The sequence below is a fragment of the Mobula birostris genome, chromosome 21 (genome assembly GCF_030028105.1).
Source record: "Mobula birostris isolate sMobBir1 chromosome 21, sMobBir1.hap1, whole genome shotgun sequence".
NCBI classification, from domain to species: Eukaryota; Metazoa; Chordata; class Chondrichthyes; order Myliobatiformes; family Myliobatidae; genus Mobula; species Mobula birostris.
Window position 1 is genome coordinate 39,487,000 of NC_092390.1, and position 235,119 is coordinate 39,722,118.

At 40.3% G+C, this 235,119-nt stretch overlaps 2 protein-coding genes and 1 long non-coding RNA gene across 13 annotated transcripts; 2 read left to right on the top strand and 1 right to left on the bottom strand.

Moving 5' to 3' along the window:
- The first annotated feature begins 13,014 nt into the window (after positions 1-13,014).
- Positions 13,015-27,329, top strand: LOC140185750 (zinc finger protein 518A). 4 transcript variants are annotated; one of them, XM_072239354.1, is made up of 2 exons: positions 13,015-13,097; positions 19,991-27,329. In XM_072239354.1, the coding sequence occupies exon 2, from the start codon at positions 20,043-20,045 to the stop codon at positions 25,389-25,391; it is 5,349 nt and encodes a 1,782-aa protein (XP_072095455.1). In that variant the 5' UTR covers positions 13,015-13,097; positions 19,991-20,042; the 3' UTR covers positions 25,392-27,329. The 4 variants fall into 4 exon arrangements, with proteins under 4 accessions (XP_072095455.1, XP_072095457.1, XP_072095456.1 ...); XM_072239356.1 differs by lacking the exon at positions 13,015-13,097 and adding an exon at positions 13,261-13,411; XM_072239355.1 differs by lacking the exon at positions 13,015-13,097 and adding an exon at positions 13,420-13,600.
- Positions 27,330-35,299: 7,970 nt separating this feature from the next.
- Positions 35,300-234,344, bottom strand: blnk (B cell linker). Of its 8 annotated transcripts, none has more exons than XM_072239359.1 (26): positions 234,190-234,344; positions 233,661-233,723; positions 178,047-178,093; positions 107,781-107,846; positions 102,809-102,865; positions 98,988-99,034; positions 96,766-96,812; positions 91,825-91,990; positions 86,908-87,029; positions 84,765-84,855; positions 81,839-81,925; positions 79,924-79,956; positions 73,005-73,030; positions 70,899-70,921; positions 68,250-68,351; positions 66,129-66,171; positions 61,926-61,968; positions 59,267-59,342; positions 54,488-54,518; positions 53,397-53,433; positions 51,098-51,185; positions 50,009-50,046; positions 40,161-40,225; positions 38,843-38,926; positions 38,608-38,763; positions 35,300-35,511 (listed from the first exon to the last, which is right to left on the bottom strand). In XM_072239359.1, exons 1-26 carry the CDS (start codon positions 234,262-234,264, stop codon positions 35,392-35,394), a joined length of 1,833 nt encoding a protein of 610 aa, XP_072095460.1. In that variant the 5' UTR covers positions 234,265-234,344; the 3' UTR covers positions 35,300-35,391. The 8 variants fall into 8 exon arrangements, with proteins under 8 accessions (XP_072095460.1, XP_072095465.1, XP_072095467.1 ...); XM_072239364.1 differs by lacking the exon at positions 234,190-234,344 and adding an exon at positions 174,431-174,598 and having other exon boundaries at positions 233,661-233,697; XM_072239366.1 differs by lacking the exons at positions 102,809-102,865; positions 234,190-234,344 and adding an exon at positions 174,431-174,598 and having other exon boundaries at positions 233,661-233,697.
- On the top strand, positions 194,698-201,026 carry LOC140185954 (uncharacterized). Its single transcript, XR_011882755.1, has 3 exons — positions 194,698-194,838; positions 197,196-197,291; positions 200,892-201,026. It is a non-coding gene; the product is annotated as an uncharacterized lncRNA (long non-coding RNA).
- Positions 234,345-235,119: the final 775 nt, after the last annotated feature.

A 235,119-nucleotide genomic window follows, 5' to 3' on the forward strand; every position in this document is an offset into this window, starting at 1 on the left:
CATTGTTGAAATTTTATTGAAGCAGACCACAGTGGTGCTGGTTGATAGAACACTTTACATAAACAATTGAAGTTTTAGTGAAAGACTCTAAATAATAGTTGATTTAATAAGCTGCTTGCAAATTTGTAAACAACTATGTCAGCAAATGATTATAAAAATAGGATAATGCTATTATATGGCAATCTATAAAATTAGTGATAATATCATTAGAGATTAATAAATAATAACAGGATTTCAAGAATAACATATATTAGGTAAACCACAGACATGTTTCCTTACACATAACTGAGAGTCAATGCAATAAGCTGTAAAGCAAAACAGGTGGACTCTATAAATAATAGTAGTCAGCTGCTTCACCCTGCCCTGTGACCTGAGTCTTCTACCTCAGGGATGGGACCTCTATGATCATGTGAGCTGGGCTGTATTGAGGTATTTTCTGTTGATGCATCTGCTGCTGACTGGTATGTCTGAGAACTGGAGGCAGTGGTGACTTAGATGTCATCAGTTTATAACTAATGGAGATTACAGCGAATTTAATTTGGCAATTTAGTTGGATATTTCCTAAAATTTGCAAAACCAATTAAAAATTTATGATTTATAAGGGCTAATTGATTAAAGATAAGTAAGGGTGGGGACATTCTCATCAATAAGACTCAACCAATTGTTTATAAAGGCAATCTGGGTTGATATCATTTGATTAATAAAGCAGCAACTTATTACTAATTGTTAAATTGTTGCAAAGATCCAGTGAACTTTATTTCACAGATGCAAAAGATTCAGAATGCCTGTCATACTAACTCAATATTAGTTCTTCACTTTTGTGAGAAAAAATCAAATCCTACTGCATATCATTTACTATTTTGGATACTTCATTTCAGGTTCAGGAAAGGACTTGCGCATATAGAGTGCCAGCAGCTCGATTCCTCAGCACCCTGGGCATACAACTCAATCAATACATTTCTTTTTATGGCCCAAAAGCATCAGGTTGACAGCTATGTACAATTTGGACTGAGTGAGAGGAGTCAGCAGATGGAGGGGCAGTGAATACTTTGAAGGTACTGTATGGTACGGGCATACCTTGCCTACCTTCCTATCCAGAGTTTACATAATCTTTCCCTGGATTACATTCTCAAAGTTCAAAGTAAATTTATTATCAATGTAGATATATGTCACCATATACTATGTTGAGATTTACAGGAAGAAAGACATACAGTAGAATTTTATGGAATAGCACACATAAATAGACAAAGACTAACAGACATCAACATGCAAATGAAGACATTCTGTGCAAGTAAAAAATAATACTGAGGGAATGAACCATAAAGATCCCTTGAAAGTGAATCTTCGGTTTTTGGAATCAGTTCAGAGTAGTGGTGCATGCATTGGTTCAGGACACTGATGAGCGTAGGGTAATAACTTTTCCTGAAGCTGGTTGTGTGGGACCTAAGGCTTATGTATTTCTTGCTTGATGGTAGTAGCAAGAATAGGACATGACCTGGGTGCTGGGGGTCCTTTGATGATGGATGCTACTTTTTTTGTGGCAATGCTCCATGTAAATGTACTCAATGGTGGGGAGGGCTTTGCCTGTCTGTCTCCTCCATGTTAACCCTTTCTGTAACTCTGACCACAATGCCTTCTCTAGCCTCATCTTAAGCCCTAACTCTCTACCAACTACATCATATTTTATGTGTCCAAAGACAGATGCCTACCCACTGTAAAGAAAGCATAACAGCTAACAATGTTGAAACAATGTCCATATCTGTATTTTCATCACTTCATTTAATGTCATTAAAGCAGTCAATAAATATGCTCAAAACATGGAGGTGGATAACACAATAATATGGTATTCTCTTTTTCTTACTCCAGATTCAGATTTTTTTTAAAAGATTGTGTTACAGGGACATTACTGCCAGGGCTATTATCCATGATGTGAGTGATTTTCGAGAGCATCTGAGAGCCAATAATGTTGTTGTTGATCTGGAGTCATATAAAGTTCAGATTGTGTTAGGATAATGGAGATATTTCCCTTTGCTCTTGGGATTTTGTAACGCAGCTGCTTCTTATGAAGGTTCTTTAACGTGAAATGTTAATTGTGTTTCTCTTTCTACAGATGCTGCCTGAGCTGCTGAGTATCTCCACCCCTTTGTTTTCTCCATATAGATCAACTATGTTAGCAAATAATTTTGTTGTGTTCTCTGATAGAATGAATAAAAATCAGTCTTGGCAGGTTGAATGGCAATGCAAGCTTGACAGCTCATATGGCCTATTTTTGCTTCTATATTTCATATTCTAAGAATGGGAATATTTCAAGAATATTCTAAGAATATTCCAAGAAGGGATAAATTTATCAGTTCTGATGGAAGGTCATTGTTAACTTTCTCTCTCTGCACATGCTGCCATTAAACATATCCAGCTGTTTCTATTTTACTTTCTTACGAGTCTGCCTGCATGATTTGGAAGGCTCAATACAGGATCTTGGCTATTTCTTTACTGATCCTAAGGCAGCATAATGAATATTATTCATTGTTTAGTCTAAAAACAATTCCAATTAGGTCCAAGGTGTTATTTTTAGAGGGAGGTAGGGTACCTGGGTGAAAAGTCCCACTCTGAAGTAACTGGATCTAAGGTGAGGTGAATTTATTTTCTGCTTTTTTTCCCACTTCTATTTTGTCTCCCTCCTGACCCAATATTTGTTTTCTCATAAATCAGAATGCTTGTTATTAATTAAAATCATGCAGTAATACTATTTTTTTTCATTTAACTACAGCCTGACACCCAATCACCAGGAGTTCTGTGGGTTTATAATGCTGGAAATTCAAATGAAGGTGGTGTTATGGAAGAAGTTATGACACACTTGAGTTTGACAATTTTGGTTAGAAAATGGTACATTTGATAGTTCACTTAAATAGCATAGTTCAACAATTTTTTTCTCTTCTACTACAAAATAATCCTCCTTCCTTTATAGGACACTTCAAGGTAACATTTTGCCTAATAGTATTGAAAATCAATTAGTTTTTAGGAAATTAGTTGATTTCTTAGGAAGAACATAAAACAATGCACAGCAGACGTAATACCCTTTAAAGCAAATTGCAATCCAGAACATGAAGTATGTTTCCCTAATATAAGTCACATGTGCTTTGGAATTGACAGTAGTAGAACTTCAGCTGCAGTGCTGTTGACAAAAAAGCCTTGCAGAGGGTGGTTAGGGGAGCAGAGAAGGTTATTGAGGTCTCCCTACCTTCTGTCCAAGATCTCTTTCAGAGTCGATGCCTCCAGAAGACACGGTACATCGTTATAGATCCCTCACACTCTCTCCATGAACTGTTTGTTCTTCTGCCATCAGGCAAACGTTACAGGAGCATCAAAACTAAAACCACAAGGCTACTAAACAGTTTCCTCCCACAGGCAGTCAGACAGCTAAATAGCTGCTCTACCTGACTCTGCTTTGGACACTTATAACTTGCACTGAACACATAACTTGCTTTTAACTGACATGTGGCTGTGTGTTTTACTATTTATTGTTATGTTTATTATTTAGTGTTGCGTTTGTTATGTTATGATTGCACTGCTCCTGGGAAACGCAGCCTCATTCTGCCCTGCAGAGCTGATGTACGGTTAGAATGACAATAAAGTTTTTTGTATTGAATTGAATTGAATAAAATGCTTTTATTCTCAGGAACTTGATTTGCCTTAGTGCAGTGTTGATTTAGAGCTTGCAGTTTTGGTGCTTTGTAGTGGCCTCATTTAAAACAAAATCCATCTAATCCTATTTTGCCACAGCTAGTCAGGAGAAAAGAAAACAAATAGAAGCACACAAGCATGCCACTAGATAATGGTATGCTCCAATTAATGATAACATGTATAAGAGATAATGGATTTTTACTCCTGGAAAAAACATTTATTTTATTGGCTGTCATTTCACTTAAAGAACTAAAAGCAGAATAGTGCTGGAAAATTTGAATAAAGAACTGAAAGCACAGCGGGTCAGACAACATCTGTTGAAAGACCATCAGCGTTAATGCTCAGGCTGATAATTTTTCATGATCACTAAAAATTTTCAGCACTTCAGTGCTTAAACATAGCAAGTTGTGAGTTTATGAAAATCTCTTCCTTAAAGGAAGTCTTTAAATATTTTGAAAGCAATAGTATTTTTCTTTAAAAATATTCAAATATGGTGTGTTATCACTGCAGGTGGATGGAAATGTGTTCAGGTTATAATCAAGTCAGCTGTGATCTTATTAAAGGCACAGAAGGACCGAGTGGGTAAGTATCAACCACTTTTAATTTGAATGTTTGTTTGCATGTTTGTATGTACTTATGTTCATTGGATACAACATCACTTTGTTACTGATGTTAGATAAATGACCTCAGTTTATGGCAGACAACCTTGCCTTGTTCTGAGAACCTGCTCATCGATCAATCAACAAAGGAATCACGTTACCATAGTGTTATGAAAATTAAAGAACACTTAGAAGTTGGCCCAGGGATTGCTAAATCATCACAATCAAGGCCTATGTGAGCATCCTAGTCTTCTGAAATATCCCAAACATGTGCAGAGACAAAGGCAAAGACAAACTTGAAATCTACTCCCAAAAAAAAAACACAAAAGGCTGAAAGACCAGGTGCAAAAAATAGGAAGACAACAGGAGGTGGCCAGAAGAAGAAATATACAGTACTATCACAGAGGTACCAATAACTTTCTATGTTTTGGAGTTCAATTAGCCAGAAGGTTTACATCAGATCAAAGCCAGGTGTAGTCACAATTGTCTTCCAGATGTGGTGGATCACACCATTGATTGAATGAACTCATGATAGAGGATCCTGTCTTACACCAGAGGAATGGCCACCATCTTAACAAGACAAGCACAAAGGCTTGATTGATAGAAGCAAATGTGAACTCACTGTCAGTTGCACCAGTAGCCCTACAGCGTGAGAGCACTACAGTTCAACAATAAATTCCTGGAGAACAATAACCCATTAGGAGCTTCTGAATCAAACCAAGCATTTGCCAAAGTAAACAACATAGAGACTAGACCTTTATGTTAGTGAAAATGCTGTTAAACTGAAATAAAACTGAAACCTCTAGTCATACTTAGCAGATCTGAAGAGGTATATTTAACATTTCATGTTAATGCACTGAGTTTTGCTATTTTTACAAAAATGCTTATAAATCTCATTAAGCCATGGTAACTGTTATAAAGCAACACAGAAATATATTAAACGGGCATAACAACAGAAAATGCTTGAGTAGGTCAGGCAGCCTCTGTGGGGAGAAAGGAGCAGAGTCAATGTTTTAGTTTGATGATCTTTCATTATATCTTGAATGTTGTGAACAATCTTTGCTTTTTTAAATTCCTAACACTCATTTGACTTTCTGTAGGTAAGATTTTCTCCTTTCTAATATAGTATTCTCATTATTATTGAATTATTTTCCTGTCTCTTAGAGGGTATGGTTCAGAGAACAATTTAAAATTTCAAGAGAATGTATATAAGGATGGAATGTTGTGTAAGATATCCTGAACTGCTAGTATCATAACAAATATTTCTAAAGGAAAACGATGATTGTGTAATATGGTTTGAAAAGTTATTTGCAGTTTTGTTTGATGTGTCTCCTATAGATTTTCCTGATGAACTATGGTCCTAAAATGGTGCTACAGGTTACTAGAATGTTTACCTAAAAAATTCTCTCTACCATTTTGATGTCAGGATATCAATACAAAATGTGTCCACCCTGTATTTAATAAGATTCTGCAACGTTGTTAAAGGCTAACTTTAAAATGTGTGAAGTGAGGAAGTTCTGTACTTATTAGAAGAAGAATGAGAAAGAAGGATAAAGTTGAAGGAAAAAGACAATTAATATATAGTTTATTAAGCTTAATTAAGGGTGGATTTTGGCTCAGAGAAGAACGTTGATGTCTCATCCCCACTGTAACAACCCCTTGTCTGCAGACCTACTGTCAGATCTGATTTGAGCTGACCTTGAATAAATATGAATTGTGTTTGGTAGATAATAACCTATTTATTCCATAAGTGCATCCTCTGACTTGGAGTGACTGGGTAATCAAACAAATAAATAATGATCTTTATAATGATGATAGTGTGATTTTATAGGTTGGGAACAACATTTTCCAGATAATATCTTAGATTATAGTTTAATGTGAGACAAAATTAAGATTTACATAATTATGGCAATGGCCACTTCCTTTAAGGACTCTTTATGAATAGTTTGCAATATAGTATTTATTGCACAACATTTCATTGGTAATTTAATTAACCAGTTCAGAGGATGGATCTTGTTTAGATTTTTCTGTCTAAAAGGTAGACAGGAGTCGATCATTTTTTTTGAATGAAAAGTATATAGTTATTTGTTTGTTTGAATAGAGTTAATATGGAGTAATTTTAAAAAGAGGTATACTTAGAATTTTTGTACATAGTCCGCAGAATGTCACCATGGTCCACTGGTACCATCTTGTAAAAGATGGTAACCGATCAGCATATAGGTGCCACAACAACAACCTCTTACTCAATGTTAGTAAGAACAAGGAGCTGATTATTGACTTCAGGAAGAGGAAACTGGAGATCCATGAGGAAGTTTTCATTGGGGGATCCGAAGAAGAGAGGTTGAGAGCAACTTTAAATTCTTCAGTGTTCTCATTTCAGAGGATCTGCCCTGGGCGCAGCATGTTTGTGCAATTATGAAGAAAGCACAGTAATTCCTCTTCTTCCTTAAATGTTTGTGAAAATTTGGCATGACGTTTAAACTTTGACCAACTTCTACAGGTATGTGCATTGCAGCCAGGTATGGAAACACCAATGCTCATGAATTGAATGGAAATGGAAAATTCTACAAAAAGTGGTGGATCCAGCCCAGCCCATCATGGGTAAAGCCCTCAGCACCATTGAAGTAAAGCAGCATCCATCATCAGGGATCCCCACCATCCAGGACATGCTCTCTTCTCGCAAGTATCATCAGGAAGAAGGTATAAGAGCCTCAGGACTCACACCAACAAATTCAGGAACAGTTATTACTCCTCAACAATTAGGCTCTTGGACCAGAGGAGATAACTTCATTCACTTCACTAGCTCCATCAGTGAACTGTTCCCACAACCACTTTCAAGGACTCTTCATCTCATGTCCTGGGTATTTATATGTTTTTTTTTTCATAATAAATTTACTTTGAACTTTGGAGAGGAAATGATACAATTTAGTCCTGTTCATACTGGGTGACATTGAGTAACTACATCCTCTTTATCAAAGGTATCCAACACCTGTTCTTTGCTTAGTTTATTGATTGTTCTGATAACGCAGCGATTGCTTATTTGAGCTGTTGAGATCCTTATGGTGATGGTACCTCTAATGGCGTTAAGTAGAGAATTACATAACATTGCCTCAGGATCAATGCAGATGTATGACTTGGACAAAAAATTGTGCTGGTGACATTTCCACAACTTAGCTACTCTATCTTTTTGAGAAGCAGTTCAAGCTCAAGTTTAATTATCATTCAATCATACCTGAGTAACCATGGATACAGCCAAATGCAACAACAATCCTCCGGGGCCAATGTGCAAGTACAGTACCAATAGTCACACACAGCATGGGGCACATATAAGGAAGGAAGTAAGCATACAGTCACACTAAAAGTATAATAATATAGGTAAATAATACTTCATTGCACTTTTAAAATGGAGAAGCGTGGCACTTAAGTGCAATCACTCAATGTACCTTGTAGAAAGAAAATATGCTAGAAGAAAGAGAGGGAAGGAGAGGGAAAAAGGGAAAGAGAGAGGGAGAGATGCTGCCCACCATATATTGCAGTGTATATTACCTTTGTGCAATTGTTTCATCAATATTGCATAGATTACTTCAAATACCATTTGAAGCATTCACTTTATGGTTAATGTTTTTCTGGATTTTTAATTGGTATACAATTTTTTAAAATGTACACTTCAAGATATTTTAGAAACATATTGATATTGGCTCATTAATTTGGTTTTGGAAAGAAAAAGTAATGCTCTTCAGTAATGTTCCCCAACTTTGCCGTTTAGTACATCTCTCATTCTCTTCACTCAAATGTTAGCAGCTGTGCATTCAGCTGGATAGAGTTCAAGGTTTCAAATTCTTTTCCATGACCTCTTTCTACGTTTTTTAATAGATATTAGGCGTTCAAAGATTTATTTCAGTACTTTCAAAATGTTCATTGTGCACTACATAACATTCTGATTTTGCACAGTGCTTAATGTGGAAAGGAGTCTCATTTTAGTTACATCAAATATTTACTTTTCATTAACTTTATATAACTTCCAATATATTTATTTTCAGCACAAACAATCTAAGAATATTTGCTTCATCAGTGCAAGCCACTCTGAGACGGTAAACTATGGCCTTTAGGCATGGAGACTACAGGCAGTTACAATTAGTTTCAATGCCTCACCATTTAGTACTGAGCTTTGAAAAGTCACTGTCAGAAGTACTTGGTTGTGTTCAGTTGGCCAGGCTGAGGCAGACATATGCATCTGGTTGATGTTTATTACAGTGTTCAGTCCTTGGACTGGCCCCCAGCAAATGGAGACTTGTGTGATGCAATTTCTTGAGCACCATTGCTTTTCCTTTGCAAACTTAACAAATATTCCTTCCTGTAGTAAACGATGGTGGTCTTAGCCTTGCTACTGCTACCTCAATTGCAGAATACAATGGTGCTGAAACATTGGTGATGCCTGAAGAATCTTAAGGGGGGAGAGTTTAACTCATAACCACTTTCATCTTAGCACTTATTTGAGAATTTTACAAGAAGGTATTTGTAAAATAATTTTGACATTCTGCTCGGGAAACCATCTGAACTATCCACCATCATCATCTTCTGTGAAGTCTGAAGGATATTCTATGCAGACCTCATTCTGATTGATATGGCCTTTGCATAAATATTTCATTGGGAGGGGCATGTAGTTTAGAACAGTTCAACAGATATTGCCTTTTTAATTTTTATTGTACTTCAGCATTCCAGGTTCTGCCTGAATTTAGATGGTGTCACATGATTTCTGAGCACACTGACACAAGGGAAATATTCTGGCACAGCCAGGGGTTATCTACAGATTTAATGACAAGTCAGGTATGAGAACCAATTTGGTTTTTTTTTGTACTTTGTATAATTTATACCTGTAATTGATATTGAATGTTGGAGAAAATGAGTTGACAATGTAGTTCAGTAACATGGATTATAAAATGTTGGTTTTACAAGTTTGTTGTACAAAGGATTTCAACATCTTGAACACAAATAAACAGGCAAAAAAAGCTAGAATGAATGGGTATTGTTTGGATTGAAGAAAGGTGAGAGATGGTATTGATTAATACCATACCTCTTGTTAAATATAACTCTTTTGATTTACACATACTGAATAGGATCTACTGAAAGTAGAGAATTTAGCATTTGACAGTGACAGTTAATTCCATATATAGATCTCCCAATGTGATATGACAGGTTGTATAAACTTAAGGAAGTAGCCAACTTGCTCTGTCTCCCTGAACTAATCAACTAATTTTGTCCTTCCCTTCGATATTTCAGTGATTCAAGCGCAAGACTCCAATTTGTCCTTTGGCTCCAAAACAAATACAGTCAATGAAGAACAAGGAAATGGGGAAGTAATCATAGAGCTCATCTGTGGTAACGTAATCAAATGATTGGGTAGGTAGTCATTGGAAATGAGTGATGTGAATTAGGTTGAAATGGATCAAAGGATCAGTTTGCTCACCACCTCATAATCTTGCCTGGTACCTTAATCAAAAAGAAAATCAATAAATCATAAATTCTCTGATGTTTGAAGCAATATTACATAGTCAGAAAAATCTTCCAAATATTCTCCCATTATTTCTAAGTACTCAAACAACAGGAATTCTGCAGATGCTGGAAATTCAAGCAACACACATCAAAGTTGCTGGTGAACGCAGCAGGCCAGGCAGCATTTCTAGGAAGAGGTACAGTCGACATTTCAGGCTAGTCCTGACGAAGGGTCTCGGCCTGAAACGTCAACTGTACCTCTTCCTAGAGATGCTGCCTGGCCTGCTGCGTTCACCAGCAACTTTGATTTCTAAGTACTGCTGTGTTAAAGGTGATATTAATCTTCTCTGTTCCTTTATTTTAAACCGTATCAACTACTCTGCTTGTGAACTAATGAATTCATTTACTTAAAAACCCACTCAGTCCCACTCTCATATTCCTGTGCCATAGGCCTACAATATTATTCCTTCAAGTTCCTCTTCAATTCCCCTTTGAATCTGACTGAATCTGTTCCTAACATTTCGAGCAGGCAATAAATTTCATGTCTCACCAGCTCTGTGTGAGTAACTTTGACCACATTTCCCTTCTATTCATTGTTCTTCATTCCAGTTAAGTTTTCCCAAGACCTTGAAATGTTTGCCATGGGAATAGTTTCAATCCATTTACTCTGTTAAATTAGTAATAGTCTTGAATGAAATATTCTCTCAAACTTTTTTACTTTACTAAGAACAAACTCAGTTTCTCCTGTCTAACCTTACAATAGAAATGCCTCATTTCTGGAAATTAGTCAGTTCTACATCCTCTCTAGGACCTTACAATCCTCTCAAAGGTATCAGAACTAGAACTGGATATGAATTAATGTAATAGTTCCTTCAATAATTGATGTTCAACAACACCCACACTTGCGGTATATCCTAGAAAAGACAGGAGCCCCAGAGAAGAGCAATCAATGAAAAATATCTTTTTTGCCACTAGTAGTAAGAAGGATGTTTATACTCCAGAAAGTGGTGATGGAGGGAGTGTGTGTGAGAAGGGAATTTGCTGCAGGAATCTAGGGTCACAGTGACAAAGATAGGGCAATAAAATAGAAGGAAGCTGAGCAGAGGTAATTCAGTGAAGAGAAGTGTGAAGTGGGGGAGAGTAACATGGAGTAGCATTTTACTATATGCAATACAATATTAAGAGGTCTGCTTGAGCAATGATACTTTTATGGTCTAATAAAAATCCTTAATGACAAGCTTATAAAGTCATAGTTATAGAGCACAGAATCAGACACTTTGACTCACTGAGTCCAATACTGTCCATCAAGCGTCTATTTATTCTTTTTATAAAAGAATTCCCTCCATACTTCCATCAATTTTTCCTAGATTCTGCCACCCTCCTGAAAACTTGGACATTTACAGTGGGCAATTAACCCACCAACCTTTTATTCTATAGTAGCAAGACAAAACCAAATAAGGACATACTATACTAAATAAAACATAAAATGTGCTGATTTATGGGGGGAGATAATTTTTTACAAATTGGTAAAAATAATTACAATTGGAAAGTAACTGAGATGAGAAAGAAACAAAAAATGAGCATCTGATTGTCTGAGTTTAATTACTTTATTTATACACATATTCAAAAAGACAAGTTATAAAAAAAGTTAGTGTTTGACAGTAAGGTACATCACCAACCATGCACTATATAACAGAAATGACAGAAATACTTAAACCAGTTAATTAAAGCAAGCTCTGAATTAGTGAAAATACACATCCTCAAACATTACACTAATTTAATTTTTTTTGTTACTTATATGTGATCTGGGGCTCTGCACATCCATTCCTTAAGGGTCCTATAAAGAGAAACTTCACTTAAAAGCTTTCATGAAAACAGTTTTAGCCCCAGAGTGGAGAGTGTTAGCTAGATTAAAGATAAGTGCAAATGATTATAAAGATATTATATTTGTCCAATATATGCACAGATGTAACCAATAATACCAGATTCCTGCAAGAAAGTGAGCTTTCTTTTAACAGCCCTGCAACACTTTCTCAGGATTTATGGTGCAACATATTTATATTGGTTCAATTTCTTTTCTGTTTGCATTCATTATTTGGAAATGAGCAATGCTGGTAAAACCAGTATTCTTCTAATTGGCTATGAGAATGGAAAGGTAATCCATATTTTGGGGTTGCTGTGATCCTTGTGGTGAAGGTATTTCCTCAGGATTTTGAACCAGCAATGATTAAATATTAGCAATGTGTTTCCAAGTTATGAAGGAGTGTGACTTGAGGGGAACTCTGCAAGAGCTTTTATCCCTTGTGCATCTCTGAGATTGACAGATGTGTTTGTGAATTGTCAAAGCAAGGTGAAATAAATACAGAGCACATTGTAGATGGCATCCATTGCAACCATGGTATGCTAGTAGTAGAAAGACTAAATGGTTAAAATGATTCTGTGCCAATCAAGGGGTCTGATTTATCCTAAATGAGATTGGGCTTCGGCACCTTGAGTGTTTTTGGGAGCTATACTCAACCAGGCAGGTTGGGACTATACAATTTCTGATCTGCTCTGTGATGGAAATTCTTTACAGTGTCAGGAGACCGCATGAAACCCATCTGCTTTATTCTCATCTTCTAAGTGACTGGCCCAGTTGAGTTCTAGTCAATAATGATTCATCATTATGGCAAAATATTGACAGAGGAAAACTCAACAAGGGCAGTTCTACCTTTTGTTAGAGAATGGCAGACTCCCGTTAGTTATGATCATTGACTGTCACTTTGTGGTTTGAATATTACCTACCAGGTTATCCGTCTATGCCAATGTGGGTCTTGCTAAGGTACCCACCTGTCATTTTACAGGTCCTAGTATTGGGAATATTTATAATTTGGTAGAGTAAACCTGAAGAACCCTTATATTTAAACACAAGAAACTCTACTCGTTATGAAAATCCAAGAAACAAGCTACAATTGAAAATCAAGGAACACTTCTCTTGTAGTTTATTCCCACTGAAATAGAAACGAGGTATTTAAACAAAATGGAAATGTAGGACACAGAGGCCTGGTGAGATATCATTGTCACCCAATGCTTTGAGGTTTAAGAAGGAAACACGGAAGGTGTATAAAACCTAACGAGAGAAAGGAATTCCGATGGTGATTTGCCTACAAGGTACCACAGCCCTCTGCTTTGCTTTGCTCTGCTCTGCGCCCGGCCCAGCCCACTCACCCACCGGAAGCCGGTTTCCTTCCCTAAGGCAGCGGTAGCAGCAGCATCACAATGCCCGGATGTCACTGTCATGGCGGCTCGTAGTGACCCGCACATTACTTTCATAAAACAACATCGGTAAGGATTTTTCTCCGTATATTTACACAGCAAGTCCCCTCGCCGACATTCGGCGGAAGGAGCTGCTCCAATTTCACGCTCGGTTCGGCGCGTCACTCGGGAGGGTGGGAGGGGAAGGTAGGAAAATGTCCGCCGCTATCAGGTGGGCGGCGGGCGGAGGACGGTTCGGCGCTTAGAGTAAATAGTGCGGCGGTTTGACGCCGGTGGTTCCGTCGATGTCTCGGAGCTCTCGCCGTTCTTATCTTTCAAGGCGCTCGTCTGTGATCTCAAGGTGCTGGTTGTAAAGAAATTACACGAGGCTGCTTTAAACACGGGTGGGTGTATCCGTCCGCCATTTTGATGGCGAAGAAATAGATTTCTATTCGATCGCGGCCTGGGGTCCACTACCGACACACGGCTGGGTTCCTGCTTCAGGGTGATGGCTGGTGTACAGTGCTTTCCTTTCCTCTGTAGATCGGTAGAATACCACCTGAGCAGGCACGGACCTATAGTCTCTTTGCCTTGTAAGTGGACGAGTCTGAATTGTACTTAAGCAGGACATCTTGTCAGTTTAAAATCTGCTTGTTGGTTCTTTGCCCAAGACTTGTCTCGAAGTCCGATTGTACACTTTGGGCAGTGGTTTAAGGCACTTGAACCGTGGTTTTATTTCTTCTGTGAACTTTAGTTGAGTTTTCACGAAATTTATTTTTTTGTAACTTCTGTTGTAAATTCGTAGAGTTTTGTAACTTCATTAGTTTGCGGCAGGAAATCCGACTTTGGCTCTATGACAGTGAGGCATTTGTCCCGTGTTTAAAAATATCATGATTACCTGTCACAATAATGTAAATAAGTAATTTTGATGACATCATATCGTCTAAAACTAGTATCTTAAGGTGTTTACGTGCTGTGCATTTATATTGTTATTGCAGTGTTTTATGAATTTTGACATAGTGAAATGAATGGATTTATGTTGCCCTTCAATTTTTTTTCTAAAAGGAAAATGGTTGACATACCTAGTTACGTTTATTGTGATATACACAAGTTTGTCAATTCATGTGGCAGTTTCAGGTTAAAACTGTCTTGGTGCATCCTATTGAACATCACTTTAACTTCCTAATGGCAAGTGAATCTTCACCTTTTCCACTTTTTTCCCATTTGATATTTAGAACATAAAATAGTGGAGATCAATATTTACGCAAAGGAAATCATCTCCAAGTTATTGTTCTTCACTTTAGAACACTTTTAGTGTGTTACTTGTCACCCTGTATTTTCATAAAATTATCAGGGAAATTCGGTTACCTTGCTCCATGGGTGATTGGAACTTGACCTACAATAATTCCTGATTGAGTAGTAGAAACCAACAAAAATTAAGGGCAAAATAGATATTAAGAGTAAATAAAGAAATATAAGAATGGATTCCACAGATTTCTAAGTTTGACACAAAAAGCTGAAGCAGCAAAGATGAGTGTTCATCTTAGAATATAAGTCAAGGAAACTGGTAATCAGGAAGTGGCTTTGACTTTAAACAAATATTTTGAATTTGTCTTTATGGTATATGTCATTAAAATCACCCATTAGTAGAGAATCCAGAACCAAATCAGAGGAACTTGAAATAATTGCTGTCACTGGTGGAAAGCTACCAGGCAAAATAACAGGAGGAAAGGCTGATAAATCTCCTGCACCTGATAGTTAACATTCTAGGGTCTTAGGATTGTGGGTGGAGACAATGCAATTGCATTGGCTGTGATCATTCAGAGTTCTCTATTGTTTGGAAAGCTAGAGTGGATTGGAAATTGTGAATATATTCAAAAAAGCTAGTTTAACCCAACAGGCATATTTAGGAATATGCTAACTTTCATTTTTAGGGAAGTGGTGGTAGCACATCTAAAATGTTGTAATAGAATTGTGTCAGCAGGGTTTTATGAGAGGAAAACAGTGATTGACAGATTTAATAGCCCTCTTTTGAAGATGTAATGAAGAGGGAGGATAAGAGAAGAAGTAGAGGGAATGTATTTAGATTCACAAAGACATTTGATAAGAGGCCACAGAAGATTATTGCACATAGCAAGAGCTAGTCAGAGTTGGGATAACTTGATATCATAGATAGAGGTTGTTTAAATATCATGGTTAGCCCATTCATATGAAAGAGTCAGATCCAGAGAGGCAAGCTGTAACACTGTAGTACCACAGGAACTGGTGCTACAGCCTTGGCTATTTACAATCTGTATTTGTGCATTGCATATGAACCAAATGTATGGTTATCAAGTTGCTGGGCAAAGAAATGTGGGGAAATAAGTGGCGGGCATAATGCAACCTACAAGAAGGTTAAGGTAGGAGCCAAAAATTAAGCGGAAGGAGTTTCATTTGGGAAATGTGAGGTTATCCACCTGAGTATGTAGAATTTGAAAAACAGAATATGGAAATGCTGCTGCATAGAGAGATCTGGGTGTCCTTGTACAAGAAGCACAGAATTAATATAGAAATACAGTGCCTTTTTTTTCCTAGCATGGCACTGTCTAATCTGAGAGGGCATAATTTTAAGGTGATTGGAGGAAAGTAAAGTGGGGGGGGTGGTTGTTAGGTTTTTTACTCGGTGTTAATTTCGTGGAATGCACTGCTGCGGTGTTGGTTGAGGCAGACACATTAGGAATGTTTAAGAGACTCTTAGGCACATGGATGAAAGAAAAATGGAAGGCTATATTGGAGGGAAGGGTTAGATTGATCTTGGAGTGGGTTAAAATATCAGCAAAATTATGGGCAGAAGGGCCTTTGTTGTACTTTTCTATATAAATATAGAAAGTAAATTGAATATTACTCTACTGCAATGTAGTGAAATCTTGCTGCAACTGTATAGGATGTTGATAAGACTGCACTAGGAGAAATGTATAGTTTTTCCTTCTTCTAAGAAGAAAAAATACTTGCATTAGAGAATACTTGTCCAGAGAAGGTTCGTCAAGTAGATGTTTGGGATGAGCAGGTTACCTCGTGAGTAAAAGCTATATAAGTTGCACCTCTGCCCATTGCAATTAATAAGGAGAGGACACCTTTGTGGAAAAACTTGACATTCTGTTTTTCAGTCCACAAAATCCTTTGTAGAATTGGGAACATAAATCCTAAAAAGTCAGTTGCCGATTTAAGATTTGGAAGAATTGCTTTCTTGAGACTTCTTTCTGACTGTAGATGTTTTTACTCTGGAGAGCTGTGGGGATTGATCATTGATTGCATTCAAAGCTAAAATATTTTTTTGTAAAGAAGAAATTTGCAATTTATTAAAGTCAGAGAGGGGGTGAGAAGGAAAATAACGATATGTTGGAGAAACTCAACTGGTCCAGTGGGAGCCACGAAGACAGAAATGGCGTTAATGTTTCAGATCTTTCATGACAGTGATTCATAAATGCAAATTACTTCATTATTCCAGGTCCTGAGTGGTAAGTTATTTCCAGCTCTTTTACAGTTTAAGTCAATAAAAACATTAGCCATATCTGTGATTATTTAAAGAAATCAGTGAAACATGAAGAATATTACACTTCAAAAGCACTGCATTTTGTTTCAATACAATTTAATGCATAGTCTCTTTAAAATATTAATGTTAACTTATGCATTTAAGAGTTTTGGGGGTCAGTATTAAGATATTTCACAGTTATGTCTGAGGAATGCGTGAAGAAGCTGGATATAGGATAAGCTGGCAATATTTCATGTGTCGCAAAAAGGTAAGAAAATAATTACAGTAGAAGCAGATTTAGAAATAAAGTTCTGATTATGGTAAAGGGGGCCATGATCTCTCCACGTTGGGGTTATTAAAGATTTTCTCTTAATTGTTCAAAGTCTTGGTCTTGGATTCCTAGAGAAAGCCAATGATTACTGCTTCCTTTGTAATTGCCAGTTTTATTTTTTGATGTACATTTTGGGCAGTTGAATTCTTGCATCTCACTCTGGTTGGAAGGACAGGTTGCAGAAACCTATTTAAAGAAGACCCTAAATGACCAGCACTTCTGCATTTCAGAATGTGGCACAGATTGTGTTATTGCTTCAAAGGACAGCACTTACTGAACTGTGCACAAAGACTTAACAGGTTCTGTGATGTTGATAAACTCACTGGTGTGTTGTTTGTTTTGGTGCCATCTGTGGGGAACCTGTGGAATTCCAGAAGATAAAATCTGAAAGTAGCTATTTGAATTTCGGTTGGAATATAGGAATGATGGCGCATACACAATATTTTCTGTTTGAGGGCCAGAGAGGTGGAGCAGTTAATATAGTTTAGTTCATGTGAAAATCTTTCTTTGTTCAATGCCAACTTAAGATTTTCACTATTTTCACAGCAAGAATATAGTGCATAAAAGATCTTGTTGCTTCACTGAGAGTGTGATGATTACAGCCTTCTGAGTACTTCTAAGCTAGATGAGGTAGAGCATTCATTAATTGTAAAAATGTACATAAAGCCAGCGTAATCAAACTTTTAAATGCAATACTGATCAGTTTAGTTAGATTCAGTTATTCCAGTTCCTGGACAAAGTACATCTGAACCTTACCTTAAGAAAGATGTGTTGGCCTTGGAAAGCAAACCAGATTCACAAGAAGGAAACCTGGTTTACATCAAGTTAAATTACAAGTTTAAAATTAAAGCTTTCTGGAATTGGAAGATTTGAGATTTTTGAATGCTTTCAAAATAGGAAAATGAAATGGGTAGATGAGAAGTTGTGACTGTAGACATGGGGAAAGAGATGTTTAAAATTTTAGCCAAGGATTTTTGAGAATGAAATTAGGGAAGCAAGGATGGAAATTTGGTACTCTTTCACAAATAGTAGTTATTAGGTTAAAAGCAACACATAAAATGCTGGAGAAACTCAGCAGGTCAGGCAGCATCTAAGGAAATGAATGAAAAGTCAACGTTTTGGATTGAGGCCCTTCTTCAGGACTGGAGAGGAAAGGAGAAGATGCCAGAATAAAAAAGTTGGGGAGAGGGGAAGGAGAATAGCTAGAATGTGATAAGTGAAGACAGGTTTAAAAAAAAGGTAAAGGGCTAGAGAGGAAGGAATCTGACAGGCGAGATGAGTAGAACATAGGAGAAAGGGAAGGAGGAGGGGACCCAGGGAAAGATGGTAATAAGGAGAAAAGTGCTTTGACCAGTGGCCAATCTGGACATCAACGTTTTGAGAGGAGGGGACTTCAGTCAAGTCCACTGCCCAAGGATAAAAGGCAGCAGCAGGCCACTGCAGCAAAAAATAGAGCTTTGACCAGTGACCAATTGGTATTTTGGATTGATTAGCAAGAACAAATTAAAGGAAGGCAGGGGCAGTTGCAGTGGCCATCATCAGAGTGGACATAGAATAGTGATCTTAAGGCTTTAGCTTTTTGAGGCTTCAGTCAGAGAAAGCCAAGGAAAGAAAGGCTTAAGTTTTTTTTGTTCTCTTCTTTATATCTGCTCAGCTAAGACAGTGTGGATCACAGGCAGGATAGTGGAATGCTCCTCTTACAGGATGTGGGAAGGCAGGGAGACCTCTAGCGACCTTGACGACTACAGCTGCAAGGAGTGCATCCAGCTGCAGCTTCTAACAAACCATGTTAAGGAGTTGGAGGTGGAACTAGATGAACTCTGGATTATTTGGGAGGTTGAGTGGTTGATAGATAGGACAAAAAGAGAGAGTTACACCCAAGGTGCAGGACAAAGGAAACTGGGTGACAGGAAGGGGAAAAGAGGTTAAGGAGTCAGTGCAGAGTATCCCTCTGGCCATCTTCCTCAACAACACTGCGGGGGGGGGGGTGTAGAATGACCTGACAGAGAAAGTCACAGTGTTCAGGTCTCTGACACTGTTGCTCAGAAGGGAATGGGGGAAAAGAGGCACATTGTGGTGATGGGGGAAGAGACAGGAGGTTCTAAGGGTGAGGTTGAGATCCCCGGATAGTATGTTGCTTCCCAGGTGTCAGGGTCCAGGATATCTCGGATCATATCCTTAGTGGGAGGGTGAACAGCAAGAGTTTATGGTCCATGTAGGTATGAATGGCATGGGTAGGACGAGTGATGAGGTTCTGCATAGGGAGTTCGGGGAGCTGGGTGCTAAGTTATAGAGCAGGACCTCCAGGGTTGTGATCTCAGGATTGCTACCGGTCCCATGTGCTAATGACACCAGAACTAGTGGCCTCCAACTTACAGTTGGTCTCACCAATGTAGAGGCTGCATTGGGAACACTGGGCAAAATAGATGACTCCAGCAGATTTGCAGGTGAAGTGTTGCCTCACTTGGAAGGAGTGTTTGGGGCCCTGAATGGAGGTGAGGGAGGTGGTATATGGGCAGGTGTAGTACTTTGGTCATTTGCAGGGTTAAGTCCCTGAAAGGAGATTAGTGGGGAGGGATGAATGAACAAGGAAATGATCCCTTGAAAGTGGGGCGGCGGGGGGCGGAAGATAAAAATATGTTTGGTGGTAGGATCCTGTTTCTACAATTGATTGTCATGGAAAGGAAAGCCGCATCCTTGGAATGGGATGCTGGACCCTAGGTTGTTAATTTTACTGTTTATAGAACTTTGTGAGTGTGGGATAAAGACCAAGATGCATGGAGTGTTGGCAATGGCTCACAGAGTGAATTGACCTTGACTTGCTCCAAAAAATACAAATTGGATCAAAGCACAGGCTAGGTGTTAACTAAATCAATTTATGTATTTTTTGTGTTTAACTGGCTATGTGTAAGTTGCTGTAAGTATTAGCAGTTCAACTGCAAGTTCTAAGCTGATATCTAAAGTTTTACTTTCAGGGCTTCAAATTCCTGCATTTATAATTATTTTTGGTTAAGTATATTCAAATTAATTGCAGTGCATAAGAATACCACAGTAGCTGTTCGTTAGAATTGTTTGCTGTGCAGCAGATTCTGTTCTTTGTATGCTATCTGAATTTGTAATTTCTTTTTGTATACTTTACAGAACTAAATTCTGAAGATGAAACTCTTTTGAGAAGGCATCTGACAAGTATCCAATGTGTTCATGTTCCCCAACTGTTCAGTCTGACAAGAAATTTTGTACACTAATGAAGCACCAACTCATTGATACAAATACTAAGAGTTGTAGAAATAAATTAAGTATGCCAACAAGGAAGCTTTCACAGAAAGACAAAGGAATTATAGTGCAAAGACTTGCACAAGTTTCATTTGCGCCTTCACTAACCTTGAATAAACGTTTGAACAAGCAGCTTTGGCAGGAGTTGAAATTCAAACTTGAAAATGCAAAAGTTGTTTTGACAAGGTTAGATGTGGAAAAGATATCTTCAGATTTGCATGGGAGTCAAAGTAAAATATCACTGCATAGATGCCAGACTGCAAGAAAATCTTTCAGGAAAGGCACTAAAGCTCAAGTGGATTGTCAAGTTAATTCTTTTAATGATGTTTCTGGTAACAGTTCGTTGGGTGAGTCATCTAAACCCGAGGAGACAGCAAAAGCTGTAAAAATTCTGCGATTCAACTGTGGGAAATGTAACGATGGTACTGAATACAACCCAAAGCAATTATTAAAACATTATCAGGAATTTCATGCTACAGATTTGCCTGTATATCCCTGTGAACTGTGCGATTTTACTGCAAATGATTTCCAGACACTAAGCCAACACAGACTGAAGCATCGTACCCCTCTTCTGAAATGTGAAGTTTGCCGTGATGGTAAAATGTATACTTTGCAAGAGTTGACAAAGCATTTAAATTGGAAACATGGTGTAAATGGCAATTTTCGTTGTGAAAAGTGCAGGTTTTCTACAAAAGATCAGGGCACGTTTATTCAGCATATCCATAGACATGATGTGATTCAGTACAAATGTGGCAAATGTGAGCATGTGAGTTACACAAAAGGTGAGTTTCAAAGACATCTTGTTGTACATACAGGATCTTTTCCTTTCTGTTGCCAGTACTGTAACTATGGGGCAACACGGAAGGACTATATTATAAAGCACATTAATGCTGTCCATAAGGGCCTGGCTGAAGGTGGCAACTCCAAACCACAAGTGGAGCAGTGTCAAAAAGGAAAAGTGAAGAATTCACTGGGTCTGAAACTTGTCCTGAAAAGGTACAAAAGTGGGGTGACTCGGAAAGTGCAATGGAAGAGGAAAAAGCAAGTTCAACATTTGTTAACTGCAAAGGATAATGCTAAGAAATCTGGTGCAACAAAGGAACTCAGTCACCCACTACCACAATCTCTTCCAGACTTAGATCCATGTCTGAGTGAAGCAATAATTAGTTCAAAAGATAATGATGTTAAGAAAGATGAAATCTGGGGACCGAAGCCAGTACCTCTAACTAGTCTTCCACTAAAGAGAACAGAAGCAACTGCCTCTAATCAAATATCTAGAAAGATATTGCCATCTAAGACTTGTAGAGTGATATTAAGGAACAATAAATTGTCTGTGCCACCTAATTACAGTGTTCATTTTATGGGTTTAAAAGTAGTAAATGGCAGACAGCATTTATTAATTAAGCTAAGACCCACAAAAAACCAAACATTAAATGCTTCAAATTCTCAAACCGAAGCCAACAGTGACAATTTGTTACATTTGTCTAAGGATGCAGGAAATTCAAATGTTGGTTTATCTGATACAAATGCTTCTGGTGCAGATACGCACTGTATTAGACTATCAGATTTCTTCACCAGTCAACCTCGCACATTCTTGGTAAAAGACCTTTCTATGGAATCAAAATTGGAGACATCTGTATCACAGACGGTGTCTCATGTAGTACCTACCATTATAAATAGTAAATTTACTCAGGTTAAGACAGAGCCATTGATTGCAGGAATGAATTCAGCACAAATAGGCAATCTGTTATTGCCATCATCTTCAGTGCATCTGGCTGAGACTGCAGTAAATAAGGACATGCCAGAGACTCAAGTTATGCAAAAAATCCCAGCTCTGGAAAAATCTTCAGTTCCAAGTAATTGTTCATCTCCGACATTTGTAACTTCAGCCAACATCCAGACTGATTCAAAATCTTTGCAGTGCTTGTATGATGAGCAGATATCCAAGGGAAAAGAGTTAGATTGTGATACCTCATTACGATTCAAAAGAGGTACCCATTTGCCTTTAATTCACAATTATGCTAAGGTGGATATTTCTGATTCAAAACAATCTGGTGTTTCAGTACAGGATGATACAAAATCACTGTCATCAGAAATCGTTCAAGAATCAAACCCTGGGCAGCCACACAAGGTAGCAGCTGGAATAGCTTCAACTGATATTTCACCTTCGAGTGAATTGTGTATCAGTACTCCTTCACAGTCAGATGCGTTCCAAAAATCAAGTGTTCAGGGTTTGAATGAATTTAATTCACCTATACTTCTCCAGATGCTGAAACCTTCTGAAGTTGTTAATGGAACTTCAGAGAGCATATTTGTGACATCAAAAGATAGTCAGGTGATAATGTCAGATGTAGAATACACAGGTTCTCATTCAAATTCTAGTTTCTTTTTTACCTCTGCAGAACTGGGATCTGAAACTCTAAGCTTTAAACATGATGAGGCCTGTGATAATATTGTGATTGAAAACTCGATTGATTCTAGGACTACAGCAATAAAAGATGACATTGCTTTGGAACAAACCAGTTCTTGTCCAATTAATGTAAAAGATTCAAATAGAGGTAATCATGAACCCTGTTTGCTCAATTTGAATAACATGCCTCATACAAAGACAGGCAAATGTGAGTCTGAAGCATTAAAGAGGGATTGTGGAAAAGAATTTGGAAATGATTGTGAAATACTAATTGTGAGAAATTATTCAACAGTGCAGAAAAAATGTGAACTTGGGAACAATAACAGTAATTGGTCCTCTTCAACAGATTGGACAACTTGTTCTGAAGGAAATGGTAATTTTGAAAGTACTGAAGAAGCCAGATCAATGCCTGCTGATTGTGCAAGTTCACAAAGAGTTCTGGATTTCTGTGGATCAAATAGCCTGAGTAATGTGAGTGTAGAGAAGATGGACTGTCACATCAAAGATAACATCAGTCATAATGTTTCTGCAGAAGATACTTTGGAAGAACAAGCTAGTGAATGTGTTCGCAGTAAATCACCAATAATGCCTAGAATCACATCTGTGTTCTCACTACAGAGTGGCGATGGAATGAGTTGCTTGGCTCCTGAGGAAAATCAAATGTTACTTGATGCATTGAAGGCCCCTTCTTTACTTGGTGTTGAATCTCCTTGCATTGAATCACAGTGTCCAAAAAATAGTTGTCTAGAGGAACAAAATAGTACACGTAATGCAGAAATCAAATCTGATGTGCATAATTATTCTCTTGCAAATAACACTTTGCCCATGCAGTTGTACTCTGTAGATGATGAAAGTAATAATTCTGTTGTAAACAGTGAATGTATTGAAGAGAGAAATATGCCGTTGAATGTGTCTCCACCTGTATCCAGAAGTTGCATGCAGCCAAATGTTGAAAAGTTGAACACAGTGTTAAAGACTCATTCTGATGAAATAATCAATCAACAGTTAATAAAAGATGGAATTCGCACTAGTGCATATGGGAATAGTAACTCTGTTAAGGCACCTGTGACACTTCTGGGCCCACTCCAACTTGCTGGTATCTCTAAGCCTGTTTTAGTTCAACCATCACAGAAAGGTTCCGCAGTCCCTTTACATTTGGCAAAACAATCCAGGCTACAAATGGTATCCAGGGGTGCAGTTTCACAAACAAAAATTGTGACTCGAAATTCTACCAACCAAACAGATAAGGGGCCTGGTTTGATACTTACATTTAGTAATGGAACACTTGGTGCAGTCGCTAGCATTGTTTGTGGGAGCAATCCTATACCGGATAGTGGAAATAGTTGTGTACAAGGGCAAATCCCAGTCTCTGACAGTGTCCAACAAAATACATGTTCATTAACTAGTGATTCCAGAATAGTTGATATGGAGACTGCTTCCAAAGACCCTTTGTATAAAGGTCTTGTTTCTGCAGTGTTTGATCATCATTCTTATGCAAGACTTGCCGATCCTAATAACAACCATGGAACAGAAAATGGTTCAGTAAATATGAATAATCAAGGTCAAAATTTGATGAGTGGATCCTCTGTATCAAGTAATTTGGTGTCGGCTGTATTGAGACAAGGCACTATATTGGAAGATGTGAATATAGAAAGAGATAAAAATACAGAGCATGTATCAAGCCAGAAAACTGTTTTGTTTCAGTGCCTTATGCAGAAGAAAACTGCTGGAGTCAACAGTGAAGATAATGTGGCAAATGCTGGTTCAGCATCTGAAGAAAATGGGCCTCATCAAAAGAAAATTTTGTTGAGATTTGTTAAAAGTTCTAACGGAGAGTCGGCCATGAAGGACAACCAGTCACAAAAAAATTCATTGTCGCTCCATGATGGTGCTGTAGGTAACTTAATTACGCCTTTACAGCAATCTGGTCAGGCTGTGATGTTGACTAGTGGCTCTCAATGTATCCTGCTACCGGTCAATAAACCTGTATCCTCAAGTACAGCAAACCTTAGCGTCCCACTCCAAATCAGTTCTCGGCCTTCTCTTAAACTTCCTGTTACACCAATTGCCAGAGGTTCATCAGTTCGCTTTATTGAGAAAAGAAATACAAGTAAAGCCACTTCTCTCACTCCACAGAGATCTACAGCCAGATCAACCAGCATATGGGATAATGAGAAATCAGATGAACTGTGGGAACCACGGAAGTCATGTAACGAGAAGCTTGTATGTCGGTACAGCAAAAGACTGAAACGAAAGTTAGAAAATTCTGAAAAATCATCAAAAGCAATAACCAGTAGCTTTAGTGAATTTGAAGAAACTGAAGAGATAGAATTAAGTAAGTCTCTTGAATTTAGTAACATAAATGGCTCTGGTGGAACTGTGCAAACCCTAAGACTTGTACCTTTTGATCATGGTCAGCTTGTTAAGTGTCCAAGAAGAAACCAACCTGTGATAGTACTTAATCACCCAGATGCAGATGTTCCTGAAGTAAATAATGTCATGAAAACCATTAAGAAGTGTAAAGGGAATGTTCTCAAGGTAGTTTTATCAAAAAGAACCATTGGTGCTTTGTTGCATTCTTGTAATGGTAATGAAGCAACCGCAAATGGTTTCCTTATCAACCAGTGCAAAAAGGTGAAACCAGTGAGCCCTGTGAAAGAAAGATATGTACTGAAGTTAAAGCTAAAAAAGACTAGTAAGAATAACTACCAGATTGTGAAAACAGTTTCAAATAAATCCATTGAAGCTAGATTCAGTTGCTGGTTTTGTGGTAGGATATTTGATAATCAGGAAGAATGGGTGGGCCATGGTCAACGACATTTAATGGAGGCAACAAGGGACTGGAATACCTTGGTTTGAAAGTTGATTAAATATTAGGGGTAAAAGTTGAAAATTCTGTCAGGACTCTATTTGTATATATGTCTAGTTTGCGCTGGTACATGATTTACAGTGCAAATATGCTTTGAGGGAAAGTTCTGGAATCTTTGTGGGAGATGAATATTCAAAAAGGAATGTGCTATATGATTTTTAGGTTTCGAACTGCTTCAGTCCTGGCACATTGATACTTAGTCTAAATAACACTAATTAAATCAATTCACTTACAAAATCTCTGCAGGAAATTTGCCTCTTTTGGTGGCTTTCTGCTTTGTTCTAAAAAATCTTTAAAGGTATATTGCTGTTTTGTGGTGTAGGTTTTTATTACCTTTGTGATAGTCAAGGATGTTGCTAATGTAAAAATGGTTCAGATAAATATCATTTGATCTAATTACCTACAACTTCCAACACAATTTGTGTTGGTCTCCAGCAAAGACAATCATTTTTACTTCTGTTTTTACTATATGATAAGGATGATGAAAAATAATTTTTTAAGGTTTTTTTTAGATTTAAAACAGTGGGGTCTCAATTTTTAGCTTTCCTGTTTTTCTATGCAGCCAAATGTAATAACATTTAGTTTTTAATTTCATACCTGTATTTATTGTCCTTCATGTATCATGCAATGAGGGTAAGGAGTACATTTGGAATTAGACAAGTATTTAGTGTCTCTCAGATTCATTATTATAAATCAGAGTTCCATGTCTGCATCACATTGACACCAAATAATTCTCAGGAACTCTACTGTAGGGGGACAAGTCATTATGTAAGGCAGGGAACTCTTGTAAACCCCCAATGCTGATTTGCTGCACTCTAATAATCTTAAACCAAGTTTGGGGAGAGGTACTATTAAGATTTTTCACTTTCAGGTTAAATCGGAAAAAGTAGATGGAGTCTTGGGAACGTTTTGCATCTGCAACTTTTGCTTGGTGGTAGATAATTGGGTGTGTCAACTATGAAGGTTAATTGCAGGACTGTGAAAAGAGAGGAAGCTAGGTGAAGATGTCTATGTTTCAAATACCACTGAGCAGAAGGCTTTCTGTTTGCTGTTCTGATTTGGATCCAAGATATTGAATTCAATCTGAAGTACTGTATTGAGATCTGAAATGCTACTAAGATCAGATTGCTGCAGATTTCAGAAACCCTTGGCAAGGAGGCACAGAGAGGTTTGCAGATTTCTATCTTGAATTAGAAGATGCTCATTATGGGATATCTGAATGAAAGATGTGTAAACCTTAAATCATTTTTAAATATGCAAATTAATATGGATGTAGTATATTTTGACAAGCAGGTTTTATTTTTAAATTAGTCCTTTTAGTAGTTTTCCTTCTCAGCTGTGAGCAAGTGAAGACCAGTGCAATGGCAGAATTTATGTTATTAAATACAGAAATTGTTGAACAATCGGTGAGTTTCAGTTCGTGTTTCTACCACTCCTCCGTTTGCATGAAGGTACTAGAAGTTTTCAAGGATCATTTTATTGAAGGGGCAGTATTATTAGAAGTGTTCTATTTTTCTACTTAAATGCAACAGCAAACCTACTCTGAAGAAATCTTGTTTAATAGCAAAGTATAATGGCAGACATTTATGTAATGTTAATAACTTGGGTTATATTTTACAATTTATTCACATTGTAAAGAATTAATGTAATTATTACTTTCAAAAGTTATTTAACTGTATGACTGACAAGGAAATGTATTAATTTTTTTAAAAGCTTTCCTTAGTTTTTGTTATAATTTTAAATAAACCATTGCTTACTGAACCTGTAATTGCTTTCTGATTTGCTTGTGTATTGGAAGTGAATTTAAGAACATTCCAAGTAACCAATTTCAAAATCTTTAATCCTTTTACATTTCATAGCTGTTCACTTCCAGTGTTAGGTCCTTTCTTTCAGAATCGGCTTTTACAAATGTATACTATTTTTGAATACATGTACATTTACTTTAGAAATAAAAAATAATTTTAATGTTTCTGTCTCAACTGGCCACTTTGTTACAAAATACAATAACATCAGTTATCGGGATTTCAGAATTATAAACTGCTCCATTTGTAAAATTAGCTGTATCACTGTACACTGTATAATTGTGCATACAATGTTTAAGGTTAAGATATCTAGGAACAAAATATTATGGATGCTATCTCTGTAAATCTACAGACACTTGTCTGGTTAGGCAGCATCAGCAGGAAATGAATTTTCATCACAGATGATACTGGACTAGAGCACATCCAACCAAATTGTTAATATGATTGTCGTCAATACAGATCAACAAACATTTAGGGGTTTGAAAGGTGAAAATTATTAATTTGGTTGGTGCCTATAGCTAGGATATCCCAAAGCATTTCTTACAATTTAATATATTTTTCACTTTTCCACCTTTTAGGAATTAAATGGGAAGTTGTTCAATTGTCTCTTCCCAAATGTTTCTCTTTTTTTTCAAAATATTACTGTGTATTTCACTTAAGATGTTTAAATTTAAGATGCACTTTTACTTGGAGTTTAGTGATTATGCCAACTTTAGGTGCCTTGTTTTGGCAGTTCATTACATACATTCATTATCCTTTAAACTGATCAGTTAAATCTGCATCTTGCTGTGGAGTGTACTTCACTTCTGAAAATGCTAAAATCATTCATGAGCTTTTTTTGTTTACATCAACGTTTTCATTGGAAGTTAATAATTCATTAGACCTAGTTATTACAACGTCATCACTAACTTTTTCAATATTGTGATTACAATTCCAGATTGTTCCATCTCCACAACCTCAATTGTATGATTTGTTGAGACTTACTTTTCAGGCTCTAAAGCCGGGGTTCCCACTTTTTTATGCCACTGACCCTTGCTGTTAACTGGGGGGGGGGGTCTGTGGACCTCGGATTGGGAACCCTTGGTCTAAAGGCTAAAATCAAAACCTCCCTGGTTTTTTTTTTAGCATCCAGTGAATTAGACTCTCTTGGTGAAGCAGTAAACCACTGTACTACTTCCAATTTCTTGTACTGCATTTGATGCTCTTCAACACTGGAGAAACCAATTAAAGACTGCTGAGCATCTGGTTTGCTGTCACATGCATTCTCCATCTCATTCCTATTCTGATCTGTTTTTTTTCCCAGCTTGAGTAACCACATCTAATCTTTTGATGAGACATTTTGCAGTTTGAGGACTTTACACCAGATTCAACTTTTCAGAAAATCAGCCTCTTCAGTTTCTTACAGTGGAGAACAATGCTGATGAAAGCTCATCCCCCTTTAATAACTCAGTTTTTCTCTCTTCACACCTGACCTGCTAAGTATGTCCAGAATTCTCTTCTATTGGTGTTTGAAGCTCACTGGTACAACATTTTTTCCTGTCGTTATTTCTCTTCAGTTTGCATCACCTTCGGATCAACATCCTCTACAGCGTGCTTCAAAGTCTCTGGTCCTCATCCCATCATAGAATTCTCTTTCTTTTTCTCCAGAGCAAGTTCAATTTCTGACTTAACCTGGTTCTGATGAAAAGTCATCAAAACAGATTTTAACTTTATTTCTTGCTCTCCTGATATTGCCTGACTCCAGGCAGCATATGCAATCATCCATTTTGATCCAACTCTACATACAAATTTCTTCTTAATTTTTATTTGACTCTATTGCAGAGTGCTGAAAGCCTTATTGAAATTTTAAACGAATCATCCACTGAGTTGGATAGGCGGCAATAGTAAACTTAAGTGCAACTCCTGGAAGGGCTTCTTAACTGTCCATTGCATGGAATAAGGTTTGGTTGAAAATTCCCTACAATGCCTGAGAATGTTTTAATGTGTAGAATGTACTTTATGAATGCAAGGGAGAATGCGTATAGTTCAATTTCTGATAGTTGATGGTGGTGGTGGGAGGGGGTGAGGGTGGTGTATGGTTATACTGGTATGACTCAAGTGACAATGATCTTATTTACAGTCTACTTGAGTAAAGACAGATGGTTTTGAAAAAAAGGAAAAATAATTGCTGTGTGTTTGAATTTCTAAGCCATGCTGTTTGTATTGGTAGTCGGTCCCCAGAGTTGTAGATATTTTGCAGAAAAATATTTCTTCTATTCAGTTTAATAAACTATTATAGAGGATAGAGTGGTAGAACACAAACATTGTGGCCTGCTCTGTCCTGTTTTTCTAATTAATTTAAGGACGTGGAAATGAAAGTTTGTTGTTGAACTGTAGTTTTAGTCTTGTTTCCTGTTTAGAATTGAATACACTAAATCAAACAGCTAAGTCTTATTTTCTACTGAATTTTTCATCTCTGATTATAGTATCAAGGTATACAATGAGATTATTGGAAAATTTATTTTCTTTATACTGAATTATTACTGATAAATGAGTAGTTTTTAATCGCTTTACTATTATTAGAGAAACTAATATTGAGAATAAATGGTGCCAAGCAATCTCTCGTTCTACATACCTCAGGAGGGGAAATCTCATTTTAGCATCCCTTCTGTTAGTCCTCCTCCCCCCCCCCCACAGAATCTTGTTTTTTGTTGTGATTACCTATTCTTCTGAATTTCAGTGATGTAGACTGTTTGACTTTTCTACCCATGTCAAACCCTTCATGGCAGGAATATTCAACCTTGTGAATCCTTCTCTTCAGTTTCACCAATGCATTAAATTGTTCCTTAAATATGGAATTTAAAACTGCATGTAGTAACTCCAGGCATGTTCGTTAGCATCCTGCAAACATAATAACATCCAAACTTAAGGGATCAAGTGGCCAACTCCAAACCTACCCCACCATTCAATCTGAACTTGCTTGGTCTGCTCCAGCCTTTTCTCCTATTGTGCCAATTCCTTAAAATGTTTCCTTATTAATTAGGCTCATGAGGCACAATCTGCCCCTCACATGCCATGCTTCTTTCTTTGTCTTGGGCTATATATTCCACATCTCTTCAGCTGTGCTGCCTTCTCCCTACTATCCTTCCCTGCTTCAGTGAGACCAGCCTATCCAGAACCCAGTGCAAGTACTCCCTATGCCTCCACATTTCTGTGGTCAATTTCCCTGAGTGCCTATAAAAGATTGCGAGCACTGCTGATAGGATCACTGGGGTCTCTCGTCTACCCATTAAAGATATTTATCCAGAGCTCAGCATACACAGGGTCCTTAGTGTTTTTAATGATCCCTTCCACTTGCCCCACAATCTCTTTGACCTCATAACATCAGACAGGAGGTACTGTAGTATTAGGACAGGGACTTAAGATTGGAAACAGCTTCTTCCCCCTTGCCTGTAAGACTATTGAACTCTCTACACCACTTGTGAATCTCATCATGTGGTCTTGCCACATATGAAGCTCCAGTAGCATTATTATGTATACCTTTTAACTTTTATATGCACCTTACTTGTTGATTTATTTGTGGCAATATTACTTTGTGTTGAGTGTGAGTTATATGTGCACCTTGGTCTGGGGGAATGTTTTTTTGTTTGGAGATGGACATATGTATAGGTCATATTTATGCAGAAATAGAGAAAGTTCTACAGGATTCACAAAATTCTCGCACCACTATACTTAATATTTCACTATATACTAAGTATAATTTATGGTTTTGTTAGTATGTATTGCAAAGTACTGCTGCTGCAAAACGACAGATTTCAAGACTGCAAATTTCAGTGATGTTAAACCAGACTCTGATTCTGAAACACAGAACGTCATTATGGCTGGGCTCCAGTTTCACTTTGAAATAACAATTTCTTCATGTCAGAGCAAAAAAAAACAAGCTGTTGGAAGAAGTGGGTTGAGCAGTGTCTGTTGCAGCAAGGGGGTGCATGCAATGGGTGGAGAAAGAATTAACAACATTTTGAGTCAACCTTGCATCAGGACTGTCATGTGGACTTAGGCCACTATCCCAAATGTTGAATATACACAACCAATGAAGATTAATGGAATTACCAATGGCTTCTTTGGTAGAAAAATCTTGTAAGCATTTTCTGATGCACTTTGCATTTATTCTTATTCATCAGAACAAATGGTGGTATTCTTCACATTTCTTCAATAGGATGTCCCTTAATAACAGTCACTGTAAGCTGACAACATCCAGATCTATTTTATGGGCATTGTTCTTGTCTCTGTTCTAGTGGTCTAAATGATAAGATTGTTAATTCAGCTCAAAATATATGATGTGAATATAATTCCATTTAAATGTTTTTGATCCCCATCACAAAAACATGCATCAAACTGCAAAATTAATGTATTTGACTTCTATGAACGCCTGCTCGAGCTCTGGCGCGGAACTACTTGTATCTAGTTCCATAAAATGACACAGCAGATACCCATGCCATTTCCCTTGGCATAGTTATGTAGAGAACACTTTAAATCTCTCAAGAATGAAGCTTAGCCGTATTGCCCATGATAACAGCTTCATATTTCTTTTATTCAAGGCTCCAGCTGCTGTCACAAGGTGAATAACTTCTATTAAACAGGTTTTATGCTGTTGGCCTATGATCAAGAATTTCAATGTGTCCATTCAAATTATTTCCATGAGCAATAGTTATAAATCACCAGATAAATTTCATTTCATTAGGCCAGGCATCTTCTAAAGCACAGATGAAATGCCAGTTTTACTGTACAAAACCACAGAAATGACTTTTCTTCAGTTTTAGGCCTTAAGATATAGGAGCAGATTAGGCGACTTAGCCTACTGCGTCTGCTCCACCATTCCATCATGGATGATTTATGATTGCAAACCCATTCTCCCACCTTCTTCCCGTAACCTTTGCGCTCTAACTAATCAAAAACATATCAATCTCCACTTCAAGTATACCCAATGACCTGGTCTCCACAGCCGAATGTGGCATTGAATTCCACAGATTCTGCATCTTCGGCCGTGAACAATTCCTCCTCAACTTTGTTGTAAAGCAAGGGTTTCCAACCCTTTTTATGCCATGGGCCAATACCATTAAAAAGAGACACCATTCTATTCTGAGGCTGTGCCTTCATTTCCTAAATTCTCCCATATCTTCTCCACATCCACTCTATAGCTAGGCCTTTCCATATGAAATAAGTTTCAAAGAGCTCCCCCGTATTCTTCTAAACTCCAGTGAGTGCAGGCCATAGCCAAAAGCTCCTCATACTTTAACTCTTTTATTCCCAAGATTATTCTCATGGACTTCCTGTGGACCCACTACAATGCCAGCACATTTCTTAGTTAAAGGCCCTAAAACTGTTCACAATACTCCAATTGCAGGCTGACCGATGCATTATAAAAACTCAGCATTATATCCTTGTTTTCATGTTCTTGTTCCCTTGATATGAATGCTAATATTGCATTTGCCTTCCTTGCTAGCAACTCAACCTGTAAGTTAACTTTTAGGGAATCCTATAAGAGGACTCAAATTTCTTTGCACCTCTTATCTCAGAATTTTCTCCCCATTTCTAAATAGTCTATGCCTTTATTCCTCTACCAAAGTGCATGACCATACATTTCCTTGCATTATATTCCATCTGCCACTTTGCTTGCCCATTCTCCTAGACTGTAAATACCTCTTCAAACTTCCTACACTTCCCTCTTCACACTACCTGTCCCTTCACCTACCTTTGTATCATTAGCAAACTCAACCACAGAGCCATCAATTTCATCATCTAAATCATTGATACATAGTAAACAAAAAAAGAAACAGTCCCAACACCAACTCCTGTGGAACACCACTAGTTATCGGCAGCTAACCAAAAAAGATCTCCTTTAACCAATGCACTATAAAACCTCTTTGCCTTCTGTCAAAAGATGGACCCTAATCTTGTTTACACCATGTGCGGCACCATGTCAAATGCCTTCTGAAAATCCAAATAAACAACATCCACTTTGTCTATCCTGCCTGTTATTTCATCAAAGAATTCCAACAGATTTGTCGGGAAAGATTTTCTCTTAAGGAAACCATACTGACTCCAGCCCATTTTATCGTGCCTCCAAGTATCCCAAAATCTCATACTTAATAATGGACTACAACATCTTCCCAACCACTGAAGTCAGGATAACTGGCATATCATTTCCCGTCTTTTGCCTCACTCCCTTCATGAAGAGTGGAGTGATATTTGTGATTTTCCATTCTCTTCAGAGTCTAGTGATTCTTGAAAGATCACTACTAGTGCCTCCTCAATCTCTTCAGCTCTTTCAGAACTCTGAGAGTTCCATCTAGGTGACTTAACTACCTTCAGACCTTTCGGCTTCCCAAGCACCACCTTCTTAGTAATAGCAACTACACTCACTTCTGTCCTTTGACACTCGAATTTCTCGCATACTGCTGGTGTCTTCCACAGTGAAGAATGACACCAAGTTCTTATTAATTTTGTCTGCCATTTCTTTGTGCTCAATTGCTACCTCTTCAGTGTCTTTTTACAAGAATCTGATTTCCACTCTCACCTCTCTTTTACTTTTTATACACAGTGGATTTCAGTTCATTGGGCCATTGGTTAATCGGTGCTACCACCTACTTGGGACAACTCTTTTAAAAAAAAAAACAAAATTCATCAAGAAAAAATAGCCAAGATTCCCTTCATTTATGTGGGACACTATGCCATTTAATTGGGACAGGAGACTATTGCTGAACAGTTTCTAACTAGCATCAGTTGTGTGCACTTGTGTGGCCATTAGACACTGCACCAAGCAGTGATTTTTGTCACTATAAGTTGGTGATGAATAAGTAGTAAGGTAATTTAAAACTCTTTGCTCACTGAGGTTTCCAGCATTCAGGCTTGAAAATGCCAGAAATGGCCATGAGTGAAAATGAAATGATTTCACTACTTCAACAAGTTAAGAACTATGAAAAATTTGAAGGTATTGACATTTATCATGAATGCTACAATGAAAATGAAGATTTGGCAGATGCAATTGTTGACAGCACTGTATGAAGGTAGTCCATTAACTGCACTAGGTGTCTATGCTGATTTTATTTACAGTGAATGAAAAGAACCGAGTCGTGCACACTGGACAAATTTCTCCATTGATAACTATTTGGAATTAATACACAGTTTTATAGTAGTATAGGAGTATTGTTCTGTATTTCATTTAAATACATAATTTGTTACTGAGTTAAATGATAGTTTGTCTTTTTTATATTTTTTTAAAATAGTTTCATGAAACATTGGCTAATTTGGCCAAAATATGCAGGTCCTGATGTGTCCCAATTAACTGGAATCAACTGTAGCTGGTAAACCTCTGGTATCCTCTTTTATATTACTGGCTTGCTTTTCTTCATATTTTCTCTCCTTATTGCCTTCTCTCACTATTCTCTCCTTTTTAGTTGCCTTCTGTTTTTTCTAAAAAAACCTTCAGAATCCTCTAACTTCCCAGTAATGTTTGCTATATTATATGCCCTCTCTTTTGCTTTTATGCTGTCCTTAACTTCCCTTGTTAGCCACAGTTGCCTCATCCTCACTTTAGAAAACAACTACTTTGGGATGTAACTATCCTGCAACTTCCAAATTGTTCACAGAAACTCCTGTAATTGCTGTTCTGCCATCATCCCTGTGGTGTTCCCTTCCAATCAACTTCCAGCTCCTCTCTCATGCCTCTGTAATTCCCCTTACGACAGTGCAATACTAATACATCTGATTTTAGTTTCCCTCTCTCAAACTGTGGGGTTTCATCCTATTTTAACAATAATTAAGAATATTTGAATTGTTAGATCAAAATACCTTTATGGTTACGAATTGGATTGTGCAAAGTATACTAATTACTGTTGAACACCAGTATTAAAACGGCACATTATTAGAGTTGAAAAAAGTTTTTTTTTGTCATCTGGATAGTGGGATCTTTGTTACTGTAGAATGACTTCAATAATGTGTTTAAATTGAAAAACTATTCATTACAAGCATAAATTAGGTAAATGATAAGATTGTTCTGTGCATAAACCAATAAATTATGAATAATGTACAGTAACCATAACAAAATTAATTGATGTAAATTTAAATGCTTTGTTTTATTCATATTGTCTGTGGTTGAAAATGATATAAAATGGAAACTATATAAATACTGTTCGGTAAATGGACTTCACGAGTCTTTGACTGGATACTTCAATTTGGTGGAATCCTTGGTGTTATTTTGGCTGTCAATGAGGACCAAAGGATTCTTTTGATGGTTTTCAATTATATCAGCAACACTGTTGAACCGCTAAATGAATAGAAACAAACATTGTTAGCCCATCATAATCCTCTTTTACGAGTAACTATAGCATAATGAACATTTGTTACCCAAAATGTCAAAACAGTCCACATGACACGCTAAAAATAAAACATACAGAAGTGAAATTGAAAGGTACAAACACCAGCTTGATGGAAGAAGATTTTAATAAGAAATTTCAGAAGAGGTGGAGATTGAATGCCCAAAAAGGGAAACTAAGCTGGGAGTGTGCCATTTTCTTTTCAGAATCTATAATACATGACCCAATTCTGGATCTATTGATTGTATGAGTCCTCCAGCATTTTGGATGTGTGTTCTGTGTCTATTTAATAGATTTTGGTTCTAATGTCTTACCTAGAACATACTTAGTTTAAATACTGTATAGAAGTTCTTTGTATTTATTTTTCAAACTTATTTCCCCTTTTATTAATGAGTTCATTTGTGAGATATTGAGGTAAATGACCAAAAACATGAACCTTTATGTCTAAAGGAAACTCCAGGGAGGAAAACGAGGCCTAATGCAAGATGACCAGGAAGGTACTTACGGAACTTGGCAATTGAAGACATGTATGCTGTTTATGGAATGATAGCATCTGTGATATTTGGGCAGCCAGAGTTAGAGTATGTTAGGGGACTGCAAGGCTGAGCAAGTTTAGGCACGTGGAAAACACTGAGCTCAAGGAAGACTTTAAAATAAGTTTTGTAATTGAAGCAATGCTTAGCCAGATACTAATGTAGGATAACAAGCACAGGAGCTAAAGATGAACAATCCTGATAAAAATTTAAGACGTAGAGCAGATTTTTGAATGGTTTTCAATTTTTGAAGAGAACAGCAAGAGGGAGTTTGAAATGCTTTGTTTAATCTGAATTTGAGCGATGCTAGGTGTGTGGATAAGGATTTTAACCCTGGGCAAGCCGTGACAACAATGGATTCTGATGATAGAATTGGAAATACGAGGGCAGGGAATTCCCAAAACTTATAGTGAGGTTGTTAAACAACTGGTTCAGAGTTAGACTGCTGCCAAGAGGCAAATGAAGTCAATAAATATGGACAAGAGAAAATCTGCAAATGCTGGAAATCTGAGCAACACACACACAATGCTGGAGGAACTCAGCAGGCCAGGCAGCATCTATGGAACAGAGTACAGTTGATGTTTTGGGCCTGAGATTTGTCCTGAGGAAGGGTCTTAGGTCATAAAGTTTTTGGATCTTGCTGAGGGATTACATACAGATGAGAAATTGGAGATAGGCAGAGAGAGATGCTTTGACAAAATAAGAGATAACATCCTTTTACACTCCTTCATGGCTATCAGAGACATCTCTAACAATATTTGCATAAATCAGGAGGAAGCCTAGTGAATATAGGCCCAAAATGATGGACAAAAGCAGAAAGCTATCAAATGAACATGGTATGGTGAACCACACCAAAGGCTGCAGCTCAGTCTTAAAGGAATGAGGATGGAAAGATGTTCTGTGTTACTATCACATAGGAATGTCATCAGTGAATTTGGTGAGAAACATTTTGGTACTGTGGCAGTGATGGAACTCAGAGAAGAATTCAACAGCAAATTCCATGAATGATGACTATGGACTTAGAAGGAAACAGTTTGTTCAATGACTTTGGAGAAGGGAGGTTTGAGAATCAGCAGAGAGATTATAGGTGGGTTATGAACCACAGATAGGCTGAAAGCTGAGTGTAGTGCTTACATAGACATAAGGATGATTTGCTGCTAAACCCATCATATTTGAATTTTACCCCATGCTTTTTCACCCTAATTAATCTACATTAACGAAGGTGTTACCATCCGAAAATCTAAAAATTGTTGATAACCATGACAAGTACGTACTAGAAAATACTGAGCACTTTTACAAAAGAACAGTGTAGCATAGCATCTACTTCATGATCAATCTACCCCTCCCCTCCTTTATAACCCATAACCCTCCATTTTTCTTACATCCATCTGCTCATCTAAGAGTCTTTTCTATATCCCCATTATTTCAGCCTCTACCACCAACTCAATCAATGTATTCCAGGCACCTACCACTCTCTGTGTGTCTGAAAACCACTTTTCACGTTTCCCCTACATTTTCCTCCACTCATCTTAAATGGAAGTCCTCTGGTATTAGCCATTACTGCCCTGGGTAAATGATACTGACTGTCCACTTTATCTTGGCCTCAATTCTTGAACACCCCTATCAACTTGCCGCTCATCTGCTCTCATCTATCTTTGCTCCAAAGGGGAAATCCCTAGGTTGTTCAACCCTTCAGCGTAAAACATGTTCTCTAATCCAACAGCATCCTAGTATACCTCCTCCGTGCCTTCTCTAAAGCTTCCACATCCTTCCAATATTGGAGTGTCCAGAACTGAACACAATACTCCAGCCAGAGTTTTATAGAGCTGCAATTGCATGACCAATGAAGGTCTACACCACAAAATACACTCTTAACCATACTTTCACCTCGCGTGGCAACTTTGAGGGATCTGCAGACATGGGCCACGTAATCCCTCTGTTCCTCCACACTGCTAAGAATCCTGCCACAGACACAAGAGGTACATGCTGGAAATCTAGAGAAATACATACAATATGCTGGAGGAACTCAGCAGGTCAGGCAGCATCTATGAATGGAAATAAACAGTCAACATTTTGGGCTGAGACATTTCATCAGGAGTCCTGATGAAGGGTCTTGGCACGAAATGTCAACTGTTTATTCCCATCCATAGATGCTGCCTGACCTGCTGAGCTCCTCCAGCACATTGTAAGAATCCAGCATTAACCTTTTCAAGTCTGATCTTCTAAAGTGCATCTCTTCCCATTTTCCTGGACTGAACTCCATCTGCCACTTCTCTGTCCAGCTGTGCATCCTGTCTCTATCCCATTGTAACCTACAACGACCTCCTACGCTATCCACAATACCACCAACCTTCATGTCATTTTGTGTAGATTTTTAACCCAGTTACATCATCTTTCATTTGCAGTTATTTATTTATTTTAACCTGTTCCTGGCTACAATTAAGTTCTAAAAAAATCAATTAACTGCACTAATTATTCTTGGGTAATGAGAAGCAAGAAAGGTAAATCACTTACCTCTTCACCAGTCTTCTCCTTGCCTAATGCATATTCTTTCGTTGCTTCAATATAACGCACAGGAATATTGTAGACCCTTCTTTTATATAATACAACTAATGTATATGGCTGCCGTGTGTCCTGGCCAGAACTTTTTCTTATGAGGTACGATCCATCCTATTTTGGATGAAAAAAGTGCTTTTAGCTACAAAAACTGAAGTAATGTAAAACATGCATTCGAAATGTACTCTTGTACCTTATTGAATTTCTGTAATGTCTCTTCCGCAGTTTTTCGGTCACAGTGATTTGCATACCATGCTTTGCCATCTACACTAGGATCCTTCAAATGAATAAAAATTTAAATATCAAATATTCTAATATTATTCGGTGTCGACAACATTTTTGGTAACAGTGATAAACTTTAAATACTACACATAGAAGATATTACAGGTTTCCATTATGTTGTGCGTAAGTTGATTTTACTGAGGATTATTTTTAAGACATTTTTATGAAAAGAGCACATACAAACATTCAAATTAGAAGTAAGCTATACAAGTCCTCAAGCCTGGCCTAATAAATTACTAAGACCCGGGATAGTCTATCAGTAATGTCAATGGTGCCATCCTGTCTACCCATGGTGATCTTTCATCCTCTTGACTCTTTTCCCTAAAAATAGCCAGTTTGTTTCCATCTTCATTACAAGAAGTGCTCCAAAGAACATTTATGGTTTTCAGTGCAGAGATAAAAGAAAGCATCATCTCCAATTTAAATGGGTTAACGTTTATAAGTGATCCCTAAATCTCAATACATCACCAAGAAACATCCTCTCTTCATTCATCTGTAATGACCTCTCAAATCATCTCTCACTTTTCTTAACTCCAGTAGAGACAAGTTGAGCTTGTATAACCGTCACTTGCAATCTGCCCATTCCAGGTTTTAGAGAAGCTGAGATTATTTTAAAGTTGAAATGGGGCAGGGGGAATATCCCAGTAAAAGCATAGTATCAAAAGAAAATAAGGAAAATGATGAAGCACAGATGGATATAGAGTCCATAGTAGTTTTGGGGATGAGTTCAGAAGTGAAGAAGAAATGCATCTTGATGCAGGACAGGTAGCTGTTGCAGAAATTTAAACAAGTTGGAGTTTATGGAGAATGGAGGGAAGAGTGCTGAAGTAATTTAAGATTGAAGATGACAAAGACAAATATCTGAAGGTTTCTATGGTGGAGCAGCAAAGAGAATATTTTACAGTAAATTTCATTGTTGGTACAATATGAGATCTGAAACATGGCTCTGAGTTACTTGAAGATCACTTGCGATGAGGGTGGAAATTTGAAAGAGGTAGACCGCATATAATCGTGTAATAAGTGGAATTTTAACTACAGAAAAGATTTTGTTTAGTAGCAGGCAATCTTTTAAGCATTATACCTGGAGACAAATCTATGATTAGTGTTATGAAAGAAATTAGTGGTTGTCTTGGAAATCGCTGTGTAAATCTGACCTGCCGATCAGAATACCATTGATTTCTATATCTTATGAAAGTGATTAAATACACATTGACTTATGAAAGCTTTACCTGCTCCAAACTTGTATGAGAACTCTGATGGCGTTCATTATGTCTGGTAGCAGTTTCTGGAATATCTAAATTAATCACAATTAGAAAGTAATCACCCGTCAAAATTTAATTGCTTCCCACAAAAGTAATTCCAATTAATGTTTTCAAGTATTATCTCTATTCTACTGACACAGACACATGACTTCCTGGTAAAAGCCTTATGTTGAAAAACTGGGTGTTGTTTGTTGATTCAGACCAAATAAGACATTCCTAGCTGTCTGCTTTAATTTCATTATACTATCATTTTAGCTCCAAACGAGGCCATTTGGCACATGAAGGTCATTCTGGCTTGATGCAATCCAGTTGGCCTCATTCCCTTTTTCCTTCTCCATTGTTGGTTTTATTTTGCTTCAAGCACTTACTTAATTCATTTTTGAAAACTATTACTGAATTTAATTCAACTGTCCTTTTAAGTTATGAATTCCATGTCCTTGCAAAGTCTTCTCCAAACCTTCTCTGTTTCAAGGAAAAGAACAATGTAATCCTGTATCAGAAATTCCTCATCCCTTGTACTATTTTAATAAATCATTTTTATAACCTCTCTAGCTTCCCAAGGTGCATTCCTCTTAATTGGATAGGATAATACAACCACAGCTGAACCAATTTTTTCTTTCTTTTTAATGCCCTCCTTCCACTGGCTTGGGAAACAACTGTTAACCACTATACACTTTTTCTCACTTCTAAAAGCCATTTATTTATGCTGCTACTGGTCCTTTTTATTCTTTTGATCTTCATTTTTGTTCACTAGCTTATTTACCACATTTTATCAAATATTGTAAGCCATCCATGGACACATTAATTGTGTTTCTTTGTTCACCCTTGTTATCTTTTCTAAAATATAAATCAGGTAAGCATGATTTGCTTGTCCATATAAAAGTTCATTTTGTTGCATATTATTGTGTCTAGCAGTTTCCTTACCATTGAAAAAGACTGATTAGTCTATGGTGCTGGGTTCGTCCTTGTATCTTTTTAAACATTTCAAATCCTCTAATCTAGTGGACCATTTCCTGTATGCAAGTGGGATTGTAAGATTGATAGCCTAATTTCCCTCGTCAACCTGGGATGCATTGTATTTACACAGCAGATGACCGATCTACTTTATGTACAGTCTGTTCAGAACCTTGCCTGTACAATTTTAAATGATCAAGTCTGGTATCTTAATCTCTTATTTAGCTGTGATTTTCATAATTGCATCTTTGTAGTAAAGTTAAATGCTAAAGAACATACTTAATATCTCTACCCCTCTTCATGCACCTCCTAGTTGTCCCTAACTGGCCCCACTACACACTTCCTGCTTTTATGTCAATAGAAGACTTTTGGATTCTCTCTTAAATTCACTGCACATCTACTCTCATCTTCCCTTTTTGCTCTATTCTGATCTTACACCCCCCTGATTTTCTATACTCAGTTGTCATTTGTATCATTAACCTTTCTTTTTGCTTCTTCTTTTCTCTAATCTTATCTGGGAAATTCTACCTTTCATTCCTTCAGAAAGGAATGCAACTGATCATAACTGAACAGTCTCCTCTTTGATTCAAATTTCACATTCCACTCTTTAAATTTTAATTAAATATGTTTCTTCCCCCCACCCCCCGCTTTCACTAATCAAACTCCAATGATGCCACAATAGCTGTCCTCTACTGCTTCTTCTTGATCCATTTCAACTAGGACCAAGCTCACCATATTCCTCATTGAATTAGAAACAACCTGTTCTACAATGTTCTGAACAGTTCAAAAACTCTTTCCCATTATGGCCCCAATCTATATTAAGGTAGTTCAACATCCCCATTACCACCATCCTACTGAGTTTTTGCAAGTTGGAATCATAGGAAGTTAATGACACAGGAGGTCACCCATATGTCTGCTAAGCAAGAATAACAACAATTCTACTAGTATCTTCTGGTTGCAGGTTACAGCTCTACAAGTACATGTCCAGGCACTATTTCAAAGTGGTGGGGGTTTCTACCGCAACTCACAGCCAGTGAGTTCCAGACCCACTAGCACCTTCTAGTTCAGAGATCTCAACCTTTTTCTTAATGCCATGGAGCCTTACCATTAACCGAGGATTCTGCAGACTCCAGGTTGGGAACCTCTGTAGTTAAAAATACTTTTTCTCATCTCACTTCTGTTCCTTTCATTAGTACCCAAAAAACTCAGCTTCCTGTTTTTGGCACTTCACAAGGAAAGATGGCCTTCCTATTTATTCTGTTTAAGCCTCTTATAATTTGATACACATAAATTAATTCTCCACTCAGTCTTCTCTGTACCAGCGAAAACAATTTCAACTTTGTTCAATCTTTCCTCAGTGTAGAAATCTTCCAGTGCTGCTAACATCCTTGTATTTCCTCTGTATTCCTTCTATTGCAATCATATATCTTCTGTAATGTAGTGACCAAAACTAAATGCTGTTGTCTAGCAAGTGTTGCAATTCTAGCATAACTACCTTGCCTTTATATGTTATATCTGGGCTAACAAGTGAAGCAATCTGCATGCAGTTCCATTTCTTTTATCTATTTGATCCACTAGCATTAAAGATCTGTGGAAATACGATAGAAAACTGTTCTATGTTTTGTGTTTCTCAATATTCCTCACTTACTGTTTTTCTCTTGTTGCACTCCCCCCGCATACAAAATTCTTTTTGCACTTCTCAGCCCAATTGATCAGACAATCAATATCATTTTGAAAAAGAAAAATTTTGCTCTTGTCAATTACATGGCCAATTTTTTGGTCATCTGCAAAGTTCTTTACAATATTCCCTACATTTAAATCAAGATTATTATTATGCACAACAAAATGCAAGGAACCAAGTACTTGTAGAACCCTGTAACAACCTGTGACTGAGTAAATTTTTGATCCAAATTGCCACTCACCCATAGATTAGTTGGGATTGGTGCTAGTGAAATCAATTCCACCTAATCCACCCTGGCATGCAGGACCTTGCCAAGCCTTGCTGATAGCCATGTACAGTACAACAAAAATCACAGCCCTCATCTATTCTTCTGGTTACCTCCACAAAAAGTTCTATTAAGCCAGTGAGACAAGCCTGTTCCATAACACACCCATTTTGACTGTCCATGTGTATGTTGCCTTTTCAAATGAAGCCATGCCTCACATTGAACAAATTATAATTATCGAGTCCACCACTAAAGTTACACCAAATGATTTATAATTACTTGATTTCCTTCTGCTTCATTTTTTAAACAAAGGATTGCCTAAATTGTACATTCAATGTTCCTGCACCACTCCTGTAGCCAGAGGGAGTTCAAAAATGATACTCTTAATCTAAGATTTTCTCCCATGTTTTTTTTTCCAAGTATCCTAGGGTATATTCCATCCAAGCCTACCGATGTTTCCACTTTCAAAATTGCTACTTTCTCCTTTAATAATTTTTATCACATCCAATTCCTCATGAACTTTTTCCTTATCTACATTATGGGAATAATGCCTCTTGTCTACAATGGTAGCTGCAAAATATTAACTTTGAACCTAATTCACATCTTCTACCTTCACACATAGGTCACCATTTTGTACCCTAATAGGCCAACACTTAGTTGTTCTCTTTCTGTAGATGTAAATATTTATTTGGATATTCTTTGATTTTACCCCCTTGTTTTTTTCTCATCTTGCCTCTTCAATTTGCTAACTTTTCCTTTAATTTCACTCACATGCTTCCCATATTCTTCTTTCCTTTTTATGCAGAACTAAATTGTCATTTTTTGACATTAACTTTTTTTTGCCTTATCCACCCTCAAAGGACATTGTCACCTTGGCAGTAATTGCTTTCTAAATTTGCTCCATTACACCTTTCTCACTTGTTGGCAGTCCGTAGACCACTGCCAGAGAAAACATAAGACCATAAGACATAGGAGCAGAATTAGGCCATCTGGCCCACTGAGTCTGCTCCACCATTCAATCATGGCTGAGCCTTTTTTCTTATCTCTTCCTCAACCCCAGTTCCCGGTCTTCTCCCCATAACCTTTGATGCCATGTCCAATCAAGAATCTATCAATATCTGCCTTAAATACGCCCAATGACCTGGCCTCCACAGCTGCATGTGGCAACAAATTCCACAAATTCACCATCCTTTGGCTAAAGAAATTTCTCCACTTCTCTGTTTAGAAAGGGTGCCCCTCTATCCTGAGGCTATGCCCTTTTGTCCTAGACTCTCCCACCATGGGAGACATCCATTCCACATCTACTCTGTCTAGGCCTTTCAACATTTGAAAGGTTTCAGTGAGATCTCCCCGCATCCTTCTGAATTCTAGTGAGTACAGTTCCTCGTATGATAACCCTTTCATTCCTGGAATCATCCTTGTGAACCTCCTCTGCACCCTCTCCAATGCCAGCACATCTTTTCTAAGATGAGGGGCCCAAAACTGTTCACAATACTCAATGTGAGGCCTCACGAGTGCCTTATAAAGCCTCAGCAGCACTTCCTTGCTCTTATATTCTAGACCTCTTGAAATGAATGCTAACATGACATTTGCCTTCCTCACCATGGATTCAACCTGCAAGTTAACCTTCAGGGTGTTCTGCACAAGGACTCCCAAGTCCCTCTGCATCTCAGATTCCTGGATTTTCTCCCCGCTTAAAATATAGTCCGCACATTTATTTCTACTACCAGAGTGCATGACCAAGCATTTTCCAACATTGTATTTCATTTGCCACTTTCTTGACCACTCTCCTAATCTGTCTAAGCCCTTCTGCATCCTATCTGTTTCCTCAACACTACCTGCCCCTCCACCAATTTTCGTATCATCTGTAAACTTGGCAACAAAGCCATCTATTCCATCATCTAAATCATTTATATACAGCATAAAAAGGAGTGGTCCCAACACCAACCCCTGCGGAATACCACTAGTCACTGGCAGCCAACCAGAAAAGGATCCTTTTATTCCCACTAGCTGCCTCCTACCAATCAGCCAATGCTCTAACCGTGCCAGTTACTTTACTGTAATACTATGGGTTCTTAACTTGGTAAGCAGCCTCATGTGTGGCACCTTGTCAAAGGCCTTCTGAAAGTCCAAATATACAACATCGACTGCATCCCCTTTATCCTACTTGTAAACTGCTCAAAGAATTCCAACACGTTTGTCAGACAGTTTTTTCCCTGAAGTAAACTATGCTGATTTTGCACTATCTTGTCCTGTGTCACCAAGTATTCCCATCACCTCATCATTAACAATTGACTCCAACATCTTCCCAACCACTGAGGTCAGGCTAACTGGTCGATAACTTCCTTTCTGCTACCTTCCTTCTTTCTTAAAGAGTGGAGTGACACTTGTAATTTTCCAATCCTTTGGCACCATGCCAGAGTCCAATGGTTTTTGAAAGATCTTTTCTAATGCCACTGCAATCTCTAACACTACCTCTTTCAGAACTCTAGGATGCAGTTCATCTGGTCTGGGTGACTTATGCACCTTTAGGTCTTTCAGCTTTTTGAGCACCTTCTCTCTTGTAATAGTAACTGCACCCACTTCTCTTCCTTCACACACAACATCAGGCATACTGCTAGTGTCTTCCACAGTGAAGACTGACACAAATACTCATTTAGTTCATCAATCATCTCTTTGTCCCCCGTTATTATTTCTCCTTCCTCATTTTCTAGTGGTCCTATACCCACTCTCATTTGTCTTTTATTTTCAACTTGAAAAAACTTTTACTATCGAATTTGATATTATTTGCTAGCTTGCTTTCATATTTTATCTTTTTCCTGCTAATTTTTTTTTAGTTCTCTCTGTAGGTTTTTTAAAACTTCCCAATCCTCTATCTTCCCACTAACTCTTGCTTTTTGTATGCCCTTTCTTTTGCTTTTACAATAGCTTTGACTTGCCTTGTCAGCCACAGTTGTACTATTTTACCATTTGAGTAGTTCTTCATTTTTGGAATACACATGTCCTGCAGCTTCCTCATTTCTCCCAGAAACACACGCCATTGCTGCTCTGTTGACATCCCTGCCAGCAGCTCCTTCCAATTTACTTCGGTCAGCTCCTCTCTCACACCACTGTAATTTCCCTTACTCCACTGAAATACTGCTACATCAGACTTCACTTTCTCCCTATCAAATTTCAAGTTGAACACAATCATATTGTGATCACTGGTTCCGAAGAGTTATTTTACCTTAAGCTCCCTAATTGCCTCTGGTTCATTACATAACACCCAATCCAGCATAGCTGATTCCCTAGTAGGCTCAATGACAAACTGCTCTAAAAAGCTATTTCTTAGGCATTCAACTAACTCACTCTCTTGAGGTCCATTACCAACTTGATTTTCCCAATCAACCTGCATGTTAAAATCTCCCATGACTACCATAACATTGTCCTTTTGACTCACCTTTTCTATTTCCTTTGTAACCTGTGGTCCACCTCCCAGCCACTGTTGGGAGCCCTGTATATAACTGCCATCAACATCCTTTTACCCTTGCAGTTTCTTACTTCAACCCACAAGGATTCAATACCTACTGATCCTATGTCATATCCTTTCTACTGATTTGATGCCATTCTTTACCAATAGACCCTCACCACCCCCTTTGTCTACCTTCCTATCCCTCTGATATAATGTGTAACCTTGGACATTCAGTTCCCACCTGCAACCATCCTTCAGCTACAATTCTGTGATGGCCACAACATCATACCTGGCAATCTGTAATATTGCAACAAGATCATCCATCTTATTTCTTATATTACGCGCCTTAGATACAACACCTTGAATACCGTGTTTGCTGTCCTTTCTGACTCTGCATCCCTAATGATTTGATACTCAGCCTGTTGGCTACAAATAAGTCCCATCACCTGCCTGCCCTTCCTGACAATCTGACTGCATGCTATCTTTACTTTTTTACCACCCGTCCTTTCCTGAGTCCCTTCACTCCGGTTCCAACCCCCCTACGAAGTTAGTTTAAACCCTCCCCAACAGCTCTAACAAACGTCCCCCTTGGGTTCAGGTGCAACCCACCACTTTTGAACAGGTCATACCTCCCCCAGAAGAGATCCCAATGATCCAAGAACCTGAATCCCTGCCCCCTGCACCAGTTTCTCAGCCACACATTAATCTGCCAAGTCATCCTGTTTCTACCCTCACTGACACGAGGCACAGGCAGCAATCCAGAAATTACTATCCGGGACGTCCCGCTTCTCAGCTTTCTACCTAGCTCTCTAAATTCTCTTTTCAGGACCTCATTGCTTTCCTTCCTATGTCATTGGTACCAATATGTACCAAGACATCTGGCTGCTCCCAGTCCCTCTCCAAAATGTTGTGGACACGATCTGAGACATCCCTGACTCCTAGCACCTGGGAAGCAACATACAATCCGGGCGTCCCATTCGCATCCACAGAACCTCCTGTCTGTTCCCCTCACTATCGAATCCCCTATCACCACTGCTCCCTTCTCTCTCTCTTTCCCTTCTGCACCACGGACCCATGCTCGGTGCCTGTAACCCGGTCGCCATGGCATTCCCCCAGCAGGTCATCCCCCACAAAAGTATCCAAAGCGGTATACTTGTTTTTGAGGGGAATGGCCACAGGAGTGCTCTGCTCTAACTGCCTGTTTCTTTTTCTTCTGACGTTCACCCAGCTACTCGCTTCCTGCAACTATGGGGTGACTCCTTCCCTGTAACTTTGATCAATTAGTCTCAATCAAGTGAATCTCAATTTCTTTCTTAAATCTAACCACATAAATTTAATCGTTTACACTTAAAATACATCCTCTCTCTCTGTAACTACAAAGCTTTCTTGATCTGTAAAGTCACACACCTCCACGTTGTGATTAAACAAAACTGCCGAAGGAACTCAGTGCGTCAAGGCAGCATCTGAAGAAGGAAATGGACAATTGACATTTTGGATTGAGATCCTTCATTTGGAAAAGTGTCCACCATTTGTTTCTTCCTTATCTTTGTTGAATTTATATCCAGGAATAGTAAGTAACCAAAATAACTTCTATTTTAAAACCAGATCTCTGTTACCATTGTAACATTATATCTCACGTGGCTATTTGTACCTGTGGCTCACCAGGTACCTATCCATGGGTACAATAAAGGCAGCAATTTTTTCCTTATTCAGAATTCCTTACCTGGTTCTATATCTCTGCAACTGTCTGTGCATCATAGCTTTTATTTTTACCTGCGTTGCTACACCCTAGTGCCCCTTTCAAGTAGACTAACTGCATCATTCACACCCTCATGAGGATCTTTGCTGTAAACTATTTTGAGATTTAGATGCCAATGTCAGGATTTTCCAACCTTCTTTCTATCTACAGTTGGTGGAATCGCTTCTAATTCCTCAAATCATAGGGACCAATTGAAACGGTTATTATTGTCCCTTTGGCTACTGCTTATCGCAGATTCAGAGATTTAGGATAGAATAAAAATGTGCAATGAAGATAGGACTTATTCATTCTCCCATTTCCCACACACACATTTCCTAGCACTTTGGCACCCTCTGTTGACCAATGAGTCCACAGTTGCAATCTAAACTTGGAATTTTTAAAAAATGTAGGTACATTTATGGCCCGCTCTTGAATAATAAAGTTCTCTCTTTCTTTAAAAAAATCAGTGGTTGTCAATTATTTTGAAATGATCAAAATTTCAAATGGCAAACTATTGAATCAATATCATAAAATAACCTGCCGTTTTAAAAAGCATATTGTGAAGCTAGAAAGTAAGCAATAATGTTAAAAATCAGAGAAATTATGCCAAGTGCAAGTGAATGTTTACTACTCAGACTCTATAAATAGCTCCTAAGTTACTTATTCATGAATTGTAGGTATCACTTACAAAGTTTGGATTGAGGTAAATATCCTACAACAATGTTGCTTGCTCTGACTTCTAGCACTTTGGCCCAGTAACTATTAATATTTCTATGTCAGACAGGTTAATGACTGAATGGAAACTTGCAGGTAAGTAATGTTTCCATGTGCCTGTTCTAGGGTCATATTGTTACCTCTTGTTTGGCAGGTATTGGTGAAAACGTCTTCTGATTGACAGAGGATGGCATACTTTACCACCAACAGATCATGGTTGTGGAGGGGTTAAATACCCAAGAGGGTGGATAGTGTGCCAGTAGAGTAAGTTATCCTAGATCAAGGGTTCCTGATCTGGGGTCTACGGACTCCTTGGATAATGATAAGAGTCCATGGCATAAAAAAGGTTGGGAACCCATGTTGTAGAAAGTGTTCAGCTTCTTAAGTTGCTGTTTGAGCTCTATTTATCTCAGCAGGTGGCATATACTCTGATAAATCCTGAGTTATACTTTGCAAAAGGGGTTCTACCAAGTTATTGGGTAAACACTAGTACTGTAAGCCATGGCCGATTCTGGAGCTTTACAGCTAGTGTGGCATGATGGGCCAGCTGTAAGCAATGTCATAGAGTCTTTTCAACTAAATTGTGTGAAGACTTTTTTTGGTGAGGACCTTAGAAGGAGGCTGAGATGGACCAATCACCTGGCATTTCTGGCTACAAACCTTTGCTCAGGCATATTGGATCCTTCCATCTTTGAAGGTTATGTAATGGAGATGCTGCCTCTCGTGGTCTTGTCCTCATGACAAGATGAATTGAGTTTCACACTTTTGATGTTGAGGGGATGGAAAATTCTGGACCATCTTGCAATATCTACAAGTCCATGGCTTCTGCTCTTAGTTATATCATACAAACCAAATATATTGCTGATATTGTGTTTCCCTATTAGAGTTAATATTTAATTATTTTCCATTAAAATTGCATCAATTTCACTGACAAACATTTTCCCTTTAGTATTTTGAAGGTATACTGTACAAACAACTATACTATTGCATTAAGGTTTACTTCAAAACTTACTTTGATGGTTTGAAGGTGGTAACCTCAAAACAGGTGGTCTGCAAAGAGAAAGTGAATATTAGTACCAATGGTCTTTCAGAACACAGAACATTGAATATTACAGCACAGTACAGGCCCTTCGACCCATGATGTTGTGGAGACCTTTTAAACTACTCTAAGATCAGTCTAACCTTGCTACATAGCCCTCCATTTTTCTATCATGCATATGCCTCTGTAAGAGTTTTTAAATGCCCCTAATGTACCCGCCTCTACCACCACCCCTAGCAGGGCATTCCATGCACCACCACTCTCTATAAAACTATACCTTTGACCTTCTCCCTGTACTTTCCTCCAATCAGATTATAATTATGCCTCATTATTTTAGCCATTTCCACCTTGGGAGAAAAAAGTCTCTGGCTATCCACTTGATCAGTGCTTCTTATCATCTTATATGTCTCTATCAAGTCACCTATCACCCTCCTTCACTACAAAGAAAAATGTCCTAGCTCGCTCAACCTATACTCATAAGACATGCTCTCTAGTCCAAGCCTCTCTAGTGAGGCAAACTGTAAATTGCCTCAGCACTCTGTCTAATGCTTCTGCATCCTTCTTATAATGTGGCAACCGGAACTGAACACAATATTCCAGGAGTGATCTAACCAGTTCTACAGAGCTGCAACACTAACTCATGGCTCTTGAATTCAATCTCCAGACTAATGAAGGCCAACACATATTACGCCTTCTTAACAATCCTATCCACTTGCACTGTAACTTTGAGGAATCTACGAATGTGAATCCCAAGATCCCTCTGTACCTCTACACTGTTAAGAACCCTGCTGTTAACCCTGTATTTGCACTCCAAATTTTAACTTTCCAAGTGAATGACCTCACACTTTTCCGAGTAGAACTCATTCTGCCACTTCTCAGTCCAGCTCTGCATCCTGTCAATGTCCTGTTGCAAACTACGACAACCCTCCGCACTATCCACAACTCCACCAACCTTGTCATTTCAATTGCCATTAAGAACACAACAAATGGAATCTATTTCTTATTAGTTCTAAGTTATTTAGAAATTATTTTTTATAAAGTAGTAAATAAATAGAATAATACTTGGGACCATGTCGTGGCGCAGGCAAAACAGGTGCTTCAGCTGTTGAATGTGAAGGTCGAGGTTTTTCAGGAATCCTGGGCTTATTACCTGAAGGAAAGTATCTCGATCATAAATACAATATCTCTCTGTTAAAGATGTAAGTACACCATAATGAAAATACAGAAACATATAATGGGTTTAAAACAATCTGATTATATTCAATGCAACATATATTGGATATAATTCATTGGCATGTTGCCAATCAATGAATATCCTTGGGAAATTAACAGCTTAAAAATAAACACATTCAAAATGTAGTTATCCTATTACAGCACGGCTAATTGATGAAATACTATTCAGTTCTACAAATGCTTAATATGACCAATTTAATTCTTTAATATTTTGAGAGGAATATTGATTGTTCAATTCAATCTATTAGTTATTAGGACTGCTTAAGGACTTAGAGGAAGAGGGCTCAGATGCATATTTTTCTGAATTTGAATTAAAAGCAAAAGTGAGTAGAAGAATGATAATGATGATAACACACTACACTTGGTCCAAAGACTACAAGCGGACCATTATGTGATGGATTTGCGGTATCGACATGCATTTCAGTTTAGCTACGAAAAGTTACTGGGTTATTTAGCTGGACTGGTGAAAGCTGAAGAGAGCTTTCAAATATAAGTACATTGATGGGATAAAGTGGCGCATGGTGACGTCATCTTCTGGAAAAATGAACAAGGTATACATTCTATAAAAATGCAATGAAGGATGAGATAAGACTTGATGTGAATTCTATAGGCTGCATCTTGCTGGTTACTTATTACCAGTAGTTATAATCCTAAACTGTACTGAGAGATATGTTTACTGGTTTGGGTGCTAGTTGGGGGTGGTTCTTCCATTTATAAACTAGGGGAGTAAGGAGAGATTAGGAAACACTTACATGGAGTATTGTTGAAATAATGATAATGAAATAGGAGCAGGGTAGGCCACTCAGCTCCTCAAGCCTGCCCTGCTATTCAATATGATTATGGGTGGTGGGCCCAAGTATCATCTCTTCTTCAATGACAGTTCCTACAATTCTCAAATTAAAATCAGGAATCCTGAAAGAACTCAGCCCTTCCTGTGAATGGAGACACCGGTCAACATTTCAGGTCGGTTACTCTTTAACTGGTTTCTCTTTTCACAGAAGCTGCCTGACTGGCTGAGCTTCCAATTTCCTCAATTCCCTGATCATTCAAAAAGTCATCTTCCTTTTTAAATACCCCCTCCCAATGATTGAACTGCCACAACCCTCAGGGGTACAGAATTCCAGAGGCTCACCACAGTCTGTGAGAAGTTCCTATTCACCTCCAGTTTTCAAGACCATCCCCTGATGCTGTAACTAAATAGTTTCCTTACAGATTCTCCCACTAGTAGAAACATCTCAATATCTACCTACTTTTCTCCCCGAGGATCTTATATGTTTCAGCAAAATCGAAGATTCAAGGTTTAATGTACATTTATTATCAAAATATGTACACAGAATACAACCCTGAGATTTGTCCCTCCCCAGGCAACCACTCCAAAGAACCTCAAAGAATATACAGTAGATCATTTTAGATTCTTTAGTTGCTTATATTAGGACATATTAGGACATTCTCATCCCCAAAATTAGCTCACTGAATCTCCTTTGGCCTCTAATGTCAGTAAATCCTTTTTACACAGGGGGCCAATATTTTGTACAATATTCCAGGCGTGCCCTATGCATTTGGAACATTTCTAAATTCCAGCCCCCTTGTATTCATGACCAATATGCCACATGCCTTCTTAACAACTTTCTATACTTGCCAGTTAACCTTTTAGCAATTCATCTCAAGAATGACTAGATCCCTCTCTACTATGTTTATCTGTAATTTCTCACCATAAATAGCCTACTTTTAGATTCCTTTTACCAAAGTGCACAAATATCACGTGTTTCACATTAAACTTCATTTGCTAAATTTTCGGTCCTTCACCTCAGCTTCTCTCTATCCTGTGGTAAACCATTAGATTCAAAGAAAAAGGACAAGGCAGCGGGGTAGCAGTAAGATTTAGCCAGGTTTAGGCAGAATATTTTCTTTGTGTAGAACTACTTTACGTTTTTGTGACTATTCCTGTTTTTGTGACTTGGTCTTTTAAGTATTCTAGCACTAGCTTTTTCTAAGAATTACAAATTTAAGGCACATTTTCATATTTAGTGAGCAGTTCTTCAAGGGGTTAGATAACATAAAAATTTTTAACATTCTCAGATTACCAGCTACAGGAGAAGGTGTTTTTAAATAGTTAAATCATTCCTACCTTCAGGGTGTGGATGCTCCCTTGGTTCTGCCATTCTCTGTGTCAGTTTAAAAAAATAAAAATGCAATATAAAAGAAAGGAAAGGCAGTGAAACATTAATACTCAAATTACATAAAGTGTGAAATTTTGGGAAAAAATGAAGACATGAAAGTTTGCACACTGCTAGCTATTAAATAGGGCTGTGTACCAAATTGTTAAATCAGCCAAGTGCATAGTCCTGTTTTTAAACTTGTAGATAGAGTGTTTTTGGAATTTACTGTACTTTCATACCTTACATTTATTACCCGGGTACAAAACATCCAATATCCTCAGTATGTTCCAGTTTATAAATAGTAATTGTTAATTTTAACATGACCACTTTGAATTGTCCTGTAATATTACAGAATATTGTTTCTTGTGGACGTGCAAACCTGTGGAATTAAACATGATTTTAACCACAATTTTGATCATTCATTGCAGCATATTTCTTGGATTACAAGTAAAAAAAGTTTTTTTTCTGCATGAGTTGTGGCAGGAACTCCAGGTGACAGAGTGTAGAAGCCCAAATCCTAAGGCATCCCTGCAAGCTTTTACGGTTGGTAGAGCCCTGCCTCAGCTTTGCTGGCTTTCAAATCTATGGATGTTAAACTCCTCTGAATATCTCCCATGGTCAGAAATGTACAAACATGAAGAAAAATGCAAAGTTTGAACTCGAGTTTTAAAATGAAATCGATTAAAACCATTTAACCAACCCAGTGTAAATATAGAGGAATCTCAGCAAGATTAAGCTCTTCCGGTGGTTTCCACTGAGCTTTACATTTTCAAAGATAGTGGAGTCCACTATTGTTAACCAATTCAGGACTTGTGCGGTTTGCCAAAACTGTGCGCAGGTCCTGGGTTTTCTGGCATTTTAGAACTACAGATATTTACCAGATATTTACCCATCAATCTCTTTACTGCCCCTTGGGTCTATCTTGACTAGTTTTTGCTTAGATATTTCTTCTTTCTTATTAGAAAGTTATGACACTTATGAACAAGCTCTATCAATGGATCAACCACCAAGAAGAAATGTTCCTGAAGCTAAAGTAAAGAGCCACTTCTTTTTTTCTTACCGGCTTTGGTAGTGGCCTGCTTGTTGGTTTCCTGTAAAACACAAGATAGAAATGGATGAGTGAGTATATCATATTTGATTACACAAAGGAAACTTCTTTGGACATTCATATGGTCATCCTATGTGTGAAACTAAGGAGCTGTTCCACTTTTATGTCTGGGATATTGTGATAGAAGACATTAGGAATAAAGGACTGCTTTAATTTGGATGTGCCTTTGAGTTCAACCAAACTTAGCTTGCTTCTTTATATGATCTTTCTCTATATGCTCCATTAACCCTAATCAGAATATCTAAACTGCAATGCTTTCTGTAAGCATAGTGCTTAAACTTTTCAAACTTTTGAATTAGTAAATAATTCACAGTTGTGCTCAGTTTAAATAGGGGTAAAATGAGGGTAGTTTATTCGCTCAATCAGTCAATGTTCTTTGCCTGATTCATTATATTTATCAACAACTAGTTGTATTGCACAATGAATTCGCACTTGACTTAACCTCAACATCATTGCCTAATATTCCTTGTTAATCAAACTTTTACATGATGATTCATTTTACCTGATGTCATTGTGGTTCTTATTAAGTTTGCCCTACATTAGCTATTTAGAGTCAGAGTCATAGAAAAGTACAGCACAGAAACAGGCCCTTCAGCCCATCTAGTCCATGTTGAACCATTTAAACTGCCTAATCTGACTGACCTGTAACTTCTCTTTAACATTGGAACTGAGCTCACATGCACCACTTGCACTGGCAGGTCATCCAAATGCTCACAACCCTTTGAGTGAAGAAGTTTCCCCTCATGTTCCCCTTAAACTTCTCATCTTTCACTCTTAACCCATGACCTCTGATTGTAGTTCCATCCAACCTCAGTGGAAAACGCCTGCTTGTATTTACCCTATCTATACCCCTCATATTTTGTATACCTCTAACAAATCTCTCCTCAGTCTTCTACATTCTAAGGAAAAAGTCCTAACCTTTTCAATCTTTTCTTATAACTCAGGTCCGCCAGTCCCGGCAACATCCTTGTAAACTTTCTCTGTACTCTTTCAACCTTGCTTACATCTTTCCTGTAGGTAGGTAACCAAAACTGCACACAATACTCCAAATTAGGCCTCACTAATGTCTTCAACATACTATCCCATCTCCTGTACTCAAGATGACAAACAACAATGGACCCAGCACCGATCCCTGCAGCACTCCGCTAATCACTGGCCTCCAGTCAGAGAGGCAGCCAGCTACTACCACTGTCTGGCTTCTCCGACAAAGCCAATGTCTAATCCAATTTACCACTTCATCTTGAAAGCCAAGTGACTGAACCTTCTTGACCAGCCTCCTCATGCAGGGAGGAGGACCATCATTTCATATTCCGTCTGGGTAGCCTCCAACCTGATGGCATGGACATCAATTTCTCAAACTTCCAGTAATACCCCACCAAATCCCCCTCACCATTACCCATCCCCTTTCCCCTCTCTCACCTCATCTCACCAATCAACTTCCCAGCTCTTTACTTCATCCCTCCCTCTCCAGGTTTCGCCTATCACCTGATGGTTCTCTGCCTCCCCCCCCCCCCACCTTTTAAATCCACTCCTCGGCTTTCTTCCTCCAGTCCTGCCGGAGGGTTTCGGCCCGAAATGTCGACTGTACTTTTTTCCATAGATGCTGCCTGGCCTGCTGAGTTCCTCCAGCATTTTGTGTGTGTTACTCGGATTTCCAGCATCTGCAGATTTTCTCTTGTTTAAGAATGCTGAGGACTGGAGGCAATGTTCCATTCGGGAATCTCGTTCTTGCCCATAAAACTTCCTTTCTATTCCCAAAAGCAATTAATCTCCTATCACCACAGCTCATCTCTTCTCTCCCCCCCTTCCCTTCTGAGCCACAGAGTCAGACACAGTGCCAGAAATCTGACTGCTGTGGCTTTCCTCTGCTAGGCTATCTCCCTCCTCCCACAACAGCATCCAAAGTTGTTGAGGGGGTTGGCCACAGAGGAACTCTGCACGGCCTATTTAACCCCTTTCCCTTGCTTGAATGTCATCCAGTCTTCTGTGTCCTGTGCCTTGGGTGTAACTCCCTCTATGTCCTATCTACCTCCCCCTCAGCCAGCCGAACAATCCAGAGTTCATCCAGTTCCAGCTCCAACTCCTGCAGCTGGATGCACATTTTTCCATGTGTACTGGCACAGCCAGCCGAGCACCCTGTTTCCCATGTTTCTGTACCTTCATCTGCTTTAAATACTGGGCAATTTCCATTCTTGTTGTTGGATTAGTCCCCTTTGCAACCACACGGAGCTAAAGTTGTTCAGATTCCAATAATCATCTGCTCAATGAAATTATTACTAATCTTTTGATGGTTTTGAGTTGATAAATTGTTATGACTTTCAGAGGAAATGCAGCTCAAAATCCCTCAATATTAAATTCTCCTGTTAACCTTCCCATTGTTAGTGAAAATAGCTTCAGTTGTTACAAATTTATTTGTAATTGTGCAATCTCGAGTTTTCATGAACCTGCATTCCCATTGGCTTTATTTTTCTTTCTATAGTGGGATTTTGAAAACTGCTTCTTTGCCTTCATATACTCTCATTTCAAAAGGATGCTGCTGGTGCTGTTTAGGAGATTTGTGTGATTGGAAACAGCTTAACGTAATGAGTCTAACCACATCCATTAGAAGCCCAGTCTATCAAAGTATGTGTTATCATCTCTTCTTTCAGTTAGTCCTGACGAAGGGTCTTGGCCCGAAACGTCGACTATACCTCTTCCTATATAGATGCTGCCTGGCCTGCTGCGTTCACCAGCAATTTTTATGTGTGTTGGTTATCAGTAAGTGTTAGCTTCTTGGAGCCTTTTTCCAGCAAGGTTAGTTAACCTCAATGGGTTAAAGCCCTACTGAGTTTTTTAATAATTCCTTTTATTTTGCACTACTTATTTAATCTCTCTCTCTCTCTCTCTCTCTCTCTCTCTCTCTCTCTCTCTCTCTCTCTCTCTCTCTCTCTCTCTCTCTCTCTCTATATATATATATATATATATATATATATACACACACACTTACTATAATTCAGTTTTTTTCTATTATCATGTATCGCAGGGTACTCTGCTGCAAAGTCAACAAGTCTCACAACATATGCCAGTGATATTAAACCTGATTCTGAAGTTCAAGTTTAATTGTTATTCAACCAAACATGAATACCCACGAATACAAGCAAATGAAACAGCATTACTCAAGTGGTTAAGGCATTGGACTAGCGACCTGAAGGTCGTGAGTTCGAGCCCCAGCCGAGGCGACATGTATTGTGTCCTTGAGCAAGGCACTTAATCACACATTGCTCTGTGACGACACTGGTGCCAAGCTGTATTGGTCCTAATGCCCTTCCCTTGGACAACATTGGTGTCGTGGAGAGGGGAGACTTGCAGCATGGGCAACTGCTGGTCTTCCATACAACCTTGCCCAGGCCTGCGCCCTGGAGAGTGAAGACTTTCCAGGTGCAGATCCATGATCTCGCAAGACTAACGGATGCCTTTAACTCAGGGGTAAGGTGCAAACCACAGTACCAACAGTCGTGCACAGCACAAGGCACTGCCAACACATATAAGACAGCAATCACATGTAAGATATCAGTAAAATACAGTCACACAAAAAAAAATGTAGACCAAGACCCTAAGTCCATGAATGTTGCAGTAGTTTGCAGTCAAACTCAATATGGCATGTCTTCTGCCAAGTGAACACTAGGGGGCAGCAATGACTCCAGTTTGTAGAGGTTTGGCTCTACATTGCGACAGCACTTTGCACAATTCATGTACAGCATTCTGTCAAACTTGGATGAAGTGATCAGCTCTATCAATATGCACCCTCAACATGATGGATGGAGCCAGTCATGAGCTTCCCTGAGCCAATTTTAGATGGCTACCACTCTAACCCTGAATGTCTTCTAAGGCACCAATCGCTGCTCCAATTGTCCTCATACATCCACAGAACCATAAGACCATTAGGCATAGGAGCAGAATTAGGCCATTCAGCCCATCGAGTCTGCTCTGCCATTCCATCATGGTTGATCCCATCAAATATGTTACTTCATCAACAACTTATCCCTAGAGAAATATAACCTATCAAGTATTTTCCATATGCCCTATTTATCTCTCTCCCACCGTTCTACAAATTAAAGCTAATTTGTTTTCTCTCTTTCCCAGCTCTGAAGGCTTTTTGATCTGAAATGTTAATTGTATTCTCCTTCTATCAATGATGCCTAACTGCTAACTCTTTTTCGCTTTCAGTTTCAAAATTCTAACATTTTCAGATTTTAATAGTTTGAGCAATTTTAAAATACATTGCCTAATTTTACAAGTGTTTCTTTATTTGTTTATAGTTCTGTGTACTTGCTTGGGGTTTGAAATTTGGCCCAATTTAAGTAATTTAATAGTTTTGATGTAAAAGAGATAAGAGAACAAAAATGCTGGAAAGACTTAGCAGATCAGACAGCATCTATGGAGAAAGAAACTACTAGCCTTTCATGTCAGTTTCCTTCAAAGCACTTCCTGCTTTAATCCTACAATTGCACCTTTTACATGGTGGAAGTGCCAGGTCTCTAGGGTCGATACCATAGAGGTTGAAGTACAAGACGTTATAGGGCAATGGTGTTTAGGTCAATGGCCATACATCAGAATTAGATCCTGTTGTAACTGTAGTGCTTTTGTTCCTGGTTCAGATTTTCATCATCCACAGCACATGCTTTTATATAACAGTGAAGGAACTATTTGATCTGGGGGATTTAAAATGGTCTTCAGATGTTGTTAACTTACAGTTCCCTCTGTGGTGGTATCGGCATTTCTGGTATGCTAGCTGTTCTGGAATCCTCTGTACTACCAGATGAATCACCTAGATTATTAAAGTAGGAAAAATATAATTAAGAGATCTAAAAAGTACTTCTTATTATTAAAGTCCAACTAGTTAAGTAGTGTGCTTTGCAGGACAACGTTTTTAACGCTAGAATGGGATCAGTAAAATCTGAATCCCAAATGTCTATGTTACAATACGTGGGTTATGACCAAGGTAAAAATGACTGGAGTCACTTAGCACTTTCATGCAGGGGTACTTATTCCATGCATCAAAATTCAAACGTACAAAAATTAGCAAAAATAGTGAAAATAAAACTGCCAATATTTACAAAAAGGTATCTACCAGAAAACATAAACTAACACATTAAAACATATACAGCTCTTCTGAAACACTGCTGTCAACTTGCTTTGCAATCAACCATCATGTTATCAATATGCCAGTCACATTCTTCACTATACAGAGAAATAGTTAATCCTATACAATGTAGCTGTAAGTGTTTCTTCTACTCTAGTTATTCTAAATGATAGACTTTTAACCTCAGCCTTATTGCATGAGGACAGAGTCACATAGTTATTTTTTTTTAAAAAACAAAAATGCTTCTAGCTCTCCCCACAGTGAACCATCTGCTCTAGGCTGGTGAAAAGAGGCAAACGACTGATTCCAGCAAAGTCAAAATGGCTGTTCTGTACGCTGAGCAGCAGCATGAGAAAATAAATTCATCCTGAATCCTGGAAGCAGAATTGGGATATGGAAATTTAATTGAAAGCTAATCAGTGCCGTAGTTATCTGTCTGAGGAAGTCTAACATAAAGCTGATGAGCCTGGCTGTGTTTAACAGCACCAAGACACCTTAACGCCAGCGTGCCTGCTACTTGCAACACAATAAGTCTGATAAGTTACTCTCAGGTTGGCTCAGTAATTTACACTGATTGTATCTGGTTGGAGATCTTCCATAAACTTTCCTGGATTAAGCATATTCTTAAAGTTCTGACCAGATTAATATTTTGTGTATGTTTTAGGTTAAATAATAAATTTAATATAAAGGTATTAACAGTACAAACACTTTTCATAATTTATTTTTTTTAGTCCTGACTACCTTTATTACATTTACTGAGTTAAAAAACCTTTGAAGGAGGGTTCCCAAATGAGTTTAAACAAGAATTGTGCACCTAGGTGTTTGGAGAAGTCACCCAGACTTGTTCTCTTTTGTAAAACACTTCAGCATGCCCTTTTGCCAGAATGCCTCCTTCTCTCTCCCCAACTGTTTTTAAAATGAGTTGAAACTGTGGTCGGCAGCAGAAAAGAGCCCATTACTTCTCTTTACATAAAACATTCAATAAAAGAACACACGGTCTCATTTACGTACTTTATATCCTTGCACTAAAACATTAAAATGTCATAAATTGCCCTCTGTATCTTGTTTGGTATACAAAACAACTACATAAACTACAGCATTAGCTAAACTGTTCCTGTAATTATATTTACCCTTCTGTTTGTTTATCCAGGGCATCCATCTTCACTAATTTTTATACTTAATTGCCAACCATCCCATAAGAAAGCAAGGAATGAGAAACGATTTTAGTGATTTTACGGGTTCCCTCATCTATTTCATTCATAAGGGGAGTTGTCTTAGTACCTTGGAAAACTGAGAATAAGTAATTATACATCGGCCAGTTTCACTCACACAAGTTGGACCAAAATAGCAAGTTTCCAAAATACAAGTTTTCCAATATGACCTTAAAACTGTTCACTCGTAACCTCCTCATTCATCACATTCAATTTACATTCATTGTAACCACTGTTCCTTTTTTTCAGTTCTTGATTCACTTTTATTTTAAATTGGTTTCTTTCCCTGGACAGCAGCTTCGGACATGGCGTCTATTGGAAACCCTATCACACAACTTATACCTCAACAATAACAGCCACCATCGCACCTCCTAAAGTAGAGCAGTTCTTTCTACTTTGATTAACCGTGCACGCACTATTTTAGACCCGGAGAGTCTCCATGAGGAAATAAGACAATTATGCATGATGTTTCTACAGAACGGCTACAAGGTGAAGGAAATCAATTGGGCCCTTAAACGGGGCAATGGGAAAAAAACAGTGGTCGCCTGCTTCAAGGAGCATAGAAGGTATATTCATTTGGGTTTCCCGGAGAAATTGACGGTAGCAGAACATCACATTCGCAATGGCCATAGGATTGACTTTGATGGCACAAAACTACCATGCCGTGCTGAAGCCTTTTGGGACTGCCTGGTGAAAGAAGACATTGAAATAAAACTAGAGGAAAGTCTCACTCTGAGTGAGAACTGGAATTCAATTGTAAGCAAGGTGGGACAGCAGAAACCTGATTGGATGAGGACTAACCAATCAGGAGGGGCAGACGATGGGGGCATAAATACCATCTGACTAGATATGCCCAGGCATCATCTCTGATGAAGATGGCAGAGCTTGTGATCAAAACGTCAGTTAAAATTGATACTTGTACCTGGCTGGAAGTCCGAGAAGAGATAACTTGTACTTAGAAATAAGGCTTGGCATTGTCTTCCATGCATGCATTTCAAAAACACAAAGACAGGCTGTATTTAAAGTAAATTATTACCAAAATAAAATGACTACTAACTTGGTTCAGGGTCACAAACTTCATATTCCTCTTCATTATCATCCTGCAAAAATATTAGACAGCCACTTTCATTTTAATTTTTGTCCATATATTTCAATGTAAATCAAATGGTACATTGTTAACGAAATATTGCTTACTGTTTTAGCATGTAAAGATCACATAAAATGAATATTCTCCATGCAGTCATGTACTTTCTTAAACAATATTTCCACTTAATAAAAATGATGTAGATCATCTTGGTAGGCAGTATGATAGAGATGGTCTTCATGGACTTCAGTAAGTGTCTTGACAGGGTCCAGAAGGCACCCCTCCAAAAGGACCACAACCTTGTCGTGGTTTGGAGGCTTGTGTGCCTCAGTGACCCAGACAGCTATGTTGGCTGGAGTCAAAAATTTATGGTTTGGCTCTTGGTAGGGTCACTCATGCCAAACAGGTCAAAGGATAGAGGAGAGTCTATGAGTGGTCTACCAGGTTCAGGGGCTCAGTTCAGGGCTAACAACCCTGACTGGCAGAACAAAATTGTTACGGAAACAGCAATGAAGAGTCCTTCTACATCTGAGTGCGACAGTATTCCTGAGTCTCCAGCTGGGACTTGCATGACTGACAGTAGTGAAAACTGAGAGGAAGCCTCTGACATGATGAAGGAAACCCAGAACATGGCCAGATGAAGGGGGCAGCCCTAAACACCAGCGGCATAACAGGAGTAAGTAAGAAGGCATAGGGTATGTTGATAAACTGCACCTAAAGTTGAATGGGTGAGAGGAAGCAGAAGGTAGTGGATGGAATGATGTACCAGAAGGATTGGCACTGGAACCTTTGATGTTTGTAATAGTATTATCTATGATTTGTCTTGGAACGTTGGTGGTTTGATTCTTAAGTACGTGGACAATACAAACATTATTGGGAGTTATAGATTGTGAGGAAGGATGTTTAAGGGACACGCTGGAACATAGACCAGTTGGAAGGTTGGGTAGAGCAGTGGCAGATGGACTTCAATCCAGACAAGTGTGGTGCACTTGGTCAGTCAGCTTCCAGTAGGACATACAAAGTAAACGGGAGGGACCTTAGTAGTGTTGATATACAGAGGAACCTTGGGATGCAAATCCATTGCTCACTGAAAGTGGCACCACAGGTGAATAGGGTAGTGATGTCTGGCATTGAGTTTTAAGAGTTGAGGTGTCATATTGTAACTGTACAACATGATTTGACCACATTTTGAATACAGTTGTTTCTGCACTACAGAAAGGAAGTGTAACAATACAGAGAGTGCAGAAGAAATCCATCAGGATGTTACATAGAATGGATTGGATAGATTGGTTTCAAGGCCGGGTTTATTCTCACTGCATGTAGGAAGATGTAGACTGAGAGGGAACTTTACAGATGTTTATAAAATTCTCTGGTGCACAGTTAGTTTTTTTTGGCGGAAGGAGGAGTCTGGAACTAGAGGTCACAGGTTTAAGGTGACAGAGGAGAAGTTTAAAGGAGATCTGAGGAACAGGTCTTTCACACTGAAGGTGGTGCTTATTTGGAATGAGCTGCCAGAGGTGGCGCTAGAGACAAAGGGGCATAAGGCTGATTTATACTTTTGTGTCAACTCTACGCTGTAACCTACGCAAGTGGCCAACGTGCGTTGTGAACATTTACACTTGTGCATTGGTGTGTCTGCACCGCTCTGCAATTTGGGCACGACATGCATGCGCACACACCTGCCCATGCAAGGCTTCATGGTCATGGTAGGCTTTCTCAGGGTAAACAAGTTTAAAGCGAGCGTCCTTCTTCGTAATAGCGAAATGTGTCCTCCATAATTTCGGAGGTCTGTAAAGCTTTATGCAAAGCATTGCAGCCAGAGTTCCTTCCCTGCCCTTCAGTCGCCCAATGGGAAGCTATTGCAGCGTCGGAGGAAATGCGATGCTACCATGCAGACCAATCACAGTTGTTGCAGTCTGCGTTGCCGCGACGCGTAGTTACATTTTGGGAGAGGTGCATGTCAGGCTACAGCGTAGGGATCCGCGTAGGCTCTGTGTAGGGTTTGCGGTGACGCCGTATCTACGGCGTCAATTTGTCGCAGAAGTATAAATCAGCCTTTAGTGCAGGCAAATGGTATCAGAGTACATAGGCAGGGCTGGACTTTAGGCAGGGCTAGGCTGAGCTGCAGCCCAGGGGCCAGAGCCGCAGAGGGGCCCAAAGTAGGTAGCTATCATCATGGCAGACAAAAAAAATACGGGTGGAGCACAGAGAGGGAAAAAGAAACAAGAAAAAGAGGACCGTGAGAAAGAAGCATAAAAAAGACATTGAAATTGACAGAATTTTTTAAACCTGTTCTCGATGATGCAGCAGTACATCGCTCTTGTTACAGTCTGAGACCGGTGGACAAATGGAGACTTGTTCAACAGTTAGCGCTAGCACCAGCGTTAGCACAGGACCACTGTCCTTGCCACAGTCAGCAGCTAACGTTGAAGAGGCAGAGAGCAAGACTTTGGTATTCCCAACCACAGAGGCCTCCAAACAACCAAGTCAGGTCGCCATTAATGTTAACATTACCGCTACTGGGGATCCTTACAGCACTGATCCTGCTCGCTGGGGAAAGGAAACGTTAGATGATTCAGTCCGAGCGTACTGGGCTAAGAAAGGGCCGGAGTCCTGCCAGAATAAGGATGTGGATATCAAAGCTTGGGAACGAGTTTACAAACAGCAGAGATGTATTTTCCTCCAAATTTCACTTCAAACGCAAGCTGGTAAATGGTGAGTACAATATCAAGGCGATGGCTCTTATATTCCCCTTCCACTGGCTGTGTGTTTTGTTTTGCCGCATCTTCAGTGATGGTAACTGTCAGTCCATCTTCCAAACTGGCTTTAGCAACTGGAAACATGCCGCTGAGCGCATAGGAGAGCATGAAAATAGTGAACACCACAGGAAAACGATACTGACCTACATTACACTGGCGTCTGACAGCGGAAGAATTGATATAGAACTGCAAAAACAGTTCGAGTCGGAGTGTGTCTACTGGACCAATGTATCGAGAAGAGTGTTGGTGGTTGTGAAGTTTTGGGTCGAGAGAGGACTGGCTATCCTAGGCTCCAGTGACATATTTGGCAGGCCTGATAACGGCAACTACATAGGCTCGGATCCACAATGGGACAGGACAGGCTGAGTCATCTTACTCTGATGTCACTTGAAAGTGATCTTGTTTGGAAACTGGATTTTAGTGATCTGATCAAAGACCTTGCTGTGAAGAAATCCAGAAGAACTAGGCTTTAATTTTGAAAAACAAGCATCTAACTTTGTAAATATCTAGGCTTGTGTGTCAGTGCTGTTCCTGTTTTTGTGGCAACAAGCTAATAGTTGACTGTTTACAAACTTAGTAAGTAATAAGCAGTCTTTACTCAGCAAGCCACACAGTACAGCAATAGGTTAGTATGTGCTCGATCTCATTTTTCAAAACGATTGTTAGAGTATTGTCAAGTTTCCTAGTTTGCCATAGTGCCATCTCTCTTGGCCTTTTTGTCTCTCGTTTCCATTTTATTTTCTCAGAACACACGGTTGAGAAAAATACCCAGATAAAAATGCTTTGGCATTGTTTGAGAAATAAGGCCTATGGTATGTGCAGCAATAGCTAAATAACGATTTAAGATTGGGTACATCATACTTCGTCTCCCTCATAACTTTACTAAGCCAACTAAGCCTAGGTCAATTTTTGAGTGCTTTAGATGCTGTCCTTCAAACTAAGAATCTGCATTACTTTCTGTCCTCACTCTTAAGGCCTGTAAGTTTATAGCCTACGTATTGTACTAAACCAATGTCTTGGTCCACAGCTTTGATATGTAGACCAGAACGACCTTTGCTCTTGTTCTTGCCTTTTTTTTGCTTGGTACAGCAGCATTTTACGGTGTCAGGAGGGGCCCATCAGGGCCTCCAGCCCAGGGGCCCCGGCCCTGTATATAGGCGTCAAGATTTGCATGGATGAGTGAGCTAAAGGAGGCCATTTCTATGTTGCACTATCCTATGACTTCATAATTCTAATCCAGTCTTTGCATAGATCTGCATCCAAGATCAAGATTGAGATCTTTTTTGCTCTGTGTGATTACACTATTGTTGGACAACATTGTTTCATCTTCTACTCTAATATGGGTGTTTATTCACTTGAATTATTCTGCTTATAAAGGGAAGAAAAATGTAATCCTTTGTTAAACATTGAAACTTACAGGTCTCAAAATGGGTGGTTTTCTGTTCAGCGGTGATTCTTTCCTGGAAGAGAACAAGAATGTTGAAGAACACGTAAAACTGCAATGTTAAAGGTCTGACAACCTGCAATCAATGCTAAAAGTGACAAATAGGCTGGGATTGATGTGCATGGCGTTACTGTTTGATACGGGTCACGCACTAAGAATTGCCTACAGCTGAAAGAAAGATTAAGTAGTTATCAGGAGTAATATAGTTATCTGCTTTCCTTCAAGTTTTATGAATTTTGTGATTTTACAGTACTAATCCTGAAGCTGGGAATGGAATATTATGATATCCAGTGTCATTGTCACACACTTGCAGATTAAACAATCCCTTTTACAGAGACCATAATTCCAACATCAAAATATCATTCCTTTTGGACAAATAGGGAATTACCTACTATCAATTCCTGTGAAAATAAAAGTTATTGTTGCTGAATATAACATTCCTTTATCCTCTGATTTAATATGGCTTAATGTTAGGGCATCAGGGAGATTAAATTAAACACAGCTTTGTATTTTTGAGTCATGCCTTAATTATGTGCATTGAAAGCTCTTTGCTAAATATAAGGTTCAGTGTCCATGCAGGAAGAGCGAGAACAAAATTAGTCAATGTTATTAAATATATACTATAATTCTTTTACAGCTGACATATATGACCTAGTCCATCACAGACAAAGTCCTGCCCACCATTAAAAACGTCTACAAGCAGCACTGCCAAAAAAGAGCAGCGACCATCATCAAGGACGGCACTCGTTCAGCCCATGCTCTTTTCTCGCTGCTGCCATTGGGTAGGACGTACAGAAGCCTTGGATTCCTAGTTCAGGAACAGTTATTACCCTTCAACCATCAGGTTCCTGAACCTGTGTGGATAACTTCACTCAACTCTACTCTGAACTGATTCCACAAACTATAGATTCACTTTCAGGGACTTTACTACTTATGTTTTTAGTATCTATCTATCTATCTATTTATTTATAATTACTTATTGTATTTGCAGTTTATCTTCTTTTGCATATTGTGTTTTTGTCAGTTTGTGTGTAGTTTTCATTGATTCTACTGTGAATCCTGCAAGAAAGTGAGTATCAAGGTAGTATATGAGATCATGTACACTCAGTAGCCACCTTATTAGGAACAGGAGTGAAACCCAGTGTGGTTGTCTGCTGCTGTAGCCCATCCAGTTTAACGTTTGACATGTTGTGCATTCAGAAATGTTCTTCTGAACATTGTTGTTGTAATGCATAATTATCTAGGTTACTGTCACCTCCCTGTCAGTTCGAACCAGTCTGGCCATTCTCCTGTGACCCCTGATCACTTTCCTGTGACCTCTCTCATTAATAAGGCATTTCTGCCCATAGAACTGCCGCTCACTGGATGATTTCTGTTTCTTATGCCATTTTCTATAAACACTGGAGACAGTTGCGTATGAGATTGACGGGAGATCAGGAATTTCCAAGATACTCAAACCACCCCATCTGGTACCCACATTCATTCCATGGTCAAAATCACTTACATCACATTCATTACATACTTTGATAATAAATTTACTTTGAGCTCTCATGGCTGATTTATTTCATTAAAAAGCATAGTACTTCATTCATTACTTTCAAATAATTTAATGAACATTTGGAGGCCAAATGATGACGTTAATTTTCAAGTAAACTATTTCAAATGAAATTCTGGAGTACTAGTTTCATGGCTGTGATGAGCAAAAGAAGACATTCTGAGGGATTTGGTCATCTGTAACTCAATTGATTAATCCATTATGCATCATCGGTAGTGCAATGCATTTGCAACTAATTGTGAACATCCAAAATTTCAGTTCTCTCCTTTTCTAATCCACTGCCAAACAGTTACCACGTAACTGGAAATCTTTCTGCTATTTCCACCCTTCCTTTATTTCTCTGGCAATTTGTAAAGTTCAATTTCAGGCCATTTAATTAATTTTTTAAAATATTTCCTGTGCTAATTTCCTGCCCCCTAGTTGACCTATGATTCATTTGTTCCTTAATGTACCACACTATAGCGAGCTGATGCATTGCTGGTTCCCACATGAGCCATTTGGATACTTAGGCAAGCAAAGTGTTAACAAAAAATGGGTACCTGGATACTTCCGGTGTTGTGGCCAATTTCGGGAACGAGCGAGGGAGTAATCCTGGGGTTCCTGTTCCTGTAGATCCGGGTTTAGGAAGTTGTGGCTTGGGTCTTGAAGTAGAAATGAGGAATTGATCTAATTAGAACCTTAAAGCAAATCATGAGTGAAGAGAATCTTGTAACACTGTTGATGAAGCATGCAATGTAAACTGGACGTACTCTTGGGAGCAGTTTTGTTAGGGTCAGCACTGCTTAGGAATTGGGGTACTTAAGACTGATGGGATTTCCAGGGATTTTTGGCTTTCTCAAGAGAGATGACAGGAACATGGCAAAATGTCCTCCAGAAGAGAGGGTCAATTTCCAACATTCCTGCTTCATTTTTCTGCAGTTTGAACAGTGCGCTGAGAAATGCTTAGGAAAACTGTAAGATAAGCACGTGTCCACCATTGCAACCCCAACACCTCTGCCCCCATTATTGATCAGAGAATTGGTGAGAGGCATGCAAACGCTCTCTGCAGTCTCTTTGCCATTTGTCTGCAATGGTTGAAGAACAGCCTTTGGAAAGGGCCAACATTTCCATCGTTGCTATGGCTGTGTGTCTCTCCTCACTTCTCCAAGAAGTTTCCAGGTGGGGTGCATGTTTGTTAAAAAATCAATATCGTGACCATTTTTCCTATGTAATCTAATAGAGCATCAAGCACCATCCCCTTCCCTGCAATGCACAGTGGATTCTGTTTAATTGGGCCATTTGGTTAGACAGGGTAGCCACTTATTTGGGTCAACTCTTAAAGAACAAAAACAAATCTTGAAAATAGCCAGGATTCCCCTTGTTTATTTGGGAGACTATGCCATTTAATTGGAACAAGAAATTGTTGCCAAACCGTTTCTAACTGGTGTCAGTTGTGTGCACATCGCGTTGCCAATTGACACCATGCCATGCTTAAAGCAAACAGTTTTTAAATAGGGTCACTTGCGTATTTATGTTTCTTAATTGTACGTGATTTTTTTGTGTTCTATCGCTGAGCAGCAGAAAACCATCTGATTGGCCTGTCAGAGTTCTATCTGATTTTTGTCACTGATAGTTGGAGATTACTAAGGAGTAAGACAATACAGAATTGTTTTGCTCACTACAGTTTCAAGCTTTCAGGCTTGGAGATGCCAGAAACAGCCGGGAGTGAAAATGAAACTATTTCACTACTTCAGCAAGTTAGGAACTACGAAGAATTTGAAGGTAATGAAAATCATCTTGAATTTTACAATGAAAATGAAGATTTGGAGGATGCAACCATCAAAGGCATTGTTTGAAGGCACTAGGTGTCTGTACCTATGATTTTGTTCATATACAGTAACCAAAAGAACACGGCAGCAAACCCTGGATTGATTCTTCCATTGACAATAACTAGGAACGACTGCACAGTGTTATAGTACTTCAGTAACTTTGGTAGTGCTCCAATTTGTCCTGCATTTCATTTAAATACATAATTTGTTACTCAGTTGAGTCTTTCTTTATACCTTCTTAACTATTTCGATGAAACTTCAGCTAATTGGGGCAACTGCTTAATTGGGCCAAAATGTGATCGTCCCAATGTGTCCCAATGTTTTCTATATTTTGACCAGTTTGAGCTTGCATGAATGTTAACCAAAATTATTCTTTGAAACAAGGAAACCTCTCTTTTCCAAGAAAAAGAGGAAATGAAACCAAAAACAGCTGTTAAGACAACAGTTACAGTAAAACCTTGGATCAGAATTCAGGTAATTATTTAGAATTGGTCAATATAAAACGTAGTGATGGTGGATGAAGCAGTTTTGAAGTGGCCATTTGAGGGCGCTCTTATACAAATAACAAGCAGAAAGCAACACTATTAATGGACGGGTGTTATCTGGGACAGACATAAAGCATGTGGAATTCACCTGGATGAAGTAAAAGACTGCACTCTCACTATAACAAATATTTGCAATTCATTTAGGACGATGGATGTGGAATTCACTTCACAACTGAGTAATAAGACTTTTCTTAAAAACTTTATGTTGAATTCTTGAACAATACAGGTTGGCTCCAAAAACTAAATATGAATTTGTGAGTTCACTGATCCTATAATGGAACAAGTCTAACCAGAAGAAGATAATCTTTTGCCATGTCTTGAGTAATCATATCATTGTAAAAGTGATGGCTAATTCATCTCCATTAATGAGTAGCTATTTCATTTTATTCTGCAGATACATTATTTGTAACATTTTACATGCAAATATTAAGAAAACTTGAACAAAAATAAATTTTAAAAATTGGTACTGAACATTAATGTTAATAACATCTCTGAAATTCTGCAGGTCTTTCCAATGCATTCCCAGAATAAAACTACTGCCTCTCAGGGGAGTATAATTTGTGGGAAAGCTCCAACAGCCTGAAACACTGTTCTATGTACGACCGAGGTTGTGTGTGTACTTGCATCACGTTTGGTATCTGCCTTGGCTTCTCATGACAGTTCGAATTCTGGCAATAACAACACCAGCAGCCCCAGTCTTGTACAGATCTAGGGCCACTGCTGGGAAAAAATTCCTTCACTGTGGGTGAATTGATCACTTTACACATTGCACACAGTAATAGCAGTAATAACCAAGCACTGGTTACAACTGGTTACAATTTTACTTGTGTCATACCTGAACATCGGTGGTGAAGGCTCCTGAGGAGAAAAGGACAAATTGATTTTCAAATTAGATTAAGAAAATGATTAAAGAAACACTTAATTGGTATGCAAGCTTATTTTACAAATTACAGAAAGTTTAAGTTACAATAAACAGGTAATATGAACCAACAGAGTAATTAGGGAAAAATGAAAAGCCACAGGTGCTTAAAATCATAGAATCATAGAAACCTGTAACACATTACAGGCCCTTCAGCCCACAACGTTGTACCGACCATATAACCTACTCTAGAAACTGTCTAGAATTACCCTTCCGCATAGCCCTCTATTTTCTAAGCTCCATGTACCTATCTAAGAGTCTCTAAAAAGGTCCTATTGTATCCACATCCACCTCTGCCGTTGGCAGTGCATTCCACACACCCACCTCTCTGTGTGGAAAAACTTACCCCTGACATCCCCCCAGTACCTACTTCCAAGCACCTTAAAGCTATGCCCCCTTGTGTTAGCCATTCCAGCCCTGGGAGAAAGCCTCTGGCTATCCACACGGTCAATGCCTCTCATTATCTTATACATCCGAAACCTGAATGTGAAACAGGAAATTCTGTACATACTCAGTAGGTTAGGTAGCATATTTGGACAGAGAAAATCAGAACTAACACTTCACATCAAAAATAAGCTGCTGGAAGAACTCTGCTGGTGAAGCAGCAGCTCTGCAGGCAAAGGATGGTTGACCTTTCGGTTTGGAACCCTGCGTCAGGACTGAGGGTGGAGGAGGAGGGGGGTATCCTGGCCATCTCCCCTCTACACTTTCAGTCCTGAGGCAGGGTCTTGACCCGAAACATCAACCATCCCCTTGCCTCCTCAGCTACTGCTTGGTGCGCTGAGTTCTTCCAGCAGCTTACTTCTAGATTCCAGCACTGTGTTCTCTTGTGTCTCTCAGGGTGATGACCTTTCATCAGCGTTGGACTAACCATTCTGTTGGCACACCCCGTTCACGACTCATTACGCTGCCTCAGGTGGGGAAGCCCAACCTGAGGACTGATGGGCATCTTTATTCTGTATATTTGGACACACATCACGGTAACAAGCCTTTCCAGCCAAACTACACCCACGTGACCAATTAACTTACTAACCCGTACGTCTTTGGGATGTGGGAGAAAACCCATGCGGTCACGGGGATAACGTGCAAACCTTACAGTGGCGGGAATTGAACCTAGACCGCTGGCGCTGTAGTAGTGTTATGCTGATATGTCACCGTGACGCTACTGATGGGCGTTTAATTCCTGATAAACCTGCTTAGGGCTGCCCAGTGGTGTCCGTCTTCTTGGAGAAGCAGGATGGTGGCATTGGATCAGTGACCTTGCAGAATCTGCCTGATCCAGCAGCAGCTGCGCAGGCGGTCACGAAGAGCAAGGAATTAGAGGAAATCGATGGTGACCGTATTTGGAACGTATCCACATTACAACAGCATGGACGCGCTACGATGGCGCCAGAATCTGTGGCGACACTTGTGGGCTCCCTCCCGCGCATCCCAAGGTTGCGTTGGTTGTTAACGCAAATGACACATTTCACTGTGTGTCTCGATGTACAAGTGATAAGCAAATGCATCTGAGCCTGAGTAAAGGAGAACAGACAACTGTGGCTGCAAATTAACTACCTCCCTTTGTTCTTGTACTGCTGGGTGGAGGACACCATGTGGTAACATGTACAGAATTACAGAATCCCTTCTGGGTAGAAAACCCTAAGGATTCCTTTGAACCATCCCTGAACTGTTGCCTCTCCTTGCTGAACTTCACACGTGGAGTTGCTGGAGCACAGGTAACCCCATCCTGAGTCCCGCTGTGAGATCTCGACACGAGACATTGACAATTCCTTTCCTCTCACAGATGCTGCTCAATCCACTGAGTTCTTCCAGTGGGCTGTTTGTTGCTCCAGATTCCAGCATTTGCAGTCGCTTGATTCCCTACAAATAAACCTATCTAATTCTGGTTATTCTCTCCAGGTGGAAGTAAGGTCACGTCAGAATGTCTAATGCCGGAAGTGGAATTTCAGGACATGACATGTTAAAGCAACTTTTCTATAAGTTTTCAATATCATTCAGACTAACTTTTCAAAAACTTACCGTTTCATCTGGAACTTCATACACATCTATGAGAGGAGGACACATATTAAAAATAAGATAAGCAGCAAATACATTAAGATGTTTCTTAAATTTGAAATATTTCAAGTTTGTTTATTGCATGTTGATGTTTGCATTTATGAGTCAGATTTGCCATTTCAAATTCGACTTTACATCAACTCACAGTGGCAATTTTGTTAAAATAATAGATGCTCTCGGCACATCATTATTCTGTGATTATGGAAAGAAATATAAAATTTCAAATATCAAATGCTGGAATAAATGAATCCCTTCTGCCTACGCAATGCCCATATCCATTCATGCCCCTTTCTAAGGGCCTCTTAAGCACCCCTATCATATTTGGCTCCAGCACCACCCCAGGTAGTGCATTCCAGGTAACGACCACTCCCTGCAAAAACCTGCCCCTCACACCTCGTATGAACTTGTCCCCCTCTCGCCTTAAATGCATACCACAGAGACTGAAGTGTCTCTTAGCCGGGATTTGCTTAAGTTCTCCAATGTACCAAAATTGTTCTGAGTGTGCTGGCCCGGTTTAGTTACTTTAATGACATGGGATATTGATCAGAATTCTGAGTATTTGCCCCTATTGCCCATTTTTGAAAGAACGTGGGGTGCTGTTCTGGGGATCCACAGATCTGAGGTTCCATGGGTATCTGGGGTGGAGGAGATGGACTAGGACAAAGACTTTCAGATGGATAAGGAAATTCCTTTGTTCCTCAGTCAGCCAGATTTAAAAAGTCATTCACACTTCGATTCTCCAAAGGCAACTATCAGATGCTATTGGGTTGCCTTAGCCGTTGGTCTCTTCGATCTGATGTTGCATTTGTATTTCTAGCCACCAGGGGGCGGAATACACCACAAATTCATCTATTACTGCCTAAAAAAATCAGGGATTAAAATGGTGGGATTAGTATCATTTAAAAAGGTCGCACACTTTAAGAGTAGAGTACCTGAATGGGGGATTCAGTAAAAAAAAATGAGAATGGTAATTTTTGTATGCTTTTCCATACAACAGTTCCAAGATTTGCTTTATTAAACTTATTGTAAATCATAACAGTATAAATACTGAAAGACTATTTTGATTTTAACTTTGGCACATTGTTCCTTTTGTACTAACAAATATTTCTAGATTCAAGATTGTTTAATGTAATTTCCTGTACACAGGTGTAATTAGAATGAAATAATTGTTACTCTGGATCCAATGTAGCACAAAAAACCCCCCACAAACACAACAACAATAATATAAAAACACAATAAATATAAATACATAAGATAGCATATATATAAAGATCGATTGTATGTCCATAAAGTGACGCTAGGTTGTATATAAGGTGACTGATGGGAAATAATAACGTAGTGGTTGAGTTAGTGGGTGGAGGTGTTGATCAGACTTTCTGCTTGGGGCAAGTAACTATTTTTGAGTCTCGTGGTCCTGGCGTGGATGCTACCTAGCCTTTTCCCTGATAGGAGTGGGACAAACAATACATGAGCAGGGTGTATGTGAACCTTCATGATGTTACAGGCCCTTATTTGGCACCTTTATGTATACATGCCTTTGACGGCAAGTAGGCTGGTGCAGTGATGCGTTGGGGAGTTTTGACTACCTGCTTTATCCACTGTAGTGCAGTTTCCATACCAAGCAGTGGTGCAGCCTGTTAGGATGCTCTCTACCATGCATCTTTAAAATGGCATTGAGTATAGATGTCCATAGTCCAGCTCTCTTCAGCCTCCTCAGAAAGTAGGGTAACTGGGGAGCTTTCTGATTGTGAAGGATGTGCTCTGGGACCATGAGAGTTTGTGTGAGACGTGCACTTCCAGGAGTTTGAAACTACTCGCAATTTCCACTGCTGTGCTGCCGATGTAAAGAGCTGTTGTGAGAGGTATGAGTTCTCCTGAAGTCAATAATCATCTCCTTCGTCTTTCTGACATTAAGGAGGATGTTATTTGCCTGACACCAGGCCTCGAGCTCTTCCACCTCCTCTCTGTAGGCTGTCTCATCATTGTTGGTGATGAGTCCCACCACTGTCGTGTCATCAGCGAACTTGATGATGTGATTCTTGGGTGTTTGGCCGGGTAGTCATGTATGAGCAGAGTGTACAGTAATGGGCTCAGCACCCAGCCCTGGGGGAGGCACCCATAATGAAGATGATGTTTGTTAGAAAGTTGCATATTTAGACCAAGGAGTAGGAGTTTGCTCACCAAGGTCTGTGGGACAATAGCGTTGAATGCTGAACTGAAATCCACATAAGGCTTTTGCATACGTCTACATATCCAGGGTGCTTATGACTTTTGCACAGTACGGTAGGAATTTCATGTATTGCACTCTACAGCTGCCACTCAGAAAGAAACACAAATTTCATGGCATGTGAGTGATGATAAACTCGATTCTGATATGGGTCTCTATTGTGGAGTGAGAGTGGGAAGGGGGCAGGGAGAGGGGAATCATGGTTGGGAAAAGGGGTAGTTAGGGAGAGGGGATGATGGTGGCTGATTTGACACATGTGGGGAGAGCAGCCTGGATGAGTGAAGCATTGAAGATGTCCGTGAAGACGCCAGTGAGCCGGTGTGCACACTCCCTGAGTACTCGGCCTGGGACGTTATCTGGCCCGGCTCCTTTACTGGGGGTTAGCTCTCTGTAAAGTCTTTCTCCCATCCATTGCAGTTACAGACAGTGGCTCTCACCAGGGTGAGGGGTAGCTTCTGTGGTCGGCGTTGTGTGGCATGCCTCACAGCGTGCATAGACGTTGTTTAGAGTGTCAGGGAGGGTGGTATCACTGGTACAGTCGATGCTATTGCCCTTGTGTAGTCAGTACTGCCCTTGATGCCCATCCCATAAGCTAGGGATCCTTATCAGACAGGTGTTCCTGATTTTTTTGTGTGTAATCCGTCTTTGCCCTCTTGATGCCTGAGGTGCAGTTTCTCCAAGCTGCTCTGAGAGCTGCCACCGGACTTGAAGGCAGCGTCCCAGGTCTCTAGTAGGGAGCACACCCCTGCATTTGGCCAGGGCTCCTGGTTGGGCTGCGAGATGGCAGTTCTTGATATACCAGCATTGTCTGCACACTTACTGATGTAGCTGATCAGAGATAAGGCATATTCCTCAAGGTCTGGAGGGATATGGTCCGTGTGCAGGTCAGTGGGACTAGGCAGAAAATGGTTCGGCACAGCCAAGAAGGGCCAAAGGGCCTGTTTCTGTGCTGTAGTTTCTATGGTTCTATGGTTCTATGGTCTGTGCCTACTCCACTTATGCTGGCCTCCTTCAACATCTGCCAGCTGGTCCATTCGAAACAGTCCTGAAGCATAGAGATTGTCTCATTAGGCCATACAGTGATGGTCCTCTTGGCTGGTTTCTCATTAGGACATGCAGTGATGGTTCTCTTGGCTGGCTTCTCCATCTTCACCCGTGCTGGGATTAACATTGTGGCGATGTGGTCAGAGAAGGAGGGTGTGGTTTGGCTTTCTAAGTACTGTGTCTGTTTCCAGTCTGTTTGTCCTCCTAGTGGCCATGGTGCTGTGCTGGTGGAATTTGGGTAAAATATCCTGTACACACAGTTCCTCCTCTTTGGATTTCCGGGAGTTCATGTCCGCGTGCAACAGAGTCATCCCTTCGTGTTGAAATGCAGAGCCAGAGACGTTGTTACTCGTCTCACATTCACTCTCAGCCTCAGCGAGTCCAGTTTATTTTCTAGTAAGGGGACATTGGCCAGGAAGAGCGATGGTACGCCAGTCTAGTTGGATTCGCTCTCAGCCTCACTAGCGCCCAGCTCCCCTGTCATGTTTTTGCTTCCTCTCAAGCTGTCTGCATCTGCCACTTCCTCGGCTTCGACCAGGTCGCCGTGGCCGGGTCTGGTGTCTGCGGAGGCCCTTCTCCACTGAGCCTCATTACTAATTCTTCTGCTGGCGGATTAAATATAATTTAGACCAAGAGTTCAGCTGTGCTGTATTCATGGAGCTTTAGATGACTGAAATCCCGACTAGAAACTTTGAAACACTACCTAAGAAATCTGAATTGTGATGTATTAGCTATAAAGAGATGTTGGACAAACTTGGATGGTTTTGTCTGGATCATCAGAGGTTTGGGAGGGGACCTGACAGACGTATATAAAGCTATGAGAGGCATAAATAGGGTAGGTAGGACAACAAGATCAAATACAAGAGGCCACACTCACAACACACAGGAGGAACTCAGCAGGTCAGGCAGCATCCGTGGAAACGGTCAGTCGACGCTTTGGGCCGGAACCCTTCGTCAGGACTGAAGAGGGAAGGGGCAGAGGCCCTATAAAGAAGGTGGGGGGAGGGTGGGAAGGAGAAGGCTGGTAGGTGTCAGGTGAAAAACCAGAAAGTGGAAAGATAAAGGGGTGGGGGAGGGGAAGCAGGGAGGTTGTGATTGTGGGAGATTTTAATTTTCCACACATAGACTGGGAAGCCCATTCTGTAAAAGAGCTGGATGGTTTGGAGTTTGTGAGATGTGAGCAGGATAGTTTTTTGAAGCAATACATAGAGGTACCAACTAGAGAAGGGGCCGTGTTGGATCTCCTGTTAGGGAATGAGACAGGGCAGGTGACGGAGATATTTGTTGGGGAGCACTTCGGGTCCAGTGATCACAATACAAATCACCTTACTACAAATATCTGCTATCTCCTTACAAATTTGCTCCTCCAGTTCTCGGTCCCCATTAGGTGATCTATAATACACCCCTATAAGCATCACAACACCTTTCCTATTCCTCAATTCCACCCAAATAGCCTCCCTAGACGAGTCCACTAATCTATCCTGCCAGAGTACCGCTGTTATATATTCTCTGACAAGCAATGCAACACCTCCCCCTCTTGCCCCTCCTATTCTATCACACCTGAAGCAATGAAATCCTGGAATATTTAGTTGCCAATCACACCCCTCCTGCAACCACGTTTCACTAATAGCTACAACATCATATTTCCAGGTATCAATCCATGCTCTAAGCTCATCCACCTTTCTTACAATGTCCCACCCCACCATATGCAAAAATGCTATTCCCTATTCCCAGTTCCTCCGTCTCTGCCGCATCTGCTCCGAGGATGAGGTTTTCCGTTCCAGGACATCTCAAATGTCCTCTTTCTTTAAGGATCGTGGTTTCCCTTCCGCTGTCATCAATGATGCCCTCACCCGCATCTCCTCCATTTCCTGCACTTCGGCTCTCACCCCACCCTCCCACACCACAACAGGGACAGAGTTCCCCTTGTCCTCACCTACCACCCCACTAGCCTCCGGATCCAACACATTATCCTCCGCAACTTCCGCCACCTTCAACAGGACCCCACCACTAAGCACATCTTTCCCTCTCCACCCCTCTCCGCTTTCCACAGGGATCGGTCCCTCCACGACTCCCTGGTCCACATGTCCCACCCCATGGATCTCCCACCCGGCACTTATCCCTGTAAGCGCAAGTGCTACACCTGTCCCTACACCTCCTCTCTCGCCACCATTCAGGGCCCCAAACAGTCCTTCCAGGTGAGGCAACACTTCACTTGTGAGTCTGTTGGGGTCACCTATTGCATCCGGTGCTCCCGGTGCGGCCTCCTCTACATCAGTGAAACCCGACGCAGAGGGGGACCACTTCGTCGAGCACCTCCACTTTCGTCCGCCATAACAGACGAGATCTCCCAGTAGCCACCCACTTCAACTCTGCTTCCCACTCCCATTCAGATATGTCCATACATGGCCTCCTCTACTGCCATGATGAGGCTAAACTCAGATTGAAGGAGCAACACCTCATATACCGTCTAGGTAGTCTCCAGCCCCTTGGTATGAACATAGAATTCTCCAACTTCCGGTAATTCCCTCCCACTCCCTTCCCCTGTCCCTATTTCACTCTGTCCCCTCCCCCAGCTGCCTACCACCTCCCTCTTGGTTCCGCCTCCTTCTACGACCCATTGTGTTTTTTCCCGTATTCTTTCTTCACCTTTCCTGCCTATCACCTCCCTGCTTCCCCTCCCCCACCCCTTTATCTTTCCCCTTACTGGTTTTTCACCTGGAACCTACCAGCCTTCTCCTTCCCACCCTCCCCCCACCTTCTTTTTAGGGCCTCTACCCCTTCCCCCTACAGTCTTGACGAAGGGTTCCGGCCCGAAATGTTGACTGGTCATTTCCACAGATGCTGCCCGACCTGCTGAGTTCCTCCAGCGTGTTGTGAGTGTTGCTTTGACCCCAGCATCTGCAGATTATTTTGAGTTTAAAATACAAGAGGCCTACGTTTACGGTAGAAGGGGGGAATTTTAAAATAGATGGAAGAGGCAAGTTTGTTTATCATATAAAGAGAGCTAGGTGCCTGGAATGCCTAGAGGTGGCAGAAGCAGGTATGACAGCCATGTTTAAGAGGTACTTAGACAGTTGTATGGACAGGCAGGGAATGGTGGGCTATGCACCATGTTCAGGCAGATGGGGCTCATCAGCCGCAGTTAGCAGCTCATCTAGAAGGAAAACTCTGATCTCAAACTTCCACTGCCTTGAGCCTGTATCCACTCATGGGGAAGGCTTTGGGAGGAAATCCCGAGGGAAAAATCCGGAGCTGGAGCCCCTAAGGCTATACAGAGTTCAATACTGACTGGCAACTCCTGCAGCACTTCTGATACAAAACTGTATTGGTCTCTGCCGTTCCTCTGGGCTCATCCGATGTGTGGAGAGCGGGAGCCTGCTACATTTGCAACAACCTGCTCTCCATACCGTACTGCCCAGGCTTGCGTATCTAGACAGTTAGGACACAATATCCATGGCCGACTCTGACTGACGGAGGCCCTCACTCACCTCACAGGCACATGGGATTAGTTTAGCTCAACATCATGGTTGGCCAAAAGGCTCGACTGTTCTACGCTCTATATATTGAAGGGCTAATTCTAAAATTATGCTTATTTTCGATCTTTCTTACCTTGTGTACTTTCTGCCTCAGACGCAACTTGATCTGGATAAAAAATATAATGAAGACATTTGATGTAAACGTGCAGGTTCTATGAAATGGAGAATACAAAATCATACCTTCTTCATGAACTAACTACTGGCCTTGTAGTTACTTCATTCAATCACAAGCCACATTCCATTCCATGTTCAGTTATTTCACTGGTGCAGGATAAAACTTGGAACAAACCAAAATCATTCACCATAATGTATAATTAGACATTTTTCATATTGCACACCTAAAAATAACACGGGCTCAATGATATTGCAGAGCTCTTGAACATTTTGGCTTTACAGAAGCTTTAAGTTATTATAATTTATACTAACCAAAATAAAGAAAGAGTTTGATCTTAAACAGCAGTTACTATGGAAAGAAATCCTTCATCACAACTACTATCGTACCTCGATCATTCCGTCCCACCAAGTTGTTGGTGTACCTGTGGTCAGAGAAGGAAGCAAGACCATGGAGGGGAATATTCCCTTCATGTTCTTGCCCTGCCATGTCTCCCATTCCTCATTTCCTGGCCTTAGTTATAGATAATACACTTGCCTATGTGTGGGAAGGTATGGTGCAAACAACTTAAGGAACAGGAGCAAAAATGAGGTATTTGGCTGTTCGGCCTTTCATCAAGATCTTAGCTAATGATTGGCCTGGATTCCATCAACTTCCTTGTTCCTCATTATCCAAAGAGTTGACAAATCTACTTCAGTATTCAATATGCTACATAATTTGCAAAGTTCCCTGGGGTAGAGAATCCCCAGGATATATGACTTTCAGAAACTGCTTCTCATCTGCAGTCCTCACCACTTATAGTGAGATCATGCCTGCTGGTTCTGAACTCTCGCACCACAGGAAGCATCATCACAGAACCTATGCCATCAAGCTAACTTAGACACTTATTCAATAAATTTATTTCTTAGTCTAAATTCCAGTTCATACAGGCCCAATTTCCATAACTTCTCCTAATATCATAGCCACTTCAATGCAGGATGTCAGGATTTCCTGATGAAGGGTGTCGGGCCGAAACGTTAACAGTTTACTCTTTTCCATAGAATATATTTGGCCCGCTGAGTTCCTTCAGCATTTCGTGTGTATCGTTAGGTTTTCCAGCACTTGCAGGTTTTCTTGTACTTAGGATGTCAGAGGACTTTTTTTTCTCACTCTGCTGGGGGCGGTGGTGGAGGCAGTGACATTTAAAAGACTCTTCGAAAACCACATGGATGAAAGAATAAAGAAGAGCTATTGGGGAGGGAATCATTAGGTTGGCCTTGGAGTAGCTAAAAGGTTGGCAAAACATTGTGGGCCAAAGGGCCTGTACTGTGCTGTTGGTATGTATGTTCTAATCAAACGAATTGTTTTTGCACCAACTCAAAGAAAGCATACCCTTCCTTACATAAGGAGATCAAATCCATATACCATGCTCCAAGTGTAGGCTGTATCGTTTCATTTCTATGCCTGATTACCTGCCATACTTATGGTATATTCTAACTTTTCTAAACACAAGAAATATTTTTCAAAGCATCATTCCTTGTTTCATCGTAGCTAAATTGAATAATAGGTTGGCTGAGCAGTTCAAAGGTGAGCAATGTAGGATCTAATATTTTTTTTTGAAGTTACAATCACGCTCAGAATGATCGATTGCAGATCAAAAGAATCAGGTAAGTTTAAGTAGCTGTATTCCAGGCAGTACAAAGACAATTTGCAGTCCACTTTCCATAAAGATTTATTCTCACATCAGTGGGCATCCCTGGTGAAAATATGCAATACCCCATTCAGTTTTCAAATAGCCATATGGCTATTATATTGACATTAGATGAACAGCTCTATAATTAAAAGCTGCTGTATATAGAACAAGATATCATAAATTCTATTAAAAATATTTGAGTACCTGAAGTGTGGTGATATCCTGTTTTGGGACTGGAAGATAAGCCTGTTGCTTTGTTGGATGGCTTAACTGCTCTGTTCACTACAGGGGCTAGAGATAAAGATAAAAAATTAGTTTAGATTTATTGGAAATTTTTTTTATTAAAAAGTAGCATAGACTTGAAAAACGCAGAAATAATCTTTGCAATTTATACTCCTAATATGTAGTTTCACGCCCTGGGGTGCTCAAGGAAATTGGGTGTGAGTGTGTGGGAAAAATGGGCAGATATTATCTCTCAGTATTAATGCTGCATTCAAACATGAACCATTTCTCAGTATATTCCTTGATGGCAGTTCAACAAATAAAAGCTAGTTTCACCTTGGTTACACTGGATTTTTGTTTTAGCTAATTCTCCTGAAATCTGAGCCTGCACGACCTTTAATATTAGTTATAAGTAAGCGGAGGACAATGGTTCCACCTTTGGATTGAAAATAACAAACCCCGCATTATCGGATTGTACAAACTGCATTGTTTGCAGGCCTCTGAAGAAATTCTGAAAAATTAATCCTTAAATTTAGAAAGAAACAAAAGTAAATGGTCCTGAACAGCTATTTCACTGTCATTTTCCATTATTTAATTTGAATTGATGTGTCAGATCAACTACTAATATAAAACACTTCTCTGTTGTGAAGATTTCATGTTCATTTGTATTAATCAAACTGCTGCAAGAACTGCCTTTCGATATATATATATCATGGTTACTTTTAAAGAGCAAAGAATTATGTTCCAATTACATTCTAAAATGCTGTGTTAGGTCATAGCAGATGTCATGTTTGGCAGTCTGCAAATATATTGAATAGTATCTGGAGAGTTCCAAAATATTTTCAAGATTAGTGCTTTCTGTGTCCGAATCACCCACTACATCCAAGCAGAAACACCATCTGAGGATCTTTAATTTCCTCTTACAGCCAAAACGAAGTCCAGCCATTCTTGTCATAAAAACCAATAAGACAACACCCTATATAAAATAGTAGTAATATATTGAACAGATATGGACTTAACGTGTTAGGGCCCTTGTAAATGTACTCAGGGAATCACACCAGCTTTGTGCAAGGCTACATGTGTGGTATTTGTTGATTCACATAACAGAATGGGCCACCAGTGAGAAAACATCTAAAGGCAGGTCAGAAAATAGAAATTACATTAGAAAAAGTGTAGGATTGAAGATTAGGAAGAAAGATGATTAGAGCTCAGACAGGAAGGTCCAGATGGTAAGGTGAATATCCTAGAGGTGTGAGATTAGTGGGGGTGGCAAGAGAGGAGAAAAGTCTTGGAGGAACTGCAAAATTGTATTCCTGAAAAATTATACTGTGGGAGACGGTGGGTGGGTTCGGAGAGATGCGGAAGTGGGAACAGTTAACCAGGAAGCTGACTGAAGTGGGAGGGCACATCTTGAAGGTTGGGGGAGTGGAGAACTGGGGTGATACCCTGAGGCCCCATCTTCCATCAGCTGCCCAGAGAAGGCTGCAGACCCTAAGTCAATGATACAGCAGGTCTTAACCATTAACTTAAGGTCTACTACAGCATTCAAGGCCAACACCACTTGTAGGTCTCATATGTATAATTTCACACATAGTTAAAATGCCTTGTAACATTATTGTGCCTGACACTGGGGTTCTGCACCCGTGACGCCTGAAAGAAAAACGCCGATCAAAAACCTGGTTGTTTGCTACTGATGATTGCGTTTGGTGAACTTTTTTCTTACAAAGATCATATTGTGTAGCAAAAATACATATTGCACCATTGAGCAAAAGTCCTGTTCAATCTATTTACATTGACAGCAAGTCCCTGGGCAGCATAAAGAAATCAGCACAAGAATAGAGTGGGGTTTTTAGTGTGTTATAGATTTATCCTAATAGATTTAAAAGCAGGTATGAAAAATACAGCAAGTCTGCTATCTATAGTTGGCTTTACTTCATAGGGATTAAGAGATTCTTATCAGTCTTATTTCCACGCTAGAATGATTTTACCCCATTTTTCTAACCTTTTTGAAGACTTTTAAATTTGTAGCCCACACACTCAATTTCCAGTTTAAATGGATTGCTCTTTTCACATCTTCACTAATTTAGAAAACTGTTCATGTTTCTATTCCCTTGTATGCATCTTAATTATGGAACTAAACATAATAGTTTCAAATTTGATTTCATCTTAATAATTATATCCTGGCAAGCCCAAAGGATAAATATGAATTTGGCTTCAAGACAGATATAGATAACATTTTTTAAAAATCAGCCAATTAGTCTGCCTAGCATTTTCCATTCTTGGTTCTCTGTGCAGAATTGCTCAAAGGATAGGAAAGTGACATTGAGTAACATTGATCAGGCATCTATTACAGCCACCTGTGGGAAATCCTTTCCATTCTGTGATCATGTCTTGGCTGAATCAACAAACAAAGTGCTGGAGAAATTCAGCAGACCGAGCAGCATCTGTAGGGAAAAAGGAATTGTGGTTTTGGTTTGAAACCCTACATCGGAATATAACCAGGCTGAATCTGACAAGAGCTCTGATTCATCGGCTTCTGAGAAGCTACATTCCCTAACCTGCATCCATGCTTTCCATACGCGTGTCATCGCTATGGCAATTCTCTTGTTTAACTTTCTTTGGCTGCACTCATTATAATGTTGCTCACATTCAGCTTCTGGTACATACACAGCTAGCGCTTCTAAATCAGCTGACTCTTGTCAACCACCATCTGTGTGGACTTTGCACAATCTCTGTGGCCCTGTCCTGCTTCTACCCACATCCCAAGGAGTGGCCATTGATGGGAATGGGAGAAAGAATACATTGCAGGGAAATGAGATTGATGAGATCGCACTGAGAGCTTGCACAGACTTGATAGGCCGGAATTCCTTCTTTGAAGTGGTGAAAAATATGAGATGCAAGAACTTACGTTTCATCATTGGTGAAGAAGCGCTTTCCTCTTTGGGGTCAATGTATGCATCATCAGATTCATTATCCTTCATTGGGACAATATAATCACCCTGCAATTAAAAGAAAATATTATCCCAATAATATAGAAACACTGAAATAATACAACAGCTGTTGAGCAGTCTGCAAACTCCAATCACCAGGCACTTTTGCAGGGTATGTATGTGATTTTGTGCTCCAAGCCCATGGTTTTATATTGCTTGGTGAAAGAGGCTATCCCTTTCAAACAAGCTCTTCTCTAGAGAAATCATTTTTTATAAGCATGACACTCTTAATGTTCACACTGAATACATTTATATTTATTTACCTTATTTCTTGAGATATAGCATGGCACAGGCCCTTTCGTTCCTTTGAGCCGCACTGCCCAGTAATCTCCCAGTTTACGGGACAATTTACAATGACCAATTAGCCTACCAATCGTTACATCTTTGGACTGTGGGAGGAAACCAGAACACCCGGAGGAAACCCAAGTGGTTCACGGGGAGAACAAACAAACTCCTTACAGATGATATCAGAATTGAATGCAGACGCTCCGAGCTGCAAAGGCGTTGCACTAACGGCTGCACCCCCATATATTTGAAATCATACTTTAATGTCCTGGATACCTACTAGTGTACATATTTGTATCTTAAAAATGGTACATAATTTCACCTCAACTTTTTCTAATGGAGTTTTTAAATGTGGGTTCTTTGACTTCTTCAGAACTCAAAATTCCAACTTTTACATAATCTTTTTCTGTCTATTTCTGAAAGCATGTGTGACACTTCACACATAAATCATGAATACTTTACAACATGGCAAGCATAGAGCATTAATCTTACTCAATGCATAAACTTGTGCATTTATGCAATTATTTGCTTTTGCCGCTTTGACAATGCCTCAAAGCTTATTTATGGAATAAACTTTAAGGCATAAATTCAAGCATTTCATATTTGAATATCAGATAATAAAAAAAGTCCTTAACACACAGCACATCTGTGGAGATTTTATGATTTATGTCAATGATCCATCATCAGAATATTTCCAAGCACTTTTTTTTAGTTTTATAATTGCACATTTCGTGAATTGAAAATCTAAGATGCCACAATCAATGTTCAAATAAGTAACAAAGAAATCAAAAGCTAATCAAAATAATTGTACTTGAGTGAAACCAAATTTGTCCTTTTGAAAAGCTGCCTATTTTAATCCTGAGGATGCAAGTACTTCAGGGCAACAAAAAAACCCCCATAATTTTATGGTGTCTTAATGTATTTATTCCTCAGATCACAGAGAAATGGAATCAGATGCCAATATTACAGTAGCTACACAGAGAGATGAAGCAGAAGAGATGGAAACAGTCACCTATCCTTGAGAATACCTGCTTAACCTCTCCATCACTTAACTCAATTAGATGTAAACGGGTTATACTTAGAGCTATTAAGAATTAGAAAATGATCCATATCAAAATATCTGAATGAAAAATAATACTAGTTTTATTGCATTCACACAGATGATCTCCTTTCTGCACAAGTTTAAATATTTTTAATCTTCAGTGTAGGTATACCCATAAACTTCAAACAAGCAAAGCCACTGATGACTGGCAGCCCCAAAAGGAACCATGGACACTTCTCAGATATCCACGCACCTAACTGTATGCTTCATTGCTGGAGTCAGCATTAAGCCCCGTGCCTGAACATTGTTGTACTGAGAAGATGGCCGGAGACAAGCAGCTGTATATCAAAGTCAGCTTGAGTATGATCACCAATGTCATTCATCAGAATGGTGTCATCAACCCCATTGAAAAGTGAAGCTTGTTGTTTTCCATATTTTATTGTAATGCTTTTAATTATTCATTAGTATTTTAAAACCTTTAATTATATTTTAAACATTTAATTATTGAAATCTATCTGAATGATTCTGACAATTAAAATCTTTGGACCATTAAACTGCAGTGTTCAAAAGGGAATTGGATGAGCATACAAGAGGAAATAATGTGCAGGGTCAACTTTGACATTCCTGGCTCATACTTACATACTGAACTGCTTCTCACCTTCTGGAGAAGACTTGCAATTTTGAGGGTACAGTTGTTTAAAGGAATGAGACTCCTTTAATGTTTTTGACCATACCTCATCATCTTCCTTTTGACCCATCTTCCGAGCGGCGTGTGGCAGTGGAGGAGTCTTTCGCTTGATTGGAACAGGATTCGGCCTTGAGGGAGGGATTGCTGGCTGGCTTCCTGGTCGATTGTCTATAGGAATGATAAGGGGGAATGAATACTTCATTTACAGTAGATTCGAAAACAGCCACCATCACAGTACACTGACATTTTGCTTAGCCTTCAGGATGCTTTCCCAAGAATAACACTGTTAATGGAATCAGCGGTGAAAGATGTCGTTATGGCATTACAGTTAGACATTCATTACTGTCAGGGCATCTGATGAGCACTGAAATCACCAAAGCAGAGTAGGGTACAGACCAAGAATATAGATGGTCAGATGATGGGACAATATATAAAATATGAAGGTAAGCTAACCAATAGTATAAAAGAGGATACCAAAAGGTTTTTCCAGATAGACAATGAGTAAAATAGAGGTGACACTGGAAAATAATACTGGAGAGGTAGAAATGGTGGACAAACATAAACAAGTATTTTGCTTCACCTTCACTGTGGAAGACACCAGCAGTGTCAGAAATTTGAGAGTGTCAGGGGGCAGAAGTGAGCGTGGTTTCTTTTACTAAGGAGAAGGTGCTTGGGAGGCTGAGAGGTTTGAAGGTAGACGAGTCACCTGGACCAGATGGACTACACCCCAGGGCTCTGAAAGAGGTAGCTGAAGAGATCATTCAAGAATCTCGAGATTCTGGAAAACTGGAAAATTGCAAATGTCACTTCACTCTTTAAGAAGGAAGGGAGGCAAAAGAAAGGAAATTATTGGCGACACACACAAAATGTTGGAGGAACTCAGCAGGTCAGGCAGTATCTGTGGAAAGGAATAAAGGCTTTATTTTTTTCTATAGATGCTGCCTAGCTTGCTGAGTTCCCCTAGCATTTTGTGTGTGTTTCCTTGGATTTCTAGCACCTTGTGTTTGTAAAGGAGATTATAGGCCAGTTAGCCTGACTTCAGTAGTTGGAAAGATGATGGAGTCCATTATTAAAGATGCAGTTTCAGGGTGCTTGGAGTCTCATGATAAAATAGGTCAAAGTCAGCATGGTTTTCTTAAGGGGAAATCTTGCCTGACAAATCTGTTAAAATTGTTTGAGGAAATAGCAGACCAGATAGGTAAAGGAGAGTCAGTGTATTTTCAGAAGCCCAAATGAATCCTCATGCAGGATGCCTTAAAGGTCAACTTGCTGGCTGAGTTGATGGCAAGGAAGGCAGATGCAATGTTAACTTTTATTTTGAGGTGACTAGAATATATCAGTAAAGATATAAAGCCGAGGCTTTATAAAGCTTTAGTCACCCCACACTTGGAGTATTGTGAGTAGTCTTGGGCCCCTAATCTAAGAAAAATGTGCTGGCATTGGAGAGGGTCCAGAGGAGGTTCATAAGAATGATTCTGGGAATGAAAGGGTTAATATATGAGGAGCATTTAGGAGAATGAGGAGAGATCTCATTGAAACCTATTGAATATTGAAAGGCTTAGATAGAGTGGATGTGGACAGGATTTTTCCTATAGAGGGAGAGTTTAAGACCAGAGGACACAGCCCTCTGTCCCAGAATAGAGGGACATTGCTTTGAACAGAGATGAGGAGGAATTTCTTTAGCCAGAGGGTGATGAATCTGTGGAATTCATTGCCACACAAAGCTATGGGGGTGGGGGGGGGGTTCTGTTTAAATCAGATATTGCTAGGTTCTTGATTAGTGGAGGAATCAAAGGTTATGGGGAGGAGGCACGAGAATCAGTTTGAGATGGATAATAAATCAGCTATGATAGAATGATGGAGCAGAATCAATGGGCCAAATGGCCTAATTCTGCTTGTATGCCTTAATGGATGAAGGGCCTGATATGTATGACTCAAGCTGAACATGATGAAAATGTCTCTCCCGTGTTGCAATCAGCTGTGGCATTTCTACATTGCCTTTCCTCAGTCTTCTCCTCAAAAAACCCCGTCAAAGTTCCCCTGCTGGGAACCAAGCTGACTATCCCTGATTAGACTGTGCTTTTCCAGGTGGGCAAACACTAGCCCTGAAGTTTTTCCAGTGAAGCTTATACAGTACCTACTGTACGCCCAAGTGATGATTCATATGACCCACAAAAAAGGAGGGAAACCACAGCTCTTTCTCTGTAGGTTTGATTCCTCCTCACTGATGACTTAGTAAAGAGCCACTGCTTAGCATTAGGAGTCTGCTCTAAATTACTCAGGATTTATGGAATTATGGTGGCATTTTATAAAACTCTTGCCTTTTGGTTATTTGCTATTGAGTTGGGGGAGGGTGGATTTAGAGATTTTTAATGGTTTTCTTTCTAACAAAATGAGTGAAGCTAGCACAAATGTTTACCTGTGAAAATGAGTGCTGTTGATAGAGAAGGGAGACAAAGGCAGTAACTGTACTCCCATTCTCCCATGAAGGCACAAAATGCATATATTTAGACTGGGTGCACGAAAACATTCAGGACCCCCTCATCGTGGATGATAATGCCTCAGCGTCAGGTGGTGCATTTACTGAGTAATGCACTGATTGTCAGGCAGCGGAGAACTGGAGACTGTGAATGAATGTGGAAGCAAATGCCTTTGCTGAGGGAGTGCATGAATTCAGTCCTCAAAAAGATTCACACCTTATGTGTTCAAGTTTGGATTCAACAAAGAGGTTGGCATAATCTATTCTGGCACCGAGCAACAAATCAAACAGCCTGAATACAGAAAGTGGGGTTATTAGCTGAAGAGTAAAATTTGATTGTGACCACAGCTATTGAAAGGTGCGAATTAGCATGTGGGGTCAATAGAGCAGGGGTAGCATCTAGCGATGGTCATTAGGGAAATATTTAACTGTGTCACAAGTACAGTGGAGATCATGTCTTACAAATCTGACTGAGCTTTTTTGAAGAGGTAACCAAGAAAGTGGATGAAGGTATTATGGTATATATGGCTTTAGAGAGACTTTTAACAAGGGCCTGTACTATGTTGTACTGTTCTAAGGCCCCACATGGTGGCTGGCCCAGATAGTTAAGGCAGCTGGATGCAACTTTGGCTGAGTGATAGTTTTAGGGAGTATTCTGGAGTTATGTGAATATAGCAGATATTGCTAAAAACCAATCTTCAGGTTTTATTGTAAATTGCAAGCAGTCAATTGAAGTTGCAGGCATAGGCTGGGTCACAGACTAAGAGATTGCATATGTATCCGCCGAACATTAAAGCAACAGGGTTGTGTTATTCACCCTGCATCAAAAATGAATTTAAAGAATTTGCACCATTCCAGCTTTGTGAACATCATGTAAATTCAGGGAAGTTTCCAGTTAGTTTGTCTCAGAAAAAGCATTTGAATATTTAAAGTGTCTCAGCTCTAGATATGCAATTCAAAGGAACCATTGTCAACCCAATAAACAATGTCATTGTAATGATAGAAACTGTATTGAACCACCTTCTGTTACCATTAATCTTAAGGGTATAAGAATGGGATGTACCTTGAGTTTGGGAGACTCTATTGAGAGTGTCTCCAGAATGAGGCTCATTTGTTTTGATGTATAAAGACTTCGATATCATCAGCTTCAGTGTCCCTATGGTGGCTTCATTTAAACTCACAACAATAGTAGCAGAGCGTATATTACTGGATGGGTATTTTTCTCACTGGAAATCATAACAAGTGATTGGTGCTGGAACCTTTGTGATACAGATAAATGACTTGGATAGGAATGTAGTAGATCTAATTAGCAAGTTTGCAGATGATACGAAGAGTGGTGGAGTTGTGGGTAACAATGAAATTTGTCAAAAGAAACAGTGAGGCATAGATCAGCTGGAAAGCTGGGCAGGACAAATAGTAGATAATATTTAATCCAGATGAGTGAAGTAATGAATGTTGGGAGATTAAGTTCTGGTAGAATGTACAGAGTATATGGTAGGGACATTAGGAATGTTGCTATACAAAGAAACATTGGGGTGCAAGTCCACAGTTCACCTAAAGTGGAGACAAAGGTGGATGGGCTAGTATAAAAGGCATTGAGCATGTTTGCCTTTCTAAGCCAAAGCACGGAGGATTAGGTTTGGGACATCTAGTTGCAGCTGCACAAAACACTTAGACCACTGTTGGGAGCACCGTTTATGGTTTTTGTTGAAGGATGTGGCAGCAGTAAAGAGCATGCAGAGGAGCTTCACCAGGACTTTTCCCTGAAACAGAGGGCTGTATTTATAAAGAACTGAATGGATAGGCTGGGTTTATTCTCACTGGAACATAAAAGGCTTAAGGGTGACCTTAGAGAAGTTTATAAAATTATGAGAACATTAATAGCACAGGTAGTGTGTTTTACCCAGGGCAGGGAGCCTGGAACTGGGGGCATATGTTTGGGGTAGCAGGGGAGGAACTTAAAGAAGATATGAGGGGTAGCCTTTTCACGGAGAAAGGGAGATATTTGGAATGAGGAGATGCTGGGGGCAAATACAATTACAAGTTTATAAAAGTACTTGGGCAGGAAAGGCACAGTGATGTGGGCCCAAAGTAGACAAATGGGATCAGTGTAGATAGGCATCATGGTTGGCAAGGGCATGTTTCTGCAATGTACATTTCTACGATTCAACAAGCAAAATGATTCCATTCCTTACGGTGTATGTTTTTTTTCTATGAAACTTGCCGAAAATATAAATTATTATGAAGGTTCACAAAGCCAAAGTGAGATCTAGCAGATCATAGCTAAGGGAAAAGATTGGTTAGTCTTAAGATTATAAATATTTTTGATTATGCTCACTTGGTAAATAATTTTATGCTTTTTCTAATATTTGTACAAAAATTTGGAACTATACACGGATGTAGCTATTAAGATAAAACCCAATGAATAGTTGACAGTAATAAACATAGGACCCTGATTCTGAAATCAGAAGGACTGTGTATTACCTGCATATTCTTCTCTAGACATTGAGAAAAAGTTGGGAATTATTTTCTTGCTTTTCTCGCTTGGAGGTGGCTCATAATTTTCTTCAGCATCACCATCATCATGTGGATCTTCATAAGTGTCTGAATCATTTGAATGTCCATCGGGGTTTTCATAATCACTGTTATCCTGTGCACAAACAGAAATGGTTATGGTTTTCCTTCATTTGATTTAACATGGTATACCAATTTGCACAGTGATTTTGAATTAGAATAAAAAATATCTACTGCAAAAATACAATCAATCATACCATCATTGAATGTTAATATTTCAGTAGCTGGTGTAAGTAGCAGACCATTTAATTTAATGTTTTAAACATATCAAGTGATTATGAGGCTAATGCCTCATTTCCATCAGGGGAGATGTGACGTTCATGCCAAGAAGTATCCCCACTGCAGAGCAGGGCTTGCACACGTGCTATAGAGAGAATGTGTGCACACGCCTGTCAGATGGTTATTGTGGGAGAGGTCGTGTTTCTGCACCTCTAGCTTACCCACAGCCCCACTGAAACGTCGACTGCACCTCTTCCTACAGATGCTGCCTGGCCCGCTGCGTTCACCAGCAACTTTGATGTGTGTTGCCCCACTGAGGAGTTAAGTTATATCTGCCTGTTGACATCTCCTAAAGCATGTGATGAAGTGGGATCTGTATCAGAACCTAACATCCCTTTGAACTTACTTTGCTTAGTTTGAACCCAATTTCATGTTGATGTAGGAAATAATTTTTATGAATATCAAAATTCAATTTTGTGCAATTTTGATTAATTTATGGGGAGCATTCATCGCACTTATCCAAATTAAACAGTCATTTTCCCCGTTCAAGTTCCGGATGCATGGTTTCCCCTCATTGTGGTATTATCAGCTCACACTTTAGCAACTTGCAATACAGAAAATGTAGAAGAGATGAATATATGCAGGTGCAAACTTAACTTGTGGAAGAGGCTATTAGGTGTCCTGCTATAGTCATTAGTGGATCTTTGTGCAGTTTTTCTACATCTTCTACTGAAATTTGAATCATAATCTTTATCTATCCAATTTCTTGCTCATATCTGCCTGCAAGCTTGTAAATTACATCGGCTTCTGTGCAAGCAATGTGACGGGGAGGATTCATCAATTCTCAAGAATGATATCTATTGTACACCATGAAGAAATATTGTTTTTATTTTCTCTTAATGTTTTACTGTTGCCAAGTCAGAATCACTGAATTCCCAATGTAGCTCCATTACTGGAGACAAAATGGTTCGGTGTGGAGACTGACACTACCTCCTCAGGTCAACTGGACAACAACAGTGTGCTTCTCAGCATTGTCCAATTCCTTAGAACACTTGAAGCATAATTGGCAATTAGAAAGATAGGCAGTAGAATATCTGTTAATTGCCTGATATACTTTAAAAAATTAGGCTTTCAAAATTCCCTGGTTTCTACAAAACATTGTTGACATCCTCTCATTTTTGGACCTGCCAAAGCAAATTTATAAAGATAATAAGCCCAAGGCATTGCCTGCTGAAGATTAGCCCTCACACTTAGTGCATTAAAATGCCCCTCCTTCCAGGGTGTGCAAACAAGAATAGGTTCATTGCTTGTTCACATCCTCGGGGACGAGTAGTGTGGGAGAGGGTGGGGTGGGGAGATCAGCTATCTATCATTATACACCAGTCATTGAAAGTGAGCATGCAGGTACAGCAGGCAGTGAAAAAGGCGAATGGTATGCTGGCATTCATAGCAGGAGGATTCGAGTACAGGAGCAGGGAGGTACTACTGCAGTTGTACAAGGCCTTGGTGAGACCACACCTGGAGTATTGTGTGCAGTTTTGGTCCCCTAATCTGAGGAAAGACATTCTTGCCATAGAGGGAGTACAAAGAAGGTTCACCAGATTGATTCCTGGGATGGCAGGACTTTCATATGAGGAAAGACTGGATCGACTAGGCTTATACTCGTTGGAATTTAGAAGATTGAGGGAGGATCTTATTGAAACGTATAAAATCCTAAAGGGATTGGACAGGCTAGATGCAGGAAGATTGTTCCCGATGTTGAGGAAGTCCAGAATGAGGGGTCATAGTTTGAGGATAAAGGGGAAGCCTTTTAGGACCGAGATTAGGAAAAACTTCTTCACATAGAGAGTGGTGAATCTGTGGAATTCTCTGCCACAGGAAACAGTTGAGGCCAGTTCACTGGCTATATTTAAGAGGGAGTTAGATATGGCCCTTTTGGCTAAAGGGATCGGGGGTATGGAGGGAAGGCTGGTACAGGGTTCTGAATTGGATGATCAGCCATGATCATACTGAATGGCGGTGCAGGCTCGAAGGGCCGAATGGCCTACTCCTGCTCCTATTTTCTATGTTTCTATGTTTCTATTGCATGGAGGAGAAGGGTGACTGGGACTTTGATGGTTGGGGCTGGGGAGAGTCAAGATAATCAGCTGCTGAGAACTAGGGTTGGGCTTGCAATCATAAGTGAGTTGCAACGGTCTGCTTTGCAATATGGGGAAGGAGGGTTGGCCAGGGGACAGTCCAGCGTTCGGGGTGGATTAAGTTCTAATCAGAGCCTGGGTTGCAGTTGGGTTAATGAGGGCCAGGCTAAGACATGGTGCATGTTCGTAAAGGGCTGGTTGGTGATTTGGGGACATAACAAAGATTGTTTCAGTGAATTGTGGGGATTACAGTGTGGAGGGGTTTGGATGATCCATGGAAAAGCCAACGTAAGGAATAACTTGTAAATTAGAGTTACTAAGATGAGTGCCCTGTGTCAGACTTCAGGTCCTGGACCAGCTGAGGTTGGTCTCCATTAACTAACACTGAAGCAGGTCATGCTTGCATTGTGTAGTCCTGCTTGTGCATTAGTAGATTGAACTGCCCGGACATTTTCTGGCATTATTTACATTACAGTTACATTGTGGACCAGGAAGAAATATCATAACCTCACATACCTCAAAGTGAATGTCAATTTTCCCTTAATAATTGCATTTTTATCTCTACTGCATTGCAAGGTACATATAATTATCCTAATACCAGGCAGATTTTCCACTCTAGATCTTTTTCCCTTCTAGCACAATTTCACCTCAAAGTTCTCTCTTGAGCATGTCCAACATTTACCAAAATCCTTGTTGTTCTGTAGTAACATGCATTTTGTCAAAACGAAGATTCATCTATAATTATGGGAGATGTCCTGAAATTATGTATATATTGCATTTAAGGATTATTTTATGTTTACAAAATATGTTGGTGTTCTAAATTAACAAAAGCAAAGCCCAAATCTCTCAGAAGGATTATTGTATCTTGGTAGCAAAATCTACTAATATCTCAATCATGACATCATACCTTTGGTTCATGTGCAAAATAACCCAGGGAAATTTATGGGTAATAAATTCATAAATTATACTACACTAAAACATTCCTTCTAAAGTCTACAAAGGACATATTTTACCAAAAGCATGGAACATAATCTTCCAGCTTCCTCAACTTATTGATTCTCCATTTTACTGGTTTTTCATGATTTGAAGCAATAAAAACAAATGGTGTTTGGTTAATCAGATAGTGGGAGAAATCTCTAGCCAAAAAGCTGATGAGTACATAAAATGAGCAATGTGAACTGGGGCACCTGCAATTTAATATCAGTGAAAACTAGTTTTTATACAAAAATTGCTGCAGAATTACCTTGCAGATTTTCAACAGATGAATCCAATTGTAATGAATACATCACACCTGCAGATATCCAAAGTACAGCACCATACTCTTAATGAGACAAATCTGATGGGTTCTGTACCCAACATTCATTTATTTAAGTCCTGCCTCCATTGTGCTTTAAAACCTGGTCACATTAAATCATTTTAAGACCATGAGACCATAAGACACAGGAGCAGAATTAGGCCATTTGGCCCATTGAGTCTGCTCTGCCATTCAATCATAGCTGATCCTTTTCTTTCCTCCTCCTCAACCTCATTTCCCGACCTTCTCCCCTTAACTTTTGATGCCATCTCCAATCAAGAACCTATCAATCTCTGCCTTAAATACATCCAACTATCTGGCCTCCACAGCTGCCTGTGGCAACAAATTCCACAAATTCACCACACCCTGGCTAAAGAAATTCCTCCGCATCTCTGTTTTGAATGGATGCCTATGTACTTGCCCTATCAAGAACAATCTCATTCAAAGAATTTTGTCTGTGAGTTCTGATAATATAAAATTCTGAATTAAACAAACTGACTGAATGAAACACATTTACAGTGGGAAATCTCGTTGGGTCCTGTAACAGCCTAGGCTTGGAGTAAGACCTAAAGGAGGTTGTTGAATTCAATGGGCATTGTAAAGCTGGGGAGCAAAAGTAAAGCTGAAGGCAAGTTTCATTTTTAATAAGTATTTTGCTTTAATTTAATTTAAATGAACATTTATTTGTTTTATGCAATTTTAGCTATTTTCACTCCTTATTTTCAAGAAAAAAGACTATTTTTAAGTGTCACTGAATTTAGAAGCTATTCAATAATCCTCATGCCCTGATAGTTGGAAAAGCTCACCTTCTCCAGTTTTACAGCATATGGGATCAGATAAATAGAATTCACACGATTCAGCACAATTTCAGCATAAGTTCTACACAACATAATTTGCTCTCTGCTAAAGGGGAGTTTTGGGGCTGATGGAGTTTCTTCAGTACCCATTTTAAACCCTGCACTTTGACCCTTGGACGGCTTGAGCCAATGAAACTTATACATGTGGTAAGTATTGGCCTGGATACACTAAGAGCAGTGATTCTCGGCGGTGGGCACACACCAAGATATAGTCCATTGAAATGAATCTGTTTAAATAGTGCACTTTACACAAACATTCCAACGTTAGGCGTCCTTCCAGTTACACTGTTTTGTTACACCATTAATGACAATTCAATCAAATAGTTTTACACAGAGTACTTACAAATTCATTGTCAGACCATTGTTCACCATCTGGACCTTCAGCTCCTTCTATTAGTAAGAATAAGAAAAGTTAATTCTTAATAAACTAACATTTATATTAATATAATAATATTTTACTTTGGAGTGATGCAAAAGAAAACAAATTATTGGAAGAGCTATGATATGGATGTTGGAGAATATCAGGCAAGCTGAGACTCTTATTCCTTTTAATTGTCTTCTGAGAAATGTAGAACATCTGGCCAGAAAGTTAAGATGTCTAAACCACATTCAGTATAAATAAAGCCAATGATAAAGTGGCCCTTCCACACTAATAAGTGAATGAAATCCGATTGGACCTCCAACAGGGTTTGAATGTGATGAAGCTTCCAAATTTGCATCACAGTGTTGAGGTGCAGGAGGGCCCGGAGTCAGGTGTGGAAGGTGTTGTGAGGAAGGACGGTTCCAATGACAGGATCTAGAGGTTCTGGTCAATAATGCTAGAGTATCTGGCATAATTCACTTGCCTTCAGTATAACTTGTACATAGGTTTATTGAATATTAAATTAAAATGTCAGAATCACACGAGTTTTTATGACCTTCTACAGCACAGTGAAAATCAGAGTGCTAGAAGTAAAACTTGCTATTAACCATGGAGAAATTTACAATTATATGAAATATCCATTAATTTCTTACTGGTCAAGAAGGATCCGTTGGGCACAAAGAACTCCAAAACTTAGAAAACTTTTAATTTTTTAAAATTTAGAACTAAAAAATTGTAGTCCAATCTATCAAGAAAATAGTTTAGCACATTTATCATAAAATTGTTTAAACTGCTTTCTTTCACATTCAGATGTATCCATCTATCTTCACACCCTTAACCATCACCAGGGAATAATTTGTAAAACAGATATTACATTTGGTAATTCGCAAATAAGTATGAGCAGAAGCTCAGGGTCGAATATACTTTTTAAAAATAGGTGCAATTTGTGCTGGAACTGTTCACAATGTCAATAGCGTAAGGAATCTTTATATACTTGATCCTCCAAGGAAACAAAAGTAGAATCTCAGTTTTAGAAATGAGTTACGTAGAAATCCAGGTGAGGAAAATAAATTTGGTTTTTATTTATTGATCGAGAAAGGTAAACTCTGCCACCTCTATTTGCACATTAGCCTCCTCATCACAAGGACATCTTCAAAAGGCGATGACTCAAAAAGGTGGTATCCATCATTAAAGACCTCACCACCCACGATATGTCTCCTTCTCATTATTATGATCAGGGAGGAGGATGAGGACACTCACTCAACATTTTAGGCACAACTTCTTCCCCTCCACCATTGACGACATACTGTATGTCAGTGATAATAAACCTGTTTCTGATCCTGAAAGTAATCTACAGGGGCTGTAAGGATTTTGAAGATATGTGGGGTTTTGGTGCTCTTGTACATTTCCTACAATAGCCATCTGGATCATTGGCCAATAGAATTTTAGTGATAATTCTCTTAAAGGCAGCATGTGATGTGTCCATTGAAAATGCATTATAATACATTCTTACTTTTGATTAACTCAACCATCTTTTTATTCCAGATGTACAATTAAATTATGAAAGAACATCTGACAGAACAAGATTACTTTTAAGATGAATGTAATAAAAAGCTTTTTTTAACATTGTAATATTCCATTGCACTAGTCTCTTCAATATTTTAACACAAAGTAGCAGACTTTGAAAAGTTTTAAGTTGCACTGACAGTAAACTTATAAGTGATTAAAATAAAAGAAACTTGAATTAACATTGAATTTTGCTTACAGTAAACTCATCAAAAAGTTGCATCCATTATAAATCTGTAGTAATGCTTTCAAAAGTGATTGAAGGCTGGAGAATTGCTTGGTATGTTGTACATGTATGCATCATCAGGACCCGCCAAGTATCACTTGCAAAAAAAATCAGTTATATTTTAATGTGTTTCACTCAAAAATAAATAGGCACTGTATGTTCAATCATGGTAGCACTTTTCAAATATCATAAATCTTATTCCTACCATTCCCTGCTGTGAGAGGTGTGATAAATATTTATGCTGGTGTTCTTGCTATGACCAAAGGTTTCTGGAATTAACTGGGCAAAGCTAAATTAGCTAAATATCTTCAATTTTCTCGAGTTATTTTGCATGTTTCCTCTCAGAGAAAAATAAAAGAAGCACATCCCATTTGCTTTTTAATTTATATCAAGATTTTTTTGCATACATTACCTGAGTAATCTCTGTCAGGAACAGTAGGTGCTGTTTGTTTTGTGATTCTGCAGCAATTAAAAACAGTAGACGCAAGAGTCAAGACAAGAACTACAGTGGCAGGGAATGTTAAACTTCAAATTGTTAGTGGTTTAAGTATAACATGCACAAGGTGTTATCCAGATGTAAGAGCAAATCCAAGTTAGTCCATGCATGTTAGAAGCACAACAGTATTTGGTTCACTGCCAGAGGCCATGTGAATGAAGTTAGCTTTTTGAAAAGCGCCTGGTCAGTAAATAAAGTGAGGCACTGGCGTTCTTCACACATCGATACAAAGTTCCGGACTGCCTTTCAAGAGAATGTGAGGTATGTTTTAACAATAGTTATTGAACAGGTGGGCAGCAAGCAGTTTTACCCAGATGGATCACTGCTTCACTTTTAGGGGTATTACAATCACCATAGGAAAGATGCAGAAACGTCCTGCTGCAATACACTATCTGGTGATGCAGAAGCCTGCTGGTAGGTAATATAAATGGAGAAAAAGAATGCAGAGGTATTTATAACCCCCCCCCCCCCCCACCACTGCCTGTTTGCCTCTTGGAGCCTAAAGTAACATATTTACATCACCAAACCACAAAAGATAGTTTAGTCAGTTCAATATTAGAATCTTTTTTTCACTTTAGCAATTAGTTTCCTTAAGCAGAACATGCAAGGTGCATTTTCCAACTCGATGCATCAAGTTTTACGACATCTTACAGGATCCAGATTTTCAAGCCATAATGCATCTTTGTAGGCAGGCATGTGGGTCACCTTACGGAGTGTTCTAATAAGTCAGAATACCAGATGAATTAACTCTTCCCAGGCTTCCAGACAGGTACAGGCATTGATTATAACTGACACTTCAATGAGAAACTTCACTATCTTCATCGGGGATCATCCCTGATGAAGATGGCGGAGTTTGTCATTGAAACGTCGGTTATAATTGATACCTGTACCCGCTGGAAGCACGGGAAGAGTTAATTACTCATATATGCCTGGAAAGCACTAGATCATCTTTCAGAATACCAGATGCTCTAAAGCAATCAAACAAGTGTGGTCACTGATATCATGTAGCTAATCGGCTGTGAAATATATCTTGATTTTTAACTATTTCATTAGGGTTGGTTTAACAATAAATATCGGCCAGAACTTTGAGAGAACACCCTTGCTTTCTTTTCAATCATACAACAAATTGTTCCACATGCAGCTGCGAGGTCAGATTGTTTCAATGTGGTACCACACTAATAGCAGCTCCAATCCCGTCTCACTCTTGGAGTACTGTAGTGCCATTTGAGATAAAGTGCTCAGGGCTCTGGAGAAAGAGTCAACAACATTCTAGCCCGGAGGTGACAGCACTATCAACTGAGCCCAGAGTAATGCTAGTCCCCTGATGTACAAACAAATCTTACTAGTAAAATCTTCCTTTATTCAAATATACCAGTAAATAATTTATTTAGTGTCTTTTCTGGTGATGCAAATCAGCTGCTTTATTATTGTAAGAATATCCTCTACCAATCTGAACAGCTGAAATTTTGTTAAAACTTCTAATGCAATTCTTTATTAATTGATATAGCATTGACCATTAAAAACTACAAGGACAAAATAGTAATATGTGCCAAAATCAATGAAATAATTTTCTAACCAAAGTGTTCTTGTTCTGTAATAGATTAAATAAACCTGTTTAATTTTAACAGAGGTCACAACGCATTAACTTGGAACAGAAAATCTCTACAGTACTGCATGTAACAGAATATACACCTATGAAAGATATGCAGTTGTTAGTTTAGTAAATATTTAGTTGCTGCATTCATTCTGACTGTGACGGAACTGTTAGCTTTTCTGGGTAAGCATTTCTAATTGTACAAAGGAATGATCACTCAACTTGTAAAAACCAAATGCATCCAGGAATTTAGAGTCATTTAATGATGAATGATCTCATTAAATCCATCAGAAGGTTTTGATCATAATTTCTTGGAAACTAGGAAGAACAAGTCTTCATTTCATAATGTATGAGGGACATCCCACAAAATGAGATTCTTATTGAAATCCTGAGCATTTCTCCAAATGTACCATATTTCCTTGAACAACAATTCTGATAAATGTAACCACTACATATCTGAGACAATATTAGTTTCATTACAGTATTCCCTTTTTCCGTTTTACAGATTATTAATGGTACTTCATTCTACAATAACACTATCACCTATTCTCCATTCATATATTGAAAGGAATGTTTGCCCAGTTATACTTTAAGTTTTCTGTTTTGGTTACCATACAATAATAGACCTTCAAGTCAGTAGACAATTAAAGTTTCTATTCCAATGAAAGCACAATACGGAATAATCAGTCTTGGTTTTACTCTTTTAAGAGAAACCATGCACCTGCAAAGCAACTCCACCTCAAAGGAAAAATAAACCAAACAAAAAAATCACTTCCCCATCTTATAAAATTGCACCTGCAGTTGACTGATGAGGAAGTAGCAATACAATCACGATAACCATACTTATGTTTTGGGCCCTGCCAACCTTGTACTATAGATCTGCAGGAACTAATGCTAGGGAACCAAAACCAAGTAATTACAGCGGATCCTAGTTAATTGGGACACATCGGGACCAGTACATTTTGGCCTATTAAGTGGCTGCCTCATTTAGCCACAGTTTCATGGAAATAGTTAAAAAGGGTATAAAAAAGATAAACTGTGTAACAATTATGCATTTAAGTGAAATACAGAACAAATTAGAACACTACTAATGGCACTACAGTACTATAAAACTGTGTATTAGTTCCTAGTAGTTAGCAATGGAAGAATTCACCCAGTGTGCGCAATGAACAAAATCAGCGCTGACACATAATGCAGATAATGGACTGCCTTCCTATAATGCTATCGACGATTGCATCCTCCAAATCTTGTTCCATTGTAACATTCCAGATGACTGTTGAACGATACCTTCAAATTTTTCACTGTTCCTAACTTGAAGTAGTGAAATAATTTCATTTTCACTCCCGGCCATTTCTGGCATCTCCAAGTCTGAATGCTTGAAACCGCGGTGAGCAAGACAGTTCTGAAATGTCCTATTGCTTATTTCTTGCCAACTATCAGTGACAAAAGTCACTGTTCTTTGAACACCAGCACACGTAACTGATGCTATTTAAAAACTGTTTGCTTTAAGCACAGTGTAGCGTCTAACGACTACATAAGTTCCCGCGACTGACGCTAGTTAGAACCTGTTTGGTCTGTGTCCTGCCCAAATTAGGTGGCATAGTGTTCCAAATAAATGAATGGAATCCTGGCAGTTTTCTGGATTTGTTTTTGTTCTTTAAGAGATGTCCCAAATAACCAGCTACCCTGATTAACTGATGGCCCAATTAACAGGAATCCATTGTATTTCTAAAATATGCAGAATACCTAACATTAAAACTTGAGCCCTCCTTTACTATTAAAGTATAATGTATAGCTCTGAGCCTTCTTATTAGCGAAAGTATATTTTAATAAGAATAGAAGTGATACTCAAGGAAATATGATATATTGAGACAGAGGGCTATAAATAAAGTTTCTTGTTTCAGTTCAGAATGTTCAACCTGACATTGTTTTGAAGGCATGGGTTCGAGAAATTATTGGCCTCAAAATTCTGAAATGCCGTGATCATTCTATTTTCTACAATATACATTAGTACAAATAAAGTTTAAGATAATGTCTCTATTTAGATAAGCTGCTTTAAAAGAGTCATGGTTATTTCATCACACAAAGCCTGCAGCACACTGGTGAGAGAAAGAAATAACAGGCGTTCAGTGTTTATTCATACCGATCCCAAGTATTTCTCCCAGTCTTACGCATCAAGGCCACTTGCTCATTTTGGAACCTATGAGATGGAGGAAAGTCTAACAACTTAGCAAATTCAGGTTTTTAATTAGCATAACCCCACAAATACATTTTTCATTTGTCAAATTTGGGGAAGATTAAGTGACCATTAAGTCAACCCATCTCATCAATCACTTTACACAATTCCATTCGAACTTTCAAAAGCAAATAAAAACTGTAAATAATCATAAAACAACATTTAAGTTAGTCAGATCATAATCCATTTCCGTGAGGTAAGATCTGGAAGGACAAAAATATTTTCAATATTTCATGTTAAGTCCATGATCCCCAGAACTAGGTTTCACAAACAGAATTAACAATTGAAAAACTTGAAAACGTATGTTAAATGTATCAAATAATGACTGACTTAAACCGATCCTTTTTATCAGTGAAAAATTTTTTGAGCTTCAAATGTGCTTAATAATAATGAGCTTCTCCATCAGAACCACTCAGGTGAAAAATGTATCCCACTAGATGCAAAATTAACATTCTAATTTTTATGAAGAATGCTATTATGTAATTTGCAAGTATCAATTCCTTCACGTTTGTCAAATAGTCATGATTAGCACTCCCAAATGGTTAATACTGTACATTAATCCAGTAAGTAATCTGGTAGCAATAAGCAAGGAAATTCAATAGATGCTGCCTGGCCTGCTGCGTTCACCAGCAACTTTGGTGTGTGTTGCTTGAATTTCCAGCATCTGCAGAATTCCTGTTGTTTGTGAAGGAAATTCAATACTCTGATTGTCCACATTATTCCTGGTAGGGGAAGGAACAAATAAAGAGAGTTTTTCCTTGTTGTGAGTGTTACTTGACGAAGGGTCTCAGTCTAAAGTGCTGACAGTTCATCCCCTTCCATAGATACTGCCTGCCATGCGGCAGTTCTCCAACATGTAGACTGGCGGGATGGAGGTGTGTTTCCCAGTTCATAGCAGCAAAATACCCATCAAGGCAAGTAGGAACATTCGACAAGAATGCCAAAGAGTTCAACAAAAATGTCAGCACATCTCCGTAAGTCATTGCTGAAAGGAACCGCAAATGTCCGCGGCACAGTAGCCCAGCGATTAGCCGCATGCGGGCATAGCAGTTAGCAGCTCCGGCCTATGGTCAGGCCACACTTAGATCCCCTCCAGTTCACCTGCCAGCCCCGACTAGGAGTTGAGGATGCCATCGTCTACCTGCTGAACCATGTCTGCGCCCACCTGGACAAGCCAGCGAGCACTGTGAGGGTCATGTTTTTTGGCTTTTCCAGTGTATTCAACACCATCCGCCCTGCTCTGCTGGGGGAGAAGCTGACAGCGATGCAGGTGGATGCTTCCCTGGTGTCATGGATTCTTGATTACCTGACTGGCAGACCACAGTATGTGTGCTTGCAACACTGTGTGTCTGACAGAGTGATCAGCAGCACTGGGGCTCCACAGGGGACTGTCTTGTCTCCCTTTCTCTTCACCATTTACACCTCGGACTTCAACTACTGCACAGAGTCTTGTCATCTTCAGAAGTTTTCGGATGACTCTGCCATAGTTGGATGCATCAGCAAGGGAGGTGAGGCTGAGTACAGGGCTACGGTAGGAAACTTTGTCACATGGTGTGAGCAGAATTATCTGCAGCTTAATGTGAAAAAGACTAAGGAGCTGGTGGTAGACCTGAGGAGAGCTAAGGTACCGGTGACCCCTGTTTCCATCCAGGGGGTCAGTGTGGACATGGTGAAGGATTACAAATACCTGAGGATACGAATTGACAATAAACTGGACTGGTCAAAGAACACTGACGCTGTCTACAAGAAGGGTCAGAGCCGTCTCTATTTCCTGAGGAGACTGAGGTCCTTTAACATCTGCCGGACGATGCTGAGGATGTTCTACGAGTCTATGGTGGCCAGTTTCATGTTTGCTGTTGTGTGCTGGGGCAGCAGGCTGAGGGTAGCAGACACCAACAGAATCAACAAACTCATTCGTAAGCCCAGTGATGTTGTGGGGATGGAACTGGACTCTGTCACGGTGGTGTCTGAAAAGAGGATGCTGTCTAAGTTGCATGCCATCTTGGTCAATGTCTCCCATCCACTACATAATGTACTGGGTGGGCACAGGAGTACATTCAGCCAGAGACTCATTCCACCGAGATGGAGCACAGAGCGTCATTGGAAGTCATTCCTGCCTGTGGCCATCAAACTTTACAACTCCTCCCTTGGAGGATTAGACATCCTGAGCCAATAGGCTGGTCCTGGACTTATTTCATATTTTACTGGCATAATTTACATATTACTATTTAACTATTTATGGTTCAACCACTATTTATTATTTATGGTGCAACTGTAACAAAAGCCAATTTCCCCCGGGATCAATAAAGTATGACTATGGCTATGACTATGACTAGCTTGGTGACATAGCTGTTAGTGGCACAGTAGCACAGTGGTTATTGCAAAGCTTTACTATGCCAGTGATTACTGAACAGGGCTCAGTTCCTGCCACTGACTGTAGGAGTTTGCATGTTCACCCCATGACTGTGTGCGTTTCCTCCAGGTGCTCTGGTTTCCACGTTCCAACGATGTACGGTTTAGGATTAGTAAGTTGTGTGTTTGCTATGTTGGCCCTGGAAGCATGGTGACACTTGTGGGCTGACCCCAGCACATTCTTGGATTGTGCGGCTTGTTGATGCAAACGATGCATTTTACTGTATGTTTCAATGTTTTGATGCTCATGTGACAAATAAAACTAATCTAATTTAGCACATTTGAAATTAGAAACTCAGGGACTGTCTGCTGGTGTAGCTATCAGAACCACCATTTCACAGATCCAGTGATCAATTCTAAGCTCGGGTATTGTCCTGGTGCTTGCACATTCTCCTTGTGACTATGTAGATTTCCCCTATGTGCTTTTGTTTCCTCTCAGATCCCAAAGATGTTAAAGTTATATTGCCCTACCAGTTCCAGTTTCTGATGTCAACTTTCACAAGACTGTGTGTGTGTGTGTGTGTGTGTGTGTGTGTGTGTGTGTGTGCGCGCGCGCACGCGCGCACATTTGAGAAAGAGAGAGAGAGAGAGAGAGAGAGAGAGAAGGGGGGGAGAGAAATGGCATAACAGCGGGGTTTATGAAGATGATGGTTTGATATCTGCTGCTGACTTGGCAGGCTACTTCTGTGTTTTATGGCCCCATAACTTTATTGGTTCCTCAGACTGGAAGAAGATCCAAGAACTTTTCTGCCATCTGCGAATGATTAGATATGTTACATCAGAGCCAGCAATGATGATCAGCAAGGCTGGTCGCCCCATTTGAACGCTGTAGAGCCAATAGCCATTTTCACTGCTGCAATCCTCTTGGCATTGCAGCAAGTGTGAGTGTGTGTGTGTGTGTGTGTGTGTGTGTGTGGTGTGTGTGTGTGTGTGTGTGTGGTGTGTGTGTGTGTATCAAACACATTCCCACACTTGGCTACATTTGAACAATCAATCAGAGGGGCGAAAATAAAATCCACATTCTTACACAAAACAGGGATCTTAAACTAGCTATAACCGTAATAAAATCCAACTGCAGCTTCACAATACAACAATCACACCACAATGTAACATCAATAATACGAACATCTTGAAAAGGAAAATAAAAACGATTTTAAATATGCTTTTCCATGAAACTAAATATATGAATGAAGCATATACATAATGCTGCATTAGCACAGGTTGCATGTTCCCACTTGTGGAAACATGCAGTACATGTGGTGTAAAGATCCATTTCAAACACCATCTTTTCAAAAATCAAGTGTATTCTAAATAGTAAAACAATATTTACCACTAATAATTTGTCCTTATTGTGGTAAAAAGACACTGGGCATCATCTGACAAAATTGAGTTTAAAGATATTAGGATAGATATTTCTAGATGAGAAAGGACAGAAAGGTGAAGTGACAAAGAAGATTCGTATCTTCTGCTCTCGGCACTAAAACACAGAAAATGTCAACCAAAATTATACAAGACACAAAAGAGAATAAAAAACTATAATCTAGCAAAACAATCATAAAGTAATAGAAAATATTAATCATTTTATTTGATATATCCGCTTTTTAAATTAGACAGGTCAAAGGTTAATTTATTTGGAAGTTTAAAAAGGCATGCACCTTGTGGGAACAAAATATACTCAAAGTAACCACAAACAACAGGAATTCTGCAGATGCTGGAAATTCAAGCAACACACGTAAAAGTTGCTGGTGAACGCAGCAGGCCAGGCAGCATCTCTAGGAAGAGGTACAGTCGACGTTTCAGGCCGAGACCCTTCGTCAGGACTAACTGAAGGAAGAGTGAGTAAGGGATTTGAAAGTTGGAGGGGGAGGGGGAGATCCAAAATGATAGGAGAAGACAGGAGGGGGAGGGATGGAGCCAAGAGCTGGACAGGTGATAGGCAAAAGGGATACGAGAGGATCATGGGACAGGAGGTCCGGGAAGAAAGACAAGGGGGGCGGGACCCAGAGGATGGGCAAGGGGTATATTCAGAGGAACAGAGGGAGAAAAAGGAGAGTGAGAGAAAGAATGTGTGTATAAAAATAAGTAACAGATGGGGTACGAGGGGGAGGTGGGGCATTAGTGGAAGTTAGAGTAGTCGATGTTCATGCCATCAGGTTGGAGGCTACCCAGACGGAATATAAGGTGTTGTTCCTCCAACCTGAGTGTGGCTTCATCTTTACAGTAGAGGAGGCCGTGGATAGACATGTCAGAATGGGAATGGGATGTGGAATCAAAATGACCACAACTGCTTGGGTCTTTGTCAGGATAGGAGCAGTAACAATAGAAGGCTGTTCTGTTTGGTTTCTTTAGGAAAATAATGCATTCAGAAATGCAATTAATTCTGATCTTCATGGAGAACTTTGCTGAAAACTGAACAAAAGATAGGTTTATAAATAATATAATAACTTAGAATGAAACATTAACTTACTTTTTAAACTTGCGGATAATTCCACCATCATTCTTTTTGATGTCATGAACTATTTTTTGTATTTGCCTGTGAAAAAGAAATGACAAGAAATAATTCATTGGCCTAAACTGTGCTCTGTAATCACAGAAAGATACAGTGCTGAAGATGGTCATTTAATCTCAAATTAGTATGGTAATATTAATGCAGAGGTACTTCAATGAAAGGAAGAGTGCTTTCCAAAGCACTGGAGCTGACAATTCTTGTCAATGTAATAATAATCCACATCACTTGACAAGGCTTCAAATTAATTGGTATATTTAAATTATCAGATTTTGTCTAAAGATGGAGCACATTTGGAATTAAAATGAGTGTGAAATGGGAGGCATAAAATAATCCAAGGTCCCTGCTGCTCACTGGTATCTTTTGGAAACAGTGGACGTTACAAGAAAATAGACTTGCACTCTTTTGACATGTCCTCCGTGGTGTGGTAGTTCTTGGAATGGGGTAGTTCTAAAGAATGGGGTTTTGGTAGGATTTTGCAATTAATAAATTAAATCGTAAATTGGATACAATCATTGCTGCACTTTAGAAAAGGAGTGAAAAATACAAGGGAAGTAATAAATCAGCTGAGTTTTGAAACCACCTTTTTTTTGGAAAAAATAGAATGTAAATTTAAAGACAAAATGATTACTCTGCACACCTTAAAGATTATATAGGTGTCATGTAAGCCGGATAGTTTGTCAAAAGCCATCCTCCAGTATCAGTGTGCTGGTCAACAAAAGGACCTGCTGAAAATAGATGAGGTCTTGATGGAATCCTGCTTGTTCAGCAACACACCTCCTTCAAAGATTGCTGATAGAGTCTTAGAAAAGTACAGCACAGAAACAGGCCATTTGGTCCATCTTGTACAAGCCAAACCATTTAAAGTGCCTACTCCCAGACCATAGCCCTCCATAACCCTGTCATCCATGTATCTATCCAAACTTCTCGTAAATGTTGAAATCAATCTTGCACGCACAGCTTGTTCCACACTCTCATGATCCTCTGAGTGAAGAAGTTTGCCCTCATGTTCTACTTAAACTTTTCACCTTTCACCCCTAACCCATGGCCTCCCACCTAACATCAGTGGAAAAAGCCTGCTTGCATTTACCCTATCTATACCCCTAATTTTGCATACCTCTATCAAATCTCTCCTGAATCTTCTACAATCCAAGGAATAAAGTCCTAACATATTCAATCTTTCCTTAGAACTCAATTCCTACAGTCCTTGTAAATTTTCTCTGTACTCTTACAAACTTATTTATATCTTTCCTGTAGGTTGGTAACCAAAACTGCACACAATATTCCAAAGTAGGCCTTACCGATGTATTATACAACTTCAGCATAATATGATGAAAAGAGAAATGGTTAAATACATTGGTAACTTTCGGGCTACTTTTTGTACTCTCCACTGCAGTGTATCGCTATTCGACATGGTAGAATTGTCAGATTAATCCAGTACAGTCGACCTCAACCAAAGGCTGTGAGACGTTGAAAAGGAAGAAGGGTGTCTTTAAACAAGATCACAGTCACAAAGGTCATCAGTTGGGACTTTGAAAGATTAAGGAGAATGAGAATGCTATTTGCATTCTGCTTCAACAATTGGGAGTCAAATTAGAGATTATGTCAATCAGCATTCTGGGTGCACTGGATGGAAGGGATAAGGAATACACTAGGTATTTTTGACTCATAAAAAAAGATGACCTGACCCATCCCAATGGCCCTTTTAAATTTAACTGAGCTGATGATTTTTGAGCTTATTTATTTGGAGTATTTTTCCCACGAAGAAGTTACATGAAAGCCATTAAAATACAAATTAGCTTTTCGTTTTCCTCAACAGTGTCTCCTTGATGGCATCTGACAATGGTTCCTTTGATTAGAAACTTCCCAAAGATATGAGGAGGAGGACATGATAATGTGGAGCTATTATTGTTTCTTCACTGTTAATTCAATAGAAATCTCATTATTGTGTAAAAATTGCTGGTTAAGGTAAAAAAAAAAGCTTGGGTTTCAATAAGATGATTTTTATTTCATTTAAATAATCATGATGAGATGTCCAAAGCAGAGACTTTTAATTCAACACTGTGATATCCGAAGGAGGGATGGTGTTATTTAATGTATCTGCTGCAGAATTTGAAAGCCCATTTGAAAGTCCTTTCTTATTTGCTTACACATTCATAGTGATAATTAGATTATTATATTGCTGATTCAGAGAGATCGATATCCATTTGAAAATGTGAGTAACAAGACCAGGTCTGGAGGTAGCCAGCCGGGATACTTGTATTCAGAGCCTCATCTAGAAAGCACGGCTGCAAACCATGCTGCTGACTTCAACAGTGCCAATCTGAGCACATGCTGCTAAAGACAGGAGGACCAAGTTATTCTGACACAATTATTTTGAGAACATTTGTAGAAAATTCAGCAGCAACTCCCTTTCTATGGCAAACTATTCATTTCTAGGTTATATGGACCAATGGCCCACGTTACATGCTCCCTGCATCTCACAAGACTGCAACTGGTATTAAACACAAATTACAGGCAAGTCCTGTTCATTCATTTCCATTGATGCTGTCTAACTTGCTGAGGTGCTGCCTGACTTCTATAGATGTGTGGTGGAGAGGATATTGACTGGTCGCATCATGGCTTGGTATGGAAATATCAATGCCTTTGAACGGAAAAGCCTACAAACTGAACAGACACCAAAATGTTAGTGTACAAAGCAGTGGTAATCCCAACGCTCCTGTATGCACCAGAAACCTGGACAACATACCGACGACATCTGAAGGCACTTGAAAAGTTCCATCAACGCTGTCTTCGAAACATCTTAAATATCAGCTGGGAAGATAGAAGAACCAACGTCAGTATGCTAAATGAAGCAAAAACAACAAGCATTGAAGCCTACGTCATCAAGAACCAACTAAGATGGAGCGGTCATGTTGTTCGGATGAAAGACAAATGTCTGCCGAAACAAATTCTCTACTCCCAGCTTAAAGAAGGCAAACGTAAAGGAGGCGGACAACAGAAGAGATTCAAAGACATCTTAAAAGCCAACATGAAGAAATGTAACGTCGACATCAACAATTGGGAAACCAATGCCAAGGATAGGAAACTCTGGCAAACCATCACCCGAGAAGGAACAGCAATTTTCGAAGCCAACAGATGTGCAGAATTAGAAAGAATTGCAGCAACAACCAAAGCCCAATCTGCCATCTGGAACCACCTGTCCTGAATGCGGAAGAACTTTCAAAGCCAAGATTGGACTCATAAGCCACTTGAGAGCCCATAAATAGATCAACAGAACGAAGACCATCATCCTCGACCTTGAGGGATAGCGACGACGACGATGGCCCAGTCCATCACAGGTCAAGCCCTCCCCACCATTGAGCACATCTACACAGAACGCTGTCACAGTAAAGCCGCGTCGTCATCAAGGATCCTCACCGTCCAGGTCGTGGTCTCTCCACAACATTAGGAAGGTGATACAGGAGCCTCAGTACACACCACCAGGTTCTGGAACAGCAGACATCCCACCCTGCAAAAACTGATTTCAGGGAGGTAGCACCATCAATTTGCGGGAGACTTCTGGGAGAGGTGGGATGTCTGCAATAGAGTAGCTCCTTAGCAGCTAGTCAGCTAGTTTAAATAACGTTAGCTATGCTAATGAACGAATGACACCTGTTAAACTCACCTCAACATGTCTTTTACAGTCTTAACCCACCATGGGCAAGAGAAAAGTCACTGTTGCAAACAGTGCAGCGAGCAACACTGTCATTATTTTTGACCTGTATTAGGCAGGGGTACACTTTAGTGTAGTCTGGGGTGATGTACGTTTTATATTTTCTTTTTTTTCTGGAACACTCTGCCATGGCGCGCTCTTGCTCTCTCTCTCTCTCTCTCTCTCGTGGTCGCTCTTGCTTGCTTTCTCTCTCGCATTCTCGCTTGCTTTCTCTCTCGCTTGCTCTCGCGCTCTCTCTCTCTCGCTTGCTTGCTCTCGCTTGCTTTCTCTCGCTCGCTCCCACTCAAAGAAATTGATTTCCGTATATTGTATATCATTTGCGGGCATCAGGGAGCCACTATTCATATGTGGCAGACTCCTGGAACCTCCGGGAGAGGTGGGATGTCTGGAACAGTTATTACCCCTCAAACTTCAGGTTCTTGAACCAGAGGGGATAATTTCAATCCCTTCATCACTAAACTGTTCTAACAACCTATGGACTCACTTTCAAGTTTTTGATATTTGATATTTATTGCTTATTTACCTATTATTATTATTATTTTTCTTTTTGTATTTGCAGTTTGCTTTTTTTCTGCACATTGGTTGTTTACCTGTTCTGTTGGGTGCTGCCTTTCATTGTTTCTATTGCGTTTCTTGTATTTACTGTGAATGCCCACAAGAAAAGTAATCTCAGGGTTGTATATTCTGACATATATATACTTCGATAAAAAACTTACTTTAAACTCTGAGTTCTTCCACCATTTTGTATGCTTTGCTCATAGGAAAGCAATGTGCTTCTTCAGGCAGCCCACACACTGGCACTCCAACTGCCCAGGAAAGTCCCTTTTAAAATTGCATTATAACGCTGGTATCATTTTGAATCTACTGTCACCTTATTAATCTTGACTTCATTTAGCTAATACATGGCCTTCATGTTCCTTTTTCAAAAAAAAAGATACTAATCACAAAGTTAGTACAAATACAAACAAGAAGGCAAAGCTCTTCCACAAAATTCAAAACAGTCAGGATTGATAATTCCTGTTAACAACAGATAACAAATGATTAACCTGCCTGACCAATTTTGCTCAGTCTGCTATTTTAATGGAAGGCATTGATCCATTTAATTTGAATGCATTAGCTCCCAGTTATAGCAGTATTTGGCTGAAGGCCAACTCAATAACTGCTTTTATGACCGACAATGACATTTTGCTTCATGTTTGAGAACACTTTAGGTGGGTAAATGGTTAATCAGCAATTTAAAATAGACAATACAGACCTTTGTTTATGAATAATCTTTTGAGTAAACTCTGTTCCTCATTGTGTTTCTATGTTTCTATATACAGGCAGTTCCCTTGGTTACATAATGGCCCTGTTCATGCAAGTCAGGAGGCATCTGTTTTCGATGTCATCGATATAGTACAGTTCTACGAACACTTGCTATAGCCATTTCACTTCAATGACTGATCACCATGCTGTGACCCATAATTAAGCCTAAAGATTTCATACTGTATCCAAACTCAAAATCAAAGCCCCCTCAGCCATACTGCAAGCTGGCCCGCCAATGATCAGAAGTTCATGGTATGGACTTCCTCAACTTCATGTTACTGGTCCACAAAGGCTGCAGGTACAGAAGAAAAGGCCTTTCAGCACACTACCAAGGCCTACAATTTTGCCCAGAACAAACCTACACCAGTGTGTGCTGGTACACAGAGCATAAGCTAGCCCATCTTAGAACAAACAGTAAATATGCTTTTTGTTTTGCTCAAATGCATTGAACACGGAGGCACAGTTAGGTTGGCATGGGAGCGTAGTGGTTAGCATAATACTTTATAATTCTAGCGACCAGGGTTCGATTCCTGCCACTACCTGTAAGGAGTTTGACCCTGCGGGCTTCCTCCATGTGTTCCGGTTCCCTCCCACGGTCCACAGATGTACTAATTGGTAGGTTAATTGGTCATTGTAAATTGTCCTGTGATTAAGTGAGGATCGAATCGAGGGATTGCTGGGCGGCGTGGCTCGAAAGGCTGAAAAGGCTTGTTCCACGCTGTATCTCAATAATAAAAATAATTACTGGCTCAATGCATCACAGAGAATGGGAATTTTCCAGAGGACTTCATGCATCACTAGGCTTCATGCACCATTTCTGGTTTAAATGACCTGCGGCAACATGGTGGCATAGTGGTTAGCACATTACTATACGGTGTACTGTGCCAGTGATTGCCAATCGGGGTTCAATTCCCGTTGCTGCCTAGAAGGAGTTTGTACATTCCTCTGGGTGCTCCGGTTTCCTCCCACATTTCAAAAGATGTACAGGTAGGGCTATTGAACTGTGGGTACGTTATGTTGGCACCAGAAGGGTGGTGACACTTGCAACGTTGCCCAGCACAATCCCCACTGATTTGATTTGATGCAAACGGCGCATTTCACTGTCAGCTTCCATGTACACATTACAAATAAAACTAATATAATCTTCTGCTGTAAATTGTATTCTTAGAGCTGCAGAAATTACAATGTAGCTTTTCAAATCTCAGTATTGCTTTTTTAAAGTTATTTTGGGAATCCGAACATCATTGGCAAGGGCAATGTTGATGGTCCATTCTAATTTTCCTCAAGGAAGCGGTGATGAGCTTATTTTTCAGAACCCTGGCAATCTTTGGTGAAGGTACTTCTGTGATGAGCTAGACCCGATGCTGATAAAGGAATAACTATGATGAATAACAATGATCTTAGGCTGAAATGTCAACTCTTGAGTTTGTTATAGTAATATAGAGTCAGAGAACACAGCTGCAGGCCTTTCAGCCCATCTAGTTTGTGCTAAACTATTAATCTGTCTACTCCCATCGACCTGCACCTCAACCATCCATGTATCTATCCGAATTTCTCTTGAATATTGAAATGAAACACATATAAAACACCACCACTGACAGTCCATTCCACATTCTCACCACCCTCTGATTGAAGAAATTCCCCCTCATGTTCTCCTTAAACATTTCACCCTGACCCATGACCTCTAATTTCAGTCTTACCCAACTTCAGTGGAAAGACCTTGCTTGCATTTATCCTATTTATACCCGTTAGTACTTTGTAATCAATACAAAGAGCGGGTCCCATTTCCGCAAAGAACCAAAGTCAGATGGAAAATGGCATTCCTCTATCAAATCTCCCCTCTAGGGAGTACAGTCCTAACCTATTCGATCTTTCCTTATACTTCTAGTCCTTAAGTTTTGGCAACATACTTGTAAATTTTCCTCTGCACTTTTTCAACCTTATTACCAACTTTCCTGTAGGTAGGTAACCAAAACTGCACATAATACTCCAAATTAGGCCTCAGTAGCATCTTATACGACTTCAACATAGATTCTGAACGCCTATACTCAATTTATAAAGTTCAATATGACAAAAGCTCTCCAGGACCCCATCTAGCTGTGATGCTACTTTCCAGGAAGAATGAATCTGTATTCCCAGATCCCTCTGTTCTACTGCACTCCTCAGTGTCCTACCATTCACCATTTAAGTCCTACCCCAGTTAGTCTTCCCAAAGTGCAATGCCTCACGTGTGTCTGCTTTAAATTTCATCTGCCATTTTTCAGTCCATTTTTCCAGCTGGTCCAGATCCTATTGCAAGTTTTAATAGTCTTCCTCACTGTCCACTACATCCTCAATCTTGGTTTCATCTGCAAATTTGCTTATCCAGTTTACCACATTATCATCCAGATTATTGATATGGATGATGAGCAACGATGGGCCTAGCATCAATCCCTGTGGCACTCCACTAGTCACAGGCCTTCAGTCAGAGAGGCAACTATCTACTACCTCCTGGCTTCTCCTGAGAAGCCAATGTCTAATCCAATTTACTACCTCATCTTGAATGTCAAGTAACCAACTGAACCTCCTTGACCAACCTCCCATGTAGGACGTTGTCAAAGGCCTTGCTAAAGTCCATGCAAACAATATTCACTGCCTTGCCGTCATCAACTTTCCTAGTAACTTTCTCGAAAGCCTCTGTGAGATTGGCTAGAGATGACCTATCATGCATGAAGACATGCTGACTATTCTTAATCAGTCCATGCCTATCCAAATGCTTATATATCTGGTTCCTTAGAATACCTTCTAATAAAATATCCACTACTGATGTGAGGCTCAACAGCCTATAATTTTTTGGTTTATTCTTAGAGCCTTTCTTAAACAATGGAACAATATTTCCAATTCCAATCCTCTGGCACCTCATACCAGGCTAAGGACATTTTAAACATCTCTGCCAGGGCCCTTACAATTTCTGCACTAGCCTCCCACAGGATCCAAGGGAACATCTTGTCAGGCTCTAGGGAGTTATCCACCCTAATTTGCCCCAGTACAGCAAACACCACATCCACTGTAATCTGAATATAGTCCCTGACCTCACTGCTGCTCTGCTTCACTTCTGCAGACCGTGTCCATCTCCCGAGTAAATACAGATGCAAAAAACCTATTTAAGATCTCCACCATCTCTTTCCGCTCTACCACTCTGAGCTTCTAGAGGACCAATTTTATCCCTTGCAATCCTTTTCCTCTTAAGATAGCTGTGGAAGCATTTGGGATTCTCCTCACACTTTGTCTGCTAGAGCAACCGCATGCCCTCTTCTTGCCCTCCTAATTACATTCTGAACTGTTTTCTTGCATTTCTCATACTCCTCAAGTACCTCATTTGTTTCTACCGGCCTATACTTGCTATGCACCTCCTTCTTTTTCTTAACCAGGGCCTCAATATCTTTCAGTAAGCAAGGTTCCCTAAACCTGTTATCTTGGCCTTTTATTCTGACAGGAACATGCAAACTGTACTCTCAAAATTTCATTTTTAAAGCCTCCCACTTAACCAGTGTACACCTTTCCCAGAAAACAACCCATCCTAAACCACACTTGCCAGATCCTTTCTGATAACATCAAAATTGGCCTTTCTCCAATTTAGAATCTCAACCCGAAGCTCAGACCTATCCTTCTCCATAATTATCTTGAAACTAATGGCATTATGATCACAAAATGCAAAGTGCTCCCCTCCACAAACTTCTATCACCTGCACTGTCTTGTTCTCTAATAGATTTAATATTGTATTCTCCAGTTGGGAAACTGTCCTGATTAAGGAAACTGTCCTGAACACATTTTACAAACTTTTTCCCATCCAGCCCTTTAACAGTATGGGAGTTGCAGTTGAAATCACCTACTATTATAACCTTATGTTTCTTGCAACAGTCTGCATTCTCTCTACAAATTTGCTCCTCTATATCCCAAGGATGATCATGTTGTCATCCTTTCTTACTCCTCAATTCACCCCATGGAGCCTCAGTAGATAAGATCTCCAGTCTGTCTTATCTGAGCTCTGCTGTGATATTTTCCCTGACCAGTAATGACACCCCTCCCCCTTTAATCCCTCCGGCTCTGTCACGAATAAAGCAACGAACACTGTAATATTGAGCTGCCAGTCTTGCCCCCCTGCAACCGAGTCTCACTAATGGCTACAATATCACAATTCCATATGCTGGTATGCCCTAAGCTAATCTGGCTTTCCTACAATACTCTTTGTATTGAAACATACACAATTTAGAACGTTAGTAGTACCATGCACAAACCTTGGATTTCTGGATTTTTTGTAGGTTAAAAAACATCTGTCCCCACAATCACTCCACTATCTGCTTTGGCTCTTTGGTTCCCATCCTCCCCTGCAACTCTAGCTTAACCACACACCCCACCCCACACCATGCAGTACTAGCAAACTTTTCCTTAAGAATATTCATCCCTCTCCAGTTCAGGTGCTTTCTTTCTTTATTAATCTTTTTATTAATTTAATACAAACAAGAGGAGAATTATCTCAAATATACATATCAATAACCATACAGAGATTAAAGTAGACATTATCAAAGTCATACATAGTATTAAAGCTAGTGTATAATATATAATAAAAAAGAAAACAGCAATTCTCCTCTTATCAGTTCATAAACAGGATAACAAAACTTTGAATTTTAAATGAAGGAAAAAAGACCTCCACTACACTATACAGAAAAAAAGGGACTAGGCAGTCCTTTCTGAGGATACGACCAGAAAAGAAAAAGAAAGACTTTCTGATCAAATCTAAAACTTCGAGAAAAAATTGGAAGAGTAATAAATCAAATCAAATGAAAATATTGAATAAAAGGTCGCCAGATTTGCTCAAATTTAAAGGATGTATCAAATGTCCGACTTCTTATTTTCTCTAAACTTAAACAGGACATAATGGAGGAAAGCCAATAAAAGACAGTCGGTGGATTAGAATCCTTCCACTTCAGTAAAATGGCTCTCCTAGCCAATAAAGTTGAAAAGGCTATCATATGTCGAGCAGAAACAGGAATATTTCCTGGTTTCGATGTGGTAATCCCAAATATTGCTGTTAAGTAAATTAGGTTGTAGGTCCAGATCGAAGACTTTTGATAAAGTTTTAAAAACATCTCTCCAAAAATTGTCTAGCTTTGTACAAGACCAAAATATATGAGATAAAGTGGCCACCTCACTATTACATCTGTCACAAATAGGATTGATGTTGGAAAAAATACGTGCTAGTTTATCCTTTGACATATGGTGACATATGGGCCCGATGCACTACCTTGAACTGTATCAAGGAATGACGGGCACAAATAGATGAGTTATTAACCAAATGAAGAATTTTACTCCATTGATTATCTGAAAATGACTCTTAAACTTCCAATTCCCAGGCACATTTAATTTTATTGTTAGATATCATTAACAAATTCAATATCCGTTTATAATTTATAGCTATCAACCCTTTTTGAAGTGGTTTAAGCTGAAAAAGAACATCTGTCATATTAGGTGGATAAGCATAAGGGTAATTTGGCAGCAAACCATGTAAAAAATTCCTAATTTGTAAATATCTAAAGAAATGTACATTAGGTAAACCATATTTATCCACCAACTGAGAAAAAGACATTAAACAGTCCCATAAAAATAAAACCTGAAAAAGTTGTTATTCCCTTGGTTTTCCAAATTAAAAAGGTCTTATCCAAAATTGATGGTTTAAAAAAATAATTAAAATGGATATTACTAGAAAGAACAAAATTATTTAACTCTAAAAAATCTATGAAAGTGAAACCAATTCTTAAAGTATGTTTAATAATAGGATTAAATTCTTGTCTACTAATCTTAGGAAACAAAAAGGGAAGAGGAGCTCCCAGTAAAGAGGCCAAAGAGAAACCCTTCCCCGAGTTTTCCTCCAAATCCAACCATGAAGGACATTCATGTATGTCTGAATAATGAATCCAAAAAGTAATATATCAAATATTAATTGCCCAATAATACATTCTAAAATTTGGCAAAGCCATACCACCATCCTTTTTTAATTTCTGTAATAAAGGTTTACTCAATGTAGGATTTTTATTATTCCAAATATAAGATAAGGTTATAGAATCTGTTCTATCAAAACACGTTTTAGGAACAAAGGTAGGAACTGCCTGAAATGTTTATAAGAATTTTGGTAGAATTATCATTTTAATAGCATTAATTTGACCTGTTAATGATAACGTCACAGGTGACCATTTAGAAAGCATTTGTTGAGTGTAATCAATTAATGGAAGAAAATTATAATTATATAGGTCCTTAAAATTATTAGTAATTTTAATACCAAGATAAGTAAAGTAATTTTTAACAATACTAAAAGGAACTTGATGATATTGATCTGAGTAATTATTAATGGGAAATAACTCACTTTTATATAAATTTAATTTATATCCAGAAAAACTACTAAATTCAGAAAATATAGATAGCATAGAAGGAATAGATTTCCTAGGATCTGAAATATAAACTAACAGGTCATCTGCATACAACGAAACCTTGTGTAATTTGTCCCCTCTCCGAGGGACAGATCAGCTATTATATGGCTGGATAATAGAACAGGCTCAAGAGACTGAAAATATATTTCCTATTCCTTTATTCCAAACAAAGCTAAAATCAAAGAATCAATTGATATAGGAAGGGACTGGGGAAGTTTGCAGAGATAGACTGGATAGAGACCAAAGAGCTAGATTTTCAATGAAAGAGAATGAGAATTTTATTTCCAATATTACTAAGTATGTGAGCCATGAAAGAAAGGTAAGCAGATTGGCATTGGAAGAAGGAACTCCTACTGGTAAGTAGAAAGTTTCATGGAAGCCCTATATACTTTATAGCCACCAAACAATTGATACTAGAGTGTACAATCATCACAGCGATATTTGATTCTGTGCTTCCCGCTCCCTGGAGTACAAATCGATAGTAAATATTAACAATTTAAATTATAAATCATAAATAGAAAATAGAAAAGGGAAAGTAAGGTAGTGCAAAAAATCCGAGAGGCAGGTCCGGATATTTGGAGGGTACGGCGCAGATCTGGGTCAGGATCCATTCAGCAGTCTTATCACAGTTGGAAAGAAGCTGTTCCCAAATCTGGCTGTATGAGTCTTCAAGCTCCTGAGCCTTCCCCGGAGGGAAGAGGGTCAAAAAGTGTGTTAGCTGGGTGGGTCATGTCCTTGATTATCCTGGCAGCACTGCTCCAACAGCATGCGGTGTAAAGTGAGTCCAAGGATGGAAGATTGGTTTGTGTGATGTGCTGCACTGTGTTCATGATCTTCTGCAGCTTCTTTCGGTCTTGGACAAGACAACTTCTATACCAGGTTGTGATGCACCCTAGAAAAATGCTTTCTACAGTGCATCTATAAAAATTAGTGAGGGTTTTAGGGGACAGGCCAAATTTCTTTAGTTTTCTCAGTAAGTAAAGGGGCTGGTGGGCCTTCTTGGCAGTGAACTGTGCTTGGTTGGACCAAGTCAGGTCCTTTGTGATATTGACCCCGAGGAACTTAAAGCTTTTGACCTATTCCACTTGTGCACCACCGACGTAAATTGGGTCGTGCGGTCCGCTACTCCTTCTGAAGTCAAAAACCAATTCCTTCGTCTTGCTGACGTTGAGGGATAGGTTATTGTCTTCGCACCATGCCACCAGGTTCTTAATTTCCTCTCTATACTCAAGTTCATCATTACCCGAGATACGGCCTACAATTGTTGTGTCATCAGCAAACTTGTATATTGAGTTTGATGGAAACTTGGTTACACAATCATGGGTGTACAGTGAGTACAGCAGGGAGCAGAGTACACAGCCTTGTGGGGCACTGGTGCTCAGAGTGATTGTAGAGGAGAGCTTGTCCCCTATTTTTACAGCCTGGGTCCTGTCTGTGAGGAAGTTGAAGATCCAGCTGCAGATCTGAGTGCTAAGGCCCAGGTTCCGGAGCTTAGGAATCAGTTTATTTGGAATGATGGTATTAAAGGCAGTGCTGTAGTCAATGAAAAGGAGCCTTATGTATGCATCTTTATTCTCCAGGTGCTCTAAGGAGGAATGTACGGCCAGAGAGATGGCATCTGCCGTTGACCTGTTGCTCTGGTAGGCGAATTGCAAAGTTGAGGTTGACTGGTAGGCTGTGGTTGATGTGTGCCATTACCAATCTCTCAAAGCACTTCATAGCAATTGATGTCAGAGCCACAGGTTGATAGTCATTCAGGCATGCCTCTTGCTCTTCTTCGGCACTGGGATTATCGTTGCCTTCCTAAAACACGAGGGGATCTTGGACTGAAGCAAGGAGCAGTTGAAGATCTCAGCAAACACTCCAGCTAGCTCGCTTGCACAGGCCTGGAGAACCCATCCAGGGACGCCATCTGGGCCCGTCGCCTTCCTTGGATTTATCTTCAGGAAGGCCCTCCTAACATCCTCCTCAGTGACAATGAATCTCGATGCCACCAGGTCCGGCTCATCCGGAGGGAGCGGGACGCTCCTCTTCTGTTCGAATCTTGCGTAGAATATGCTAAGTTCATCAGGAAGAGAAGCGCCACAGTTATTGATATTCCCAGCTTAGGGGAATTAACAAGGTGTAATTCAAGTAGGCTCACTTATTCTGGATGGTGTCCAGCTTCTTGAGATTGCTTGCTATTAGTCTTCATCCAGACAGATGGAAAGGTTTCCATCACCTACCTAGTTTGTTCCTGCAGCGTAGGTGGTAGAAAGTCCTTAGAGAGTTAGGAGATGGGTCACTAGCTGTAAAATCCACGGTTTCTGACATGCCCTTGCGCCTATGTTGATTAGCTGAGTTTCTGGTCATTGGAGACCCCGAAGATACCGATTGCAGGGGACAGGGCAATTGCAATGCCATTGATGTCAAAGTCAAGTTTATTGCCATATGCATAACTACACATATGCACAGGTGTAATGAAAAACTTAGTTGCAGCAACACTGTAGGCACGTAGCTTCATATCAGCAACACTCACAAGAAAATAAGTGCCAAATAAACATTATACAGAATTTTTACAGAACAAAATCTACTTTAGTTCAAGGTAATTGAAGTGGTCATAGTGTTGTTAAACTGTATAGTGATTGGGTCAAGGGAAGCATTTGCTCTTGAACCTGGGTGGGGTGGGACTTCAGGCTGTCTGACAGTAGCTGTGAGAATATGGCTTGGGCAGTATGGGGGATCTTTGCTGATGGACGCTGCCTTCCTGAGACAGCGTTTGCTGTGGATAGTACCGGTGGTGGTAGCTATTTAGGCAGATTCTGTCTTGTTAGACATAGTTATTGGCTGGCACTTCTCTGGTGCGACTTTTAATTGTCACTTATTAACCCATACCTGAACATTGTCCAGGATTGGTACTTGTATGCATGAACCGCTTCATTTGCTGATAGATGGCAAATTAAATTGAATGTGAGCAAACACCAGCAAACATCCTGACTTCTGACTAGATGATGGAAGGAAGGTTATTGATGAAGCAGCTGAAGAGGGTTGGACCTAGCACACTGCCCCCATGGCCTGGTTAACTAACCTTCGATGATCACAATCATTCTTCTTCGTGAGAGGCAGAACAACAGCACCATTGGAATGTTTTCTCTCTGTTGCTGATTAACTTTCATTTCAATTGATTGTTTTGATACCACACTTTGTCAAATGCTTCCTTGACATCAAGGCGAGTAACTTTTTCCTCACCTTGAGAATTCAGTTCATATTTGGACCAAGACTGTGATAAAGTCAGAAGCAATGTCGTGTCAGGAAAACCCAAACTAGGCATAATTAAGTGCCACTTGATAGCATTGTTGATGATGGCTTCCATCACTTTGCTGATGACTGGGAGTTGACTGAATAATAGGTAATTAATCAGAATAGATCTTCCCTGCTCTTTGTGAATGGGACTTCACCTGGCAAGTTGCTACACTCTTCAGTAAATACCAGGATTGTTACTGCAATGGAATAACTTGTATTGAGATTTAGTTAGTTCTGAAATTCATATCCTCAGTATTTCAGAACCTCATCTTCCTGCCGCCTTAACAGGGATAGAATTCCTCTAGTCCTCACCTACCATCACACGAGGCTCCACATCCAACACATCAGTTTCCATAATTCCTGCCATCGTCAAAAGGACCTGATCACCAAACACGTCTTTACCTCTACACCCACCCTCTGCTTTCTGCGGGGATCATTTCCTTAATGATTCCCTTGAATTATGAATCATCATTCATAATGATTCCCTTGTCCATTTGTACCTCCCAACTACTCTCCCTCCTGGCACTTGTCCCTGCTAGAGGCAGAAGTGCTACACCTGCCCATTCACCTCCTTCCTTTCCTCTATTCAGGGCTCCAAACAGACCTCCCAGGTGAGGCAGCACTTCACCTGCAAATCTGCTGGGACGGTCGGCTGTATCTGGCGCATCCAATGCAGTCTCCTCGACATTGGTGAGACCCTACATAGATTGGGCGACTGTTTTGTCGAGCACCTCTGCTTCATCCGCAAAAAGCAAAATTTCCTGGTGGCCGACCATTTTAATTCCTATCCCAATTCCCGTTCTGGCATGTCAGTGCATGGCCTCCTCTTCGGCCACAATCAGGTTGGAGGAGTAACACCTCATATTCTGTCTAGGTAGCCCCCAACCCAATGGCATGAACATCGGCTCTTCCTTCTCTTCTTCAAATCCCCATCCTAGCCTCTTACCTCTTCACCTCACTTGCCTCCAACTTGAGCCTCCTCCTCCTTCCCATGGTCCACTCTCTTCTCATCAGATTTCTTCTCCAGAGCTTTGCCTTTCTAAGCTATCACCTCCCAGCTTCTTTTTTTGACCTCCCTCCCCCATCCACCAGATACCACCTATCACCTTCTAGCTTGTCCTGCTTTCTCTACCCCACCTTCTTACTTTGGCATCTTTCCCCTTCCTTCCCAGTCCTGATGAGGTCTCAGCTCAAAACATTGATTGTTCATTCATTTCCATACATGCTGCTTGACCTGTTGAGTTCCTTCAGTACTTTGTGCGTGTTTTTCAGAACCTTATCTGGGTTGTTCACTAGTCCAGCTGACTTTGTCACATCCAGTGCTCTCAGCTATTTCTTGATATAACGAGGAATGAATCAAATTGGTTAGAGATTGACTTTTATGATGGTCAGTATCTCAAGAGAAAACTGAGATGATTCATTTATTCTGCACTTCAGGCTGACCATGGGTCTGGATACGTTTCAGCCTTCAGTATTTGTACTGTTGTCTAATGTATTAGGTTTTCTTTTAGATTTCCTTTAACTAATAATTTGTCTTGATGGTCCGCAATAGCCGGAGTAAATCCTGAAAATGCATTACAAGTGTCATTTTGCTATATTAAATTTCCATCTGATATTTCTCTCACAAAATACAGACAAATCCATTATGTTTTAATGGCTCAGTTGTACACAGGTCTGTGATTCTACTCTACAGCAAGATGTTACTCTTACATGCATTCATGAGAAGTGGTCCAGCAAGCAGCTTGGTCGCATCACAACCACTAGGGTAAAATTGATGCATACAAAATGCTGGAGGAACTCAGCTGGCCAGACAGCATCTATGGAAAAGAGGAAATAGTCGATGTTTTGTGCTAAGACCTGTCATCAGGACCCTCCTGATGAAGGGTCTCAGCCTGAAAAGTTGACTGTTTCATTATTAACCAATAATGAGGTCAATCCCTTTTAATTTATCGTTGTTAAGTTTAACCCACTTCCCATAGAATGAAGTGTCCCCAATTTTTGCATCCAATATATTCTTGGTGTACATAATTGTCTTTGTTTGCACTAACTATGGAGCATGGAAGTGTACAGAACACCTGAACATACAACATAGACATCTACAGCACATTACAGTCCCTTTGGCCCATTATGTTGTGCCGACCATGTAACCTACTCTAGAAACTGCCTGGAATTTCCCTAGCACATCGCCCTCTGTTTTTCGAAGTTCTATGTACCTAAGAGTCTCTTAAAAGACCCTACTGCATCCTGTAAATTATGTGTTATTGAAATTCTGTTACTTTTGAAATTTGGTTGCACTGATGTCAAATGGAGCTAAATTTTGGGTGCCGATGGTACTACATTACATTCTTGGTGCTTACAAACCAAGATGGATTTCTAATTAGCAAAACCCTAATTCACTTACATCGAACATCATTTGCAAGTGAATTGTAGGAGCATAGGTTCACTGTGCTCAAAGAATTAGTTCATAATTGTGCATCAGAATGATGCAAGATTTGTGAAATTTATTCTCCAGAAATTAGTCATCCAAGATGCAATACTAGATAGCTAAGGAGACTATGATAACAGATATAAAGAGAAATGGATGTCCATCCACTGGGTGAAATGACGGAGTTAGCAGGTTCAGATTTATCTATATACATGTAAAAATACAATGAAATGTGTCATTTGCATTAACAAACAACACAAACCAAGGATGTGCTGGGGGTAGCTCGCAAGTGTTGCCACACATTCTGGTGCCAACATAGTACGCCCACAAAGGTTGGGAGAACATAGAACGCAACACAACAAGCAACTAAGCAGCAGCAACAAAACAAGCCCCTTTCCTCCCTCTCAACCTCCCTTAAAAGTGCAAAACACTCAAAGACGCAAGGAGTTGCAATGGATGAGCAGAGGCATAAACCTTATATGCTAGCTGGTTTTAGTGGTCTCAAGAGAAAATTCTAAAATATTCAGAATATGTACTTATCAGTAATGCTTTCTAATTTAATACAAGTCATGTTATTGTATCATGTTACTCTAAGTTGATGATTAATTGTGTATTTCCATGCATATAGTGTTACATGTGGTTCAGTTTCTGCATTGGAGATCAAGTTTCCTGTTGAAATATCTATTCTAGAAGATCAGCACAAATAGTCTCCTGCTCTTGGGAGGATTTTCACAGACAAGAAATTGGTGCGTTCACTATGGATTCAGCTGCTGTTATAGCAGGGGAGACAGTGCAAGTTTTGATATTCCTCCCTAAACTTTTCAGCTTCTCCACCTCTTACTTTTCCTTTCAAATATACTTTATAATGGAGATGCAAGGAGTCTCTTGGTTTCCCACTTCTTTGCCAAGGCTTCTTTGATAACTGCACACAAACTTAAGCTCTCTATTACCCACAGAAATGACATCAACCACAAGCATCACAGACCTTCCTGACATAGAAGTACGTTGCTCGCTCTTCCACACCTCTGATTTAAAATTCAAAAACTTACTGGCTAACAGTGGTACAGTGGTACAGGAGCACACCTGGACCATAGCTATTCAAGAAGGATCACCAGCCGCTTTTCCAAGATGATTGGAGATCGCCAATGAGTGCTCATCTTTCCAACAATGCCTACATCCCATTATTGATATTTTGTTTCCATAATCTTTCCCAATTTGCAGTTGCAGAAACTACAAGAGCAAAAATGTAATGAAAGGACATTCAAAATACTGCTTAGGCCACAGGCTGTTCACTGTGAGAAGGGATGCTAGAACTACATATAAAAAAAAGCCTATTGCCATGAAATGAGAATTGAGATCCTAGACCAGCTACATTAATGATGCCTAGAAGGGCATATCAGAGTCTGGGCTTTCTGTGACAATAATACACCACTAAACTCACCAAACCCATTTTTCCAACTATGACATGTGTCAGAAGCTTTCTGAGTATTCCCTATTTGTACGAATGAATGCAGCTCTAAAAGACAAGAGATATAAACCAGCTACAACGGTGCATCTATTTGATCGACATCCCTTCCACTGTGGCTGCACTGCGTTACCATCTACCAGATGCATTGCATGACACTGTCAATGCTTTTTGGATACCACCTCTCAAACATACTATAACTACTACCTCAATGGACAGGACCGGGAAGCACATAAAATCAGCACAACTTGCAAGTTCTCCTCCATGGGACGTTATCTGGTGCTTGAAATGCATTGCTACTCCGCTACAGAATCCCTAATAGCAGCATCAGATATCTTCCCACTCTGACTGAAGTGGTTTTAGAAGGATTGCCGTCCAAGGGCAATATGGAAAGGAGATTAAATGCTATTTATTTGAAGAAAATACACTGGAGCAGGAAAGGTTTACAGGTGCTGAAAAACAGGGTAAAATTATGAACAGTATGATAGAAAGTAGAAGACCATTTCCTACAAAAAACAAATTTCACGACATAATAATTCTGATAATAATTCTGATTTAATCTGCTTGGTGGATATTTTGTGTAGATTAGATCTGTAATTTATTAACTTTTTAAGAATTATGAATAAATTTATTTGCTGAATTCAACTTTTTTTTAAGCAAAAAGAAAGCTTTACTCATCATGGAAGATATATTTGCAATGTATTATAACTAAAAATAGACATTCAGAATTCTGTCTTATTTCACCCTCCTGCACTAGTCATTCTCCCAGCCTGCCCATGTCTTCCAGGATCTAGCCTTTATGCAGTGAATTACTAATGGCGTGAGATGCACTGTTCAATTTTTGCAACTAGCACTGGAGCTAAATGGAGAGTTAATAGACTTTAAAAATTCTGAAAGTCCTTGTTAGGGAGGAATAAAAGCACAGATTTATTCACATGTTGTAACTATCTACTTACATTAAAATAGTGGTGAAATTTACAATGATCCTGAAACTGGTATTTTTAACTAGAATTTTTTTTAAAGGTTGCTCGTAGGATGGAAAGAGTTGAAACCAACAGAAATTGCCTGAAACAATCAGCGCCCGAAGAACAATCGGGTGCGTTCTTTCTTCTGCAAAAATTACACATTTTAAACACAGAGACAATTGATTATTAGGCTCTGCTTTCAGGAGATGTAATTTGTGAAAACTGTTCAGGTTTGAAGGAAATTCTGTCTGATGAAATAAATTCATTAAAACATCCTAGATACAACTACCAACCTTGTTGGCCTTTGGATTTTAAGTGTTAAATTTAATATTCATAAAGTCACGATTGCCATTAAATTAATGCTAGGCACGAGATTAGATTTCTTAGATTTTCCTTTCATAACATAAAACAAAATATCCTGGTGTGATTACTAGAAGATTAGTTATTGGTAAAGTATAGTGATGACCAAGTCTGCCTGTTGTAATTAGCATCAAATCTTAAACCTCAGCACTTCTTAAACATTCAAATATCTTAAATGCAAATTAAGGAGATAAAGTTCAACAAAATATTATTGAAATTTTACAAGAAGAACACAAGCCATTTCATTCATAATCTTTAGATGTTTTCTATGAAAAAGAATCAGTGGGAAAAACAGGTCTGAACTTTGTGCGTTGATCATCTGCGTACACATATTAGCAAAAAGTAGTGCTAACCCATATATTTTCCCCTTCTCATACTAACTTCATGTAAACCAAACATTACACCTGCCAAACATGCAATGCACCAACACCTGTAATACCTTTAGCAGTAGCACTGGGGACTGAAGTTCAAAACAAATTATATGACTGTTAACTTGATCTAATGAGTTTCACTGCAGATTTTGGGATATTAAACATCTTGCCAAAACTCTAGCTGTACTTTAGAGTTATGATAAAAACACCGGTATTTTGAATTGAGTGACATATAAAACAGTCATGCCTCCTGTACAACTTCTCCAGTTTTTATTTACATTGAGTTCAATGACAGATACATTATACTTCTGTAAATGTATTGATTCACACAACTAATTATGTGTGTGTTTTAACAAACATTGGCCTCATTCTATAATCGATCCTTGCCAGAGATTCAGTGTAGCACACTGCCACATATGCAGTTTTATAGTCCATTAAAATTACAAACGATTCATACAGACAATACCATACACTTCAAACAAGCAGGGGTAACAACAATCCTAGTTACGTAAACAATCTTTCAAACACTTCAATTCTAATGGACTTTATCTTATGAAGAGCCTAAATACTCACCTTATTCTCTGACTCTGAGCAAGTTTATTAAATGTTTCCATCTTTACTCAGGAAAATACAATTGCTTTGCAAATTATTTTCATCTGTGCCTAAGAAGGCAGCTGCTATCAGAAGGTCAGCCAAAGCAGAAGTTGACTGGTTGCATCATATCAGATGTTGTTTTCAGTTGCATGAATGACAAATGGCATTTCATACTGTAACTTTTAACCTTCTCGAAGTATTATGCTGTATTTCTTGTGATAATATGATAATGAGATTAGTGATTGAAGGACATTACCAGCATTTAGTCAGTCATAAACTACTAAGCCCAAGCCGTGCCTTGTTCACATCAAGCTATATTTAACCAAAATTGCAAAACTTACATACTGCATCTTAAACAAACACGTGAGTCAGGCGTCAGAAGGTTCCAGGGGTGTTTTTATTAATTTTAACTCCATGTTTTCTACTTTGAGGCTATGATGCTTAGATATGATTTTTGATTTAATCTGTGGGAACAATACTTAAGATACAGTTGCATTCTTAATGCCTGACATTTATTGCATTTTAAAATTACTGTTCTATCTTCAATAACATTTAGAGATATCACAATCTTATGGAAATTTTAGACTGTAACATCAACTATTATTGCATTTGAATGAAATTGACTTACAGGGAAAAAAAACAGTATAGTGAAGCTTTCTAGTTGGTATAATTTTCACACTAATATCTTTGAAGTTATACTGTATATGAGTCAAGAGATTCTTCAGTGTCCATTAGGGGCAGGGTAAATCATTACTGTATGGCAGAGCTTTGCCAATTTTAGTTGAGGTCTTGTCATTGAAAAGCAAGCACAATTCACCAGTTAATGTATGTACAGGGGTTTTTCTCCACACTTTCCGTGAATATTTCACAAAATAAAACAGTAGGTAGGCCTAAGACTGGGACAGGGGTACAGAACAAAGAGGCAGCTTGAGCTCAGGCACCTGTGTTGGAATCTGGTTACAGCAGAGTAGGCCTCCTAGGCTGGTCAAGGGATGGGTCTGGTGGGTTGGGAATTATGGGAGATTGCATTAGAGGACTGGGGCTGCGCTTCAGGGCATTTGGTTCTGGGCAGGGTCATGAACACAGAGATGGGGAACACGTGAGTGTAAATTAAAGAGTTCCCACCCAAGCTGGATTCCCCGCTCATGTCTGGGATCTGCCCATGTTAATAAACAGGGCCCTGCTCATTCCCCACTTGCTGGGGACATTTGCTCATGTGGTTCCAAGGCATGCGCACAGATGGTCATTACACAATCACTTCTGCAGAAACAGCAGCATCATGACAAGCATGAGTATGCCTCAGACGAACATGAGTAAATTTCCCCTTCAAACTGGTAAATGGGCAAATGCTCTTTTATTAATACGAGCAACTTTGATTAAAGACACATAAACAGCATTAAATCTGGTATTTCTGTGCATGTGCTGTCATCTGTAGAAATCCTAGACTCATTGACAGTTTCAGGATACCAAATCACCCATTTGTTACTTTATTTTGGTAGTCAGAAGTAATTTAAAACTGTTAAAGTCTCCTTACAGCCTATGTAGCTGGTAAAACTGGGGATGGGGTTCTTTTGGCTGCCAAGGATAGTTCAAGTTGTGTGCCAATCAAAAAAAACTGCAGATTAAAAAAAAAGGAACAAACAGTTGAATGAGCACAGATGTGTTTAAACTAAGAGTTGTCTATTATAACCCCCCATGGAGTACAGCGTAACCATGGAAAGAAAGAAACACTTCTGCTTTCTGTGTTTGGATCACTGATGCACAGCACGTAACACAACAATCACAAAATTGGTCACGCTCAACTAATAGCATTTGCAGATGTAAATTAAAGATAAAAGTTACCATAAGTAAAAAAAAACCAGAAAAAGTTAATACTCGGCAGGCCTGGCAGTAACTATGGACCAAACAGCAGTTATCGCTAGCCAGCATCATTGTGATATTAAATCCAGCACATGTTTCTAACACAAAAGGACCATGGACAGTTTTTAGGAATTATAAGTCCTGGTTTGAATTGCCAGCAATTCTGGGCATCACAAGGAACAGATACATTGGCCCACAGGGAGCACAGCATTCTTTACCAGAATGATAACTGGACTCTATGGATTAATTTATAGGAGGAGATTACTCAAACAAGAGTTATATTTTCTGCAAGTTAAAAGGGTTATTTGCTTTAGGTGTTGAAGATTTTATAGAGAACTAAGGCAATTCATGCAAAGAACTTATTTTGGGCTGGAAAGTCACGCAATTTGGGCAGTTCCAAATTATTAGAATGAGACTTTTTTAAGGCATTAAATCAGAACACTTTTTTACCTGGAAATAGCCGTAAATATCTGGTGGTCTTTTTTTTTATATAAATGTCAATTGATTTGATATCAACTAACACTTGAAAATCCTGGCATCTATAGATGGTTTTGAATTAAATATTGTGGGATAAGGAAGATTGGTAGGTCTGTGGAACTCTATCATAGGCACTAGTCTCCCCCACCATCGAGGGCATCTTCAAAAAGTCATTCCTCAAAAAGAAAACATCCATCTTTAAGGACCCTCACCACCCAGGATATGCCCTCCACTCATTGCTACCATCAGAGCAGAGGTACAAAAGCCTGAAGACACACACAATGTTTCAGGATCAGCTTCTTCCCCTCTGCCATCAGATGAGCAATGAACCCATGAACACTACTCCTGCTCTCGTTTTGCACTATTTAATATATAATATATATATTTATTATTATAATTTATAGTATATTTTTAAATTGCACTATACTGCTACCGCAAAACAGCAGTTTTGACAACATACTGTATGACAGTGATAATAAATCTGATTCTGATTCTGTGGAGCTATTTTAACACACTGAAAATAATCAGGTTATCTATCAATGAACTGATTAACAGATCAGTTATGATTTCTTAGAATGGCAAAGGCTTGATGGGGCATACAGCCTACTCCTATTCCTATGCAGATTTATTCTTGAGTAGATCGGGGGGACGGGGGGAAGAGAAGGACGGACGGCGGGGACAGGGGGAGAGAAGGACGGATGGCGGGGACAGGGGGAGAGAAGGACAGACAGCAGGGACAGGGGGAAGAGAAGGACGGACGGCAGGGACGGGAAAAGAAGGACGTACGGCAGGGACGGGGGAAGAGAAGGACAGATGGCAGGGACGGGGGGAAAGAAGGACGTACGGCAGGGACGGGGGAAGAGGGATGGACAGCAGGGACGGGGGAAGAGAAGGACGGACAGCAGGGATGGGGGGAGAAGAGAAGGACGGATGATGGGGACGGTGGGGGGAAAAGAAGGACGGATGGTGGGGATGGGGGAAAGAGAAGGACGGATGGTGGGGATGGGGGGGAAGAGAAGGACAGACGGCGGGGATGGGGAAGAGAAGGACGCAGGGCGGGGATGGGGGGAAGAGGAGGACAATCAGTGGGGATGGGGGTAAGAGAAGGACGGACGGCAGGGATGGGGGAAGAGAAGGACGGATGGTGAGGACGGGGGGAAAAGAAGGACGGATGGTGGGGACAGGGGGAAGAGAAGGACGGACGGCGGGGATGGGGGGAAAGAGAAGGACGGACGGCGGGGATGGGGGGGAAGAGAAGGACAGACAGCGGGGCAGAGAATATGGATGGGGTAAGGACAGTCCGGGGGACAACGGGTGGTGGGAAGGACAGTGGGGGGAGTAGGAAGGACAGTGGGGGGACAGCAGGGGGAAGAAGTACAGTAAGGGGGAGGAAGGACAGTGGGTGATGGGAAGGACAGTGGAGGGAGGTTAAATAGGCAGAACTATGTAAGATATTTGTCCCATAATGAGTTAATGAGGACTGTAGTTCGGATTGTTGGATTTAGCTACAGTAAAGATTATGTTTTGCTTTACCAGAACTGAGCTGAGGACAATTCTGCCAAGTTTCCCCTTCAGAGTAATGTCAAATTAAAGAAACAATAATTACTGCCAAGCCCCTGGAGATGCCAGTGCTGATCCTTCCACTCATTAACTTGATGCCATGATACTTCTCGTCTCCCTCCAGATCAGAATACCTCGACCTTCATGGCCCATACTTCTCTGCTCTTCAGATTTTAGCAGCTCATGAACATCTTTGATTCATTGCCTTAGTAAACCCTTACAGGCATCTGATTTCTATCTTGGGCTCCATCCAGATGGCAGTAGTCATCTTTGGCCTTGTACTGCCTCTCCAGTATCCTGGTTTTCCATTTCTAGCTCCCCAAAGATATCAGATGCTGATTGCACATTTAAGTCTTCCCCAGCCAGGGTACCGTAACCTGCGTATGCTCATTAGTGATCTCAACAAAAGCATTTACATTTACAAAGCTCTTGGAATAGAGCTGTTAAACTATCTTTTACTCACATGTCAATTGCAATAGTTTCTTTCATAGTAAATGGATTCCAACACAGAATGTCAAGATATGTGAAAATATAATTAAATTCCATAAGGTGATGCAGTTTACTTCAGTCATTGTTTACCTGCATTCACAGATTATACGTCTGAGCTCTACATCAAAGAGAAATACTGATGTCAGAAAAGATTATCAGGGAGGAAGCAATGAGGAAACATTTCAAGATGGCTGCCAGCATCCCAAACATAAATTGATAGTTCTTTTTAAAAAATAGTTTAATAAAATGAGTTAGATGCCATCTACTCTGGATGAAGTAAATTTAGAGACGCCCATATCAAGAAAGATCAACAGATCTTTTTAAAAATAATAAGAATATACTGCAACACACACAATGTGCTGGAGGAGCTCAGCAGGTCAAGCAGCATCTATGGATGGGAGTAAACAGTCAACGTTTCTGGCTGAGACCCTTCATCGGGACTGGAAAGGAAAGGGTGAAGAGGTCAGAATAAGAAGATGGGGGGATGGGAGGAAGATTTTACAGCATCTGCAGTACCTCTTGTGTCAATAAAAATATACTGTTCTGGTGATCAAGCAGGGGAAATTTGACGCAGCTTCGGCCTTTGGTACTCTGAGCAGGTGGTGACAAATTGCACTGTTCAGCTTGCAGTGAGTTCCAGTCTCTGGACAGTTGAGCTCCACGTGCACACACTCAGGTCCCTCGCATGCTAAGGGCAGTAGAACTGCTAATGGCAGAGAAAAGGCATATATCCCCTACTTTTATAAGAAAGAGGAATGATCACCACATACAACATACAAGCAGTCAGGAGATACAGGCCAGCTCATCCTAATGGCCAGGTCCCAACATCTTAAACACAAGAGATTCTACAGATGCTGGAAATACAGAGAAACACAGACAAAATGCTGGAGGAACTTAGGAGCTCAGGCAGCATCCATGAGAGGAATAAACAGTCAATGTTTTGGGCCTTTCATCACCTTCCTGACCTGTGTTGCCCCCAATATCTTAACTTTCATTGACATTCTGTCTGCATTTGGTCAGACAGATGTTAACAATGTTGGTTAGGAGGAGGGTTGGGCATGAAGCTAGCAACCCCACCCTGTAAAAACCTAGTGCTACAGAAATGCCAGCAGAAGCTCCAAAGACCTCACCCTGGGAGAGGAAAGATCTTCGCCTAGAAGATCTATGAAGTCATATGATGAAAGCAGAAACCACAGGACCGATTAACCTTCTATAGGCCCAGGTCAAAGAAAAATATTGATGGTCTATATCCCAGTAGGGTGATGCACTGAAGAAGTAAAAGAGAGCACTGTGATTCACTTTACGTATTGAAAGATGGCCTGAATTGTTTGGAACCAGGGAAAGCAGCAGCATTTTGGTATCCTTATTTTAATTGGGTCCTAAGCCCCAGCCTTCTTACTGGCTGTCACCATTTTAGGAAGGAGTTAACGTTGGTGTCTCAGCTGTCATCAGAAATTTTACTGCTAAACTGAATTCTTTAAGTGTATCAGCCACACACCATGGTTGTCATGCAACCAGGACGAAGGTAAAATGTGACAGAGATTATTGGCTGCTGATCCACCTACATCATGTTTTTGAGTGAAAAATTATTTTCTTTTGCTGTGGCAAATATGCTTTTTGGCAAAGGAGATGTTGCAACTACAACATTGCAAGGCTCCATGCAAATAGATATTAGAAAAAAATTAAATTTGGTAACAAAATTTTAAATGGCCAATTTACACATCTATCCTGAAAAGATCACAACCATGCCACTGTTCCATTAATGTTTAACCTTCGAATACTCAATATGGGCTCTGCCTCGAGCACTTTATTATTTAACGTCTGTTCTACTTGTTTGTACTGGAAGTATTTGAATGTACTTCACATAGTCCATACCTGTAATCTTATCTCAACTGCAAAAATTCTGTGCTGTTGTAAATGTAATTGCCTTTTCAAGTTACAGAAACAGAACAGTTAAAATTAAAAGGAGATGACATAGCACAGAGGCGGTAATTCAATCCTTAGTTATTTTCCGGTAGAATTATTTCCATGACCCTACTCTTTACCCATGGCCTGGTAACCTTCCCTTTAAGGGCGTATCCAATTCACTTTTACATGTCATTCATCAGTATGCTACAGTGCTTTTCCATCTGATGAATTCCAACTCACTGTATAAAACAGAAGTTTCAAGTTCTAACTTGCCAACTCATTCACCACTGCAATCAACTTCTCTTTATTTTATCCAAAGATTTTGGACACCTGTATCAGATTTCCTCTCAACAGTCTCTACCCCGTAAGGAATACTCTCAGCTGTTCCTCGTTGCCTCCTTCTGGACACCTCTCCAAGACTTCAGTGTACTTCCTGATTTGAGATGCTCACATCTGAATAAACTACAGCAACATTTCACAAATGCTCAGTGTAACTCCCTTGCTTTTGCTTCAACGCAACTGAAAGTAGCAGATAATGCTTTTAAGCCATGATGCAATTTATCCTGCCTTGTTCAAAAATTTGAGTGCATGTAACAGCCAGTCCTACCCTTCCAATTCCTCTTTAAAATTAAACCCTATAAACTCACGCTGGAGGTAAAAGATTGGCAATGATTCAACTGAATAGCAGAGCAGGCAAAGAAGCCAAATTACCCTTTCCTTCTTTTCTCGTTCTCATTGCCCCCTTCACATTTCTGTCCAAAATACATCTCTTTAAACTCCAGTGTTGAATCTCATCTGCAATGAATATTTTCTTTAATTTATCTGCACCCTTCTGAAATCTGTTGCTAACCTTCTCATTGGTTAAGAGCATCTCAAAGTTTAGTGTAATCTAAACACTTTAATATTACACAGACACACACACACACACACACATTCATATACATATATATATTTTATCACTCTTCCTAAGAAAGCTGGAGCAATAGAATGTGAATTACATAGGACCATAAGTTTAATGAGTCATCACCAAGATACTTCTAAGAATTTTGATGACAAGAGCTAAAAGTAAGATACAAGCTGAAATAGGCAAAGAACAATGTGGTTTTGTGAAAGACAAAGGTACAAGAAACGCAGTACTGATGTTAAGGATACTATCAGAACGAGCTATTCAAGCGAAAAAAGATTTATTTGTTTGTTTTATGGACTATGCAAAAGCATTTGATAACATGAAGCACAATAAGTTATTTGAAATATTACAGAAAACTCTAGATCTAGATTTGAAAGACCTCCACTCAATCAGAAATCTGTACTGGGAACAAACTGGCGCTGTAAGAATAGATGGAGAAGAGAGTCAGTTTACGAAAATCAAGAGAGGCGTTAGACAAGGGTGTGTTTTCTCCCCTGATTTATTTAATGTGTACAGTGAAACAATATTACAAAAAATAACAGACATCTTGGGAATCAAAGTTGGCGGTGAAAACATCAATAATTTCAGATATGCAGATGACACTGTGTTAATTGCAAGTACGGAGAAAGAACTACAAAACTTAATTGATATAATTGTTGAAGAAAGTGCAAAAATGGATCTGTCTATCAATTGCAAAAAGACAGAATGTATGGTGATATCCAAAAAGAAGGAGAATCCTATCTGCAGGCTGAGAATAAATGGGGAAGACATAAAACAAGTACAGAACTTTTGCTACTTAGGAAGCTGGGTGACATCAGATGGCAGGTGCGACTTGGACATCAAAAGAAGAATAGGGATGGCAAAAGACACCTTTACGAGAATGAAGAGTATACTGACCAATACTAAACTAGGCATGACAACCTGCCTCAGAGTACTGAAATGTTACGTTTATCCAGTTATGTTATATGGCTCAGAATGTTGGACAATATCTAATAACATGAGGAAACGAATTGTAGCAGCAGAAATGTGGTTTTTGAGGAGGATGCAAAGAATATCATGGATGAAATGAATATCTAATGAGGATGTCATGAACAGAGCAAGCACAAAGAGAGAAATAATGTATGAGATCATGAAAAGGCAATGTAACTTCATTGGACGTGATTAGGAAAGAGGAGTTAGAATGCATGGTAATTATGGGAAAGATTGAAGGGAAGAAAGCAAGAGGAAGACATGGCAGTCAAAGCTCAGACTGGGCATGGCACTTGATGATGATGATATACACACATACATACACACACACACACACACACACACACACAGTGTGTATTGCCATATATACACAAGTCCAGGTCATTAATATGTACTGTAGCAAAAATGATAGTGATCCTAAGACATAGGAAGTCTTTCCTTACCTCCCTGCAGTCTGAAGAACAATTTCTGCATTCAATACCCTTTTATCAGTCTCTTGTCCAATTTTATATCCATGTTGCCCTGTCCCTTTTATCCCATGGACCCTATTATGGTCACACATATACTATGCAGTGCTTGCTTCAATTATTATTGAACATCTGTATACACAACATTAACTATTTTTTAAATCAAATAATGCAATCATCAACTATAATTTAATGTTAACAAATCCATGTTAACTATAATTTATTGCCCTGTATATTTCCAAAACCCAGAGAGTATTGTATTATTTTTAACTTGGGTTTCCCCATCTCTTTGGTGGCCTTCAGGTAGTGAGTTCATTTGTTCCCCTTTAGCGAACTAAGAGTGCAACCTTTACTGATGTTCACCATAAGCTTCCCTTCATTTACCTATCTAGACTAGTCATGATCTTGCACACTCTTATCGAAGCTCCTCCCTTTGCTACAAGTAGGAAATCTAGAGATTTGGCTGAACATCTTTTCTCTGTTCTCTTCAGGACATTCACATCCTCTATAAAATCAGGTGGACAGAACTGCAGACAAATTATGTTTTATATAGTTAGAACACAACTTCCCTGTTTTCTTGTCTCTTCTTCTATTTATAGATATGGTTTAAGACTTGAAGCCCTCAAGCTAGCCCTGTCAGCCAATAAGATCATGGCTGATGCAGCATTTCTCTGGGCTGTTTTCCTGCATTTCCTCATCATCCTTGATTCCATTACTGACTAGAAATCAATTTATTTTACCCTTAAATATACATGAGGACTATTCATGACAGCTAAGGCAAGATTTTTCAAAGACTTACAACCAGCTGCGAGAAGAAATCTTCTTCATCTCAGTCTTAAATAGCTGGCCCCTTATTCTCAGACCGTACTCTCTGGTTCTAGATTCTCCCTTGAGTGGAAATATCCCCTCAGCATTTACCTTAGGTAGCCTCTAAGTATCTGATAGATTTCAAAAAATCATTGCTCATAGAATCCCATCTTATTTAACCTTTCCTCATGGGATAGCTCTTCCAATTTCAGCATAAATCTTGTCAACCTTCTCTAAACTGCCTACATGTAATCATACATAATGGGTCAAAATTATTTGCAGTAGTCTCAATGATTCCCTGTACAGTTGCAGTGACTTCCCTACTTCCATAATCCAGGCTTGTTGAAACAAAGGGCCAAAGTTCTGATAGACTTCCTGATTACCCGATGCCTTTCTATGCTTTACTATATTGACATAAAGCCCAAACAAGAACTACGTTCAAAGGCTCAGGTTCACATGTACCTTTCAGATGGTCCCTTCTCCGGCCCATTTTGTCCCTGAAGAAGCGTATCATTTCGCACTTCTCTGTATTAAATTCCAACCGCCATGTTTGCCCATTTAGCCAGCCCATCATTTTCTACTTCCAGCAGAGTACCGTCCTCACTACTTAGTGTACCCCACCTCCAAGCTTCGTCACTTGTAAATCTGGTAACTTTGTACTGCACACGCAAGACGTGAAATTATCGAGATACAGCATGGCAAAAGGTCTTCACCTCACCCAATCCGCTTCGACCACCAACCACTCATTTATTTGTTGTTCCTTTACTCACCTTGCGGCGCATTGGGCGGCATTTTTTGCCGTTTCCTTAGCATTTGTCTGTTTTTTTTTACAAGGGCAAATTGCCAGCTCAGTGCTCAACCCAGCACGGATGGAAAGCATGCAAGGAGCCAATTGGCTTCGAACCCAGGACCATTCACCTCGATGCCCGGTGCTGATGCTGCTACACCACAGGCTGGCTGCCATACATTTACACTAATCTTAAATGAACCCCATTTGTTATTCTCCCCACATTCGAATCAACACCCCAAGATTCTACCACTCACTTTCACAATAGGGGCAGTTTAAAACAACTAATTAATCTATAACAAACAAGAGAAAATCTGCAGATGCTGGAAATCCAAGCAACACACACAAAGTGCTGGAGGAACTCAGCAGGCCAGGCAGCATCTATGGAAAGGAGGACAGTCGACGTTTCAGGCTCAGGACTGGGGAGAAAAAGATGAAGAGTCAGAGTTAGAAAGTGGGAGGAAGCAGCGGAGATCACAGAGGTGGAGCAGTGGCTGAGGATTTCACTGAACTCCCGAAGAGAAGATTTAAACTTCTTCAGGGTAGGCATCCCTAAACAGACTTCACAGTGTAGTAATCCAATCACAAACAGGAGAAAATCTGCAGATGCTGGAAATCCAAGCAACACACACAAAATGCTGGATGAACTCAGCAGGCCAGGCAGCAACGACAGAAAAAAGTACAGTGGACATTTTGGGCTGAGACCCTTCCTCAGGACTGGGGAATCTATAAATCTGCAAACAACAGGAATTCTGCAGATGCTGGAAATTCAAGCAACACACATAAAAGTTGCTGGTGAACGCAGCAGGCCAGGCAGCGTCTCTAGGAAGAGGTGCAGTCGACGTTTCAGGCCGAGACGAAGGGTCCTGATGAAGGGTCTCGGCCTGAAACGTCGACTGCACCTCTTTCTAGAGATGCTGCCTGGCCTGCTGCGTTCACCAGCAATCTATAAATCTGCATGTCTTTGGGAGATGGAAAGAAACTGGAGCACCTGGGGGAAACCAACCATCACAGGAACTAGAGGTTGTAGGTTATAGGTGAAAGGTAAAATATTTAAGAGGAACCTGAGAGGGTGGCTCTTCACTCAGACAGCGGCGCTTATAAGGAATGAGCTGGCAGAGAAAGTAGTGGAAGTGGATTCGATTTCAACACTTAAGAGAAGTTTGTGTAAGTACATGGACAAGAGGAGTCTGAAGGGTCATGGCTCAGGTGCATGTCAATGGAACTAGACAGAATAATGGATCAAAATGGACTAGATGGGCCAAAGGGACTATTTCAATGCTGTAATGCTCTATGAATATGACTCTAAGAATGTACAAACTTCACACAAAAAACACTCAAGATCAGCACTGAATCAGAGTCTCTAGCACTGCCAGTGCTGAGACACTCTGCCACCTTATGTCCAATCATTAGCATATATCACAAAATTCAATGATCCCATCTGGTGACCATTACTGTCTGCCATCCTTCAGTGTGAGAAAACAACTACTTAGCACTCACTAGTCATTGTTTACTGCTGTAAGTCTGTTTCTTATTTACCCTTTAATTTTACAGGCCTCAAGCTTTGCCATAAAGCCTTTTTGAGTAGAACTATATCAAATGCCTTTCAAAAATTAAATCTAATCAAAAAGTTTCAAATCAGTCTTGTCAAACACAACTTACCTTTAACAAATCGGTGCTAGCTCTTCTTTATTGTTTTCAAAAGTTTATCTACCCCATAGCAAAGGTTGCACTAACAGGACTGTTGTCTCTGGGTCTGTTGCTCCTCTCTTTTTGTGAAGGATTTCTAACCCTCAAAGGCTTCCCCTAATTTCAGGGCAGACTTGAAGAGTCCAGCTCTGGGAACTGAACGCAAAGTTCTATTTATTGATTGTGATACAGCGCGCGATAAATCCTTCCGGTCCTTTGAACTGCGCCACCCAGCAATCCCCTGATTTAATCCTAGCCTAATCACAGGACAATTTACAATGACTAATTAACCTACTAACTGGTATGCTTTTGGAACTGCAGAGGGAAACCAGAGCACCCGTGTGGTAAACCATGTATATATGTTGTAACTTTGTTACCTGTCTGGACACACCCCTCTGCTGACTGCCCCTGTGGCTCCTCCCACAGAGTCCTGTATAAAGGTGTTCGCCTTGCCCCTCCCCCTCAGTCCGGGGGCAGACACTCACTGTGGAGGTCGTATTGTACAGCAAATAAAAGCCTTTCAGTATTTTACCAAAGCTCAGTCTTTTGGAGTAATTGAAGGTGCTTCAACCCGGAGGAAACCCACATGGTCATGGAGGAGAATGTGCAAACTCTTTCCAGGCAGCTGCGGGAATTGAACCTGTATCGCCTGTACTGTAAAACGTTGTGCTAACGATCATGCTACTGTGCTGATCCTTTTGTGTCAATGTAGTCATCTGAAATTTATATAAAACTGCTTTATATAAAATTGGTTGGGCCACCTTCTTAACCATTCCTGTCCTGATCAGGTCTCCCAGCATAAAGCACTTCAGGGGTGCTGTCTCTGTGGTATTTGGTAAAGCCCTGAGCATTGCAAAGTGGTTAACTATCACTAACTTCACATAAATGCTTTGGCAGCCACACACAAAAAAAACACTCCCACAATCTGTGCCACCTTAAAGAGCTGTCAAAGAGTTGACCACCTTAAGGAGCTGTTTGACAGCTTAAGTGACTGTAATTGTGTGAAATGTTCACAAACATTAAAAAGAATCCAGCAGTGAATACAATTTAAACATAGCAAAATCTTTTGATATTTTAAACCTACTATTAAACAAAAGCAGCTAAAAACACTAAAAAAATGAATTGTTTTCTATAACTCAACTCAATCAAAACAAGTGTAAATTAGTTGGAACCCGCCTCTCTCCCTTACAGCTGTTCTATTTGTTGAAATTAATATACAGCGTCACTGAACTTCCGACAGGTCTAACTGGCCCACGTCCTGGACACTGATTTTGCAGTGTAACTGTTGGGAAAGAGCAAATGTTTCTCTTCCATCCACTGGATTTCCTTTTTTGGCAAGCCCATCAGCTAAGTAGAAGTTGATGTCAGCGAAAGGTCCTGGAACTCTACACCATATAGGGAGATATGTTTTAATTATTGCATGCACATTGAAACATACAGTGAAATATGTCATTTGCATCAATGTTTGTGATGTGCTGGGGGGGGGGGTGCGGCCTGCAAGTATTGCCATGTTTCCGGTACCAACATAGCATACTCACAACTCACTAACCCTAACTGTATGCTTTTGGAATGTTAGAGGAAACCGGAGCACCTGAAGGAAACCCATATAAGACCATAAGACATAGGAGCAGAATTAGGCCATTCAGCCCATCAAGTTTGCTCCACCATTCCATCATGTCTAATTTGTTATCCCTTTTAACCCCATTCTCCTGCCTTCTCCCCATAACCTTTGATCCCCTGACTAATCAAGAACTCATCAGCCTCCTCATTAAATATACCGAATCACTTGGCCTGCACAGCTGTCTGTGGCAATGAATTCCACAGATTCACTCCTCTCCGGCTACAGAAATTTCTCCTCATCTCTGTTCTAAATGGACCACCCTCTATTCTGAGGCTGTGCCCTCTGGTCCTAGACTCCTCCACTGCACAAAACATCGACTCTATCCAGGCCTTTCAATATTCGATAGGTTTTAATGAGATTCCCCTCTCATTCTCATAAACCTCAGCGAGTATAGCCCCAGAGCTCGCAAACTCTCTTCAGAAGGTAACCCTTTCATCCATGAACCTCCTCTGGGCTCTCTCCAATACCAACACAACTTTTCTTGGATAAGAGCCCCAAAACTGCTTACAATACTCCAAGTGTGATTTGACCAATGCCTTATAAAGCCTCAGTACATAGTCACTGGACAGAACATACAAACTCCTTACCGATAGCAGCGAGAATCAAACCCCGATCAGTGATTGCTGATCCTGTAAAGCGACTGCACCAACTACTACGCTACTGTGATGCCCAAAGTTTTAAGTGGACATTGTGGACCATCAGCAAATATGGCAGACGGTCTTCTCAGCCAGGTAAATATTGTGGCAATCTGGGGACCAAGCACCACTCGTTGCATTACCCCACTATAAGCCTGAGAAAGGCTCATTTATTCCCCGCTCCACACACAAAATGTTGGTGGAATGCAGCAGGCCAGACAGCATCCATAGGAAAAAGCACAGTCGACGTTTCAGGCCGAGGCGTCGACTGTGCTTCTTCCTATGGATGCTGTCTGGCCTGCTGCGTTCCACCAGCATTTTGTGTGTGTTGCTTGAATTTCCAGCATCTGCAGATTTCCTTGTGTTTGCATTTATTCCCCGCTCTTTGTTTTCTGTCTGACAACCAGCTTCTAACCCATGTCAGACTATGATGTCTAACTGATATTCTTTAACCTTATTGACCAGCGTCCTGTATGGGATCTAGTCATTACTCCATGCTCAGACTGATGCCATGCTGTGATGAGGGTATTGTCAAAGCAGCCTTCATTCAGATAGGGTGGCAACCAAGCTTCAACCCTGGCTTTTCAGGCAGATGTAAAAGATTCTGCGAAAACAAGTGCTCCTGGTATCTGTGTCAACATCTATCCCTCACCCGATAGCAAAAAGGAAGGTATTTCGTATATGGTAATTTATCTCTATGCAATTTTTCCATATTTCCCTTCATTACAATAGTGACCACACTCCATTAAGTAGTTAATTGATTGTGCAACATTGAAAAATTCTGAAGCTCTATTTCCTTTCCATTATAAACGTAACTTGAGCAAAGATCTACATTCCACTCCATTCTCAAAGTACCTTGTTTCAAAGTTCTAAGTAAATTTATTACCAAAGTAAACATATGTCACCATATCGAGTACTTATTACTTTGTGATTCACACACAAGAAAACAAACAAATTGAAAATACCGAGAGAAATCCCAAAATCCATTGAATTTTTGATTCAAATTAAAGCAGTGGGCTCTATCAGAGGCTTTTTATATAGGATTGCTTTCACTTTTATCTGGGTTTTACTTAGAAAGGTAATCTTTTTTAGAACTATTAACTGACGTATGTGACTACATCTTCCCTACATTACAATGTGCTGGGTGCATCAAATTCTAGGCTTCAGGACATGATATAATTTCACTATTCCCATTGGTAGTTCTTTTTACTTGTTTTCTTTTGACCTTTGTTATAAAAGGCTATAAGACCATAAAATATAGGAGTAGAATTAGGTCATTTGGCCCATCGAGTCTGCTATATAATTGCTGATTTATTGTTCCTCTCAACCCCATTCTCTTGCCTTCTTCCCGTATCCTTTGCTGCCCTTAAAAGAATCATACATGAGAAATAAATTTGAGATCTAAAGCAGTTTATTGAAACGTTCAAGTACAATTTTAAATCCGTTGTCATCTCAAGGACAGATCCTGCCAGCAGCCAACAATTTCCCAATTCACGAAGTTCAAGATACATTTCGAGAGGTTCAAGCTAAAACTTCCAGCGGAAATTTGCACAACTGGATGAGACTCCAAATAGATGTTGTGCTGCTTACACAGAAGGGCTGATCATTCACTGTGTCGGGTAATGTAAACTTGGTGATGAATTTTGAGCCACTATAAATCTCCAGCTGCACTCAAAAGGAATTGTGTCACGAAACATAAATCTGACAATTAATTTGGAACCAAGGTGAAGTTTCACCTGGATTCAAATCAAATTGTGAGATTGAACCAGGTGTTCTGCTCATTTATAACAGTTTGTGGTCATTAATATGCCTTGTCTAATTCCTACTTTTGTCTGTTGACACACAGCAATCGCTGGTACAAAGTAACAGACTCTGTTCTCTGTTTTACAACTTTAACCCACCTTATTGGGTTTGAGTGGTAAATAATGACTGTTAGGTACAGTGTCTTACCCTTTGTATTCTCGTAGGCTCATCATGTAGATCTTTTCCAGCAGTTTAATTATACACATTGAAAAGAGCTGTGACACACCACAGAGAATAAACAGTTTAGGTCATCAAACAAGAGAGTGAAAGAAACAAATCACAGCCATTGTTTTGAAAAATAATGGACAAAATATCATATTTACTGCTTTTCTTTCCGAGATCCATTTAAAAGGTACAATTTCTTTCAGCTTTGGTTGTTGAAACAGATTGATTGCCTGCAGAAATGCTTTCAGTATTGGCATTTTGATTTAAACATCAGCAGTGGTCACTTGAGGAACAGAAATTATATTAATTTTAACTATTCAGAATAGGTCAAATGATTTTGCCAGAGCAAGTGATTTATTAGTTGATCATAAATGCACACTTTCAATGACTCCATGACCTGCTATTCAGGACATTGTACCTTAGCAACAAATCTAGGGCAGAACAGGTAGGAAATACAAAGATTTGCTTTATTATTTTGCCATAACCCTATGATAATAAAGACAGCAAGTTTTGAAAATACTCAGAAAAAAAACATACAAAATTGCTCACCCACCGACTATCTTGAGCTTAGATCCTAGTCTCAATCTCACGCCTATCTCTTCATCTCCAAAATCCCAAACTCACTCCCAGCTCATTGCATTCTGTGCAGTGGGAGATCATGGAGTGAGCTGGAAACAGTTCCTTGTGAAATTATGCACCAGTTTTAAAAAATGAGTGGGGCCTATCAGGACTTGAGAGATTGCTTGGGTTAATAGTAACTTAGCAAGGCAAAATAAAAAGAAGCAAGATTTAAGGAGAGTGGCAATAGTTGGAGTGGACAGTGTTAGAGTGGTCAGGCTTTGGCTCAGCAGGCTTAGGTGAGAACAGGTGCAGGCTAGAACTTAGGCTTAAGCTAGAAGTATAACAAGTGTCGGCAGGATGGTGGATCAGGCAGTAGAATGCTCCCCCTGTGGAATGTGGGATTTCAGGGTACCTAATGGTCTCCTTGACGACTACATCTGCAGGAAGTGCACCCAACTTCAGCTCCTGACTGACAAGTTAAGAAATTGGAACTGGGACGGGATACACTCAAGACTATCCAGAAAGATGAACACCTCATAGGTGCGACTTTTATTGAGGCAGTCACACTCCGAGTGAAGGCTTCAGATGGTATATGGGTGGCCACCAGGATAAGTGAGAGGAGTAAGCAGTCAGTACAAGATTTCTCTGTGGCTATTCCATTCAGCAACATGCACATCCCTTTGTATGCTGCTTTGTTGACGAAAAAAAGAAATCAAATCCTTAAAAAGTGGTGACATAGGATCAGAAGATGTAGAATCCTGAAGAAAGAAAAAAACATGGGTTGTTGTGTAACGTCAAAAAAAAAACCATTAATGTCGTTGACTCCGCTGCTCTTGACATATATTAAAAGGAAATAGAGTAGGTTTGGAAAAGGTCAAATTACATCATATGGAAGTGTTGAGTAAATGGCCCCCAAGTCTTTTCGAATTTAATAGAGGGATCATAAATAACACTTCTAATTTTTTCTAAGTTTAAGCACAGCATAGTTTGAGAGAACCAATGAAATGTGGCGAGAGGATTAATCTCTTTCCAATTCAGCAAAATGGATCTTCTAGCCATTAATGTAAGAAATGCAATCATCCAATGAGCTGAAGAGGTTAAATGACTTGGTTCTATCATTGGTAACCCAAAAATTGTGGTAATTTTTTAGCTTAGTTGGTTAGCATTGTTTAGATTAGTTTTTCTTTTGGGGTATATATATTTTTTTCCTTTTTGATTTTTTTTGTATATTATATTTGTATCTTGTACGATTGGGAGGTTTAATACCTGTGTGCCAACTAGGTTTATATTTAAATATGTTATTTATAACAATGTAATTCCAATAACTTTGTATCAATATTATGTTATGGTTATCATTATGAAACTAATAAAAAGATTGAAAAAGAAAAGAAGATGTAGAATCCTTGTGGAAGAGTTAAGAAACTGCAAGGGTAAGAAGACTCTGATGGGAGTTACAAGCTTCTTAGGAATAGACAGGATGTGTGATATAAATTTCAATGGGAAACAGAAAAGGCATGTAATAAGGGCAATGTTACAACAGTCGTGGGGGATTTCAAGATGCAAGTAGATTGGGAAAATTAGGTTGGTGCTGGATCTCAAGAGAGGGAATTTGTCGAATGTCTACAAGATGGTTTTTGACAGCAGCTTGTGGTTGAGCTCAATTCGGGAGAGGCAACTCTGGATTGGGTGTTGTGTAATTAACTATATTTAATAAGAGAGCTTAAGGTAAAGAAACCTTTTGGAAGCTGTGGTCATAATACTGCAGTTTGAGAGAGTGAAGATAATGTGATATGTATCAGTATTAGGGTCCAGTAAAGGGAATTACAGAGGCATTAGAGAGGAGCTGGCCAAAATTGATTTGAAAGGGACACAAGCAAGGATGACTGCAGTTTCTGGGGGCAGTTCAGAACTTGTAGGATAGATACATCCCAAAGATGAAGAAGTACTCTACAAGGAGGACAAGGCAACTGTGGCTGACAAGGGAAGTCAAAGACAGCATAAAAGCAAAAGAGAGGGCATCCAATATAACAAAAATTAGTGGGAAATTGGAGGATTAGGAAGCTTTTAAAAACCAGTGGAAGGCACCTAAAAAAACTGTAAGGAGAGAAATGATGAAGGTAAGCTAGCCAATGATAACTAAGAAGATACCAAAAGTCGTGAGTGAATATTGGACCATTAGAAAATGATGCTGGAAAGGTAGAAATGGGGCACCAAGAAATGGCAGACTTTTGTGTCAGTCTCCACTGTGGAAGACACTAGCAGTATGCCAGGAAGTCATAAGTGTCAAGGGCAGAAGTGAGTGTAGTTGCTATTAATAAGGAGAAGGTGCTTGGGAAGTCAAAAGGACGTTGATCAGATGAACTCCACCCCAGGGCTCTGAAAGACATAGCTGAAGAGATTGTGGAGGCATTTGTAATGATCTATCAAGAAAGCTTCTGGAATGGTATCAGAGGAAAGGAAAATTGCAAATGTCACTTTATTCTTTAAGAAGGGAGGAAAGCAAAAGAAAGGAAATTATAGGGCAGTTAGCCTGACGTCAGTGGTTGGGAAGATGTTGGAGTCTATTATTAAGGACAAGGTTTTGGGGTACTTGGAGGCATATAAAAAAATAGGACAAAGCCAGCATGGTTTCCTTAAGGTGGAATCTTGCCTAACAAATCTGTTGAAATGCTTTGAGGAAATAACAGGCAGGATAGACGAAGTAGAGTCAGTGGATGTTGCTTACCTAGATTTTTAGAAGGCTTTTGACAAGGTGCTCTACATGAGGCTGCTAAATGAAATACAAGCTCATGGTTTAACAGGAAAAATACTCGCATGTATAGAAGATTGAGTGACTAGCAGGAGACAAAGAGTGGGAACATAGGGGGCTTTTTCTGGTTGGTTGCCAGTGAGTAGTGGGGTCTCACAGGGGATGGTGTTGATACTGCTTTTTTTTAACATTATAGAATATGTCAATGATTTAGATGATGAAATTGATAGCTTTGTGGAAAAATGTGCAGACAATACAAAGATAGTTAGAGTGTCAGGCAGTGTTGAGGAAGCAGGGAGTATGCAGAAGGATAATGGGCAAAGGAATGGCAGATTGAATATATTGTAGGGAACTACAGTATAAGGTAATGCAGTTCAGTACAAGGAAGAAAGGCATAGACTATTTTCTAAATGGGGAGAAAATCCAAAAATTAGAGGTGCCAAGGGACTTGGGAGACTTTGCTCAGGATCCCATAAAGGTTAATTTGCTAGATGAGTTGGTGGTAAGGAAATCAAATGCTATGTTTGCATTCATTTTAGGAGCACTATAAGGTAACAGCAATGATGTGATTCTGAGGCTTTATAAGACATTGGTCAGACTTCTCTTTGAACACTGTGAATAATTTTGGGCTCCTTATCTAAGAACAAATGTGCTGGCATTGGAGAGGGTCCAGAGGAGGTCAACCAGAACGATTTGGGGAATGAAAGAGTTAACGTATAAGGAGTGCTTGATGGCTCTGGGCCTGTATTCACTGAAGTTTAGGAGAACAAGAGGGAATCTCATTGAAACCTATTGAATATTGAATGGCCTAGATAGAGTGGATGCAGAGAGGATATTTCCTATAGTGGGTGACTAGAGAGCACAGCCTCAGAATAGAGAGGCATCAACTTAGAACAGAGTTGAGAATGAATTTCTTCACCAGAGGATGGTGAATCTGTGGGATTCGCTGCCATCAATGGCTGTGGAGGACAAGCTATTCAGTATACTTAAAGCAGAGGTGATAGGTTCTTGGTTAGTCAGGTCGTGAAATGTTACCGGGAGAAGGCAGGAGAATGGGGTTGAGAGGGATAATAAATCAGCCATTATGAAATGGTGGAGTAGATGTGATGGGCTGTGTAGCCTAATTCTGTTCCTCTGTCTTAAGATTTTCACTCCCAATGATCTAACTTCATCCCTGACCCTCCAATCTTACCCTCATTCCTAACTACATAACCAAACCACGCAGAGGTTTTACCCAAGCCCCCTGGTCTAACTCTACTGATCCTGTTTTCCTCTTCCAAATCTCTCATCTGATACTAATTCCCCAGGCACACCCCCAACCTTGCCCCCAAAACACCAAACTCACTGCCAAGCCAGCACCCTCACTGCTAATCTCCCCAAAATGTCCTTCATGAGAACGAGAAATTGTTCCTCAACCAATGATCTTGCCTCTCGATTTCCCTGATTTTACTCTCAAATCCCCTTTCACTTCTGACTCCACCCCAATCACATTCGCAAGCCCCAAGTCTTGCTTACAATTCCCTCCCAAACATAATCCTCAAGCAGCCAGCCTCACTCTTGGCTTACTGATCTCAGTACAGACTCACAGTTCCCTGGCCATTAATCCCTTCCTCCCACCTCCCAAAACACACTGCAGACTCCCTGATCTCATTCCTGAGGTCCCAATCATTTCTGGCCCAATGATCTTGCTTCCAACAACTTTGACCTAACTCCAGATGAGCTGTTTGGTGAAGGCCTTAAACTCTACCCTTTCAGCCACTGCCTTCAAAATCTCTCCAATCCCAATGAATACTGCTGATTACACCCTGATGGCTGTGCACGTGTAAGGCCCCAACTCTGACCAAGCTCTGAAGCACATATTCGGTAGTTGTGGCTGTGAGGCTGAAACATTACCAGTTTGCTACCACTGCAACGATCTGGGTGCATTAGATGTTTCCGCCCGTCACTGGAATCCTGATAACAGAATTCAATCCCAACAACAAAGTAATAGTTTGTCCTGGGGAAAACCTCAATCACTTAAATCCATGCATGAATATATTTAGCTATAGTTCAGATGCATGTATTGAAGTATTATCATGTACTGAAAGTTACATACTACCTACCCTCATTGGGAAGCATATATCATTACATTGGGTCTTAATCTTGGAACTCCGTATCTGATAGCATTATATGGTAGGTCTTCCCTGTTTGACCCATTCCTTGCTCCTTGCCCTATATTTCCTTTTTTGCTCTAGTTTTAGAATAGTGTTAACTCACTCCATAGAACAATATTAAGATCTATCAGAAATTAATCTGACCACTTGTCATCATTGAAACAGGAATACCTGATGGGAGTGACCAGTCCTCTTTCACAAGGACTAATCTACTCGGAAAATAAAAAAGTATCTCGCTGCCTCAATGAAGAACTGGATTGAGAAAGTGCAGCTTGACAGAGAAAAGGTCTTATTTCCTCTTTGATAATTTTAATGAAATGCTTGATCCTGCTTCAGGCTTGAAAATGTCAAAACTATATTTTTTAGCAGTTTTATCATTTCCTGTACATAGATTGGAACTGTATATTGACAGTCGTGGAATATATAAATAATTAGGTTCTCATTAAATTCAGATCCGTTACAAATGTCTACTCAGGTTCAGTGTTGTCAATCCTGTGAGCTTGTGCAGAAGTTCAGACTCAGTTGCCCTCCTCCTCCTCTGGTAGTTCCTCAGTATTGAAGATGATTTGCTTCCACTTCTGTTTGAAGGAGAGGCAGATGCCAATGTATGAATTTTTTTAAAAACGTGGGGTGACCTTTGCCACAGCACGAGGTCTTGGTCCAATGCATTGGAAGTCCAAGACATTGGAATCAAGCTCAGCCATACTGAATTGATCCATTAAGCAAAAACAGACCCTACTTGTACTTTGGGAGAAGGCGTTAATTTTCAGATTGGTGGTATATGCAGTAACATGATTTGTCTGCATCCATTGAAATCAATGTGATGAAGATTGGTATGTGGACCGTAATAGGAGGGAAATCCACTCAGGACATAACCGTATTGATGTGCAGTGGAAAGTAACCACACACGCAAGAGCAAGCATATAAATATAGCCAGCTTCTCTCCATTGACGTTCTTGGCCCGATTCGCTCCTCCTTTAGGTTTCCTCTTAGTCCCCCCACCTCTCTCTCTTCCCCTTCCCTATCTGCCCATTTGGATTCATTCATTCTCTCATTCCTTTCTCTCTCTCTCTCTCTCCCTCTCCCTCCCTCCCCTCTCATTTTGATCCCCATGCTCTGTTCATCTGGCATCCTCTCTCACTTTATAGCAGCTGGTTCTAAGACTCTACATCTACCAGCAGTGCTGAGAGCCCAAGGGAATACGTTAATGAAATTCTCTTGCACGCAGTACTCGTCCTTCAACACTTCAGACTCTCTGAAATACACCCCAGTTAGCACTGGGCAACACTTTCGTCTACAGTTACTTTCATTAACAATTAACCACAACAAACATCACTGTAATTTACTAGCTTAACTTCTTCTGTGCATTTTTGTTTTATAATGGGGCAAATATAGGAAGAAATTAGAACAGAAAAATTGTCCATGTCACCAAGGTGAATTTTAGGAGAATTATGGCACATAATGATATGGCTTAAACTAATGAAGTGACAAATACATCAGATCAACTTGGGTGCTGGTGCGGAAGTGTATCTCTACCAAAGGAGGCGTAAGGTGCTCCTTCCCTCCACTAGCCTGCAGGTCACCCTTGGGCAAGGTGTAGCCGTTGCTTAGCCCTCCAAGCAGGGTCTGGGAAGCCATGGGAGCAGGTGGTGGATGGTCGTATGAGTAGCTGGTGCACATCACAAGTCCTAGTTTTGCAACCACTGGCACCAGGCAGACAATCTCTGAAGAGTATTGAAAATGGCTTGGGGAGTGAGGTCAGTCATCTTCTGCCAACCACATTCTCCTGTCTTCTCCCTATGACTTTTGATGCTCTCACTAACCAAGAACAGATCAACCTCCACCCAATGATTTAAGCCTCCACGGCTGAATGTGGCAATGAATTCTACAGAAACACACACAAAACACTGCAGTAACTCAGCAGGCCAGGCAGCATCTAGGAAAAGAGTACAGTCGACATTTCAGGCCAAAACTCTTCAGCAGGACTGGAGAAAAAAAAGCTGAGAGTAGATTTAAATGCGGGGAGAGGGGAGAAAGAAACACAAGGTGATAGGTGAAACCTGAAGGGGGAAGGATGAAGTAAAGAGCTGGGAAGTTGATCGGTGAACGGGACAGAAGGCTATGGAAGAAAGAAAAGGAGGAGGAGCCCCAGAGCGAGGCGATGGGCGGGCAAGGAGATAAGGTGAGAGAGGGAAAAGGGGATGAGAAATGGTTAAAAAAAAAGGCGGGCATTACTGGAAGTCTGAGAAATGAATGTTCATGCCATCAGGTTGGAGGCTACGTAAATAGAATATAAGGTATTGTTCCTCCAACCCAAGTGTGGTCTCACCATGACAGTGGAGGAGGCCATGGATGTACATATTGGAATGGGAATGGGAAATGGAATTAAAATCTGCAGATTTTCTCTTGTTTGTGAACGAATTCCACAGATTCACCACCATCTGGCTTAAGAAATCGTTTCTCATCTCTGTTCTAAAGATACATCCTTGTATTCTGAGGCTGTGCCCTCTGGTGTTAGACTCTACCACTGTTGGGAACATCCTCTCGAAGTCCACTGTATGTAGCCCTCTCAATATTTGGTACTTTTGAATGAGATTTCCCCCCTCATTCTTCTAAATTCCAGTGAGTACAGGCCCAGAACCCTCAAACTCTCTTCATATGTTAACCCTTTCATTTCCAGGATAATTTTTGTTAGCCTCCTCTGGACCATTTCCAATGCCAGCACATTCCTTCTTAAATATGGGGCCCAATATTAGAGACAGATCACAATACCGCAAATCCAGTCTGACCAATGCTATTAGAAATCTGCAAATTTAACCAATGTTACATGCTTCATCTTTAGTATTGCAAACCACCTCAAGTAGGTTGTTAACATGGCATGCCCATGTCATTTAGATCAAGTCAATTTACAATAAATTTCACAAAAAGTTTACTTGGTTTTGTGGTGTGAAGTTGTTTAGGGACTTTCAAAAGAAAATATTTTGTTCTAATTCTGGGGACAAAATGCAAAGTTTGTCACAGACTGAAAGTAGCATCACAGAAGAGGAAACAAAAGAGCATGAAAATACTTCAGGGCAGTCTGCCACCAAACAAAAACTGTCAGTTCCAGGAACTAAAAAAATTGCCTCATAAAAAATCTCAAACCATCAATAATATTTTCCTTTTTTTTTTTACACGTCACTGAGCGGTTTCAGTGAAAAAATTATTACTGATAGTATAGAAACATAGAAACATAGAAAATAGGTGCAGGAGTAGGCCATTCGGCCCTTCAAGCCTGCACTGCCATTTATTATGATCATGGCTGATCATCCAACTCAGAACCCTGTACCAGCCTTCCCTCCATACCCCTGATCCCTTTAGCCACAAGGGCCATATCTAACTCCCTCTTAAATATAGCCAATCAACTGGCCTCAACTGTTTCCTGTGGCAGAGAATTCCACAGATTCACCACTCTCTGTGTAAAGAAGTTTTTCCTAATCTCGGTCCTACAAGGCCTCCCCTTTATCCTCAAACTGTGACCCCTTGTTCTGGACTTCCCCAACATCAGGAACAATCTTCCTGCATCTCGTCTGTCCAATCCCTTTAGGATTTTATACGTTTCAATAAGATCCCCCCTCAATCTTCTAAATTCCAACGAGTACAAGCCTAGTCGATCCAGTCTTTCATCATATGAAAGTCCGCCATCCCAGGAATCAATCTGGTGAATATTCTTTGTACTCCCTCTATGGCAAGGATGTCTTTCCTCAGATTAGGGGACCAAAACTGCACACGATACTCCAGGTGTGGTCTCACAGGTATAGATGCACATCCAACTTAATGCAATGCTTATGACATTTGTGTTAAGCTTGTATGTGTTGTGTAATTATCATCAGGACTACATCACTTAGTTCTTTCATTCTGCTCTGCTTAACCTGATCATGTCTGGTTTAATCCATATTTTCTTTGCGTATTTGCAAAAGCAACCGATTTTGATCTTGAAAGCTTCAATTTGCTATCAACTGAATTGTCCCACAGATCTTGGTGAACAAACTCCTACCCCTCAGTCTAACCACCCATTGTGCAACTGGGTGTTGGACTTCCTAATGAACAGACCTCAGATAGTCAGATATGCAACCGCACCTCCCTCCCTATCATCCTCAACACGGGTGCCCGCCAGGGCTGTGTGCTGAGCCCATTGACGTACACTCTGCTCACACATCACTGTAAGGCCAAGCATCTGAGTAATCACATTGTCAAGTTTGTTGATGATACAAAATGGTGGGACTCATCACCAACAACAATGAGATGGCCTATAGAGAGGGGCTGGAAGAGCTCGAGGTCTGGTGCCAGGCAAATAACCTCTTCCTCAATGTCAACAAGGTGAAGGAGTTGGTTATCAACTTTAGGAGACCTCACACCACTGCTCCCCCCCCCCCCCCGACATGGGCAGCCAATCAGTGGAAACCATGAGAACTATATACAGAAAGGTGCCAGAAAAGGCCAGTAACATCATGAAGGATCTCATTACCCTGCTCATGGACTGCTTGTCCCACTCCCTTCAGCGAGGAGGATGTGTAGCAGCTGTGCCAGAATCATCAGACTCAAAAAGTTACTTCCCCCAATCAGCAAGGCTGATCAAACACTAACCCACCACTCCACAGCCCCACTGCCACTAGTTTATCAGCTCGTGTCAGTCAGCTTATGTACAGACACTCCAGCGCTTACTGTCACTTTATGCAATACAGAAAATGTATATAAGCTACCTTATTTATATTTATTGTGTTTTTGTTAATTATTGTGTTCTTTATCTTATTTTGTTTTTATTTGTGCTGCATCGGATCCAGAGTAACAATTATTTCACCTTCCTTTACACCAGTATACTGGAAATGACATTAAGCAATCTTGAATTAAATTCCATATTTCGACAAAAGTGTAAAATTTCCGCTATGTAATGTGAAGAAATCCTCTCTGATTTCACTATTAAATGGATTGGCTTTAATTTTATTATGTCCCTTACTTTAAATTATTCCCCCAGAAGAAATATTTCCCCTTCAAAATATCATCAACTTCTTCCATTACTTTAAATATTTGATTTGAGCTGCCCTCAATATTTTGAATTGAAGGCAATTATGCAACCTGCACCAATAATTTAATCCCTCTATGCTGATTGACAGCACATGTTACAAGGCCAATCCTCCCAGAGGTACAGAGCAGAAAGCCAGGACCTAAAAAAAAATTAAGCATACGTTCCTCTCCTTCACATTCAGTTCTCTAGAGTAGCAGCTCTTATTTCATTAATCTTTTTTTTAAAATTGATTACCAGCTTTTAATGATATATATAGGATTCATTTTGCATCCAAATTGATTAATCTTAAACATCTGCACTGAATTCCACTTGCCATGATTTCACTGAGTAATTTAATCTTTCTACTTAGCTACATGTTCTTGCTTTCATTTGGACTGCTTGACGTACCTCCCAACTTCTTGTCTTCTGCACAAAGTTATTCTCTTGATACGAAGTTTCAGCTTATCCCATGACGAGAGTTTTACTATTGATACAAGGACTGCATGTTGGACATTACATTGAATAAACTGGATATTGTTTTAAAAAAAATAGGGTTGCACATAGAAGACAAATATGAGATGATTTCTTTTCTGCCAGACTGGTGAGAAGCACTGGAACCCTCTTCTTCAAAAGGGTGATGAATACAAAGTCTTTGAATGTTTGTAAGGCAGAAGTAGATAAACAGTTAATAAGCAAGGAGTTAGTTGATAAGCAAAGAGGTGAAAGACTAACAAACGTGAATAATATTAAACAAACATAAATGATGAGTTGAGAAAAGCCATGATCTAATTAAATGAAGTGGGCTTGAGGAGTCAAATGGCTAACTCCAGTTTTTAGTCTGTGTGTCTTTGCATTTTCTAATTAAAGAAAACTGCAAATCTCAGTATGTTCAGAAGGTATCAGATACTTGTACACGATCCATGCAGTTGGACTGTTATCCACAATAACTGTGAATGATTAAGGGATTTTAAACTAAATAGTCAGATAAAGGATCAAAGCTGTGGTGATGCGGCAAATGAAAGAAAGGAAAAAGGCAGCCCAGCCTGTGACAGAAAGGAACTAAGTGCAATCCAAGGGTGAGTCAGTATGATAATGTAATGATATCAAAAAAAAGAAAGATAAAGTCAAAGTCTCTGTATCAGAATGCATGCAAAATTCAAAGCAAAAAAGGCGACCTGACAGTGCTAAGAGAAATAAAAATAATAAGAATCCCACACCCTGTACTGATGACCCCTTCTCCCATCTCTAACTCTCCTCCTCTTCTTGGACACCCCGCTCTGGTTCTCTGCCTTCTCTGGATCTTTTCATCTTGAATTGCCGATTAGACATCAACCATCTCGAATTCAACACTTCTCTCCCCTCCTCGAACCTTACCCCCTCAGAAAGCACTGCCCTCTACTCTGTCTGCACCAGTCCCAGCCTTACCATCAAACCCGCAGACAAAGGAGGTGCAGTTGTAGTGTGTGGACTGCCTCTATCTTGCTGCGGTCAGGTGACACTCCCTTATAACTACCCTTCGAAGTGAATTCCACTCCGGACCACCAGTAAACTGTCTCCAGCACCATCACTGACCTCATAAACTCTGGAGAACTCCCATCCACTGCCACCAAACTCATAGTTCCCTTACTCTGCACTTCTTGCTTTTACCTCCTACTCAAGATCCACAAACCTGACTGCCCAAGTAGGCCCACTGCTTTTGCCCTACTGAACTCACGTCCTCATACCTTGAATCCATTCTATCCCCCTCGGTTCAGTCCTTTCCCACTTACATCCATGGCATTTCAGGGTGGTGAGTCTATGGAATCCATAGTCACAGATAGCTGTGGACGCTAGGAGACTGAGTACGTTTAAAGCAGGGGTTGATATGTTCTTGGTAAGTCAGGGCATCAAAGGCTACAGGTAGAAGGCAAGAGAATGGGGTTGAGAGGGATAATGAATCAGCCATAATGGAATGGCGGAGAAGAGTCAATGGGCTGAATGGCCTAATTCTGCTCCTATGTTTTATGATCTTTATGCAGTACAAAGGATTGGCACATCATCTGCAGAACAAGAAGTAGAAACAGTTTGGGTGGAGATGAGAAATTATAAAGACAATAAATTAGTTGTGGGAGTGGATTGCTGGCCCTCCAGCAACAACCACATTGTAGGATACAGGTATGAAGGAACAAATTATCATGGGAAACATTACATTTCTTTCATGGGATAACAACAATGCAGAGGTAACTTAGAAAAGGCTCTCATTAGAGTGTTTATGGCCTAGTTGTATAACCAACCACACAGCAGGAGACACTAGAGCTTTTGTGCAATGACAAACAAGAGAAAATCTGCAGATGCTGGAAATCCAGGCAACACACACAAAATGCTGGATGAGCTCAGCAGGCAGGCAGCATCTATGGAAAAAAAAAGTACAGTCGACGTTTCAGGCTGAGACCCTTCGGCAGGACCAGTCCTCCAGCATTTTGTATGTGTTGTTTTGTGCAATGAGATAGGATTGTCACGTAAGAGTACTTAATGATCTCATTGTTCAAGAACAGTTCTCGTCTCAAAACCTTGACTGTACTCTTTTCCACAGATGCTGCCTGGCCTGATGAGTTCCTCTAGCATTCTGTGTATGTTGCTTGGATTATAACATGATTGACTTTAGCACTTAGTCCGAGGCAGAGAAGAATGGGTATGATACTATTATTTTAAACTTAAATAAGGCAACAATTGTGATGGCATGAAAGCAGAGCTAGCTGAATTAGCTCTGCAAACTGGGTTAAGGAATCAGTTAGCTGAGATGCAGTCACAGACATTAAGTAGATCTTTCAAAATATGAACAATATATTGAGAAATAACATTTCTAAGGGGTTGACTTACTATCTGTGGTTAATTAAAAGCTAAAAATGGTATAAACTTTAAGAATAATAATGATTCAGCAAAGACAAGTAACAAGTCAATAAATTGGGCAGATTATGAAAATACAAGTGACTATAAGATTAGTAAGGAGTAAAAACTGAAATATGAGAATAAAGCTAAGCTGCAACTGTAAGGACAGATAATAAGAGTTTCTTCCAATATTGAGAAAATTAACAAGGTGAGCATTGGACCTATAGAAAATTAATCCAGGGAAATGAAGGAAAACGATGAGATGGCAGATAAACTCATTTGTATCAGTAAGCACTATAAAAGGTGCAACTAACATAATACAGATTGTTTCATATTGGTAAGTGGAGAGACGGGGGGAACTTGGGAAAATTTCAGTTGCTGGGACAGTGGTTTTGAACTGCAGGCTGACAAGTTTTTGAGTCCTAAAAAATTTCATCCAAGTACTTAAGCAAAGTGGCTATTGACATAGCGGCTTCAGGGAAATCCTATTAGATTGGAAAGTAGTAAATATAAATCCTGTGTTCAGCAAGGGAGGGAAATAGAAAGCAGGAAACCACAGAGGAATTAGGTTAACTGTCATTTAGAAAATGTCAGAAACTATGTCTAAAGATATTGTAAAGGAGTTCTTTGGAAGATTCAGCATGATTCTGCTAAATGCAAATGTGGTTTGACCATTTATGTTGGATATCTTTGCTAAGTAACATGGTCTGTACACCAGGAGCCAGTGGACGTAATAGAAAATTAAGCGTAGAGGGTATTTGATAAGAAGTCTTGTTAAAGGCGATTGTGAAAAATAAATGATAGTCTAGGAAGTAACATTAGGAGGTGTGGACAGTGGACTGGCTGTCTTATATGAAACTAGAAGTAAGCAAAAGTAGTTTCTTTCTTGTTGGCAATGCATGGTGTAACACAGGGACTGGTGCTGGGCCTCAACACTATGCTAAATTTGCTGACCAAAGAAAGATAAGGAAGTAATTACTATGGACACAAGAAATATTATACACCAAGACCTATGTATGTGGAGTTGTTTGTGCTATACTGGTCTCCCCATACAAGGATAAAAGATCAAGTGATTTAGAAAAGGACTCACAAACTGAGTATAATGTGTGAAAATAGATCCAGTTGATAACTTTCCCTCAAATAGTTGTAAATGTAATCTAATACGCACAAAGTGACTTTTATTGTGATTTAGATACAGAATGAAAAACACATAAAGGTGTTTGTGGTGTTATTTCATTCTGCACAAATCTCACTGCATTTAAGAGCAGTTCTTAGGTTAGATTATGAGGACACGCAGTCCTCTTTTATTGTCATTTAGTTCTTGCTGGAGAACACACGTGCATTTGCTAATGCTACATAGTGAAGTTTAAACTGGGGTTGCAGTGAGATGGCAACCAGAGTGCCAGAACAGTTAGTGGAGAGGTTGTGAAGACAGATGTTGTCAAGACATCAGACAAAGTCAGGAATCAAAATGTTGAGAATGGTGCGACTATTGTTCTGAGCTGTGCATATTTCAACGCAAGTAGTATTGTAGGAAAGGCAGATGAGTTCAGGGCATGGATCAACACCTGGAATTATGACTTTGTAGGCATTAATGAGACGGTTGCAGGAGGGACGGAATTGGCAGCTCAATATTCTGGGGTACCTTTGTTTTAGACGTAACAGAATGGGAGAGATTAAAGGAGGGAGGGGTGGTGTTACTAGTTGGGAAAATGTCACGGCAGTGCTCCATCAGGACAGACTGGAGGACTCGTTTAGTGAGGCATTATGGGTGGAACTGAGAAAAAAGAAAGATCATGTTAATAGGGCTGTATTACAGACCACCCAACAGTCTAAGGGATTTAGAGGAACAAATTTATAGAAAGATTGCAGACTGTTACAAGAAACACGAGGTTGTTATAGTAGGTGATTTTAACTTTCCACGTATTGACTGGGACTCCCATATTGTAATAGGACTAGATCGGATAGAGTTTGTCAAATGTTCTCAGGAAAGTTTCCTTCATCAGTATGTAGCTGTCCCAACAAGAGAGTGTGTGATGCTGGATCTGCTACTAGGGAATGAAAGAGGCAAGTTGACAGATGTTTGTGTGGGGAACACTTTGCATCTAGTGACCACAATGCCATTAGTTTCAAAGCAGATATGCAAGAAGATAGGCCTGGTCTGCAGGTAGAGATTCTAATTTGGAGAAAAGCCAGTTTTGATGGTATCAGAAATAATCTGGCGGATGTGGTTTGGATAGCCAATTTTCTGGCAAAGGTGTACTTGGTAAGTGGGAGACCTTCAAAAGTGAAGTTTTGAAAGTACAAAGCTTGTTCGCACCTGTCAGAATAAAAGATAACAGGTGGAAAGATCTTTGATTTTCAAGACATATTGAGGCCCTGGTTAAGAGGAAAAAAAGGAGGCACATAGCAGGTATAGGCAGGTGGAACAAATGGGGTGCCAATGGAGTACAAGAAGGGCAAGAGAACACTAAGGAAAGAATTCTTTAGTGCTCTCTTGCAGAAGGCTGAAAGAAGGCATGGAGTTGCTCTAGTAGACAAGTGAAGGAGTGTCCTAAGGGATTCTACAGATAAGAGCAAAAGGATTGCAAGTGACAAAATTGGTTGTCTGGAAGATCAGAACGATAATCCATGCGTGGAACCAAAGCAGATGGGGGAGACCTCAAATTTTTTTTTGCTTCTGTATTTATTCAGAAGACAGACAGAGAGTCTCTAGGAGTGAGGCAAGGTGCCAACAACTTCATGGATCCTGTACAGATTACAAACTGCCAAGGCCCTAGCAGAGATATTTAAATTATCCTTTGTGACAGGAGTGGTACCAGAGGATCAGAAGATAGCCAATGTTATTCTGCTGTTTAAGGAAGGCTCCAAACGTAAATGAAGAAATTACAGGCCAGTGAGTCTGACATCAGTTGTGAGAAAGTTGTTGGAAGGTATTCTAAGAGACCAATTATATACAGCAAGTATTGGGATAGACATGGACTGATTAAGGATAGTCTGCATGGTTTTGTGCAAGGTAGATCTTTCGAGGAAGTTACCAGGAAAGTGGATGAAGGCAAGGCAGTGGATGTTGTCTACACGGACTTAAGCAAGACATTTGACAAGGTCCCGCATGGGAGGATAGTCAAGAATGCTCATTCGCTTGATATTCAAGATGAAGTACCAAACTGAATTAGACATTGGCTTTGTGGGTGAAGCCAGAGGATGGTAGTAGATGGTTGCCTCTCTGACTGGAGGCCTGTGACTAATAGTGTGCAGTGGGGATCAGTTCTGTAGAGACTTCCTGTTGAAATCAGGATATTCAGCACAAATATTGATATCAGAATATTCTTCAAGTATCTATACAGATACAATTACAAGACATGTTTTGAACTTAATGAAAGAGCAAACTCAAATGAGACTGCCAATAAACTATAATACCTTGCAGGTCTTGCAGATCTACCCAGAAGAGATCAACTGCTTTCCAGTCAAGGCTCCAGAACTCCCAAAACTGACCAGCTGCAGCCACTTATCTCTGAAGCGTGGTAAGAGGGCTGAGTTGCAAGGGAGTGTGAAACAGCGTGGGTTTAAGTCCCTTCTTCCCAGCATGCTATCAGCTAGCTTCCAAGCCACTGAGAACAAAGTTGATGAACTGAGAGCGAGACTGACTGACCAAAGAGAAATGAGGGACTGCTATGTTCATGTTCACTGAAACATGGCTTACACCTGGTTCACCTGACTGCAGCATATAACCTGAAGGCTTCTGAATTCACTTGATTGATTGTATGACGTATTTGGAAGAAGTTAGAAGTGGAAGGGTCTGCTTCCTAAATAACACCAGGTGGTACTCCTATATGAAAGTCCTGGAAGGTTCCGTCTTACCCATCTTAGAATATCTAACTATAATGTGTCTTCCATACTACCTGCTACCTTACCTATTCTCATGGTGGTCTACATCCCACCTCAGATGGATGTGAGGCTGGTGCTCAACAAGCTACACTCCCTGGTCAACAGCCTTGAAACAGGATAATCTGAGGCCCTCTTCATCATTGCTAGTGACTTCAACCGGGCCAGCTTCAGGAGTGTGCTATTGCAATAGTACCAGAATGTTTCCTGTCCCACAAGGGCCCCAAATGCCCTTGACTATTGCTACATGACCATCAGAAATGCTGACAGAGTTACTTCCTGCCCACACTTTGGTAAATCAGCCCATGAATGTGTTCCTTCTCCCTGCATACAAACAGGAGCTGAACTGTTAGGGTCCAGTATAGAAAGTTGAACAGTGCTGATCTGAGGGAACAGATGAGCTTCTGGACAACTTTGTTGAGACAGCAGACTGGTCCAGGTTCACAGACTCAGTAGCCTAGATGAGTATGTCATCACTATTGCAAACTTATCAGTAAGTGTGTTGAGGACTGTGTACCAAATCTGGCTGCTCCCAAATCAGAAACCATGGAGGTCTACTCCATATTGAAGATTAGGATGGCAGCACTGAAATCAGGTCACTCTGACCTCTACGGGAAATCAAGATATGATCTCCGTAAAGCTATCATGGAAACCAAGAGATAATACCAGTCCAAACTAGAGTCTGAGACCAGCCAGCAATTGTGGCAGAGCTTACATGCTAGAACAGACTACAAAACAAAGTCAGGCAGCATCGCAGGCAACAGCACATTCCTTCCTGATGACTTTAATGCATTCTATGCATGCTTTGAACAAAATATCACCACCTGCTTTAACAGCATCCAGTACGTCTAAACCTATAATCAGTGTTGTATGTGTAAAAGTAGTCATCTGGAGAGTGAACTTATTGAAAGCTTCTGGCCTGGACAATGTCTCCGCCATGTTCTTAGATCCTGTGTAGATTAGCTGGTAGGGGTATTTGCAGCCATTTTACATTCATTGGTGTTTCAATCTGAAGTTAGAATCTGCTTTAAGAAAAATGTCATCATTCTGGTACCCAAGGAAAAAATAGGCAACATTCCTTAATGATTCCTGCCCAGGGCCTCTGACGTCTACCATCATCAAGTACTTTGAGAGGCTGCTCATGGCACACATTAGCTCCAGCCTCTCAGCCAACCTGGCCCACTGCAATTTCAAACTAGAGAAAATCTGCAGATGCTGGAAATCCAAGCAACACACACAAAATGGTGGAGGAACTCAGCAGGCCAGGCAGCATCTATGGAAAAAGAGTACAGCTGATGCTTTAGGCTGACAGCCTTCATCAGGAGTGGAGAAAAAAAGGATGAGGAGTCAGAGTTAGATGGTAGGGGGAGGGGAGAAAGAAACACGAGGTGATAAGTGAAACCAGAAGGGAGAAGGGGTGATGTAAAGGGCTGGAAAGTTGATTGGTGAAAGAGATACAGGGTTGGAGAAGGGGGAGCCTGATAGAAGATGACAGAAGGCCATGGAAAAATGAAAAGGGAGAGGAGCACTAGAGGGAGGTGATGGGCAGGTAAGGAGATAAGGTGAGAGAGGGAAAAGGGAATGGGGAACGGTGAAGGGGTAGGGGCGGGTATTACTAGGAGTTCGAGAAATCGATGTTCATGCTGTCAGGTTGGAGACCACCCAGACAGACTATAAGGTGTTGCTTCTCCAACCGCAATTTTCCTATCACTAGAACAGGTGTATGGTAAATGCCATCTTCCAGGCCAAACACATTTCTAGACTATCTGCACAGCAAACGCCACCTACATCAGATATTGGTTATAGACCACAGCTCTGCTTTTTATATTCTAAATTCAAACAAGCTCATCTCCAAATTCCTAGGCCTGGGACTCAACATCTCTCTTTGCAACTGGATCTCTGACTTCCTGACCAACACATGACAACCAGACAACAGGAATTCTGCAGATGCTGGAAATTCAAGCAACACACATCAAAGTTGCTGGTGAACGCAGCAGGCCAGGCAGCATCTGTAGGAAGAGGTGCAGTTGACGTTTCAGGCCGAGACCCTTCGTCAGGACTAACTGAAGGAAGAGTGAGTAAGGGATTTGAAAGTTGGAGGGGGAGGGGGAGATCCAAAATGATAGGAGAAGACAGGAGGGGGAGGGATAGAGCCAAGAGCTGGACAGGTGATAGGCAAAAGGGGATATGAGAGGATCATGGGACAGGAGGTCCGGGAAGAAAGACGGGGGGGGGGGGACGGGACCCAGAGGATGGGCAAGAGGTATATTCAGAGGAACAGAGGGAGAAAAAGGAGAATGAGAGAAAGAATGTGTGCATAAAAATAAGTAACAAATGGGGTACGAGGGGGAGGTGGGGCCTTAGCAGAAGTTAGAGAAGTCGATGTTCATGCCATCAGGTTGGAGGCTACCCAGACGGAATATAAGGTGTTGTTCCTCCAACCTGAGTATGGCTTCATCTTTACAGTAGAGGAGGCCGTGGATAGACATATCAGAATGGGAATGGGATGTGGAATTAAAATGTGTGGCCACTGGGAGATCCTGCTTTCTCTGTCCACCTTCGCAATAACCCATTCCTTGATGTCCTAACCCACAATGTCTCTTCCTCTGATGGCCCTTTTGTTATCAAAGGATTGGGCATTGTCTTTTCTAAATGTCCCTTCCATCAGTCCCTGAAATTCCCCTCCTCATGGAGACACAGAGAAGCACAGCAAGAAACAGGCTCTTCAGCTCATCTGGTTCAAGCTGAAAGAAGATTCTCATCTAAGCTCATTCCATTTGCCTGGGTTTGGCCCATATCCATCTTTGTACCTGTCCACGTATCTTTTAAATGTTTTTAATGAACTTGGCCCAAACACTTCATCCGGCAGCTCATTCTATACATTGAACACCCTCTGAATGAAGTTACTTTGCAAGTTCCTATTCATTCTCTCCCTGCTTACATTAAGCCTATGACCTCTATTTCTTAATTCCCCAACTTTGGGGGAAAAATGTTGTACAGTCTCCCTCCTTATGTCCCTCATGACTTTACATGCCTCCCTAAGGTGACCTCCCATTCTCCTACAATCCAATGAAAAGAGTCTGAACCTATTCGACCTCTCCTTCCATTGGTGGCACAGCAGTGGAAATTGCAAGCAGTTTCAAACTCCTGAGAGTGCACATCTCACACACTCTCAGAACACATCCTACACGGTCAAGAAAGCTGACCCACACCTCTGCTTTCTGAGGAGGCTGAACCGAGCTGGAGTTTGCACATCCATACTCATGTCATTCTGCAGATGTGCAGTAGAGAGCATCCTAACAAACCTGCATCACTGCTTGGTATGGAAACTGCACTGTGGCGGACAGGAAGGCTTTATGACGGGTAGTCAAAACGGTCCAACGTTATCATTGATACCAGCCTAGCACCCATCAAGGGCAAATCTACAGAAAGGTGCTGGAGAAAAACCCAGTAACATCATAAAGGATCCCACGCACCCTGCTCATGGACTGTTTGTCCCACTCCCATAAGGGAGGAGGCTAAATAGCATCTACACCAGCCCCAGACTCAAAGCAGTAAGGCTGATCAACAGCTTCACCCACCAACTCCATCACTACTTTACTATTTCCTGTCAGTCACCTTATGTGCCACGCATTGTCACTTTATGGACAATCAATGTATAATCGCTATCGTATGTATTTATATTTATTGTGTGATTTAAAACAATTATTACCTGTTCTATATCTTTTGTGTTTTTTTTTGTGCTGCATCAGATTCGGAGTAACAATTATTTCATTCTCCTTACATTTGTGTACAGGAAATGATATTAAACAATCATGTATCTCTCTCTGCAACTCAGTTTCTCCAATCTCAGCAATGTCCTTGTAAATCTCTGCACACTTCCCAGCTTAATTGCACCTTTCCAACAGCAGGGTGATCAAAGTGCCTGTTGTATTCCCACAGCTGACACCACTTCCCATGATACCGCTGACTCATGACCAATTGCCTTTGGCCACGTCAACTCCTTGTTATCCCTGCCCTGATACTTTCTTCCTTCACTTACACTGCAATTGCAAAACAGCACTGGCCCAGTTCAGTAGAGCACCAAAGGGGAGTCCTCTTCATAGATTAATCTTCTCAGACTTCCACAGGTGTAATGCAACACATCATGAGATGTCAGAGCTGAGTTGACCAGTGAGGCAGGGGTGAAGCTCAGTCTTGCTGAGCTGAGGGGCTGGAGTCATTTTAAGTCCTAGCCTTCAGCTTTATATCATACCTTAGCTGGTTCATTCCAAGCATCCATCTAAATAGCAATATTGATCTGGACTCTGAAGTACAGGTAGATATTCATTTTCTCTTTCATTTTTACTAATTGTAGTGCTTTTAAGTTACATCGTGTAACATATGTCTGAAGTATATTTGGGCCTGTACTCACTGAAATTTAGAAGAAGGCGTGGGGGCCTCATTGAAACCTACCGGATATTGTAAGCACTAGATAGATAGGGTAGATATGGAGAGGATGTTTTCTATGGTGGGGGTATCTAGAACTAAAGGGCACAGCCTCAGAATTGAGAGGTGGCCTTTTGGAACAGAGGTAAGGAGGAATTTTTTTAGCAAGTAGTGAATCTGTGGAATGCTCTGCCACAGACTGTGGTGGAGGTCAAATCCGTGGGTATATTTAAAGCAGAAGTTGATCATTTCCTGATTGGTCAGAGCATCAAAGGATATGGTGAGAAGGCAGGTGTATGAGGTTGAGTGGGATCCAGGATCAGCCATGATGGAATGGCAGAGCAGACTCAATGGGCTGAATGGCCTAATTCTGCTCCTATGCCTTAGGGTCTTATTGCATTCATTTTTAAAAATTATTCCAATACATTCGAACAGCTCAGACATCAAACACATTTGAGAAGTTCTATGACTTCTGACAGCATGAGGTTTTTGGACGGCTGCAGTTAGTGACCTGATGTACTTGTTTGGACCTGTGGGTCTGCAGTTAGTGTGGTAATGGGAATAACATGGAGATGTGCATGATCACAATCAGATCCATAAAGCTACAAAGCAGGCCCACTGGTTAGCAAGAGATTTAGGTACAAAATGATTTCCAAACCATTAATATTTCGAGGCAATACCAAAGTTAATTGTCAACTTTCTGTTCCAAATGGCAGATGCTTGATATCTGGCGGAATAGAACTCTTGACTTTCCTGCCAGTCTCTGATTAGTCCTATTTATGTCAAGCAGAAAGGCTCTGTGTAATATGTCATAGCTGGATTTTAACAACTTCTAATATGGTTGACACTTAAATTGTCCCCAAAACGGCCTGTCAACGCATTCAACAGCATTTAAGGATGGACCATAAGGGCTGGCTATGCCACCAATGCTCAGATCCCAAACAATGAATAAGTTAAAAAATACAGTTTCCTGTTTAATTTCAATAAATGGCATGGCTAGTCTGCCCAAACTGCGCATCAAGTGGTGGATTCGAAAACCTTATGCTGTCAAAGGACATTTAAAAATCCTACGTTTCCGATATCTTTGGACTGTTTCAAAGGATTTGAATAATTTTAAATAATTATCCTGTTTTATAAAGACACTGCAACTTTATGTAATGCAGTGATCAGGTACGTCATGATTATCAAAGCACAAAAGCGTTCGTCAGTAACGTCCTAGTGTGGAACCTTTAATGCAGACACTGTTATTTCTAATCTACGCCACATACATTGTGAGTCACAGGTCTCTATCCCAGCACTTTGTTCCGTTCAGTCTATTTATTTACAAGGTTATCAATCTATTTACTTACATACCAAGTCAAAACAGAACAGGTTATTGGTAGTACGGCATTTTCTAAAGATCCATCACACACTGCTTGTAGGAAATTGGGAGTAACAATCAGGCAACAACATTGACAAATCAAATTAGCAGAATGTTTGACACCTTAATGGCTAAATCATCTACTTGGCAACATTGTCCTAAACTTTGCTGGCGAAAGGTACAAGTTAGGAAACAAAGTGTATTTTAGCTTGTTTGCACCATGGTTTATCAACACATCATGTTATTTATTTGTGCATCCAACCATCACTACCGATTATAAACTCTTGCTGTTTATGAGAGTTGTCAAATGAGGAACTTGACTGTATTTTATTATAAAAAGAAAGTATTCTCCTGATTTATACTTGAAATTTACCACAGCTAATTAGAATTACATTAGAATGGAAGAATGTGATCAGATACTGACATTTCACACGAGGATGGAGAAGGCCGGCAGGTACCCACACATCTCACCAGAGGGAGGGAGAAGATGCGGCTTCTGAACCCAAGCCCTAATTTGTGCGTGCAAGTGAGCAAGTGCCAATTTGTGCCTACATGTGCCAAACTGTGTGAGAGAATTAACACCCATGCAGCAGCGCAGGTCTCCAGTGACCTGGAACCCTTTCACTGCTAGCGCAAGACCTGGCCCTGTGATGCCTGGTGTGATCAGCTACCCATTTTAAAAGATAGCCTAACTTGATGAAATGAAGTCTAGGACCTGGAACGGCAAGATCCCCATAGTTAGTCTCAGCAGTGACAGACCTGAACATTACAATGACATTGTAGCCCTGGACTTCAGATGCTTTGACAGATGTGACTGCACATTTAAGAAATAAGAAAAAGGAATATCAGGGAACAGCTGAATCTGTAATCGTAACATCAATGACTGGGAAATTATAATACCAAGTCACCTTGAGAAGAATAATAGGATCAAGCAGAAACAACAGTTTAATGAAAAGAAAACCATGCTTCGCTAATCTGCTAGAGTTCTTTAAGGATGTGACTAGTAGAGACCATTGGATGTAGTACATTCAGATCTTTGGAAGGCATTCGATAAGGTCCAACAATGGAAGTTGATCACTCTCAATCCTGAAGACTGCCTAGAGACAACAATCAAGTTTAATTCAGGTACTTGTCTTTCATGAAGAAAAAACAGGACTAGAATGAAACCATCTATTAGTGCTGACTCACAAGCTATATTTTATTGGATACACACAACAGCATGATAAGTGATCACCACTAAAATCAAAATGCAGAAAATGATCATATAGAATCTCACTTTCAAAATCCTATAAGTTTGCCCATACCCCATGTATTAGTTGAACTGAGCTTCCTGCTAAATAATTATGAAGATTTTGGAGAATCACCTCTCTCCACATCTATCATTCCCTTTGGATCCAAACACTGAACAGACCCTATCCCCCAAGATGATTCGAAACCATGTCTGATTATTTTCTCAACTCCGAAATGTTTTGCTTCCTCAAAGTTCACGCATGGTTTCAGTGAATTGTGTTTTGCCTTGTACTCTGCAACACCATTCTTATGTTACTGCTCATTTTTTCCTGAACTTCTGGCTGCTGAATCCTCAATTCTAAATCCTAAAATATGGCCACCTTTTGATTTTAGCCTGTAAGTAACTTAAATGCCAAATTTTGCAGTGTACCTTTCTGAGTTGGGTTGCAGGGTGGAGATACGCCTCTGCCAAAGGAGGTTTAAGATGCTACTTCCCTCTGCTAGCCTGAAGATCACCCCTGGGCAAGGTGTACCACCTTCTTAGCCCCTCAGTCAGGGTTATATAAAGCCATGGGAGGAGTTGGTGGATGGTCGCTGCACATAAGGCTGCTAAACAAGATAGGAGCCCATGGTATTATGGGAAAGATACTAGCATGGACAGAAGATTAGCTGGCTCATGGAAGGCATGGAATGGGAAAAAGGGGGCCTGTTTTGGTTAGTGTTCTGCAAGGGTTCGTACTTGGTTCACTATTCTCTATGGGATGTGTTAATGATCTGGATGACAGAATTGATGGCTTTGTAGCCAAGTTTGTGGATGGTACAAAGAAAAGTGGAGAGGAAAATAGTGTTGGGGAAGCAGGGAGTTTGCAGAAGGACTGGAACAGATTACGAGAATCGGTAAAGAAGTGGCAGACGGAGTACAGTGCAGGCTAGTGTATGGTTGTGCATTTTGGTAGAAGGAATAAACATAGAACATAGAACATAGAATAGTACAGCACAGTACAGGCCCTTCGGTCCACAATGTTGTGCCGACCCTCAAACCCTGCCTCCCATATAACCCCCCACCTTAAATTCCTCCATATACTTGTCTAGTTGTCTCTTAAACTTCACTAGCGTATCTGCCTCCACCACTGACTCAGGCAGTGCATTCCACGCACCAATCACTCTCTGAGTAAAAAACCTTCCTCTAATATCCCCCTTGAACTTCCCACCCCTTACCTTAAAGCCATGTCCTCTTGTATTGAGCAGTAGTGCCTTGGGGAAGAGGCGCTGGCTATCCACTCTATCTATTCCTCTTATTATCTTGTACACCTCTATCATGTCTCCTCTCATCCTCCTTCTCTCCAAAGAGTAAAGCCCTAGCTCCCTTAATCTCTGATCATAATGCATACTCTCTAAACCAGGCAGCATCCTGGTAAATCTCCTCTGTACCCTTTCCAATGCTTCCATATCCTTCCTATAGTGAGGCGACCAGAACTGGACACAGTACTCCAAGTGTGGCCTAACCAGAGTTTTATAGAGCTGCATCATTACATCGCGACTCTTAAACTCTATCCCTCGACTTATGAAAGCTAACACCCCATAAGCTTTCTTAACTACCCTATCCCCCTGTGAGGCAACTTTCAGGGATCTGTGGACATGAACCCCCAGATCACTCTACTCCTCCACACTACCAAGTATCCTGCCATTTACTTTGTACTCTGCCTTGGAGTTTGTCCTTCCAAAGTGTACCGCCTCACACTTCTCCGGGTTGAACTCCATCTGCCACTTCTCAGCCCACTTCTGCATCCTATCAATGTCTCTCTGAAATCTTTGACAATCCTCTACACTATCTACAACACCAAAAAACCTTTGTGTCGTCTGCAAACTTGCCAACCCACCCTTCTACCCCCACATCCAGGTTGTTAACAAAAATCACGAAAAGTAGAGGTCCCAGAACAGATCCTTGTGGGACACCACTAGTCACAATCCTCCAATCTGAACGTACTCCCTCCACCACGAGGCGTAGACTGTTTACTAAATGGGGAGCAAATTCAGAAATCGGAAATGCAAACTACGTTTAGAGTATTGTGATCAGCTTTGGGCTCCATACATAGGAAAGAATTTGCTGGCATAGAAGAGGGTCTGGAGGAGGTTCACGAGAATAATCCCTGGAATTTGATGCCTTTAGGCCTGAACTCACTAGATTTTAGAAGAATGGGTGGGGGGTTTCTTATTGAAAATTACTGAATATTGAAAAACCTAGATAAAGAACATGGAGATAATGTTTCCAATAGTGGGAGAATCTAGGACAGAAGGCATAGCCTCTGTGGAATTCGTTGCCACAGGCGGCTGTAGAGGCCAAGTTGTTGGGTAGATTTAAAGCTGAGGTTGACATGTGGTCGATTAGTAAGGGTGTCAAAGGTTACGGGGAGAAGGTAGGAGAATAAGACTGAGAAGGAAAATAAACCCCGCCATGATTGAACGGTGGAGCAGACTTGTTGGACTAATCCTGCTCCTCTGTCTTATGACCTTATGGTGTAGGCATACTTCAGCTTGTGATTGCAGAGCTCTGAATGAGTGCTTTTCTATCTTCAGTTGCATATATCTATGGTAGATTTGGCTGGGGGGTTGACCATCTTTCACATAGTCCAGGCAAGCCAACTGAGCCCCACAGATAGAGCTTTATGTCTCCTTAAAGTTCACATTGACAATTAAATGCATGCTGTGGAATAATATTAACACAAGAGATTTTCACAGGGAGTCCTCAGAACATGTGGACATTTGTAGATCTTGCTGGAACTAAACCAATCTCTACTGTCATGACGAACATCTGGACAATAATGATTATATTTGTCATAACCTAACTATAATTCAATTTATCAAGTACGGCAACAGCTTTTCACCCCTTTGTATATATTACTTCTTCCCTGTGATAGCTGCACACCTTATTGATTAACTATTTTACTTCTACCATTGACCTCACGTGATAGCTTTGGTGAATTAATCTGATTAACTTTCATCATCAAATTACTGGATTCTTAAACTCTATTTAACCTTCCTTTAATGAAACTAACTCTGCACAAAAATGAGATGTATTACACTGTTTGTGCAATGAAACAAATGTTGTTTTGAGTAACCATGGCTAGCGCTTATTCAATCGTGCCTAACAGCCTCAGAAACCAAGTGTGGATAATGGTATTTTAATACAGCAAGCGTACACCTGCAGTGTCTGGGAGTTTAAGGGGCTGTGGTGGGACAGCTGTTTCTGAGGTTTTTCCTGACAACCACTTTAATTTCAATAAGATGACTGTAAAATCCCTGGATTAAAGATCTCTGCGTCTTGAAAACAAAAGCACTTCTGATCCTTTGTCAAATTAAGGCAGGTATGCCTGAAACTCCATAGGAATTCTGCTCAGATTTTTTTTCATTCAGTCCGAATGTTCATTCTTGCATTGTGACAATTATATTCTTAAAGCTTAGGTTTAATTTTAATGAATTTTGAATAAATGAAGGTGAACTGCTCATTGCCCTGCTTGCTAATAACATAGGAGTATCGAGTGCATAGTGTTTGAATTGTCTGTCTCCATCGAGTGCTAGTACAAAGAAGCATCTTGTGCTTTATGAAAGCCGAGACCCAAAAAGCAGAAATATAATACAGGTTTGTATTGACATTTACTTCTTTTTCCTTGTACACCCTATTCCAGTTCTGAGCCCTGCACCCAACCTTGCTCCACCAGTTGTACGCAGTTTGGTTATTGTTTAGAGGCCAATTCACTGCTTCAGATGTCAGGACCAAGAGCAATAATGTCCTCTCATGTCCATAATAGTTAGAAGGGATTAGTGCCATCCCTATTCTAATAGCCTTGGGAACTCTTATATTGCCCCTTCCAGTGGCATTTCTAGGTGCTTTGACCTGAGTTTGGACAGCACATTTACTGTAGAAGCTCCGCTGCTATGTCATTCACTGCAGTATTTCTGAAATAACTTTCATTTTTTCTTCAGTTATTTCCCTTCTTACCAAAGCAGAAAGGTTCAAAGGACCAATGCTGGTTCCATTTTCTCACACTTTTGCTCTCAACATTCACAATGCGGATAGATTTGTCCTTGTGTGTGTTTACTGGTCAACCTGCAATGTGTAGCCATCACCATGTATTTACCATTCCACAGCCTTTCCAATATTCTGAAATGACTTCCTTATCCACTCTTCCATCCCCTTCAATTTTTACTTCCCTTACCGTTACATGCTCCCATGCAAACCCTACAGATGCAACACCTCCTCCTTTTTTCTCCTCCTGTCCTGTTGTCCAGTGACCCAAGCAGAAATTTATTTTTATGCTTCTTCCGATTTAGTGCACTGCACCTAGTATTCCCAATGTATTCTCATCTACATTGGAAGATTCAAACAAAAATTGGGTGACTGCTTTGTTCAGTCCTCAACAATGACCCTGCATTTTCATTGGCCCGTCATTTTAATTTTTTCCAATCTGTCCTTCCTCTGACCTCACTAACCATGGGCTGTGATATTCCACTGAAACTCAAATAAGTTCAAGAAACAAAAGATCGTTTTCCAGAAAGGCACAATACTGCTCTCAGGATAATTTTTAACTAATTAGTAATCAGCCATTCTAGTCTTGTTCCTCATTTTTCCATTTTTTAAAAATCTTTATCTCCACTTTCTAAGAACTCAGCAGGTTAAGCTGTATTTGTTGAGGCAAAAGGATGGTTGATGTTTCAGGTTGAGACCCTACATTGGATTGATGCTTGGTCTTGACAGGAAGCATAGCCATTTCTTTGCCTCCATGGATGTACTTGACATGCTGAGTTCTAATAGCTTTGGTTCAGATTCCCGCATCTATAATTTTCTGGGTCTGATAGTTATGGGGGAAGAGAGAAAACACAATGCGCCAATGACCTGTCTTGTGCTGTTTACTGCTCTAAGTCCTGTTTTCTTCTTCCCCAGACCGACAACCAAGAAATACCCAACTGAACAGTGATCATACCTACTTATCAATAGCAGTTAAACAGATGGGCTAATCTTCCAGCGATGAAAAAATGTTGAATCAACACTGTATAATTTCACCTGCTGTTTGAAATTTAGATTACTTTAGTCTCCACTTTCTACTATTGAATTCTAAAATATCATAATTGATTCTAACAGGTTGTATGGTTGTAACAGGTTATCCATTATTCAATGCATGGCTTCATGAAGGCCATCGACTAACTCAAACACTTAAAAAAAAAGTCAGAGAAACAATGCATACCTTACACCTTTCATCCTTTTTCAGACAGCTATTTGAACGCCTGCTGCTAAAATTCAGGAGCCTCTGGCTCTCTGTGCTAGTTGCCAGTCAAAATCCACTTGTGGAAAGCCAATAGACGGAAGTTGGAATAACTTTTAGCAAAGTATCTGACAGGGCATGCATTCAGTACTGTCACAGAGAGAAAACAAAAGCACTGGTATCAAATTCTTTAAGGTTTCTTCTGACATCAATTCAAAGCAGTACTCAACCAAGACTGGTGCTGTGACTGTGCCTGGAACTTCCTTGTTGATTATGTTAATGATTACAGGTGAAGTGAGATTTAGGCTGACAATTACGGGTGTGGCATTAAAAGAATATTTGAGGAAGTTTCATGGTGATTGTATCATGACATTTCCCCTATTGTTTTAAGTACTTTTAGAGTTTACGACATGAAAATTTAGCATGCTTGGGGACAGAATCTGGGTCCCTACACTCTTCGTCTGGGTCTGCTCGTTACCTTCTTAATCTGGATTTTTCCAGTAAATGACCTACAGTATTCACTTGCATTCTCATCTCTGATGCCTCCTAGTGGATATAGGGCCAAAGTGGGAGAAAACAGTTTTCATACTTTGGCCTGGACTAGAATTGCAGTCTACATGAGGGGGTTTGACCCAAAAAAAATCAATGGGTCATTTCCTTCTATAGATTCTACTTGACCCACCAAGTTCCTCCAGCATTTTGTTTTATGCATCAGATTCCAGCGTCTGTAGCCTTGAGTCTCTTGCTTACATTAGCCAAATATAGTACCATAACTAGAAAAAATGCAAAAATGCAAATGAAAAAATGCAAAATTTCCTGTTGATTCTGTTTCAAATCTGCTACACAGGTTCTACATCTTAGGACATCATTTTCTCTAACAGCATCTGTTGCAAAGCAAAGTTGTCCTGACAATGTTCTATGCCCTCACTATTAACAGAATCAGAAATGTGCAACCTTGGAAGCATGTGTAAATTTGTGTCTATTAGAACTTATCCCTTTCTATCCAGCTCTTTGGAGCCCAAACTCACACAGAATAATATGGAGTAGTGGCTGCCGAGTCCAGGCACTGGAAAAGTAAATTTGTAAACTGTTTTATTATTGTCACATGTGACTGGGGTACAAGTGAGCACTTGTCTTGTATTTGGCAATATAGATCAATTCATCACAACATCTCAATTGTAACAGAATACAGAATCAAGTGCTACAGTACAGAGAAAGTACAGTGCAGGTAGACAACCATGTTCAAGGTTATAATGGGTAGTTAGTGAGGTCAAGAGGCCATCTTATCATATTAGGGAATCAGTCAGTAAAAAAAACAGTTGTGACAGAAGCTGTCCTGGAGCCTGGGGGTATGTAACTTTCAGTCTCTGGCATAATTTTTCTGATGGGAGAAGGGAAGAGTGAGATTTCTCTTTATGCTGGCTGCTTTACTGTGGTATCTACATGGTTGGACCAGTGATGTTCACTCCTTGGTACCTCAAACTCTTAGCCTCTCAACTACAGTATCGTTGATGAGGACAGGAGCATGTGTAATGCCCCCATTTCCTGAAATCAATGACCAGCTCTTTTGCTTTTATGAACATTTGTAAAACCATGGCCTAAGTAGGGAGAGTCAATAAATGGGGTGCTTCCCTTTATTAAAGGGGGCATTGAGTTCAAAAGTCAGGAAGTTATGTTGCAGCTTTATAAAACTCTAGATAGACTGCATCTGGACTGTTATGTACAGTTCTGGTTGCTCCATTACAGGAAGGATGTGAAGGATTTGGAGAGGGTGCGGGAGAGGTTTACCAGGATGCTGCCTGGATTAGAGTGCATATGCTATAACGAGAGGACAAACAAACGTGGGTTGTTTTCTCTGGAGCGGTGGAGGCTAAGGGAAAATCTGATACAGGTTTATAAGATTGAGAAGCATAGAAAGAGAGTATCTTTTCCCAGGGTTGAAATATCTAATACCAGAGGGTATGCATATAAGGTGAGATGGGGTAACTTCAAAGGAGATATGAGGGGCAAGTTTTTTTCACCACAGAGTTCGGTGGGTGCCTAGAATGCACTGCCTGGGGTGTCGGTAGGGGCTAAAACAATAGGGACTTTTAGACAGGATCATGAATGGAAGGATAATGGAAGGATATGGAAATTGTGTAGGCAGAAGACATTAGTTTAATTGGCCATTTGATTATTAATTTAATTGGTTCAGCACTAAAGGGCATGTTCCCCTGCTGTACTGTTCTATGTTCTATGAATGGAAGAGATGCCAGTGAGGGCTGCATTGATAGTAATGGGAGATGCCCTGTTTTCCACACATCTACAACTACACACCTCAGAGCAAAACTCTCGTGGTCATATTTTGCTCTGAGCTTGCTATTCCTTATACACCATTCATTGCTGGTAAAGCCAAGGAAAAATTAGGCACACATAGACACCAGGAATAAGTAGCAGTCTCTGATATCATATAAAGCAAATTAGATCTTCACGGGACAGCTGAGAGGCGTTGATCTACTATCTCTAACGATGAAACATGTGACATCAAGAGACAAGGCTGACACTCTATCAAGGCCCTGCAAATTGGTAAAAGATGAACTCTGAGGCTCAATGGCACTATTGAAGCAAAACAAAATGTTCTGGCATATGTAAACCCACAGTGAACACATGTACTACAAAAGGTGAATTACTTAGCATAATTGTGAACAGCAAGTTTCCAAAGACTACAAAACTATCATGCAACTTCAAAACAACATTCTGAAGTTGGCATATTTAAGCACTTATTTACCTTCTAGGAATTTTGCCCTCCTTAATTCTCATTTGTTCCTTCCTCCATGATCAATGTACCTCCCCTTTTTAAATGCCAAACACACTGATTCAGGCCCTAAGTGGCTAAACCTGAAAAACAGGTCGTAGGTGTGCATTTGTCAGCAGCTTCCACTTATTCACTATGATAAAATTCACTGCAATAATAGATCTGCCTAACTACTCTTTGATCCTCCTTCATAGAAGAAACTGGCTACCTTGCCCAAATCCTGAAAGTTCCTGACTATATTTGTTAGCTTTGAGTCAGGTATGAACTCTTGATAAATATTTGGAGGTGACTGGTTTCCTAAATGAATATTTTATCCAGATCAGAATAATCTGTATAGTTTTATTGCATTTTCTTCAAAAGATGCCATTTGGCTTTATGATCTAAGGCATTAGTTTAAAATTTCATTCCTCTTCAGAGACTATTGTATCATCATTAAATTGTATGCCCGGGACTGTTATAATTATGGTTAAAATTCAGGAAAGAATAATAAATACTCAGGCTTGTTGTGGGTTAGAATAGAGTTGAGTCTGGCTTCAGTTACGTTTTAATTTTGTCTCTGTGCACAACGCTATTTGAAAGGCCTTTGGAAACTTCCCTTTCTCAGTATGCTATGACTCCACCACAGAAGTTAGTCTTCATTCTCTCATTAAGTGAGTGTTCTCCACCTATCAGTGAAGCTGTTCCACCCTGTGCCTTTAAGAAGTATCATCAATCTTCACAGGAAACAAGGTGCTCATTACTTGCCATAGATAATGCACAGTGCAGATAATGATATAGATTAAGATAGAGCAAAATTCCACTTACAGGTAGTCTATTACATTGAATCGGTTGTGGAGACTATCAGATGAATTCTGTAAAAGGAAAACAGCATTTATATGCAACATCTTGTGCATTAATGACATGTGATACAACATTATAACTTGCATTATCATCAAGACCAAATATAATTAAATAACAATGGCACATAATATAGAAGACTAAAAAGGTTTAATCATCAACATATCAGTCATATCTACCCACTTCTGGCACCATTGGTGAACTGTGTTCATTTACTAAATGCATTCATTCCTTTGAACTACTCTGATAACACCTCTCTAACCCATCAGCTCTAACACCAGGACGAGCTCAGTGGACTCATGGGAACATCACCACCTTCAATGTCCATACTGCTGGATAGTGCACAAAATTGTGGTCCAACTTCAGAGAGCAGCTGGTGTCTGTCAGTACAGGATATTCCAGGTGGAGTTGGAAAACTATTAAAGAAGAGATATCAGTAGCGATGTAGTTTTCAGACATTGACAGCTAACAGATCGATGACAGACCCTTTTCTCAACTTACGCTTCCTGTTTTTAAGGTACCTAGAAAGGAAACCAAATTCTGTGGACGTGTAATGCAGTGTTGAGGTTATGTCATAATTGAATACAGAAATAACCTTACCAACATATTACTATTTTCAATGCACTCAAACAGTTTGAACAGAAGGGCTTATTTTTGTCCTTCTTAAATTGATTGCCAGATAAAATCAGCAGCTCTGGCTCCCTTCTTATGTCTTTTCTTCTCCTCATCTGCCTGTCACCTCCCTCTCTTCCTTCCATTCATCCCATGGTCCACGCCCAGTAAATTTTTTCCCCTCTCCATTTTCTTCTTCAAATCCTCACTCTAGCCTCTTACCTCTTCACCACACCTGTTGCCTCAGCTCGTTGCACCTGAACCCGAGAGGGACCAATATCTTGTGGGCTGGTTTGTTAGAGCTGTTGGGAAGGTGGGGGGTGGGGGGGAGAGAACGTCGACTCAGACCAAAGGCCTGCGTCGGGCATTTTCATGCCCTACAAGGCGCAGATTGGAAGTCTGTGTGGGGCGCCACTCCTCACACAGACTAGAGCAATGTGTGGTTAAGTGCCTTGCTCAAGGACACAAACAAGCTGCCACAGCTGAGGCTTGAACTACTGACCTTCAAATCACTAGACGAACGCCTTAACCACTTGGCCACATGCCCAACACGTTGGGAAGTGTTTAAACTAATTTGGCAGGGGATGGGAACCAGAGTGAAGAGACTCAGAATAGGATGGATGGTAAAAATGTAAAGATAGCGTGCAGTCAGACTGTTATGAAGGGCAGGCAGATGATAGGACAAAATTGCAGCCCAGCAGAGTGAGTATCAGTGCATTAGGGATGCAGAATCAAAAAAGGTTGCAAATACAGTACTAAAGGTGTTATATCTCAATGCACAGAGTTTAAGAAATAAGGTGGATGATCTTCTAGCACTATTACAGATTGTCAGGTACGACACTGAATCATGTCTGAAGGATGGTTGTAGTTGGGAGCTGAATGTCCAAGGTTACACATTCCATCAGAGGGATAGGAAGGTAGGTAGAGGGGTTGGTGTGGCTCTGCTGGTAAAGCATAGCATCAAAGCATTAGAACGATGTGATATAAGATCAGAAGATGTTGAATCTTTGTGGGTTGAGTTAAGAAACTGCAACGGTAAATGGACACTGATGGCAGTTATATACTGGCTGGGATATGGACTGCTGAATACAATGGGAAATAGAAAAGGCATGTCAAAAGGACAATGTTATGATAGTCAAGGGGGATTTCAACATTCAGGTCAATTGGGAAAATCAGGTTGGTAATGGATCTCAAGAGAGTGAATTTGTTGAATACCTAGAAGATGGCTTTTTAGAGCAGCTCGTCACTGAGCCTACTAGGGGATCTGCTATACTAATGAACCCCAGGCCATTAGGGAGCTTAAGGTAAAGGATCCCTTTGGAGACAGTAATCACAATACGATCGAGTTCAACTCGAAATTTGATATAGAGAAGGTAAAGTCTTTCATACAGTACTTCAGTGGAGTGAAGGAAATTACAGTGGTATGAGAGAGGAGTTGGCCAAAGTAAATTAGTAGGAGATGCTGGCAGGGATGACAGCAGAATAGCAATGGCTTGAGTTTCTGGGAAAAATGAGGAAGGTTCAGGATAGATGTATTCCAAAAAAAAAAGAGAAACTTAAATGGCAAAATAGTACAACTGTGGCTAACAAGGGAAGTCAAAGCTAATGTTAGAGCAAAAGAGAGGGCATACAATAAAGCAAAAATTAGCAGGAAGATAAAGGATTGAGAAGCTTTTAAAAACCTACAAAGAAAACTAAAAGAATCATTAGGAGGGAAAAGATGAAATATGAAAGCAAACTAGCAAACATTATCAAGTTAGAGAGAAAAAAGCTTTTTCAAGTACCTAAAAAATAAAAGAGGTAAAAGTGGATATAGGACCGCTAGAAAATGAGGCTGAAGGAATAATAATGGGGAACAATGAGATGGCAGATGAAATAATTGAGCATTTTGCATCAGTCTTCACTGTGGAAGACACCAGCAGTGTGCCAGATATTGAAGGGTGTGAGGGAAGAGAAGTGAGTGCAGTTACTATTACAAGGGAGAAGGTGCTCAAAAAGACCTAGGGGTACATACGTCAACAGGACCAGCTGAATTGCACCCTGGGGTTCTAAAAGAGGTAGTGGTAAAGGTTGTGGAGGCATTAGTAATGATCTTTCAAGAATCATTTGGACTCTGGCATGGTTTTGAAGGACTGGAAAAATTGCAAATGTCACTTCACTCTTTAAGAAAGGAGGGAGGCAGCAGAAGGGAATTATAGACCAGTTAGCCTGACCTCAGTGGTTGGGAAGATGTTGGAGTCAATTGTTAAGAATGAGATTATGGAGTACTTGGTGACACAGAACAAGATAGGACAAAGTCAGCATGGATTCCTTCAGGGAAAATCTTGCCGGTGAACCTGCTGGAATTCTTTGAGGAGATCACAAGTAGGAGAGATAAAGGGGATACAGTGGATGTTGTATGTTTGGATTTTTAGAAGGTCTTTGACAAGGTACCACACATGAGGCTGCCTACTAAGTTAAGAGCCCATCGTATTACAAGAAAGCTACTAACATGATTAGAGCATTAGCTGATTGGTAGGAGGCACCATTGGTGAACTGTGTTTCATTTACTAAATGCATTCATTCCTTTGAACTACTCTGATAACACCTCTCTAATCCATCAGCTCTAACACCAGGACGAGCTCAGTGTACTCATGGGAACATCACCGCCTTCAATGTCCATACTGCTGGATAGTGCACAAAATTGTGGTCCAGCTTCAGAGAGCAGCTGGTGACTGTCAGTACAGGATTTTCCAGGTGGAGTTGGAAAACTATTTAAGAAGAGATATCAGTAGTGTTGTAGTTTTCAGACATTGACATCTAACCGATCGATGACAGGCCCTTTTCTCAACTTACGTTTCCTGTTTTTAAGGTACCTAGAAAGGAAACCAAATTCTGTGGACGTGTAATGCAGTGTGAGGTTATGTCATAATTGAATACAGAAATAAACTTACCAACATATTACTATTTTCAATGCACTCAAATGGTTTGAACAGAAGGGCTTATTTTTGTCCTTCTTAAATTGATTGCCAGATAAAATCAGCAGCTCTGGCTCCCTTCTTATGTCTTTTCTCCTCCTCATCTGCCTGTCACCTCTCTCTCTTCCTTCCAGTTGTCCCATGGTCCACGCCTAGTAAATTTTTTCCCCTCTCCATTTTCTTCTTCAAATCCTCACTTTAGCCTCTTACCTGTTCACCACACCTGTTGGTGTTCCGCAGGGGTCAGTGATGGGACCACTTCTATTTAAGCTGTATATCAATGATTTAGATGATGGAATAGATGACTTTGTTGCTGGGTTTGTAGATGATATGAAAATTGACAGGGGGCAGGTTGTGTTGAGGAAACAGGAAGCTTGCAGAAGGACTTAGGCTGCTTAGGAGAAAATGGGCAAGAAAGTAGCAAATGAAACACAGTGATGGAAAATGCATGGTCATGCACTTTGGTAGTAGAAATGAATGTGCAGACTATTTTCTAAACGGGAAAAAAATCCAAAAATCTGAGATGCAAAGGGACTTGGGAGTCCTTGCGCAGAACACCCTAAAGGTTAACTTGCAGGTGAGTCGGTGGTGAGGAAGGCAAATGCCATGTTTGCATTTCATTTCAAGAGGTCTAGAATATAAGAGCAGGGATGTGCTGCTGAAGCTTTATAAGGCACTCGTTAGGCCTGACCTTGAGTATTGTGAATGGTTTTGGGCTCCTCAACTAACAAAAGATGTGCTGGCATTGGAGAGGGGTCAGAGGAGGTTCACAATGATGATTCTGGGAATGAAAGGGTTATCATATGAGGAACTTTTGATGGATCTGGGTCTGTATTCGCTGGAATTTAGAAGAATGAGGGGGGATCTCATTGAAATCTTTTGATTGTTGAAAGGCCTAGACAAAGTAGATTCGAAAAGGATGTTTCCCACGGTGGAGGAGTCTAGGACAAGAGGGCATTGCTGCAGGATAAAGGGGCATCCATTTAAAACAGAGATGCAGAGAAATTTCCCTTGCCAGAGGGTGGTGAGTTTGTGAAACTTGTTACCACCGGCAGCTGTGGAGGACAGGTCATGGGTGTACTTAAGGTGGAGCTTGTTAGGTTCTTGATTGGACATGGCTTCAAAGGTTATGGGGGTAAGGCCGGGGAGTGGGCTGAGGAGGGGAAAAAGATTCAGCCATGATTGAGTGGTGGAGCAGACTCAATGGACCAAATGGCCTAATTTTGCTCCTACATCTTATTGTATCCCTCCTCCTTCCCATGGTCCACTCTCCTATCAGATTCCTTCCTTTTCAGCCCTTTTCCAGCAATCACCTCCCAGCTTCTTACTTCTTCCCTGCTCCCCCACCCATCTGGCTTCACCTATCACCTTCCAGCTTGTACTCCTTCCCCTCCCACCCCCTTTTCGTTCTGGCTTCTTTCCCCTTCCTTTCAAGTCTTGATGAAGGGTCTTAGCCCAAAATATCAACTGTTCATTCATTTCCATAGATGCTGCATGACCTGCTAAGTTCCTCCAGCATTTTGTGTGTGTGTTGCTCTGGATTTTCAGCATTTGCAGAATCTCATGTTTATGCACAGCAGATCCAAATGTGCAACAAGTAAATCCAAGGCCAGGATAGCAATTTAAAGAATAAATAATTTACTTCCAATGGAATATTGAACTGGGTGGAATTTAGTAATTCTGCTGCTTGCAATAAGCACATTTCGCAAATCTGTTGTGTTCTTTTAACAGACTAAATTTAGCAAGGTGATGATCAAATAAGATAGACATCTAAATGAAAATTAGGAGTACATTTTTATTATAAAGACTGAGACTAAAATAAGACACAGAACTAAATAAACATTTTTATTTTTTGCTGATTGAAGCACCAATTATCTGCACTGGGGGCATTTTGGAAAACTGAAACTTGGCTTTCAAAATTCCTTGACCCTTTAAGTTCTGAGAAGTGCAATGAGATTTAACTTTATTCGCCCTATCACTGAACTGGTCCCACAACCTCCGGACTCACTTCAAAGACTCTTCATTCCCTGTTCTTGATATTTGTTTATTTTTTCTCTTTTATATTTTCACAGTTTGCTGTCTTTTACACACTGGTTGTCCACCCTTTTGGCGGCCGTCTTTCATCGACTCTATTATAATTATTGGGGTATTGAGTATGCCCGCAAAAAAACAAATCTCAGGGTTGCATATGGTGACGTACATGTACCTTGATAAGAAATTTACATTAAAATTTAAGGCACCAATGTTAAACCAATGACTGAAAAGTCTTGAATGACTGATTTCTTCCTGAGTTAAAGTTAGTTTGCTGCACAGAGGTTAAAAAAATCAATTTAAAAAAAGTAGCTTTGTGGCTAAAATTCTGATTGACAGGATTCTGACTGATCCTACTTTGCAATAGAAAAATCCAGGGCCAGGACAGTAATTTATAAAACAATTAAGTTACTTTTAATGGAAATCTTGAACTGAGTAGAATTTAGCAGTTTTAGTTCATGCAAAGGATTCAAAGTACATTTATCAAAATGTATAAATTACACAACTTTGAGATCTGTCTGTCTGCAAGCAGCTACAAAGCAAGGAACCAAAAAGAACTCAATTAAAAAAAAAACAGCAACACCGAATGTGCAGAGAAAGAGAAAAAAACACAAATCATGCAACCAACAGAAGCAAGCAACAGTACTGAGTCCATAGTCCCGAATCCCAGAACACACAGAATAGGCCCATAGAACATACAGACATCTCACCTCTCCTGGAACTTCCAGGAGTCTCCCGCATATTAATAGTGGCTCCCCGATGCCCGCAAATTATATACAATATCACGGAAATCAATTTTTTTGAGAGCGAGCGAGAGAAAAGCAAGAGAGAGCGCGAGAGCGACCACGAGAGAGAGCGAGAGCGAAGGCAAGCGAGTGTGCGAGCAAGAGAGTGAGCGAGCGAGAGTGAAAGCAAGCAAGGCTGTGCGAGCGAGAGAAGGAGAGCGAGTGAGAGAGAAAGCAAGCGAGAGCGCTTGAGAGTGCGCAAGCGATCATGAGAGACAGAGAGAGAGAGAGAGAGCGAGAGATCGCGAGCGAGAGCGCGCCATGGCAGAGTGTTCCAAAAAAAAATATAAAACGTACGTCACCCCAGACTACACTAAAGTGTACCCCTGCTTAATAGGGGTCAAAAATAATGACAGAGTTGCTCACTGCACTGTTTGCAACAGTGACTTTTCTATTGCCCATGGTGGGTTAAGACTGTAAAAGACATGTTGAGGTGAGTTTAACAGGTGTCATTTGTTCATTAGCATAGCTAACATTATTTAAACTAGCTGGCTAGCTGCTAAGGAGCTACTCTATTGCAGACATCCCACCTCTCCGGGGAGTCTCCCACAAATTGATGATGCTAACTCCCTGAAATGAGTTTTTGCAGGGTGGGATGTCTGAACATAGAACATAGAATAGTACAGCACAGTACAGGCCCTTCGGCCCACAATGTTGTGCCGAACCTCAAACCCTGCCTCCCATATAACCCCCCACCTTAAATTCCTCCATATACCTGTCTAGTTGTCTCTTAAACTTCACTAGTGTATCTGCCTCCACCACTGACTCAGGCAGTGCATTCTACGCACCAACCACTCTCTGAGTAAAAACCTTCCTCTAATATCCCCCTTAAACTTCCCACCCCTTACCTTAAAGCCATGTCCTCTTGTATTGAGCAGTAGTGCCTTGGGGAAGAGGCGCTGGCTATCCACTCTATCTATTCCTCTTATTATCTTGTACACCTCTATCATGTCTCCTCTCATCCTCCTTCTCTCCAAAGAGTAAAGCCCTAGCTCCCTTAATCTCTGATCATAATGCATACTCTCTAAACCAGGCAGCATCCTGGTAAATCTCCTCTGTACCCTTTCCAATGCTTCCACATCCTTCCTATAGTGAGGCGACCAGAACTGGACACAGTACTCCAAGTGTGGCCTAACCAGAGTTTTATAGAGCTGCATCATTACATCGCGACTCTTAAACTCTATCCCTCGACTTATGAAAGCTAACACCCCATAAGCTTTCTTAACTACCCTATCCACCTGTGAGGCTTCGGTCCCTGTCATTATACAGCAGGGCAAATCGCTGTGAAGGTCAACACAAAGCGTGTAGCAGCCAGCGTAGTCACATAGCCTCAGCACTGAGGAGGGAGGAATGAACCTTGCGGGAGAGCAAGCAAAATCGGCTCGGCCCTACACAAAACAAACCTGTTGTGTTCTGCACAGCATTTAAAGCTTTTACAATCTCTTGTGCATGTGACATATTATCACAGAAAGCAGATAGAGTGCTTGCAGATTATATTTCTTTGAACCTCCCCTGCTCCTGGCTATTAAGCTGTGTGACACTACAAACAGAAAGATGAATGGAAAACGCTGGTGGTTCTTTGAGATCTGAATGCAATGACCCTGAGTGATCAGGAGCATCCCACAGTACACCACAGAGAGGTTGAGCATCATTGATGCCCGATTCATGCTTCACATCTGGAAACCTGAAGAAAAGGGGAAAGGGGAGTATGGCATTGATGGCGATGAAGATCAGCTTTCTATGAGGAACTGTCATTACATTACCATGAAGATCAACCTTCAATGGACATTTTAGTGTGTGATTGTTTATGCATTATTTTGAATGTGTGTGTAGTTATACACACAGTTGTATGTGTGTATAACTATCTGCTTGTGTGCGCATACACATATCCAGATTCATTTGTGTGTGACTTAGTTTGAGCTTTTAAGTCTGAGAGTGGTTTGGCTGGGTTGAGTCTAATTGTAACAGTTCTGCTATTGACAGATGCTAACTGAGGATTACAGAAACAGAGAGCAAAAATACGCTATGGTATTTCGAACTGCACTGGGGCGTAGTACTGTGATCACCTCTTGCCTGTTCCTCCCTGTTGAAACACAATTGCATTGATGTCAATTGAAGTAAATACATGGACGTGTATTTAAGGAAGAAAAATGTCCAGGCTGAGGAGAAAGGAAGACCTGCTAAGTTCCTCCAGTATTTTGTGTATCTTGTGCTTGAGGTGACCTTTGCAGTGATTTGCCCTGTTGTATGATGAGCAGGGACCGAAGCCATGGGCCTACTTTGTGTGCTCTGGGATTCGGGACTATGGACCCAGTACTGTTGCTTGCTTCTATTGGTTGCATGATGTGTGTTTTTTTTTTCCCTCTTTCTCTGCAAATTATGTGTTGCTGTTTTTTCCTCCTTTATACATAATTCTCTAGGAAACGCCTGGCCTCATCTTTTGACATGGGAGCTACTGGTGTGTTTTAAGTATGGGTGATAAATCAATTGTTTGAAGGTCAACAATATTTCATTTTTGTGTCCTTTGTTCTTCCAGTATACTTTCTTCCTATACAGGCTTCAAAGCACAGTTACTAGTGAGGGAAAGAACAAAATCTGATCTACAATAATTGATTGTCTAGACAATTTTAAAGTTTAGGTACATTTTTAACAGGAGACAAACATTCTTCGAAGCATCAATTTGGAACTTCTGGGACATTAGAATTCGGAACTTTTTTATCATTTTTCTATTATTTCTTCTTGCCTACAAATGCACCTGTTTAGTTGCGATAAACTAGTTGTACAGTCCTATTGTGCTCCATTCCATTTCCAACATTACGTGGCATGGTATTAAATTATTCTAACATATTTTATTATGTTACAAATTAATAATATCTGTTAAATACCACGGTACATTTTAAAATGTTAATGGGGCTGGTTAAATGCAAATTGTTGCCATAGTTTGAATAAAGTATGGATTAAGCTCGCAGCTGTTGTACTCTGAGTTATAACCACATGCTTACATCCAAAATTCTTCTGTAGGATCAACTCCTGATCATAGGATTTCAGGTATCAGAGGTAGCTACTCTAAGTATGCATTATAAAGAAAACAATTCATTTGTTGTTCACATTGCCTGTCTGTATTTTGTCCAGGGTGAAGTATAATTTCTTATGACACAGAACGAGGCCATTTGGTCCATTGCTACATGCCAGCTCTCGTAGAATCCCCAATCATCCCATCCCTCCCCCCGAAGATTGAGAAGGGTACAAATTCGACTGGGCATCAGTGAAAGTCATGGTGCAAGCTGACACGTGGCATGCAAGAGAATTCCTAGAAGCATGGTTTTCCATGAACAATTCTGCAAACAAACATGTAAACCTCAATCCAATTTATGAGCCAATATGGGCAAAGTTCCAGACCACAATGCAAGTGGTGAGTTCGCCACACACAACCGATCAGCAAGGAGAGTTCCTCCCCACATCACAGTTGAGTTTCTGAAATGACGACCAATCTGCTGATTGATATATAGATAAAGGCCAAGCATTCATTCGGAGGACACACCACAACTAACAGTGCACTGACGATGTCTCCTCAAGTGACGGAACATTTGCAAATAAATTGTCAAGATCAGAGAACAACTCAACCCAACCATTAACCGGCTGAGCTACACATTTTCTGAAGTATTTCCAATCCCATTTCAAGTTAACACTGGTCCTCAGCCTTTGGACGTCTGAATTGGTGCTGCTTCCTGCACCCATGCCGAGCTTGTTAATTTCATATAGACCATAGGACATAGGAGCAGAATTAGGCCATTTAGCCCTTTGAGTCTGCTCTGCTTTTCTATCATGGCTGATCCTTTTCTCTCCTCCTCAGCCCCACTTCCCAGCCTTTTCCCTGTATTGTCAATGCCACGCCCAATAAAGAACCTACCAATCTCTGCCTTAAATACACCCAACGACCTGGCCACTGTAGCTGCCTGTGGTAACAAATTCCACCAATTCACCACCCTCTGGCTAAAGAAATTTCTCCACATCTCTGTTTTAAATGGATACCCCTCTATCCTCAGACTGTGCCCTCTTGTCCCACCATGGGAAACATCCTTTCCACCTCTATGCTGTCTAGGCCTTTCAACATTCAATGATATTCCTCCCCCTCCCCCCACCCCTGCCATCCTTCTTTCTTTCTTTCTTTTTAAATCTTTTTATTGAACATCCTTCTAAATTCCAGTGAGTACAGACCCAGAACCATCAAACATTCCTTGTATTCCCTTTCATTCCGGGTATCATCCTTGTGAACCTCCTCTGAACCCTCTCCAATGCTAGCACATTTTTTCTTAGTTGAGGACAGCAAAACTGTTCACAGTACTCAAAGTGAGGCCTCACCAGTGCCTTATAATGCCTCAGCATCACATCCCAGCTCTTGTATTCTAGATCTCTTGAAATGAATGCTAACTTTGCATTTGCCTTCCTCACCATCGACTCAACCTGCAAATTTACCCTTAGGGTGTTCTGCAGGTTGAGTCTGTGGTGAGGAGGATGGTATCTTGGTTCTGCGCTTATGGATTGGATTATTGAGTTTATGGATGGTCTTTTTCCAGACTTATGGTTTTTATACTCTGTGAGGTTATGTTTAAAACCACCCATTTCCTTTTAAGTTTTGTTGTGGGACGGGAGGGTGTTTGGGGGTTGATGTTCTGCTGTGTTCTGTTAGTTTCTTTGTGCAGGGGAAGGTTTGTTTATTTGGGGATCAATGTTCCAGTTCCATGTTGTACAGAGGGAGGGGGATTTTGGGGGTTGATGATTAGAATGCCATTCTTTTTTGGCAGGGGGGGAAATGGGTTTGATGTTTCTCTCTGAGCAACTTTCATGTTCTTTTTTGTTTCGTAGCTGTCTGGAGAAGACAAAATTCAGAGTTGTATATGGATACATGCTTTGATAATAAATGATCCTTTAAAGAGTATTCTGCTTTCATAACTGTGAAAGATATCAACCATCTTACTGGAATCTGTCCGAAGAATGAATGGAGGCGGATGGTTGCAACATATGAGAAAAATTCCTTGCACTGGTATGAGGAAATGAAGCTGAGTGAAAACACTTTGCCTCCTGCTTCCACCCTGCCCTCAAATTCACTTGGTCAATCTCTGACACCTCTCTTCCTTTTCTCAATCTCTCCATCTCTGGAGCCAGATCATCTTTTACCCTAACATCTTTTACCAACCTATTGGTTCTCAAAGTTATCTTGATGATACCTTTTCTCACACTCTCACTTGGAAAAATGTGGTTTCTTTCTCTCAGTTCCTCCATCTCAACTGTATCTGTTTTCAGGATGAGATTTCTATTCTAGATCATCTAAGATGTTTTTTTTAAAGAACAATTTCCTTTCCACCACCATATATGCTGCTTTCACTGGTATCTCCTCCATTTCCTGCAAATCTTCCCTTGGCCCATCTTCCTGTCATCAATGACAGAGTTCCCCTTGTCCTTACTTTGTCTACCATCTTCATTCTGTTGCCACAAAAAGCAGGATCTCCCAGTAGCTACCTATTTCATTCCAACTTCCCATTCCCATTCTGATATGTCTTTCCATGGTCCCCTCTACTACCATGATGAGGCTAAATTCAGCTCCGAAGAGTAACACCATATGTTCCATCTAGGTAGACTCCAACCTGATGGCATAAACACGAATTTCTCTTTATTCCAGTGATTTCTCTCCCCCCTTTCCCTTCTCCCTTTTTCCATTCCTCGCCCCTTCTCTTCTCCCCACCCACACATTACCTCCCTCTAGTTCCCTTTCCAACCACCTTCCCTTCCTTTCACAGTCCACTGTCCTCTCTTATTAGATTCCTTCTTCAGCACTTTACCTCTTCCACTTCTCCACTCCTCCATCTAACCACCTCTCACCCTCAACTGGCCTCATCCACCACCTGCCAGCTTACCATCCACCCAGCTCCTTATTCTGGATCTTGTCCCCTTCCTTTCAGGTCCTGATGAATGGTCTCAATCCAAAACATCAACTGTTTATTTCCCAGTCGATGCTGCCTGACTTGCTGAGTTCCTCCAGCATTTTGTGTGTGTTGTTCAGGATTTCCAGCATCTGCAGAATATCTTGTGTTTATGACTTGCTTTTCCCTACTTACCTACCTTGCAACCTATTTTCTCCCACATGTCCATCACCTGGATTCTCCTGCCGCCCAGACACTGCATAACTAATGATTTCTAATAGCTGTTTAATCTATTAAACAACACATCTCACAAGGAGAACTTGCAAACTCCACATGGATAGCGCCCTATGTTGGAACTGAACCAAGTTCCCGGTTCAGCACTCATTCCATAAAGAACGCTTGCTACCACATCCAAAAAGTTGCCAGTATTAACTAACACATTCAGAAGCCAAGATGAAGAAATAAAGAAACAATGTTATTTGCCATATCTCTTGCTACTGTTGGTGGTGGCAGTGAGTTTTGGGGAGCAGGTGAGGGTAATTTGATAAATGGAGGAAGGAGAAAGAGTTTAATTGTAGGATACAGCAACTACCATTTTGTAAACGCAAGAAATTCTGCAGATGCTGCAAGTCCAAAGCAACACACACAAAATGCTGAAGGAACTCAGCAGGTCAGGTAGCATTTATCGAGATTAATACATAGTCAATGTTTCAGGCCAAGACACTTCTTCAGGACTGGAAAGGAAGGGGAAAGATACGAGAAATACCATTACTGCCTGGTATGGGAACTGTGCTTCCCTCAATCGCAGGACTCTGCAGAGAGTGGTGCGGACAGCCCAGCGCATCTGTAGATGTGAACTTCCCACTATTCAGGACATTTACAAAGACAGGTGTGTAAAAATGTCCTGAAGGATCATTGGAGATCCGAGTCACCCCAACCACAAACTGCTCCAGCTAGGAAACAGTACCGCAGCATAAAAGCCAGGATCAACTGGCTCCGGGACAGCTTCTTCCACCAGGCCATCAGACTCATTAATTCATGCTGCCACAACTGTATTTCTATGTTATATTAACTATCCTGTTGTACATATTTATTATAAATTACTGTAATTGCAAATTTGAATGGAGACGTAATGTAAAGATTTTTACTCCTCATGTATATGAAGGATGCAAGTAATAAAGTCAATTCAATTCAATTCAATTATGCCGAATTTCCTCACAGGGAATGACCATTTTCTTCAAAAGGGAATATTTATGGAGATGCAATACAAGGCATCAGAATTGGCAACAGTCAGAAATAAAAAGAGCAAATGAACAGATAAAATATTTTTGAAAACAGATACTGGAACAGTTTATATGATCTCAAATTAAAACTATTTGCATATTGAAAGAAGAACTGATACATTCTATTATGTAAAGCATCAGTTATTTAATGCACAATAACATTTTAATTTTTTTGCTAAATCTCAAAAAGTTAACAGGTTGTGTACTTAGAGCACCAATATTGAAAAATATGCTTGATTAAACTGCCACAGTATTAGTTGAACCTAAGTCAGTTTGTTAAAGAGGTCACAGTATTTTAACATGTTATAGCACCACCTTTAGATTAGATCATATACAGCAACATGTGAATGTTCCTTTTCCAGTGATTTACTGTGAAATTAATAGTATAGAACTTTTTAGTAAATATCTGTCCCACAGACAAAGGGACAATTCATTCTTTTACTAAAATTATTTTACATTGAATAGGCAATAAAAAAAAGGCTGCTGGTTACATATCACTCGATTTATGCCATTCCACAATCAAAATTACCCCCTAGAGTTTTCCTGGATACACTACAACACAAATTCTTCAAAAAACCTGATAGGATGGAATTACTACTATCATGCAAACAGCCTTTGTAGCATATAATTTAATAAAGAACAAAACGTCGGAAGATAAAAATATTGAATTAAGTCCATAATGTTAAAATAAGATAAATTACCCTAACGTTATCATTGATAGCAGTAACATAGATTATGATATCATCAAATAAATTGAAAAAATGTAAACTGTAACAACTCAGATTACATCTCAGAATAATTTATAATTCTTGCTAATAAATCTCAAGAGGCTATATCATTTGAAGTTTCAAGAAATTGTGGGCTAATTTTCTCTGATCTTTTCTTTTGGGAATCTAGTTTGTTTCGGTACACACATCGGCTGTCTGCATTTTATTAACTGAACACCAGAATGCAGGAATGGGAACAGATTGCAGCAATCACATTCTAAAATCTCTGTTTTGCTTTAGTGTTTTTCTGATAGACTGTGTCTGCAGGGTCTGAACATCTACATCTCTGTTATCACACCAGTTGAACAGTTACTTATATGCAACGGTGGAGTCATGACAAATGGATAGCATATTGTTGAGAAGTCGGGATACTAGATTGATCATTAGATGGACACATTCAAAGATACATGTACAAATCATTAGTCCAAAACCATTATAATTGCATTTTTAAAAACGTAACAATACCAAGGGTCAAAAGAAGGAATGAACTAAACTGTGCTCCCAGGGACTGAAAATGTTTATCCCTGATCAGTAAGCCAATGGCTCACTTCCTTCCCCTGCTTCCATCAGACACAAAACCTTGGAAAATTACAGCATAGAAACAGGCAGTTTGGCTCTCCAAACATTAAGCACCCATTTTTATACCAGTCCTAGCCTAATCCATGTTATTCTCCCTACATTCCCATCCACTTCCTCCTCCCTTCCCCAGTTTTACCACTCACACACACAGTAGGGGATTGTGCGAAGTATGAGATGAGGTGACCACCCAGAGAAAGCCCATGCAGTCAGAGGGAGAAGGTGCAAACTCCACAGGTAAGCATCATGGCTACAATAGGAGGACTCTGGATATCTCAGGCATTCCAAAACTTGTCCATCATTGATGGATGTCAGGCACCTGATGGACCACTTTCTATTTGCTGCTCCAACACTATCCATGACAAAATAACCTATATGACTTAACCATATAACAAACGATACAACAATTTGTATCGCACCTAATCTTAAACCATCATTCTCTCCAACTCTTGCACGGAACAACCACAGTGAGCACCATCTACCCCTAACCCCAATTACTGCCCAAGGTTGAAACTCAGTCAACTCCATCATGGCCACTAGTCTCCCCGGCATTGAGGACACCTTCCAAAAGTGATGCCTCAGAAAGGTGGCACCCGTCATTAAGGACTCCATCACACAGGGTGTACCCTCTTCTTAGTACTACTATCAGAGCTGAGGTACAGGAACCTGAAGACACACACTTAATGTTTTAGGAACAGCTTTTTGCCCTATGCCACTAGATTTTTGAACAGACAATGAACCGACCAATGAACACCACCTCACTATTTTTGCCCTCTTTTTGGATTACTAGTATTTATTTATATATTATATTTATTATTATTTATGTAATGCACTGTATTGATGCCACAAAACAATTAATTTTACCACACATGTCGGTGATAATAAACCCAATTCTGATTCAGGGACAAAGCCTTCAAGCATATGACAGCACAAGGCAGAACTAGATCAATTCCTGTACTTTCATCACTGCTAAAACTAAGACTGAGAATTCCCTACCAAAAAACACCTACAGCAGAAATTTAACGACAGTTTCAAGAAGGTGACTTGCCATTGCACTCTCAATGGCAATTACAGATGGGAAACAAATGCTCTCCTTTCCAGGACCACTCAGATCCTGAAAAAAAAAATAAAAACAAAGCCTTTCCTTGAAACAGGTCAGGGCTGAAACTGCTTTGGGACCATGTTCTGACTCTCTGCTCTTGCCATCTCCAGGGAAGAAAGATTGAGGGAAATTTGACAACACAATGGGGACAGATGAATCTGTCTTCAGGGAGTTGTAAGAAAGGGACCAAAGTAATGAAATAATTTTGAGAGCCCCCATTGGCAGTCATTCTTCCACACCCATCCAATTACATTGGGCTGAATGATATCTTTATTCAGGTGATATGTTTGCTTTCAAAGGCACAGCTACTCCGTTGATAAAAATATTATGTTAAAATTATTCACATACCATCCATGTGGTGGCACCAATTTTCTTTAATGGCATTTGAACAATTGGTAAGCATCGGGACAGAGCACCATGACTGTTCATCTACACTTTGTCTTGACACCTGGCATTAATATGATGTCATTGCTGAACAGACAAAAGGCTGGATTACGCTGTATTATTATGTCCAATTACTTCTTCAGCAAGAAATTAGAATAATAAGTATTCTCCAACCTCTCTCTCCCGAGGTTGCTTAGGAAACAGCATCGTCTGTGTTGGGAGTGGGTTAAGTGCTGGAGGTAGTCGTGATCATTGGCTGTCAGGCGACGGAGCGGAAAACAAGCTGATGCCAGCTTGCTAAAAAACACTCATCAGCAAGACGTTCAGTGACAAATCGTCAGGTGTGAATTTCTAATAGTTCTCGTAATCTCCTGTAAATTTGCAGTTCAATCGAAGTTACAGAGTTAGGAAGAGGAGAGAATCCATGTGCAAAACCTGGGGCACGGTAAACTTGACAGACTGCACATGCACAGATCCCCTGAAGTACCCCGTGTGGATTCTATTCTGGAATAACTGCTGGGTTCCTGCATCATCTAGAACTGACTGGCAGACCACAGTATGTGTGCTTGCAACACTGTGTGTCCGACAGAGTGATCAGCAGCACTGGGGCTCCACAGGGGACTGTCTTGTCTCCTTTTCTCTTCACCATTTACACCTCGGACTTCAACTACTGCACAGAGTCTGTCATCTTCAGAAGTTTTCGGATGACTCTGCCATAGTTGGATGCATCAGTAAGGGAAATGAGGCTGAGTACAGGGCTACGGCAGGAAACTTTGTCACATGGTGTGAGCAGAATTATCTGCAGCTTAATGTGAAAAAGACTAAGGAGCTGGTGGTAGACCTGAGGAGAGCTAAGGTACCAGTGACCCCTGTTTCCATCCAGGGGGTCAGTGTGGACATGGTGGAGGATTACAAATACCTGGGGATACGAATTGACAATAAACTGGACTGGTCAAAGAACACTGAGGCTGTCTACAAGAAGGGTCAGAGCCGTCTCTATTTCCTGAAGAGACTGAGGTCCTTTAACATCTGCCAGACGATGCTGAGGATGTTTTACGAGTCTGTAGTGGCCAGTGCGATCATGTTTGCTGTTGTGTGTTGGGGCAGCAGGTTGAGGGTAGCAGACACCAACAGAATCAACAAGCTCATTCGTAAGGCCAGTGATGTTGTGGGAATGGAACTGGACTCTCTGACGGTGGTGCCTGAAAAGGGGATGCTGTCCAAGTTGCATGCCATCTTGGACAATGTCTCCCATCCACTACATAATGTACTGGTTGGGCACAAGAGGACTTTCAGCCAGAGACTCATTCCACCAAGATGCAACACAGAGCGTCATAAGAAGTCATTCCTGCCTGTGGCCATCAAACTTTACAACTCCTCCCTTGGAGGGTCAGACACCCTGAGCCAATAGGCTGGTCCTGGACTTATTTCCTGGCATAATTTACATATTTCTATTTAATTATTTATGGTTTTATTACTATTTAATTATTTATGGTGCAACTGTAACGAAAACCAATTGTCCCCGGGATCAATGAAGTATTACTATGACTATGACTATACCACTGAAGTAGCACAGTAGAGCTGTTTCCTGGCCTCACTAATTCACAATCAAAAGAAACACTACATTCCAAAGAGGTGTGATTTTTTTCACTACTGATTTTAGCAGTGAAGCTGTTAGCTAATGCTGAAATTCCATCATCACATCCTGCTGCATTTTGTTTCCTCTGAGTACTCACAGTAGGAAGTTTAGAAGATGGGATAGGTTCAGAGGAGATAGAGACCGGGATTGCAATGTTGGGAGAAACATTGGTGGGACTCTACAGGTCAGGCAGCATTTATGGAGAGGAATAAACGATGTTTTGGGCCGAGATAAGATTAGGAGTCAGGTCTGAGAGAAAGGCTACAGACATTCACAGACATTTGATCTTTCAAAAGTTTTGATAGCCACAAAGTTCCCAGAGATCCTTAAGGGCCTATTTAAGCAACACAACATTGTATAAATACAATCTGCAAGACGACATTTTAAGAATAAACTTTCGTGCGTCAACCAAGGAATCCTTAAAAACTAAAGTGTTTATTCCATCATTCACTAATTAAAGAAAGCCCAACTCTTTCCTAAATGTTACCCCTCTAGCGTTTGGATTCTTTCACACTTTTCATTGTCATCAGTACTTAATACAAGGAAATCCTTGTGCTCTATAGGACATGGCCAGTGGTGACAGAATTGTGTGTGTGAGAGAGGTAGGGAGACGAAGGGACTTGTCAATTTCTGAAAGAGGCTGGATGAAATTGAGCCCACCAGCCATATATTGTAGCCAACAACAGGAATTCTGCAGATGCTGGAAATTCAAGCAACACACATCAAAGCTGCTGGTGAACGCAGCAGGCCAGGCAGCATCTGTAGGAAGAGGTGCAGTCAACGTTTCAGGCCGAGACGAAGGGTCCTGACGAAGGGTCTCGGCCTGAAACGTCGACTGCACCTCTTCCTACAGATGCTGCTTGGCCTGCTGCATTCACCAGCAACTTTGATGTGTGATATATTGTAGCCCATTGTTTTGGGCAACATTACTGTGGTAGGAGGCTTGGAGGTTGGTGAAATTGCATGCTGCCAGGATGATAACCAGTTAACCTACATCTGTTTTATCAGGAGCATACCGAGCTGAAAATTTCATCTACTTGCTTATTATATTGTTTTCAGGATTTCAATAATCAACCAAATGCTGAGCTGTGAGTACATCACCTGTGGGTCCAATTTGAGCGTTTTTGGCTTGTGCAGCTTAAAGGCATTCTGAAGGTGAGTTGTATTCTGATTGCTTAAGGGGTGAAAATCGTTCTGGTTGAAATGGCTGAACAACTGCCTCAGGAAGCCTTGGCCAATGGGCCGAGAGATGGTGACATCCCACCTACTCCCAGTCTGACGGTGCAGCCTCCAGGCACTGGAAGGAGATAGAGGGGGGCAGAAAGTGTCCAGTCCCATGACCCAGATATGGTGCTGTAACAAGAGTGCAATTTCTGAATGAGTTTAGTGAATAGATCTTCAAATTATCTCTTTGCTCAGATTGCACCATGAGTTCCTCAAAGCACCACTCTACTGATAGTTGCATCAAATCAGCTCTAGAATCTATCTAACATTTACTGGCCCCCAGAACACCCATGCACAGTGATTGAGTCTCCTAGGGGGTTATTCCGTTTATAGAGAATGCCCGTGCATCACTTTGTTTAACGCGGGGAGACTGATGTACAGGTTTCCACCACACATTCCTTGACAGACTGGGGTCAGGATTCACTGCATGGAAATCAAGACAAATGCGGACCATTCTCTACTGGATCCTTCCTCCACCTTTATTGGCATTGTAATGTGTCATCATCTTCTGCCAGCTCCACCACCAAGGTCTTGATTGAATCGCTCTTTTTCTGAAACTTCCCCTTGACCTTACCACCATGGGCAACTCTAACCTATTAGGATCTAAGGTCCAGACAGCATAGCTCTTAGGCTTTTAGAAACTCACAGCCTCTCCACTATGTCAAGGTGATGAGCCTCGGTGAACTATTGTCCTTGCACATTAGCCACTAAGCATGCAATCACATCTCATAGCTTTCGCAATGCTAGCGAATCTACCACAAAGAGTCATTATCAGCTAAACACATTGTGCAACCTCTCCATTCTTCCCTTCTTAAACCAACACTAATAGCAATAAACTGACTGGGATCATGCTTAACCATAATGTTATCCTCCTGGGGAAGGAACAATGTCCATGGCCAGTGGTGGGGCAGATGACTTGTGTGCACACCTTGCAACATTGTGGTGCATCTTGTGGAGTTGCTGCCTCATAGTATCAGGCTCTTGGGTTCAATACTGTGCAGAGTTTACCTGTTCTGCTGTGGCTGCATGGGTTTCTTCCGTGCACTCAAAGATGCACAGATTAAGTGGTTAATTTGCACTGTAAGTTGCTCCAAGGCTGAGTGTCAGAAATTGGGAGGAGTTAATAAGAATGTAGGAAGAATAAAAATGAAATTGACATTGGATAAGCGTAAATGGGCTCACTGACCAGTTGTTTTTCAATATCACAAGGACGTGGCCTAGAAGGCGAGTGCACCTTGGGGGTTCCGAGGCTTTGCGGCCCTGGGGTCAAACCAATTCTATGCCGGTACCATTGACTGAAGCGTTGCAGGAGAAAATTGAACATTGAGAACAGCAGATCAGCTGGCGGGGGCTCTGTATTCAGATTGCACTCTCTCTCTCTCTTTCTCACCCATTGAGGGAGAGTTTGTTGCTGATTCTCTGAGTTGCAGAACTCGGGGGGGGGGGAGGGGAAAGTGACGTGGCAGACTTTAACATCATAAATCAGTGAGTTGTCTATCTTTGTTGGTCTCCCCCCTCGTTGTGAAAGCGTGACACCTCTCTGACCCTTTATTAAGGAGAGAGTGAGCCTGTGTCATGTTGAATTGTCGGGTGAACGATTAGTTTCTGTTGTATTGCAGATCATGATCTTTCTTGGGGGCTTTGCTATTGATTGCTTGGTGGGTGGAGGGTGCCGATGATTTCGTTTTGCTGAAGTAAGTGGGGGAGGGGGAGGGTCATTACTTTGCTGCTGTTTGTGCGTGGGAGGAGGGGGAGTGGGGGTGTTTCTGGTTCTAATGTTTTTACTGTCACTCCTTCTCTGGGGCACTCTTCTGTTTTCAGGGGTTGTATATTGAACACATTCTCTGATATTAAATGGAACTATTGAACTATTGAATATATTCACACTGAATTTGTAGAGTGGTGACTAAAATATACACAGTACTCCAGCTGTAGCCTGAATAGTGTTCTATTCGTGTACTTCCCCAAAGATCAGTACATCTTGGGCCAAAGGTTCTGTATGTTCTGTACTGTTCTATGATCTATATTCCTATAAGATCATAAGACATAGGAGCAGAATTAGGGCATCTGGCCAATCGAGTCTTCTCTGCCATTCAATCATGGCTAATCCTTTTTTCTTTAAATTTCCTCCTCAACCCCAGTTCCTAGCCTTCTCCCCATAACCTTTGATGCCATGCCCAATCAAGAACCTATCAATCTCTGCTTTAGATTCACCCAATGACCTGGCCTCCACAGCTGCATGTGGCAACAAATTCCACAAATTTACCACCCTTTGGCTAAATAAATTTCAACACCTCTCTGTTTTGAAAGAGGCTGTGCCTTCTTGTCCTGGACTCTCCCACCATGGGAAACATACTTTACATACCTACTCCGTCTAGGCCTTTCAACATGCAAAAGGTTTCAATAAGATCCCCACTCATCCTTCTGAATTCCAGTGAGTACAGACCCAGAGCCATCAAACGTTCCTCGTATAATAACCCTTTCATTCCTGGAATCATCCTTGCGAACCTCCTCTGGACCCTCTCCAATGCCAGCACATCTTTTCTAAGATGAGGGGCCTAAATTTGTTCACAAGACCCAAGGTGAGGCCTCACCAGTGTCTTATAAAGCCTCAGCATCACACCAGCTCATATTCTAGACCTCATGAAATGAATGCCAACATGGCATCTGCCCTCCTCACCTCCTCACCTAACTCAACCTGCAAGTTAACCTTCAGGGTGTTTTGCAGAAGGACTCCCAAGTCCCAATTTGGAGTAACGTTTGCAATTTTCCATTCCTCTTGCACCATGCCAGAGTCCAATGATTTTTGAAAGATCATTTCTAATGCCACCAAAATCTCTAATGCTACCTCTTTCAGAACCCTAGGGTGCAGTTCCTCTGGTCTGGGTGACTTATGTACCTTTAGGTCTTTCAGCTTTTTGAGCACCTTCTCTCTTGTAACAGTAACAGCACCCACTTCTTTTCCGATATTCTAAGCTCCTTGAAACCAAAAAAAAAAGAAACATTCTGTATATACTCTGCACCAATTTAACAGCTGCTACTTACCGGGATGTGATGATGTGCAACCTATAGGGGGCAGCATTGTAGTGCAATGCTTTACAGTGCCAGCAATGTGAATCAAGGTCAATCCCTGCCACTGTAAGGAGTTGATACATTCTCCCCATGACCATGTGGGTTTCCTCCAGACGCTCTGGTTTCCTCCACATTCCAAAGACACACAGGTTAGAGTTAGTATGCTGGGCACACTGTATTGGTGCTGGAAGCATGGTAACACTTGTGGGCTGCCCCTCCAGCACACCCTTGGATTATGTTGGTTTTTGATGCAAATGAGGCAGTCCACTGTATTTTTCTTATTCTTTTGGCGTGTTTGTGCGTGTGCGTCTGCGTGCATGTGTCCGTGTGTGTGCGATGTTGGTGGGACGATGTCTTTTTCATGCTTTTACAAGGCACGGAGTGAGAGAGAGAGAGACCGTGTGGCGTGCCGCTCCTCACACAGACATTTCACAGTATTTTTCCCTTTTATTTTACGAGGTCGAGTTGCGATCTCGACACTCAACCCGGGAAGGATGGAAAGCGTACTTGGGAGCGGCCCCGGCTGGGTTCGAACTGGGAAATCTCCGTTCCAGAGTCCGGTGCTGATGTCATTGTGCCACCAGCAGCCTTAGTTCACTGTATTTTTCAATGTACGTGTAACAATAAAGGCTAATGTTTATCTAATTCCCTGTAGCTATTACCATGAATGTCTTCTTTACCCTCCCCAAATACATCACCTTGTGCTTCTCGGGCCAGTAGCCATGTTCTCATTTTACCAATTCCCTTCCTCCTCATCCATAACTTCTGACATACAAGCAGCAGATGATGTAACCACTCAGGTCTTAGGTCTCTAGCGTAGTGGTTAGCACAATACTTTACAGTACCAGTGACCCGGGTTCAATTCCCGCCACTGCCTGTATGAAGTTTGTACACTCTCCTCGAGAATTCCCTGTGGATCTCCGGTATCCTCCCACAGCTCAAGGACATACTGGTTGGACATTGTAAATAATCCCATGATTAGGCTCGGCTTAAATTGGGGAATGCTGGGCAGCATGACTCGAAGGGGCTATTTCATGCTGTATCTTAATAAATGATTAAAACTCCTCACATGATCCAACCTTTCCTCTTTCTGATAAGCAAGCTAGCTAGGTGGCAATTGAATAGCAGGGGGGCAAAGCTGAAGGCACGTTGTCACTTGATTTAACGTGTACCCAGATCAGAAGTGCAAGGATCAATTTGATGGACATACAGCCACTGTTCTTATCTATTGATCCACAGACATGAATCTGGACCTTTCCTTCTCAGCTGGGGAATGGCGGTTTAATTATTTAAATAAAATCTGGAAATAAAAAGAAACAAAAGCCAGTTTTGGTAATGGTAACCACAAAAACTACTTGTCTGTTAAGAAAACCTACTGTATTTGCCAACACCTTCAGGGAAGAAAATTTGCCCATCTCTAGCATGCGTGACTCTGAACTGCTCCCTCAGTTCAGAGCCAGTTAGTGATTGACAGAGAAATGTCAGCATTGCCAGTTGTGTTTACATCTGACAAATAACAAAAAAAAAGCTATAACTTCATGCACAAGTCCATGTTGAAGTGAGATTTGAACATGATAATAACCTGCCTGGGCCCCTGTAGACTTGATTAACAACACACAAGAGACTGCAGGTGTGCACAGATAGAAGAGGTGATGAGGGGCTCGACATAAAATGTGAATCAAATGTGAATTTGAAAGACAGTTTCTAAACAGAGCAAATTCAGAAATCAGAAGTGCAAAGGGATTTGGGGAGCCCTCACGCAGGATTCCCTAAAGGTTAACTTGCAGGTTGAGCCGGTGCAAATACAATGTTATTATCATGTTCAGAGGATTAGAATATGAAAATAAGGATGCAACATTGAGGCTTTACAAGCCATTGGCTGGACTGCACTTGGAGTATCGTGAGCAGTTTTAGGACCCAATCTAAGAAAAGATATGCTGGCATTTGAGAGTATCCAGAGGAGGTTCACAAGAATGATTCTGGGAATGAAAGGTACGAGGTGCATTTGATGGCTTTGGACCTGTGCCCATTGGAATTTAGAAGAATAACGGGGGATTTCATTGAAACCTCTCAAATACTGAAAGGCCCAGATAGAGTGAATGTGGAAAAATGTTTCCTACGGTAGGGGAGTCTAGGACCACAGTGCAGAGCCTCAGAATAGAGGGATATCCATTTAGAACAGAGATGAGAACAAACTTCTTTAGCCTGGCACGGATGGAAAGTGTGCCGGGAGTGGCCCGACTGGGCTTGAACTCGGGAACCTTCACTCTGGAGTCCGGCGCTGATGTCACTGCACCACCAGTCGGCTTTATTACTACATACGTTCATTAAAATAATCATTTCATAGTCACAATTATTAAAAAAAAAACCCTGATTGATAGTTGGATATTTTTGGTGTCTGTCAACTGCTCATATATAGCCTAAGGAGAGTAAATGATTAGTAATTTTAGCCACTTCAACAATGTGAGTACAGGTTTCCCCCACTAGCTGAAAGTAGAGTGTTCCTATGAAATCTTTCATAAGCCGAAATGGCGTAAAGCGAAGAAGCAATTACCATTAATTTACATGGGAAAAATTTTGAATGTTCCCAGACCCAAAAAATAGCCTACCAAATCATACCAAATAACACATAAAACCTAAAATAACACTAACATATAGTAAAAGCAGGAATGATATGATAAATACACAGCCTACATAAAGTAGAAATAACGTATGTACAGTGCAGTTTCACTTATCAGAATCAGGAAGATTTAGCCAAAACCGATTTGCAGAAAAAAAGTCGGCATGTACACGCATGCACACACACCAGCCCACGCAAGGCTTCACAGTCATGGTAGTCTTTCTCAGGGTAAACACAAGTTTAAAGCCGGCGCCTTTTTTCGTAAAGGCAAAAATCTTCTTCGGATTTCTTTCGGTTAGCGAATACAGGTACTAATGTAGGTCTTTCGTAAAAGCGAAGTGGCGTAGAGTGAACTTTCGTAAAGTGGGGGACACCTGTACCAGTATTTTAGTAATAATACAAAGACAGTAGAGTTTAAATGTAATGGTAAGATCAAAATAGTAAGCAGCAAAAAATAACATTCCTGCCAAACATCAAGAGACCTCTTCCCACAATGAGGAAGTAACGTTGAAAAAACTACTTGCATTAGGGGAAGGGATGTTCAAAAATTAACTGTAATCTAGAAGAAAAATCTCCCTTGTTAAATAAACTTTGTTGATTATTATTAATCATAAGTTTCATTACAACTACATTACTTAATTTTCATTCATGAAACAACTCATTCACAAAGCAACTGCAATCAGTACAATATTAATATCACACAGTGTGATCAAGAACAGAGAGCCATGTTATGATTAAGAAAGTGAATGCTTCTTAATCTTTAGAGTTAAGTACTGTTTTTGACACAGAGACAATGAACGTTTTTGTTGTACAATATATGCAGCATATAAATTAAGTGCCTCCAATTAAGAGCTGATTGTGGACTTCAGAAAGGTTAAGATGAGGGAACACAAACCAATCCTCATAGAGGGATCAGAAGGTAGAGAGAGTGAGCAATTGGGTCAGGCGTGAATTAAATTTAAAATTCACAGACCACACAAAAAAGAAACAATTCTTCTTAAACTGTTGCTGGAAGATAATCGACTCATGACCAAGACACCCTCTGGTCCCCCCAACCTTCCTCGTCTCCCAGCGTGAGGAACCGTTCACAACACGGTAGTGTAGTGGTTAGCACAACACTTTACCGTACAGGCGACCCGTCGCTATCTGTACGGAGTTTGCATGTTCTCCTCGTGACCGTGTGGGTGATCCAGACGTACCAGTTGGTAGGTTAATTGGTCATTGTATATTGTCCTGCGATTCGGATAGGATTAAATCAAGGGATTGCAGTGCACTGTGGCTCAAAGGGCTGGGAGGGCCTATTCCATGCTGTATCTTAATAAAATAAAGTAAAAATTAATTGTAAGTTGTAGACTGCCACATCCTATGGTCCAGTAGCACCATGTGCTGAAGAATATTCCAAAGATTGGTTCAGTCATCACAAAGGCTCGATAAAGAAAAATCTCTGTTTGTTTATTTATTTATTTATTTATTATGTTTTTTTTATTGAAGTTCGTCATCAAACATTTCCATAAGATGTATTTCTGATACTGTACATATATATCATATAATCATATTTGTCACAAATCTCCACATAATATTTTTCTGAGGTATACACTTACAGAAAGGAGAGGAAAGAAAGAACAATCGAAAGAAGAAAACTAGGTACAAAGTAGGGAGTGATTTTTTTAACAACATATTCATTGACTTATGAGATTAACATCAGGCCTATGAGGTGTTATGCAGTTAAAAAAAATTTTCCAGTATGAATCAAATTGTTCCAATTTATGATTAACAGATTATCTTCTCCATTTTGTAAACGTCCATTGTAATTTCCATCCATACGTTTAAAGTTGGCTTCAGGATACAAAGTTAATTTGTTAAAATCAGCACTGATGCTGATTAATATGGATAAAAGTAAGGCGTCTCTTCCTCCCCAGATTAAAGTTACAAATGAAGTCCTCTACTTGGGTATTAAATTTAATACTTTCCTATCATCTGTGGCTAAAACAAATTACTCTTTAATTCTCAAAAAAATAGAAGAAGATATTAATAGATGGAGACACCTGCCAGCATCAGTCCCGGCCTGTATATCGGTCATTAAAATGAACATCTTACCCCGCATTAATTTTATCAGCTCAGTGATCCCACTTGCACCTCCAGCAGGATATTGGCAAAAACTGGACTCTTTACTACGATACTATGTTTGGAATGGTAAAAGACCCAATATAAAATGGTCAGCTACTACAAGTAGTAGTATACTACAAGTGTTTAGAGCAGCAGAAAAATTCCTAAAATTTAAAAGCGTATGGTGCAAATCATCTCCATTATGGAACAATAATCATTTTCTATCTGGGGGGAAACCATTCACTAACAGAACTTGGGAGGATAAAGGTATTACTACTCTTCAAGATATTAATGGGGCAAGTACTATCCTTAGCTTTCAAGAACTGATATCTCGATATAATATTGATAAACATTCTCTTTTCTTCTACTTTCGAGTAAGATCAGCTTGTAAAGCCTACGGCATTCCCTGGGGGTCAGATTTAACGGACCATCCCATTTTAAGTTGGATACAGAGTGCTCCAGGACAGATAGTGTCATATATCTATGATAAATTAAACTTCCAGAATTGTATGCCCACATTGGGAATGAAAGCTTGGGATAGGGACATATCTGAATTGGGACAAGACTTAGACTGGGATGCGATTTGGGATAATGCTGCCGGTGCTTCGAAAAACCCAAATCATCGGTATATACACTTGAAATTTTGTCATAGAGCATATTTAACATCGAGAATTAGACATCAAATGGGACTGGTTCCTGACCCTTATTGCTCATTTTGCCCCCATGGAGCCATTGGCTCTTTTATACATGCTGTATGGGAATGTCCAGGGGTTTTTGATTTGTGGGAGAAGGTTATCAGTACTCTTACAGAACTAACAGGGGTACAATTACCAATGGACCCCGCTGTACATCTTCTAAATGATGACTCCCACCTTTCCCTTATGGAAAAAACACGCAAAATCTGGCTGGCAGGCCTGACTGCAGCTAAGAAGATTGTAGTCCAGCATTGGAAACCTCCTCATGATAGTTCAAATACTCACTGGCTTCAGAGCTTTTTGGACATTTCTTACCTGGAACTTTCATCAGCAAGAGTAAATGATGCACGACCAAACACAATTATAATGTGGACAAATTTGACATCTAACTTAAAAGATCTTTTGTTAAAATAGGAATGCTTTGTCTATGTATGTACTACTATTCAGTTGATTGGTGGAGGGGAGAGGGATGAGGGGAGAGGGATGGGGGGAGAGAGGGGTGCAGGGGGGTGGTGATGAAGATTGGGGGGTGGCTGGGTTAAACAGTCAAAATGTAATTGGCAACTGGTTGCATTGAATGTAATTTGTTGGTGTTGCAATAAAAAATTAATAATAAAAAAAACTTGGGCTCTCCTGTTATAACCATTTCCTGGTAAGGGTCTTTTTACCAGCCACCAGCAGTGTATTCATTAAATATCTCTCTCTTTTCAACCATTCTTGATGTATACAGCCAAAATATATGGACTTACTTTCTAAGGGTATTTCACATTTAAAGTTGTCTTGTAGGGCATTGTGTATCCCACTCCAATAGTCTTTGATAACGGGGCATTCCCAGAAAATATGATAATAGTTTGCATTTTGATTTCCACAATTTCTCGAGCAAACAGGGAGGTTACTATCATAATAGGATTCCTGAGAGGGTGTAATAAAATATCTTATCAAGTTTTTCCACCCGAACTCCCTCCATTTCTGTGAACTGGCACACTTCCATTGATACCTCTATATTATTGTCCAGTCTTCCTCAGATATAATTATCCCTCCTTCCTTCTCCCATTTTGTTTTAATATATGAAGTCAAATGTGTTTTAAGATTTGACAAACCCTTATACACGCTTGAAATTATTCTACTACCGTTGTCTGAATTATATGCTTTTCTAAATAGCTCTATCAAACATGTACTTGCCTTGGTTACATTTTTAACCATCCTATTAACATACTGTCACATCTGTAAATACTGGTAAAAGTCTTGTTTTTCTAATAGGTCTTTCTCTTTGAGCATTTCAAAACTGAACAGGGCTCCTTCTTTCATTATATTGCAAATAGCTGTTAATCTCTGTTTAAAGAGATATTAGCGCTATACACCAAGATGCTGAATCCACCTACAAACCCATCTGACTGCTTGCTTAGGGAATATAACGAGAAGAAACGCTGATGCGTAGAGATAAAATGTAAATTGTCTACGTAAATAGAATGATATAGCATATACAGTGAATCATGATACATGAAAGCACCATTGTATATTTCCAAGTTTCAAAGTAGATTCATTATAATATACGTGCATATCCTACATTACTGTATTTTTACTAATATTCTATATGAGCTTGTATATGTGAAGACTGGGCCTCAAAGCTGTGGTGTCGCCTAGCAGGCTTTGGGACGGGTCAACAGATGGTATTGGTGGGTTGGGATGGGTCTGAACTATATACATGCTTATTCTGCGTCGTACTTTACTGATATTCCTTATGGATCTGTTGACTTGACGTGCGAGGATTGGGCATCAAATTGTGGTATCATGGGGCAGGGGTATGTTGGGACTCTTTTATTCTGGGAATGTGTTCTCGTGTGTGACTGTTTGTAATGTGTTTTTGCACCTTGATCCCAGAGTAACACTGTCTCGTTTGGATGACAATTATACTTGAATTGAATTGCATCAAAATATGTATATATCAGTATATATTACTTTGAGATCTTTTTCTTGCAAGCAGTTACAGGAAAATAAAGAGCTACAACTGAATTCTTGAAAGACAAAGCATAAACAAAGACTGACGAACACCAATGTGCAGAAGACAAATTGGGCAAATATTGATAAATAAATACTATTGAGAACATGAGTTGTAGAATCCCTGAAAATGAGTCCACAGGTTGTGGAATCAGTTCAGAGTTGAGGTGAGTGAACTTCCAGATTGTTTAAGATTCAAGATTGTTTCATGTCATTGCAGTACACCAGTGTAAAGAAGGGAATAATTGTTACGGATTTCTTGCAGCATATGACGACACATTAAGATAAAGAACACAATAAATATAAATACATAAGATAGCTTATATACATAGATTGATTATATGTCCATACAGTGACATTAGGTACAGGAGTGTCTGTACACAAGGTGATTCTGACAGGAAATGATATAGTAGTCATGATGGGGTGAGTTAGTGGATGGAGGTATTGATCAGCCTTACAGCTTAGGGAAAGTAACTTCTTTTGAGTCTGGTAGTTGCTACATAGCCTCCTCCCTGATGGGAGTGGTACAAAGAGTCCCTGAAAGGGTGGGTTGGATCCTTCATGATATTGCTAGCCTTTTACCAGCTCCTTTCTGTACATATTGCCATCCTTGGTGCCAAGTAGGCTCGTGACAGTGATGCATTGGGCAATGTTGATCACCTGCTGTCGAGCTTTCCTGTCTGCTGCAGAGCTGTTTCTGTTCCATGCAGTCATGCAGTATGTTAGGATGCTTTCCACTGCACTTCTACAGAAGGACATGAGTACTGATGTATGTAGTCCAGCTCTCTTCAGCCTCCTCAGAAAGTGGAGGTGATGGTGAGCTTTCTTAACTGTGGACGATGTGTTCTATGACCGTGAGAGGTTGTGTGAGATGTGCACACCCGGGAGGTCGAAACTGCTCATAGCTCCCACTGCTGTGCTGCCGATGTAAAAAGTAGTGACCTGTCCTGGGGTTGGGGAGTGGGGGGCTGGAGAGAGTGGGAAAGAAAAAAAGGACTTGTTTTTGCTATTGTTACTTGTATTGTTCTGCTGCACATTGTGGCCATGCTATGTAGGCACCAAAAACATAGAAACATAGAAAAATGACAGCCCAATACAGGCCCATCGGCCCACAATGCTGTGCCAAACATGTACTTACCTTAGGAATTACCTAGGGTTACACATAGCCCTCTATTTTTCTATGCTCCATGTACCTATCCAAGAGTCTCTTAAAAGACCCTATTGTATCTGCCTCCACCACCATCGCCGGCAGCCCATTCCACGCACTCACCACTCTCTGCATAAAAAACTTACTCCTGACATCTCCTCTGTACCTAATTCCAAGCACATTAAAACTGTGCCCTCTCCTGATAGCCATTTCAGCCCTGGGAAAAAGCCTCTGACAATCCACATGATCAATGCCTCTTATCATCTTATACACCTCTATCAGGTCACCCCTCATTCTCCGTCGCTCCAAGGAGAAAAGACCAAGTTCACTCAACCTATTTTCATAAGGCATGCTCCCCAATCCAGGTAACCTTGTAAATCTTCTCTGCACCCTTTCTATAGTTTCCACATCCTTCCTGTAGTGAGGTGACCTGAACTGGGCAGAGTACTTCAAGCGGGGTCTGACCAGGGTCCTATATAGCTGTAACATTACCTCTCGGCTCTTAATCTCAATCCCACGGTTTAGGAAGGCCAATACACTGTATGCCTTCTTAACCCCAAGATCCCTCTGATCCACCACATTGGCAAGAGTCTTGCCATTAATACTATATTCTGCCATCATACTTCACCTACCAAAATGAACCACCTCACATTTATATGATTTGAACTCAATCTGCCACTTCTCAGCCCAGTTTTGCATCCTATTGATGTTCCGCTGTAACCTCTGACAGCCCTCCACATTATCCACAACACACCCAACCTTTGTGTCATCAGCAAATTTACTAACCCATCCCTCCACTTGCTCATCAAGGTTATTTATAAAAATCATTTTAATTTAAAAAATCTTTTTATTGATATATAATCTTCTACAGCTTTAAAATGGTACAATATTTCAGCAAATTGATATATATATATATAGTTAATAAAGCTGAAGAAAAAAACTTATCAAAAATAATAATATAATGAAAGAAAAATTATAAAGAGGAAAAAGAGAACCCCAACTACTAAAAGAAAAAAACCCAGTAACTACAAGAGAAAGAAAAAAAAGAAAAAAAGAGAGAAGAGAAACCATTAGAGACCAACTCCCAGAGAAATACGTCTTACAATCATCTATATATAAAGAAGAAAAATCATCAACCGCCAATTCACATTTATATAAAATAAGATTGGAAGGAAACCATATAAACTAATTCAAATTAAATGAAAATATTTGGCAAAAGAGCCCCATCTTGTCTCAAAATCAAATCGAGGATCAAAAGTTCTACTTCCAATTTTTTCCAAGCTAAGACATAATATTACTTGAGAAAACAATTGAATTAATGTAGGGATAGAGGTATCTTTCCACTTCAATAAAATAGCCCTTCCTGCCAACAATGTGACAAATGCAATTACATGCTGGTCTGAAGATGAAATAGCCTGAATATGATGCGGAACTATTCCAAATAACACAGTCAATATATTAGGTTGTAAATTAATTTTCAGAGATTTAGAAATTATAGAAAATAAAGATTTCCAAAAAGATTTTAATGAAGAACATGACCAGAACATATGTGACAAAGTGGCTACTTCAGTTTTACACCTATCACAATAGTTGTCTATGTTAGGAAATATTTTGGACAGTCTCTCCTTTGTTAGATAATAACGGTGAACGATCTTAAATTGAATTAAACAGTGATTGGCACATATCGAAGAAGAATTGATCATTTTCAAAACTCGCAACCGATCTTCATTAACAAAAGTCATATTAAGTTCTCTCTCCCAATCTTGGTTAATCTTTAGTGAGAGGTTATCTTATTTATAAAAATCACGAAGAAAAGGGGTCCCAGAACAGATCCCTGAGGCACACTACTGGTCACCGACCTCCATGCAAAATACAACCCGTCTACAACCACTGTTTGCCTTCTGTGGGCAAGCCAGTTCTGGATCCACAAAGCAATGTCCCTTTGGATCCCATGCCTCCTTACTTTCTCAATAAGCCTTGCATGGGGTACCTTATCAAATGCCTTGCTGAAATCCATATACACTACATCTACTGCTCTACCTTCATCAATGTTTTTAGTCATATCCTCAAAAAAGGCAAGACCTGCCCATGCTGACTATTCCTAATCATATTATGCCTCTCCAAATGTTCATAAATCCTGTCTCTCAGGATCTTTTCCATCAACTTACCAACCACTGAAGTAAGACTCACTGGTCTATAATTTCCTGGGCTATCTTTACTCCCTTTCTTGAATACGGGAACAACATCTGCAACCTTCCAATCCTCCGGAGCCTCCCCCGTCCCATTGATGACGCAAAGATCATTGCCAGAGGCTCAGCAATCTCCTCCCTCACCTCCCACAGTAGCCTGGGGAACTTTTCGTCCGGTCCCGGAGATGTAGCCAACTTGATGCTTTCCAAAAGCATCCTTTTTCTTAATATTTATATGCTCAAGCTTTTCAATCCGCTGTAAGTCATCCCTACAATTGCCAAGATCTTTTTCGATAGTGAATACTGAAGCAAAATATTCATAAAGTACCTCAGCTATCTCCTCTGGTTCTATGCACACTTTTCCACTGTCACACTTGATTGGTCCTGTTCTCTCATGTCTTATCGTTAGAGTACGGGCTTACCCTTTGCCCATCCTCAGGTTGTGTTGGTTGTTAATGGAGCAGCGCATTTCACTGTGTTTTGATGTACAGCACATGCTTGTAATAAATAAATGAGTTTGAATCTAATCAATGCTTTTATAACGCACCCTTAATATAGCAAAAATGTCTCAAAGTACTTTACAGAGGTGGTAATAGACAAAATCTGACACTACATGAGGAGGGATCAGAGCAGGTGACCTAGTGGTGGAAAAGCCTCTTGAAAGGAGGAAAGAGTTGGGAAAATATAGAAATGGAATTCCACAGCGTGTGCTGGAGATGGCTGAAGGTACAGCTGCCAATGATGGATCAATTCAATTCAGGAACAACTTAAAAGCTGGAGTTAAAACAGAAGCGGTGTCTGGTTGACACCTTGAATAGATTTGGAAACAAAAGTAAGAATATTAAAATCAAAACACTGCTCTGTGAAAGGCTTATGTTTTTGCCCTCTTTGCAGATAGTGGTTACATTTTCTGATTAATCAGCAATTTTTTTTGTAAAGAAATGAAGGAAGCAATTCATTTATGCTTGCACATTTCCAATTTCCCCATCTCTTGGGGGCTCTTAGGTTTAGCTGTCAACTTTCATAGGATTGCAAACTGGTTGGTAGCAGATTAGCCATCCACTATGCACCTCTCCCATCATATAACCTATCCATCTTACATACCATAACCATTACCCAACCAAATATTGACTACCAATCATATTATCTCGGCATTATGTATTCTCCCCATTACACTGACTGTATGCATGCTTCCCACTACTGTATTAAACTACTCATAAGAAACAGACCATATCCTACCGCTTCTGTGGAATTCACCAGAAATGAAAACTGCAATGTACAGGTTTTTAAACAAATTGGCAGATACTGTGTATTCCTGCTCATCTTGTATATTGCCTAAGTTATTTATCCAATTGCTCACGTTCATCCATAGATAGTGTCAAATTATCTAATGTTGTCATACCCACAACTTTGTCTAAGCACGGAACATTTTGGTTTCCAATCCAAATCTGCAATATAAAGCAAATTTGAATGACCCTAACCTTAAATCATTATAAGAATATTAATGCTCAACAGCTTCCATATCTACTTTCAAAATAAGTGAAGTTCTGCTCTTGTTGGTTGTTAGCATAAAGGAGAAGAGGAAATTGGCCAAAGTACGGAACTGTTATACAATTAAGTCATCATGTTGCAACATGGTAACAGATGTTCTCTTCAGACCCGCATTTCAAGATGCTCCATCAACTCTCCACTGAAGTAGCTGAACAAGCAAAGGGTTAAAGGAAACTCATAGTTTTTTTACATTTGCTAACTCAGAAACTTTGATCAATGTCTTAAAAAAATCATTTTCAAAACTGCAATGTGCAGGAGTTTACAGATGGATGGAACAGGATCTTAGACTTTTTGCCCAGGGAAAGCAAATGTTTTTATTCTCCCACTGCCGCTCTGCCTTCTTGGAACAGCTTATGTTGATTTTAATTGAGTGCTGACAGTATTAAGGCTAATTGAGATCCTATCACTCAGATTTATTTTCTGAAATTAATGGAAATAGAAATTGGTGGCTCTGAAAAATGCATTGCCCATTCACAATTCAGTTTACACCATTAGACAAATATTGGTAACAATGCAAATTACACGAGCTCTGATATTTTAAAGAGTAAATTGCTTACCTTTATAAAGCACCTGCCACAGCCTCAAACCATACCAGACAAATGAAGGTCAATGAAATAATTTTAAGCAGAGACACTGTTGAGGTTTGATGAGATACAACAGCCTATTTGCATACAGCATGGTTGCTCAAATGGAAATAGATTACCAGAAAAAAAGCTTCAGTTGTTCTCCCTGGCCTCAGAAATACCAATGTATTTCCTGTTTTGAGTCCCATTAGAGACACTGGTCCATTTCAATGGTGGACTTAGTGCAGCACACAACCAGTCCAGCTGAATACTAGATTTGATCAAATTCACAGATATATCTTCAGACTCAATTTGTCAGGGTGACTAATTTGATTGCATGTTTTTGGAGTTTGAGCTACATATACTGATGAGTATACAAAAAACCCAAGCACTTTCTTTGTTTAATCTGTCAGGCGTTGCGACTCCCACAAGTCACCTTCCTGGAGACCAAGCCAAACTGCACTTGAGAGTTTTATTCACTGATGTGTTCAACAAAAGCATTTACTTACTGCATTATTTTATAATTGGAAAAGGCAGCTATTTCAATCTCAAATTTAAATTGCTGATAAACCTTTCTAAATTTTATACCTTACAAGGTCAAAAAAGGAGGCCAATTGTCTCATACATATCAGGTTTGAAATTATGCTTGACATCACAAACTTTCATCCCACCCCATTTTGCTATTCTATTTTAACAGATTTACCCAGATTACTCTCAAATCCCACCATTCTTTTCCACTCAACTGCTCACAGTGGCAGCAAATTCCACATTCTCACCTCTTACACAATGAAACTCTCTTTACCAGTTTGCTTTGGATTTATTATTGCCTAGGATTCCTAGATTTCACCTTGCTTGCAAGGAGAAATATCTTCTTTATATTTATTTAGTTCCTTGCTAACAACACAAATAAATCATGTAATAGTGTTTTCTGCAGAAAAGGACGCTAGCCCTTCCTGATAAGTATAACTTCTCATTAAATGTGTCACTCTAATAAATCTCTTTTGTACTTTCGCCAATGTCTCTACATCATGTCTTATAACACAGCACTCTTAGTGTGGTCTAAACAACACACTATATAAACTTAACAGAGTCTTGTTGATTTACAGTCATATAACTCCAGTAGCTCTTTTCTTTGCCATTACTTGTGAGTTTTTGTATGCAACAATTTGTGGCCCTTCCAGATTCTTCATGTTACTTTTCTGCAGAATACCAATTCTTTTATATTCATGAGTACTTTAACATTGCCATCTCCAGAAAAGGAGGACGTCATGAAGGGTTCCTCCACTGAGTCAGTGAGGGTGGCAAGTCAGAAATGGGAAGAGAACAATCACTCTATTGGTAGTATTCTATAAACACCCAATAATAACCGAGACACTGAGGAGCAGATCGATAGGCAGATCTGGGGAAGGTGCAGAAATAAGGGGCTGTTGTGATGGGCGACTTCAACTTCCCTAATATTGACTGTTTGGCATCTCTTTAGCACAAAAGGGTTAGATGGGGCAGATTTGTTGGGTGTGTCCAGGAATGGTTCCTAACACAATATGTTGGCAAACTGACTGGAGGAGAGGCTAGTCTAGGTCTAGTACGGGGCAATGAACCCGGTCAGATGTCAGTTCTCTCAGTGGGGGAGACAGGTACCACAACTACTTAACCTTTACCATAACCTTGGAAAGGGATAGGGATAGAAGGTATGGTAAAGTATTTAATCGGGTGATGGTATTAGGCAGGAACTTGGGAGCATAGATTGGAAACAGAATCAAAATCAGGTTTAATATCACCAGCATATGTTGTGAAATTTGTTACAATGCAATACATGATAATAGAGAGAATAAAGAAAACTCTGAATTAGAGTATTTTTTATACACACACACACACACAAGGACTCTTGAGTGTGTGCATTCAGGCTCCTGTACCTCCTTCCTGATGGTAGCAATGCCTGGGTGGTGGGGGTCCTTAATGATGGACACTGCCTTTTTGAGGCACTGCTCCTTGAAGCTGTCCTGGAGACTATAGAGACTATGAAGGCTAGTGCCCATGATGGAGTAGACTAAATTTACAACTCCCTACAGCTTACTTTGATCCTGTGCAGCAGCAATCCCTCCCCCACCCCCACCACACACAATACCAAATGGTATTGCAGCCAGTTAAAATGCTCCTCATAGTACAAGGTACGGGTGTACTCAGTGAAATGTATTATGGAAATGTGGAGGTTCATTAGGGAGCACTTGCATGGGGCTCCGGATAGGTTTCTCCTATGGGTGACTAGAGTCAGGATAGGACTGATTAATGACAATTCAATATCCAGAGTTGGAGTTTTCAGCTAAAACAGAGAAGAAGAGCAATTTTGATAAAGGAAATAATTGCACCTCTGAAAGGACTGATATTGTATAAAACTCAAAAACAAATCGGCAACATGGGATGAACTGAAGAATCAAATAAAGTACTCAGTGCTGCTGGGAATGTTTTATAGGCCCCAAACATTAATATATATTTTAATGCTTTGGTTATCAGTAATTTACTTACATCATGAATTTCTCAGTTCTCCTAATTGAACCCACACACCAAAAAAAAGCCACTTGTACTATGGGTTATGTAAATAAGAAAAACAGTTAGTGCTAGTAATCTGAATTAAAAGAAGAAATACTGAATCAGCTAACATTTTTACAAAGCTAATGAGAATCCTTCGGATAAATAACCTTAAGACTTGAAGATAACTTTGCTTTCTTTGATGGTGCCTAACTTCTGAGTGCATGCATGCATGCATGCAACAAGTGGACAACTTGTAAACAAGAAGTAAACAACTGACCTTGGTTTTAGGGAGTAAATCTTAACAGGTGACCAATAAGAGAGCATTCTAAAGGGAATTCCCATACTTCAATTAGATTTAGCTTAACTATGAACATCTCAATAGATGAACTGTGAGTACATGTTTCAAATTGGGTGAAGTCGATTTTATCAAGTAAGATCTTAAATTCACTCTCTGCAAAGATGGAGGGAATAGAATTAATCGGTGCCTTATAAAGATATCTAGAGAGGTACTTGAGAGAGTGTATTTTCCAGCATAGAGTCGATGGACTGAAACAATTCATGGGTTTGGTTTATCAGATATTGAGAAACCTGCAGTGTGGAATAAGGCAATTAAGAGAAACCAAACATCCAATACCGCAGGAGGATAAAATCAGGAAGGAATTTAGCACAGCAAAAATAGTGCAACGAAAAGTCTTGACCAGTGGAAGTTGCAAAATTCCTATAGTAGCGAGCAAATGATTGAGTAGTTGCAGTCCAGATTTTAGCATCAGTGAAAATTCTGAGGGATAGCATAAATCAAAATTCACAAAGGTTACTCGAGAGTAGTCAGCATAGATCTACTAAAAGAAGCTGGTGTCTAACTCCCATGAAATTCCTATAGGTGGAAACAAGTAGTGTTAATAAGTATAAAACAATTAATATCATAATATCCAAAGCTTTCGGCATGATTTTTTGAAAGGATTCCACACAGCAGACCAATCAAGGCACTAAAAACCTATAGAATGCTCACAGGGGCAGTATGTTTGATATAACTTCTCAGTAAAGTGGAGTTTTGTGATATAATCCCTCTATAATTTAAAGGATGACATCAACGGACTGAATTTCCTTCTCTTTAAGAAGAGAGCAACTGATTGTCTGGGCATTGATTTGCCTCCATTATGGGCTTTCCATAGGTTTATGGAGTTTCATTTAAACTCACAGGGTTCAATCTTTCATTATACAGGAGATGCATTTTACAGATCACATAACCATCAATTTCACATAACTGTCAAGGCTTATAGAACAGGAACACAAGGCACGTAATTGAATTTCTATCCATATAGTTGAAATAAATTCATGCAGATATTTGCATATTTCTTTCTCCACATCTTTTCTCTTATTAAGTTTCTGTTATACCATTATTGCTTTCTTTCATTTCAGTCCAATTGGATTCTGTTTCTAACATTATTTTAATGAAGTCTATTTTTCTTCTGCTACTTTGTTTTCCCCAATTATTCTGTTTTTTAACTGCTTCCTTATCATACCTTTTAAGCCTGTTGTGATGAAGAAAACCATCCTTTGTATCTGTTCATTGTTTATCAGTTACTTTCCCGCAGCTTTCTAACTGCATTAAAATCAGAATCTTTAATGTTATGTCAGCTCATCAATGAGCCTGACTAGCTAAGATTTAGTGACAAACTTTTTTTTTTGAGATGTTGGCTCAGTTGCTCAGCATTTAAGATGAGGAAGTAAATTGGCTTTGTGGGAGAAACCAGAGAGCGGTAGGAGATGGTTGCCTTTCTGACTGCAGGCTGTTGGCTAGTGGTGTGCCACAGGGATCGGTGCTGGGTTCATTATTGTTTGTCATCTATATCAATGATTTCAATGATAATGCGGTTAACTGGATCAGCAAGTTTGCAGATGACACCACGATTGGGGGCGTAGTGGACAGCGAAGAAGGCTATCATGGCTTGCAGTGGGATCTCGACCAGGTGGAAAAATCGGCTGGAAAAAATGGCGGATGGAATTTAATGCAGACAAGTGTGAGGTGTTGCACATCGGTAGGATCAACCATGGTAGGTCTTACACAGTGAATGCTAGGGCACTGAGGAGTGTGTTAAAACAAAGGGATCTATGGATACAAGTCTATAATTCATTGAAAGTGGCATCACAGGTAGGTAGGGTCATAAAGAAAGCTTTTGGCACATTGGCCTTCATGAATCAAAGTACTGAGTACAGGAGATGGGATGTTATGCTGAAGTTATATAAGACATTGGTGAGGCCTAATTTGGAGTATTGTGTGCAGTTTTGGTCACCGATCTACAGGAAAGATGTAAATAATTAAGAGGAAGAATGATGGGAAATGGTAGTAATTTTATTATATATTTCTGCTGATATTCAAGAAAGAGCAAATTGAAAAATATTACGGATAATAAAACACAGTTTGAGAAAGAAACCATAAGAAGGCCAATGCAACAAGGTTGTCAGAGAAGGAAAGTCCTTTTTCCCTTTCTAATGGTGGAAGGATGGGTGAGGGCACGTTTTAATCTTGGGTGCCACAGCACAACACATACAGGCAGAGACAGAGCTCAAATTGATGATACATATTGGCTTTTGTGATACAGCACACACCGAGAACTTCTTGGACAGATTACTATACCATCGTAGGCTAAGCAATTGCTTTTTCTGGGGCTAGGGGGAAGATTGAGAGAGGACTAGTCATATCAATGGGATCTGATAATTAGGGATTCTGTGGAAAATGAATGCAGTTCTTTTGGCTGCCAAAAGTGGTTTCATTTAATTAATTAATTTTGAGATACAGCACAGAATTGGCCCTTCCGGCCCTATGAACCACGCCGCCCAACAACTCACCAATTTAACCCAAGCCTACTCACAGGACAATTTACAACGACCAATTAACTTACTAATCAGTAAGTCTTTGTGCCGTGGGAGGATACGGGAGCTGCTGGAGGAAACCCACTCATTCCATGGGAAGGATGCACAGATTCATTACAGTGGATGCTGGGGATGAACTCCCGATGCCCTGAGCTGTAATGGCATTGTGTTAACTGCTATGTTATCATAGTTGCTGCAAACCAGATTAGTAACTATTCCTATTGAAGAGTTAATGCTAATACTTTGATGTGCTAAGTTATAGAGCATGCAGGAAGTACTTTCCAGAGGTACACCGGAGGATGCTCCCAGACCCACGTCTATCAGAATGGTTTCAGTGCAGGGTGGATGTTTACACCATTTCGAACCCCCACTTGCTATAGTCCCATTTTGCTGAACAGGCAGTGTAGGCCACAATTCAAGAAAGGCCTAGATGGAGTGAACGTGGAGAGGATGTTTCCGGTAGTGGGGGAGTCTAGGACCAGGTTCACAATACAAGAGCATCTCTTTGGATGAGGTACAACTTCTTTAACCAGAGGGTGGTGAATCTGTGGAACTCGTTGTCACAGATGGCTGCGGAGGCCAAGTCACTGGGTATATTTAAAGCAGAGGTTGATAGCCTCATGAGAATGTCAAAGGTTATCAGGAGAAGGCAGGAAAATAAGGTTGAGAGGGACAATAAAACAGCCATGATGGAATGGTGGAACAGACTCAAATGGCCAACTGATCTAATTCTGCCTCTATGTCTAAGGAAGACAATTGATCAAACAATGTCATGAACTGCCCTAAAATGAGGATAACCTGATTCTTGGCTGGCAGTTACACACATCTTTCTGAACAAATGACTCACGTTAAGCCAACAATAGCCATTTCAGTTCATAGCAGGCCTTTCATTACCTTCAGAAACTTTTGAAGTTACAGCTGATCCATGAGTTGCATTGTACTTTACAAAGCTCAGCTATCTGACCAAACCCCACATTTTTTTTTCTTGTTGTTCTCATGTTTGTCCACAGAGAAAGGTGGTTAGCTTCCTTGGTCTTCTAAACATGGCATTGGCTATCTGCTTAATCGATCCAAAAATTGCTGACTCATACTGCTTGCGGAAGTTGTCTGTTTGGGAACAAAGTTCAAGGTTATAGCTACTTTGCTGAACTTCTGGTTTTATAACAAAGTATACTACTTTGGAAACTGTTGGGGGAGGGTGGAATAACCTCAGGGGAATAACCGCAGCAGTGAACAGGTCTCCGGCACTGATTCTGGCTCAGAAGGGAAGTGGGGGAGGGGGGAGAGAGAATTTCAGTAGTGATAGCAGATTCCATGGTTAAAGGAACAGGCTGGAGATGCTGTGGATGCAAAAGAGACACCCGGATAGTATCGTGAACATGAGAAAATCTGCAGATGCAGGAAATCCACAGCAACACACACAAACTCAACAGGCCAGGAAGCATTAACGGAAAAGAGTAAATAGTTGACGTTTCAGGCCGAGGCTCTTTACCGAGACTGGAAAGAAAGAGGAGAAGTCAGAGGAAGAATGTGGGAGGGGGAGGGGAGCAAGAAGCACAAGGTGGTAGGTGAAAGGTGAAACCAGGAGGGGAGGAGGGTGTGAAGTAAAGAGCTGGGAAGTTTATTGGTGAAAGGGATAAAGGGCTGGAGAAGGGAGATTCTGATAGGAGAGGATAGAAGACCATGGAAGAAGGAGAGGAGCACCAGAGGGTGTTGATGGCCAGGTAAGGAGATAAGGTGAGAGAAACAGGAATGGGTAATGGTGAAGGAGAGGGGAATGAGGGGAAGTATGAGAAATCAATGTTTATGCCATCAGATTGGAGGCTACCCAGACGGAATACAAGGTGTTACTCCTCCAACCTGAATGTGGCCTCATCATGGCAGTAGAGGAGGCCATGGACTAACATGTTGGAATGGAAATTGGAAGTAGAATTGAAATAGGTGGCTACCAGGAGATCCTGCTTTTCTAGTGGACGGAATGTAGGTGGCAGGTGAAGTGGTCTCCTAATCTATGTCGGGTCTCACCAACATACAGGAGGCCACAGCAGAAGCACCGGATACAGACTTGCAGGTGAAGAGTCGTCTCACCTGGAAGGACTGTTTGGTTCCCTGAATGGTAGTGAGGGAGGAGGTGCAGGGGCAGGTGTGGTACTTGTTCTGCTTGCAAGGGTAATGGAGAAAGTGAAGCCCCTTTTCTTGAAGAAGGAAGATACCTCAGTAGTTCTAGAATGAAATGCTTCATCCTGAGAGCAGATGCGGCAGAGACAGAGGAACTGAGGGAAGGGGATGGTATTTTTACAAGTGACAGGGTGGGAAGAGGTATAGTCCAGTTAGCTGTGAGAATCAGTGGGTTTATACATGAATAGACAGACTGTCTGCAGAGACAGAGGCAGAGAGATCAAGAAAGGGGAGGGAGGAGTAAGACATGCACCTGGTAAATTTGAAGGCAGGGTGGAAGTTGGAAGCAAAGTTAGTGAAGTCGATGAGCTCAGCATGGGTGCAGGAAGCAGCACCAATGCACCCAGATGGTATGTTGCCTCCCAGGCATCAGGGTCAGGGACGTCTCAGATTGGATGCACAGCATTCTAAAGGGGAAAGGCAAGTAGCCAGAAGTTGTGGTACATATTGGCAATAATGGTGTAGGTAGCAAAAGGGATGAAGTCCTGAAAGGAGAATATTGGGAGTTAGGTACAAAGCAGAAAAGCATGTCCTCAAGGGTAGTAATCTCTGGATTGCAGCCTGTGCCACAAACCAGGGAGGGTAAGAATAAGATGATTTGGTAGATGAATGTATGGCTGGGGAATTAGTACAGGGGACAGAGTTTCAGATTTTTGGATCATTGGGATCTCTTCTGAGGAAGGTATGACCTTTACAAAAAGAATGGATTATACCTGAGCCCAAGGAGAACCAATATCCTTGTGGGCAGGTTTACTAGAACTGTTTGGAAGAGTTTAAACTAATTTTGCTGGGGCTAGAAACTAGAGTGATAGGGTAGAGGATGGGGAACTTGGTAAACAAGTAAATGTTTTGTGAAGTTTAAAAAGGGATAAGAATTTAATCTGGTAACATGGAAAAAAAATTGGGAAGTGTGATGAATATAGAACTGAATGTGTTATACAATCGGTGGCCACTTTATTAGGTTCCTCCTGTACCTCATGAAGTGGCCACTGTATATGTATGTTCGTGGTCTGCTGCTGTAGCCCATCCACTTCAAGGTTCAGTATGCTGTGCGTTCAGAGATGCTCTTCAGCAAACCTCTGTTGTAACGCGTGGTTATCTGAGTTACAGTCACCTTCCTGTCAGCACAAACCAGTCTGCCCATTCTCCTCTGACCGCTCTCATTAAAAAGCCATTTGTTTGCCCACAGAACTACCATTGACTGGATTTTTGAAATTTGTTTTTCACACTAATCTCTGTAAAGTCTAGAGATTGTGTGCATGAAAATCCCAGGAGATCAGCAGGTTCTGAGATACTCAAACCACCCCATCCGACACCAATAATCAATCCATGGTCAAAGTCACTCTGTTCACATTTCTTCCCCATTCCGATGTTTGGTCAACAAATGAACTTAACCATACCTGAATGCTTCTATGCATTGAGTTATTGCCACAATCTGCATTATCCAGGTGTACCTATTGAAGTGGCCACTGAGTGTATTTGAATGCCCACAGTACACAGAAAAAAAGCAAATGATCTTGTAGCACAGATTAGTATCCTTCCCAATCCCACTCTCCTGCCTTCTCTTCATAACTTCTGACACCTTTACTAAACAAACCTCCACTTTAAATATACCCAATGACTAGGCTTCCACAGCAGCATGTGGCAGTAAATTCCACAGATACACTGCCCTCCAACTAAATAAATTTCTATTATAAAGAGACATCCTTCTTTTCAGAGGCTGTGTCCTCTGGTCCTAGACTTCCCTACTATAGGGATTCCTCTCCATGTCCACTCTATCTAGGCCTTCCAGAATTCAATAGAGTTCAATGAGATTCCTCCCCTATTCTTTTAAACACCAGCAAGTAAAGGGTCCAGAGTCATCAGATGCTGCTCCTGCGTTAACCCTTTCGTTCCCAGGGTCATTCTTGTGAACCTCCTCTGGACCTCTCCAACGCCAGCACATCCTTTCTTAGATAAGGGATCAAAAACTGCTCACAATACTCCACATGTGGTCTGACCAACACTTTATAAAACTTCAGCATTATATCGTTGCTTTTATAGTCACGTCAGACAAATTTGTTGGAATTCTTTGAGGAAATTATGGCGCAGGATAGACAAAGGAGAATTAGTGCATATGGTACTTGGATCTTGACAAAATACTGCATATGAGGCTGAAAAACAAGCTAGGAGCAATGGTATTACAGGAAAGATACAGCACAGGTAGAAGATTGGCTGACTGGCAGGAGGCAAAGAATGGGCATAAAGGGGGCCTTTTCTGATTTGCTGCCGATGACTCGCGGTGTTCCACAGGGGTCGGTGATGGGACTGCTTTTTTCACATAATATCTCAATGATTTGAATGACAGAATTGATGGCTTTGTGGCCTAGTTTGTGGATGATACGAAGACAGATGGAGAGGTAGGTAGTGTTGATTAAGCAGGGAGTCTACGGAAGGATTTAGACAGATTAGGGGAATGTGCAAAGAAGTGGTAGATGGAATATAGTTTAGGGAAGTGTATGGTCTTGCACATTGGCAGAAGGACTAAAAGTAAAGACAAATGAAGAAAAAATACAGTACAAAAATATCAGAGGTGCAAAGTGACTTGGGGGTCCTTGTGCAGGATTCCCTAAAGCTTAACTTGTTGGTTGAGTTGGTGTTACGGAAGGCAAATGCAACGTTTGCATTAATTTCAAGAGGACTAGAATATAACTCTGGTTCCCATCCTCCTGCCAAATTAATTTAAACCCTTCTGAACAACTCTAGCCAACTTGCCCACAAGGATATTGGACGCCTATTGTTCGGGTGTAACCTGTCCTTTTTGTACAAGGCCATATCTTTCCCAGAAGCGATCCCAATGATCCATAAATCTGAAACCCTGCCCCCTGCTCCAGTTCCTCAGCCATGCATGCACCTGCCTAATCATTCTATTCCTACACTCACGGGCACATGGCACAGGCTCCTTAAAATCTTTGTCTATCAATGTCATTGGTACCAATACGTACTAAGGCTTCTGGCTGCTTACCCTCGCCATGGACCTGATCCAAAACATCCCTGATCCTGGCACCAGGGAGGCAACATACCATCCGGGTGTCTGTATTGCAGCCACAGAACGTCGACTCTGTTCCTCTGTCTAGGGAATCTCCTATCAATGCTGAAGTCCTCTTCGCCTCTCTGCTCTTCTGAGCCACAGCACCAGACCCAGTGCCAGAGACCTGGTCACTGTGGCTCCCCCTGATAGTTCATCCTCCTCAATAGGGGTACTCTGCACTAGCTGTGCATTTCCTCTCCTTCTCCTGACAGCCACCCAGTTACCTGTCTCCTGCAATCTAGGGGTGACTACCTTCTTGTAGCTTCTGTCTATCACCTCCTCATTTATCCATTCCAATTGAAGGTCATTGAGTTGCAGTTCCAGTTCCTTAACACATTCTCTCAGGAGCTGTGTTTATCCGGGGAGACTGGAGGTCTCCCAGGCTTCCCACCTTCCACACACAGTACAAAACACTAACCCTGGAGCCATTCTCACTAAACTGCTATGCTCTAGCAGATAAGGATACACAAATAAGAACAGAAAGAGAATAACTTACAAGATACTTTACCTCAGCCCAGCCTGATGAGCCAAAACCACTCTAAATACCAGCACACTCAAAAGAACAGCCACTCTGCTTGCACTTGTGCTATTTTTATCGGCTCTTTCTAATGAACCCCTCTTGCTGACTGGTCGCTCTACAACTCAGAGAAACTGCTGCGAAGCTCTGCCTTTAAAATCTCAATCGCCATCCTGATTGAAATCGAGCTCTCTTTACACACTTGCTGACAGTGATTGTCCTTCTCAGATGTGCCGGCGTTGGGGGGGGGGGGGGGGGCAACCAGAGGACGTTCGCAAGAATGGTTCTGGGAATGAAGGGGTTAATGTAGAGCCTGTGGACGAGGGCACAGTTTCAGAGTAGAAGGACATCCCTTTAGAACAGAGATAAGGGGGGAATTTCTTTCACCAGACTGCGGTGAATCTGTGGAATTCACTGCTACATATGGCTGTGGAGGCCAAGTCACTGTGTATATTTAAAGCAGAAGTTGACAGGCTCTTGATTAGTAAGGACATTAAAGGTTATGTGGAAAAGTCAGAATAATGGGGTTGAGAAGGATAATAATAAAGCAGTCATGATTGAATGGCGCAGTTGTCTCGATGGGCCGAATGGCCTAACTCTGCTTCTACGTCTTATGGCCTGATAATTTCGAGAATTATTCTGCAACTCTGGACACGATTCCAGGCTTTAGTTGTTGTACGAGGGAACTACCTGGAGCAGAGCTGGTAAGTAGTCGGAGCTCTCCTCATGCAATACAACCACGCTATCCTGGCATTTGACCTTTCCATCACAACCGCCTCCAAACATCTGGAAATATTTCCCATGGTCGTGATCACTGTGAATGGGCACAGTGATGACTAATTGCAAAACTACTCTATAAAGAGAGGATTGTCTGCAAAGCTCATCAAAAACACAAGGAAAGGCATTAAATCCGGAACATGCATGCACAGTTGCTAAGTGCATCACAGTGCTTGCTGCACAATTAGCATTAAGAAATACTTAGCAAGAAGGTCATTAGAATGGAACCACTTTTTGTACAATAAAGTGATATAAATTGCAGCATATATAAGGAGATAATTTGTGTGACTCAGGTAAATTGTTAAAAAAAATCCAAAAAGCATAGCTCAACAGTTGCAAAGCTAAACTTATCTCAGGGAGTTTAGGGACTGCAGGAGCAACAGAGAGGGGTGTGACAGGCTGTGGCATTGTTAGATTCACCTGTTTTTTCCACATTCTAATGTTCTACAAGTAGTTAATAGGGATTAATATCATTATGAAAATGAGCTGCATGGATTCGATAAGATCATTTGGTTTTCAAAAATATCACTGGGTGGATATCCCTTACTTTAGGATTTTCCACATTGCAAGTGACAAATAAACTGGCTGCTAAATAGCACAGATGATGTACATAAGACTGCTTAATTCATGTTGATGCTACTATATTTCTGTGTTATATTGACTATTCTGTTCTACATAGTATTTATTATAAATTGCTATAATTGCACATTGCACATTTGAGCAGAGACGTAAAGATTTTTATTCCTCATCTATATGAAGGATGTAAGTATTAAAGTCAATTCAATTCAATAATTGCTTCTGGATCAGGTAACACCATGGCTAAATACTTCTCAATCTCTTCCACCATCTATTTTCATCACATTACTACTGACTGGTGTTCTTTTCCATAATACATCATGGAGATGGTTTATCAAACATTAACCATACTGGAAATCTTGTCTTTCTGAAAATCTTCAAGACCTTGGAGCATGTTTAACCCCGCCATCAATGAATATTCTTGAACAGAAGTGCAATTGTTGAATGTTCATCTCCATTCATCACCCTCTCAAAACTGAGCAGGTGGTCTCGAGTTGGACGTTGGCAGCGCACAAACTTGGACAAATAAGTAGCACATAGCATTATGCTGGGATATACTTATCTCAGTCAGGAAATTCACAGCCTCTAAACTTTGACTTCCAACAGTATGACAGTTGAATTTCCCTGTTATAAATGTCTGTAATTATTAATTCAACATGGAATTCAACAATTTCTGATTGAGCTTTTACTTCACTTGTGCAGCATCCCCCTTCTACTTCTCTTCCTCCTTCTACTTCTCTTTCAGCAAGTTCAGATTTTATTCATTGTCTATTTACTTCTCTCTCAAATATATCTGTTGTTATTCAATAGCCTTTATCACCCTCTTTCAGCCAGCACTGGTTCACCTTTCTTGCTATCCAGTTTTTGCTCTCTCTACCCTGTCCACATTCTCTGCAACTTTAAAGATGTTTTATTTCTAACTTTTCCTAGTTCTGATGAAGGGGCACTGACAAGTGTTTCTCTCTCCACAGAAGTTGACTGACAAACTGAGTACTTCTAACATTTTCTATTTTATTTCAGGCTGTCCAGCAACTATCCCTTTGAATCAAGCTCTTTAAAAGACCTCTCATGCAAAAATAGTAGTGAATTAGTGTTTATGGGTTCAATGTCCACATGTCCATTCAGAAATCTGATGATAGAGGAGGAGGAGATGTTCCTGAATTGTTGAGTGTTTGTCTTCGGGCTCCTGTACCTCCTCCCTGATGGTAATGATGAGAAGAGGACATGTCCTGGGTGTTGGGGATCCTTTAAGATGGATGCTCCCTTTTTAAGGCATCACTCCTTCAAGATGTCCTGGATGCTGGGGAGGCTAGTGCCCATGATAGAGCTGACTGAGTTTACAACTTTCTGCAGCTTATTTCGATCCTGTGCAGTGCCCCTCCTCATACCAGATAGTGATGCAGCAGGTTAGGATGTTCTCCACAGTTAGATATTCTGTATTTTTCTCTTTTCTTGTTACTATCTCAATATGATTACATATAACATGATCTGTCTGGTTGCACGCAAAAATGAAAAACAAAAGTTTTTCACTGCATCACACAAAAAATGCTGGAGGAATGCTATGGAGAAAAGTACAGTTGACGTTTTGGGCCAAGAGCCTTTGGTAGGACTGGAAAAAAAAGACGAGGAGTAGATTTAAAAGGTGGGGGGGGAGGGAAGAGAGAAACCCAAGGTGATAGGTGAAACCAGGAGGGGGAGGGATGAAGTAAAGAGCTGGGAAGTTGATTGGTGAAAGAGATACAGGTCTGGAGAAGGGGGAATCTAATAGGAGAGGACAGAAGGCCACGGAAGAAAGAAAAGGAGGGAGGAGCACCAGAGAGAATTGATGGGTAGGCAAAGAGATAAGGCGAGCGAGGGAAAAGGGGATGGGGAATGGTGAAAGGAGGAAGAGCATTACTGGAAGTTCAATAAATCAATGTTCATGCCGTGAGGTTGAAGCCTACCCAGGTGGAAGGTAAGGTGTTGTTCCTCCAACCTGAGAGTAAGCTGTTGTTCCTCCAACCTGAGGGAAGCATTGTTTGGGGCCCTGAATGGTAGTGAGGGAGGAGGTGTAGGGTCAGCACTTGTTCCGCTTGCAAGGATAAGTGCCAGGAGGGAGATCAGTGGGGAGGGACGAATGGACAAGGGAGTTGCGTAGGGAGCGATCCCTAGGGAAAGCAGAAAGGTGGGGGTAGGCAGGGAAAGATGTGCTTGGTGGTGGTATCCCGTTGGAGATGGCGGAAGTTCTGGAGAATTTTTTGTGCTGGATACAGAGGCTGGTGGGGTGGTAGGTGAGGATAAGAGGAACCCCATCCCTGGTAAGGAGGCAGAAGGATGGGTAAGAGCAGGTGTGCGTGAAATGGAAGAGATGCAGCTGAGGGCAGTGTTGATGGTGGAGGAAGGGAAGCTCTTTTCTTTGAAAAAGGAGGCCATCTCCTTCATTCTGGAATGAAAAGCCTCATCCTGAGAGCAGATGCGGTGGAGACAGAGGAATTGAGGGAACGGGATGGCATTTTTACAAGTAAGATGGTGGGAAGAGGTATATCCATGCCTTTGTGAGAGTCCTTTCATGGCCCCAAACAGTCCTTCCAGGTGAGACGATACTTCACCCATGAGCCTGTTGGGGTCATATACTGTGTCTGGTGCTCCCAGTATGGCCTCTTGTATATCGCTGAGCACCTATGCTCTGTCTGCCAGAAAAAGCGGGATGTCCCAGTGTCCACCCATTTTAATACCACTTCCCATTCCTATTCCGGTATGTCAATCCATGGCCTCCCCTACTGTCGAGATGAGGCCACTCTCAGGTTGGAGGAACAACACCTTATACTCTGTCTGAATAGCCTCCAACCTCATGGCATGAATATCAATTTCTTGAACTTCCAGTAATGTCCCCTTCCATTCACCATTCTCCATCCCCTTTTCCCTCTCTCGCCTTATCTCCTTGCCTGCCCATTGTCTCCCTCTGGTGCTCCTCCCTCCTTTCCTTTCTTCCATAGGCTTCTGCCCTCTCCTATCAGATTCCCCCTTCTCCAGCCCTGCATCTCTTTCACCAACTTCCCAACTCTCTACTTTACCTCTCCTCCTCCTGGTTTCACCTATCACCTTCTGCTTTTTTCTCTCTCTCCTACCCCTACCTTTTAAATCTATTCCTCATCCTTTGTTCCTCCAGTCCAGCTGAAGGGTCTCAGCCCCTAACATCGACTGTACTTTTTTCCATAGATACTGCCAGGCCTGCTAAGTTCCTCCAGCACTTTGTGTGTGTTGCTAGGATTTCCAGCATCTGCAGATTTTTTCTTGCTTTTCACTGTATCTCATACTTGTGGCAAAAATAAACCTGTACTAGTCCTAACTGTAGTCGTTTGCTTATTGTTCAGGTTGCTTTTGTAATGAGAAGTTCACCTGAAAGGAAATGTATCATGAAGTGACCACATTGTCCATTACGTGTTACAGCATTATCTGCTTTTGCTGTTATGAGAAATACCACGGGAGTTTAAAAAAGATCCACTATGTTATTTTTGAGAATGCTGCAAAATAAACCAGCTTTTTGTCATTGAGCAAGTCCAAGCAAAGTTCAATGGCTGCACACAGTGGAAAACGGAAAAGGAAAAGCTCAAGGGTTCACCCACAAAAGAGTAGAACTGAATCACTTTCTGATGGCTTGATCTTTGCTCTAAATTAAGGTTAAAATATATTTGGCCCATTTCTACCAGAGAGGTGGTTTAACCATTTCTAATTTGTTTTCTGAAAAAAAGACTTCTGAAATATTAAGTATCTGGGATAGCATCATGAAGGAGGGAAGGTCTGTAGGCAAAGGACAGGAATTTCAAATGGGCTTTTGACTTTAGCAGAATTATAAATGACCAATTTAACGATCTGTGGACATTCAGCAACTAATTTCACACCTTAATGTTGATGACCTCTTGGGGTCCATTTGTTTTTGAAGAGAGGCTTTTACAAACTCACACTTGTATAGGAAACTGACTGAAAAGTCATGCTGTCGCATTAGGTAGATGTCTTAGTGAATGGGTTAACACTGTAATGATACTTAAACAGAAATCATACTGTTGCAACAAGTACATAATGTTACGTTACTGCTTTGTACGTTTAGAGTATGATTTTAAAAAAGCAGCCCAAAGCATGACATACATGATATCTTGTCTAGTGTAAACATAACTGGCCTTTAGAAGGCTGAAAATATTTGCTTGTTCATGAAGATCAGTTCTGCGCTGAAAGAAGTTTCATTATCATACTCCCAATGCTACACTGTTGCATCAGAAGATAAGGGGCAATGTGTGCTAATTCCTGCAAAAAGGAAGCAAGCAGGAATTGGCAGCATACCCCTGAACTTGAGTTGATAGCTCAACTGGCAGGATATGAATAGAAAAATTAGAAAAAACATAACATCAATTGATTCATTTAAGGTCAATAAGGGACAGATATACATAAAGGAAATAGTAAAACCATTAAAAGTAAGGGGATTCTCTGAGATCACTGAGCAAAGCAGTTTGGACATTGAATGACAGGGTCATTGTAATACACAAGGACATCGGGCCCATTAATTTTGTGCTGGAGTATTGTAGAGCGAACAGTCAGTTCCACTCCCCTGCTATTCCCACATTGACTTGCAAATTATTTACCTTCGTATATTAATCCAATTCTCTTTGGAAGCCATAACTAAATGGGCATCTAACACATTATCTGGAAGTGTATTCCAAATTATTACTGCCAGCACACAAAAATAATTCCCTCATGTCATTCCTGGATTCTTCAACAGTTTGTCTGGTTTTGATTGTCCTGCATTATTCAAATGAGTGCAAATTCTCCCTAATATTATATCTTTGTTCACTGTGTACATGTTTATTAAATTTAGGAAAAACCACCTCAGCTCCAGGAAGAACAATCCCAAATTCTTCAGTCAATGTCAAAAACAACATTCATCATTCCTGGAATTATTTCCGTAAATCTTTACTGCACCTTTCTAGCCCTTTGCATTCTGCTAAAGTGTGATGACTGGAGTTGGATATAATACTCTAAACAAAGATCAAACATAATGTCCTGGTTTTTGCACACTGTGAAACCTAGCATCCCATATATTTCATCAACACCTTTTTGAAAATGCTCCAAGGCCTTCAAAAATTGGTGCATGGTCATATCCCACCGTTTCCGATTATTTCTGCCTTTAATTCTTCCATAATTTGCACCTCTCTGTGTTTTCTGGAGATCTACTTTTAATCGCACCATTTAATCGCACTTGCATCATGGGGTCATACTTGTGTTTTTGGAAACATTGACAGAAGTAGGTATCCAAGGCTAGGCCTCATAAAGCATTTGCTTTCCACACTTTTCTCCAAGGTCGCATTTTCTTTTTATGGTTCAAAAAATGCTGGCCAAATTACAAGTGTTTATAGACGCCACTGGTAAACTTTGACATTAACTGGCATTTTTTGCTAAATGCAGACAGGAAATGGAATTGCATTGTATCACCAATACACCTTTTGTTCTTGCATACTTTTTCTGCTGAAGTAATGCATCCTCAAGAGTTATTATTCTTGAGGACAGTTTGACCACCTCATGAACCCCATATCTTCCAATTTCATCAGCTATTCTAGTTTCTATGGATCTGCTACAAATGGTCAAGATTCATTTCAATGGCAGATGTTAGCTTGATGTATTGAATTAACAGCATTCTAAAATTAGAGGAATGAAAATAAACAGGGCTATCCTGACAAAGCAAGGGGCAATTGGGCCCAATTTATACAATTACCCTAAAACTGACATAGGCATGATGGCCCAAATGGTGTTGTTCTTGCAGCTGGGAGGGCAATTTGTTTTATTGTCCTGATATAGATGTTGAAGTAGCCATGAAATATTTATTTTTACAGCTCTAATTGCTGAGGAAAAGAGAAACTTGTTAGTGTGGCTAGCCTTGTGTTTTGAATTCCAGGTATATTTCATTACTTGAAGTTCAAGTGGTTCTTGATGTTGACTCCAGCTATAGCTGGCACTCTGTGGGATATCTGGAATAGTCCTTATTTCAGTCCTCCTTCGACCACCTCACACATTTTGTTATCAATGACAACTTCTTCCTATACTCAAACATAACTCAAAAACTTTATTACTTAATTTCAGTACATACCCTGATTTCATCTTGATGTGGCCTACCTTCTCTTCTCAGACCATTCTGTCTTTGTTTCATGGATTGGTGAATGACAAACCAACTCAAAGAACCCCACAGCGAAATCAACTCTACTTCCTCACACTCTGCTTTTGGTAAGAACTTTATTCTATTCTGCCATTTCCTCCATCACCTTCATTTCACCCACTTGACCGCAGTTTCACTGTAGCAGTAGTTTGTATCAGCTATAGGACGGACCATAGCAGCACACCAAGACCCTTTAGACAACACCTTCCAACTCACAACAACCAGCAGTTAGAAGGACAAGGGCAGAAAAAGCATGGAGCCACTACCAACTGAGTTATTGTTCCTTTTCACCCCTTGTGGCACATCAGGAGGCATTTTTACCATTTCCATAGCATTTTGATTGTTTTTTTTCCTCCTCCAAGGCCAAGTTACTGGCTTGGCCCCCAACCCAGAACAGATGGAAAGCATGCAAGGAACCGGCCGGATTCGAACTCAGGACCATTCGCCTCGAAGTCTGGTTCTGATGCCACTACACCTCCAGCCCGCATACCAAATGAGGGTTGCCCTCCAAACCACATACCATCCTGACACGCTAAAAATATTGCTTGTTCCTTCACTGTTGCTGGGTCAAAATCTTTGATCTAGTAATATTGTGGGTATACCCACATCTCAAAGTCTACCATCGTTCAGGGAGGCAGTTAAACAATACTTTCTCAAAGGCAACTGGGAATGGGCAAATTAATACTGAATCTGTGTATATATACAGTACTGTGCAAAAGTCTTAGCCTTCCTAGATTTTTTACATCAGGGGTTCCCAACCTTCTTCATATCACGGACCCTTATCATTAACCAAGGGGTCCGTGGACCCTAAATTTATATGGTTTCAGATAGCATGGACTCCACAGAGCCCTGATCTCAACATTATCGAGGCTGTCTGGGATTACCTGGGAGACAGAAACAAGCGAGATGGCCAAAGTCTGTCAAAAAGCTGTGTCAGGTTCTCCAAGGTGCTTGGAACAACCTACTAGCTGATTTTCTTATAAAACTGCATGAGAGTGTACCTAAGAGAATTCATGCAGTTTTAAAGGCAAAGGGTAGTTACACAAAACATTGATTTGTTTTAGTGTTTGTTTACTGTGTACTGCTCTTTACAGTAATTTTTTGATATTCATAAACTTTTCATTTCTTTATTTTTGAAAGTACCTTCCCTTTACTGATTTTTTTTTACACGAGCCTAAGACTGTATACACACAAGAAAATATATGTTCTGTTGAAGAGATTTTCCGCAAAGCTATCCTACAACGTCTTCCATTTTCCTGCACTTTGGCTTCTACTCTACAACAGGTGACCAACAACCCCACTGCTTGTATAAAGGTTGGAAGGATGCCTCTCTTCAGTTCACAATTTAGAGAAAGCCACGTGGTAAACAACCAATCTAAAACATTAAAAAATACTTAACCCTTCGGTTGGCTCTTTTTACTAGGAAGTGTGATGTTGTTTATATACCAAAGGGTGATACAGTTCTTATCTGCTCAGCTGCATTCTACTGTATTATAAAATCGTGATTTATGAGATTTTGTATTAGATTGGATACTTTTCAATCTATAGGACACATGAATGTTTAAGACTCCACCCATCAATGTCAGAATCCTATATTCCTAAGATGTAAGATACCACTTCTTCATGAAAGAAAGCAAGGAGCCATCTATTCACTTACCAGAAATACTGCACCAGATATTCGCTGCTTTTCCACAACCTTGGCAGCATCATACAAGTTATTCTGTGGAAAGACAGAATTAGGAAACAGTTAACTTCAAGAATCAACTAGTTAAAATATTACAAAATAAAAACACATTTAATCATAAGGCAAAACTGTGAGGAAACAAATTTACATAATTAACAGATTCACTTTAATTACCACTTCATGGAATGCACATTGTCAGCTAGCGTTTTGCTTAATCTGTAACAATGCAAGTATAGTTTGTCTCTATTAAGTTAATCAGTTGTTACAGGACAGCCGCGCAGCCTTACAATACTTCCTGGGTTCTTTGGAATGCCAAGACTATACTTAAATTTTACTCCAATTTCTTAAATACAACCATCTCAAGATTTTGCAGGCGAGCAGGTGCAGTATTGTACAGACACACAGTTCTATGTAAAATTACGCCGTGGTTTTAGCGCTCATTTAAGGTCATCTATCTGGAACTCGTTTTGTTTCTTTAAATTGGGAGAAACTTCTGTCTTACTAGTCGTAGGAGCTCTGCAAGTTCCCAACTTCTCCAGTTTTCACACTCTTCCCGAGTCGGCAACTTCGTAGCCATTGTTACCACAGAGAACTCGCCTTAGTGTCCAGCCTGACCTAAACGGCGCGACAACTGATCCCAGTAACCTTTTTTTTCCTGGCATAGGGCGGAAGTTTTCGGTTTAAAGGGTGTGTGAAGGTTCTTCCCCATGGTTTTGTCACCATTGCGTAATTGGTAAATATTTTGCTAGGCTATTGGAAGGAAACGAAGGACAAAAAATTGCCTAGCACGTTACACTTCGTCGCTTAGAATGTCAGTAAAAATAGATTTAACCGACAACAGTCACAGTCACGAGTAGCGGAGAAAGCAAACAAAAATGCAGAAGCTGGAAATTTGAAATAAAAGCAAAACAAAAATGTTGGCAATGCGTGCATTTTCTCTTATTATGTAAGTCGGACGTACCTCGCAATGAACCTGGAATTGACAATACTGTTGGCTATGTATTGCAGTGATCAATATTGACGTAATTATTTAGAAAGTAAACTTTTAAGTGATTTTATTTTGTTCCTATATGTATTCTTCAGTGACTCCTTTAATAACTGTTTGAAAAAACACACGTATAATGTAAAATCCAGATTTGTTAAGGTGAGCCGGGTGCATCTTCCCCTCACAGGCGGGCCTCAAAACTGACAGATGTTTATTCAGGCACATTGAACTGTCGGTGTGGAGCAAAGCACACTGGGAAGGGGAAGGGGGTGATCATGAGGTGGACAGGTCTATGCCTGGTGGTGGTGGTGGGGTGTGGTCTGTGTGACGTGGTGTGTAGGGAGAGAAATGGAAATGGTCTGGAATCAGAACAACATCCGATGCAGTGTGTGTGGGTAAGGTAAAATGCAGCCAGAGTGGGTAGGATTATTTGGCAGATCAGTGCCG

Bases quoted from the DNA above. Each gene is read 5' to 3' on its own strand.
- blnk (XM_072239358.1), bottom strand. From the start codon at position 178,538: ATGTCTGAAAACTACATCGCTACTGATATCTCTTCTTTAATAGTTTTC. The intron at 59,343-61,925 runs GTTAGTAGTCAT...TTAATAATCTAG, and splicing joins AGTTTGTGACCCTGAACCAA to GTGATTCATCTGGTAGTACA. The intron at 53,434-54,487 runs GTAAGAAAAAAA...AAACTGACACAG, and splicing joins GCAGGCCACTACCAAAGCCG to AGAATGGCAGAACCAAGGGA.
- LOC140185750 (XM_072239354.1), top strand. From the start codon at position 20,043: ATGTGTTCATGTTCCCCAACTGTTCAGTCTGACAAGAAATTTTGTACA.